This window comes from Takifugu rubripes, chromosome 22 (assembly GCF_901000725.2).
Source record: "Takifugu rubripes chromosome 22, fTakRub1.2, whole genome shotgun sequence".
NCBI lineage: Eukaryota > Metazoa > Chordata > Actinopteri > Tetraodontiformes > Tetraodontidae > Takifugu > Takifugu rubripes.
The window spans coordinates 5835385-6118566 of NC_042306.1; the positions used below are offsets into that span (position 1 = coordinate 5835385).

The window sequence follows — 283182 nt, forward strand, 5'->3', positions numbered from 1 at the left end:
TGGCTCCTCTCAACGCGGAGGAGCAGCGGCTCTACTCCAAGCTCCTCCCGGATGGCAGAGCTTCTCACCCTATCTCTAAGGAAGAGCCCAGCCACCCTACGAAGGAAGCTCATTTCGGCCGCTTGTACCCGTGATCTTTCGGTCATTACCCAAAGCTCATGAACATAGGTGAGGGTAGGAACAAAGATCGACCGGTAAATCGAGAGCTTCGCCTTATGGCTCAGCTCTCTCTTCACCACGACGGACTGGTGCAGAGTCCGCATGACTGCTGTCGCCGCTCCGATCCGCCTGTCGATCTCCTGCTCCATTCTTCCCTCACTCGTGAACAAGACCCCGAGGTACTTGAACTCCTCCACTTGGGGCAGGATCTCCTCCTTGACCTGGAGAAGGCACTCCACCTTTTTCCGGTTGAGAACCATGGCCTCGGATTTGGAGGTGCTGATTTTCATCCCAGCCACTTCACATGCGGCGGCGAACCAATCCAGTGATCGTTGGAGGTCACGGCCGATGACGCCAACAGGACCACATCATCTGCAAAGAGCAGAGACCCAATCCTGAGGTCACCAAACCGGACCCCCTCAACACCAAGACTGCACCTAGAAATTCTGTCCATAAAAATTATGAACAGAATCGGTGACAAAGGGCAGCCCTGGCGGAGACCAACCCTCATTGGAAACAAGTTCGACTTACTGCCAGCAATGTGGACCAAACCCTGACACCGATCGTACAGGGAGCGGACGGCCCGTATCAGCGGGCCCGACACCCCCCACAGGACCCCCCGAGGGACACGGTCGAATGCCTTCTCCAAGTCCACAAAACACATGTGGATTGGTTGGGCAAACTCCCATGCACCCTCGAAGACCCTACTGAGGGTGTAGAGCTGGTCCACTGTTCCACGCCCAGGACGAAAACCACATTGCTCCTCCTGAATCCGAGGTTCGACTATCCGGCGGACCCTCCTCTCCAGTACCCCTGAATAGACCTTACCAGGGAGGCTGAGGAGTATGATCCCCCTATAGTTGGAACACACCCTCTGTTCCTCCTTCTTAAAAAGAGGGACTACCACCCCGGTCTGCCAATCCAGCGGCACTGCCCCTGATGTCCACGTGATGTTGCAGAGTCGAGTCAACCACGACAGCCCTACAACATCCAGAGCCTTAAGGAACTCTGGGCGGATCTCATCCACCCCCGGGGCCTTGCCACCGAGGAGTTCTTTGACTACCTCGGCAACTTTAGCCCCGGAGATATGAGAGCCTATTCCCAGGTCCCCAGGCCCTGCTTCCTCATTGGAAGGCGCGTTGGTGGGATTGAGGAGGTCCTCGAAGTATTCCTTCCCCCGATCCACAACATCCAGAGTTGAGGTCAGCAGCACACCATCACCACTATACACAGCATTGACAGTGCACTGCTTCCCCCTCCTCAGATGCCGGATGGTGGTCCAGAACCTTTTCGAGGCCGTCCGAAAGTCACTCTCCATGGCCTCAACGAATTCTTCCCATGCCCGGGTCTTTGCCTCAGCAACAGCAGTAGCTACACTCCGCTTGGCCTGCCAGTACCTATCTGCTGCCTCAGGAGTCCCACAGGCCAGTAAGGCCCGATACGACTCCTTCTTCAGCCTGACGGCATACCTCACCGGTGGTGTCCACCAGCAGGTTCGGGCATTGCCGCCAAGACAGTTACCAACCACCTTGCGGCCACAGCACCGGTCAGCCGCCTCAACAATGGAGGCACAGAACATGGTCCACTCGGACTCAATGTCCCCTGCCTCCCCCGGGACATGGTCAAAGCTCTCCCGGAGGTGTGAGATAAAGCCAAATAGTCAAACATGCTAATAGACTTCTACCTTAGTTTAAACCTGTGAATATTGATGCAAACAGGATAGTTTAGGTATATTTCTATATTTTAGTTTGCTTTTTAATTGAATTGCATCTGAATAGGCCACATTCAAAATGGAATATATTTCATGTCATTGTTTTACATCACAATGACCTGGCATTTCAGTGAACGCGTGGGAAAAGGGTCCGTTGTAAATGTGCAAATAATGTACAATGAATTTATGTGTTTTTTGCTCAAACCTTGACACCTAAGTCTTTCATCAAGTCTATTTCAAACTGGACAGCATCACTGGGAAGCCGGAACTGAGGGATTTCTGATGTGCTGCAATCAAGAAAGAGACATTTAAAATATAGTTTTTCAGATACTTGTTCAGTATACTATAATATACTAATATTACTGTTGAATTAATTTGATTATTGGATCATATTTAATGTTCAGTTCCAGTTTCAGTATATTACGCAAACGTACATCTTGCCACATAAATGCAGTGTTCTTATTTAGTTCATGAACAGATGACAAACATTACTTTCAAGTCACACAAATTGTCTATTAGAATTAATTGAACGATAATCTGGAAATATTCTGTTGAAGTTGAAAGTAAATCAAATTACCATTGATTGTGTTTTGTGGGGTAACCAGCATGCTGACGATTATGTACCTTAAGCCACCAGTGTAGTTCTGCTTTTCAAAGATGGTGATTTTATCATATCCAAGCCGACCGAGGAAGGAAGCACAGCTGATTGATGCTGGTCCACATCCAATCAGAGCAAGAGTAGTGTGGTACGATTCTGGCATCTCACATGCTGGTGGTAGGTCAGGACTCCGGATCTGAGCGATTCCCATTTTTTTAAAGACCTGGGGAAAACAAGCAAAAACTAAAATTTTAACAAATAAATACATAGAGAGTTGCATATTCCGTTGAAATAATTTTGTTTTGAGCATATAATGCAGCTATTTAAATGGGAATTGTATGAATTGAAGGAATGGTGGAGTTCAAAAACTAAACTTAACTCTCAAAAGTCAGGAGGGACAAATTTAAAAATCCACATCAGTAGTTAAAATAAAACAATACCTCTGTAGCGAACTGCTGTAGCCCTCCGATATTAATGGGCCCCTCCTCAGAGGCATAGAGATTGCAGCCTCCAACACAAAGTTCTGATGTGGGACAAACCATCCCACAGGTCAAACCCAGGGGGTTGTCAGAGAGGATGGCCCTTGCCGCTGCATAGTAGTTCTGTAACAAAAAATTAATACAAATAAAAAAATTAGTTCGTCATGATAAAAACACAGATGTTAACATGACTGGTGAATATGTTGGTGTAATACCTTATTAGAGATGCTTGTAATGAAGGATTTGATGTCCAGATTAGTTGGGCAGCTCTTCTGACAGGGAGCGTCCACACATTTTAGACACCTAAGTGTAAATTTTGTTCATTAATTGTTTTAGTAAGAACAAAATTGAATTCTGTACAAAAGAAAGCTGAGGCACTGTGTTTTGTGCAGCCGCATGAATGCTACCTTGTTTCATCTACATCTACATGTTTACTATCTCACCAGTTGCCCCATTAGTTGACCATGAAGAGAAGCAAAGCTTAGAACCAGAGATGATAGTTTTGTCATGAGGTTGTAATATTCATCTTCTGTTCACTGTTGTGCAACCAGGTTAGACTCCTGTATTTAAATGTGGCACTATGAAACACGGGTGCAGTTTGGATTCTTCCTTCTTAGTCTCTACAAAGTTTCTACTGTGGTTGGACTTTGCTGTCTTTCTTTACAGCTTAGCTTGGTAGAAATGCATGAGACCAAGAGGGACTGCCAGAGGACAAGAGCAACTTTCAAAACATGCTGAAACTATCCCAAGAGAAGAAAAAATCCAGGCATCCTTCTCTGCTCACTCGTTTTCTTACCCTTGGATATGATAAAATCACCATCTTTTAAATTAAATAAATACGATTTCCTTTCTGCCTTATTCAGAATGATCTGATCTGCTATAGATCATCTGTCTGCCATGTTAAAGATACACAATGAAAAATCTCTGATTGATAAGGGGGTCAGGACTCATGTCATGCTTCTTCTGCTGCTGTTGGCAAAATGACTCTATAACACTAGTCAGTCATTGGTTAAATAGTAAATAATTGTTTTCCCCTGGAAATAATATTCCACTCTTGCATGACCACTGTCACCATGCCTGTATAAATCAGAGTGTAGTTTAGAATTCAACATTTATTTGACATTAGCTTCATTAAATCATAAATTAAAGTAAAAGTTAAGTTAAAGATAACTGATTGTCACCTTCAGTCAGTCAGTCAAACAGACAGAGAGAAAGAAATTTTGTTCGAACACTGTGTATGATAATATGATAAGAGGAGATCTCAATGTTCTGAAAAGAGGAAAATCTTACCTCAGTGCCTCTCGTAATGCTCCACGCTCACTCAGGGTTGTGTGTTTTATATCATCAAAGTTATTTTCCAGCTTAACACATGACTGAAGGAAATATGATAACAAATATTAAAACAGAACAAAATTTTTATGTATATTGTGAAAATTATACTGTTGCATATTAGACTGTTTGTTTACCCTTTATTTAATTAAAGTTCATTTGGACAGTGGGATCTTTTTTTTTTTTTGTAAAATTTGTACTCGAAACCATTAAAGAACCATATATATACACAGCCATATAACCACATACATTAAAGAACTATATTTGTGTGTGTGTGTGTGTGTGTGTATGTGTGTACACGTGTGTGTGTGTGTGCGTGTACATATGTGTGTTTGTCTCTTACATCACAGCTGCGGTCAAGGTTTCTCTTCCAGTACAGTTTCTCCTTCTTTTTAGTGGCAGTTGACATTATCTGTGCATGATTTTTCACCCTGGGATTCAGAGCTAGGATATTCTGTACATACATGAGGTCAGGTTGTTACTGAAGTAAACAAGTATTGATGAAGTGCATCACGTAAATACATTTGTACATGAAAATGTGTTTTAATTTATTGTTTCAGTCATTGAAATGTTCTGTGTCATATTGTACATACAGACTATTTGACCATCCAAGGGTCAAGTGTACTTGTTTGATGTTTACAATGATAAGATAATAATAAAGTACAAGGTTACCATATTAATATAATTTGACATAGCATAAACACATAAAGACGTATTAATGTCCTGCTTAAAAAAAGAAAATATAAATTATTTGTGAAAATGTACGATGTTCAGAGAAGCTTGTATAGACACCCTGAAGTTTTCCAATATAGTCATGTGGTCTTGGTGCTATGCGAAAGAGCTCACGCCAGCTTGGCTCAATATTAGATCCCACATACAAACAATATCTATGTTATTTGCAATGGATCCTTACTTCTTCGGAATCTTACTGTGATGCATACCAGAGTATTGCATTGGAGGGGAAAAGAAAGGGAGGTAATTTTATGTAATAGCAATGAATAAAGGTCTATGGAAATTGCTATAAATGTATGTATGTTTTTTTTGCATTGTGATCTATCATTTGATCTGTCTGCGATCCAGCAGCACCATCCTGTGGCACATCATTGATAAAATAAATCACACTGCAGGCTTTCTTTCAACTGAATATATTCAATAAAGCAAAGGTGAAGCATTCTTTTTACCTCAATGTCTGGAGGATCACTGCTCAGCATGATGCTTCAGATGGTTTGAGTTTTAAAAAAACAAAAATGGTTTCCAAGGATGTTTGGCTCAGATATTCAAATCACTGTCTGGATCAGCTCAGCCTTGAATTGTAACCCAGAGTACATCCTCCTCTTCATATAATCTTTTTTTTTTTTTTTTTTTTTTTACAGACAGTAAGGTAAACCAATAAACTGAACTGAAAACCTTCCTATTGGACAATGATTAATTGAGCAAGGGTTGATTTGGGTGGACTGAGTCCAAATTCCAAGTGTAGAGAGTTGTTTTCTTGTAGATGCACAGATCTGTGTTGAATAATAATAGCTTCCTATTTCTCCTATGTTAACTGCTTCTTTAAATCATCTACAGTAATCAAATTAAATCTACAGTATTTATAGCTCCAGTACAACAAATAACTTAAATGGCAGGCCTGTCATATTCTATATCTTATTAAAGAAGTTTCAATCTGCTGGTTGAACAGTAACTGGGTTTTAAATACATACTGTTACCTTCCCTCAATAATAATCTGTCTTTTTTGTGTGCGTTAGAAAAGATAATTGTGCTATGCATGTCATTTTAGTATGTTTGCAATTTTTAAAGACTGGTACCTTCAACTGTAACTGTCAGCTCTGTCTCTGTCTCAGTCTTTTATTTTGGAGGGCGTGTTGCCTCTGAGCAGTGAGTCACCTGTGGGATCCAGATGTTTCAGTGGTTGGCTTTGACATGCAGGACATCAGTGTGCCTCTGCGCAAAGTCATGCTGCAATCTGAACTAATGTCAGGTGAAGGGGCTGTTGGAGTCCGTCCTGGCTTCCCTATAAAGGGGATAGCTTTTCTGATGGGAAACAACATAGCCGAGGGAAGGGTGCTAGTAATGATTGTGGCTATGTTTCCTCTTAGGCTCAGGTATAAAAACATACTGCAGACATCATGGATGGGTTTTACATCACCCTGCCCTCCTGCTGTCTTAAAGAGTTTACATTTTCATGTGTTTTTGATACAGCACATTGATTCAGAGGGGCTGTGGTAAGTGGACCTAACAGATTTCTTAACATCACTCATAGTTTAAGGTTCCTACACACTTCGTATGTTATAAGTGTACATTTTCAGGTGTGAATGGCCTCAAAACATAAAATCAAAAGATTTTTTTTTGTCCCTCATCAAGGTGGTCTGAGTATGATTGTATATTTTGTCAAAGTTCCTTCAGAGGCTGTTGAAAAACAGTTTTGACATCTTTCTTTTGACTGGGTTTAACATTGAAATTAGCAGCATTCAGCAAAATACATTGATATTCAAGGTATTCCCCAATGTATTTTTCAACCCCATCCTGATTAACCATATCCTCAGGAAACCCTCAGGAATCTTCCTGCTCACCTTTCAGGAATGTCTGGACATAAGCTCTGAAAATGCTGCTGCTCTGCTTCTTAAATTATCACTCCTCCACAATCTTTCCTATTCTGTAACTCAACTGGAGAGCCTCGTTAAATTCCTCCATCACTAGGGTGATGACAGAGACCTGTGTCGAGGGGTTAGAAATTGCCTCAAAATTGATCATTTTTAGGATGATTTGAAAAGCGCAACAGGACTGGACAGACTAAAGACTTATTCAACTTATTCGGCAGTAGATGGCACTCCTGTGAGTGATCAAGGAACACTTTATTCTCAGCCCAACACATGCGCAGCTCCATATTAAATCGCTGCTGGCTGAGCACGCAAAAGTAACGTGTTATGTTCGTGATTATTTGCAGTGCACAGATCCACAGTGCATCCTTGCTTGTGTATCACTTGTGCCGACCCAGAATCCTCTAGATCTGAGGCCAGTAGCACCTGCACACTGCAATGAGATATTGAGGTCTGTCTTTTCTCTTTGATGGCACTGGGAACAGAACTGGGAACTGGGAACTAGAACAACAGTTCTACGCACAAAGCCCAATGCTCAGCATGATGCTTCTGATGGTTTGAGTTTAAAAAAAACAAAAATGGTTTCCAAGGATGTTTGGCTCAGATATTCAAATCACTGTCTGGATCAGCTCAGCCTCGAATTGTAACCCAGAGTGCATCCCCCTCTTCATATGATCTTTTTATTTTTATTTTTTTACAGACAGTAAAGTAAACCAATAAACAGAACTGAAAACCTTCCTATTGGACAATGATTAATTGAGCAAGGGTTGATTTGGGTGGACTGAGTCCAAATTCCAAGTGTAGAGAGTTGTTTTTCTTGTAGATGCACAGATCTGTGTTGAATAATAATAGCTTCCTATTTCTCCTATGTTAACTGCTTCCCTGATAAAAGCAGCCCTGAAGTTCCCACATGTGCTCCATTTCTTACCATATTTCTTGGATCTGAAATCCCAGGGTCTGAGAAACCTACTGCAGCCACTTACTAAATACTGGCTTAAGAATAACGTTTACACTAATGCTGTATTGTTGAGTGATGGTAAGACTAGGCAATGGCAAAAAAGGAGTTAGTGACAAATACTTTCATGCAGGTGGAGGCAATGATGGGGCAGAATGGTTCAACGGTCGTCTCATGCAGGAATGCATTCTAAATTCCATACACCCCTTGGAGAGAATGATTATGTCATTTCCCTAATAATGCTTAACTTGTTTCATTGTTTTGTTCATCAGTAGACATGCCTTCAACTCCATAATCACACTGTGGGAGGTAATCCTCTATGTGGTTTATTTTTCTCACCAAGCTAAATTGGTGAGGAAAATACCCTTTCGTTTGACCAATGAAAGCCAACACTTTAGGCATGGTGGTGAGAAACATAGTGGGGAAGTGAGATTATGAATTTTAACTCTAAATCACAGTCTTCAAAGCAGGGACCTTACTTCCCTGCAGAATTATAGAGGGTATTATTCCCACCTGCACCATACCTTTGAAGATCAGATAGCATCAACCTCCCTGGAACTGTGTGATGAAAATAGAACCCTGAAATAAAATGCCTACTGAAATGCATAAGAAAAGTTCAGACACAGTCCAAAACTACCTGCCTTCCACTCTGTCCCTGACAGTCTTGGTACACACCAGAAAAGGTACTATGTACACCTATTTTTCATTAACAAAGATCTGAAAATCCAAAAAGATGAGTTTCTTTGTATTCCCCATGGGACAGAGTCTCAATATAACACCGATAGTCATCACTTACTCCATCTGAATTGAGGAAAAAAGTAACTCCTTCCTAAAGATATTACATTTTCATGATGGAAATCTGTGCATTATCGAAACCTGAGAAGATTGAAATGTGCTTGTAATGCTTTTCTATGTTTGGAGAGACACCATGGGGAAAATCACAATTTTTTGCTTACAAAAAAATGGTGCCATTTTTGTAAGCAAAAAACGGTGCTGTGCAGTTTCACCAAAAATCCTTCAATGTTTTTGACCCCAGAGCAAAATCTTTGTTCATTAATGAAGCTGTTTGATGTAAAATTCACTTCTTGTGAATTTGTGAGGCAAGTTTTTGTTGCAGTGCTTCATTTTGCATGAAACATGTGATCTTTTTGTTTGGGTGAATTATGTATTATTTTAATAAAGCCAGCCTAGTTTGCAAATTGTGTTCTATAAATTAGGGGGGGCTGTAATAGCAGAAGTAATTAAATTGTGATTTTTTTAAGTATCTGAAAAACTTAATTAGAAGCAGGTCACACTTTTGTTTGAGCTGGTTGAATGACATTTGTGTAGTATGTTTAATAAGTCACCAACAGTCTTTATAGCCCTCTCTAGAGGGCACAGCATATAGAGCTATTTAAATCTGTTAGTGACTTCCTTGTTAACAGAACAATATTAATAATTGAATAATTTGAAAGGAATATAAAAACTATGGTCATTTAAAAAAAGGTTTACTCCTCCAAGCAGAGAGTGGAAAAGTTTTCAAACAAGTTAGATGTTCGTTATTCTTTCAAAGGGCACAAACTGACATAAGGGAAACTGACAAGAGGATCACCGACACCCTACACAAGCAGAGAGTGAGTGATCCTCTTGGCAGTTTCTATCGTGATTGTGTCGGCTACTGAATCAGCCTGAGAGACCGTTTAGGCTTGGGGACCTTTACATCTTCACCACCACCACCACAACAACAACAAAAACCAAATGAACACTTGGAATTTAACAGATTGCAATGGAGCTATGTACGAATTTCACTTTTGAACTGTGATTAAAAAACTTTTTAGTCATATTCGAGTTTTTGAGTCGCACTAGGCAGCCGCTATTGCAGTATTGCGCATGCGTTGGAAATCCGTTTCTAGCTAGTGTTACGTTCTCAAGGTGGGAAATTGTAAAAAATGTTCTGTTTTGTTTTTGTTTTCTTACGTAGTCAAGCAGGATTATATTTACAGGGAGTATTATTTGTTTTCTAGAAATACATTTGACTTCGTTTTTGATAAATTTCCTTTAATCCCGTCTTCTAAACCCATGTATACACTATTAGGAAAAAACACTAAAAAACAACACATATTGCAATAATGCTGTATTCGTACACAGCAGAAAGCAGCCATTACCCCATATAGTATGGGCCAGTTTTCATTTCTGCTATTGCCGTTTATAACTTATTCTGAAATCATTCCTTCATTTCGCCTTTCGCCTCATTTCGGCACGTATGAAGCGGAAGATGGATGGATGAATCGTTTCATTCTGTCTTTAAAATGACAAATACACAAAACAATGATAATACAATGCCGATGAAAGTTTGATTTTCTATATATTTTGCAATTGCAACCGTGTCACAACATGAAACCCACATAGACTGTCCCGAAGGGAGTCCTGGTATCCGACTGCACGTGAAAGCAGCATAGCAGCAGCGCTCGTCCGCTCCATCACACCGGACAGACACAGACAGCCTAGCAACCATAATGGACACACCCGATTCCTTCTTCTGTCCGAGTGAAATGTTTGGAAAATCGGGTCAGACATGACAGCGCATATGGTCAAGAAGCAAAGTCACCAGCCGCTGCACGTAAACGGACGGCCCAGGGCTATGTATAGAGCGGGCCGATACGTCGTGCTAGCCAGCCTCTGCGCGCTGTGCTACAGCAACTCTGTCCACGGTGAGCTGGTGCACGACGACGTTTGGGCAATCGTCAATAACCCCGACGTGCGAGCGGACTCCAGCCTCCGAAAGATCTTCAGCGACGATTTCTGGGGCAAGCCCATGTCAGACAACACAAGCCACAAATCTTACAGGCCACTGTGCATCCTCACCTTCAAGTGAGTTCTTTTCTTCTTGCTAGGTACTAAGTTATCTTTTAAAAAACAACAGGTCTGCGAAGCAGTGATGCGCTCTTTAACTACCGTACATTAGCCGGGCCAAGAAAACGGGAACCCTTCGTCGTTGAAGTGACGTCACACAGATGTCCCTTACACTTTGGTCAAGCATGATTTATTTCTGTGTGTTAAGTCAACCAAAAACTAAAAAACATTCATTGAACGAAGAGTTAAGGCATGCTACTTCCTATATTGATGTAGCTTGAGTTTTCAAATATTATTGCGTTTTTCTGTCAAAATGTCTTATTTTAAAGAGCGTTTTTAGCCAGTTGAGCTTCTTCAGACTAAAGAAACTAAAACTGAGGACTGAATCAAAAACATGTTGCATTTCACAGTACAGTCATTATGTTTGAACCATCCAACTGTGCAGGTTGCTGAATGGGTGCAGGTTGTGAAGTGGGCTGCTATTCCAAATTAACTTGTTACCCTGTGTATGAAGATGGTTTGATCTTGTCTAGAATGCTGTTTCCCAAACTGCTGTTTTTTTTTAGTTCTTTATTTGCACTGAAGGGGCTGCATTTGTGGTGGACTTGTAACAATAGTTTCATTTTCTTCAATTTGTTCTTGTAATTTTGTCATTTGTTTTGAAGCTTCAGTAGATTCTTTTTTATTTTTACGTGAACTTGGTTGTATCGTTGTCACTAGGCATTATAATCTGTCTAATATTTTGGACTACGGTATCTCCATCTGTATTTTGTCTGTTATTATACTTAATTTTCCTTCCTGTCTGGGAACATATTTTCCCCATGATAAAGTAAAGGTGTTTAGAGAGTTTACATCACTGTTTATCATAGTAATGTGGACCGGTGAGTTTTTCTTATTCTGGAAATCCAGCCTGAAGTTATTCATCACTTTTCACCCATGCTGGGTTGTCATCATTGACTACTCATTAAATTAGCACAAGATTTATACCTGTCCTCTGAGGCCCTTGGCTCCCCTCTCACAGTTGTCAATTCATTTTTAAGCCCATCTAATGTCCTGAATAATGTATCTACTTATTTTTAGCTGTTGTGGGTTCCTCAGAATCAGGACTGTAAAACACTGTATTAAATGGGAGGTCTTATTGGAAAACAGCTGGTTAATTTTAAGTGCTAGCTGTTGAGGAATGTAAACTTTTAAAATTTCTTATAGGTAACAGTATTAAGAAATTTAATACAACTGTATTAACATCTAGGGTAATTGAAAATCAAATAAACTTTTTAAATGTAATCCATGTAAACTTGGCCAGTGATTATGATTACCGGTAAGTGTTTGGAGTATTCTTTAGAATACTGTGTGCCTTTGTGAACATATGATGCTTCTGAGAAAATTAAAATGCTGTTTTCATTTTCACTGATCAATCCCTGGCAATATAGTGTGATATTTTTTTTTCTTCAGAAATAAAATTTGACATTAGGTTAGTGACCTGAAACAGCAAAAAGGTTTTTGGCGATGAAGCATACTTTGCCTGGGAACTTTCTCAAGAACATCTAGTCCCAAGCGGCTGCAGTATGCCTTTGCTACTGAAAACAGGCTATTGATACACTTCATCTTTACACACCGGACACTCTCCTTTGTCAATGTTTAGTTTACCTCTCTTCACAGATTTATCACTCATTTACATGTCTTTATGCTCTTTATACGATTTGGACATAATAGATTTTGTTCTTGTCATTAAAACTCAACTCAACTCAACTGATATTTTCCAGCCAGTGCATTCTGGGTACCCATAACTGAACACATTTGCAAATTGCTGCCCAGATTTTACACTGTGGTAAATATCTCACTCTTTCTCTATCTGCCTCTCTGTTCATCAGGTTGAACGTCCTGCTGCATGGGATGAATCCTTTCTATTTCCACGTCACCAATTTGCTTTTGCACTGTGCTGTAACCTGCCTACTTATGTACACATGCGAATGCTGTGTTTTTGAAGATGGTCTTCTGGCTTTTGTCACAGCACTCATCTTTGCTGTACATCCCATCCACACCGAGGCTGTGAGTAATACACACACACACACACACACACAAAGTTTGTCCACAATAGATATAGTATTCCCCCAAATGCTCTCACTTTAAAGCATTAATCCATCTGGTAGGATAGAGTTCCCTGCTGCATTATGGCCCATGTCGGACTGGCCACTCCTCCTGTGCTGTACACTATGCCAGCTTTCTGGTTATAACATACCATGTACACTTTTACCAGCCTAAACTTTATGTTTCACTCTTTTGTTCTGAAATGCAGGCATGGACTGAGTTTGACCTGATCCTTGATCCTGCTGGGTTTTCTGTCCTACCAGGCTGAAAATGCATTCAGTGGGACAGAAAACCCGGCAGGATCGTGGCCCTTGAGGACTGAGTTTGACATGCCTGCTTCTTTACAGAGATTGGGTTGCTAGTTTCCAAGGTACTTATAGCTACCTGATATCTGCTATGTTCCCAAAGGAAGGCCTGACTCCATATTCCTTTCCTGTCTTGATTACCATTTTACCACAGTTGTTGCGTTACAGACATCTGGTTATCATCACTGTAAATCCTCATGGTATGGCTCAGTTATCTCCCTCAATCACAGCCTACACCCAAATGTCATCCATAGAGAGGAGGTGGCTGAGCTCTTTCTCACCAGTTTGCACCTGGTAGTGATAGTCGGTCTTTGTACTGACTATCACTGACAGGTTTTGCACAACATCGCCAGAAAAGGGGGACAGACCTTCACCTTTGTATATACCGTATTTTCACGACCGTAAGGCGCACTGTATTAAAAGCCGCAGTCTCAGTTATGGGTGCTATTTCTGTATTTAAAACATACATAAGGCGCACCGTATTATTAGGCGCATGCTGAAACATACAGTAAAAAATGACAACGGAAGTAAAACAGTGAGTTTCGACACATTTATTGAACAAAATATCCTTTTTTCCGCCACAAAACCATCAAAGTTTTCATCTTCTGTATCTGAATCAAACAGCTATTTCAATGTCCAACTTTCCGAATTCCTCTTCTTAATCATCTGAATCAGACTCACCGACCGGTTCCGGTTCAGCGTTGATTTTAAGAAAGCTCTTACAATACATGAAGACGGTATCATAGCCCATGCGTCTACAATCCACCTGCCTATGGTGGCATAACTTGCCCGGCGCTGCCTCATAGTCTTTGTGAAGGAGTGTTCACCTTCCGTCATCCAGCGCTCTGTCCGTTTCCGTGGCAGCCGAGAACCATGGTGAACGACGACTTCTTGTGCCTCGTTGTGCGTATCGCCACCGTGCTGGTCCCTTTTTCTCCACTTTGTTGGTCAAAGGGATGTTAAAAGTCAGAGGGATCTCATCCATGTTGGTGATGTGGCTGGGCGCGGTTATCTTGTCGCGGCAGTAGGTGCGGAAGATGGCCACCCTCTCCTGGTAATCTGCAGGCAGCCGCTGCGCAACAGTTGTCCTCACGCGTATGGAGAGATGCCGCTTCCTCATAAAGCGAAAACACTAAGATTGCTCGATTGCCATTTTCAGCCGCATATTCGATGGCCTGCAGTTTAAAGTAAGCCTCATTCATACGCGTCTCGCTTGACCGGCGGCATTTTAGGGGATCCTTATGCCGCTAATCGATTGGCGGAGCATTTACAGTAGTGCACCCACCAAAGGCGCACAGCAGATTTTGGAACTCAGTCCACACACAAGGCGTGGCCTCTAGAGTTGTTTTCCCCATTGAGTTCTACTGATCTTAAAGTGTATTTTCTGTTCTAAGATTAATACAGTAAATGTTCACCAAGTACATAGTGGTCAATCATACTTACCCCTCAATAGTGAATACTACAGCACTGTCCAAAGAAAATAGCTGGGCAATTCTGGCATCTTTAAAATAGAATATCAGATGTCAGCTGCCTATTTTCTAACTCCCAGTTAACTCCCTCTATTATCACTTTCCTGCAATCAGTCAGCTTTGTTTTTCTTTTACTCACGTCACTGCTTTTTCTGTGTTTATTGTTATTATGTTTAGATCAACTGTATATTCAGTGTCTTTTCTGGCCACAGTGGGAGCACAAATTTCAGTATTTGAATTTAATTACTGAAATAAAATTTTTGGTGATATTCCAATTTAATTGAGATGTACTAGTATTTGTTGCAAGTGCATTTCAGTTTATCAGAGTAACAAAAAAAGTAACATAACGAGTGTGCGTTTGTGTTTAAGGTGACTGGTGTTGTGGGAAGGGCTGACGTCTTGGCTTGTATGCTTTTCTTATTGGCGTTCCTCTCCTACATCAGGTATGGATCTCCCAAATGAAAGAAAGACCCAAAGAAAAAAATTAAAGACCTTTGTTTAACATTTTACAAACATGTGTGTGTAACATTGTATTTTGTCTTACATTTGCTTAATTATTGAGGCTTTTAGGGGAGAAACACTCTGTCAGTTGTCTTAAGAGTATCTGTCTTAAGAGTGTCAGTTGTGGTTTTATGAGCATTATCATTTGAATCCCCATGCCTTCAGTCATTTAGGGAAGTTGCCCATTGTAGGTTTTGTGTTTAATATTTGTGTGTCAGTCACTTATGAACACTGTTGTTATTCCAGTATAAACAGTAAGCACAATACAAACTGTTCTGCAATAGATTTTATATTCCATGTGACACATTAACCGGAAGTGTCTCTAATCATTTGGAGCCCCAATGTCTTGGATACCTGCCTCCCTGTACATACTATTATGCTACTGGTTTCTAAATTTCTCAGTGATAGATTAGATCAGTGGTCCCCAACCACCGGGCCGCGGACTGGTACTGGTCCATGGATCAATTGGTACCAGGCCGCACAAGAAATAATTAAATATTTCCGTTTTGTGCATTAGCTGAGTCTGAATGATCTTTTATTTTGAAAAAACATTTTTGGAAATGACCGGATTCTCTTGGTTATGTCTTAAGCGCCAATATTGAACCCACAAGCGAGCAAAATGAATAAGAAACAGACGTCTTTAAAAAAAAAAATTGCGTGAAAGAAAAGCCCCAATCAAGAGACGGGAGAAGAGCCCTATTCCAAGAAAAAGAAAGCTTTTAACAGACAATATCATGAAATCTACTGAAAATATGGATTTAACCCAGGTAGGTGATTCCCGCATACCAAGCCCACTCTGCTCAATTTGTGGCGACCAGCTTGCTAATGAGGCAATGAAGCTTTCAAAACTACTTTGCCACTTGGAGACCCAGCACCCTAGTTTAAAGGACAAGCCCCTGGAGTATTTTGAAAGGAAAAAAAACAGGAACATGATATGGGCAGAAGAAGGGCCACCACATCAGTAAATGTGAACACACTGAGAGCATCGTACCTGGTGGTCCAGTATTCTGGATTAAAGTCATGGCAGAATACCCTGAAATTGCCACCACAGCACTGAAAACCCGGTTGCCATTTCCGACATTCTGTCTGTGTGAAGCGGGATTTTCTGCGGTGACGGCAGCTAAAACAAAACAATGGAGTAGACTGGGCATAAGCAACACACTTCGGGTGTCATTGTCTCCCATCACTCCCAGATAGGACCGTCTCATTGAAGAGAAACAAGCGCAGGACTCCCATTGATTTGTCTTTATGGTGAGTTAAAATCTTCATGAAAATAAAATGTTCCTTATATTCGTCTTTGTAGTGTATCTGTAGCTTATTTTGAAGGGATGTTTAGACGTTATCGTAGCAAGTAGGAGAGAGTAGCGCTTGTGAGTCTTTGTGGGCACACTTATCCGGCAGTTCAACCCCCCCTGGCCGCAGTAAAATTGTCAAGCGCTGACCGGTCCACAGTGATAAAAAGGTTGGGGACCACTGCTGTATACGACTGTAGTAAAAACATATTTCAGAGTTTGCTTACATATTTTTATGATTCAGAGCTGTCTGGGTTGTACGTGTGCAGCAAGATATTTATCTGTACTTTTCCATAGAAATTTACTTTCAGTTCATGTCAGTATTGTAATTCTTACCTCATAGAAACTCAAAACAAAATGGTTCAGTATACCCACAGTAATTGTCTAAAACATTGATAGCTCGCCATCTCCTTGCTCTGTGACGGGTTTAATAATCAATATTAGAAGCTTTGTCCTTTCTCTGTTACTTTTTTCAGGAGTGTAGGTGTATGTTTGTCTGAGGATGATTTCCCCCCCACCGTGTCAGTGGGCTGTCTGCTCATCAGTGTGTTACTGGGTACTTGTGCCATGCTGGTGAAGGAGACAGGCATAACTGTGTTTGGAGTGTGCATAATCTACGATGCCCTGGTGCTCTGCCGCAAGCCTCTAGCCTAGTAAGTACAAAAATTACCTACACATTTGCATGGGCGTGAGTACTCAGTGACCATACATGAGTAAACAACATCATTTTAGTGGGGTGTCTGTGTAGATTCTTGATCGTCCAGGTCATAGTTATCCAAGGTATTTTTCTGTGTTAACTGGACTGTTTTTTTTCTCTTTTGAAGACGTTTTGCCTTCTTTCCAGAAGGCTTTTTCAGTTCTGAACTTGCTGGGGGCAGAGCTTGAAAATATAGCCCTCGTGGACCATTAGCATGCTAATGATCTGGGTGGTCACCTGAGAGTCGTTGGCAGGGTCGTTCGTAGGGTTGTTCAGCTAGTTTCAGTTGGTGTGTCTCTCCATTGTCTGCTGGCTTACATGGTGGTGCGTCACCAGGTCTCCTGAGAAGGTGTGAACGTTTGGTTTGTTGTTGAAAGGAGTGGAGGACTGCATTGTATGTGGATGATAGGAAGTGCTTTAGCCCACCACCTCTGTTTAAGGATGGTTTTTCCAATTTGACATGGATGGCTTCCTTGACACCCCTCTCAAACCAGTGATTTTCTCTGGCCAGTACCCATAATTGGCTGTCCTCAAAGGAGTGCCCGCTCTCTTTTGAGGACACCGGCACTGGCCAGAGAAGATAATTATAAAAAGCATTCACCCTGCTTGGGTGAGTTCTGTTTTTGTAGCTTTTATACATTAAATAATGGACAATATAATTTGGCTTTTTTGGACAAGAATAAAATAATTACATTCATTTTATCTTTATTTATATAGCGTCCAGAGAATCCCAGGGCCTGACCCCTAAAAAGCAACAGTGGCAAGGAAAAACTCTCCTTTTACAGAAAGAAACCTTGAGCAGGACCAGGCTCATGTAGGGAGACCCTCCTGTTGATGGCCAACTGAGCAGAGAGGGAGGAGAAGGTGGGAGGTAGAGGAGAGAATAGGCATAAATCATGCAAATACATTAATTACACTGAGCAATCAAACCAAAAGCTCAGGAGGTTAGAGTTCAGCATGTCAGTGCACAGCTATGGGCCGGCAATACCTGTAGAGGATATGGAGGGGAGATGAAGAACTATGAACCAGTAGGGTGACAGAAGCCTGTCAGGTGATCATGATTCTGTACCTCGGTAGTCTTGGCCTATAGCAGCATAACAAAGATGCCTCAGGCCACCACCTCTGTTTAAGGATGGTTTTTCCAATTTGACATGGATAGCTTTCTTGACACACCTTTCAAACCAGCGGTCTTCTCTGGCCAGTATCCGTGCTAGCGACTCTCAGGTGACCACCCAGAACATTAGCATAACAAAGATGCTAGCCTAATAATTAGGCGACCCTCTAAATATGATAGTTAGTCGGACTAGAATAATAACTGGAATTACAGAATTATTAACTAGAAGCTTTCTCGAAGAGGAAGGTTTAAATCCTAAAATTACCTGGACAGGGGAGCTGGTGTTACAGCAGGGAGCTAAAGGCTCTGCCACCCATTTTACTTTTAATGATTCTGTAACTCTGTAATAAAGATTCTGGGTGTGAGAAGAATTATTGTTATTGTTGTTATTAGTATTATCTTTAAATGCTATTGTATGTACATTTTGAGTGTTGAGGAATGTTGACAGGAGAAGAAGAACATGAGAATTCAAAAGTACTGATGCTGCTTACGACCAAGCCCAGCATCCAGATGTATCCTGTTGGTCAAGATTAGAGAAGTTCGTTAAGATGGGTGGAGAGGTCAGAAGGCAATGAGATATGAGATCTTGTTTGGACACACATTCTGTTTGCACCAATAAAAGAGGTGAGCGAGCAGCAGACGAACGGAGTTGACAGAGGAAGCTTGAACTGCTGTTCGGCTCCCCCTTGCAAGGCACTCTTGTTGTTTGCGTGGTTACTCTGAGTCTAGTGAACGAACAGCGCGGGTGATCAAAACTTCATCCTCACACTGGGGACCACAAGTAAACCAGCATTTTGAGAGAGGAGTGGTCTTTTGGGATTATAGAGAGCTCCTCCAGGTAGAAGTGGGCTTTGCTTCTTGTAGTTCTGTATAATTTTTAAAAATATTCTTAATTTAAGGGTAGCAAAATAAGAGATGCCAGGAGTCATGTGATCTCTTTTGTCAATACCTGTCAGAACTCCAGCTGGAAGAAAATGCTGCAGCTGGAGTTCTGTATAATATAATTCTTCATAAAGAATTATTTCAACATCCTGATAATATTGAATTACCACAGTCCATCTTGGAAGTAACAAATGCATTGACTAACTTTTCAGCCTCATCCCAGGTCAGTACTTTACTAAACTTTGCATTGTTTTGCAAATGAAATAGGTGCTTTTAGAGATTGTTTTTATACAGTATGTGAATTAAAGGACAGATCTTGGTCAAAAGTTACTCTGAGATTCCTTATTGATTAGAGGCTAAAGAGATATCATCTATGGCAATAATGTGATCTAATCCAGTGGTCCCCAACCTTTTTTTATCACCACAGACTGGTCAGCGCTTGACAATTTTACTGCGGCCCAGGGGGGGGGTTGAACTGCCGGATAAGTGTGCCCACAAAGACTCACAAGCGCTACTCTCTCCTACTCGCTACGATAACGTTTAAACATCCCTTCAAAATAAGCTACAGATACGCTACAAAGACGAATATAAGGAACATTTTATTTTCATGAAGATTTTAACTCACCATAAAGACAAATCAATGGGAGCCCTGCGCTTGTTTCTCTTCAATGAGACGGTCATATCTGGGAGTGATGGGAGACAATGACACCCGAAGTGTGTTGCTTATGCCCAGTCTACTCCATTGTTTTGTTTTAGTTGCAGTCACCGCAGAAAATCCCGCTTCACACAGATAGAATGTCGGAAATGGCAACTGGGTTTTCCAGTGCTGTGGTGGCGATTTCAGGGTAGAGTGGGCTTGGTATGCGGGAATCACCTACCTGGGTTAAATCCATATTTTCAGTAGATCTCAGGATATTGTCTGTTAAAAGCTTTCTTTTTCTTGGAAGAGGGCTCTTCTCCCGTCTCTTGATTGGGGCTTTTCTTTTACGCAATTTCTTTTTAAAAAGACGTCTGTTTCTTACTCATTTTGCTCGCTTGTGGGTTCAATTTTGGCGCTTATCAAATCAAATCAAATCAATCTTTATTTATATAGCATCTTATACAATCAAAATTGTTTTAAGGCGCTTTCCAGAATCCCAGGGCCTAACCCCAGACAAGCAACAGTGGCAAGGAAAAACTTCCCTTTAACAGGAAGAAACCTTGAGCAGGACCAGGCTCATGTAGGGGGACCCTCCTGCTGATGGCCGGCTGGGTAAAGAGAGAGGAGAGGAGAGGAGGAGAGGAGAGGAGAGGAGAGGGAGAAGGAGAGGGGAGGACAGGGGAGGGCAGGAGAGGAGAGGGAGAGAAGAGGGAGGGGAGAGGAGAGAAGAGGGAGAAGGAGAGGAGAGGAGAGGACAGGCACAGAGCACAGAAACACACACAAAAATACACTATTTATACAGTGGGTCAGCGGGGCCGGAGGTCGTCATGCAGCTCCGAAGGCGGCGATACCTGTAAATGAATAGAGATGGGGGGGGGCAGAAGCAGAAAAACTACACAGGAATCAGCATAACTAGTCTGCTTGATGAGGAGGAGGAAAGGAGAGGAGAGGAAACCATGACCCAGTGGGGGGGTGACAGAGGCCCGTCAGGTGATCATGTTTCCGCACCCCGGCAGCCTTGGCCTATAACGGCACAGCTAAGATGTTAAACTAATGATTAGACGACCCCCTAAGTATGATAATTTGTCTATCTATGATAGTAACTGGAACTACAGAATTAGTAACAATACGTTTTTTCAAAGAGGTAGGTTTTAAGTCTGATCTTAAAAGTAGCGATGGAGTCAGCCTCCCGTACCTGGACAGGGAGCTGGTTCCATAGCAGGGGGGCCTGGTAGCTAAATGCTCGGCCCCCCATTCTACTCCTAGAAACTCTGGGAACCACATGTAGACCAGCATTCTGAGAGCGGAGCGGTCTATTGGGCTGATAAGGTATCACTAGCTCCTCCAGGTAGGATGGAGCTAGGCCTCTGAGGACCTTGTAGGTCAAAAGAAGGGTTTTAAAAATTATTCTAAATTTAACGGGCAGCCAATGAAGAGACGCCATTACAGGAGTTATGTGATCTCTTTTGTCAATACCTGTCAGAACTCTGGCTGCAGCATTTTGGATCAGCTGGAGGCTTCTTAAAGAGTTGTTTGGACACCCTGATAATAAAGAATTACAATAGTCCAGCCTGGAAGTAACAAATGCATGGACTAACTTTTCAGCATCATGCCGCGTCAGTAGCTTCCTGATCTTTGTGATGTTTCTCAAGTGAAAAAAGGCATTTCTAGAGACTGACTGTTTGGGCCATAGGCACAAACAACAGTCAGGATCCGTCCCCCCACCCGAAGGCGAAGGGAGGCTACCCTCTCATCCACCGGGGTAAACTCCAATATACAGGCACTGAGCTGGGGAGCAACCAGAATTGCCACCCCTGCCCATCACCTCTCACCATCGGCAACGCCAGAGTGGTAGAGAGTCCAACCCCTCTGACTGGTTCCAGAGCCCTTGCTGTGCGTCGAGGTGAGGCCAACTATGTCTAGTTGGAACTTCTCAACCTCGCGCACCAGCTCAGGCTCCTTTCCCACCAGAGAGGTGACATTCCATGTCCCTAAAGCCAGTTTATGCAGCCGGGGATCAGATCGCCAAGGTCTCTGCCTTCGGCCCCTACCCAACACACAATGCACCCGACCCCCTTGGCCCCTCCTGCAGGTGGTGAGCCCACGGGAAGGGGGTCCCATGTTGCCTCTTCGGGCTGTGCCTGGCCGGACTCCATGGGCAGAGGTCCGGCCACCAGGCGTTCTCCAACGTGCCCCACCCCCAGGCCTGGCTCCAGGAGGGGGCCTAGGTGACCCGCATCCGGGCAAGGGAAACTAGAGACCAATATTGTTATTCATCATTAGGGGGCCTGGGCTACGCTTTGTCTGATCCCGCACCTAGGACCTGTTTGCCATGGGTGGCCCTACCAGGAGCATAAAGCCCCAGACATGGAGCTCCTAGGATCATTGGGACACACAAACCCCTCCACCATGATAAGGTGGTAGCCAGGAGGGGTTTGTTGAAATCAGATCATAAAAAATCAACAGGAGCACTCAGGGCTATGTTTAACAGGGAGGGAAGGGGCTAGTCTCAGTGAGGCTAGTCTGGGAAAACAAAGGCTACAGGGATTGATGCCTTGAATTTCCCAAAACTACAAAAAAAACACTGACAGTGATAAATATGAGATCTGGGGATAGTTGACTTTGTTATTGTCTGTATCCCCCAGTCACATGTTGGGCTCAAGATTTAGTGACTTTCTGCACATCAGTAGTCCCTTCACCAAACGCGCCTGCTTCATTTCTGTCTGTGTGAGTATTATGTTTTCTAAAGTACCCACATGAATTAAAGCTAATAAAACCCTTGGTTCAAACTTTAGTCATTGGTCGTCAATGGCAGTCTGCTATATACCAACTTTTGGTATTTCACTGAGAAACAAAGGAAGCTAGAAGCTAAACGATAGTGCCTGTGCAGCTTTCAATATGACCATGATTACTGTTAACAATTGCTGGTTTGTAACTCATTAACAGCACACATGTTGCTTCCTGCAGGTACTAATAATCCTATCAGTAAGACTGTGGCTGATGGGAGGATCTATGCCTCTCTTTTCTGAACAGGATAACCCAGCATCTTTCTCCCCTTATCTCCTTACAAGGTCAGTTCCACACATTCACCCAAACAAACTCCCTTAAAGTAACCTTAAAATGAAAACATGTTGTAAACATGCAGATTCACTTGTCAAATTTACTTTGAAAACATTTTAGATACTCTTCTTACATCATACATTAAGGCCAATAGAAGACAAGGACTTTTGGGTCTCTGTTGTACTTTGAGCTCAAATTCCTTAATCTAGGATCTTTTATTTTATAATACTGAGTTTGGTTTTACTGTTACTTTTCATCTTACCTGGCCCTAGTTTTATTGCTGCCACCCATTCTTAACTGTTATTTTTTCTGTGTGTTTACTCCTGTCTGTCTCAGTTAATGGTACGTCTTCTTTATCATAATGCTCACACATAAATGAAATCTGTCATGTCTTTTATTTGTGTGCTTGTGGTTTTTGTTTCTGTGTTGTATTTCTAGTTCTTCTTATTCTATGAAAATGTGTGCTGCTGTTAGTTTAGGCACCTAAACTATCTACTACACACTATACATATTATGTTATACTGAATACTACTTATTGTATTCTCAAAGTTACAATTTTATAAGGCAGTTATGGAGTGTTTTTTCCACCTCTGTTGATTACGAAATCTATCTGCTAAAGTTGAGTTCCGTTGAGATCCGTTATTGTTCTACTTGTTTCTGAACCTGAGATTGCATTCAAAAACTGATGCATTTCAAACGGCAGGTTGAGAGATTTTCTGCATATACAGCCATGTGTTTTTAGTACATCTTAGCTCTTTTCTGTTAGAATGATTTCTCTTGGATAGATACAAAAGGATGTAAAAGTTTAAGTACCCCTGGCAACTTAACTTTCATTGTGAATAGTATTATTTGAAGATTGAATGATCTCCAAACAGTATAATGTTAAATACAAGGTAATCATTTCAGTAGTTCATGTAATACCAGTGTATTGTTTAGTGTGTTGTTTATGTTTCATGCAATTTTAGAGAGGAAAAAGGTGAAAAGTAGCAGCCTGCAAATGAATGGGAACTCCAGGAGATTTGACCTCACAGATTTGACCTGTATAAATTGCGAGCCTTCTCTAATCTTCTCCCAACAATCAGCAGCCATGGGTTGCTCTTAGCAGCTCCCTAGTTCTCTGAAAATGAAAATGATTGGTGATTGATCAGTTCCCATTTCCTCACAGTGTAATTAAGAAATGGCACTTTACAGGAACAGAAGAGGTGAGGGTAAAGTCTGAAAGACCTGGGAAAAATAAGATAATAGATAGATAATGCTGGAAAAGCCAGATCTCTCTAACATTTCCTAGGTCCAATTAATTTCCAACAAATTTAAGACCATCTGTAAAAAAGCCATTGTTGAAAAGATGATGGCCTTTACAAATCAAAATGATCCTTAAGGCACTTCAAAATCCATGATGGACTACCTCAGGAGGGTTTGTCATGAGCCTCACAGTCTCCTGATGTAAATGTGATTGAGAAAACATTTTTTTAATTCATGTCTTATGGAAGCTTAAATTATCCTGCCAATACCATAAAAATCAAAAATAGTCCACAGTATTATGTATCCTGCTAATCTTGTTGCACTGATTATCTGAATTAGCCAGGATATTACAAAAAACATTTTTTTCTGTATTAACCAGAGTCATTAGCCACCGAACTATGTCTCACCTAACTACAGTATGTCTCCCACTCAAATTATCACAAAAATTCTTCTTGTGGTTTCCTAAACAGATACCGAAAGTGTTGACTTTTATTTCCTCTGCAAGTTGTTCTGTCCACACCGAGACAACTGTCCCTAACACCCTGGAACCTGCCCAGTATATCCATAACAGATATGCCATTTCTGCGGCCCTCCACATCAGCTGGATCAGAGTTAGGAATTACATGTCAAACAGTCAGTAATCTGCCTTGAATATCAGGACTCTACAAGGTTCTCCTCTACATTCTTCTGACTTTGTTGCCTCAATGCTCAGCCGAAGGATTTCATGTGCAATTTTTGTTCCATGAGTTTAAATACTTATACTATTAATATTTCTCAATCTTTCAATGAGAAAGGCGTTATTTATACAATCAATCAATTAATCAATCAATCAATCAATCAATGGAGTGGAGTGGAGGGGAGGGGAGAGCAGAGGTAGAGGAGAGAATAGGCACACATAGTCCACAGAGTACATACGGAAATACATTATATTTAGTAAAGAAGGTTGCCGGTAGGGTCAGGTTGAGTGGGTCAGCAGGGTCGGAGGTCAGTTTGCATGGGGGGGAGAGGTGGCACCCTTGTAGTCCAAGCAAAAAAGAGTTTTCATTATTCATCATTATTTAGGTTAGGCCTTCAGTTTTTAAAAACCTTAACATATAACATATAATTTCCTTTTGTTACCAACCTTCATTTCTTTATCAATCCTCCCCTTCCTGACTTCTCTGCTTTTCCTACCCAGGATATTGACGTATTCATACCTGTTATCCTTCAATGCCTGGTTGCTGCTGGTCCCGGTCGTGCTGTGCTATGACTGGCAGGTAGGAAGCATTCCCCTGGTGGAGTCCCTAGGTGATTTGCGTAATGGGGCAACTGTGCTGCTGGCCCTGGTGATCATCACACTCTGCATACGCTGCCTCTTTTCACTGAAGGTATGAGTATAGAAAGCTGTTCTACGTGTAGTTGCTGACTAACTGCTGACTAAATAAATTTCCATTATTTGAAAGATGTAGGTATTCAATTTAACTATGTCACATTGAAAACAGTACAAGTGGGATCTTGTCATGCCAGTAATATTCATTTTTTTCTTGTCATGGAATAAAACTTTATTCCACCTTTCAGTGTGCCATGTTTGGTGCTCTTTTGCAGGGTCCAAATGGGCAGGTATGTGGCACTGTTGCAGATGCTGTCTGTAGTTAGCACCAGTAATGGTTTAAATTTGGCTCGAGGAAATTTGGCCCATTTCGCCTTTCCCAGCTGCATATGGGTAAAGGCAGGGTACACCCCTGAATGTATCACCAGCTAAGACAGGGCAATTTAGGGTTTTGGTACCTTGCTCAATAGAACCTCGGCAGTGCTCTGAAGGTGTCCTGGCACCTCCCCAACTATCAAAACCCCTTCGAAGATTTATCCACACCAGGAATTGAACCTAGATCCCTCCACTCCTCCACCCAGTCCTCTACAGACAGATCCTTGAAACATCCTCCTGGCCCAATGCCGATCGAATGTTTTTGGGTCGACCCCTGGACTTTTTTGTTTCAAAAGTCTGACATGGAATCATTTAAATGCAGTTTTCAATAAACTCTTGTTGTATTTTGAGACTACTTAAAACCTTCTTAGCACCCAACAGTGAACATTCTATCAATCTTTCAACTGGTCTTAAGATTTTGACCAGGCAAGCAGTAATTGAAGCAAAAATATCTCATTTTCTACTTGTTGTTTTAGTTTTTCCTTTACAAAGACATAACATGTCTCATATTTCCCCCCCCCACAGGAGAGTAGAGAAATACTGGTGGGAGTATTGTTCCTTGTGTTTCCCTTTATTCCTGCCAGTAACCTTTTCTTCAGGGTGGGATTTGTTGTAGCTGAGCGGGTTCTGTATATGCCAAGGTGAGTTTACATCAATAATAGACACACATCAATAAAGTGTGTTGGCTGATTAATTTCTTTAAAACTCATATGAATGATAGTAGATGATTCCTTATTTATTTTTAAAAAGCATGGGTCACAAGAGTGTTTTACTCTCCTTGCTTGGTGGATTGTTATTGCTTCTAGTTTACCTCAAAAAATTATAATATTATCAGGTTTGTTTTTATTTTCATTCGCCATTCTCCTCTTGTCTTATAGTATGGGCTACTGTATCCTGGTTGCTCTTGGTGTGAGTCGCCTGTGCACAGTGGTGGGCAGATATGGCACCACAGTAGTCAGTGTTTCTGTGGTACTACTTCTTCTGTCTTTCTCCTGGAAAACTGTCCATCAGAACCAGGTTTGGCTATCAAGGGAGGCGCTGTTCCGGTAAGCAAAGAAGAAGAGAGGGAAAGAAGGCAGCATCATAGATGGAACTAAAGACAGTGAAATGCTGAGGCCCGTCTCACCGTTTCAACTGTTCTTTCCTATTTCAGGTCTGGTATCCGGACACTTCCTCACAATGCCAAAGTTCATTACAACTACGCTAACTTTTTGAAAGACAGCGGCCAGCTCCAAGAGGCCATTCAGCACTACAGCACCGCTCTCAGGTTTAACACTGAGCCAAACACTCTGTCATGAACTGTAAAAAGGCATAAAAGCAAAACTTGAGTTTAACTTGAAAATCAACCACTGATTAACCTCTCAGGTTTGGATTACTGGTAGAATGATCATAGTTGACTGTGGCCCTCAAGCCAGGCACTAGTAAATGGTGAAGTAAAAAAAAATATCTGGGGCACTCTTATCAGTTAGGGTTAGAGTTAGTTAAAAGGCCTTTATTGCTATGGCTTGGTCATCAGCAGGAGGACCCTATATGAGCCTGGTCCTGTTAAAGTGGAGTTTTGCCACTGTTGCTTGTTGGGGGTCAGGCCCTGGGATTCTGTAAAGCGATTAGAACATTTTTTGATTGTAACAGATGCTATATAAATAAAGATTGATAGATTGATTGATTGATTGATTGATTGATATAAACCTTTTAAAATGCCTTGGACACTTCCTTATAGGTTCTCAAGCCACTGACAGGAAATTGTTATTCTCTTGGATTATGATAGAACACATTATAGCTGAAAGACAGTCAAAACCAAGTGTCACCACCTGTAAAATCAGGGTTAAATTCAATTTTAAAAAGTAAAAATCTGGCTATATTCAGTAATTTCTTAATTTTAGTAAAGCTCAAGACGCTGAGGACATTATTAATTGAGTACCGTGCAACTGTGCTTAAGCAGCAACATCTAGTATTATTAATAGTAATATAAGAATATAGGTGATCAAAATCATCATAAATATAAATATCACATCATCAGAATAATAAATTGTTTTGTAGAAAGACATTCCAAAGACAATACCAATATTTAGACAATCTAACCTGAACTTAATGCTTCTAGGTTTTTACCCCCTGTTTGAGACCAGCTGTAGCAAATTTAATTGATTTTACACAATTTGAAAATATATTACATCCCTGTTACAAAGCCAGGATTTTAAAATGTAAAAATTAGAGCTACAGCTATGGAGTATTTTAGTAATTGAGTATTCTATTCTATTCTAAATTCCTTTAATTAATCAATTGGATAAAACATATTTTTGCTTGGTTAAAAAGCAATAATAAATATAAGAGAAAGAAAGAAATTTTACTCAATAATGAATGGCCAGCTTTAACCAAGCTTCCTTCTTCCGAAATAAGCAATTCCTCAAGACAGAGAAAATTCTTCAGACCATTTTTTTTAACCGAGGTACCTGAATTACTCGAGAAATTGTTTCACTTTTAGGAAAAAGGAGATGAGGATAAATCATGTTTTGCCTTTACCACCCTTAATGTGACCAGTAAAGAAAAACACAAAAAGCAACAGACTTGCACAGAATTCGGCAGTGAGATGAAAGTATGCAGTTAGTTAGTATCATTATCATTTATCATTAAGTCACTATTTCAAGGTCGCTGTAGTTACTTAAAATTACTCATTTGAAGCTAACACATGGCATGGCCTTGTTGCTATACGCCTGCTCGTTGTTGGGTTTTGTGTGTTGGGCTAATGTACAGCTAAAGTTTGACTTATTTATTTTTTGTTGTACACTCATGTAGCATTTTTTTATGCAAGCATATTAATAATGCTAAGCACACTGCTATTGTCTCTTCTTAGGTGAAGAGATAAAATGGGTAATAATCATGTTACCAGGAGCATGGCTTTTTCAGTTACCCCTGCTCTAAAATAATTTACTGATTAGTGTAAGAAGTTTGGTTTGTTCATAGCATTGAAAGCCAGAACCAGTGAGATACAGGCACGGTCTGTACCTTGGAGTAATCTGGACATGTTCCAGTTAGCCAGGACAAGGTAGCTATGGTGGACTGGCCTTGCAAAAGTCCAGCCAAATGTCCCTAGCAGAAACCTAACCAGAGCAAGTGGGTAATATTTGCTGTGGTATTAAAGAATGTTTATCCTCATTTCATCAGGGGCTGTCCTGTTCTGGTGGTGTTCTGAAAACAAGGTGGCCTTTGTGGATACCTGGTATGATCAGGAGAGATCCTACCTGAGATTGTGCAGCTCTCACCTGTAGTAATTTTGTTCATTTTTATCAGAGTTAGATTCTTAAACACTGCTCGGCCTCATTCAACAGCATTAATGCTTTCAGACTCAGGGTTAGTTTCTGTTTCATAATTAATAAAGGTGCACCAAGGGGCGGGGGAGTTCTATCTACAGGTTTTTGCTTGCTGCTGTGCAGGTGTGTTAAGAGACAAAGGGGATAGCTGACAAAGCTGTGATCCTTAGCTCATTTGGAGAATTGCTATTCACACTGATGCTTTGACACTGTAAAAGAAAACTAGCTCTGAGATCCTAAAAAGGGATTTTCTCTGCAAGGGACTGATCTTAACCAACAAATGAATAACCTCCATGGACAGTGTACAGAGCAGGACCCTTCACCATCAAAATGTTGTTTCGCCAGGATTCACAATCTCAAAGCTGAAAACCACTCCAAATCCTTAATGTTATGGGTTTGTTTTTTAAACAACTCAGATATGAACTTGCCAGTGTGTTTCAGCTTGTTTTTCATTTCTGATTGTTGTGATAGTGGTCTTTTTTATCACACCAGCTGTAACAAGATGCACACCTGCCAAATTGTTCAGCGTTTGATTCAGCAGCCCATGGAATATATATCTGAAAGTTTTGGGGTTCATCATGGTATTTTCTGGCAGATGTGAAGTCTTGAATGAGTTTGTCCAGTACCTTTCCTATTGTTTAGTCATGAACTTATACTTTAGCTGAGGCAGGATAGGCCAACAGCTCTTTCAATTTTGATGTTGGTCCTTTTGAGAGTTCCTGGATGAGTCCTCAAGGTCATTTTGGTAATCAGACCACTACTGGGGAGGTCCTTGTTCTTATATTTATCCCTATTTTTGGATAATGGCTCTGACTAATTGCTCTTTGCAGGAGTAACTTTTTTTTTTTTTTATTTCGTCATTGTCTAATATTTAAATAATTGGGATGATGTGAAACAATCAAATGTGACAAATGTGCAAAAAAAAAATTCCAATGGGACAAGAGAAGCTGGTTCATGTCATTACAACCAATGGTCCAGTTATTAATCTAATCTATTTTTCTAAGATGGATTTTATATCTTTTTACAAGTAAATGAGCGTATGAGGACTAAAACAACATATTACGGCATGAAAGGCAAACCACTTTGTCAAATGGCTGATGTCCCATTCAAACCTTTCACAACAGCCTGCTCTCAATGCAGAATAAGTGTTAGAAAGAGCAATGACCTGACTGCTCACCCACAATAATCTATTCCATTCTAGTTTAAACCAAAAAAAGGCAGCCCTGTGCTAGGACTGCAACTTCCTGGTTGAGCATGATAACAACACGTCGTGAAGTTAAAACTAATGGAATTAAGCTTTCAAAGCTCTGGTTTGGCTCACAGAGAATAACTTATTGTGGCTTAATGCACATGGTAGTAAGACAAATCAAAGTTACATCATCTCCTGTCTTCTGATCTTTTCAGGTTGTACCCTCAACATGCCAGTGCAATGAACAATCTTGGCACATTGACTCAGAGCCCAGAGGAGGCAGAGAGCTACTACAGGAAAGCTCTAGTTATCAACCCTCAGCATAACAGAGCCCTGTTTAACCTTGGGAACCTCTTCAAGTAAGAGCTACATAGTGGTTTGCACAGTTCTGGGAAGCTTTTTTGTGATCCAGTACTTTGTGATACCTTTGCTCCAACTAGCAATTAAGACTACATGACCTGGATGAACTTTTTTTGTCCTTTTTGCCCATTTAAAAATTTTTCTACTGGAAATTTTCTAAATCTGTGTTCCCCCTCTGAACTCAGTACATGCTGAGTTATACTGCCTTTGATTACGCTAGTTCAGAATAAGTCAAAAAAGAGGGATGTAAAATCTCTCAAACAGTAGAGGAAAACAGCTAAAATATTTTTTGGACTAAAAATTGAATGAGACATTCATTGGAGGAAGATTAATCTTGTCATTTAACATGTAGAAATACGATCTATTAGTGCATTTCAGTAAATGTGATTATCATCAATAAGTTTATTTATGTCAGTAATTTAATTCAAAAGTGAAACTTATATAAATTCATTATAAACAAACTGATATCAAGTGTACTGAAGAATATTATGAAAAGGTTGGAGATGTATTGGAGACTCAGGGTGTTACTATTTAATTAGCCAATAACTCTAAATGTCCTCTAAATTTGTGTGGACTTGCCTACTTTGGGTCATGAAGGAGAAAAAGCCGAACAGGTGTGAGGGAAAAGATGAACGGGAGATTAACAGATGGATCAGGGCAGCAGTACTGTGGACACATTCCCATAGTGGTTACCACCCACACCAGGTAGTTACACGAACAGAGTTCTAGGAACATTTGGCTCCTAAAGCAGTTCTACTAACTACCCTCAAATCCGCTCCCTCAAAACATTTCTTTATTTACTTTTGGCACTGACTATTGGCCATATATTCCCAACCCTCTCCTGGCTTTGGGTAATGACAAGATTTTGATTAGGTACAAGTAGCTGGAATGAGTTCCCTCTGTTGGTGAGGAGCTCAGATGTCTGAGAACAGCTCAAAGTAAAGGTGCTACTCCATTGAGATGGTTTGAGCATCTGCTCAGGATGCCTCACAGATGCATCCCTGGGAGATGCACTTGGCAGGTCTCAGGGCGAGAACCCCTGGACAGACCTAGGACAAGCTAGGCAGATTCTTTTTGGCTGTCCTGGGAACACCTTGGGATTCCTCTGGAGTAGCTGGTACAAGTGGCTCGGGAAAGGCTCGGGACCGCCCTACTTTTTTGGTCTTACGTAATATAAACATTTTTAGAGATACTGAATTTTAAAAAAAATACAAGTCATAATCATAAAAATAAAAAAAAAATAATCCAGTCTTTGTGTAAAAAATCTATATGAAATTTCAATTTCTGCAATTTTTGCATTGAGTGACTGAATTAACTTTTTGATGGTATTCTAATTTATTAAGATCATAAAGATTGTGGAAATTATATGTAAGAACTGGAGGCCCTGAAATTTTGTGGCTTCTTTAATCATGTCTAATAGACAGTATATTTAATATGGCAGTAATAATGCTATGGTTCAGGTCTCAAGGGAAGGAAAAGGAAGCTGAAAGTCTGCTGAGGAACTCCATTCATTTTGGACCATATTTTGCGGATGCCTACTCCAGCCTGGCATCTCTCTATGCTGAGCAGGTGAAACCCCCAGAAATTCCTAATTCTGAACCTTGTGCTGTTAAAGAACGTTTGGTGCAGATCCTCCACGGTGTAATTGTGTTATACTGTCTCATTTTTACAGAAACGTTTTGCCGAAGCCAAAGAAATGTATCTGAAAGGAATAGAAAGGTGTCCTGAAAACTCTGACCTCCATAATAACTACGGGGTCTTCCTTGTGGATACAGGTCAGACAATTTCAGTAGATCATTTTTTGATAGACCTCATGCATGATTTTTGCTTTGATTAATCCAGTTTGATATGTTGCATTTTATTGTAGTTATTTATATGCTTTTATTGTTAATTGTTGTTTTTGTTTTTGCTTAAGTCATTTAGATTTTTTGTTTTCATTTTAAGTTTTTTACAAATTAATTGATGGATTGCGGGAAGTCATCTACTCATGAAAGGACTTTTGTCCAGTCTACTGAGAAGACATCTTGCTCTGTTACAGCAGACAAGCTGCACACCTCTTACACTCACTCATCAGTCTTTTTTAACATGTTTGTAGGAACAAATGAAATGGAAGAACATTTTCTTATCAGGAACTCATTTGGTTAAACTAAACTGCTAGACAGGAAGTAAAGATCTGAGGAATCATGAGTAACACACCAACACACTGAGAGCGGGGCAGATTGCTGGGATACTTTGGTGAGATCATCAGTGGGTTTGGACTCTAATGGCATTATATATGAAGATTAGTATTTAAGTGTATTTTCTCAATTTATGGGCACTAAAGGAAGCGAATCCAGTAGGTTTAAAGTATGATCTCTTGTTAATTCATATTTATTTTAATTGATGTTTATTTAGCTTTTCAATCAATTATTTAGACCAGTGGATTACTGTAGTCAATCCTGTTCCAACCATCCTTTTGTGACAAGATAGTCCTAATCTTCAATAAAAGTGATCCTTGAAAATTGCTAAATATACGACATGAACTTTACTTTCAAAGTAACGTTTGCTGGTCTGTCTAGGGTTTGGAGCCAAATACAGTTTAACTATGGTTTTTTAGAGTGGCTTTATTAGGTCAACGTGATTAGTGTTTTTAAGACAAGCCTGACATTTGACAGCTGGGTATCTTCTGACTTCATACAGCCGAGAATCATCAGTTTAGATATAAAAATGACATTTTGTCAAATAATATTTCCTTAGTGATGCAAAGATGGTAAAAAAAAGAACCCTATGGAATCCCAGCAATAGAGTATGGGGAGGAAGCATCATTCATTTTTCACAGGAACAAAGTTCAATCACTTAATCCTGATGCTTCTCTATGTAACAAGACACTATGATCTGGTGAAAAGGAGTCTTTGCAGGGGCCTTCAATTAAATTTGCTTTAGGTCTGTAAAGGTATCCTCTCCAGCAGAAGTCTGAGCAATAAAGTGTTGCGATACAGATTTATTTCTTTATTTTTATTTGTTATTAGCAATTAATCGAATAAATTACACTGGTGTTTTATAGGAAAATAAGTCTTTAACATTTATTTCTCAGAAGTCACAAAATACAATGAGCCTTTATGAAAATGGTTCAATAAAATAACAAAATTCTGAGTCTTCATGTTAGAATCTGATATATGAAGAGTCTCGACATGGTCAGTAATGTGTTGATTCACCAAGCATAAATCTCAGCTCTGTTGTGTTTCTTGCTTCTTCGTGCATTCAGGTCATTTCCTAACATCCTTTCTTCCAGGAGAGGACGAGATGGCGGTTGATCACTACCAGCAGGCTATCAGACTGAAACCAACTCACTACATTGCCATGGTAAACCTAGGCCGTCTCCTAAGGCTAAATAACAAAAACCAAGATGCAGAATTTTGGTACAAGAGGTGAGTAAATCATCATGTAGGGTTGGGTTGGTACCACTATTTAATGCTACTATATTCTAAATATAATAGGCATACCAGTAGTTTAGACTGATTAAATCCTGATTTCCCTCTTTCTCTTTTACTTGTATTCTTGGAGGGGGGAATGAGAGGGAGCCATGAGAGGGCCCAAAGATGCATATATATATATATATACTGTATATATACAGTATATATAAAAAGAACCCTATGGAATCCCAGCAATAGAGTATGGGGAGGAAGCATCATTCATTTTTCACAGGAACAAAGTTCATATATATGATATATATATATATATATATATATATGATATATATATATATATATAAGAAGGGTTCTGCGCAGGACCCTCAGACTCCCAGGCCTCTGGTAGAGGACCTGAGTCTGAAGGAAGGAGGCACTGCCCAGGAGGGCGATATATATATATATATATATAGATATAGATATAGATATAGATATATCTATATATCTATATCTAGATATATCTAGATATATATATCTATATCTAGATATAGATATATATATATAAGGAACAAATACAGTTCAGTTTTCTATTCATTAATTTCCAATTAAAAACAGAAATCAGTAAACAAATGAACATTTTAAGTGGTATATCTAAATTTTTAGATCAGTTTGACCGCCTTTGTAATGAACCTCTGTCACTCAACTGTGTTGCACAGTTTTTTGTGTGTTTTTAATGCATTTTCACAAAAATCTGGGACTAATTATCAAGTTTTTGTCATACGACATGACTAAATCTTCTCAAAACTCCCCGGTTCAGTAGAATGTTAATGAAATGGGTGGCAGAAAGAAATCTAAGTATTATGGAGCGAAAGTAGATCTATGTTTACTTTACATGCAAACAGAATATGCTGTAAAAATGAACTAGAGTCAGTCAGGAGGTAGGAAATAACATCCTCTATTTGTTTTAACTATATGCCTTTAAATAACTTTTCCGAACGTAGTGGAGTAAAGCTGATCCGTACTGTTTGATGAGTGGGTCAGGATCAAACCTTGGAATAATGTTTTACATGTGGTAGTCATGAATGCTGATGCCTGATGAACTCTTATGTTTTTTTAAATTATTTTCTATGCTTGTGTCACTTTCATACAACAGCTAATTCATGCTAAAGAAAATCGTCATCAGGTTCTGTCTGTGCTTGTAGGGCCCTGCAGGTGACCAAGAATGTGGATATCCTGACTCCACTTGGAGCTCTGTATTACAACACGGGCCGTTATGAGGAAGCCCTACAGGTGTACAGAGAGGCCACCACCCTGCAACCAGACAACACAGACATATGGCTGGCTTTTGTGAGCATGTGCACGCCAACACGTCACTTCAACTGCCTTTGTTTGCCTAGTACAGTGGGGGTTTCGCAAGATACATTTAAGAAAATTCTTTTATTCATCACAACACTGGGGTTGTGGTGATTTCAACAAGACTGAATTGCAGACTCACTTGCATCGATATCTTCAGCTGATAGCTCTCAACAATAGATAATACCGGAAAATAAAAAACAGACCTTTTCCTCACTTTTTCACTTTAAAAAAGTAAAGGAAAGTTAGATATGGGCCTTTAATTTGCTAACACATCAGAATCCAGTGATCAAGGATTTCTTAAGCAACCTTGCAAGTCATGGGTACAGACCCTGTTGCTATAGAACATTTGATCTGACCAAGAGCACAACAGTGTTTACCTCAGAAGACAGGGCCCGTCTTGACACAACGACTGCTCCATGAGATTGTATTTGTGTGAGGGACTATGTGCACATTAAAAAGTTTTTTATTCTCTCAACTCTGGACCACGAGTGAGTTTTCTCTATCAGAAAATTACAACAATTCTTGCCAATATGGAATTAGGGTGGTGAATTCGTATGGAGTATTGGGCATTTATTGAAAATTTTCCATTTACCTATTACATAACCGGATTCCTTCCCATCTGCAATAAATAGTTTTTGAAAAGTCTCATATTTCAACAGCTGCACTTTGAGGCTAAATGGCAAAAAGCTATCATTGTCTAAATACTTTTACACCTAGTTATATATCCATTTAAATACATACTTTTTTCATTGCAGGCTCAGGTTTTAGCTGTGGCTGATCATACCAATGAAGCAGAGAAGCTAACGCTGGAAATCATATCCAAAGAAATCAGCTGCATTGAATGTTACCGACTCCTTTCTGCCATCTACAGTAAGCGTGGCAATTATACAGAGGTGTGTAAATAGAATCTTTGTTGGTTCATGTGCATGCTTATTACATTTTCCAAACACATTTAATATTAATCTTAAAGTACAGACAGCAGAAGTACGTCCTTCCTTGGCAGTTACACCACAAACTGTTGTTAATAGGTTTTTATCTGTGTATAGAGCTAATACTTAACAGAAAATGCCCTTTATTTGAGCTTTGGGACAAACTAGGCAGTTGACTAATTTTGTGACAACTTCCCTTGTTCTGTTCGGACCGATCCTTCTGTGTTAATTTGCTCTGATTATACCTCTGTGCCAGGCTTTGGGTGCTTTGGACAGGGCCCTCCAGCAGAATCTGGGTGATCTGACAGTGAGAGCAGAGTTGTATTTCTCAAAAGGAAACCAGCTCAGAGAATTGAACCTGCTGGATCAAGCATTCAAGGTCTCTTTCTCTTTCTTTCTCTTCTTCTGAATTTTCAGTAGATTATTCTATAATATGAGTATTCTAGGATATGAGCCCCCAAAAAAGATTGATAATTTTAGGTGATTTATTATACATGTGTGCTATTAACATTATAAAATTTCTGGACCCCTATTCACAACAATTCTCTCAGAGAATCTCCTTCCTATCTTGGCCTAAAAATTCTTAGTGAGGATTCTTTGGTCAAGAATGATTCGGGAAGTTCCTGAGAGCCTCTTTGAGCAAGGACACATAACCTTTTGTCTCAGTGAGGTTTTCAAACAAAGCTTTTAGACAAATTCTGCACGAATTACTCCTTCACTTAGTGGCCAATAACTGGAGCAATGAATTCAACAAAATAAGTTATTTGTTGTCTGTTATAATCTTACCAGATTCACCAAATTCCCTCCGCCTTCACTTCTTTAAGATATTGTTTGATTTCCACTGAGCTTGTTTACTTTGCAAACGGGACAAAAATGTATGATGCAAAAATGCTGAGGTCCATGTTTCCCTCACAGTGTTCTGGAGCACGTAAAGGTATAATAATGAGTTGGAAAATCCTACATTGATGTGCAAATTTTAGTGTGAAATTGGTGTCATGTTTAGTCCAGTTCGTATAACAAATGTAGCTCTGCTTTTGCTGGAGATGTGAATCTTAATCTGGGAGTCATTGGGGTTGAAGGTCACTATGGCTCTGGAGTGAGTGAGTATTTCCAGAATGTACAAGAGGAGAGATGCCTGTTGTAACTGGTGACAGCTAATTTTCATTAGCTTTTCAAAAACACTGCATTCTAATAAAGTTAATTAAGGTCTGTTTTGGTTTTCTCATACTAGAGCTACAAACTGGCAGTGGAGCTCAAACCTGACCAGTCTCAGGCCTGGATGAACATGGGAGGAATTCAGCACATTAAAGTAACAACAGTCAAACTTGCCAAACATCAACATAATAAAAGATATTCAGTTGTGTATTCCTCTGTCAACCAATATTCACTCATATTTAAATCTACCTTATTCTGTAATGTAGCCCAGTTGTAGCCCGGTGCAGTTTGATAGAAATTCACTTTTACAATCGATGCATTATTTATTTTCACAATTGATTTACAGTTGACCCCTCAATGAGCAAGAATGTGTAACAACCTTTATAATAGAACTTACTGTTTGCAGGGAGACTACGCTGCAGCCAGGATGTACTACCAACGAGCTCTGCTTCTGAATCCCAGTTCTAAACTTCTGAAGGAAAATTTGGCCAAGCTGGACCGACTCGAGAGAAGATTATCTGCAGGAGAAAAGTGAAGCCCAAAGCAGCCATAGGACCACTGGATCAAACAGACCTGCTAGTATAAGCTGTTGTGACAAAGTTGATACTGTAGTTGACAGCAGAATTAAATCCACAATACAGACATTTGCAAGTCAACTGTCAGCCGTTTATTTTTCGTGTTGTTAAAGAACATTTTAGGTATTCTACTTTATAAAACAGGTTATAATTTTGTCATCTGTGACATTTCTTCATGGTACTGCAGTGCAGATGTCGTTATGAATGAAACTGCATCCTAATTAGACATGGTATTGGCTATAGGACATGTAATAATAAAAGCTCAAATGCCTGCTGTGCCTGATTTATGGGATCAAAAAAAAGGAAAAACTTGCAAGGGAATCGAACCTTTAATTGGTACTGCAAGTCACATTGGGTTTTACACTTTGTTGGAGCCAATTTTTTTTTTTTACAGACTTATGGCTCTTTCTAACCTTATTTTAAAAAAAATGTTCCTGCATGTGTTTGTAAAATAATAAGGGAACATCAAAATATACCTTATTCCTTAAGCAAAAGGGAACAAATCCTAATAATTAGAAAATGTCATCCATTACACGATCTGAGTAACAGGACAGTTTTCAGGCTGATCCAGGAACAATGTTTGGAAGATGTGATTGTAGAAAGAGGGGTGGTACTGGCAGGCCCGTTCACAGTCTGGACTGAAGTTCAACTCCAGGATCTGAGGTTGCATGACATCCTCACCTGATAAATGATTAGAATGGACAGAAATAAATGAAATTATGAAGATTATAGAGATACAAGTTACAAGACGTAAAAGAAAGTGCTAAAATATATAAATGTACACAAGCCCCAATTCCAAAAAAGTAGCTGTGAAAATCTATTTAACAATTACAAGAGTTATATTAAAAAACTACCACATCAGATGAGTGATGACCCTGTATTTATCTATTTCCAACTATAGGACCCATCAGTTTGTGTGACTATGAACCTTTAAGCTGGGTGTTTATAAGGCCTTCCAAGCTAGATGGCTAATGAGAAGTCAGACAATGAATGGTTCAAGAACTGCCCTTTCTAAGGAACTTTTCCCTTGAAGCACCACTGTGCTGCAGCTCAGCCCAATAGAGGACTTAAGGACCAGAATCATCAAAAGAAAAACTGCCTTCTCAGCACAAAGTACAACATCAGAAATTTGAAAAAGGACATTAGAAGCCGATGCCCTTTGTAAACATGTCCTGAGGGCTGATGAATTTAAAATAAAACACTTTGTGTTGAAATGAGCGGTAGGGGAACATTTCTACACAGAGGGAAGAAAGGATGTACCGAGAATTCAATTCAAACAATTTCTGAAAAGAAAATATAATACTACCGGTAAAAATCAAGTTGATTGTTTTCAGTTCTGTTTCTTGTATTGCTGTGTTGGGAAATGTTTTCTTTTTCTGGGGGGGTTCTTTTTTGTTTATTCCTTTCTCTCTTTTCTATTCTGTCTATTGCTTGTATAGTAGTTGTTGTAATTGTCCATTGGTTCATAGGTTCCCCAGCACTCGGGTTCAAGATTCATTTATAAAATAAATTCTTAGTATTCATGGTTCAGGATGGTTCGTCAGGCCCATCCGGGCAGAAAAAAACTGACAGATACCAAGAGGCATTCAGATGCCAATTCTGCTGCCTCACTGTTGGACAGGACAAGAGGAATAAAAATAAGGAAAAATCAAGCAGAAAAGAGGATGCACATAAAATGGATAATGATCCTCCAAGCTGAAGGTTTTGTTGTGGCCCTCAAAGCTTCTTGACCTAAATATCATTTTAAATTCTGAATAAACCTCAAGAGAGCAGTCTGTGCAAGGCAGCCCAGGAATTTCACAGTATCTGAAGATGTTTGTGAAGAAAAATGGGGGGAAATTCCGTAAACAGGAAATGGCTACTTGGCTACTACAAAAAGTGTTCACCAGTTGTGATACTTGCGATAGAGGCAGCCCTGAAAGGGGACCACCTAGTGCTGCTCGGGAACACAGTTACCCAAAGTCTTCTGAGTCACCCTCCTCAGTGAGGATCTGACTACCAAACAGGCTTTATTTCTTTAGTAATTCATTGGAATCAAAGGGAAAACACTAGGCTGGTTCACATGATACTTATCATGCATTTTCCGGACTATAAGCCACATAATCAGCCGCAATAGGTCGTGGAAGACATCAGACGCAGACTTCTACCAGCTTATTCTGCTGTTGGACTGCAGGAAGGGCCATTTTTATTAAATAATGAACAACACACAGCAACGAAGGGAGGTCTTCAATCACACAGATAACCTGGCTTATGGTGTGCAGGTGCAAATAGTAATTAAAACAGTAATTAAATACATCAACAACCAGAACTCAATAAATAGAACACTAACATTGAAAGTTGGAAAAGATAACATTTACAATGAACAAAAACAGGGTTAACACCAACCTGAACCCACAGACACACTGCCACAAAGCATGCTGGGAAATTCCCACACTGACCCTCCCCAACACGCTACACTACCTTTGCTTTTCTTTAGGGGTGGGAAAGTGAAGCCTCATGAAGCACTGAGGCTTTCCTAACAATTGTGTCGAAAAAGATTCAACGCTTCGAGACTTCAGTGACGGTGACATCTGGTGGACAACTGAAGCCATAGCAACCTCCAAAGAGCACGACTGAAGCGCTAGCACTCTTTCAATCCCATGACACTAATAAAAGTTCATTGTGTGCTCATCCAGGGGTTTTGTTCATTCATACCAAATAATAATTATATCGTCTTTACAATAAAATATGCAGATGCTCTCCCTCTTACTCTAAAACACATTCAAGATTAACCCAAAAAATAAAAGCAAATTATATTAAGGGTTCAGTGTTGGTTAAGGGTTCATTGAACACTTTGAGATTTATTTAAAAACTACTAAAAGTCCCTAACAGGATTCGAAATCCTTCCTACTTTGCAAATCATCATGGTGTTTGAATTCAGAAACATTTTTTTGTGTGTGTGAAGTGTTTTTAAGGAAAACCTTTAAAGATAATGGTGTGTCATTTGTCATATGTTTGATTTGGAATGATTTTTCACAGAAGCAGAAAAGTTATTTGTCCTCACAAACTCTAGAACGTTGCTTATTGGTGGTACTCGCCATGAAACTTGCCAAAATACTCTAACTCTCACTCTCCAAATCTCTATCTCCTCACAACCCAACAATTTTGAGGCATATTAATGCATCTTATATAGCTGATATGCCATCAAACCACTCAAATCTGTCTCAGAATGCATTGAAACGCCATGAGCCAATGACACACACTGAAAGGCTGAGCCATTGAGGGGCTTCGAAACATTTTGAAGCAGTGAAGCGCGAAGCGAAACAGCGATGGTCACCTGACACTGGTGTTTTGATACAAGCTCCGACACAGTGTTTCGAATCACTCCGCTTCGGGAAGAGTGACACAAGCTCCGAAGCCTCGGTATCATTTGCCCATCACTACTTTTCTTTTCAAACAGTGCCTGTGACGCGGCAGTAACTTTTCTGCTCGAGCAGAAAAGCGGCCGATAGAAAAAATACATAAATAAGCCGCACCGTAGAATAAGTCGCAGTGTTTAAAGTACAGTATAGGAAAAAAGTAGCGGCTTATAGTCCGGAAAATACGGTAGATTCCAGTTTGTTCAGATTAATGTTTCCTCCTATGATCCAGGGTACAGTTTTCCTTCTCAGTTCTTTGGTTCTGATGGCATTACCCCAAGTTTTTTTTGGGGGGAGGTTTGACTCAGACCCCTGACTCAAACCCAAACATCTCTAAAAGCTGATATGGCATCATGCTAACTTAGAGTGGATGCTGCAGTTCCTGTCAAAAGGGTCTGAATAATTATGTCAATGTAATATTTCAGTTTTCACAAAATTTTTACAATTCAATTTTCACTCATCACTGAGTGAAGGTATACCTGTTTAGTGAGTGCTGGTATGTATGTAAAAAATAGACACATTCAAAGAGTTTCTGGATTTTATTTTGTTTCAAATGAGTAGCCATTGGTCATTCCTAATGGTTTGTGCATTTTAATCCCTAATGGTTCAAATCATGGTGAAGAGACACTTACCATTTTGTCCAGTACTCCATTTTAGCATGAGATCCACAGCGTAGATTGCTCGAGATGATGGGTAGGGACAAATGCCATAAGGAGGCGGTCGGCATGTAACTGCCATGAAGAGTTCTTTGAAAGCTTTGAAAAGCTCTGCCTATGAAATTTAAACAAAGACAGTAAATGTAGCTGACAACAGGGAAACATATATAATGTGAAAGATGTACAGAGAAAACACCCATTGAAAGCATTCTGATACAAGTGTCCTATAAGTTAGTTTAAAAGTTAGAATGCTGTAGACTACACTTCTTTGACACGGAATGTACGTATATCTATCGGGCTCTCTTCTTCTTTACATTCAGTCAGTAAAATGATTTTACCTAAGCTAAGGACATGTTAAACATAAAATTATCATATGTTTGTGATCACATTCAAGCCCTCATTTCCAGTCAGATTCCTGCAGTTGATAACATCTTCAAAAAAGTGAGCACTTACTTCGATCTCTTTCCATGTGATCTGAGGGTACTGCTTCTCAAACATAGGGATGAAGTCATTGAAGTGCACCTAGAAATATAGCAAACGTCCAACATCACAACATCACTCAAACTGAACTAGCCCAACATGTTGTAAATTATAACGTACATACAGTATTGCTATCAACTTCACAGGTAAAATACAAACCAACACAGGCAAAAAAGAAGAAAATAGGTTTTTGTTATCAAAAAAGGCCTTTCTGAAATGAGATAGATGGATGGATAAATGTGTTTTATTGTTCCCAAATTGGAAACAACATTCCATGAACAAGTTAATCGAATTTATGCTGTATTGGTCATATATACTTTTACAAATCAATAATACTATAGTAACATGAAAAAAACATTTAAAAAATACCTGCTTGAGCTCCACACCTTCAGCATAATTCATTACAGTGAAGTGTTTCTGGTAATCATCAAAATGGTCCAAAAAGAAAGGTCTGGGTTGGACATATCAAAATATTGCATTAGAGCAATGAAGGAATGTGCTTTTGTTAAATATATTATTACAGTAATACATTTACAAACCAATTTACTTTTTGCCTCTATTTTTTCATACTATTCTTTCAGATTTGCCAAGCTAATGCGATTAAATCTATCTTAAATGAGTTTAAGGGAACTGCTCTTTTTTAATATGAAAACTCTAGAGGACTAAAAACTGACCAGAGCAAGGTTTTAAGGGTAGCATAGTAAAGATTCATTCTCTTATTTTATCCTTTTCTGCCAGTAAATGCCACCAGTAAAACCTCAAAGAGGATGTAGTGTAGTGTGATAATTTTACCTGGTAGGTTTAGGTCCACATTAGAATTGTGTTCATCAAGCCTTTATGAAAATTACACTGTAAACCTCTTTGTTTTTGTTATTCTGTTTTTTGTGATGTCATGAATTAGCATTTAAGTGCTATTGGGCAGATACTTAAATTACCTGAACACTTCAGCCACATCTTTACTTCATAATTTCAAATACATTATGGTGGTGTGTAGAGAAAAAAATAAATATGTCATTGTCTTGATCATTTGGGATCAGAATTTTTACTTATTTAACACCATTTCTTACAAATTATTAAAATGGTATATTCATTAAATCATATCAATAAAAAAGGTGCTACTAACTGCAATAAAGGCCTGACAAAGCATACACATAAAAATGGTTAATTTAGCTGCATGGTTTAGTAAACACTGACTAGATATGATTTTCAACCAAACAATCAAATTTAGTGCTACCGTTACATCTTCTATTGTCTTCTCTTTTGTTGTGGTTTACAATACCTAAGATAAAAGAAAATGGCCATGTCCTAAAATCATATTAAAAGCCATGCAACACCTATTATTATCGACACAGGATGTCCATTGTGCACACAGCTGATGCTTTTGGAAAGAACATTGTCCGTCATGAGCTGAGGACACAGCTGAAAAAGAGTGTTAAGGGAATATAAAGGAAAAATCCTTGTTTGGTACTTCTTTCTCACTTGAAAATAAGACCATGCTGGCTCCAGCACTGGTTCTATTCAAACCATAATAGTAAAGGATATATTTTTAATAAAGGCAGCACATAAATGTATGTAGATTGCTGCTTTCGCATTTGCTGCTTCCTTGATTCGGGTACCCATCAGATTGGTATCAGATTTTACTAACCTGTAATACATCATCGTAAATCTTTGATTATAACTTTGGCCAATTATCTTATCCAAACATGACTCAAACATGTTATACCTTTTGAAATCTATTTGAATTTGTATTTAATGCACCTGTTAGCGAAGCGCAACCAGAAGATGTTGTAGGCGTAGAGACGCAGGGGCTCCACAGATCGCAACATGAGCATGTAGCGTATGTCAAACTTCACCATTCCTACCTCTTCTCGGTTGAACAGCACTGGATTTTCAATATATTTACAAACCACCTACAAAAGAAATTGCACGACTAGTTAGAGGGAACATAAAATAACCTGCCAATACTGATACTCTGCTTTCTAGATACATGAGGCTAAATTAGAATGTGAATAAAATGAGATTTATTTCAATCCATATACCTTCAGTACAAAGATTGATATATTTTATGGGTTAATTTCTTTGAATTTTAAAGATTGTAACCTTTAGTCAATGGAACCCCAAAAAAACACTGTTATAGTTTCCAGCCACTGGGAAATGTCACAGCCTGTCTTACCTGTACTGAGGACAAACAGGACAGGACTTTTGCTTTGGTTCAAAGTTCTCTCATTCATGTTAAGTACATTTTACATTTCATTTGGCAAATCAATGTCATTTTGTGACAGTTGCGACTGTGATGTCACCCGGGCAGCCCGCCAAAAGCCAAAATCTTAAAGAAAACAAGGAAGAAGGTAAACATGGAAGGAGCTGAGGTGGTTGTAGCATTTCTGGTTTGTGTTTGTGAACATGCCGGTGGATGCTATACACAAGAGGAAAAGGTGCTTTGAAGAATTTGAGAGAGCTCCCAACAACACAAAGTAAACTTCAAGTCCCACCCGGGAGTATTTTCCCTGGTGATCTAAGTATCTGTCCTGGAGCAGGGACTTGGTTAGGGCCTGTAAAAGTTCCTGTAAATTGTCCCCCAGGGGGTTCCTACAGTGGAAATGCCCTTATTAATTAATTATTTTTAAATACACTTTAAATTCAAGTGTAATCATAAAGGGTGTGAATACCTACGGAAATGCGACATTTAAGTGGTTGTAAAAGGTTAATTTTCAAAAAAACAAAATTATGATAATACTGTATTGGTTATGACCTTTGGTATACTTTCTCTTTGTCTGATAATGTAATCCAGGTTGTTGGTAATGTGTGTATCCAGTCCACGGGCCAGATTCCAGGGCTTACAGATCCAGTGGTTATCTTCTCCACTGAAACATACAAAGAAAGACTGAGCCAGTTAACTAATCATCATGAATAACTGATTAACTACAAAGCATAAAACCTTTTAAAGGTCCAATATTAAGTAAAATGCACTGTCTCATGAATTTCACAACTAATCAATTATTATTTAATTGTGTCTGTAGAGATCTCCTCATAGGCCTCTTGAGTGAGGCACTAGTTTTGTGTGTTTCATGAGAGTGCGCAAGCCACAGTACCACAGTGGTAACGTGCTAAGTATTCAAATGAGGGCTGCACCGCCTCTGACTGCTGCCATGGTGCCGGGAGATGTGGCCTTCAGGAGGGCACACCAAAAGCAGCCGCTCATTTGCACTGAAGCTTCAGATGCCAAACCCCCTGGCTATTTCAGGGGCATGCTTTATCCCTACTCTGAGAGGAATCTTCTTGCACAAATGTAAAAAAAAATTTTTATGGGGGCTGGATAGAAAGATTATTTCTTGTAAAAATCTTGAATAATATGGGACCTCTAAGATGCAACATGAGTTTTCAATAACTAAAATAGTCCAACCATTTTTGCCTCTGTTGATAATTTTTGATGAACTGTGGCAGCTCTATTTGCAGGTTGAACGTTTCTGGTAGCCAAGCTGGTGACGGCCCCCCTGCAACTCTGCGGGCAACTGCAGCCAAGCAATCCTTCACAGTGACGAGGCTTTCACATGGAAATTGGTTCAGCATCACGTGAGGCTTTTTCTCACTTAGTGTCCTGTTAGAGAAATACATAATTATCGATGGGTGGATGGATGGATGGATGGATGGATGGATGGATGAGAGAGACAGAGACATAGTGAGACAGAGAGACAAACATATAGACAGACAGACAATTAGACAGACAGGCGGGTGGACAGGCAGGCAGATAGATAGACAGACAGACAGACAGTGATAGATAGAGAGGTACAGATGTATACAGATATAGAGGCCGATAGATAGTGAGAGAGAAAGATTGAGATAGAGTGAGTGAGTTTAGAGGTTTTCCTGTAACTTAAATGGCTCACAGTTCTTATCTTAAAGAACTCAAATAACCATGGTGCAAAGGGGTCTTCCATGTTGCCATCACTGACCTGTAGTCTTTGATATGATTGTATTTCCACAAGATATCAGCCTCTTCCTCTTCCTCTGTAATCTGGAATCCTGGGTGAGTCAGGTTGTTTGTTACTTGCAACATTTCAGAGTAAACCCTTTAAGAAAGGCAGACAAGGACGACACTGAAATGTTGTAGACAGTTGACTTTATAAAAGTATTATTAACATTATTATTAATATTACATTAAAACACTGTGTGACAATAAATTAGTCTTGTCAAAACAGACATTTTCTGTAGACAGAAATACAGTAGAGGACTAGATCATGGTTAAAAGATATTGGTGCATAATATGGAATTGTATCTTTACTTAAATTGTATTTATAAAACTATAGTATATATAACTACTATCATATTTTTATTTTATAAAATCTAATGGTGGACTGCTTTAGTATCCCAATTCCATAGGATAAGGGTGCTTATCTGTGTCCCAATCCCACTCCCACTCCCAAGCTTCTATTCGTTCAGAGGGTCTACAGGTTTTGATTTGTGAACAATGCCTGGCAACCAACTGGCTGATGGTGGCAAGTTGCTGACTTGCATATGAAGTGTGAGGTATAGAGGATGAACAGGAAATAAGCCAGAATTGTTCTCATGCAGCAGAGAAACCTGTCTGGGTCACATGACTGCACCCTCACACATATGTAGGGGATGTGTTGTCAAGGATTTCTGTGGACTGGGGGAGTCAAAACATTGAGTCTTTTCAGATCGTGGGATTTGCAGGTTACTTTGTGAATTGCCAAAAACTCACAGCACAGGTCTCTACTCTCAGCCAAGCCCTTCCGGACACTGTTTAATGCTTCACTAACGTTTAAAGAGAAACAACTGTTAAATAATCCATTTCAGCTGCTGTAAAAAAAAACCTGTAAACTAAGTTGATGCTCCTGACAGCAAGATGTAGGAAGCTGTTCAAGAGTCTGGTGGTCCGGGCTGCCAGACAGGAGGTGTGTGAGAGGTGGAAGGTGTCCTTAGCAATACTGATGGCTCTGCGGGTGGAGTAAATGTCCATGAGGGAGGGCAGAGGGGCACCAAGGAGTTTGCAGGCTGCATTTACTATGTGCTGCAGTGTCTTCCAGCAGGTGGTGCTGCCTCCACACCAGGTAATGATGTAGTTGCTGATGAATCTCTTCATGGTGCCCCTGTACCATGTATACAGTATACACGTAGTGGGAGGGAACTTGTGCTCCTCTTAGGTTGCAGAGAAAGTAGAAACTAGTCAAAGTTAAAAGAAGACAGGAGGAAGTGTGGGTCCTATCAAAGCACTGCTACTGTATGTCACATATGACATGAAATTCGGCTGCTTGACTGTTCCAAGGAGCAAAATAGTCAGTTAACTATCAAGCTGTTTCTAAAATAAAGCACAATTAAAAAAAACTAGAAGACACAAGAAAGGCCAAAACCCCTGTCTAGCAGGCCACTGCTGGGTGCCTGACCTTGGATATGGGCACTATCATGTCCATCCATCGTGACCATGGATGCTTATCTGGCTGTAAGTCACCATTTTAAAGATGGCGTACCATTTTATTACGATATTTCCCCTCATACACACAAAGAAAATTGGTTCCCCATCATTGTGGAGGAATGGGGAACTCCCACAAAGGTGACATCCTTTGTTCAGGAGCAGATGCAAGACCAAAACACAAATTGGAAGGAAGGAAGTGGAAAAAAGATGAAACAGTCTGTTTTAAAAGCTGCACAGGCTGATGGAGCTCAGGGATCTAGTCGGGGTGACTTTGGCGAGCTATAAGACTGATCTGACCACGCTGACATGGGAGGAGGATTCAAAAGTTACTGGGTGCCTGGTCCTCCCGTTTCCCAATAAGGACACACTGTCACAAGAAAAAGGGTATCGGACTGGATGCTAATAGTGCAGGGTTAGGAGTGAGACGATGGTTCAAGATGGAACTTAGCAGTTACAGCTAAATGTGGTGCAAGCGTCTCCTCCTTTCTAGTAAATGATTAATGCTCTTGCACACTGTCCCACTGATATATTAAATCAAACAAACAATTACGAATGAAAACACATTTATTTTTGGATAACATTTAAAATGAAACCTCAATTTTGCCTTACATGCTTACCGAAGCAAATACTTTGTCTTAATAACAAAGGTCTTCATTGGTAAAATCAAAAGTAAATAACTGTTAAAGTAAGACACCTACTTGAAGATTTTGTTCTGAGGCACAGTGGAGGGTTTGATTTCCACAGGGAGTTGCTCCTTGTTCTCTGATATTACACTCTGGAATTGGAAGAAACAGGATTGAAAAAATAATTTTTGTGGAACTAACCCAATCATCTCATGGTTCCTTTCTACCTTTCTACCTGAAATATCATGAAATAATGCACCACACTGACATAATGAACATTTTTAACCTAATGAGATCAAGCTCATTCCACTACCTACTACAAATATGTCCAAACTGTCATTCATATAACCGTGAATTGCATTTCAGTTTATTTACTGACAGGCAAAGAAGGCCGTAAGTAGACAAGACACTACCCTCCAATGGCAGAGATATGATCTGCTCCCAACAAAACAGCTGCTGTTGGGCCCCATTTACAACTTCTGTCATGTTTTGGCTCTCTGCTTTTTGAAAACTGGTTGGAGTGTTAAGCGTTTCCATGGAAATGGGGAAAACGATAGTTTCAGAAAACGCACAACACAAATCCCACAGTACCACATAGTGGCCCTGCATGGCAACTACATCGTTTTCAGTTCTTCCATTATTCCAAAACAGACAGTGTCATGTAAACCCAACATAACAAAAATAATAACTTTGCATTTTCTGGTGAAATGTGCAAATACATGTTGTATGATGTAAATATTTAATTTTACATAAATTTTTGATAAGGAACAATAAATGTGACCATGTTCTGACCATACTTGACTATTTTTTGTTGCTCATGTTGGCTGAAAACTTCAAGTGGAAATTCTGCTTCCCTTTAAGAAAATTTACTGTAACCTAATTTCATGTTGCATTTTCCATATGAACACACATCATTTCTATCAGTGTGTTCTACTGTATTCTATTTTATTCTATTAAGCCCAGAAAAATGGGTTTGGTTTCACCTCATAGTATGCGTCGGGGGGTTCAGTGGTTACAATATTGACTTCCTCAAGATCGCCAGGTATCCACGGTAAAAGACGACATCGTTTCACAAGAGGGTTTGTTTCTCCATATGTATAATCTCGAGTTACTTCATCTGTGGAAATTACAGGGGAAAAAACATAAATTTGATTAGCATATCCCTCTAATAGTGTAATTGTATTATTGCAGTATCAAAATTTTGTTATCATGACAACAGTTATATCTGAATTATGACAATGTGGTCTTGTGCTACAGCTTTTCAATGCCTTTCTATCCTTTACATGGATTTGAATTGTAGATAACATCGTTGCTGTGTGTGCATCCAGTATTCACCTCCTTTCTGCAGGTCCTGCAAAGGCCAGAGTAAGGAGTACGCCAGCTGACCCTGAATATAGAAGAAAGGCACCATGGCACAACTTGGGTGGTCTGAGTGCTGCACTTTGCAACCAAACTCATCCATGATGTACCACACAGGAACCTTCTCCTCTGCAGACTAAACACAAATGCACACATATTTCAGAAAGTCAGTTAAATGTGAATTTAATAGTGATTAAAATCAGGAATGAGTATTCAATCAAGTCAAACAAACCCCTTGATTAAGGTGATAGGTCTGGTTGTACTTCCACATGCGCTCCATCACCAACTCCACTGTGCCAACATCTGGGACTTCCCCATGGAAGTCCACCTCCATGAGGGCTGCCATTCTTGCCAGCAGGCCAGGTACCTGTTCCAACTGTTGTCGAGCATGGTCAACGCGGTATGTCCATGCATGATCAACCAGGAAAATGCTGCATTCCACACCGGACAAACACTGAACATTAAACTCAATGAAGCACAACACTCTTATCAAAAATAAGCGTAACAGGGCAACTAATCTGTGGTCATTGTTTCCTTTATGTTCTACTAATACATATATAGCAGGTAAAACAAGTACCAGTCTTCATCAATCAATATAATTCTAAGACGTACTTAAATAATCTTTTTGCCAGATATTGGTAACACCCACAACTTTGTACAAACAAAACAAATAAATTCAGAAGTGTATTTCATACTTGGTACAAAAGCCGTTGATGGTAACGATGACTTCAAAAAACCTCCTCTTCTATCTACTTGTTGCTAATAGATTTGCCATTGAATTCCAGTCAGATAATTGGCTGGTGCATACTGGCAGCTATGGCAGCTATAGTTTGTTTCTCTGAAAGCAATTAACGGTTTCTTGTCGTGTCCTTCCTACCTCCACACTAAACTGTTGCTATGGTGTTTGGGTAGTCATGTGCAGTGTCAGACTTGATGTTAATTATGGAGTCTCAGGAGTTTAGAACAGACTACTGTATGTTCTCTCAGTATTTCACAGGTCTATCCAAATTTTGTGATGCATCACTTGAACAAACTTTTTCTTCAGCAATGTTGTCTTGCCAGGTTAGTGTTCACACTTACGAGCGTATTACATATTTTCTTTAAAATAACTGTACCTAACAAATGCAGGTCATGCTAAAGCTCTATAGGTGTAGTACCGTATTTTCATGACTATAAGGTGCACCTAAAACACTGAGATTTTCTCAAAAATCGACGGTGCGCCTTATAATATGGTGCGCCTTGTGTGTGGACTGAGTTCCAAAAACTGCTGCGCGCCTTTGGTGGTTGCACTACGGTAAACGCTCCGCCAATCGATTAGTGGCACACCTACGTGTAAGGACCCCCTAAAATGGCGCCGGTCAAGCGAGACGCGTATGAATGAGGCTTACTTTAAACTGCAGGCCATCGAATATGCGACTGAAAATGGCAATCGAGCAATCTTAGTGTTTACGCTTTATGAGGCGGCGGCATCTCTCCATACGCGCAAGTACAACTGTTGCACCGCGGCTGCCAGCGGATTACCAGGAGAGGGTGGCCATCTTCCGCACCTACTGCCGCGACAAGATAACCGCGCCCAGCCACATCACCAACATGGATGAGATCCCTCTGACTTTTAACATCCCTTTGACCCACAAAGTGGAGAAAAAGGGACCAGCACGGTGGCGATACGCACAACGAGGCACGAGAAGTCGTCGTTCACCGTGGTTCTCGGCTGGCAGGGAAATGGACAGAGCGCTGGATGACGGAAGGCGAACACTCCTTCACAAAGACTATGAGGCAGCAGCGGGCAAGTTATGCCACCATATGCGGGTGGATTGTAGATGCATGGGCTATGATACCGTCTTCGTGTATTGTAAGAGCTTTCACAAAAGCCGGCATCAACGCTGAACCGGAACTGGTCGGTGAGTCTGATTCAGATGATTAAGAAGAGGAATTCGGAAAGTTGGACATTGAAATAGTGTAGCTGTTTGATTCAGATACAGAAGATGAAAACTTTGATGGTTTTGTGGCGGAAGAAAGGATATTTTGTTCAATAAATGTGTCGAAACTCACTGTTTTACTTCCGTTGTCATTTTTTACTGTATGTTTCAGCATGTGCCTAATAATACGGTGCGCCTTATGTATGTTTTAAATACAGAAATAGCACCCATAACTGAGACAGCACCTTTTAATACAGTGCGCCTTATGGTCGTGAAAATACGGTACTTGGCTCTTATTCAGATACTGTATATTCCGCACTTTAAGCCTCTACTTTTTTCCCATGCTTTGACCCCTACACCTTATAAAGCAATGCGGCTTATTTATGAATATTTATTACTTCCTCAAAGCCCCACCGGGATAAATACATTTTAGGACTATTTACTGAAAAAAAGTAACACTTTTAATTACTTATTTTACCAACTATGGAACTATGAAGACTGTTTCTTCGACTGTTTTCTTTTCAACAAAAACACAAATGTCTTTTCAGATCATCCATCATACTGTATACCGTATTTTCACGACCATAAGGCACACTGTATTAAAAGGTGCAGTCTCAGTTATGGGTGCTATTTCTGTATTTAAGCAGATTTCGGAACTCAGTCCACACACAAGGCGCACCATATTATAAGGCGCACCGTCGATTTTTGAGAAAATCTCAGTGTTTTAGGTGCGCCTTATAGTCGTGAAAATACGGTAGTTAGTTTGATAAAACATGTTAAGTGGCCTTTTGTTTACTGTTCACATATAAAACACATGTATGGAGGAATTACAGTGGAAATTGAAGAAATCTAAACTTAGCTAAAAGCATAATTAATCTATAACTGCTTTCCAACTGGCTCCTGTTGTGTCATAGGCTATACTCCAGCCTCATTTTTACACTAAGCCACCAAGCACGGGGACCAAGATTATTGATTTTTAAAAATAAGTTAGAGGAAATTCAATCATATCACTAAAATAGACTTGAATAGAAATTTATTGAGCCTTTGTCAGAAATTGCTATGTTGTATTGCTACGTCAGGTAACCCCCAAAATTTTTGTTAAAGTTTACGCAGAGAGAAAAAAGGGGGAAACATACTACATCTTAGTATGTTAGAGTAAATACACAGCAGCTCACTGAATTTTAAAATATTGTTAGTAACTAAATAAGACCAACATTGTCAGGACATTGTACTATGCAAGTACGAATTCCAGTTCTAAAACTACTCAATTTATTTCCCTTTTATTAAATCCAATTAATTTCCCTTTTATTAAATTAATTGGATCTTTGTGGCTCACCTTGATGTATCAGAGGCTTGCAACCCACTGTCCCGTGTCACAACCACTTTACTGCAGATCACTGCTACAGTATTGGCCTTCTTTTCCTCATCATCTTCACTGTCTTTTTCTTGTGTCACATTCATGATTCCAAAAACTTCCCCAGCATCATAGATCTATAACATAATAAATAATGTGAGCCCAGTATCAGGCAGAAAAATACTTGAGTTGATAACAGAGAAATCAATGTTATTTACAGAAAACATTCATTTAAAACATTCATGCAATCAGAATCCAGTCAGCCAGCACTTGCAACAGGAGACAAACCATACTTGCTGTAACCAGTTAATACCAGCTAGATGAAACACATCTACTTGTGCAAGGTAGTTTTCAGTGTCAACTGGAATGTTTTTCTTCTCTTCTCTATCCAGAAGGCTTCTTCTGAAAGCTTCTTCAGTTCTGAACTCGCAGAGCAATGTGACCCGGTCAAAATATAGCCCTTGTGGGCAGATCATTAGCATGCTAATGGTCCACAAAGGCTATATTTTCAAGCGCTGTCCCTAGTGAGTTCAGAACTGAAGAAGCCTTCTGGATAGAAAGCAAAAACATCTTCAAAAGAGAAAAAAAAAACAAGAGAAGAAAAACAGTCCAGCAGTTTTAAAGAGGCTAAATAGAAGAAAAACTACACAAATAGTAAAATAAAATCTACTGTATTTGCTGTGACAGATTGATGAGACATGACAAACAATAGAAAATTTTTAAGTTTGGTTTGCCTCATCAGTGTTGATCAATCATGGCAACTGGTTCTCACTCTGTACAGCAAAATTGTATTTAAAAGCAGTCCTTTTCATGTTATTATATTATCTTTAGATAAGTAACTAGATTTTATGTTAATAAAATGTAATGTAATAAAAGATCTCATTTGGTATGAAATGCAGTTTAACCTACCCAATAGGCTGTGATAGAAGGCACGGGCAGAAAACTGGCTTTGTGGATGAATAAAGTATTAGTATTTGTGTGCAACCCTAAATGTTTCTTAGGTTTTTATTTTGTAAGGCACTTTCTCAAAAACTTCAGAGTACTTCATATTGTTTGTGATGTAAGATGTACTGATTATATCAATCAGTTTGATCAAGAATCCTTGCCAATAAGAGATTTTTATTCAATCAATAAATCAATCAATCTTTATTTATATAGCGTCTTATACAATCAAAATTGTTTCAAGGCGCTTGTTCAACTTCACTCATTCATTTCAAGATTCATACTTTTTTGTGAGATGCGCGCACTGAAAAAAGCAGAGCGGCTTATTTAACCAGAGAAAAATAAGGGGCAGCTCACTTTACCGCAATAGAAAAAGTGGTATGTGTGGTAATCCATGCGAACTGTCAGTAAGATTTCTGTCAAATAATAAAATTCTTATTTTTCTCTAATTCAGACAAAATGTTATTACAGCCAAAAGTTGAAGACGCTGTTGGTACTGTGAAAAGGTTTGGAAGAAAATAGACCTCGTTGTTGAGTTTATGATGCAAAGTCTTCCAATAGATCTGCGGTACTCCTGCTGCGTGCAGAGGTCCAGCGTGAAGGGACAAAAACCCCATGAACTCGTTGTCACCCTCTCCATTCATTGTGTTGACAGAAAGCATGATCAAAATGTGCCAAACACGAGCAAAGCGAACAACGCGGAAGTAGACTTCTTCTTCTTCCGGTGGGAGGAGTGTGAGCGGAAAAGACCGATAGTGGTGGCTTGCTCCCGTGAAGCGGCGCAACAAGCGCAAAAATGTTACGAAAGACGTTTAGAACAGTAAAGCTGGACAGCTGGAGGATGCAGCTGCTAGTGTGGATACAACTGTAGTGACTGTGATTTCATGTCTGACTGTGGTGAGATGTCACACACAATGTCTGACAGCCAGGGAAAAGAGCTTTATCCTGCAACAATGTATAAATGTTTTCTCCAACAAACCAAGTACATGAAAGGCCTTGATCTGGAGAAATATTTCCCTGACAAGCTCCTTTTTATTCAATCGACGAGCCACTTAATCAAACACAGAGCGGCATCGGATCTCACCAACCCAGAGATTTTTAGACACAAGAAACACGAGGGTAAAGCGAGAAAACAGCTCAACTTATAAACAATGAGACTGCTTATTGTGTTTCCTTTTGTTTGTTTTACTGTCTTTGATTTTCATCATGAGTGTCTTTAGAGTGGGAACGTTAAATGTGAACGGAGCCAGTGATGTGGCGAAATGGGCACTAGTGTTCAACACAGAATCGAGAAAGCTTATTGATGTTTTTACGAGAGGTCCACAGTGGCGGAGGCAATGAAGTGGACTAGGAGAAAGCGTGTAAGGGACAAGAGATGCTGAGCCACAACACCTCCCTCAGTGGTGGAGTGGGCTTCCTCTTTTCTCGGGACTCCATCGTCCCTGGAGGTGGAGCATGTGGTGAGGCCAAGGTGTCTGCTGGTGAAGGTGTGCCTCCAGAAACACACCTTGGTTTTTATTAATATTTATGTACCCACCAACGGCACAGAGAGGCAGAGCTTTTTAGAAAAGGTTAAGTTACAAAAAAGTTAAAAAATTAAATAGTTGCCGGTCAGAAGAGTGAATATAGAATCTCTTTGGCCAGGCTCGACAGATTTTATTGCTTCAAACACCACTTCGGTGTTTTTAGAGGTTGTAAAATTATGCCAGTTGGTTCTATGGATAATTCTTTGGTTTTAAGTGAAGTCACTATTAAGAAAATCTTACCCAAGAGTGAGTACTGGCATTTTAACTTAACTGTTTCGCACTGGACAATGGTTTTAGAGAGGATTTTTGCTTTTTCTGGTCTGTTTTTAAGCGTAGGAAATCTGATTTTACATGTCTTATACAGTGGTGGGACCATGGCAAAACGGAGATACAGCTCCTATGCCGGCAGTATACTCTCAAGGCCATGCAAGACACACATACACTGCTCACAAAAATTAAAGGAACACTTTTTTTATTGGGCCTGGCATGATTTGAATTAAACCTGTCTGATAATTTTCTGGTTGGTTAAGCAGCTGAGGGCCTCGTTAATCAATTTCAGCTGTATTGGTGTTCATGGAATTAACAACTGGTGCACTTCAGTGGCAACAATTAGAAAACCCTCAAAACAGGACTGGTTTTACATTTTACACGATCCCCTGACTTAAACCCAATAGAACATCTCTGGGACATTATGTTTCGGTCCATTAGGTGCCGCCAGGTTGCTCCTCAGACTGTACAACAGCTCAGGGATGCCCTTACACAGATCTGGGAGGAGATGCCACAAGACACCATCCGTCGTCTCATTAGGAACATGCCGCGACGTTGTCAAGCATGCATACAAGCTCGTGGGGGCCACACAAGATACTGAAAAGCATTTTGAGTTGCAGAAATTAAGTTTTGGAAAAAATGGACTAGCCTGCCACATCTTCATTTCACTCTGATGTTATGGTGTCTACACAATTGAGCCCTCTGTAGGCTGAAAACTTTTATTTCCATTAAAAGACTTGGCATCCTTTTGTTCCTAAGACAATGCCCTGCCGTTATTTGTATAGATATCCAACTTCATATTGAGATCTGATGTATCTAATGTGTTTCTTTAAAGTGCTCCTTTAATTTTTGTGAGCAGTATAGATCAATTAAAGACCCGGAAACTGAGATAGTGGAACTAAAGGCAATTAGCAGTTCCACAGGAGAGCAAGGACACATTGAAGTCCTCAAGTCCAAAGAAATGGCCTTAGCCAGCCTGCTGGACGGTCAAGTACAGGGTGCACTGGTTGGTCCCGGATTCAAAACATCACTGATATGGACGCTCCCTCTAGCTTATTTTTGGGTTGGAAAAGAACCGTGGGCAGAACAGAGTAATCCACTCACTGTTTTCGGGCACAGGGCAGGAACTCGTAGAGGCGGGCAAGAAAAGGGAGTGTGCAATGGAGAGAGAAATTACACAAGAAACAGAGAGCAGCCATGACCCGGCAGGGTGACAGAGGTCTTTCAGGTCATCATGTTTCTGGACCCCAGCAGCCTCGGGCCTATAGCAGCATAACTAAAATATTAACCTAATAATTAGACGACCCTCTAAGTATGATAATTTGTCTGTCTAGGACAGAGTTGCCCAAAGTCCGGTCCGGGGGCTAAATGTGGCCCGTGTTCAAATTTCATCCGGCCCAAAGCCTCTCTCATAAAATCAATAACGTTTAACCCGCACATAGACCTAATACATTGGGCAACAGTACTGTTACCTGCATATGAAGTAGCTTACACACTAAATGCTGTTCCTCATTTACCCACCAGACCCAACCCAATACTGCAAACTTCAGCGCTGCAAGAAATCATGGCCAGATTCCCTCAGAGCAATGTCAGTGCACAAACGAGGAGGTACACATCAGATATTTCATCTGGCTGAAGAGTTCAGACAATGCTTTCAGGATTTTGCAGCTATTAAGGAGATCACTTTTTTTCTTCACCTTTCTCCATGGACACAGATGATGTTCCAGACCATTTGCAGCTGGAGCTCATTGAGGTACAGTGTGATGCAGAGAGCCGCAGTCGGCACCAGCAGCTTTCTCTCGCCAACTTTTACCGACAGCTGGATAAGAACAAGTTTCGAGAGATTTGAGCATTTGCTAAGAAAATGCTAAGCTTGTTTGGATCGACGTATTTGTGTGAGAAGACATTCTGAGATAAAAGGAAGGTTGGATATAGGCCTATAATTTGCTAGCACATCAGGATCCAGTGATGGTTTTTTTAAGCAACGGTTTAATTACTGCCACCTTGTTGGACTGGGGTACATAACCTGTCACAAGGTTGGAGGGCTCCAGGTGTCGATGGGCTCACCATAGAGTTTTACAGAGCCCTCTGGTACATTGTGACCCACAACATGCTGGAGATGTTCAACGAAAGCCTGGCCATGGGTTTCCTGCCATTGTCCTGTCGGAGAGCAGTGGTCACTCTTCTGCCCAAAAAAGGGTGATTTGCAGGACATCAAAAATTGGTGCCCAGTGTCTCTGCTGTGCTTGGATTACAAAATTCTGTCCAAGGATGAGAGGTATGGGTTCAGCCCTGATTTCATAGCCATGATCCGTGTCCTGTACAGTGACAATGCAAGTGACACGGCAGTCTGTGTGCTTCCTTCAGGGTGCATAGAGGTGTCCGGCAAAGCTGCGCCCTGTCTGAAATGCTCCATGCTCTCTCCCTTGAACTCCTCCTCTCTAGGATTCGTGCAAACATTGATGGCCTGATTTTACCTTCTTTTAGCAAAAAAAAATATTTTATATGTCTATGCAGATGATAGTAATGGTGTGTAGTCAAAAGGATGTGGATGTTTTAGTTAATTTAACTGTTTTATTCAATCGCCTGTCTGCGGCAAAGGTTAATTGGTAGAAAAGCGAAGCCCTGGCCGTTGGCAGGTGGAACAGTGGTCTACCGGTGTTTCCCCAAAATCTGGTCTGGCGAGAGGGTGGCTGAGGCAAGACTATAAAGGAATTGGCTTGGTACAATTGGAAAAAACTGAAGGCAAAATTCAACAATCTCCCCCGCATGTCGTACACAGGTAGAACTCTTGTCCTCAATAACCTGGTGGCCTCTGTGCTGTGGCACCAGCTTAATTGCCTGGAACCCCCCTCGGGGTTGTTGGCTCAAGTACAGACAAGAGTTCTAAACTTCTTCTGGAATGGTATCTATCTGGAATGGTCCAGCAGGGGGTGCTGTACCTGCCTAGAGAGGAAGGAGGGCAGGGTCTCATCCACCTGGCCAGCAGAACCGCCACTTTTAGAATTCATTTTGTTCAGAGGTTTTTAACAGGGCCGGCAGATCTAACGTGGAGAGATGTGGCCAGGTGTGTCTGGGGCTACCTCTATTTTATGAAAGTGTTGTTAAGGCATGGGCCCTTTTTAAATTTGAAACAAGGAAAAGCTCTGACTCTCTTTTCTGGTTGCTAAGGTAACCCGTAGTGCACGGAGACAGGCTGATGGCAGCACTCTGTCGGACCCGGACTGTGCTTCTGGAGCACATAGTGGCTGCGGCAGATCCAGACCTAATGGGCTCAGAGGCCATGGGCTCTATATTAGGCATACACTCTGTTCAGGCAGTCGAGGATGTGCTGCAACGGTGGAGGAACAGGTTCAGCGCAAGGGAGAGGCCTCTTCTCATGGACTACGGCCGGGGGACCGAACCAGATGGCGACGATCCCTTTCCGGAGATCAAGCTGGCTGCCCATCTCAGGGATCTGGATGGTCCTCTCCTTAGGCCAACAAAGGCATTCTTCCTGCATGCAGTGAAGAAGAAGACCCTGCACCAGAACCGCGTGAAGGTTCTGAACAGGAGAGGACTGTCTAACAGCAGAAGATCTTGCATGGGGCCGTTGCTTTGAACAATTTTATCTTTAGGATGAATCCTGCTGCGTCGGACCAGTGCCCGTTCTGCTCTGTGCGAGAGATGGCGTTTCACACGTACAGTGAGTGTGAGAGCCTCAGTGTGGTTTTTAATGTTTTCAAAGGTGCTTTTAATGGTTTTAATTAAACATGTTCCATTTGAACCTTTGTTTACACCACCTTAAGCACTGTCAGCCCTCATTATACAAGCACACACCAGTGCACAAAAACACACACCCTTCCTTTATGGTCATTAATACTATATTAACAATAACTGTTTTTAACTGCGTATCCAGGTCCAATACCAAGAGTGCAGACACATTTATGAATAAACACAAAACACATTTGCAGAATAATGTGCCTGTAAGAGGAATAAGAACTGTAGATTAGAAAGAGAGCAAAGGGAAAACTGAAGATGAATTTTTACCACTACTGAAAACAAAAGCTTCTCACAATGTTTATATAGATATGCAGCAAATCTTCCACAGGAGGGATGGTATCTAACAAACAGTCTTTACAGATTGGTGGACCAATGTCCATGGCTAATAAAATCAAAGTAATACAAGCCATGAAAGAAACAAAACAAGATTGAATGTATTGCCTGCCCTAAAAAAAAAAGAAGGCGTGTATAGGATTAAAATTACAGAAACTTGTTGCTTCAACAGGCAGGGACTTGCATACCTTCCTGCTTGCTAAATAGCACGGTTAATTTTCAATTACTAATTAAACCTTTGAAAATATTTACTCAACAGACAATAGTTCAACAGACATTTCCATCTTGTTATGTCAAGCACGGTAACTGCAGGATATGTTAGGATTGATGTTACCATATCTGAACATCCAGGCTCTCTTCATTAGTTGGTGGCAGGGGAAAAAAAAGATAAAAATCCTCCTCTGGTCATGAGAGTATAGAATACTACAGGCGACCACACGTATGACATAGTTGCAGAATTTTCGGCATTATTTCAACACTTTATCATCCAAACTGAAGAATTCTTTTTTTCAGTTGTTGATTGCTTGTTAAATGTGTATTCCACCATTTTTGTACGCTTTTTAAGTGAACCATCCCTTTTAAAAAGGTAAATATCTGAATAATTACAGTAGGTTTTGATGTTTACACTTAAATATATAGGCCGTCTTCTAGGATGCTGGATCGTCCTCGAGATCCTCTGTGACTGCGTCTTCCCTCTTTGTCTCTCTCACCATCTCTGCTCTTCCTCTGCTCCACCTTCTCTTTATCCTGTGTGCTTCCAGAATGCTTCCTGATACTCCCATTCCCACCTCTCACTCTGACCTCCATTGACTCTTCACGTGCCACTGCTGTCCTTGTGTGATGTCTCTTATACTCCTCTCTAGGGTTTGTTGATTCGTGGTGATCTCGTCTCATTTGACTCAGATGTGACTTTTTTCTAAAGTCATCTTCCCTCTGTGTCCCACTGTTCTCCGTCTCTTCACTTTTCTTTGACATTTCAGCTCTTCCGTCCATTGCTCGTCTCTCTACCTTTCTCCCATGATCCACTTCTTTCTTTGTATGGCTTTCTCTTTCTGCATCTCTTCTGCTCTTACTCCTTTCACTTTCTCTCTTTAAATGTGCTCTTCCATGTTGTTCTTGTTTTGACTCATACTGTGCATATTTATCATGTTCTTTGGTCTTAATTTTCTCCTTTTCTTTGTTTGTGTCATTCCTGCTCCCCTGTTTTTTTTTTTCAGCAGTAACAGAGTTCTCTGTCTCTTTGTCTGTTTTGCTTTCTCTCGGAGATTTGTCTTTTACAACTTCGACTTTTGCCAAATTGACCTTTTCAATTTTCTGCTCATTTTTCTCATCTGTAATTTCAAATTTTGAGTCAAGCTTTTTTTCTTTATTGTGTTTTGTCTTCAAAGTTTCCTTATTTCCATCTTGGTCGTCCACTTTGTCTTTGTCCTCTCCAGTTTTTGTGCCCTTAGCAGTGTTTCCCTTATCTTTTTTCATCTCATTATACTTTTTCTCATCTTCCTCTGTCTTCTTGTTCAGTTTTTCCTCCAGGAGATCCAACTCTTGTTCCAATTCAGCCAGCTTCTTTGGGTCAGATGCTAAATCATCATCAACTTCCACCTCTACCTCATGGATCTCTTCATACTCCTCCACCTCAATGCCATCCATTGTTTTCTGCAGCTGTGTTTTCACTTTGTTCAATTCCAGAAGGCCATCTTGAAGCTCTTTACAAACATCCCTTATTTTGTTGGCAAACTTGGTTTTGGCACCCTTGCGGAGTTCATGGGAGTCCTTGGCAAGAAAGAAAACATCCAGAGCCAGGAATAACGCGGACATGACCCCTGTTGTGACACTAATGGCCTGCACAGCCTTTGCTGCTCCTCCAGCAGTGCCTAAAATCTGCACAGTGCTTATGAGTTTATCTGTGTTTATCATCAAAGCTTTTCCAGCACGGCCACCCTCCTTCATCACATGCTTGATGTTGTGGTTCAGAGCTTTTTTGGCAGCACTTTGGGAGTATTTATCAAAATCCCATTCCTGTAAGGTGTCCATTCCTGCCTGCAAGAGGCACAAAAGATTATATCTGAACACACACTCATTACATAAAATTATACATGTGAATGTACATGTATATATACATTATATGCCTTTACTTGATGTAACTTGAGGATAATTAACCAACTCCTACCTGCACAAACTCCAAACACTCTCGGATGACGTTGATCTCATCCTGGTAGTCCTGGATCATTTTTTCCAACTTCTTGCGGTCCATATTAGAATGAACAGCATCCGTAATGTTGGCTGTTGCTGAAGTGATGCTGCCCGCAGTCGCAACACTGATCCCTACTGCGGTGACTATAATAGACGCCCCAAACGTAAAAGGCGCCAGAATGAGGCCTGTAATTGTTGCAATACTGCCTGCAACACTAGCAACACCTCCACCCACAGCAGCTGCAACAGTTTTCTTATGAAATTGATCTGCTGCATCTGCCAGGGCCAAAAGCTCCAGGATACGATGTTGCAGAGATGCTCCACGCTGGTTAAACAGGCGGACAAATAGACAGGCTGCCATGTAAACACGATCTGCGGCCTGCTCCAAAGCCCTACACAGTTGGGAAAATCATAGCCAAAACGTACAAATATTTGTCGCAATCTTTGAAATAATAGAGCTAAAAGTAAAACAAAATAAAATAACTTGAAATAAAATAAAATAAAAACAAATATACTTACATTTCCTCATTGTCAGGAAAATTATTGGTCTCATTCCATTCTGCCCAACCTGGATGTCAATAGAAAACAATCAAACCACTGTGTGGCACTTAAGATATAAAGAGTAAAAACAATCCAGGTTAATATTTAAATAAACACACATACAAACCTTTGACTGTGTTCCACCACTGCATCAACTCGTCACCTTCCTAAAAGCAGAGGATTTGGTCAGCAAAAAGATTGTTTTTAGAAGTGCAATCACATTTGGCTAGTGTTCCAAATAAACAGCAGCATAAAACATACCTCCTCAGATTCCATTGGATTGTCCTCAGATGGATAGGATGCCATTTCAATAGGCTGGACCTCCACTGTACTCTCCTCAAGTACACAGTAACACAATCTTTACATCTGTTTAATATTCTCCTGTGTCAAATTCTTTTTAGCTTCCACTTTAAAGTATACTCACTGTTTTAGATGTTGCTTGGGTCAGTTCCTGCAGCTCAACAGCCTCTTCAATAAGAGGCATCTCTTCTGAAATCTGAGGAGAGGAAAAACAGAAGCAAATCTCACCTAAAACAGTGCAACAAGTAAAAGAAACATGAATTTACTTTACACTCTGTGTTTAAATGTTAAACAATTCAATTGATAATTTCATTGGATTAACAAAAATAAATATTTAGCATAATACTAAAGCTACATAAGAAGAGGTGCATAAATGGGAATAAACAAAAAAGGCCTACCTGGTCAGCCTTGGGTACCCTATAAAGAGTTTTTTTTAGTCGGAATGAAACAACCTGAAAAAAGGTAAGCAAATACAGATTAGTGAGACCAAGCAAGTTACAACAGAAATATATTACCGGTACTGTTTTATTTCCCTTCCAATGTAAAGAAAAACAACTCACTCGCTTTTTCTTCTTGATTGTTCTACTCCTACTCAGCCGGCCTTGTTCCAGTCTCTCTAAATTAACACTTTCCTGCAAACAAAGATGGACATTTAATAAAACTGAGAATGACAAGCGACCATAAACCACAACACAAACACTCGACGTGCTGAAAAGCAAGTCCATTCATTTTTTACTTCCAGGCTGGACTATTGTAATTCTTTATGATCAGGGTGTCCAAACAACTCTTAAAGAAGCCTCCAGTTGATCCAAAATGCTGCAGCTAGAGTTCTGACAGGTATTGACTAAAGAGATCACATAACTCCTGTACTGGCGTCTCTTCATTGGCTGCCAATTAAATTTAGAATAATTTTTAAAACCCTTCTTCTGACCTGCAAGGTCCTCAGAGGCCTAGCTCCATCCTACCTGGAGGAGCTAGTGATGCCTTAGTGATGCAATAGACCGCTCCAATACTGGGTGGTTCCCACAGTCTCTAAAGGTAAAATGGGGGGCCGCGCATTTAGCTATCAGGCCCCCCTGCTATGGAACCAGCTCCCTGTCCAGGAACGGGAGGCTGACTCCAGCTCTACTCTCACACAACTCTGAATTTCATCACCTCTGCAGTTTCTGTAAGGCTGTCAGAGCTGGAGTGGACCTCCATCTCACTGAGAGGATCCTGGAAAGCAAGGAATTTTGCACCACTATAAAAGAGCTTTTACAGATGATTAAAATTACACACAAGGGCAAATCAAATGTGTTTCTTTGATCACCTTAGTAACTATTGTGCGAGGAGCTGGTTTAGGAGACTTTTTAAAATAACCTACAAGCCCTACAGTCTTCTCCTGACAAAAAAAACAAAATTATTCATTTGTAGTGAATAATTCATAGCATATCAGCGATGAAAACTGAAGTTAAATCACAATCAGTACCTTTAACACTGTTGCTTCTGACAAACTTTCACAACTGGCAGACATGCTCTTCTCCTTGCCTGTGTTTGATTCCTAAACAGGCAACAATCAATAAAATGAATGAAAATTTGAATAAACCAATAAATGAATAAATAAAAGGGGAAATGTTCAAGTTTTATATGAATGAGCAATTATGACACCTCATCTGATGTTGCCTGCTTTGATGGTTTATGAGACTTCTTAAACATACCACTAAAAACACTTTTCTCCTGAAAACAGAAAGAAACAGTTAATGAAAAAACAATATTTAGAGCACAGAACTCCGCCAAGCAAGTCATTTCCTTACACTCTTAGTATAGTTAGCATAGGTATATAGGCAGTATTAATACAAGGTTATATAACAGTGGAATCCAGAACGTCAGCAAAATGAGCTTAATGAGCTATTCCTTGGCCCATTATCAAAATTTCCTGAAGATTTCATTAAAAAGCCATTACAAATTGGGCAAATGGCCATCTTGGCAGAGGTCTGCACTCTCTACTTTGTTTCTAGTTTTATATGTATTGATATTTAAATTAACTGTATCTTGCCATTACAAATCTCATTTGACCTAACATTAACTATTGAATAACATTGACTGTTCATGTGAAACAAAACTATAAAAGCTTTTGGAAATATGTCAATGTGGTAATCTTTGTGTACACTAACCTCTTCCAACAGGTTGTCAATACTGGATGATCTTATGAAGATGCCAGCAAGGCCGCCTCTTTTTTCCTTAAAATGCATTTTTATCATTTTAAAATATAAGAAAAATATTTGAAATTGTTGAAAATAAAATGATTCAAAATAAAAGTTAAATGTATAGTTAAATGTGTTCCCATCTTGTGAACCTATAAAAGTGTACAATAAAGTAACTCCTTGATCTACACTTTGTCAGCAAGGTTTCTCTCATGCAAAGTAACATCTGGGCTGCAAGGTCCACGCTCGGGAGTTTTTGTGACCTTGACAGCCCACATCCTCTGGACTGACCCTCTGAGCCCATATCCAGGGCCTGTCTGGGCCAGACTTTTTTCTTTTCTACATGACGGAAAGTGTTGCAGGAATGAAGGTATTGATGTGTGTGTCTGTCTCTTGTGTGTAAACCCAGGTGTGCTTAATAAAAATGATTGTTGTACCTTTGGAGCATTGGCATCTGACAGCTTCTCATTGCTACCAGATAATTCATTTGCAGTCTTCACCTCCAGCTCCTCAATCCAACACAACACATTTACCATTATTAAGATAATCACTTATTACAACTATACTAGTTCAAATTTAGCCAGTCACCTTTCCTGCGGCAGCATCCCATACTTGTTTCTGTGGCGTCTTAAACATGTTGCTAAAAATATTTTTATGCTGCAGGAAAAAAGTCAGTGAATGTCCCAACTGGAGACATTTGTATCCTAAATTTGCAGCATTCTGCTCCTCACCTTGGTGGTGTTTTCATCGCTGGCCATCAGGTCATCATTGCTTGCTGAGAGCACTCTCTGTCCCTCTCTCTCCTGAAGAAGAAAAAATATGTGTAGGCTGCTCTTTTTATATAAACACCATAAAATAAAATACACTGCACAGCAAAAGAACACCAAATTACAGTAGAATTTGATGTCTCTTCACATAGTTTGGAAGTCTTTTTCAAGAGTCCACTGAACAAACTTGATTTACAATCAAAGATAATTCTCCTGAATGCAGATACAGTGAATGTGCAAGAAGATGCAACCATCTGCCTGCTAATGGAAGAAGTTCATTTGTCTTTTTTGATAAAACTGTGATAGAAGTAGAAAATCGTATAGATCTATAATCTCTGGTCACATTCATACAAATGCTGCAAAACTGATGGACAGGGTTTTTGTGGCTTTGAGAGCCCACATTCCCTGCACCGACCATCTCAGCCCTACCCAGGGCCAGTTTGGACCAGTCTAATTCCTTTTCTCTATTTATCTCTTGCCAGTTTGGGTTGTTGGAATGGATGTTGGTGTGTATGCCTGTGAGTGTTTGTGTGTCCACGTGTCAACACGTGTGTGTGTGTGTGTGTGTGTGTGTGTGTGTGTGTGTGTGTGTGTGTGTGTGTGTGTGTGTGTGTGTGAGAGAGAGAGAGAGAGAGAAAGATTGTTGTACCTTTGAGACATTTGCATCCCACAGCTTCTCACTGCTACAAGATAACTCGTTTTCAGTCTTCACTTCCAGCTCCTCAGTCCAACAAAACAGACAATAACTATCACTGCAACATCACTCAATAGAGCTACATTAGTTCAAATTTAGCCAGTCACCTTCCCTGCTGCAGAATCCAATTCTTTTTTCTGTGGTTTCTTAAAAATGTTTTTATCCTACAAACAAAACAAGAAAAGTCCGTGAATCCTGCAACTGAAGACATTTGTGTCCCGATTTTGCTGCATTCTGCCCCTCACCTTGGTGTTGCTTTTTTCTGACAAGTCATCTTCGCTTGCAGTCAAGTCCTCATTGCTTGCTGAGAGCTCTCTCAGGGCCTCTCTGTTCTGAAATACAAAGAGAAAAGTCTCATGAAAAAGAGAATGGCACATTACACATGAAAAAACGCTCACTGCATAGCAAATAAGCATGAAATTACAGCAAAATCTGATGTTTTCTCAGATGGTTTGGGAGTCTTTTTCAAAAGACCGCTGAACAAACTTCCACCTTTCTCCTGACAAGACAGACAAAACAAATATTTTATAACAGGATAAAATGTCAATGTACAATCAAAGACAGTCCTCCTGAATATACATACAGTCACTGTGCAGCAAGGTGCAACCATCAGCCTGCTAATGGAAGAAGTTTATTTGTATTTATTGATAAGACTGATAGAAGTAGAAAATTGTAGCTCTATAATCTCTGGTCACATTCATGCAAATGTTGCAAAACTGATGGAGTGAGCAGACAGGGTTTTTGTGGCCTTGAGAACCCAGATTCTCTGCACCAACCATCTCAGCCCTACCCACGGCCAGTTTGGACCAGTCTAATTCCTGGTCTCTTTGTACCACTTTCAGGATTGGGTTATGAGAATGGATGTAGGTGTGTATGCTTGTGAGTGTTTGTGTGTGGGTGTGAGAGAAAGATTGCTGTACCTTTGAGACAGTTGCATCCGACAGCTTCTCATTGCTACCAGACAACTCATTTTCAGACTTCACCTCCAGCTCCTCAATCCAGCAAAAAAGACAATAACTAACATTGTGTGCAACATCACTCAATAGAGCTACATTAGCTCAAATTTAGCTAGTCACCTTCCCTGCTGCAGCATCCAATGCTTTTTTCTGTGGTTTCTTAAAAATGTTGCTAAAAATATTTTTATCCTACAAACAAAACAAAAAAAGTCCGTGAATCCTGCAACTGAAGACATTTGTGTCCCGATTTTGCTGCATTCTGCCCCTCACCTTGGTGTTGCTTTTTTCTGACAAGTCATCATCGCTTGCAGTCAAGTCCTCATTGCTTGCTGAGAGCTCTCTCAGGGCCTCTCTGTTCTGAAATACAAAGAGAAAAGTCTCATGAAAAAGAGAATGGCACATTACACATGAAAAAACGCTCACTGCATAGCAAATAAGCATGAAATTACAGCAAAATCTGATGTTTTCTCAGATGGTTTGGGAGTCTTTTTCAAAAGACCGCTGAACAAACTTCCACCTTTCTCCTGACAAGACAGACAAAACAAATATTTTATAACAGGATAAAATGTCAATGTACAATCAAAGACAGTCCTCCTGAATATACATACAGTCACTGTGCAGCAAGGTGCAACCATCAGCCTGCTAATGGAAGAAGTTCATTTGTATTTATTGATAAGACTGATAGAAGTAGAAAATTGTAGCTCTATAATCTCTGGTCACATTCATACAAATGTTGCAAAACTGATGGAGTGAGCAGACAGGGTTTTTGTGGCCTTGAGAACCCAGATTCTCTGCACCAACCATCTCAGCCCTACCCACGGCCAGTTTGGACCAGTCTAATTCCTGGTCTCTTTGTACCACTTTCAGGATTGGGTTATGAGAATGGATGTAGGTGTGTATGCTTGTGAGTGTTTGTGTGTGGGTGTGAGAGAAAGATTGCTGTACCTTTGAGACAGTTGCATCCGACAGCTTCTCATTGCTACCAGACAACTCATTTTCAGACTTCACCTCCAGCTCCTCAATCCAGCAAAAAAGACAATAACTAACATTGTGTGCAACATCACTCAATAGAGCTACATTAGCTCAAATTTAGCTAGTCACCTTCCCTGCTGCAGCATCCAATGCTTTTTTCTGTGGTTTCTTAAAAATGTTGCTAAAAATATTTTTATCCTACAAACAAAACAAAAAAAGTCCGTGAATCCTGCAACTGAAGACATTTGTGTCCCGATTTTGCTGCATTCTGCCCCTCACCTTGGTGTTGCTTTTTTCTGACAAGTCATCATCGCTTGCAGTCAAGTCCTCATTGCTTGCTGAGAGCTCTCTCAGGGCCTCTCTGTTCTGAAATACAAAGAGAAAAGTCTCATGAAAAAGAGAATGGCACATTACACATGAAAAAACGCTCACTGCATAGCAAATAAGCATGAAATTACAGCAAAATCTGATGTTTTCTCAGATGGTTTGGGAGTCTTTTTCAAAAGACCGCTGAACAAGCTTCCACCTTTCTCCTGACAAGACAGACAAAACAAATATTTTATAACAGGATAAAATGTCAATGTACAATCAAAGACAGTCCTCCTGAATATACATACAGTCACTGTGCAGCAAGGTGCAACCATTAGCCTGCTAATGGAAGAAGTTCATTTGTATTTATTGATAAGACTGATAGAAGTAGAAATTTGTAGATCTATAATCTCTGGTAACATTCATACAAATGTTGCAAAACTGATGGAGTGAGCAGACAGGGTTTTTGTGGCCTTGAGAACCCAGATTCTCTGCACCAACCATCTCAGCCCTACCCACGGCCAGTTTGGACCAGTCTAATTCCTGGTCTCTCTGTACCACTTTCAGGATTGGGTTATGGGAATGGATGTAGGTGTGCATGCTTGCGAGTGTTTGTGTGTGGGTGTGAGAGAAAGATTGCTGTACCTCTGAGACAGTTGCATCCGACAGCTTCTCATTGCTACCAGACAACTCATTTTCAGACTTCACCTCCAGCTCCTCAATCCAGCAAAAAAGACAATAACTAACATTGTGTGCAACATCACTCAATAGAGCTACATTAGCTCAAATTTAGCTAGTCACCTTCCCTGCTGCAGCATCCAGTGTTTGTTTCTGTGGCTTCTTAAAAATGTTGCTAAAAATATTTTTATCCTACAAACAAAAAAAAAGTCAGTGAATCCTGCAACTGATGACATTTGTATCTCGATTTTGTATTTTGATTTTCATTCTACCTCTCACCTTGGTGTTGCTTTTTTCTGACAAGTCATCATCGCTTGCTGTCAAGTCATCATTGCTTGCTGAGAGCTCTCTGTTCTTAATTACAAATTGAAAAGTGATATAAAATCACATACAGTTCATCTGAATAAAAAATACAGTGAATGTGCAACAAGGTGCAACCATCTGCCTGCTAATGGAAGAAGTTCATTTGTCTTTGTGTATAAGACTGTGATAGAAGTATAAAATTGTATAGATCTACAGTATAGTCCCTGGACAAATTCATACAAATTGTTAGGTGTTCTCCCTAATCATCTCACCTGCCTTCCACTTTCAAAGACTGGTTCACACTTACATCATTAACAATTCCTTGTTCAACCCTCTGTGGTAAAATCTTGGCTAAAAACTCTTTTTGACTGGTTTGCTTGGTTAATCTTGTTCTGAAATTCTAGAGTCTGTACATCATTTGCAGTACTCCAACTTTGTCGCCTGATCCTGCCTGTCTCGCCCAGCTTGCTGCAAACGCCCTGTTGACTTATTCCATTTTTGCGAACTGTGGATTTCCATTGCCATATCTCAGTCAAAAATTTACACCTCATTCAGCTGTGTGTATCTGCCTTTGGGGTTTGGTTTGTGCCTACAGTTCGTTACAGAACAATTTGGCCAGTATGGACCCCGCAGAAACACAACGTGCCTCCTCCTCTTAGGAAACCTTACTTGGTCAACAAGGACAACTGTTACAGACCCTCATCAACCACAGTACTAATGTGGCTAAGGCAGTGATGATTTCCTGCTTCAGTGCTAGTTAGTTTTCCAACAGAAGGCACATTCTTTTCCTAATGACTTTTTAAAGGTTTCCTATCTTCCTAACTTGGCCTGCTATGAGGCAAGGCACTGGCCTGGGCAGTTCCCACAACCGCCTTGAAGCGAAGCTTTACGTCGAGCTGTAACAAAGCCAGAAGGCAATTTTTGGTCACCCAGATCACTCTGGAGATGCCTCCACATGCTTGCTGATTCTCTGCCAGAGAAGAGTGCTCTTTGGCTGATTACTCTGTGGATTTTTGGACCCTAGCTGTGGATACTGGGTGGAACGAGGCAGCGCTTCAGGGGAGTTTTACCTGCAGGGGCCAAGTGATCAGCTGCGCAATGAAATCACTCTCCAGGTCAAATCCCTGGATCTAAATTCTCTCGTCGCTCTGGCTATTTTCCTGGAGAATTGCCTGAGAGCAAGACGTCAGGAGCTAGCATCCTGCATGTCAGTATGTCGTCCAGCCCGGTCGAGGTCAAGATCCGAGCTGTGAGTATTTATACTGTAGCCGTTCCGAGCATTTAATTTCTGGTGGATGTATGTATGTACCAGTGGGGTACTGGCAGGCCAGGGTTCGCCTGCCCTTGGAACAACTTCTCTTGTCCACATCATTATGTGTTGGAAGTCCAGTTCTCCATCTCCAAGCCTTGGTTGATTCAGGGGACCAGGACAGTTTGTTGGATGAGGAATTGGGTGCACAGGCAGGCTGCTCCATGAATCCTTTACCGTATCCCTTCACCGTCACCATATCCCTTCACCCAGATCAACCGCAGGACTGTCCCAGTCACTCTCATCATGTCCGGAAACCATTCTGCACAACTATCATTCCTCGTCATTTCAGCACCCAAAAACGCCTTTGGTACTGAGTTACCCTTGGTTACACCACCACAATCCTTAAATTGACTGGGTACAGGGAAAAGTGGCAAGTTGGAGTTCCCATTGTCATTCATTATGTCTAAAATCCCCATTGACTCTTGGTGGGGGTTCAGTTGCCCCAGGCACCTCCCAATCTCTTCAATGTGCCTAAATAGTACCATGACTTGTTTGAGGTTTTCAGCAAGGAGAAGGCTTTCTTCTTGCCTCTGCATCAACCCTATGACTGTGCAAAAAAGTTGACAGGTGCTTCTCTTCTCCCCAGTTGGCTATTCCACTGTTTGCACACTGAGAGGGAGGCAATAAAGAAGTACATCGTGGAGTCCCTCGCTGCAGAGATTATCCGACTGTCCCCCTCACCTCTCGAAGCAGGTTTCTTTTTTGTGGAAAAGAAGAACTGAACCCTTCCTCCATGTATAGACTACAGCGTCTGAACAGCATAACAGTCAAAAACCGGTGCCTATTACCATTAAAATCCTCTACTTTGGAGCCTCTCTAGGAAGAAAATATTTTTACCAAGTTGGGTCTCCGAAATACCTACCACTTGATTAGGATCTGTAAGGGCGAAGAATGTAGCTGATCGGTACAGGCTGGCGAAGCGGCCTCGGCAGTCGCGGAGGCAAAAACTCGGGCGTGGGAGGAGTTTGGTGAGACTATGGAGGAAGACTTTCGGTCGGCACTGAGAAGATTCTGGCAAACTGTCCTGCGCCTTAGGGGCGGCAGGCGGCAACTCACTCACACTGCACTAGGTGTGGGTGGGGAGCAGCTGATATCTCCTGGGGCAAGTATCCAGCAGTGGAAGGAATACTTCCAGGAGCTCTTCAATCCTACCAACATGTATCAACAAATCAAATCAATCTTTATTTATATAGCGTCTTATACAATCAAAATTGTTTCAAGGCGCTTTCCAGATTACTGGGGCCTAACCCCCAACAAGCAACAGTGGCAAGGAAAAACTCCCCTTTAACAGGAAGAAACCTAGAGCAGGACCAGGCTCATGTAGGGGGACCCTCCTGCTGATGGCCGGCTGGGTAGAGAGAGAGGAGAGGGGGGAGGACAGGTAGAGGATGGAATGGAGAGGAGAGGAGAGGAGAGGAGAGGAGAGGAGAGGAGAGGAGAGGAGAGGAGAGGAGAGGAGAGGAGAGGAGAGGCACAGAGGACAGAAACACATACAAAAATACACTATTTATGCAAGCCGCAGGCCGAGTGGGTCAGCGGGGCCGGAGGTCATCACACAGCTCCGAAGGCGGCGATACCTGTAAATGAATACAGAAGGGGGGGGCAGAAAAACTACACAAGAATCAACATAACTAGTCTACTTGAAGAGGAGGAAGAGGAAGAGGAAGAGGAGAGGAGAGGAGAGGAGAGGAGAGGAGAGGAGAGGAGAGGAGAGGAGAGGAGAGGAGAGGAGAGGAGAGGAGAGGAAACCATGACCCGGGGTGACAGAGGCCTGTCAGGTGATCATGTTTCTGGACCCCGGCAGCCTTGGCCTATAACAGCATAGCTAAGATGTTAAACTAATGATTAGACGACCCCCTAAGTATGACAGTTTGTCTGTCTATGATAGTGACTGGAACTGCAGAATTAGTAACAATAAGCTTTTTTAAAGAGGTAGGTTTTAAGTCTGATCTTAAAAGTAGAGATGGAGTCAGCCTCCCGTACCTGGACAGGGAGCTGGTTCCATAGCAGGGGGGCCTGGTAGCTAAATGCTCGGCCCCCATTCTACTCCTAGAGACTCTGGGAACCACAAGTAGACCAGCATTCTGAGAGCGGAGCGGTCTATTGGGCTGGTAAGGTGTCACTAGCTCCTCCAGGTAGGATGGAGCTAGGCCTCTGAGGACCTTGTAGGTCAAAAGAAGGGTTTTAAAAATTATTCTAAATTTAACGGGCAGCCAGTGAAGAGATGCCAGTTATGTTATGTGATCTCTTGTCAATACCTTTCAGAACTCTGGCTGCAGCATTTTGGATCAACTGGAGGCTTCTTAAAGAGCTGTTTGGACACCCTGATCATAAAGAATTACAATAGTCCAGCCTGGAAGTAACAAATGCATGGACTAACTTTTCAGCATCATGCCGTGTCAGTAGTTTCCTGATCTTTGTGATGTTTCTCAGGTGAAAAAAGGCACTTCGAGAGACTAATTTAATGTGTGAGGTGAAGGAGAGATTTTGATCAAAAGTTACTTCAAGATTCCTCACAGAGAGACTAAATGCTAATGAGATACCATCTAGAGTGATCATGTGATCTAATCTATCCCTGAGAGGTTCAGGACCAAACACCATGACCTCAGTTTTTCCCGGGTTAAGGAGGAGGAAATTTGAAGACATCCAGGACTTTATGTCTTTAAGACAAGTCTGGAGTTTCACTAACTTCTCTGTCTCCTCTGGTTTCATGGATAAATAAAGCTGGGTGTCATCAGCATAACCATGAAAATGCTGCCGAATAATGTTCCCTAAGGGAAGCATGTACAAGGTGAAAAGGATTGGTCCAACTACAGAACCTTGTGGAACTCCATGGCTAACCCTACTGTATGAGGAGGGAACACCATGGACATGAGCAAACTGGTATCTATCAGACAAATATGATCTAAACCAGTCTAGTGCTCTCCCTTTAATCCTAATCACATGTTCCAGTCTGTGTAACAGGATGCTGTGATCAACTGTATCAAAAGCAGCACTGAGGTCCAGCAGAACCAGCATAGAGACCAGTCCATGATCTGAAGCTATGAGAAGATCATTAGTAACTTTAAGAAGTGCTGTTTCTGTACTGTGATGAGCTCTAAAGCCTGACTGAAACATCTCAAACAGGCTGTTTCTCTGCAGGTGCTCCAGTAACTGAGTCACCACCACCTTCTCAAGAATTTTAGAGATAAAAGGAAGGTTGGATATCGGCCTGTAATTTGCTAAGACATCAGGATCCAGTGATGTTTTTTTAAGCAACGGCTTAATCACTGCCACCTTGTAGGACCGGGGTACATAACCTGTCACTAAAGAACAACTGATCTGGTCCAGGATAGAGCTGCCACGAGACACGTGGTGGACTTGGATTTCTGAATTAGCGATGACGCCTCAGAAGAATATATAGGAGTGAAGGAGTTTAAGGGCTCGTTGGAGAACCTGTATGTTCCCACAGTCAGCACATCTGGTGATGGTCCAGTTGTTGGGATGGCCTGGTTAGCTTTTTCTCTGATAGCTAGAACTTTATCAGTGAAGAAGCCCATGAAGTCTTCACCACTAAGGGAAGAAGGGATACGTGGATCTAAAACACTGTGACTCTTAGTTAATTTGGCCACAGTGCTGAAAAGAAACCTGGGGTTGCTCTTATTTTCCTCAATTAAAGAAGAAAAATAAGCTGTTCTAGCCTTGCGAAGGGCCTTTTTGTAAAGTAATAGACAGTCTTTCCAGGCTACATGATAGCTGTCTATTTTACAAGAATGCCACTTCCTTTCTTGTCTGTGCGCATTCTGCTTGAAGATCCTGATATGTGAATTATATCAGGGGGCACACCTCCTCTGATTTAACCATTTTCTTTTTCAGGGGGGCAACAGAATCAGGCGTGATTCTCAGTGAGGTTGCTGTACCTTCAGCAATAGAGTCAACCTCAGCAGGGCTAAGATTATAATGATTGATCCCTGGGGAAACACACAGTGGTCCTGGGATTAGCACAGGGATTGCTTCCTTAAACTTAGCTACAGCATTATCTGAAAGACATCTGCTATAGTAAGACTGTGCTCTGAGGATAGAAGAATCCTTAATCATAAATGTAAAAGTGATCATAGAATGATCTTGTGTAATGTTTATGAGGAATTGGGTAATGTTTATGTTGTAATTTTATTTCTATTTTGTTCTATATTTATGTATATATGCTTATAATGCTTATAATATGTATATATTATATATATATATATATGCTTATAATATATGCTGTATATATGCTTATAACGTTCTAATCTTATCTGTATTTATTTATTCTGTTATACTTATATTTGTATAGGTTGCTACTACAATTCAATTTCCCCACGGGGATGAATAAAGTACATCTTAATCTTAATCTTAATCTGACAGGAGTGGGTTCTGAGGGAACACTGACACGTGTTCTACCTCAACACCATAAGTCAGAACTAGATCTAAGGTGTGGTTGAAGCTATGAGTTGGTTGGTTTATCTGCTGGAGGAAACCAACTGACTCAAGTAAAGAAATGAAGCCATTTCTAAAGATGTCATTTACAACGTCTACATGGATATTAAAATCTCCAATAATAATGACTTTGTCCGTTCTAAGGACCAAATCAGATAAGAAATCAGAGAACTCAGAAAGGAACTCTGAATGTGGCTCAGCAGGGGGCCGATATACAACTACAAACAAAAGTGGCTTTTCTGTCTTCCAGCTCAGATGGGTGATGCCAAGAGTCAGGCTTTTGGTCTAGGATTAATTAATAACTTGGAGTGATAGATTGCTGCCACTCCCCCTCCTCGACCAGTAACACGAGGAATGTGATAATTAAGATGGGTAGGAGGAGTAGATTCATTTAAGCTAACATACTCCTCCTGAAGCCAGGTCTCAGTACAAGGTGGAACAGAGTCGGGAGACCAGGAGGTGGACCATCCAATTTCCAGAGCAGAAGTCCCTGTACCGAAGGAAGAGGAGCTTGGTCCGGATAGCCGGTTGTAAGTTGGACGCGTTCCCAGTGAGGGTTGGACTCCGCCAGGGCTGCCATTTGTCACCGGTTCTGTTCGCTGCTTTTTACGGATAACGTAGTTCTTCTGGCACCATCGAGCAGGGACCTCCAACACATGCTGGGGAGGTTCACGACCGAGTGTGAAGCGGCAGCGATGTGGATCAGCACCTCCAAGTCAGAGTCCATGGTCCTCGCTTGGAAAAAGGTAGAGTGACTTCTCCGGGTTGGGGAAGAGGTCCTGCCTCAGGTGGAGGAGTTCAAGTATCTGGGGACCTTGTTTACGAGTGAGGGTAGGGTGGAACGGGAGATCGACAGGCGGATCGGAGCAGCGTCAGACGTGATGCGGCGCTTAACCGATCAGTCATGATGAGGAAGGAGCTGAGCCGGAAGGCCGAGCTCTCAATTTACCGGTCGATCTACGTCCCAATCCTCACCTATGGCCATCAACGTTGGGTGATGACCGAAAGAATGAGGTCGCGGTTACAAGCAGCCAAAATGAGTTTGCACCGCAAGGTGGCCAGGCTCAACCTTAGAGATAGGGTGAGAAGCTCAGACACCCGGGAGGAGCTCGGAGTGGAACCACTGCTTCTCCACATCGAGAGGAGTCAGTTGGGGTGGCTTGGGCATCTGGGCAGGATGTGTTCCGGACACCTCCCTTTAGAGGTTTTCCAGACATGTCCCCCCGGGAGGAGGCCTTGTGGCTGGCCCAGGACTAGGGGGAAGCATTACATCTCTCGCCTGGCTTGGGAGTGGCTGGGGGTCCCCCCGGAGGAACTGATGAAAGTGGCCGGGGAGAGGGCTGTCTGGGCATCCTTCCTGAAGCTGCTGCCCCCGCGACCCGGACTCTGATAAGCGGGAGAAAACGAAATGAAACGAAGGGCGATGAATGGAAAATGGTATTCAACACCCCCATTAGGCCACTTTGAGTATCTGGTCATGCCGTTTGGACTCACCATTCCCCCGGCAGTATTTCAGGTGCTAAGTAATGATGTTCTGTGAGATTTTCTGAACCGCTCTCTGATTTTCTTTTGGAGCATGAAGGAACATGTAGGCCATGTGCAACAGGTTTTAGCAAGATTACTGGAAAGCAAATTATTTGTTAAAGTGGAGAAATTAAGATTTTCATGCTAACTTTGTTCCCTTCCTTAACTGAATTATCCAGAGTGGTAGGATGATGACAGACCCAGAGAAGATCAGAGCGGTGGTAGAGTGGCCGATCCCGGCAAATTGGAAGGAGTTGTATTGTTTTCTTTACCAACTCCTACAGTAGGGTTCACCTCTCCTGAGACTCACTTTGACAGAAGTGATTTTCTGCTAGTCTCCTGACGAAGATGAAGCCTTTGAGAAGCTAAAGATTCTGTTCTCCACATCACTGGTCCTCATGCAACTTGACCCCAGGCCTCGGATGTTGGGACCATGTTGTCCCAGTACTCTGGTACCGATAAACAGCTCCATCCATGTGCCTTTTTTTCCCTTGTAGGTTCACATCCACAGAGTGTAATTATGATGTGGGAAACTGTGAGCTACGGGCTATTAAGTTCGCATTGGAGGAGTGGCGACGCCTGCTGGAAAGTGCAGAGCAACACTATGTGGCTTGGATGGACCACAAGAATCTTGTTTACATCCAGTCCACAAAGAGATTATCTTTGCACACCATGATCCAGTTTTCCCTGGATCTCTCAAAGACCGCACACGTCCTTGCTCTGCCTAAACTTCCCACCACCCAGCCTCCCTGTCTCTCCTTCCAGGAGTGAGAGATTGCGGTTCCATCCATGAAGCAGTTTATTGAGAGGGTTTGGAAGGCTTGGCAAGCTACAAGGTTGGCTCTGGAGCACACGCACAACTCCAACTTCCACCGCTCAGCCAACCACAACTGTCAACAAGCTCCATTCTACCAACCACGTCAGTAGGTCTGGTTGTCCACCCATAACATTCAGTTGGCCAACAAGTCCTGTAAAGTTTCTTCCCGCTTTATTGGTCCCGTCCCCATCAAAAAAAGTATAAACCCCTCTGCCATCCATTTGAGTCCATGAAGATCCACCCGAACTTCAACTTTTTCCAGTTAAAAGTTTAAAAGTTCCCAGTTTTCCACCAGTTCTCTGTCCCCTCCTTCCAAGTGTTTTCCCTCTGCCCCTCCCTTCTGTTTCTTGTCAACCTTTCCACTCTGTGTCTATTTTCAGGATGGACAGGGCTGCTTCCTGGATCATCCCTGTGTACCAATTACACACCTGCGACTCATCTCTGGTTAATCTTCTCACCTGCCTTCTGCTTCAAAAGACTGCCCGTCTTGCCCAGCCTACTGCAAACTCCCTGTTGACTTATACTTTTGTGAACTGTGAATTTCCATTGACAAATCTCACTAAAATACTTACACCTAATTCCGTCATGTGTGTGTAACTACCTTTGGGGTTCAGTGTGCATCTGCAGTTCACAACACAAGTTCTGAAAAACTGATGGAGTGAGCAGACAGGGTTTTTGTGGCCTTGAGAGCCCAGATTCTCTGCACCAACCATCTCAGCCCTACCCACGGCCAGTTTGGACCAGTCTAATTCCTGGTCTCTTTGTACCACTTTCAGGATTGGGTTATGAGAATGGATGTAGGTGTGTATGCTTGTGAGTGTTTGTGTGTGGGTGTGAGAGAAAGATTGCTGTACCTTTGAGACAGTTGCATCCGACAGCTTCTCACTGCTACCAGATAACTCATTTTCAGTCTTTACCTCCAGCTCCTCAATCCAACAAAACAGACAATAACTATCACTGCAACATCACTCAATAGAGCTACATTAGTTCAATTTTAGCCAGTCACCTTCCCTGCTGCAGAATCCAATGCTTTTTTCTGTGGTTTCTTAAAAATGTTGCTAAAAATATTTTTATCCTACAAACAAAACAAAAAAAGTCTGTGAATCCTGCAACTGAAGACATTTGTGTCCCGATTTTGCTGCATTCTGCCCCTCACCTTGGTATTGCTTTTTTCTGACAAGTCATCTTCGCTTGCAGTCAAGTCCTCATTGCTTGCTGAGAGCTCTCTCAGGGCCTCTCTGTTCTGAAATACAAAGAGAAAAGTCTCATGAAAAAGAGAATAACACATTACACATGAAAAAACTCTCACTGCATAGCAAATAAGCATGAAATTACAGCAAAATCTGATGTTTTCTCAGATGGTTTGGGAGTCTTTTTCAAAAGTCCGCTGAACAAACTTCCACCTTTCTCCTGACAAGATAGACAAGACAAATATTTTATAATAGGGTAAAATGTCAATGTACAATCAAAGACAGTCCTCCTGAATATAGATACAGTGACTGTGCAGCAAGGTGCAACCATCAGCCTGCTAATGGAAGAAGTTCATTTGTATTTATTGATAAGACTGATAGAAGTAGAAATTTGTAGATCTATAATCTCTGGTAACATTCATACAAATGTTGCAAAACTGATGGAGTGAGCAGACAGGGTTTTTGTGGCCTTGAGAGCCCAGATTCTCTGCACCAACCATCTCAGCCCTACCCACGGCCAGTGTGGACCAGTCTAATTCTTGTTCTCTGTGTACCACTTTCAGGATTGGGTTATGGGAATGGATGTAGGTCAGGGGTGCTCCTTACGTCGATCGCGATCTACCGGTTGATCACGGAGGTAGTACTGGTCGATCGCAGCATGACATTAAAAAATATCAGCCTATCATTCATCCCGTCACTTGACTGATATACAGGGCAGCCAGTTAGATGACAACTGAATTTGACATTCAGGTGACCAATCAAGCGCAAACAACGACACTAAGCTATTCAGCGAATTACCTCTGATTTTAAGCCAATTAGTTAATTGTTATGTGTGTTTTGCAATATTGGCTCATTCGGTTATGCAAGGTACATCAGCATACATTGTACATACAGAATCCTCAATACATTTGAAAATAATTAGATGTTTTGCATTTTTGGGGTGGGCAGATCATTTTGACTTGGTCATTTTGTAAGTAGCTCGTATGCTGAAAAAATGTTTTTTGACAAAAAACATTTTGCACAGATTTGTATTGAGCAATATGGATTCATGGAGTTATGTGAGGTACACCAACATATATGGATCATATAAAGAATTCTCAATATATTTATGAATAAATGTATGTTTTGCAAATTTATAGTTGGTAGATCTTCAAATCAAATCAAATCAATCTTTATTTATATGGCACTTTTCATACGCTAGGTAGCACAAAGTGCCTCACAAAGGATAAAAACAGCAAAGAGAACAACAGAATTAAGAAAAGGACAGAGACACACACATGCATACAACACACTTACACACACACCCACACACATAAACAAGCTGAGGCAAGCTGAGACATGGCTGGGCACCGAGACCTGAGGCGAAGGAGACGCCACCTTTGGAGGCCCACCAGGCCGAGGGAGGTCACGGTCCGTGACCACAGGTGGTACCGCCACAAAGACCACCCCGACCCGGACAGTCCGGAGGCTCCACACCAAAGCACAGAGCCCCCTAACCACCCAGTCCATGGTCGACAATGGGACAGCACCTCCAGCGGTAGACCGGAAACATCTCCCAGCCTGGCAGGCCCCCATGAGGAAACACCATGAGGAGACACTGGAGCTAAAAACCGAATGACTGAAACAGTAAATGGGATAAAAGGTATAAAAGCTAAAAGCTGAGGAACTAAGAGTTGGAGTAGTAAAACAGTACTAAGACTACAACAGACTAAAACAGTAAATGGGATAAAAGGTGTAAAGACTAAAAACTGGGAATAAGAACTGAGGGAGTAAAACAGTACTAAGACTAAAACAGACTAAAACAGTAAATGAGATGAAAGGTGTAAAGACTAAAAACTGAGAGACTAAGAACTGAGGGAGTAAAACAGTAAAAGTGTCAAGTAAAATAAGGATAAGACATAAAATAAATTTAAAATAATCAGAAAATCAATTAAAGGCTTGATTAAAAAGGTGTGTCTTGAGCCTCTTTTTAAAAATCTCAACAGTCTCTGCGGCCCTGAGGTTCTCCGGCAGGCTGTTCCACAGTCGGGGACCATAATAACTGAAGGCCGCTTCCCCGTGCGTTTTAGTGCTTACATGTGGAATGGTTAAAAGGCCGGTGTCGGAGGACCTCAGAGTCCGCGAGGGATGATAGAATAAAAGCAGGTCAGATAAATAAGTCGGGCCAAGACCATTAAGACATTTAAAAACTAGTAAAAGAACCTTAAAATCGATCCTGAAACGCACGGGTAGCCAATGCAGCGATTCTAAAACCGGTGTGATGTGCTCCCGCCCTCTGGTCCTCGTCAGCACTCGTGCAGCTGAGTTTTGTAATAATTGTAGGTTTGTGATGCTCTTTTTTGGAAGACCAGAGAGCAGGGCATTACAATAATCTAAACGACAAGAGATAAAAGCGTGCATCAGCACCTCCGTGCTGGCCTGAGAGAGAAACGGGCGGACTCTGGCTATATTTTTCAGGTGGTAAAAACCTACCTTGGTTATGTTTTTGATGTGTGGAATAAAACTAAGCTCAGAGTCAAGGATCACACTCAGATTTTTTACAGATTGAGATGGCTTAAAATCCTTCAATTTTGGAAAAAGTTTCTCTCTCTGACCTTCAGGACCAATAACTAAGGCTTCTGTTTTGTCCTGGTTGAGCTGTAGGAAGTTTTCTGCCATCCATGACTGGATATCTAGAATACAGTTAAAAAGGGCATCAACTGGCCCTGTGTCATCAGGAGCCACGGCGATGTACAGTTGCGTATCGTCAGCATAGCTGTGGAAGCTGATGCCGTGGCTCCTGATGACATCCCCAAGAGGAAGCATGTAAAGATTAAAAAGGGTTGGACCTAAAATTGACCCTTGGGGAACCCCACACTTTGTCTCATGGATTCTCAAGGAACATGTATCCATACTTACAAAGAAGCTTCGATCACTAAGGTAGGAGGTGAACCAGTTAAGAACAGTACCAGAGAGGCCGACCAGGTTCTTCAGTCTATTCAATAAAATATGGTGGTCTACTGTATCAAAAGCGGCGGTCAGATCCAGTTTGTTGTCTAGGTTACACCTGATGTCATTTAAAATCTTTAAAAGGGCTGTCTCTGTACTGTGGTTCATCCTAAAACCAGACTGATGCCTCTCTAAAATATCATTTGAGTTTAAAAAATCATTTACTTGGTTAAAAACAAGTTTTTCTAAAATTTTACTTAAAAATGGTAGGTTGGATACTGGCCGATAGTTATTTAAAACGCTGGGGTCTAGATTGCTCTTCTTCAGAAGGGGCTTCACCACCGCTGTTTTAAAGGAGGTGGGGAAGACACCCGTCTGAAGAGAGCAATTCACCATATATAAGAGATGTTCCTCAAAGAATCCATAAAATGTTTTGAAAAACGGTGTGGGAATTGGGTCTAAAAGGCAGGTTGTGGGCCTAACTTGGGAGAAAACTCGACCAAGTGTCCTCGCACCAACCAGGACAAAACTCTCCAGTGTCTCCTCAGGTGGAAGCAATGATCCAGGAGTGTTGTTGATTAAAATTTGCTGTGATAAAAGACTGGATCTAATATTATCGATTTTACTCCTGAAGTGGTCTGCAAAGGCCTCGCAGAGGGTGTCAGTCGTTGTTGTGGGACACCTGTTAAAATTACCGTTGGTTAAAAGCTCAATGGTGTGGAATAGAAATTTGGGGTTGTTTTTATTGCTGGAGATTAGTTTTTTGAAATGAGAGGTTCTTGCCTGCTTGATTGTGTTATTGTAGGTTTTGAGGTGTTGATAAAATATTTCTTTATGGATGGTCAGTTTGGATTTCCTCCACCTCCTCTCAGCACTCCTGCAGGTTCTTTTCAGTATTCTAGTTTCTTCATTTCTCCACGGTGGTGCACGTTTTGTTCGTACAGTTTTTGTGACAAGTGGAGCCACAGAGTCCAGCGTTGACTTTAATTTATTGTTAAAAGTGTCAACAATAAAATCACACGGTGCTGGTAAAATTTCTGCAGGAGTGCTCTGTAAAATCTGGATAAAATTTGCAGCCACTTCAGGAGTCAGGTAGCGTCTCCTCATCGCTCTCACAGGGGCCCCCCGCTGGTTAAAACTGGTGATGTTAAAAAACACGCAAAAGTGGTCAGACACGGCCAGATCCACAACAGAGGACCCACCCACGGACAGGCCATAGGTTATGACCAGGTCCAGGGTGTGCCCTCTGTTGTGGGTCGGCTGTGTGACATGTTGTTTAAAATCCAGACTGTGAAGGAGGTTTAAAAATTCTCTGGACACTGGGTCCGAGGCGTTGTTGAGGTGTAGATTAAAATCACCAGTTATTAAAATCCTATTGTATTTAGCATAAATGATTGATAAAAATTCTGAGAATTGGCTGATAAAAGAGGTGGAGTATTGGGGTGGTCTGTAAACTGTTATGCTTAAAATCGGAGGGCTGCTAAAAACAAACGCATGATGCTCAAATGATGGAAACGTATTAAAAGAGACCTCGCGTGAAGACATTTCGGTCCTTATTATTGAGGCGGTTCCACCTCCTTTCCTACCCCCCCTTGTAGAAAATAAAAAGTTAAAATGTGGGGGGCAAGCCACTGTGAGAACAGCAGGTGCATCAGTGCCAAGCCATGTCTCAGTAAGGAGAATACCATCAAGGTTTTTGTCTAAAATTAAATCGTTTATTATAAAAGATTTGTTTAAAAGAGAGCGCACGTTCAGCACGGCCATCTTTATGTCCGCGCCGGACGTGCACTCATCATGTCTTTTTATAGGAATAATAAAAGCACTGTCACGTCTGGGAACAGTCCTGGGTTTCTGTCTGTATGAAGTGATGGTGTCAATGGAGTGAGTGATCTGTGATGTTGATGGCAGACATGGGAGTAGTGGTGGAGGGGCATGTATGGTGGGGCGTGCGGGGGGTGAGCCTATATGTGAGTGTGAGTGGGGGGCAGAGTGTTGGTGTGCATGTGTTCTAACCAATAGTCAGGAGGTGGATGTTGCGCAGGAACGGACAGTCAAGTCAATGTTCAAAGATAGAAGCCGGGACCCCGTGTGGTTTAGGTGAAGGCCGTCCCGTTTAAAAAGATGGGGTCTGTTTAAAAAGGCAGCAAAATTGTCAACGAAGGGGATACTGTTGCCCAAGCAGTACCCCTTCAGCCACAGGTGCAGCTGGCGGAGGCGGCTGGTGACGACGTCACCGTAGCGAGGTGGGGGAAGCGGGCCGGAGATAGGGGATCTTCTTGACTTGGTCATTTGAAAAGTAGCTCGCATGCTGAAAAAGTGTGGCCACCCCTGATGTAGGTGATGCCTGTGAGTGTTTGTGTGTCTATGCGTGTAGAGGTGTGTGTGTGTGTGTGTGTGTATGTGTGTGTGAGTTTGTTGTACCTTTGAGACATTGGCATTTGACAGCGTTTCACTGCTACCAGTTAACTTATTTTCAGTCTTCACCTCCTGAACCAGCTCCTGAAAGTATTTTATTATTATTTTGTAATAAACCAGGACATACCAATTTATTCTCTTTTAAATTGTCAGTGCTTGATAAAAGCTTGTTTTCAGAATTTGTTCATAAAAAGGTCATCAGTGATTTACAATTGCTATATGAAACCTTTCACATTATTTATAATTTAAAATTGTTAATGCTTGCTCTGACATTTTGTGAACCCCAAACTAAAGTTGGCACTTCAGTCACATGTCACTTTTACATTTCCATTTTATTCCAATTATCCTTGCTTAGTTCAGATATGACTATGACCAATGATAAAACACAGTCATATTGTGCTAAATAATGTCATTACCTCATCAGAGGAAGTAGTTTCTGCAGGTTTGGGAGTCTTCTTCAACATCCCCCCAAATATACTTTTTTCCTGAAACATATATCAGATAATGAGTGCCCACTGAAAATAGAAAAATGCTGCACCTTTTTGTAAATATAAGTCACCTTTGACTCTTTATGACCGGGGCACAGTAGAGAAGTTAATGCTGCTCTTTAACCTGTTGCACAATGGCCTCATGACAGGCTTACACTGTCGAAGCTCCATGAAGCACTGGGCACTAGACATTTGCACACCATGCAGAATTCGTTTCAGCATCTGATGTACAGTATTTTATGAGTGAGCCGCAAGTGATCACATCAAGCTGGCAGGAAGTCAAGTAAAAGAAAAAAAAGGTATGAATCTGGTCAATTTTCCTCAATCAATTTTCTGGTTAAAACACTGCAATGACATGGTCCGAGCTTGCCTCAGAGAGGCTAATTGCTTCTGGGATAAAGCCCTGAGTCACAGGGTGCCTGTCAATCATTTGGGCTGGATGTTGTGAACATGGTGGAACTAGCGCTCTCTAACAGACTGATGGTGAAGTCTTTCCATTGCTTCTCACCATCACCCCCCCACTGCGGATATCATCCTCCACAGATCCTGGGGAGCTGTCCAGGACTGCGGCGGCTCAGTGGGTCTGGCTGTGGCAGATGAACGGTCATTACAGTGGAATATGCCCAGCTTCATCGACAGGGGGGAATACCATCAACGTTTGACCTGGTCCAACAGTGACACCTTGAAACAGATGAGTGGCCTCAGGAAGCAGGAAGGAGAGGCTTTCAACCTCTCCCTCCTCTACACACCCGCTTCTTGTCCACTGCACCTGCCTTGCCAGGTCTTTGCCAGAGCTCGCCTGCGCACTCAGCTTGTGTGGAAGATCCAGTGATGAGACATCCCTGGTCCAAACTGTCTTTGCTGTTAAAAAAAATATAAAAAACTTCTAATCCTTCTGAAAGGAAGAAGGGGTACTCCACCCACTGAATTGGCGGGTTTCAGCACCACAAGGTCATGGTCTCTGTTCAGCTTCCCCCTCGGATGACCCCCATCACCCCTCTCAAGACTCTCGAAGCACAAAACTCCAGGCTGTACCAAGAATTGCTGGCAAATCATTCCGGTTCGCATCTGGATTTCAGAATAAACTACACACCGAGTTGCCTGATCACGTCACAGCAAAGAATGTCTGGGCATCACGTTAGACTCCGTCTCTTTCAGAGCCACACTGACAGAAAGACGGAGAGAGAAGTTCTCCCTCTCAATCCTATTTCTCCCCCTCTTGCAAGAGTAAGAGAACAGCATCTATCTATCTATCTATCTATCTATCTATCTATCTATCTATCTATCTATCTATCTATCTATCTATCATCATGATAGTCCCCCATTGGCTGGTGTGATGGTCCCATCTATGGTGTTTTGCGTCCTTTGTGTTTTCTTTGTTTTCCAGCGGACTGCAGTAATGGGCGGTGTTGTTCCATTACGAGACACCTACGCTTAGTGTCTCGCAACTTACAAAAGCCCCGTCTTCTTCCCCCAACACCCTCTCGCACCACTTTCAGCCTGTCAGAAGGCACTGCTGGAACTTTGATCCTCAGTCTGATTTTGGTTTTACATATGAATAAATTCTGGGATTATCTTCTATGTGTTTGTTTTTTGGGCATTTGTGTTGCCTTCCTCTGAACCAGAATCCAGCTGCTTGCTGCGAACCCCTGGCAACTATCTCCACGCAAAGATCTGATGTCAGAGGCTGAGCCTATGTTGGGATTACCGTATTTTCCGCACCATAAGGCGCACCGGGTTATAAGGTGCAGTCTCAATTATGGGGTTTATTTCTGCACTTAAGCCATACATAAGGCGCAACGTATTATTAGGCGCATGCTAAAACATACAGTAAAAAACAAAAACAGAAGTAAAACAGTGAGTTTTGACACATTTATTGAACAAAATATTCATTCTTCCACCATAAAACCATCAAAGTTTTCATCTTCTGTATCTGAATTAAACAGCTGCACTATTTCAATTTCCAATATCCTGACTTCCTCTTCTTCATCATCTGAATCAGACTCACCTACCGGTTCCGCTTCAACATTGATACCGGCTTTTGTGAAAGCTCTTACAAGCTCTTACATGAAGACGGTATCATAGCCCATGCGTCTACAATCCACCCGCATATGGTGGCATAACTTGCCCGCCGCTGCCTCATAGTCTTTGTGAAGGAGTGTTCGCCTTCCGTCATCCAGCGCTCCCACAGCAAGCAACGTGACTTTAAAAGCCCGGTTCCCACATAACTTCCCTCAGCCACTTTTTCATTTTCTTTCGTCCATCCAGCCCTTTTAATTTGCCTTGACCACAACTCCGGCAAGAAACGCTTCTGTCGGCAACGTCTTTCTCTTGAAAATCACCATTGATGGCAATTTCTGTCCGTTTCCATGGCAGCCGAGAACCACGGTGAACGACGACTTCTCGTGGCCCATCTTGCGTATCACCACCATGCTGGTCCCTTTTTTCTCCACTGTGTGGGTCAAAGGGATGTCAAAAATCTGCGGGATCTCATCCATGTTGGTGATGTGGCTGGGCACGATGTTTTTGCCGGTTATCTTGGAGCGGCAGTAGGTGAGGAAGATGGCCACCCTCTCCTGGAAATCCGCGGGCAGCCATTGCGCCACAGTTGTCCTCGCGCGTATAGAGAAATGCCGCCTCCTCATAAAGCGAAAACACCAAGACGGTCCTCCTTGGATGTGCTCAATGTCCATTTCTTCAGCAATCGCTTTGGCCTTTCGTCAAATGGTGACAGTAGCGACGCCCCTTCCGGCTGTTCGCTGTTCCACAACCCACTGTTCCACTCGGTTTTCCAGCTCGGGCCACCTTGCTTTGTTTGGAAACTCAGCTTCGTCTTCCTCACTTGGTGCACTTCACTTTCTTGATTTCTCCACTTCCTGACCATGGACTCATTCATATTAAAATGTCTTGCAGCTGCTCGATTGCCATTTTCAGCCGCATATTCGACGGCCTGCAGTTAAAAGTGAGCCTCATACGCGTGTCGCTTCACCGGTGTAATTTTACGGGGTCCTTACGCATAGGCGTGCCGCTAATCGATGTGCAGAGCATTTACCATAGTGCACCCACCAAAGGCACACAGCAGATTTTGGAACTCAGTCCACACACAAGGCGCACCATATTATAAGGCACACTGTCGATTTTTGAGAAAATCTCAGTGTTTTAAATGCACCTTATAGTGCGGAAAATACGGTATCTTAGTAACATATTATTCTGGTATTCTTATTTCAGTGATTTTGCTGTCAAAACACTCAGTCATTACTGTATTATTGATGTGTTTGCAGTGACGCTTTAACCTTGAATAGAGGTTAATTTATATTAGCTACTCAGATAGAAGCTAGGAATAGCTAATAGATAGCTAGAATTGTGCATAAATCTTTACCTGTACAGGTATTCCCTCTTTAGGAGTTTTTCGGAGCAAGCCACCAAAAAATAGTCCTTTTCCCTGTCAACATACACATTTCCATGATCAGTCTGCATGTTAACATGCACATTTTAGGTGGCACTATGCATCTTTTCAGCAGACACAATAACAATGCAGCACATTCTCTTGAGCTCACCTTTGAGTTTTCTGACAAGCTGTCACTACTGCCCGACATATTATCATGGAGAGAACGTTGATCCTAAAAGAGACAGTAAAAAGGGAACATACAAAAATGTATAATGCACACAGAATGCTGCCATTACATACCTCATTGGTTTGATTGTTTTCTGGTGGTTTTGGAGACTTCCTAAACATCCGTCCAAATAAGCCAACTTTATCCTGGAAGAAATATAAATACCTGCTCAGTTTCAGAAGATTTTATTTTCTTCAGTAAAAGAAATGTGATGAAAGACAATACCATCACAGGTGTAGAAACAAGCAAATTTAGTGGTTTCTAAGGGCCTTTGACTAGCCGATGACCTTCAATGACACAACTATACATTATACAACCTAGAATAAAACGACTCCAATGACAGCCATTCAACCGTTTGATCCAGTAGGAGCACCAAGCTACTCTAGAACCCACACCAAGAACTATAGAACCCGCTCAGATCAGAGGTGAAATGTCTTCCACTTTCTTCAACAGTTCAGTTACCTCTACACTAGTTCTTGATGAATTACTGTGAGGTGGATAAATGAACGCCTTCATGGACAACACTAACTATAACATTGAGCTACTCACCTGGTTATGTTCAGACAAACTGTCTTTGCTGGTGGACAGCTCACTTTTTACACTTAGTTTCTCCTAAAACAAGAAAAGTGAAAATTAACTTGTCATTCTACTTATTGACATCACTGAAAATAAAATACTAAAGCAATATTACTCTGCAGATATCTCACTGGCTAAATTAAAAAGGTAGTCTTGAATGGAAAGGCGACTGATTGTTACAGCAGTTATTATTGCATACATAAATCAAAATGGCATGAGTGCTACATTTTTGATTCTGCATTATTTTTCCTTCTTGTTGTTTGCGGGTACCTCTTCACTTTCCATTTCCCCCATCTTCGAATCTGGGCTCAGCTGTCTGTGAAGCTTGAGGGAGATACAACAATCCTTAAAGATACATGATTATCAGTGTACAAAAATAGCTTAAGTGAAATAAGGGTTAGTATGGCCCCCTTCCTGTGGACCTACAGTGTCATGTAATAAAATGGGGTCAGCCAACAGACTGGCTTTTCAAAAAAGAGAAAGCAGGAAACTCATACAGATTTGTTCATCTCATATGTAATAAATGTGTCACTTTATGTGCAGATAAGATGTGTGCTATCCCTTGTTGCCTACTCTTGCGACCGGAATATATTTTATGTTTTGGTCATGCTCCAGCGCAGGGGTTGTGGAGCATGTGCACATGCATTGTCTAGTTTAACTCCGATTAAGGTGTACACTAGAGCAAATCTATTTCTTATCGCATTATCTGGCTGTCTTAGGATACGGCAAACTCCAATAGTAGTTAGAGTAATGAGTTCACATGCACGTCAATTGTCCAGTTAGTGTCGGATTAAGGCATTGATTCGTTTTTTTAGTGTTATGTATAAGTACAAAGTGACAACTGAACACTGACACCAATAACAATGCAGCACCTTCTCTTGAGCTCACCTTTGAGTTTTCCGACAAGCTGTCAGTACTGCCCGACATATTATCATGGAGAGAACATTGATCCTAAAAGAGACAATGAAAAGGGAACATACGAAAATGTACAATGCACACAGAATGCTGTCAATACATGCCTCGTTGGTTTGATTGTTTTCTGGTGGTTTTGGAGACTTCCTAAACATCCGACCAAATAAGCCAACTTTATCCTGGAAGAAATATAAATACCTGCTCAGTTTCAGAAGATTTTATTTTCTTCAGTAAGAGATGTGATGAAAGACAATACCATCACAGGTGTAGGAACAAGCAAATTTAGTGGTTTCTAAGGGTTAGGGTTAAGGTGAATGAACGCCTTCATGGACAACACTAACTATTACAATGAGCAGCTCACCTGGTTATGTCCAGACAAACTGTCTTTGCTGGTGGACAGCTCACTCATTACACTCAGCTTCTCCTAAAACAAGAAAAAGGCAATTACCTTATAACAATGATAGTCACGCCACTTACAACATTAAAAACAAAATAGTGAACCAATATTACTCTGCAGATATCCAACTCATTTACATGAGTCCTAAATAAAAAATAAATAAATAGTTCTTTTGGTTCTGCATTATTTTCATTATTGGTTTTTGCCGTTGCCTTCCCACTTTCTATTTCCCACATCTTCGGTCTCTGTTCGGCTCTCTGCCAGCCTTGAGGAAGATACAACAATCTTTAAAAATGGATGATTATCCAGTAGAGAAATAGTAGAGATAACACAAAAAAGTGATTTGAACAATCATCCAAGTTCTTGATATTCCACCAATGTCATCAGTCCCTTGTGTAAAATGTTAGACCGCACAGCACTAAAGCCACTTCCTTCCTTCACATATACCAAACATACTTCACAGGTAAAAACCTGCGCCCAGATTAACAAAAATTTTTAAAGGCCTCTCAGGGTGCTCCTGACTTAGCCTAAAAATTCCTAGCAAGAAATCTTTACACAAGAGTGATTCAAGACATTTCTTGGAACAACTCTGGCAAAGGGGACAATAACTTTTATCTTAGTGAGGAGGTGTTATGAATGGACAGTGAAATCAGCAGATCACAGAACATTAAACTTTGTTATGAAAAGTGCAATAATGAAAATATTAACAATGCTATGATGATGAAACCCACGAAAATTAAATTGTTACACAGCTTCAAAACATTTAAATACACCTCAGTCACATGCCAATTATTATTTTATTACTTATATCAAGAGTGGAAGCAGACTTAGCCGTCAACAAAAATGATTGCTGCCGTCCTTGTAAAAGTATCTTGAACACCAGAGCAATAGATGCATGCGTGTATATACAAACAACAACGTATTTTGTATTTATGTATGTGTACCTACACACCAACAATTGAATCCCTCTGACAGCTGTTGAGCATACGTATAATTCTGTAGTCAGCATCATTATTCATCAGTGGTTGAAGTTAATGACGTGTTTTTGCTGCTTACAGTCTCTCCAACATGCCCCCATTTTTAAAGTCCTTAAGTCATCAAACATGCACATAAGGTGTTCACATTACTTGATCAGCCTTACGTTTTGCCTGACCTACAACTGCATTACAACTGCACACACCAGTGTTTGTTGTGCGTCACTCTAAAGAACCGCTTTGCATTTCCATATGCCAGGAGCAAAGCAAAGCAAAGTCAGACCCATGTCATTACATCAGTGCAAAACAAGATCAAATGACTGTATGAGTTTTGCAACCTGCTGGTTGTAGTTTTAATAGCAGTTTATAGCTTTTGCCGTGTGTGGATTTAATCTGTATCCCTGCCCATGTAGCCTACTGCGTTAATGGTTCTTAGCTCTGGCCCCTGTCTTGCCGAGCTTGAAAATGGCGCTTGCCTGGAAGCTGTTTGGAACTAGGATGAAACTGGTTTGGATGGTGGAGAAAGAAAGAAACTGTGCTCAGTCAGGGATTGGCTCTGAACCAGCCCTGGAGACTCTTTGGTGGAAGTGGGGCATGCCAGGAGCCAGTTTGACAAGGCATTCACATTCACATAACTTTGATAATGGAGTACACAGATGTTCTTCAGTGACAAAAATGAAATGTATCCATTTTTTTATTTTTACAATATATCTGAACATTGTAAAACTAAAGAATTTATACACTACACTTTTATTTGCACTGTTTACACCTATCTTACAGATATAGTCATTTAGAGTTCTATAGATATTTTAAAGTCATTAACACTGAGTCCACGGTTTTATCCATCTCTTAGTGGATTCTTCTCACCTATATATTATAGTAAAGTTCCCATAGCATTTCAATACTAAGCCTGTTTTGACATTTAAATACAGTATAAGTATAACCATTATAGTGAACAACGTCATTTTCTCCGACTGAAACATTCCCATTAGCAGTATATCACACAGTGCATTCTACAACACAACATAAGAAAAGAGAAAATGGCAGACATGTAAGAGTGGTGAGAAAAGTTCTGCACTGAGTCAGGAACTTCTAAATGCAATGTTTTCTCTGTTTTGATTTGGAACAGGAAGAAAGATCAACCTCAAATCCTAAAAAATAGGAAGAGAAAACAAAAGAAGAGATGTGTGTGCATGTACCTTTGAATTCTCAGCCTCAACACTTCTGCTTTCGCTGTATCTGGGTGATGCCTTCAGTTCCTGCATAGAAACAATAAAGAAACTAACAGAACTGCTGAAAACAAAAACCTTCTGCTGCTTTAGGACAACCTTTACTTACAGAAACAAACACATGGACATGACACATGGAGTACTCAATTACTGATCAAACAGTTGAATGAAAACGTGTTGAAATATTGATATTTTAATGATTTGCCCATTTTCTCTAAGTCTGGGTTGAGCCACTGGACGTTAAGATGATGACACTTTTCTCTTACATTGTTTTGAAACTACAATAACCTGTAAAGTGGCAAAAAAAGGTAAGAGTATTAAAAAATAATGTAATGTCTCACATTAAATCTTTAAATTTGCAAAACACTTTTTATTGTTAGAAGATATTTGTTCCTATTTTTTTTTTTAACATTTTCTTCTTTATACCAGGTTAGAAGGGATGCTGACATATAAAACACCACAGTCAGCAGTCACAGACAGCTGACTTGCTGTTTCTATCTCAACCCTTTTTGTGCATGCTCTTGCCTCACTAATTAAATTCATGTCTTTTTCCCTACATCCATAAACCTCCACCTTCATCTTCCTCTTGGCCTCCTACCTGCAGTTCCAATTACAATATCCTTATTCCTATATTCACTGTTACTCTTCTGGACATGTCCGAACAATCTCAGTCTGCCCTTGCTGACTATCTCCAAACATCTAATATGTGCTGCGCTTCTGATATATTCATTCTTGAGCTTCTCCACCTTTGTAACTCACAAACATCTCAACATCTTCATCTCCGCCCCTTTCAGCTCTGCTACCTGTCTTCTCCTTGGTGTCTGTGTCTCTAAAATACGGCTCCTTTATCACACATCACCCCTAACATTCATCTCCACCTCAACGCCTCCCATGTCTCCCCAAAGTTTCACTCCTTAGTTGAATAACAGACTCTTCAGCTGCCTTCTCCAGTGGTTCTGTATTTCTTTACCACAGAGCCTCCTTATGTACTTTTTTCCACACAACAAGTTTTAGTACTGGCAGTAAGCATGGACACAGTGGCCGAGAGCTCCCTTAAATGTTGTTTGTTTTATTACATATATATTGTTCATGTTTAATTGCAAAGTTGGTCATGCAGATGGACAGAAAATAGTGTTTCTTTCTCCTTTCCAATCAGCAGGCTTCAGGCAGTTAGATTAGAAAACAAGGGAGCAGTCATAGAGAGCTCCAGAACAGCTTCAGCAGGACCTTAGACTGCTAACATTCTGTCTCACTGTCTCTCTCTCACATACACACAAACACATGCAGCTGACACATACAGACACACACAGTGGAGCAGAACCACTGATTAAACTGGACATGTTCAATTTCTGGCTTCAAACTCATCACTCAATCTGACACTGTTTTCAACTCCAGAGCATTCCTAAGAAACTCCCTCATCAAGATGACTCGTGCTTTTTCCATTTCCTTCTACACCATGATAAAACCTCTTGAGCACTGCTCTTAAGCTTCGAAACTGGATTCCCAAACACAGAATACATATGTTCCTCCTTTGTACCATGTCTCTCAACTCTATAGCTTTTCCTGTCATGATCCCAACACTACACTCAGTTTAAGACTCCTGTCTTTCCTATTCTCTCTCCACCTTCCTGCTCTCTAACAGTAGCACAATTTTCAAATGTTAAATCAACAGCACTGCTCACAATAGCGAGTTTAGATAAAAGAAAAAAGACCTAATACCTCACTTCCCACTATAACTGTATCTGTTAATTGTTAATCCTGATGAGGATCTGTAGTGTTTTCCAGCGGGAACGTACAGTGTCAGCAGGTTGAAGAAGCTCCAAACATGCATCGAGCCCGGATTGCTTTTTTAAATCTAAAAATTAAGTCGACAAGATGTCGACAATCACTATAACAAATGAGTACTTGCAAGAATATACAGTTGTGTTTTTATTTTAGTACCTTGACAGGCTTTGGAGGCGGTTTAGGCTGAGAAAAGTAAAAGACATAACACTGTGAGAAAGAAAGTGTGTTGCATTCATATTATCCACAATATTGCAATTGCATCATCATTTTTTAGACTGGCCATTTGTGGTATGTGTGTGTAACTTTTTGTCAGATGTAAATATTCTCACCAGCTGTCCTTTCTTTTTCACTTGTGGCTTCACTTGACATGCCTCCATTTTAGCTGGAAAGATATAGAATTATAGAAATTTGAGAAATACTAACAAGACCAAGAGTTTCCTGAAAAAAAAAACATATCCTGGGTTAATTATATTTTACATAGTATTAATTGTATTTCACCTTACCCAGGTGGTGCTGGACAGTGACAAAATACATTTTTAGAATTATACTGTTCTATAAAGTCCTTGAGATTCCAGTAACTGACATATGCAGCATCACAATATTCAGACATTTGTTCTGATTTTCCTTGATCTTGCATCCCATAAACCCCCGGCTCTTCTAAGGAAATGACCATCACAATTGTTGGATTGCAATACCTCTCATGTGTCACTGCCAATCCGCGTGTTCTTTGAATGAAGACTTCAAGAAGAATAATGCCAATTTCAAAATGTATTTAACAATAGAACCAATTCAAGATACAAATATTACACAGCCCTGGGCCAGTTCATAACCCTACAATAACAGAGTCCATTGCCAGGGCAATGAAGTCTGACAACCTAACTATCCCTTGACCCAGTCTTTTATAGAAACACATATGTAAATTATTGATGCTAATTCAGTCCAATCCAGTCCTTCTTCTTGGATGACCTCGTCTTCTTCTTCCAGTCCCATTGGATGCTTACACAGTCCTTGTTCTCCGTTGTCTCCCAAATGGCCATTTCAAAGTTCACCTTCTTGCAGAGGAACCTGTCAACACCAGTAAACTATTCTGTCACGTTTTACGATGGGGGTTTAACACTTTCCGTCTGACTGTCTCCTCCTGCCTCCAACTGTCTAAACAACATTCATGTCAAGGAAGGGTCAACTGACTGCTTATCTTTATTCCACTTACTAAACATTCTACCATTCCTAACTTCTAAAGTGCTTCTAACAGAAAACAGAAACATATGGTACAACACATGATAATAAAATAAAGACAATTCTCTTCACTATATTAAGATTCTATAAAATAAAATACAAGATCTTCCGGATATTATTCAAGCGTGGACTTTTGGAGGTAGTAATATAACAAAAACACTAGATGTAATGATAAACATAATCCTTTTCTTTTAAATTGTATGTCACTTAGCTGTTCAATAGCCAGTAGGCAATATTAATTATTCAAATAATTAAAGAAAAAAAGCAGTACACGGTGCAGGTTCGGTATGATTGGAAACTGGTTCATGACAGATATCCGGTTGAACAGGAAAGCACATACCTTTGACTGTTTTGGGACCGTTTGCACTGCTAAATGTTCTTACACAAAATCATATCAGTAACTTTAAAATCTTTTAAAAAACTCATTGGTTACATAATCGTAATTTTGATAAACCAATATATTCCACAACATACTTTATACTAATAAATAAAAGTACAATTATATTATGTGTGTATTTTAGATATTGATTTACATTTAAATCAAAGTTATTTCGGGAAATAGCTTATATTTTTTAGTTTAGTAAACAGTACAAGAACTAGGCAACACGCAAAAATGGATAACCCGAAAGAAGGAAGACTTGACTGCTGACCGATTGTTACTTTCCCACGCGATCATATATTATCGTGTATTCACGAACTTTTGGACACCACCCAACGTTAACGCTACAATTTCATCACCCGAACTCATGAAGAACTAAAATCCTCACTGTCATCACATGATCGACTGGTGTTTCTAATTGTCCTACAGGTGGACAATTAGAAACACCAGTCGATCATGTGATGACATTTTTTAAATCCAAAAAGAGATGAATATCTTACCTGGTTTCTGCGTTCAGAAGATACGATTCTCTCTCCTGCTGTTTGTGAAACTCACCTGGGAAAGGGGCGTGGCCTGTACCAGATCTACCTGTGGGAATGATCGTTTGGCGGAAACAAAGAGGGACACTGACTCATCATCTGCACAGAGTAGAACACATCGGCTCTGTGATCTGAACTATTCTGTCTATGATCCCCTCTAAACTTTAAACTATATTCAATTACGCAAATACACAGTGTATCATGTGTCAGTAGTGAACTCAGTACAAATGTGAGGATTTATACTGGCCCATCATAATGCTTAGTCAGTTGTTATGGTTGCATGATTTTTTTATTTTATTTTTTTACAGACAAAAGTTAAATATTGAGGCAAAGCAATGAACTTCAAACTTGGGAGGTCACCTGGGATGTTGTTCAAAGAAAGAAGGCAGAGATGACACATCTTCCAGTTTCTTTGACTCAAAATAATCTCACAATCCTCCCAAAAGCAAGCCTTTATTTACTTCAACTGTAGAACACATTTGTTTTTGTTCTGCATATTTTGACTCACCCTGCTAAATAAAGATGATCCTGGCATTCCCAGCAGTACATGATGTATTTGGATGGAATGGAATTTTGTTTTCATGTTTAGACAAAATGGAGATGGCAGGAAAACATTTATTTTCTAAGGTCTCGAGAACTTAAATTTATTAAACTTGGAGAGCTAATAAACTGGCATTTTTCCATGGACGGAAGCCCTGAATTGTTGAATTTGATGAAGTTTGGAATGGAGGTTTCCAGTTTTTACTCATATTATTAAAAAAGGATCCATCCTGACAGGCATGTAAAAGTTCTACTAGCAAAGGAACAGCAGAAGGTTGGTTTCTTTTCTGTGCTTTAACGCTGTTACAGAGATGATGGCCAGTTACACGCTGGACTGAGCTGTTTTTTGTGCCATCCTTTTTAATTTTGATTCCTCATTTGCCAACTGTGCCCAGGGATTTATTCATTCTTATCTTAACTGAAGGACTGAGGACATTTTACTGTACATGGAATTTTATGACTTATTGCACATATAAAGATAACATTGAATATTGACATTCAGACATAAATGACATCAGGACTGGCAAATTAATATTAAGTTCACTAAACATATTACAAATCTGAAAATTATTCAATTTCATGTTACCTTACTGCTACCTTAAAGGCAATTACAAATATTAATTACACTGAAAGTAGTATCATATTTAATCGTTTTATTTGATTGGTGAAAAAAACCAACTCTTCCTTTAAGAATGCTACCTAGATTCAAGAGTTACACCCCTAAAATAAAGTTTCATTTGTGGGGATAAAACTATTTTATGTTTCTCAATTTTACAAACCCCATCCTAACTACTAACTATAGACAGTGATGCTGGAGTTATGAGCTCGAATGAAGCTTCACTAAATTTACAATTTTTCTGTCGTACATATTTTCAGTTTTCAACATTCTTTTTAATAGCTTTTTTAATGCGGTCAATCTCATCTTTGTCCGAATCACAATGGTCATCCTCTCTGTTCTCGTCAGATGCATCACTTCCTACCTCTTTGCTCTCCGGGGAGCTGGACTGCAGCTCCTCTCGTATACTGTTGAGCTCTACCAGACCGTCATGCAGCTGTGTAGCCACCTCTCTGATTTTAGCAGCAAATTCCGACTTTACCCCTTTTTTGAGTTCTTTGGAATCTTTGGCCACAAAGTAGATGTCCATTCCCACAAATAGCCCGGTGAGTACACCAGTGGCCATACTGGCAATCTGAACTGCTCTAGCTGCTGTGCTACCTGCCACGTTTGCGATCTGCACAACGCGCATGATCTCATTTGCATTGATGAGGATAGCCTTTCCTGCCATGGCACCATCTTCATAAAAACTACTGCTGAGCACAGGAAAGTCACGGTTGTAAGCGTGATGTTTCATCTTAACCAAATCAAATTTCTTCAGGTTTTCAATACCCTGCTTGATGAATTTCAGGCACTTGTTGAGGTCAGCTATTTTGTCTTGATAATCCTGCACGATCTTCTCCACCTTCTTGCGGTCCATAGAATTGTTGACCTGGTTTGTGATCCCAGCACCCGCTGACGTCAGCCCTCCTGCTGTGGCAACACCTAATCCCACTGCGGTCACAATCAAAGATGTTCCCATGGTGACTGGTGCCAAAGCAAGTCCAGCAATAGTGGCCACACCTCCAATGGCACTGGTTGAGCCACCGGTGATTTGAGCAATCTTTGTGTTTTTGCTGAACTTGTCCAGGCCATCCGCAATGCTGTTGAGGTCGATGACGTGCTGCCAGAGGCTCTCGGCACGCTCGGAGAACAGTTTGTTGAAAACACGGATGCCCTTCTGTATTTTTTCTGCAGTTACAGCAAAGGCTCTTAAAAAAAGTAGAGTGAAGTAGAGAGTGAATCCAAAGAGCTGAAGCACTAATTCGCCAAAGAACAACAGTACCAACAACTTACTTAGCCTCCTCCTTTTCTGTCATGTCCTCAACTTCAGGTGTATCTTCCCATGCTGAAGCAATAAAAAAACAAACAAATCAAACCTTCTGCAGGGATTTTAGTGAACATGATGTGAACTTGTAAAATAGAAGAGGGGAATTACCACAAAATTACAACTTCATAACTAAGGAATTATAGAATTTGTCACCGAACGTATGCATGTGTGTGTATATTTTTTTAAAGTGGCTGGAAAAATAATAGATGAAAGGGCGACAAAAGCCTCTTTAAATTTCGTTCTGTTCACAATTGTTCAGAACGTTGGTCATCATAAAATATTTTGATATCTGACTTACACTCCACTGTGTTCCACCAATCCATGAGATTATCCATATTCTGGAAAACATGATAATATAAGAATGGGTTTAAGTGGATATATACAGTTTATTACCATAGTGACTTATTTGCTATTGACACTTCAAACCTCTCTGTCTTCATTTGGTGATGGTTCAATGCGGAAGTCCTCCAGTTGATCAAACAGGGACCTGCTTCCTTCTTCATTCTCAAATAACAGAAATAATGCTCCAATAATATCTCAAATATGTTTGATAAGGTGTAAACAATAACATCACAGTGCTGTCTGTTATAACATAAACAGAGAAAGATTAAAAAATTAAATAGGAGATCCCCAATAAAAATAGTACACTGACGAGACTTTTTCAGAGGTAAAAGGATCATCTGTGAACACAAAGCAGCAGCAAAACAAGTCTGGGCACATTTCAGCCAAGTGATCCTTCCAGTTAAATATGTGGTCACACAAAAGACAGGTCTGGGTGTGGGGGAGGGTTCCCTCTTCAGAATAGAGAGGAAAAAAGCACAACAAACAACAACACACATTCATGCTTTCAAGGATAGTTAGTAAAACACACCTATGGTAAATGTGATCCTAATAAAACATCCTGCACTGCAACATTAAGACAAATACTGTAAGGTGATCACAAGTGAGTCAAGAAAGCCAAAAGTTAGGTACATATGGCATACCTCTGCTGTGTTTGCATGTCTCTGTAACATTTTCCCCTGTAAACATAGTAAAAACAAAAAAACACATTTTCTATAATTCCTATTATTATGATCATTGTTAATAGTTATAACAACCATAAAAAAAAAATTAAATAGTGTATGAGCAGCTGTTTGAAAAGATTGGCATTTGATTTAAGAAGAATCTAACTAACATGTTTTGTTTTGACCTCCACCAATTAGAACCCTGTGCTTTATCTATAATAATACATGCTTAGAACTGTGCACTGATTAACTTAATAAAACGACAAATAGGCAAATAACATATAATATTCATAGTTGGAAAACCTGTGCACATTAAATTATTTTAAAAGAATTAACAGAAAAAAAGAATTTGATGTACAGTACACTAAACAACATGGCAGAGATGTAAAAATAAATCAGATAGTGATCACAGACAGAAAACAAAGACATTTAACTGTTACCTTGACCCGAGGCATAAAGGGATTGTGTTTCTTAGGTTTCTTCACTTTTGTCTTGAAATAGAAGGGAAGATATCAGTAGCATATATCTATTTACAGTGACGGAGAAATCAATTAACAAAGATAGAGCAAAAGAAATGCAATTGAAAGACCTGATCAATCCTGTCTTTGCTCATCTCTTCACTTTCCTTTTCCTCTTGGTGTGCTGCATCTTCATTTCTGAGCTCTTCATCATCTGACAGGGCCTGATTCAACAGCAATAAAAGTATTAATAGGCAGTGATAAAATGCTATCACTTCAAAATCTAGAGTTTAATATTCAACCTTTACTTGAGAGACATTCAACAAGAATTTAACAAAGTGAAAAAAATTAAAAAAGAAAGACTGAGGTGTCCAGAGATTTACAGTTACAGCAAATCTGCCATGAAGAATGGCACAATTACATAAGAATAAATAGATTATGGTAATTATGTTTTTTTACTGTGTTAAAAAGATTTTCTACCGCACTGTACAATCAGCACAACTCCTTATTTCAAATAGAACACTTGAGGCAGCGAATACAGTATAATATTAGGATTAACTTAAGAACATACCAAAGTAGAAATATGTGAGCATTACCACTACGACTACTACTACTAATAATAACAACAAGAAAAAATCCAAAAAGTTGTTTTAAACTCCACTGATGGAAAACAAAGACATTTGAATGTTACCTTTACACGAGGCATAAAGGGATTGTGTCTCTTGGGTTTTCTCACTTTTGTCTAAAAATAAAAATGAAGAAATCAGTCTCAAATATTGACCATGGAGCAAAAGTTATGTAAATTAAAGACCTCGTCGGTCTTGTCTTTGCTCTCTCCACTTTTCTTTTCCTCTTGCTGTCCTAAATCTTCATCTCTGAGATTTTCATCATCTGACTGGGCCTGATTCAATGGCAATAAAAACATCTTTGTTAATGAGGCTCAGCAACTAAAACAGTAAACAAGCAGTGCTTCGGTAATAGGACACCGTGAAGGAAGCAACTGCTTACTGTGTATTAGAAAAAGCAGCTTGACACTCTATATGAGTATTGGCAAAATGTGGACTGATTAAACTAAGATTGAACACAGAAAATACTCAAACCAGTCCACAACAAAAGGGCCACAACAAACCAAAATATACCATTTGGCTTGGCCAATTTAGAGCAGTGAAACCTCTACAAGTAGAAACCTGTGAGCAGTGTGAGAGGAACAAATGTTCAGGATATCCACCATCAAATGCATTTCCTGGATATTCTCACCATGTTTCATGTGACGTCTTCACTGTTATCTTGGTCTGTTAAAACTATCGGTCATGTAAATAACCCTCTCTTAAAGCAACCCCCCCAATATATTTCAGTTAATAATTAATAATGTGCTTTTGTTTTTATTCTACATTTTATTATCTGAGAGTTAAAAAAAACCAGTTTAATAAAACATAATAAAAATAAAAAACAACAAAAAAATAAATAAAAAAAATAAAACAACATCCAGCTTCCATGAGAAGCATGTGCCGAGCAAACCCTGCAATGGCCATGGAAGATCTGATAAGAATGGTGAGAGAAGTTCTGGAGGAATAACTTGAGTGTTTGCTTTCACCAGAATTTTGTGGCAAATACTGCTGATGCTCTCAGTTGTATGATCTGTGCGTAGCTTCAGGCTTGCAGAAGAGCAGATGTACACAAGCAATGATCAGATACACAGTAGTCTGGCCTATATGTTAATATACAAGTAAGAAACTGACTTAATACTGTTAACACACATACCTACAATAGAGGATTTAATGACCTCCAATACTCCAATACTCTAGGCCCAGTTGAATTGTGCACTAATTTCACTGCTTTCACAGTGAAATTAGTGCATCGATGCAGGACATTTTATCACGGGCCGTCCCGCCTTTGATTAGCATTCGGGCATTTAAACATTTCCAGTATTCACGGGTCTGACCTCCCGGTGTGAAAGGGGTGTGGCTTTATGTGCACCGGAACACTGTGAGGTAAACAATGGACAATGGATTTTGTCTAAAAACCTTTTTTAAAACAAATATTTGTTGGCAAAAAATGTGTCTGTGTTTTCTTAAATTCCTGCAGGAATATTAGCTTTTTGTTCATCCTAATGTTCTAAGTTTCACAAAGTATAAATAAACTTAGACTATATTGACATTGTTAGGCAACAGTGTTGTAATATTTTCATTCAGTGGTTACAGCAGGACAGAAATGTGCTGGTGCTCATTGTGCATCATCAGTGGGGGTTGATATCAGTGGAGTATGTGGAGTGCAATGGTGGTGCAGCTACTGAGCTGGACACACTCGGGAGGTTTAGCGACTGTGGCCAACCAGCTATAAAGTTCATAATGAGGCCACTCAGTGCTGGCCAGGCTGGTAATATTGCCATAAATAACAGTGCCTGAATTCTGCTGCCAAATCTCTTCTCCACAGAAGCTTTGTTACATTACTACACAAGCCACAGGTATATAAATGAACCCTGATTGGTGGGATTTCTTGAGAACATACTTCACTTTTGTGTTTCACTTAAACACTGTGGAACATCACATTTGGTTGTTTGATTTAAAAAAAAAAAAAAAAAAAAAAAACAGGGGGAAAAGGAGTCCAGTGACAAAATCAGAACGCAACAGGCAAGTACAGGTACAGTCCATCATGAGGTAACTTAGTGGGACGACGTGGGACACCTTTCACATTGCACCTGAGCCAAGCTGCTCAACTTCCCGGGACAAAATCGCCTGACGACCATTTCACACTGCAGACAAGATTTTTCATGCATCGTGAAAGGATTCCCACATTTTCAAGCCTTTGATTTATTCAGAATATTTTACCCATTCCTTATGTTTGACTGTCACTGACAGAAAAAACTTACAGTTTTACTTTCTGAGGAGATTATTCTGTCTTTGTCCCTTTCACCATTATCTTTCTTACTGGATTGTACCTGCAGAACATTAAAAAAAGTTTAATGATGGCATTTTAATGACATTTAAATGTACAAATCTTCACCATGTATGATTCTGTGGTTTCTGGAAATTGCTTTGACTCATAATGCCAAGACCATCCAACAATCCACATACACTACTCAAAAAAATTAGAACAAAAAAATAAAAAAATAAACACTTTTTAATCAGAGTATAGCAACCTATCAGTCAAACTTCTGGGATATTGATCTGGTCAGTTAAGTAGCAGGGGGGGTTCTTAATCAGTTTCTGCTGCTTTTTTGTCAATTAAATCAACAACAGGTGCATCAGAGGGGAAACAATGAGACGGCCCCCAAAACAGGAATGGATTTCCAGGTTGAGGCCACTGATACTTTTTTCCCCTCCTCACCTCTTTTGACTTATTTTTTTACTGACTGACTTTCTACTGCTGTAGTTATTCATTTGGCTCAGATCAACATCTCTGTTGATAGGATGGTGCGGTACCTGGACACTACAGAGGTTGCCCAAGTAGTCTAACTCCTCCAGGATGGCACATCAATACGTGCCATTGCAAGAAGGTTTGCTGTGTCTCCCAGCACAGTCTCAAGAGCATGGAGGAGATTCCAGGAGACAGGTAGTTACTCCAGGAGAGCTGGACAAGGCCATAGAAGGCCTACAAAATGACCTCCAGCAGGCCACTGGTGTGAATGTTTCTGACCAAAAAATCAGAAACAGGCTCCATGAGGGTGGCCTGAGGGCCCAGCATTCTGTAGTGGGCCCTGTGCTTACTGCCTGGCACCGTAGAGCTCGATTGGCATTTGCCATAGACCACCAAAATTGGCAACTACGCCACTGGCGCCCTGTGCTCTTCACCGATGAGAGCAGGTTCAACCTCAGCACATGCAACAGCATGACCGGTTTGGTGGTGGGTCAGTGATGGTCTGGGGAGGCATATCCCTGGAAGGATGCACAGACCTCTACAGGTTAGATAATGGCACCCTGACTGCTATTAGGTATCGGGATGAAATCCTTGGACCCATTGACAGAAACTACGCTGGTGCAGTGGGACCTGGGTTCCTCCTGGTCCACGACAATGCCCGACCTCATGTGGCTACAGTATGCAGGCAATTCCTGGAGGAGGAAGGAATTGATGCCATTGACTGGCGCCCACGTTCACCTGACCTAAACCCAATAAAACACCTCTGGGACATTATGTTTAGGTCCATCCGGCGCCGCCAGGTTGATCCTCAGCTCAGTGATGCCCTGGTCCAGATCTGGGAGGACATCCCGCAGGACACCATTCGTCGTCTCATTAGGAGCATGCCTCGACGTTGTCAGGCATATGTACAAGCACGTGGGGGCCACACAAACTACTGAGAATCATTTTGATTTGCTACAATGACATTTTGGCAAAATGGAGCAGTCTACTGCATCATTTTTTCACTTTCATTTTTGGGGTGTCTTTGATTTTCCCCCTCTATAGGGTGATCATTTTCATTTCTATCAAATTATGTGGCATTATTTTGTTACTAATACATCACCTACTTTTTTTTTTTTTTTTTTAAATCAGGAATGATATTCAAGATAATTTTCCCCCCTTTAGATCTGATGTGTTTTCCAAGTGTTCCTCTAATTTTTTGAGCAGTGTATTTAAGAGTGACCTCTTTGGGTATATCTGTATGTGTGCCCATCTCCACACACACAAAATGTATGTATACGCATATAAATGAGATTTCCTTTTTTTTCTCCCAAGTAGCTCTTAGCTACTATTCTCATTCACATCAAATATTTTCTCTATTTTTAAAAGGATAATCACCAATACTTGACATCCAACAAGTAAAGTATCACATAGACCGGTTATCCTTGGTGTTTAAATATATAATAAAATCCACATTTTTCTGTACTGTTCATATAAAGAAATGAAAACAATAACATATCACTAGTTTGCTTTCCTGTATGCCATCACCCCTTTCATCTCCTATGCATATATGATAACAGCAAAAATGTAAACTGCTTGCCAGCGTTGGAGTCAAAGCAGTGCCACACATGAGAGGTAGTTATTTCAATGTTTTCACACCTCATCAGATGGTCTGGGTGGGACTGGTGGTATTTTACTGCTTTCGTTTGTCTCCAGCTCAAATAAGTTACTTTTGACCTAACAAGGATACACACAATTTCAGTGTGAAACACAAGTTGGAAAGTATATAGATTTTGAAGTTAGCAGGGCAGAATTTCATGTTCTTTAAAAAAAAGTGTAGATCAGGATACGTTAAACAGAAGAAGATAAGAAAAAGAAGAAGAGAAGGAGTTATTAGTTGATTGGCGGCATTTGTGCCCACAGATGACAACAAACTTACCGCTCTGCAGTTTTCTTTCGGTTGACTCTCATTCTTGTGTGCGTGTTTGGTGTCTTTCTGAAGGAAAAGCATTCATATTAGTAAGTAAACTTTATCGTGTGAATGTAGTGGAATTGTAAGTTTAGGTACTTGTCCTATGAAAAAGGTACGAGTGGGGTAGAAACAAATCAAAACACATGTTTATTGCCTAAACTCATTGGTAGAGCCTCATAACCTGACACTAACTGCTTAATCAAGATAAGGTGTTTCAAAAATAAGACCTTTTTTTTACACTTTTATAGACATTGTGTTGCATTAAAAATAATTAAATAAGCAGACAAAAACAAATCTCTTACTCTGTTGGCACCTCGAAAAGGATTCATCTTTGCTATTCCTTCAGTAAATTTCCACTGAAAAGTAAAGAAAAGGTGAGGACATGAGAAATAATGCCAAGGACAAACTGAAATGTTGGTTAAAAACAGGCAATAACGAGAATACCGGTTTTTGGACAGGCTGCATTTCTCCATTGTCCAAAGCCTCCTCACTGTCAGAGCCTGAGTTCTTCTGTAAATATGTAAAAAAAAAAAATCTGAGCAAAGTAGATAATGGTAAGCATTTAAGCATCTATTGGGAATGTAATTAAAATGACCACTTGTGCCTCCATGTACCAATAAAATTACAACTCATTAAGTCAGACAGTGGTCCACACACAGTCCAGTGCTGGATCTATATGTGATCTATATGGCTTTCTGCAAACTGACCAGAGGTAAATTTAGAAATAAATAAAGACGGCATAATCTTTTTTTTACAAAATCCAAAAACAAGGACCGCACTGCAAATGTCTCTGTACCCCTATTATCCTGTCTGTACTGTGGTAGATTCACTTTCCTCCATGTTTCAGCTCCGTAGCTCTACTATATAGGAGCAAACACAGAACCCCAAACTGGAAAAAGTTTTACACATCACTATTAAATCAGCTAAAATTTAGTTTGAGCCAAAACATTGTTTGTCTCAGAGGGCTTTAATCATCAGCTATAGGACACAGTTGCGACTCTGACCTTAGACCCCCTCAAAATAGGTCAGGAAGAACTTAATGAAGCCCTCTTTGGTAAAAATAAGAAACTTAAAGGAGAGCCACAGACGAGGGTGTCGGCAGGAGCATTGTTGGTGTTCAGTTAATGAAGAACAGCTGCATGCATTTATTAGGGTGCAGCTCCTCTTTGGCTGCTGGCTCCACCACCTTATCTGAAAAAGCTACAAGTCCAGGACTGTAATCTGATATCTAATGGCAAATGAACAGAACTCAACAATGCACATATGAGTTAAATTGTGAAATTTCTGTTAAATTAAATGCTATAAGTTAAACTGGACCACAAATTTGTTGTGCAAATGCTTTAAGTCACTTTATTTTTTTCTGAAAAATTAATAAAACATATTCCGCCCTGATTCAATGTCACACAAGAGCTTCTCATAAAAGAGACGGACTGAGATTTGACTATTTACTTCATAAACACACCTCTAAATTTCCTCCTTTCTCATCAAAATAAATATGTCAATGTTAAAATCAACATCACTTAAGGTTTATTTTGCTGGTAGTTAAACATGATTACAGAAACAAGAGTTCACCTCATCATTGTTGTTCTTGCTGAGATTATCACTGCTGCCAGAGAGCTCGCTGGCTGCGGATGAATCGTTCTGAAAGAAAGATATCTTCTCATTAATACAGTCATCCTTTCAAAATAACTGGAGGTTTGTTGAACAAACAAAAAGGCAGTAGCAACCTGGGCTCGTGTCCCTGCTCCATGAGACTTTTTCTTTTTAAACAACCCTGTGAACATCCCTCCAGCCTCCTGTAACATATGAAAGTTGTTGAAATGTGCTAATAGTGAAGGAAAGCTTCTCCAAAGCTCACCTTGTTATTCACCGCAAGGCTGTCAGCACTGCCGAGTACTAACAAGTCATTCTGAAGGTGAAAAATAAAGGTCAAATTGTCAGCATTGTATTTCCTTTTTATCTTGATGATATAACACATGTAAAAGATGACTCTTACCTCTGATTGTGTCTTTGCCTCGAGAAGTTTTGAGTTTTTTTTAAAAATTCCCAGAAACACACCTGTTGATTCCTTAAAAAAAAAAAAATGTCATGGCATAAAACAAAATATTGTGTACTTTGTGAAACAGACCGATATAAACTCAAACAATGACCAACATTCCTACTGAACTGTTGATGTCTGCAGGTTCTGCCAATGCTTCCAAACAGCCACAATAGCATCAACACACCTTTAAAATACACACCCTTCTCAACACATTGTGACCAATTATAGGTGACAAGTTATTATCTGAGGAGAGCGGTATGAAAATTTTTTAAAGGCATTTTTACATTTTTGTTACCATATGAGCTTATTATGTGCAAGCATGTGCCCGGGTATATGTACGTGTTTGTGCCTGTTATTTCAATTGTGGAGAATGCGAGGAAGGAAGGATTGTTCTTTACTTTTAACTGTGTGCATTTTTTCATTATGCTGTGCTTTATCACTGTAAAATCCTTTAAGTTGCTGAAGTCTGAAAAGTGCTATAAAAATTAATTTGAACGACATATATACGTTTATGGACTATTGTAACTTTTAATCCTCGGGCTGTGCTGAACAAGTGTGATTCTGCTGTTTCATGTGTTTTAAAGAGTAAAGAAGCCAAACAATCAGGTGTTATTGTTAAATACTCTAATGGAAGACTTGAGTAATGAGACTCACTTTAGCACTGCTGGTTTCAGACAAACTGTAATTGCTTGCTGTCAACTCATTTTCCAACAGATCCTGAAACATAATTTCAATTAATATTCATTGCACTGGATTACTAATTGTATTCTTTATATAACTTCTTTTTTCAAGTAAAAGGAGATTTTTGTAGCCCAGGAAGGTGGGGGTGTCATTGGGACACGCAATCCCCTCCACCACGATAAGGTGGTAGCCCAGGAGGGGTGGTGGTGGGGTTTGCGTGTCCCAGTGATCCTAGGAGTTCTGTTGTCTGGGCCTTTATGCCCCTGGTAGGGCCACCCATGGCAAACAGGTCCTAGGTGAGGGATCAGACAAAGCGTAGCCCATCACCCCCAAATGACGAGAAACAATACTGGTTCCAAGTTTCCCTTGCCCGGATGTGGGTCACCGGGGCCCCCTCCAAGAGCCAGGCCTGGGGGTGGGGCACGTTGGCGAGCGCCTGATGGCCGGACCATCTGCCCATGGAGTCCGGCCGGGCACAGCCCAAAGAGGCAACATGGGACCCCTTTCACGTGGGCTCACCACCTGCAGAAGGGGCCAAGGGGATCGGGTGCATTGTGTGTTGGGTAGCGGCCGAAGGCACGGACCTTGGCGGTCTGATCCGGCATAAACTTGCTCTAGGGACATGGAATGTCACCTCTCTGGTGGAAAAGGAGCCTGAGCTGGTGCGCAAGGTTGAGAAGTTCCGACTAGACACAGTTGGCCTCACCTCAACGCACAGCAAGGGCTCTGGAACCGGTCTTCTCGAGAGGGGTTGGACTCTCTACCCCTCTGGAGTTGCCGATGATGAGAGGCGACGGGCAGGGGTGGCAATTCTCGTTGCTCCCCAGCTCAGTGCCTGTATATTGGAGTTTACCCCGGTGGATGAGAGGGTAGCCTCCCTTCGCCTTCGTGTGGGGGGACAGATCCTGACTGTTGTTTGTGCCTATGACCCAAACAGCAGTTCAGTGTATCCACCCTTTTTGGAGTCCTTAGAGGGAGTGCTGGAGAGTGCTCCTTCTGGGGGCTCCCTTGTCATCCTGGGTGACTTCAATGCTCACGGTGGCAAAGACAGTTTGACCTGGAGAGGTGTGATTGGGAAGAACGGCCCCCCTGATCTGAACCCGAATGGTGTTTTGTTATTGGACCTCTGTGCTTGTCTCACCAGCGGTGAGGGATGCCATCAGGCTGAAGAAGGAGTCATATCGGGCCTTACTGGCCAGTGGGACTCTTGAGGCAGCTGATAGGTACCGGCAGACCAAGCGAAGTGCAGCTACAGCGGTTGCTGAGGCAAAGACCCAGGCATGGGAAGAGTTCAGTGAGGCCATGGAGAACGACTTCCGGACGGCTTCAAAAAGGTTCTGGACCACCATCCGGCGTCTGAGGAAGGGGAAGCAGTGCACTGTAAACCCTGTGTATAGTGGCGATGGTGTGATGCTGACCTCAACTCCCAGTGAGGAAGCAGGGCCTGGGGACCTGGAGACAGGCTCTCGTATCTCCGGGGCTGAAGTTGCCGAGGTAGTCAAAAAACTCCTCGGTGGCAAGGCCCCGGGGGTGGATGAGATCCGCCCAGAGTTCCTTAAGGCTCTGGATGTTGTAGGGCTGTCGTGGTTGACTCGACTCTGCAACATGGCGTGGACATCGGGGAAGGTGCCGCCGGATTGGCAGACCGGGGTGGTAGTCCCTCTTTTTAAGAAGGGGGGCCGGAGGGTGTGTTCCAACTATAGGGGGATCACACTCCTCAGCCTCCCTGGTAAGGTCTATTCAGGGGTACTGGAGAAGAGGGTCCGCCGGATAGTCGAACCTCGGATTCAGGAGGAGCCATGTGGTTTTCGTCCTGGGTGTGGAACGGTGGACCAGCTCTACACCCTCAGCAGGGTCTTTGAGGGTGCATGGGAGTTTGCCCAACCAGTCCGCATGTGTTTTGTGGATTTGGAGAAGGCATTCGACTGTGTCCCTCGGGGGGTCCTGTGGGGGGTCATCCGAGAGTATGGGGTGCCGGGCCCCGATACGGGCCGTCCGCTCCCTGTACAATCGGTATCAGAGTTTGGTCCGCATTACTGGCAGTAAGTCAAACTCGTTTCCAGTGAGGGTTGGTCTCCGCCAGGACTGCCCTTTGTCACCAATTCTGTTCATAACTTATGGATAGAATTTCTAGGTGCAGTCATGGTGTTGAGGGGGTCCGGCTTGGTGACCTCAGGATCGGGTCTCTGCTCTTTGCAGATGATGTGGTCCTGTTGGCGTCATCGGCCCGTGACCTCCAACAATCACTGGATCGGTTCGCCACCGAGTGTGAAGTGCCTGGGATGAAAATCAGCACCTCCAAATCCGATGCCATGGTTCTCAACCGGAAAAAGGTGGAGTGCCTTCTCCAGGTCAAGGAAGAGATCCTGCCCCAAGTGGAGGAGTTCAAGTACCTCGGGGTCTTGTTCAGGAGTGAGGGAAGAATGGAGCAGGAGATTGACAGGTGGATCGGTGCGGCATCCGCAGTAATGCGGACTCTGCACCAGTCCGTAGTGGTGAAGAGAGAGCTGAGCCAAAAGGCGAAGCTTTCGATTTACCAGTCGATCTTCGTTCCTACCCTCACCTATGGTCATGAGCTTTGGGTAATGACCGAAAGAACAAGATCACGGGTACATGCGGCTGAAATGAGCTTCCTCCAAAGGGTGGCTGGGCTCTCCCTTAGAGATAGGGTGAGAAGCTCTGCCGTCCGGGAGGAGCTCGGAGTAGAGCCACTGCTCCTCCGCATTGAGAGGAGCCAGATGAGGTGGCTTGGGCATCTAGTCAGGATGCCCCCTGGACGCCTCCCTGGTGAGGTGTTCAGGACATACTCAGAAACACCACATCGAGTTCACCTCGTTGTTGTTTTTGGTGAGATTATTGCTGCCAGAAAGCTCGCTGGCTGTGGCAGACAAAAGATATCTTCTCATTAATACAGTTATCTTTTCTGAATAACTAGAGGTTTATTGAACAAACAAGAATGCAGCAGCAACCCGGGCTTGTGTCCCTGCTCCATGAGTCTTTTCTTTTTTTTTTTTTTTAAAACAACCCTGTGAACATCCCTTCAGCCTCCTGTAACACATGAGTTATTGAAATATGCTCATAGTGAAGGAAAGCTTCTCCAAATCTCACCTTTTTATTCACTGAAAGACTGTCAGCACTGCAGAGTGCTAACAAGTCATCCTGAAGGTGAAAAATAAAAGCAATTAATGTCAGGATTTCATTAAATTGATTATCTTAATGACATAACCCACAGTAAAAGATGGTTATTACCTCTGATTGTGTCTTTGCCTCAAGAAGCTTTGTGTTTTTTTTAAACATTCCTTTAAACCTTCCCATTGATTCCTTTAAAAAAAAAGTCATATTCACACATATATTTAGGAGCAAAAACATTATTATGTCATTGCAGTTTCCATATTCTAATGAAAGAATTGAGTGATGAAGCTCACTTTAGCACTGCTGGTTTCAGACAGACCGTCATTGCTTGCTGTCATCTCACTTTCCAACAGATCCTGAAACATAATTACTGACTGTATTCTGCAGATGACTTTTTTTTTTTTTTTTTTTAAACTCACATAAAAGGAGATTTTGTCTCACCCGTGAAAGCCGTCGGACATTTCCTGGTTTAGGTGACCTTAAAATCCCACCAAGAACACTTGTACTTGATTTTTCCTGCAGACACAAAAGGGCAGTTCAGGTTTCAAAAATCAGAATGGTTCCATTTCTAAGGAAAAGTTTCTCTGCAGCAGAAAAAACTCACTGTTGTTGATTTATTGCTAATTAAGCTGATGGAACTGGCAGACAGTTCAGGATCTTCTAAGTCCATGTTCTACTATGACAAAGATATAAACAAATCATTTTATTAGATTTTCAAGTTATATTACTCCGTATGTTATCTTTGATGCACCGAATCTGGCAAATTCCAGCGACAAGCAGAGGGGCCATTCTAGTTAAGAGTCCACATCTGATCTTTTGCATCAGATGGACACATATTCTCTAGTTTCAAGTCTACACACATATAAGATAAATCAGTGGCTGTGTTTCTGTTTCATTGTCCAATGACAGATGACGGATCAGGTACCTACAGTATGAACAGGATGGGACACTTGAATAGCCTACCTAATGTACAATAACTGAAGATCACTGATTACTACATGAGTGTACTTAAAGTTAATAAAATTATATTTTATTATATATCTGAAGTAAATGACATTATTAAAAAGTCCATAAGGTTAAAGAAAACTGTTACAAACCTGCGGTTGGTCTTGAACAGCTTTGGTTGTTTTCTTAAAAAGCCCTTTAAAAACACCCCTTTTGTCCTGAAATGTGTGGAAAATACTGATATTCAAACATAGTGACATTTGTCCCGCCCCTAAAACGTGATTGAGCAGACAGTCAAAATAAGAAAACAAAATAGATGTAAAACTTTGATGAACACCTTTTTGCTATATTCAGTCAGATTGTCTATATTTTGGTCCATGGTGTATTTGTGTTCTTAATGTAATTATTTATATTAGATGGCGGTCCATGAACTATCCAAGTCTCACATGACAATCTTCCTTTCACTGCTTTGTACCTGGGACATGTGCAATGACAATAAAGTTGGATCTAACAATAATGTGTATATTTATTTTCCTCAAATTCTTATAATACATACACCAAAACATCTACTGTATGTACCAATGACTAAAAATATCTGCATGGAACGCATGTTATGTATGAATATTTCTTCATATTTTTGTGGCACCTGTTTCTGTAAGGCAGAGGAAATACTGATTGTAACAGATTAGATACAACAAGTAAGGGAGAAAAGAAAGGAACGGGAAAACCAAAAACCATGTCTAAATTTAGCTCTGAGAAGCGTTGACTTCTGACAACTTCTGCTTCTCTCAGCAGGCTTAAATTGAAACCATTTTAGCCGTTTGTCTCCCCGACTAATATAAAATGTTGTTTTAGCGGTTTTAGGGAGCAGCTAACAGACTGTCAACACAAGAAAACTTCCGTCCGCCAGCTAAAGTTCCATTTGGATATACTCACAGCTTCAGCTGTTTCTTCACACTCCAGATCCAAATCCAGGCTATCGTATCGATCCTGCCCAACAGTTACGTCATTAAACACGTCTCCTGTCCGCCCAATTTCATGTTTTCAATCAATGTTAGTCGCAACATAACGCCGCAAACTCACCATTTGCTGCTCTGTGTCAGTTCTCAGAGTACTCAGAGAGATTCAAACTGTTTCTCGGCGATTCAACGCCGTTTTCCTGAAAGGGTTCTTGGTAAGTAGAAAATCAGATGTCCCTGAGACCTGACGCAGATCTTCCTTCGTCAGATACTAGTCTTACCTGTTTGTACCTGAAGAGAGGGAGTGGCTGTCGCACACCTGAGCGCTCGAGATTCGCATCACACCAGGGCGCACGCGCACATACACAATATTAATTTGAAGAAAATATAAAACATGGTGTAAATTAACAATTGGAGAGAAGTTATATATATATATATATATATATATATATATATATATATATATATAGAGAGAGAGAGAGAGAGAGAGAGAGAGAGAGAGAGAGAGAGAGAGAGAGAGAGAGAGAGAGAGAGAGAGAGAGAGAGAGAGAGAGAGAGAGAGATTTTGGTCAAAAGTTACTCCTATATTCCTCACAGAGAGACTATATGTTAATGAGATACCATCTAGAGTGATCATGTGATCTAATCTATCCCTGAGAGGTTCAGGACCAAACACCATGACCTCAGTTTTTCCTGAGTTAAGGAGGAGGAAATTTGAAAACATCCAGGACTTTATGTCTTTAAGACAGGTCTGAAGCTTCACTAACTTCTCTGTCTTCTCTGGTTTCATGAATAAATAAAGCTGGATGTGATCAGCATAACAATGAAAATGTATCCCATGCTGCCGAATAATGTTCCCTAAGGGAAGCACGTACAAGGTGAAGAGGATTGGTCCAAATACAGAACCTTGTGGAACTCCATGGCTAACCCTACTGTATGAGGAGGGAACACCATGGACATGAGCAAACTGGTATCTATCAGATAAATATGATCTAAACCAGTCTAGTGCTGTCCCTTTAATCCCAATCACATGTTCCAGTCTGTGTAACAGGATGCTGTGATCAACTGTATCAAAAGCAGCACTGAGGTTCAGCAGAACCAGCATAGAGACCAGTCCATGATCTGAAGCTATAAGAAGATCATTAGTAACTTTAAGAAGTGCTGTTTCTGTACTGTGATGAGCTCTAAAGCCTGACTGAAACATCTCAAACAGGCTGTTTCTCTGCAGGTGCTCCAGTAACTGAGTGACCACCACCTTCTCAAGAATTTTAGAGATAAAAGGAAGGTTGGATATTGGCCTGTAATTTGCTAAGACATCAGGATCCAGTGATGTTTTTTTAAGCAACGGCTTAATCACTGCCACCTTGTAGGACCGGGGTACATAACCTGTCACTAAAGAACAATTGATCTGGTCCAGGATAGATCTGCCTATCAATGGTAAAACATCCTTCAACAGGTGTGTTGGGATGGGATCTAAGAGACACGTGGTGGACTTGGATTTCTGAATTAGCAAGGACGCCTCAGAAAAATATATAGGAGTGAAGGAGTTTAAGGGCCCGTTGGAGAACCTGTATGTTCCCACAGTCAGCACATCTGGTGATGGTCCAGTTGTTGGGATGGCCTGGTTAGCTTTTTCTCTGATAGCTAGAACTTTATCAGTGAAGAAGCCCATGAAGTCTTCACCACTAAGGGAAGAAGGGATACGTGGATCTAAAACACTGTGACTCTTGGTTAATTTGGCCACAGTGCTGAAAAGAAACCTGGGGTTGTTCTTATTTTCCTCAATTAAAGAAGAAAAACAAGCTGTTCTAGCCTTACGGAGGGCCTTTTTGTAAACTAATAGACAGTCTTTCCAGGCTACATGATAGCTGTCTATTTTACAAGAATGCCACTTCCTTTCTAGTCTGCGCGCTTTCTGCTTGAGGGTCCTGATATGTGAATTATACCAGGGGGCACACCTCCTCTGATTTACTATTTTCTTTTTCAGGGGGGGAACAGAATCAAGCATCCTTCTCAGTGAGGTTGCTGCACCTTCAGCACCTTCAAGAGTCAACCTCAGCAGGGCTAAGATTATAATGATTGATCCCTGGGGAAACACAGTGATTCTGGGATCAACGCAGGGATTGCTTCCTTAAACTTAGCTACAGCATTATCTGAAAGACATCTGCTATAGTAAGACTGTGTTCTGAGGATAGAAGAATCCTTAATCATAAATATAAAAGTTATCAATGAATGATCTGACAGGAGTGGGTTCTGACGGAACACTGACACATGTTCTACCTCAACACCATAAGTCAGAACTAGATCTAAGGTGTGGTTGAAGCTATGAGTTGGTTGGTTTATCTGCTGGAGGAAACCAACTGACTCAAGTAATGAAATGAAGCCATGTCTAAAGCTGTCATTTACGTCTAGATGGATATTAAAGTCTCCAATAATAATGACTTTGTTTGTTCTAAGGACCAAGTCAGATAAGAAATCAGAGAACTCAGAAAGGAACTCTGAATGTGACCCAGCAGGGGGCCGATATACAACTACAAACAAAAGTGGCTTTTCTGTCTTCCAGTTCAGATGGGTGATGCCAAGAGTCAGGCTTTCAATTGAACTGGAGCCATGTTTTGGTCTAGGATTAATTAATAACTTGGGAGTGATAGATGGATGATGGATAAACACCAGAAGACAGTGGTGGTGATAGATGTAGCAATCCCAAGTGATCGCAACATCAGGAAGAAGGAACACGAGAAGCTGGAGAGGTACCAAGGGCTGAAGGAGGAGATGGCGAGAATGTGGGACATGAAGGCAACAGTGGTCCCAGTAGTGATTGTTACGCTAAGGGCAGTAACCCCCAAGCTGTGTCGATGGCTCCAACAAATACCAGGAACCACATCAGAGATCTCTACCCAGAAGAGCGCAGTCCTAGGAACAGTTAAAATCCTGCGCAGAACCCTCAGACTCCCAGGCCTCAGGTAGAGGACCAGATTAGACAGACAGACAGACAGACAGACAGACAGACAGACAGACAGGCAGGCAGGCAGGCAGGCAGGCAGGCAGGCAGGCAGACAGACAGACAGACAGACAGATTTCTTACTGCCTAGTATAAAAAGCAGCAGGGCACACTTCATCATATACTCAAGTTTATTTGAAGTCAGCATCCTCTCCAAACAGAAGCGATACTTTTATATTAGGAGGTTTGAATATTTCATTTTCAATTTCTTTGGCCATTTTTATTATTTGCTGCATTGACCTCATGTCAGAAGAAAACCAAACAACAAAAGTAGCGATTTTTCTTTAAATGTAATCCTTTCCCCTAAATCCCCTAAAGTTTAGTGTGTAAAATTATCAAGATTATTGTGTCCAGGTGAGGAAGTAAAGATTGCCCTGTCCATCACCGCAAACCAGTTCTGTTGGATTTGCGGGGTTCACCTCCAAATGTACAACAGGCCCTTCGCACATGAACATTCCCACCTGGGAGAAGAGACAAAAAGAGATGTAAAAACTTATCTATAGGTATAATGAAGCTGTGCAAGAAATGCGCTTGGTTTATATATTGAATAAGCTTGAGAAGGGGACTATAGAGAGAAGTGAATTACTACAATTGCTAAAGTTTATTTACAATAAATGAACTACTAGGTTTTATAATCCATAGAATTTCAGAATGTTCTTTGATTTAAAAAACAATAAAAATTACACTAATTTACTTAGATTTTTTTTCATTAATTATTGTAACACCAGTCAAATACTAATCAGATCTAATATTTATATTTCACCCATCAGCCTGCAAAATTTAATGCACAAAAACATAAATGTCTCCGTGTCCCTGGGTGTGTGCAGTATTTGTTCTATGATGTGCCGAACCTGCTTTTTGGTGTCTCTGTCCCACAGCTTCACTGTCCTGTCGTAAGAGGCTGAGATGATGGTTTGCTCGGTTACTCTCAGCACGCTGATCCTGTCATTATGAACCTGGGGGAATAAAAACAACATTACAAAATGTTCTACAAGATTATACTGAGGTGTTGTGACTTTACATTTGTTGTATCAATAACCATCAATGATCTAGAAAATTACTGAACATGAGATTTTTCTCAAATTTAATTAAAAGCATTTTGACTCATTTTGCACGTCTCTTGGCACAACTTACAAGTTTTCTGTTACTTAATGAGAAAGGCTCTGTAGGTTGAATGAACCACATGTTGCCCCGAACGTCTCCACACACAACAAAATCTGAAAAAAAAAAATCAAAAAGAAATCACACAATCAGAGAAAGAGATAGATCAATCAATCTTTGGTGTTCAGGCAGTTGATATCATATTTTCATTATTAGTAGTAGACATGATGTCATACCTTTGTTTACAGTTACTGCTGATATCAAGCTACTCTTTCCCTCATCTCCGGACTCCAGTTTCATTGAGCTAAAAGCTGAACGGAATGAATAATGGGGGCCCATGGCAAACTGAGGACAAGGACATCAGTTACTACATAAAAATATTTAGTACACTAACACTTGTAAAAGTATAAATGGCTGTTTCTGTACTATAAAGAAATTGACAGAAATCTAACTTTGAATTATTTTAATACATAAACATATGATTTTACTGTATGAAAATATATTGATCTTATCTCACACTTCCATGAAATAATTCATTGGAAAAGCACAATGATGTATATATAAGAAGCTCACAATGAATCCAATTAGAATTTCTCCTGCTTCCTCGCCAACCAACCACATGCTTTTCTCATCATTTGGAATCAACCCCAAAATTCTGGTTCTCTGCTCCCAACTGAAATGAGAATCAATTCAAATTTGAATGAATTAATCAATCAATCAATCCAATCATTGCATACATAAACCATAGGCAACAATAAACATGTCCTGTTGTAAACAAATCCTTAAATGCAGAGAGCACACAAGGCTTTTATTGCCTGGTAAATTATGGTTTCTGAAATGTTCAGATCAAAGATTTAAATTAATATCAAACATATAACCACACTAACATTCTGGACAGGGAATAAGCTAAATAGATTTACTCGCTGACTATGTGCATCCAATTTTCCTCTTCAGACGAGACATGAAATATCCTTCCAGACTCTGATACTCCAATGAGGACCGTGCAGTAGCTGAGGCGCACAGCTGCTTCTTTTAGTTTGTATGTGTTCACCTTCAGCAGGCTGACAGCTGGGACACTGGACAGAGTGAAAGGTTAGTGTGCACAATACAATCAATGTATGAAACTGTAGTTTTGCAACTTGGACTTTTGCCAAAGTTATCAGAATTGATTTTCCAACACTGATAGAATAATACTGAATACATATGTTAGAACCATTATATTAAAGTTATCTCTTATTTACTTTTACCTTGTTATATTCTTTATTCTTGTTATATTGATTCTCATTACTTAATGTTTCTTATTATTTGTTAATGCTTAATGTTCATGATGCTTGATGTGTGAACTCGAACTCCTCTGGTCAAGGATGACAGAAATGCAGTTGCTGTGGGGAAGTGACATTGACTGGAGATAGAGTTGCAGAGCATGACACAGGAGGTGTTCTTTTAATCTGTCTGAAATGGAAGAATGTGCTGTGTGCGAGCTAAGCTAATCAAATCAGTGAAGACCTATGTATAATCTCACCATTATGATTTACAGTCTTTTCTTTGTATGGGACCTGTTATCTTGTGTCCCCCCCCCCCCCCTTTAGGCACATTTGAATTCTGTCTAACTAGGGACCTCCTAATTTCAATAAAAGAAGGATGGCGGAAGTTGTGCGTCAGAACGTGTTGGAGATCTGTAACTGAGCACATCTCTCCGTTCTCCTTCCAAGTAAAATTCAAAACTGTTGTCTTTGCCTCATTTGTTTCTCTCACGTTTCAGGTCATTTGAACCTAAGATCATATCACAAAAGTTATCACAAAAGAAAGTTAATAAAGGGGCATAGTTATAGTTTAATCTATCTGAAGTGTACCAACTAATAGGAGAATTTGATACAATATCAAAAGTTTTATTTGATGTGTAGTTGTCAATAAAAACTTTGAAATAACTGTCATGCATTTTTATTTTTGTAACATTTAAAACAGACAAATATTCGAGGTTTAGCTTGCATTTTCTTCACACATATTGCACAATTGCTGTAAAAAGTTCTCTTGTTATCCTCGGTTATGTCAATAAATCGAAATGAAATATTTTAATAAGTAATTCTGTTGACTGGAGTGGTGGCTTACTTATCTCTGGCTGTTGCTTACCTTGTAATGTTGCTTTTTTGATTCCATACCAGTTTCCAAATATCAATGGAAGGTTTTGTGTAGCTGACAGCAAACTGGTTATCAGGCATGACGGAGATTGCACTGATGCCACTTTTAAAAGTCTGTCAAATAAATACCAATAAATGTGTCTTATAGTTACACCAACATGCACCTGTTCAGCGTTCATCTCCTTTATGGTCTATGTCTTCACCTGCTTATAGCCGACCACAGTGGTGTGTTGCCATATCTCAATTAAACCCGATTCATAGCCAGCAAGAAGTAGATTATCTTTTGGAGACAAGCAAAGGGCTGTGACTGGTCCTGCCCGAGTGGAAGCAGTCTCTGAGAAGAAAGACACACAGATGAGCTAGGATTGCAAACATCCATCCATCCATCCATCCTCTACCGCTTATCCGGGGTCGGGTTGCGGGGGCAGCAGCCTAAGGAGAGAAGCCCAGACTTCCCTCTCCCCAGCTACCTCCTCCAACTCATCCGGAGGGATCCCCAGGCGTTCCCAGACCAGTCGAGAGACATAGTCTCTCCAACGTGTCCTGGGTCTTCCCGGGGGTCTCCTACTGGAGAGACATGCCCTGAACACCTCACCAGGGAGGCGTCCTGGGGGCATCCTAACTAGATGCCCAAGCCACCTCATCTGGCTCCTCTCAACGCGGAGGAGCAGCGACTCTACTCCGAGCTCCTCCCGGATGGCAGAGCTTCTCACCCTATCTCTAAGGGAGAGCCCAGCCACCCTATGAAGGAAGCTCATTTCGGCCGCTTGTACCCGTGATCTTGTTCTTTCGGTCATTACCCAAAGCTCATGACCATAGGTGAGGGTAGGAACGAAGATCGACCGGTAAATCGAGAGCTTCACCTTTCGGCTCAGCTCTCTCTTCACCACTACGGACCGGTGCAGAGTCCGCATTACTGCGGATGCCGCACCGATCCGCCTGTCAATCTCTACTTGAACTTGAGGTACTTGAACTCCTCCACTTGGGGCAGGATCTCCTCCTTGACCCGGAGAAGGCACTCCACCTTTTTCCGGTTGAGAACCATGGCCTTGCAAACAATTAAAAATATAATAAATGTGAAAAATAAGGGGGAGCTGTAGGGTACAAGGCTGGGAGTCGGAGGGCTTCTGGTTTAAGTCTCAGCCATGGGCCAAAAACTAGGATGGTGGGAGCAGTAGAGGTGCTGGGACATTGTCAAAGCACTCCCCAGGTGCTCTTTAGCCAGGTATGCCAGGATGCTCAGAGCACCTGTATAGGGCAGCTTACTCACAACTTTCCCTTAGTGATTGCATTGTATGATCCTGCTGCCAGTGCATGGCAAAATATTTTAGAATAACAGCAATTCAAAAGTCAATATATTACCCACAGACATGGAAATTTCAGTTTCTTGCAAAATTACAATCTACGGTAATGAAAACGTACGATGGTGAAGGTCTGTGGTGTTACTTACACTCTACTTAGCTAATTATGGACTGTACTTTTTAAATTCAGTTACTAAAATAAATAAACTTTTCTTAAGATTTTCTATTTTTTATGATGTTCTCCTCTCTTCGCGAGATGCGGTGGTACTGCATGGTGTCATTTCACCTTTGGGGTTAAAGTATTCTTTTCTTCTTGAAATATGAAGGTAAGATATAAATGTGGGGGCCTTCAATTAGCGTAAAGCAAAAACATTGCTATTGATAAGTTATAAAATGTCATGGTTTTTATTTATGGAGTTATATAAGGTGTGCTAAACTAGCAAAAAAGTACTCCGATTCCAGACCTCGGCCAAGCAGGTCATTTCCCCACATATTTTGAATTACAGAGTATTACTAGAGTATAGTATACTATATAAAGGCAGTAATAATATAAGGTTATGTAATGCAGTAGGTATGATCACCTTGGCTTTGATCATAAACCAATCACACCGCTATCAACATTTCCAAACAGACAGACAGATGCAGCCTGTCACATAACCTCTTTGGTAGGGGTAATAAAATCACCACTAAAAATACCAAAGGTGTTGATTTTACATAGCCTTTATATTCTGTCTTAATTCCCACCAGTAATTGAATTCTATATTTTTGTTTAACTCTTACATACAGAACATAGAAAATCTGAGCTAAAAAGAAATGTATATTTCTCTTCAGAATTAAAATCTACTTAATGGACCAGACAGTACTGTTTTAGCACAACACACAGTACAAGACAGATCATCAATTATTACCTTTCATTAGTGTCCAGCATCTCAAAGTGCAGTCTTGAGAAATAGAGAGGAATTCTGAAAGTCCTTTCTTGTCAACAACTCCACATACAGCAGCATTGTGACCCTGGAAGGTGCTGAAGTGCTGCACCTGTATAAAATATCAGGATGTTACATTCATGGAAAATCTACTCTGTCCTCATATTTAGACACTTGGACAGACCTGCAGTGGCTTCCAGAGCTGCACTGTACCATCCTCAGAAGCCGTAAAAACAGTTATTTCCTCAGGGCCATCATCTTTGGTCTCATCTGATTAAAAATAGCATCAGATCACATAACAACTAACAAAGGCATTTTCCTATATTCATTGTTAAGCTCTTTACTATGTTGCATGGTATTTACCCGTGTTTGGCAAAAGTGTGCAGTGATGGATGAGCTGTTTATGTGCAGAAATGTGGCAGATCTCTACACTTGATTCCCACATCCAAACGTGAAGCATTCCTTCTGAACAGCTGGCAATTACATACTGTCCCTGGGTGCAGAAATGTAATAGTTGAGTCAAAAGATTACTCTTTTCAATTCTCCAGATAGCTCACACTTTACAATACAGTTATATCCACAACTATCAAACCGTAGTCGGCAATGATGTCATTAAAATATATACTTTTATGTACTATCTTCATACACAGTTGAAAATGCTCCAATTGGTCCATACATTAATTGCATTTTATGTGTTACCCACTGCTTTGGTATCTCACACTATTTTTACACTTATTTGGCCATGATTTGGAAGTACACACTTCTGTCTATGGAAGGTCTACCTTACAATATCGGAGGAAAAATGACAAAGGCACGACATAGATCTGGGAAAAGCTACAAACAAATTCTGCTGGACTAAAGGTCCAAAAGAGCACAAAGGTCTTTGCCATTCAGAAATTAAAGAACTTTGGAACAGCCAGGATTTCGTTGAGACTGGTGGTGCAGTCAGCTTCGAGAAATCTAGGGTAGAAGGGTTTTAATTAATTTGTTTACATAGACAGATCCACATTATCTTCAGCCTACATTGCAATGTCTTTCTGGTCTCAAAAACAACTATAGACATTAATAATTATACCGACACAAAAAAATCTATGATGTTATCAAAATATCAAGAGTGTATACAAAGTTAAAATCTTCTTTTGAAATGAGCCTTTCCAATAATTCCATGAACATCAACTGAAGATCTTCCAGAGATAGAGATACAGCTGTACACAGAAGTATCAAAAGGTGAGGTTAAAGTTATTTGTCTGCTCCTTGCCCCTCACGTATAATATACTAGTAGGTGAAGAGCCCACTGGGTTGAAGAACCCACTGGCTGAGCTCCGGAGATCCTGTGTTCAGATGATAAGTTTCAGACAGTCAGCAGTCACTGCAGCAACTCCACCAATATAAGCGGGCCACCCTGCCACAGCTAAAGGAATAAGAATATTTTCTGGGCTGATGGAACCAACATTGAAAGGTTTGTTGTTAAATCAAAACAGCAAAATTTCAGCCACTGTTTATCATGTGCGCAACACATCCCAGTGATGGTATCATACCAACAGTGAAGCAGGATGATGACAGTGTCCTGCTGTCAGCCAGGACAGAAAGATGGTTCAGCGCTAATTAAAAGCTAAAAAAAAAAAAAAAAACCTTGTTAATTAGCTAGTGAATAAATAATTAAATCACCAAGCAGCAAACGGATGTTAGACGACTTTTCCAGGAGATTTCTTTGAGACATTGGCCTGATTGCAGATCCCATAAACAAAGTCTCCCATCATTTGAAGAACTTATCTAGAACAGAAAAGGGAGACAATTAAACTATATATAAAAACAATGTCTAAAAATGGAACTCCTGAGAAGACAGCTAATTACATTCACTCATGGCATACACTAAATAATTACCACACAATGCGGACTCCAAACACAGCTGGTAATCCAGTCTTTATGAGCGTGACTGAGTGACTTGGACAGAACAGCAGGGGATCCACTTACGTCCCACACGATCAGAGCCTGAAAAAAAGAGACCCTGTTACTACTCCAACACTCTTTTGATCACATACCCTAGCTCCGATGATCTTATATTTACTGCACTGCAAATTAGGCATTTATTTTTCACATTGTAACGATTGCTTAGGTATAAAAGGGTTTCTTCCTGCTGGTCTACTAGAACATGTTTTGCTAGGAAAAAGCATACAACACAATTAGCATTGTGCAAAAGAATAATAATATCCTTCTAGAACTCTTTACACTACAGAGCAGGATCTGTATTTAAATGTTTGATATAATAGTGTCATAATGTCTGTGTAGATTCTCAATCATCCAGGTCATAGTTATCCAAGGTAGTTTTCTGTGTCAACTGGACTGTTTTTTTTCTTTTTTGAAGACATTTTGCCTTCTATCCAGAAGGCTTCTTCAGTTCTGAACTCGCTGGGGACAGAACTTGAAAATATAACCCTTGTGGACCATTAGCATGCTAATGATCTGGGTGGTCACCTGAGAGTCGTTGGCAGGGTCGTTCATATAAGGGTTTATTCATTAACATACCAGATCTTTTCCACCAGACAGCAGTTGACCACCATCAGGGCTAAAAGCCAGACAGGTGACACCTCCACTATGGCTGCTCAGCAGTGATTGAGGCTCTTGAGTGGCCATATCACAAAGATGACTCAGCAACCACAGAGCAATAGTGCAGTCATCTAAATCAACAGAAATTATGAAAAGTATAAACAAGAAAATCTGCTACTTCTGATGTTGTGTGTTTTCACTTTACCACTGACCTGAGGCGGTGGCCAAGTATGTGGCATTTTGCGCCAATGCCAAAATGTCGCCATGTTGAGTACCACACAATCCAATCACCTTCAGGGTGCCCAGCGTTCCATTTTCTCTTTTATTTCTTTTCAAAACTCCCACACATTTGTCACTTCTTCCAGCTACCAACAACTCTGGTTCACCCTCATCATGGTCCATATTGACCCACATCATGCACAAAATAGAGACATCAAGAACCTCTGGGGTCTTAGTCATTTCACCTGTGAGTGCAATGGGGAAACCTTCACATCAGTAAACTGCTTAAGTAAAAAACTATTAATTTTGTACATTACTAGCAGGTGGCCACACCTGTATCAAGACTGAAGAGCTTGATACCAGCTCCATGGTAACCCACAGCAACACAATCTCCATTCACAGCCACACACAGAGCAGCAGGGTCATGTGATACAAGCTTCTGCTTCTTCAGACATGGTTCTCCTTCACACTGAAAGATAAAATAAAAACATTTAATGACAGATATCACCCTGTATATTAAACAATGGATAACCCATCTATTCTGACAGAATGGCAAAAATTATCCTAACTTTCATTCACAAGTGAAGTGATTACCTCACTCTTTAATGCAGCCACTGAACGTCCAAGTCCTCCTGACCAGAGCTTGAGCTGTTTGACAGAATAAAAACAACACAAAGAAGGAAACTTTCTATTCAAAGTGGATGGCAAATTTAACTTTAACTTTAACGTTTCATGTGGCCAGAGACTCCCCACAAACAAAATTCTCAAAAACAGACATAGCAGCTTGGTTTATGCTATCCAGTGCTGTGACGAATGCACATCAGTGAGACCAACAGCCGTTGCAGAGGCAACGGACGATGGTCACTGACATAGCCACTGTCATCCTCCTTTTCCCAAAAATAATTTCATTTATTCAAGGAAATATTTTCCCTCTTTGTCAAAAAATGTAAGAGGGAAAAAAATGGTTTTGTCACAATCTATATTTAAATGAATGATAAAAATGACAATGTTTTGGAAAAAAAAATACTACTATGCTACTCAAATATAATGGTGCTTCAAGCACCAAAACTTTTTCTATTCTATTACTTTGAATCAAAGAAATGTCACTGGATGTAAAGAACCAAATATGTGCAAAAAAATACATTTGCTGATCTCAGAATCCCTGTTCCTGGTTTTGAATGGACAGACTGGTACCGGTACCTTACCGTGTGATCAGAACTAGCACTAAGAAGCATGCGGCCTTCATCCAGAAAGGTGAGGACCTCGGTGGCTCCAGAGTGGGCCTGGAAACATCCCACGCAGGTGAAATTGGGTACCGACCAGACCCTGATCTCTCCAGACACAGAGCCAGAGCACATTGTGGATGAGGATGAGAAGGAGAGACTTCGCACTGATGACTTGTGACCACAGAAGGACTGAAAACAGCATTCATTCAGTTTTACAATATATTCTGGCAATTCATCTTTTTGTGTACAAAGCATCACTTAATTTATTCAAGAAAATATTTCTACTCTTTTTTCTAAAAAGAAAAGTCGGATAAATGTGAAAGTCAGATAAATGTGAATCATTGGACAATTATGATTTAAAAAAATTTCACGACACAACTGTTTTTTTTTTAGGGAAGATTGGGGGATTTCTTAATGGTTATGTTCTAACTAAGTGCTTTTGAAGTCTGCCAATGAGAACTTACCACATCACTTTTATTCTGCAGCCAGTTCCACATAATCACATTGCCATTCCAGCAGCCTGCAGCTAGTAGGTGCTCCTCAGGGTGAAATGACACACAGTTCAATGGGCCAGGGCTGAGCCAGGCTGCTACCTCATATGCTTTAGTAGAAGACCACACCTGGCCACAAAAACAAATGAAATTACTCAAAATCACTAACAGAAAAATATATAGACCAACCTTCAGCATCGAGTCCAAAGACACTGTAGCCACGTGCTTCATATCTACAGTGACATCACTTGCTGTAATTGCATTCGTATGGGCTTCAATGAAAGCAGTCCTGAATGGGACACATGGAAATTCATTCAAACATCAAATTGATGACCAATAAAATAAGATTTAAGAAAAATGGTCCATAAAATCATCCTCTCACCTGCAGCCACTCCCAATGTCCCACATTTCTAGTTTTCCATTGAAGGAGGTAGTAGCAAGATGCCCATCTTTAAGAAAGACACAGCTTGAGATTCCATCACAGCTGCTTACCAGTGATTTCACTTCCTGTTTTGTAGATATTTGAAAGTAGGATTGTTATTAAATATGAATAGACAACAATCCCGATAAAAACATTATCACTGGGTATAGGGTTAAAATGCAGACCAATTGAAATAAGCGACCAGTAAATCATTATAAAAAGAAAATGGGGACATACATTAACATTTAGTTGTGCAAATTTACTGTAGATAAAAATCTGAATACATTTGATTATGGGAAGTACACACTAATTAGTTATGACATCATACAGGCAGCTGAAGTGAGTAACATTATTATCTAGCTACAGTTAGTCTACTGACAAACCTTTCTATAATAAACACATCCCAAGTAGTATAATATAACAAAATTCTATCTCCATGATACCAGTCCTCTCAGCAGGGCAGTAAGTGCTGCCATGCCACAAACAAACTGGGGTGAATTTTGACTCGTGGATATATATTGAGATCTCTGTGGGTTGACGTAATATATTAACACAGTCAGCAATAACAGCAATTATGTCAAATCTATCTGGCCTCTCTCTAATGTGGTAAGGCATTCTTCTTGTTGGAGGACCATCATATTCAATGGCAATGATCCGTGCAGTTGGACTGAAAAAAATTGTGTTCAAATTGTGTTTTGCTGTTTTGATTTAACAACAAACCTTTCAAATTGACCTAACTGAAGGCCACACCCACAAGTTTATTAAATGATGATTATTATTCATTTCAACAGTCAGTATGTTGGGACCAACTAATGTGTCTTCATCTTCAAATCAGAAACCTAGAATATAAATACTGAATGTTATTCTATGCCAGTCATGGCTATTGAAAGAGAGAAATATATATTTTCTATACCAGTCCGCTCTGTGTGTCGATGAAATGCAGCATTCCATGTCCAGTGCCAACCACCATCATCTGTCCATCTGAGCTCAAAACCATGCAAGTTGGCTTGGTGGAAAAAGTTGACACCAGCTTACTACATTAAGTAAATGAGCATAAAAAGCAGTTAAAAAGACATACACACAGAAAGCAAAACTGTTCAAAAATTAGGATATGCACCAAAGTTGGAAACATTTGTAAGATCAGTGTCTTTGATGATAATCAGTGCAGTTATTTGCTGTCTACTTTACGATTGTATTTGTGTAAATAATTAATCTGGATTAACGTATTTTTACAGCCCTAAAAACAACACATTTTTGCTTACCTGGGATGTTTAAAATCCTGTTGGCTGTTGTTTAGCCACCTCATGACATGAAGCCCTCCTTTTTTCACAAGGCCTTGTGCCCAGGTGTGAGCAGAGGTATTAGGAGGTTCATTGAGAGCCTGCTGAATGAAAAGACTTGGCCAAGAGGAAAGCAGAAGGCTATGATGGTGCAAGAAATTCCTACAGTCTTCTAGACAAGCACTAGAACAAACTAAGATCAGAGAGAAACTTGCATGAAAAACTTTCACAATAATAGCAGAAATGTGAGAGGGTTCTGTATTTTTAGGTGCTTACATGATGCTTCAGAATTATTCATCTTATCTGCCAAAGAAAGGGGGGGAAAAAATCATGTACCTTGACACTAGAAAGATTGCATTGGTGTTGATCATGTGATGAAAATGCCAAGACAATGGGGAAACAAAGCATCTTAAAATAAATGGTATATTTGACACTGAAGCTTGGCAGCCTTGTTCACTGAAACCAACTGGTCTGAAACACTCCCAATTCCCTTATCAATTCTCCATGATCATGTGATTAAAGATGTTTGAGGCTTAAAATGTAACAATGAACCTTTGATGATACCTAATTAGGTCTGAGGAGACCTCACAGCAGAAACCTGTCATTTCCATCTAAAAGTTCGTGTTCAGTCATTGATTCTGAGAATGACAACACAGTTGCTTGACTGGCTTTTGTTTTGGAATTGGAATCAAAGATATGGAATTCATTTGGAAGCCTATGGCTCCTACAATTGCCACTGACCTCCAGATGTCATTCTTAGTTTGTCTTTGAAGCTTAAAATCTCTTTTTATGAACTGGAAAGAATGGTCAAAAGCTTCACAAGTCTTCCACCCCCATAAATCTTCAAATAAGCCAAAATATCTCACAGTGTTTTACCTGAAATTCTAGAATAAGCACTATGTATACTCACCATATGAAATGTAGGTGTCCAGAAGATGGTGTAAGAGGCCGTGATGAACATTAGCATACAGAAAGTAGTAACTGGAGAGCAGTTGATGAAGTGCCTCTGGTTGGCCACTTTGAATCTGAGCCATGTGTTAAATTTACAGTGATTAGAGTCATTTTATTTGTTTATTTTTTTTGTTAATATCTTATTTCATATATCATGTTCAGTTTCAGATTCTGTCAAAGGAATGCAAAATAAAGTTTGAGGTATGCAGGGGTGTACTTAAAATATTTCCATTAAGAGAAACAATTAAAAAGAGTAGATGTTATTAGGATAAAGTGATATTTCATTTTGATGAGCTGAACCACCTTTTCTTGACTAGTGAGTTTACTAAAAATACATATAGATAGGGAATAGATTTTCTAATTTTACAGACAATTGTCACATCAAGCAACCAAGAATGTGTACTCAAGTCAGTTACATTAAATTTTATGAGTGAGAATTTGAGGTGACAAACCAGTGAGGAAGGCAAGTGCTGGATGTAATTGGCTTCACAGTTATGAAAGGTATCTGTGCCCTGCTGGTCAGCTGATGCCCATAGATGAGCTGTGTAATTATACAGTATGTAATAACATATAACATAGGTTAAATCCACCATTGCCTGTAGTTATACACATTGCAGTAACTTAAACTTTATTTACATTACCTGCCAGAACAAGGTGAGCTCTGGTTCTGTCACTTTCTGATGGGAGGAGAATGTTCTCAAAAGCTATTCTCACTTCAGGATTAGTTAAAATGAGCAGGTCGTTGGTGTTGTGGCAATGCGACATGCCGATCAAACTACAAACAAGGAACATCTTTGATTAGACACAGGCACAACTGTGCAAAAACAATACTTAACTGAAGCAGAAAATGAAAACATCTTAGGTTTGTTTGAAGGTCAACAATCAATGACAAAGTCACCAATAGCTTAGCTTGTTTTACAACGGGGCAATCAGGAAATTATCATCAAAGTAATCACCAAGATCGGGGTCAACAAAAAGTTGACCCTTTCTCATTATTTTTCTCACTAAACAGGTGAGCATAAGTAAAAAAAATCAGCCCATCATCATCTTTTGTGCAATCTCCCAACTCATATAATCATTATTATATAATCATTAATATGAGTATGTTAATTACATAACAACATCTCAAATAACCCCAAACCTAATCTAAAACATAAATGTACTTTCATGGCTCCTGCATCATTTTTAAACCCCAAATACAATGGGTGGGAGATACACTGGATACAGTGTGTATTTATTATGGGAGAGGAAAGACCAAACTAAACCCTGTTGCTGTTCATTTGAGTAAGTCTTCCTTTTTATTACAAAGTAATCTTGCTATACACAGATATCCACAAACAGGCTTATATGGAATTTATACCTTTGTAAACTCAGGACTATATAGGTGAAGGTTGTCATGGGTATGTGCCCTTTGGCGTTCCTGGACAGTTGCAGTAATTCCTGCCATGTCATTGGTCCATCCCGTGACGACAGTTCATTGCAAGTATTTAGTGTAGAGTACAACTCTCTCGCTCTCATGCCTGTCAAACAGGAAGAGACAATGTGCAAACACACTAGACAAGCCCACAAACTGAAACTTTTACAAACTGGCATTTCTGAACTATCCGTTTAGAAATTCTTACCAGTTGCACTGACAGTAAGTGCTGCCAAGGCCCAGCGGAGTCCAATCAAGTGTCTGTACTGTGAGCACAGTCTATCCAGGCCATACGCCACCAAATGCTCCAGGGACTGTGGCAAAGCCTGGACATTCTCTTTCAACTTTTATGAAAGTAATCATGGATAAGTTTATGCCTGTTCATATGTCATAAGTTAATGTGTATTTCCAGGACAGCATAATCGCATTGATTAGGATCAATTAAAATCAGATTTTTTCCCCCCAATAGTGTCTTTTATCTTTACTGTAAGGTTTCACTAATACAGTGGCATGATACGGTATACCCAGAGAAATCTGACGTGTCTGTAAAAGTGATATTTAACCTTGTCAAAAGAAGCAAAGTTCCTCAGGGTTTCACAGGCCAGATGTAGATAGAAAGGACTCACTGCCCCCTTTTTCATTGTCAGAATCTGGAGCTGGACAAGCAGAAAAATCATTGTGTTAGACGTTGAATCTTAGACTATTGCAAGTGTTCAGAAAAGGTGTTTATCATAGTTACCATTACCTGCAGACTGGATACTTAGCAACCACCCAGACTACCCAGGAAATCACAGGTATGAATTTAAGAAATAATATGTGGTTTCATTTTACAAACATTAAAAAATAACCTGGTTGTTGAAAGCTGAGTCACTGAGTTTCTTTCCAAAGGTGTCCAATTCTTCCATAACTATCTCCTTACGGTCTGACAATGTGAGCTGCCCCAGGACAAACTGAACAGCATTTCTTTTCTTGGCCAGTGTCTGCAACAGCACTGCGTTGGATGTGACGCTCATGACCAAACAAATACCCTGACAATGAAAAGATAATCAGAATCTAATCGCTTTAAAGAAATATTATAAAATGATTTCCTTTGTGCATCTTTAGAAACACATGCAAAAACAGAATTCCTCAAATTTTTTAATGTACCAAGCCGAAACAGTCAAGACAGAATTCTTGTTTCTGTAGGTTTATGTGCACGTCTCTGATAATATACTAACCTGTGGAAGCTGCTGTGGTATCCATTCGGAATTTGCCTGACCTGTGCCATCTTGAACAAGGTCTACTCCATCAACTAGAAATGCAACAGGTCTCTTCCTTTTGTTGCTCAAAGTAGATTGAAATTCTAACAGCAACTTCCTGCAGACAAATTTAGAGACGGACAATCAACAGCTAAATGTATATATAAAATAAAATCCCATTCAAAAACTATTCAAAGATCAGTTACTTGTAAGAGTTAGGAATAGGTGAGTCTTTTTCAGTACAGTCCATCTTTCTGAACCACCGAATAAGGTATCGAAGCAGGTTCTCCACAGAGCGTGCCGCTTGGCTTGCAGTGGTGGAGTAGGAGATGACATCACAGATGAGCTGTTCCTTTGCCTTTTCTCCAGTCCTGAGGGCAGCTGCTAGAGCAGCCTGTGTGGAGAAGGATACATAAATCCTATTACTTTAAGTTTACCATAAAACCATGGAGATTGGTATTATGGCTAGTCCTAATTAAAAGTCCTATTCTTTCAGTATGATAACTTTGATGATGCGGTAAAATAAATTCAAATGTCATCTCAGCTGTTCAACCTGTGCAATCGGGGGATAGTGATATTTATGCTATTTTTATTTTCAAACATGACTGATTCCATTATATATGATCCTAACTTTTAACATTAACATTAACCTCAGCATTCAATGCTGATTTGGGCAGTGCTTTTCATTCACACAACCAGGCAGCAGTTTTATTATTATTATTTGGCCAACCAAAAAAAATGTTACACCTGCTTGTCATATTTACTTATATAGAAACTTCCCTAAATCACATCATGTCTTCCCGACAACAGTTATTCAGGGTCAATGTTTTGCAAAAAGAATTTATAAAACAGGAGTTATTCACTGATTGATCAATATTTGTTACATACTAATCAGGATATTCGTGATTAAATCATCAGACATACCAAATTATGAGTCAGAAAAAATGTATTTGAGACATACTGTATTTTGCTTACATTTATACTACAGGGTTGAAACTATAAAATATATATTTTTTAAAAACCTAAACACAAAATTAGTAAATCAACTTTACCATGAAGACAGTTTTGCCCTCTCCCGGTCCTCCCTTTACGAACATCATCCCTCCTTTGTTCCAGACCTTTTCCACCATCTCAACAGCCTTAATTAGCAGCTTTGCTCTACCAAAGAACTGTCTCTGCAGCGCTCCCTGGTGCATCTCCTGCTCAGCATCATCAGATGTGGCCTCAAATTTGTCCTGGACCTGTCAAATGAAAAATCATGAGGTTCTTAATCTACTGACATGTATTATTATATACGGTAAGTAGGTTTGAAATTTAATTTTTGTATATAGATCGACATAATATGAAGTACGATTATTTTTTAAATTACAGTTCAGTACTGAATAATTTTACAATACACATTATAAAATATTAAAATATACACACAATATAAAAGTACACACAATATAAAATACACTGCTCAAAAAAATTAGAGGAACACTTCGAACACACATCAGATCTAAACGGTAGGGAAATGATCTTGAATATCTTTCCTGACAAAAAGTAGGTGATGTATTAGTAACAAAATGATGCCACATAATTTGATAGAAAGGAAAATGATCACCCTATAGAGGGGGGAAATCAAAGACACCCCAAAAATGAAAGTGAAAAAATTATGCAGCAGACTGGTCCATTTTGCCAAAATGTCATTGTAGCAACTCAAAATGATTCTCAGTAGTTTGTGTGGCCCCCACGTGCTTGTACGCATGCCTGACAACGTCAGGGCATGCTCCTAATGAGACGACGAATGGTGTCCTGGAGGATCTCCTCCCAGATCTGGACCAGGGCATCACTGAGCTCCTGAGCGGATGGACCTAAACATAATGTCCCAGAGTTGTTCTATTGGGTTTAGGTCAGGTGAACGTGGGCGCCAGTCAATGGTATCAATTCCCTCATCCTCCTGGAACTGCCTGCATACTCTAGCCACATGAGGTCGGGCATTGTCGTGGACCAGGAGGAACCCAGGTCCCACTGCACCAGAGTAGGTTCTGTCAGTGGGTCCAAGGATTTCATCCCGATACCTAATAGCAGTCAGGGTGCCATTATCTAACCTGTAGAGGTCTGTGCGTCCTTCCAGGGATATGCCTACCCAGACCATCACTGACCCACCACCAAACCGGTCATGCTGAATGATGTTGCAGGCAGCATAACGTTCTCCACGGCATCTCCAAACCCTTTCACGTCTGTTGCATGTGCTGAGGTTGGACCTGCTCTCATCGGTGAAGAGCACAGGGCGCCAGTGGCGTAGTTGCCAATTCTGGTGGTCTATGGCAAATGCCAATCGAGCTCTATGGTGCCAGGCAGTGAGCACAGGGCCCACTACAGAATGCCGGGCCTTCTCCTCATGGAGCTAAAAGTTTGACTGATAGGTTGCTATACTCTGATTAAAAAGTATTCCTTTAATTTTTTTGAGCAGTGTATGTATCATTCTAACTTAAAAGAAACAGAATGGGTTGTTTAAAGTCATAAATTAAACCAAAACCTTTAACTTTAACATTTTAACATTCACTGGATGTACAAACAAACTAACTTCCACAAACTGCTCCTCTACAGCCTTCCACAGGTCTTCAAGCACAGTTTTGCCAAACTGATCCAAGTTTTTCAGATATGGTTTTCCACTTACAACACCTCCCCATTCACATGGGTAACTGTTACAAAAATAAGCAAAGAAAATACACTTATAACTTTTCTTATATTTTTGGTTGTTGTTATATGCGAAGATGACACTGAAAGTAATAATAATACAAGTATAAACTTGCGTAAGTAAACTAGTGCTCTCTTTGTGGCAAACAATGTTAAAAGTAAAAATTTAGTGAAATAAAGAGATAACTACAATGACTCACTTTTCAGTGACTTTTATATCACTGAGCAGTAGCATTTTCTTCAGAGATGCCACTTTAGACTCTGCTTCCTTTGATTCTGCAACAAAGTCAGCTCTCCAAGCTACAGGAATTGATCTAAAAAATAAGTTAAAGAAAACACTTTAGTGAAAAATCAAACAGTCTTGCAGTAGTAAAATGTCCTGCATTAGAAATAATTGCAAATCTTTCAAAATGAGTCATTTAAATAAAAGCGTTCACGAAAAAGCAAACTGTGATTTTCAAATATGAGCATATTTAACATACTTAATGATATTTGGATCTCTGAAGTAGCAGAACATCCGCTGTGATGCTGTTTTAGGGCAAAAAGCTTCAAAATGACGGATTTCCATTTCTGTGATTGATAGGCCTGCAGGGGCAGATGCCAGCTGCAAATGAACAAGAAAATTATACTTATAAATATCCTGAAGAATTGCCTCACAATATTACACATTGAAACAGGTTGCCTATTAAATTAAAAATTCTCAACATGTTGAAATTAATTTACAGTAGATTTTTGACTTTTCCTGTTATTGCACTTGAACATTTTGTTTTTGGTTTGTTTTGCAGAGGTAATAAAGTTCCCATATCATGCATAAAGCATTTTTCCTTGAACTGTATGCAAGTTAATTATCAGTGGATGACGCTTCCTACCTTTACAGGTAAAAATAAGCCATCACAAAAGCTACTGCTGTCAGCCACATTGAACTCTTTCGTTGGCCTCAGATTGGTTGGGATTGGTACAGGGAAATTTGGCCATGAGGAGTTGCACAGAAAGCAGCAGCTGATTTGTGAAACTACAGACACTAAAACAGCCCGTCCTGAATACAGCTGAAACAGCAGATGATGGACATGCTGTACACCTAATCTGATCCTAATTTCTAGCACAAACTAAAATTACATGTTCAGGGGGCATCATAGAAATACTTCTTTCTCTGCAAAATATGGGACCTTTAACAAACTGCCACATACAACAAAAGTAAGGTTTGCATGCTACTATAGAAGAAAACGTAACATAGTAAAAGCAGGATTATTTTTTTCATTCAAATCAAAAAAGGTTTGGCACAAAAAAATTAATGACTAGCTTTAAAAGATGCCAGAAAAATCACAATATTTGATCAGACTTTTACAAATTTTTGAATGGCAACACTCAGGTAGCACAATTGGACCGAAATGATTGCAACCTCCAGCACCACAGAGAAGACTGTGGGTTTTTATTTAAGCAGGACCAGCTCTAAGCCACACAGAGGCCACTAAAGGAGGAGGATCAGAACATGGAAAAGCTATTTCAGGAGCAAGATGGGTGAAGCTGGTCCTGGTCTACGCCTGCTGGTGAGTTCATTTAAAGACCTGCAACAGTTCACTTATCAACCAAGCATAAGTACCACCAGGATCATGTTTTTGTCATCTTGTCATTTCTCAACACCCTGTTGGGGGCAAGCTGTAGATAACAGGGGTGATTCACCACCAACCTCATCCACTACAATGTTGACTGTTCTTGGTTGCCGTCTGGACTCAGTAGATGATGGGAGACAGGAGAATGATGACAAGGATGTCCCTGCTGATCATGTCCAACCTCTTACAGGACACTCTTACAGCAGTGAACAGCTCCTTCAGTGATTTGTGAATGAACAGTACCGCAGGTCTTTACTGCCCACAGCCATCAGACTATTTAACAGACTCAACCCATGCCAGTCACCAGTACTATATATGGCATCCATATATTTACATGAGCTATGTGTATTACTGTCTTTTTAGGACTGTGTTTTTAGGATTGGTACGTATCGTGCCATCAGATGTAAAACTTATTGCCTCGGGAAAATAAATAAAAAGTTGTTAAGAATGTGATCTCTTACCCAGCTGTATTGTGGCAGGTCAGGAAGAACTGGTTTAGGGGGAACCAATCCATATCTCTCTCCCAGGATTCCCACCATCATCTGACTACGGGAAACCTCCGAAAGACACAGCTCAGTGGCTCGAAGTGACTCTTCCTCTGTAACACCCCAGCGCAGCTCAACCTCCTGCATGTGGAGACAATGTGCTGCAGCACGACGACGCAGCTCTGGGAACACACTTTGTACTAAGATGTCACGCTCAGCATGCATGTCTCTGAATGTGGAGGAAATAAACACACGTACACTTCGCCACCTGAAATCAGAGGGTTGAGATTGTGGTAAAAGGTTTTGAAAAAGGAAGGGAGATGCATGAAATAAATATATTTTTACCTTAACTGTGGCGTTACTGGTATTTGTACAACTGTATTTATGGTCTCAGGGACCTTGGCTCCACCTGGCGGTGGGATATTGTATAACCTGTCTATATGCTCCACATGATCAAGTAGTCTGGATGATCCTCGCTCTGCCACAAACCTAGTTACATATTAACACCAGGATGAAATGTTTTCTTGGTTAAAATCAGATGGAACAAACATTGATTTGAACTGTTAACATAAAACAAAGTCAAAGAGAGATATTATGTTCTGTACTTGGGCAAATTATAAATCTCCTGATCTTAAGGTAAAATGTACCTAATCCCTACAAACCCAGAAGTACTTACTAAACATGCTGTGTTCATAATTTTTTGATTGCTAGGTGAATACTTCTTGTACATAATGTAAACTTGTCTTTAAAAAAAAAAATCAAAGCAGAAATTTTACCTGAGGATTTGGTCACTGAACCCTGTCAAGTTCACACAGTTCTTGTCAGAATTGTACTCTGCACTAAAAAAAAATAGAAGGAAAAGCGACTGGTCAGACTTGACTACCGTACTTGCTCATGATGAGAGTTTGAATTAAAAATCCGTAGCTCATTTGAAGGTGCAGTTTAACCAATGATGACAAAATAACTGTATGAAAGCAGACATAGTAGCAGACTCAAACATTACCTTTCTGATGACATGAATATTTTGACCACAAGGGCCTTATCATTTACATCCTTCCTGTAGTTGCTGATACTCCAATCAATATAATCACTGAGCCAGAATTCTGTCAAAATAATGATGTTGTCCACCTGACAGTAAAAGAGTATTATGAGGTCAGATATGTCCCATAGACAGATAAAGAAGGCACCACAAAGAAATAATAGAGTGGTAACATGTAATAAGCCTTATCTGCAGATTTTGAAGAAGAAAAGCTTACTTGAAATGGGGCAACTGTTCCTGCGGTTACTATACATACACCGGTACTTATTTGTCCCATTTTAGTATACAAGGATTTTTTTGTCTTTGCGTACCCTTTTCCTTGTCTTTAATGGGAGCATCTCCTCCATAAAAACCTTTTTAACTCACCAACTTTAATAAACACCAAAGCATACAGCTTTTCTAAAATAAGTCAATCAATGAAAGTAATTAGGCTACAGGTAAATCCACCATGATGTTAAGTGTAATTTGTACTTCTGTTCAAGCAATTTAACTCTGATTATAACAAGAAAACACAATGTTTAATACAAACCTTTTGGCCTTTTAGCAAAGTAAAGAGAGAATCACCCTCTTCATTAGACTCGGCAGAATTCTACAAAAGACAGGCATACAATATTTAAAAAAAACAAAGTACTATTGCTTTGTTGTTTACTTTACTTCTATTAAATCACATTGTGTAAATGCTATAGAAAAAAAATCTTTGAAAAATAAAAAAAGAAGCAGAAATACTGACCTTAAGTTGTTTTATTACACCTTTGACATTATCCAACAGAACATCAGATTCGATCTTGATTTCCTTTAAGCCTCTCCAAAAACTTAGGTAGAGCTTAAAGTCTTCAGCACTGCTCCCAATCATGAGGGAGAGCAGTACTGCCACTTCCAAGACCTGAGACAGGAAGGTAGAGATGAGGAACACAAGTGAAACTAATCAACAACACACAAAGCAAAGACTGGCATCTTACAGAAGGATTCAACTTGTCATCTTCCTGTCTGATTCTCTCTCTTCTTCTCGAATGCTGTCCCTCCTCCTCTTTGTCATCTTTCTGCTCTGGGTCTGGTGGAAGGCAGAAGTCCTGTTTCAGGCGGCTGTTGTTGTTGTTTATGCAGTCAGGGAGCAGAATAATGGTCCTTCCAGGGAGGGGGGGCACGTTGTAATGACAGGAGATCTGAACTGCTGTTTCCAGAGCAATAAGGTAACGGTCCAACAGCGCAACACTGAAATGCTTCTGACTGGATCAACAGAAATGCAGAAATCTTAGGACATATGATAATACATGTAGAAATTATTTTTTATTTTGACCATAAATGCTGACCGTCAGGTGGTTTCCCCTTCTACAGGAGGGTCAAATGTGCAATAAACACAACAAACTGCTATTACAAAATCTCTTACACTGCCTTTTGAAATCCTGCTCTCTTTTGCTGGTATTGTCGATACACAAATGGCACTCCAAGTGTGACCTTGATCCTGCTCCTTGAAGTTGTGTCCCAGTCCTTAGATCTGAAATGTCTACTCTTAGGGATCTTCTTCAGGATCCCCTTTAGGATGTCTTGACTGGGAGTTATAGTTTGCTTTGATGCTGCAGTTAAATGTACAAGAAAGGCAAAGAATAAGAATGAGCTGAATATGTCAGACATGCAACACTGCTGACACAATTTAAAATGTGTGATGGTTGCAGATTTCGTCGAAAGTGCTTTAATCAGACCATTTCAGTAATTCAAAGACATCCCCATATCACCATATCACCAATGGAAGGTTTTATTTAACGAATATATAAATAATACATATAATTTCCAGGAAAACCTAAATGAATAAAATAATCATGATTACCATTGTAGTAATTGCCATTGTTACTGTTATTATCATTTACGTAATGTCATCTTTACTGTTGCTATGATCATAATGTTCTTTCATTTTACAAATATCAGTGCTTGTTCACCTAAATTGCGAAGCTCCAAGATGATTTTGTAGGCAGCCAGAAATCTGAAGGGGAACTGTCGACTCTGTATAACAGCTTTCTATAAACGTGGCAGAAACAAAGTTCAGAGAAAGCGACTGACAAGCCATCTCATGGCAATCAAGCAAATTCATGTCACCTTATTGGTCAATCTGCTAAGAATCTTTTTATGATGGGCCTCACTGATTCCCTTAGTAATCATGTTCCTCAGGTTCCTCAGCATTGCCATGAATGGAAGAGACTTATTGTCTACACAGAAAGAGGACAATGTAATGTTTTTACCATTCAGTGTGTGGATTTTAAAATCAATAGCTGCCTTATACAGATTTTTTTTCTTGACTGCTTTATCCCTTTTGGGCTCACGAGGTGCTGGAGCCTATCCCAGCTGCATATGGGCAAAGATTTATACATCCCTGAATAAGGATATATACAATATATTAATATAGATTTCTAAAATTAAAATACTGATATAAAAATGAAAAGTCTCATAGGTAACTTATATCAATCATAGGCACTCACACTTTTAAAAAAGCTTGTCAGTTAAACCTGATTTTTCTTTGTTTTTTCAATTAATGAAAAGAAACTGCATGTGAACCTATAAGCTTCTCCCAGGTGGAGGAATTGTTGCCTTTCAGACTGAGCAGCCGCTCCCATGTCTCTGGCTGTCTAAGCTTCATTCTCTGCCCTGCTTTTTCTCTCTCCCACACACCCTTCATTCCACTATGGGTGAACACCTTTATGTCAGCTGGATACCTAGGAGAAACACATAGTTTTACATGTGTGTTTTGATAAGAAGAAATAAATATGATGTCGAACTCAAGAATGTAATTTAATGTTCAGAGTTTCTTACTTTTTTCCAAGGATGGCCATAACATGTTCAGCTGGTTCTTTAATATGAAGCCTTTTGATCATCTTTTTTAAGCTGAACTCACTCTGCTTTTTATCAACAACTGTTTTGCTTTCCGTTATCTGCAGCTGTTGGGAGATAAATGAGTTTTACAGAAAAAAGCAAAAAGGTGGTCTTGAAATTAAGCATGAACATGTAATAAAATCTACACAACTGCTAACCCAGACACATTGCTGGGATCAATACAAATGTAAAATAAAACATAAAAACTAAGTTTGTAATCAAATAAGCAGTGAACTTTAACTTACAAACTTGGACAGAATAGATGAATCTGATCTGACCAAGTTCGCCCACTGCTTCAGCTGCTGATGACTCGGTTTCTGAAAATCAAAGATAACACACACAACAAACAAATGTTTTATTTTATATGGAAACTATTTTACATCTTCACTGTCTGTTCCCTCTAAGGCATGGGTGCCTAAAACCAGTCCTCAAAGGCTGTAGTTCTGCCTTCTGTACTAGCAGATAAACAACAATTTTTACCCGTGCCGTATTAGAAGCCCCTATACCCTATATAGTGCACTCGGGAGTGTGCATGATATTTTTTGGTGCGTCAGAATAAAATAATACTGGCATAATAATAAAGCAACAAAACAAATGACCAGTGAGTGTTTTCTGTTAATTAATCAGGAGAAAAATTTAATTATTTCACTGGCGATAACATCAATTTGATATGTGTTTATTATTCGATCCATTTGAAGCACCATGACTGAGTGTCCGAAAATGGAATTTAAGCTTATCGGTGAGTGCATTAAGGAGTTCACTGAAGCTAAGTCCCTATTTAGTGAGTAATGAATACAAAACAAGTGTGTGATTTCAGAACGCTGGAACATGTTTCTTCCCGGTAGGACAGAAGACCTGGCCAGCCTGTAACCCTCGAGGACTGGATTTGGGCATTGGATTAAGCTATTAAGATAACAATATGACTTTTCTTAACCACGGTGAATTTAAAAAAAAAAGTAAGCCATGACAGACAGTAATATATTGCTCAACTATAGCAATGCTTCCGTACCTTGGATTTTCCCTTGTTGTGGTTGTGTTTACAACGATGTTTACGTGTGTTGTATTTGGCTAACTGATATTCACTGAACTCCTTGAATTTGTCCACCAATGCTTTTTTCAAGCACATTGGCAGAGAGCTACTGAAACACTGGAGACAAACATACTAGTTAAAACCAAAAGAATGTAACAAATAATGATAAAACTAAGAACCAACAGGTATTTACTGTACTATAGATCCTGACAACTTCCAGCCAGTCTGATGGCAACTGCACAGCAGCACTGAAGTATCTGCGAACATGGGGCTTGGTGGAGGGCTGACTGGCTGCCAATGCCAATAAGAAGTTAGCAGTGATGCGAATGTTTAGCTGCTGGCGGGTGTAAACAGCCACCTAAATGGTGGATGGAAAAAAAAACAAGCACACAATTACATGAAAGGTTCTATACCTCTTCTATAGTGTTCATCATCAGTGGTTGCTTTGGACCAATATAAAAATAGATTTCTCTTATTTGCTAATCTTAATTTATTAGTTTAGATTAAAGAGGTAAATGATCAAAATAAAGACACCTTCAGACACATGCACAGACTAACCTTAAGAAGAAATTGTGGGTCAGATACAGAAATGTCTCTGGCAATGTTTTTAATCACGGTCCAAACACTTTTTTCAGTGTCCCAGTCCTTCTGACCTGGAGGTATGCTCTTATTGACCAAGGAACAACAAACTGCATTCAGCAAGAGACACTGAAGAAGAGATGGAAAGACAACATTGATAAACTATCAGAAAAACATAAAACATAAAAAAATTACTAGATAACAAAAACATAATTTAAAAAATATACAATTAAAAGATTTATTACTTTTTTATCTTTAAGCTCCATTTCAGTCATATCTTCTCTTCTATCAATTTCCACAAAATCTTTGTGCCTGATGACCACAGACTCTCGCTGGCTGCCCTCTGTTTCTGGGACACCTGATTCCATGGAGATCACTGAAGCTTCTCTTTCCTCATGATCTCCTTCATCCAAAAGTTCAGCTTCTTCTGAAATTATTTGTTGCTGTATTTAAGGTTAAAAAAAACAAACATGTATTAGGAAAGCTTCAAATTTGAGAACTTTTCTTGAGATGGTGAAAAACTGAACATTTACTCCCTACAGGCCGTTTGCCCATAGTCATTTAAAAAAGAAGTTATCCACGTAGCTGCCAGATGGATAGATGACTTCTCTTATGCAGGAAATGAAAAATGTGGATTCAGTGTCCTTTTCTGTCAGGTACCCACATTGTCACGACCTCCTGATGGCAAAGGCAGTAAAGCTTTCTTTCTTTGAACGCAGTTCAATTGTTGAGCTGCATCAGCAAGGCCTCTCGCAGAGCGCTATTCCTGCTTAGGTTGGATGCAGTAAAACAGTCGTTTTAAAATTTTTAAAAGATATTAACGGTCATAGGGGAAAAAGGCAAGTGGTAGAGCCAAAAAAAATTCACCTGCCCTAAGCCTGACGATCCAATTGGCTGTCTGTCAATACATGGGACAATACATTGGTCCAAATTAAGCTCAAAGATGTTGTCTCCCTCCTTCAATGGCACAAAATTGTCCATTTGGAGTTTGCACAAGAGGACCAAACATGGGACACTGAAAGGTGGAAGAAAGTTTTATTCTCCAATGAGGAAAAAAATTAACCTTGGCAGTCCTGATGGCTTCTAACGTTACTGGCATGACAAGGAGATCCCACCTGTGAGATTTTCTCAGGCCTTTATGATGTAACTCAACAATCCATCAGCGTTCAGAGAAAAAGCTTTTGTGCCATTGCCATCAGGAGGTCATAACAGTAATCTTAAACTTTTGATCATCTGATGAACAGTCTATTTCAGTTTAATGGTTGTTTGCAATAAATTGTTTACTCCCATTTCTTGTTTTTGCATTTTTATACAATCCTTAGAACCTTCTTAAGATCCAACAGTGCAAAGTATGAATTCTTAAAATTTTGTTCAGGAGTGTATAACATAGATTGTGTAGGCTTATGTTGACTTGTTCTAGTTTTTAGTATTAAATAACATAAATAGTATAAGTGTATTTATTAAACTGAATCAAACACCATTATTAACAATATAATAGTAAAAGATGACCATAAAGAATGTTTTATTTACCAAACCTGTTTCTTCCAAACACAATGGCTTTACTTCACTGCTTTCTTCTCCATCTTCAGCAGGCACAAACTGATTAAGGAATGAAGTGTTGGAGAGGGAGGTGGAGACTAAATATTCATTAGCCACAGATGTAAGGCAGGAAGAAGTTGTGAGAACAGAGTGGCTGGACAGAAGCATGTTTTCTGTGCTAAGGAGAGGCGATGTAAGTGAGGATGAACATGAAGAGGTGCAAAGGAGGGAAGAGGATGTGGAAGACAGGCTGGAGGGCTTGAGAGCGGGAGAAGATGAAGGCTGTGCTGCATGGTTTAACAAAAGAGAGCAGGCTTGTGGAATCACTGTGGATGTCTGAGCTAAGAATTTGTTCTCCAAATTCAGAGGTTCATAGTTAGAAGACAAACTTCCCCCACATGCTGAGGGCTGTTGCTCCCTCTTGGTCACGTTTTTCTGCTGCAAATTAACTGCCTTCATCTGTGTAGAGAAACATCAATAAGGAGGTCAAAGACTGAGGTTCTCCTCTAGTCTGAATTACACTACTTGATAACATTAGGACATGTAGTTCAGCAACATTGTTGAATGACTGTTTGAGAAATCTCTCTAGCACTGCAGTTATGGGTGTTGCTCTGGTCCAAAGTCTTCACAAGATAATAAACTACATCGTTTTGGAGTCAGTGAGCTCATGAAGAAATAAGCTAGGACAATAAGCAACTCTTAATTAACATTACAAATTAAAATAAACTTAGCAGTTGGGTTTGGTTGAGACTGAAATTTGATATATATTAAAAGTGAAAACGAAAAAAACACTAGGGTTTTAGTTTAGATTCAATTTAGTAATGGACCTTTATAGTGAGTCATGCTCAAGAGTCTGTAGTTGCGGCGTTTAACTCTTTACAACATTTATAATGAGTATGAAACCTACCACGCAGACAGATTTCACTTGTAGGAACAACGATAAACGCTGGTTTAAGAAGGTACGTCTTCGTGAATACAGCAAAAACAGCAACTTAGTTCAGCAAAAGTAGGTAATGGTTTGGACTGACTGGAGCATTTCCTGATACGCCGACTCGCTTGCGAAACTCGGTTGAGAGCGGTGATTGGCCAGTATTATTATCGTACACTTTTACCGTAATACTCTCTATATAACTACTTACTCCTAACAAATATCAAAAGGAAATAAAGACAGCAATCCGTAGAGGGTTAAATTAAAAACGACTCACATGAAGACACAAAACCGTGATACATTCTTTATTAAGTGCCTGAATATTCAACTCCCTGGTCGGCGCAGTCATATTACCGTAACGAGAGAGGAAGTGTGTATACCCCATTTCCGCTGCAGTGGGGAGACAGGCCGTTAAAAAGAAAAGAAAATGTGGGGAATTCAAAAAAATGAAAACAGAAGAAGAAGAATTACATACATCTAGTGTTTCCACTAAATTTGGTTGTTAATCGTAATTGGAGTAGCCAGCCAGAAGACGAAACCTTAAGGTACGGTTTTTGACTCTCAAGAGCCCCTTGTTTAGTTGTAGTTCGTTTTGAGGAAGCAGTGCGGCTAGATATCTAATTTAGCCTGGTAGCACACCAGAGATGGGGACGAGAGCCAGTCGCATACAGGAAGAATCACTTTCCCCTGCTTTCGAAAAAGATGGCTCAAAGCGAGATTCCTATCGCCGGCCGCAATGTGACAGACCCACCAGCCTCATGGTCGACTTCTCTGGCAGCTTCGAGGACACCGAGACAAACGGAAGCCGATCGGAAGAAGGCAGCGACTTGGACCACGGACATCGTGTGGCGAGTATGGATGGCAGCCCCGCTGACCACCGCAGCATCCCATCTGCCCCCGATCAAACGTCACCCGCTAGTGACAACAGCGAGGGGAGACCCGAGGAAGGCGGAACCATAAGCCCCGACCCTCCGGTCGCATCAGAACATCAACCGAGAGAAGAAACAGATCGTACACCCCAGCGCACTTTTTCTGAGCGATTGCCTGGGAATCGACATTCATCCTCTCGCAGCACCGGCGCAAGATCCTCCAGGGTACGAGGCATCCACCAGAGGCCGGTGTCAGAAGCCTGGATTGGCCTGTATCGCGTCAACAATCGGCATGGCAGTACGTTCTGATTTACACAACCTGATTTCATACTATGCCTGAACAGGGTGGTAAACTTCATTTATTGATTAAGGTCCAGAAAGAGAGAGAGGAATTCATTTTAGCTATGTATCATCCATTGAATTTAATAGTCAAAACCCTGGTGCAGCTCTCAAAGGTGTCCCCTCCAAGCTGACATTTCAGTGTATTATTTAGAAAGGCAAATTTAATAAAAAAAAGATATTCTCTTCTCTGGCGCTTGCTTGCTGACTAGAATAACGATGGAATCATTTGTATGAATTAAACCTGGTGTGAAAGTGGAGATATTGTACAGAATCTGTGGCCTAATCCTGCTGCTTGCTACTTTAACATTAAATTTACCTATATGGTTGTGCAAGATGCTGCAATACATGAAGGCAGTTTTGAGGAGGAAGTGAAATGTTTCCTAACAGCAGGGACAGTCATCTAGCATATGTAGTGATGCGTGTCACAGTTTAACTGCCTATTCATGGAGGATGGCAACATAGACAGTCTGGTACCATTATAACCAATGTGTTCCATCCACACATGGTCATAGCATGCCATCGGCACTACTGGGTGTCTAACTAAACTTTTATTGATAAGAACATCCCCACTTTTAAAGAGAGCAATTTTACAGTAAAATGCAGAAAAGCCAGTGGTTAAGTCCAGCTTTCACTTCACCAAGCCATTCTGTGTTCTAGTAGTCCAAACACTTCCCCTGTTGTCAGTCTCATGTGAACAATTATAAATAATTTCTCTCTGAGATGTAAACCTTTAAATCTCTCTCTCTCTCTCTGCCTTTTCTCTGAGCAGATATCCGCTGCCCTTTCTGTTCAAAGCCCTTCCCAGGGGGTCGGATTGAGGATCACTTGTTGAGCTGCCTCACATCTCCACCCCTACCTTACAATAGTAAGTGTCCTGTCATTGAACTAAGCCAGATGGCATGTATTTTTAAAAGGCTGGAAAAACTTATGGTTGCTGGGTGTGTGTTTGTCTGCAGCCGACGTGCTCAGTAAAGACAGCGGAGAGTGTTCCATTTGTTTGGAGGATCTTTTACAGGGAGAAACCATTGCCAGGCTGGCTTGTCTCTGTGTCTACCATAAGAGGTAATAAAATTCAGTGGGTGCATTTGTATTACAGCAAAATGCAGACTGACATTATTCAAGAAGCTGAAACCTGGCATTACATACCAGTAACTTAACACATATGGAGTTTGTTAAGGAAGGAAAATCTCTTCACATGTGTTGTCAAAACACCAGTTTGTGTTTCTTTCCACTAAGAAGTAAATTGTGAAAAGAAAAAATATCTACTTAAAGCTCTTAAGGAAGGCTTTCTGCATCATACCAGTTTATTATTACAAGACGGTACTGGTGAATATGGTGCTGCTATAACATGAACAATTTACAAGTCATTCTAGACATCCAGTCAAAATGTTACGATAGGTAGTATAAGCTTATCAAAATTTATATTAAAAATGCAAACTAGAGCTTACTAATCAAATCAGCCTGCTTTAACCTTACCATTTCATTTTGTTGTACTGAAACTAAAGGCTTTTACAAAGGCTTTGGGAACTTTCAATATTTTTTTTTAATCACTGCATTAATAAATATTAGCGGTCATGAAAATGCATTTGTATATATTGTTTAAACAAGCTGTGAATGACACAGTAGCACCTCAGTCTTAAAAACGTTTAGAATACTAATAGGTATGAACTTAGTTGCGACTGAATTTTGAGATCTTTGACCCAAAACATGAGAACTACTTCATTTTGAGAGAGAAAAATCTTATCTTATATTGTAAAATGCCATAGACTTTCATTGAACACCACTATTTACCAACAGCAAATCATCAAATTGATGGCAACAGCAGTAAAACACATCAAACAAGGAAAAAACATATAATTTTTATATAATTTATAAAAGAGTTTAGCCACACATGAGACATGCTGATAGAAATGCATGTAGACTAAATGTTTCAATAAATCACCACCTAAATGTATATTTGGAAGGGTTTTATCCACCAGTCTGCAAGAGCATATGTTGGTGAAATATCAAATTAATATTGCAAAACATCTCTTTATCTGCCAGGACTGGCCTTAAGATATGGTAGATTTGCTGACCAAAGGAGAGCGTGTGAGAGAGTTTAGGCAATCTTTAAACATTGCTGTATACAATGTCTGAGCAGCAAACTGAAACTTTATCTTCTGCCCTAATGACCCTTCACCTGACCCTCCACAATCTCATTTGCTTCTTAGCTGAAGTATATTGGTGCAAAAACACTATTTCTTGTTTCCCTTTTCCCTCCATCTTTTTTATTTTTTCCTTTCTTCCTGCAGCTGCATTGATTCCTGGTCCAAGGTAAAACCCTGCTGCCCTGAACATCCCTTTGATTGATTCACGGGCCACATTAGTTCTTCATAATGATCAATATGACTCAGGTATGTGTTCATTTGACTTTAAAACCTTTAGTTGTTTCCAGCATGTGGTCCGCCAATTTACCTGCTGATGGCTCGGAAATAAATCAGCCGATGCGACATTATGAACAAGTATTCAAATTTCATCAGCAGTACAGCATAATCTACTCACATCGATGTGATAAGTCACTGAACATGGAAATTTATAGTCGCCACATCTACATAAACAAATTACGCAATAATACTAAAAGGGAAAACTATGCACTGTATATGTATGTACAGTATATTCAAATCGGTATTGGGGAAAAAAGCTAACCAGTCTGGCTTGATATATTTGTCCCAATATTTGGCCTTTGCTGGTTTCTTTTAGGTCTGTTTCTAAAGAGTTGCGTTAAGGCTCTAAACTAACTTCAGTTTAGAATATTTCAGGTGTTGATGACACTTAAAAGCAATGCATTTATAGGTTTCAACCATATTGCATGGGGTTATTTAGAGAATGTATTTAATGGGAATCAGTTTTTTTGTTTTTTTTTAAATGTCTTAAGTCCACTCTTGTGTTTTTATTTTTTTTACAGGAGACTACACTGAATCCCAGTTAAAAATGTATATACACAAAAAACAAGGTTGCACTGTCTATTTTAATTAGTGGACCAATATTTTAGGCAAGAACAAAAGATTTTTGGGAGATGCTTCAGTTAAGGACCACTTAGTGCTCTTCATTCAGACATGTCCAATGTTGGTCCCTTCTAGCCAGTAAACAGCTGCTTACACATCTGGAAGAGGTCCTTGTCAAGTGGATTAGGTTAAGCACCTGAATGTGCAGAACATTAAAAAAATAGAAGTCCATGATCCCCAAATATCCCTGAATTTTGTTCACAAGGATTCTGAATTTTGGGAGTATTAAAAAAAAAAAACAACTGTTAAACTGTGACAATGAATCTTCTCCTGTGTATTTTATCTCTCTCCAAATGTATCTAAGTGTTTGGGGTGGATGTTTTTTTTTTCCTCGGCTAACCCCAACTGAGCAAGCCTTTAGTTCCCTGCTGGAGGTTTGGGGCTGTTTTTGCTGACTAGGGTCATGCCTTTTGTTTTGTTTTTTCTTCTTAACCTGGAAACATTCCAGGGCAATTTAGGGGATTCTTTGTTTTTATAGTTTCCTCGGTTTTCATTCAGTTTTGAGCTTAATGTGGCGCTACATTTTAGAAAGGTTTTAGGTATTTCGCAGGGCCACGATGACGCAAGTGTTAGCACCAAATTGAGCACTTTTGTGTGTGTGTGTGTGTGTGTGTGTGTGTGTGTGTGTGTTATTATGATGACCATGGACAGGAAATGTCCTACTCAGAACTGAAAGTATGTGGCTGTCTGTGTTATTCACTCAGAAGTCTGCATAGACAAGCATACTGCTCTTTTCAAAATGTAATGTTGGATTTGAGCTCTGGAGACCATCCTGTACTGTGGCAGTGGTTCATAACATGGTCGTCCATGTGATCCTAATGTACGTCTGAAATTGGTTTTGATTTTGTCCTATCATTCCCTTATTGTTGCCTGTTTGCAAATAATGGGCTATAGTCATGATTTAGGGGACAAACCAGAAAAACAGTTTGGCCAAACACCTGATTGAAGGGAAAAGGAAAAGCCAGGTCCACCATGAGGTTTTTCTGCCTCTCTTTCCAAGACTGGAGGCTATTGACACCTGCCACCTGACTATAACTGAACTATTACCACACCTGGTTTGCTTTTTGTTCTGATTTCAAATATACCATGAAATGATGGTGATTTTTTGATAAATGTGTTAAAATGAACTTTTGTGTGTGTTTTAAAAAGGCTTTTCCTGGTAAAGGGGTTCTTGTGTGAGTAGTTTTTTTTTTGTCTTGTCTCTCAAGGCTGCTCAACAAATGTGGCCTAATGCAGATAGTACTTGGGTTTGGGGGTAAGAGTAAAAGCAGCTTTCTATTGCTCTGTTTGAAAGTCAAGTTTATTCCATGTGTTCAAACATCTCCTTCTGAGTTTACCCTGCTCTACAGCAGTTGGCAGTGTTATGACTTACTTTGCTATAAGAGGGGAATAAGTGCATGTGTCATGGTTGTGCACTGGTAATTTTAAAAATGATGCCAAATTTCTCAAAGCAAAAATAGTGGGCTGCATTCATCATTGCGTTACATTAGTTGCATTGATAAATCCTGATGTTGTTTACCTGAACACAGAGGGAGGAGATATTAATGTTTGTGTATGAGCAGGGTGGGATTCAAGATGGTGGTTGGTTGTTGATTTAAGGCAGTGAAATCTGCACATTACATTTATTTGGTTTCATATTCCATGTAAAATATGTGGTGCAATAACTCAGTTTTAAACAATGTTAACTGAATAATCTACACCCAATGATGGTGTTTACTAAATGGCACAGGGCGCTGATCTTATGCGCATACCCTATTTAGGCCGGGGTACCGAATGTTTTTCAAAGAGTTGCCATAGTGAGCTGCATCCCCAGGATATGGACAATCTGTATTGTCTGGTATTAATAAATTGAATTTTATTTATTAAATTGTAAATATGTAATGCATTTCAAGAAAACAATGGCTTGTCCCATGTCTGTTCACTATACTGTTTCTAAGCTACAATCTTTTGTATGTCTCAGACATTGTTTTTATATGTATTTTTTACAATAAATGTGTGTGAGAGATGTCTTTTGTGATTTTCTTTTACCTATAACCAAGTCAGGGGTCGGCAACCCGCGGCTCTAGAGCCGCATACCCGCTCTCCTTTGGGGTAAGTGGACTGCTGAGTCCTGACCTATGTTCTTTATTGTTTATTATTTATGGTAATTTAATCAATGCAACGAAACATACATATGAAAAATACATTATTATAATGGAAGTTAAACTGAATTTTTTATGAATTACTTACTAATTATGGTTTATGAATTACTACTTTCAGTTAATAAAGCATTTATTATAGAAAGAATGATCTCTTTACACCGCATTGTTTAGCTATTAGAATTGTTGCAGTTGTGAATTGTGATAGTACTTAAATTTACTTTACATCAGCGAAAGTTTCTTGAGCCTTTAACTGGTTGGTCAATCTGGTTCAGTTGTCTACACCAAGGGTTTTCAACCAGCACTGCCCGACAGCAGCATTGCTAGCCTATTTCTTCAGATTTTTCTTTAAAAACAAGAAACTGTCTATTTCTGAACTAGCTAGCTACATGCTAGTTTGAGGATCAAAGCAGCTGACATCAACAATGTTTTGACAGAAAGGCATTTATAGACATAAGCATGGCTAATATCCAAGGTAGTTTTCTTTGTCAACTGGACTGTATTTCTTCTCTTTGAACACATTTCACCTTCTATCGAGTTCTGAACTCGCTGGGGACAGAGCTTGAAAATATTGCCCTTGTGGACCATTGGCATGCTAATGATCTGGGTGGTAACCTGAGAGTCGTTGGTAGGGTCGTTCACCTAGTTTCTGTTGAGGTGTCTCCCCTTTGTCTGCTGGCTCACATGGTGGTGCGTCACCAGGTTTCCTGAAATGGTGTGAATGTTTGGTTTGTTGTTGGAAGGAGCGGAGAACTGCATTGTATGTGGGTGATAGGAAGTGCCTTAGCCCACCACCTCTGTTTAAGGATGGTTTTTCCAATTTGGCCTGGCTGGCTTCCTTGACATTCCTCTCAAACCAGCGGTCTTCTCTGGCCAGTACCCGTACTTGGCTGTCCTCAAAGGAATGCCCACTCTCCTTTAAGTGTAAGTGGACTGCTGAGTCCTGACCTGAAAAGGTGGCACATCTGTGTTGTGCCATTATTCTGTGAAGAGGTTGTTTGGTTTCACCAATGTACAGTTCCTTGCATCCCTCCTGGCACTGTACAGCATAAACAACATTGTCCTTCAGGTATACCAGCCTCTGTCTGAGAGTGTTGCTTGGTTTAAACTGAACCGGTATGTCATGTTTCTGAAGGATCCTCCTTAACTTCTCAGAGACCCCGGACAGATAGGGTCTCGAAACACTGTAGCATTTGTTTCTCTCCTCCTCTTCTTTGCTGGGGTCTCATTTTTTTGAGGTCTTGGTGAAGGCCCAGTCTGGGTAACCACATGTTATGAGAGCTGTCTTAATGTGGTCCTGCTCCTTCTTCCATCCTTAGGATGTGGTGGGTATTTCTTTGGCACAGTGTTGGAGGGTTTTGATCACTCCCAACTTGTGTTCCAGTGGGTGGTGAGAGTCAAACTAGAGGTACTGGTCGGTATGTGTAAGTTTTCTGTAGACTTTTGGTGAGGTGAGGTTTCTGTCCTCAGTGATCTTGACTGCACAGTCCAGAAAGGCCAGACTGTTTCCTTTTACATCTTCCCGGGTGAATTTTACATGCTCGTCTGTTTTGTTAATCAATCAATCTCAATCTTTATTTATATAGCGTCTTTTACAATCAAAATTGTTTCAAGGCGCTTTCCAGAATCCCTGGGCCGAACCCCAGACAAGCAACAGTGGCAAGGAAAAACTCCCCTTTAACAGGAAGAAACCTTTTGCAGGACCAGGCTCATGTAGGGGGACCCTCCTGCTGGTAGAGAGAGAGGAGAGGGAGAGGGAGAGGGAGCGGAGAGGAAAGGAGAGAGGACGGGCACAGAGCACCGAAACACATACAAAAATACACTATTTATACAGCGGGAAAGCGGGGCCGGAGGTCATCATGCAGCTCCGAAGGCGGCAATACCTGTAAATGGATACAGAAGGGATGTGGGGGAGATAAGCAGAAAAACTACACAAGAATCAGCATAACTAGTCTGCTTGATGAGGAGGAGGAAAGGAGAGGAGAGGAAACCATGACCCAGTGGGGTGACAGAGGCCTGTCAGGTGATCATGTTTCCGGACCCCGGCAGCCTTGGCCTATAACAGCACAGCTAAGATGTTAGCCTAATGATTAGACAACCCCCTAAGTATGATAATTTGTCTGTCTATAATAGTAACTGGAACTACAGAATCAGTAACAATAAGCTTTTTCAAAGAGGTAGGTTTTAAGCCTAATATTAAAAGTAGCGATGGAGTCAGCCTCCCGTACCTGGACAGGGAGCTGGTTCCATAGCAGGGGGGCCTGGTAGCTAAATGCTCGGACCCCCATTCTACTCCTAAACTCTGGGAACCACAAGTAGACCAGCATTCTGAGAGCGGAGCGGTCTATTGGGCTGGTAAGGTATCACTAGCTCCTCCAGGTAGGATGGAGCTAAGCCTCTGAGGACCTTGTAGGTCAAAAGAAGGGTTTTAAAAATTATTCTAAATTTAACGGGCAGCCAATGAAGAGACGCCAGTACAGGAGTAATGGGATCTCTTTTGTCAATACCTGTCAGAACTCTGGCTGCAGCATTTTGGATCAGCTGGAGGCTTCTTAAAGAGTTGTTTGGACACCCTGATAATAAAGAATTACAATAGTCCAGCCTGGAAGTAACAAATGCATGGACTAACTTTTCAGCATCATGCCGCATCAGGAGCTTCCTGATCTTTGTGATGTTTGTCAAATGGCGCCCAGAGCGGTCGCCTTGGTGTCTTGTCTATTTTTGTTTGTTAACTGTGTGTCTGCCTGCTCTTACACCCGTGAAGAGCTACTAAACATCAGGACTCTCACCCCCACGGACTTACTTCCAGTTTTTCTGGCTCCTGCAGCCGACCTGGTTTACTTTTTGGCCCAAAAGGTGAGACGGCGGAGGAGAGGAAGACGGGCCGGTGCCCTGGCGAGACTACGCAGGAGAGGCTCGCGCACGGCACTGCCTGGGATCTTTCTGTCCAACGCCAACTCACTTTGCAACAAAATGGACGAGCTGAAGTTGCTGATGCGGATTAAAGACTTCTCCACCTCGTGTGTTCTCTGCTTCACTGAAACCTGGTTCAGGAAAGAGACACCGGACAGCGCGCTCCTCCTCGAGGGATTCCAGCTGTTCCGTGCCGACCGCGACCTGGCGCTCTCTGGCAAGAGAGCAGGCGGTGGAGTCTGCTTACAGCGACTGGTGCACTGATGTGACTGTGATCTCTCAGCACTGTTCTCCTGCTTTGGAATACCTCTTCATCAACTGCAGACCCTTCTATTCTCCGCGTGAGTTCGCTTCATTCATTCTGGCCTCTGTTTACATCTCTGCCTCAAAACCTCAACCATCGTCCCTGTCCCCAAGAAGCCACGGATCACCGGGCTTAACGACTACAGACCTGTGGCACTCACCTCTGTAGTCATGAAGTCCTTAGAGCGCCTGATCCTGCCACACCTCAAGTCCATCACCACCCCCCTCCTGGATCCACTGCAGTTCGCCTACAGAGCCAACAGATCTGTGGACGACGCGGTCAACCTGGCCCTTCACTCCATCCTGCAGCATCTGGACTCCCCGGGAACCTACGCGAGGATCCTGTTCGTGGACTTCAGCTCTGCATTCAACACCATCCGCCCCGCTCTGCTACAGGACAAGCTGTCCCAGCTTAGTGTGCCTGACTCCCTCTGCAGGTGGATCACTCACTTCCTGACGGATCGGAGGCAGTATGTGCGGCTGGGGAAGACTGTCTCGGACTCCGTCACCATCAGCACCGGATCACCCCAGGGCTGTGTACTTTCCCCCCTCCTCTTCTCCCTGTACACTAACTGCTGCACCTCAAGCCACCAGTCTGTCAAGCTGATCAAGTTTGCAGATGACACCACCCTCATCGGGCTCATCTCCAATGGTGATGAGACCGCCTACAGGAGGGAGGTGGCTCGACTGGTGTCCTGGTTTGGACACAACAACCTGCAGCTGAACGCTCAGAAGACAGTGGAGATGACTGTGGACTTCAGGAAAGTCACAGCCCCTTTGCCCCCCCTTGCCCTCATGGACTCCCCCATCACCATCGCGGACTCCTTCCGCTTCCTGGGCACCACCATCACCCGGGACCTTAAGTGGGAGCCAACCATCAGCTCCCTCATCAAGAAGGCCCAGCAAAGGATGTTCTTTCTACGGCAGCTGAGGAAGCTCAAACTGCCTCCCACGATGTTGGCGCAGTTTTATACGGCCATCATCGAATCCATCCTCACCTCCTCCATCACCGTGTGGTTTGCTGGTGCCACTGTCAGGGACAGACTGAGGCTGCAGCGCGTCGTGCGCGCTGCCGAGAAGGTGATCGGCTGCAGGCTTCCATCCATCCAGGACCTGTATATCTCCAGGACCCGGAGGTGTGCAGGTCGGATCACGGCCGACCCTTCCCACCCTGGTCACGGACTGTTTTCCCCCCTCCCCTCAGGCAGGAGACTACGGTCCATTCGGACCAAAACCTCCCGCTACATGAACAGCTTCTTCCCCTCTGCCATCAGGCTGCTGAACACCAAGTGACTTATCACTTAAGCACCATGTACAGCAGCCAGTCGGACTCACGAACAATACATCACATCCTGCATTGACCTGCACTATTTCTTACCACTTACCTCTTACTATTTATGTATATACTGTATATATGTCTTATTTTTATTTTATTTATCTTATTCTAGTGTGGTCTTCTTTATGTTGAATGTCGCAGCGTCTCACCAAGACAAATTCCTAGTTTGTGTAATACTGTGTATTACATGAACAATGGCAATAAATCTGCTTCTGATTCTGATTCTGATGTTTCTCAAGTGAAAAAACGCACTTCTAGAGACTGTTTTAATGTGCGATCACAGCATCCTTTTACAGAGACTGGAACATGTGGTTGGCATTAAAGGGACAGCACTAGACTGGTTTAGATCATATTTATCAGATAGATACCAGTTTACTCACGTCCATGGCTTTTCCTCTCCATACAGTAGGGTTAGCCATGGAGTTCCACAAGGTTCTGTACTTGGACCAATCCTTTTCACCTTGTACATGCTTCCCTTAGGAAACATTATTCGGCAGCATGGGATAAATTTTCATTGTTATGTTGATGACACTTGTGAGGGTGATGTTTTGGTCACCTGCGCTGTTCGTTCACCAGACTCAGATCAACCACGCAAACAACAGGAGTTCCTTGCAAGGGAGAGCTGAGCAGCAGTTCAAGCTTCCTCTCTCAACTCCGTTCGTCTGCTGCTTGCTCACCTCTTTTATTTGGTGCACACAAGATCATGTCAACCTGACCTCACGATTCCTTCTCTTCCTATCTTTACAACTTCCTCGTGTCCTTGAACACGGTACCTCCAGGTGCTGGGTACACAACAGCTTCAATACTTGATTCAAACACTCATACATTCCTTTTCTTAAACATTCCTTAAACACTCTAAATCTACTCACTATAGCATTTAAACGATAACAACAATAATTCTTCACACACACTTCAGACCTGTCTTAAAGACATTGGGCCAGATTCACCAATATGTTCTTAAGAATCTTCTTAGATTCTTTCTTAAGTTGTTATTAATAAGTTTTTTAAGAAAACCCTACGTCGGATTCATCAACGCGTTCGTAAGCCCCAGAATTGTTCGCAGCTGTGTTCTTAGATTGATGAATGCCATCTGTTCGTAAGTTGAAAGCGAGTGCCAGGTGAGTCTAATTAACATACGATTAGCATAAGTCACCGCCCACTAATGCCCATAAAAGGAACTGCAGCAGGACCCTGTAGACAAAGCAAAAAGCAGCAAAATGCCCAAAGCGAAATGCCCAAAACTTGCCTCTCCACGCCTGATTTCTGACGCCGTGTTGAACAATCAAGAAAGGATGGCTAACACGCTTGATAAAATTGCCTCAACCCTGATGACTATAGCCAACACGCTTAAAGAAATCAACGAGAATGTAAAAAAAAGAAGAATGTAAAAAAAATAAACGTGTAAAAGCTGTGCTCGGATTGTGACAATAATGCATTTTATTCACAAACGGGCAATTAATCGCGCTCGTGCCTGCAGTCTGGGTTGTGGCTCTGTGTCTAAACACATCCAGCGCGCCTTTAACATGCCGATGGTGCGTTCAATGGTGGAGCGACTGCGCGCATGCATCTGATTGAATAAAACTCCTGTGGAGTCTGAGGGTTGGTCAGTGGTGTCAACAACCAGGGAGCCAGGGCATATCCTCGATCCCCTAATAAAATAAATCAAGATAAAATCAAATAAAAAGACAGTTTTGGCATGGTTTCCAATTTGGTTGATTAATGTTAAGTCATTGGCACATTTAGGTAATTTTAAAATTCTCCGTAAATCACCAAAAATAGGAAATAAACAAATAAATAAATAAATATGACAGAATTATCATTGTAATATTGAATTTTATTGAACTGCACAAGAGAAGAAAACACAACCATGCCAACATGTCGGCACTGAAATGTGCGCAAGAGTACTCCTGAGTGTTCGTAGGATTTGTTCTTACCTACGAATAAATCCAGGATAAGAAGAAATTGGTGAATGCCACAATCTTCGTCAACTGTTCGTAAGTGGGACAAATTTGTTCGTAAGAACGCTTCGTGAATCTGGCCCATTGAGCTGGCTGCCCTGAGTTCTGCATCCAAGAACAATCAATAAAAAGTTAAATGGAAGGAAAAAATGAGGCAAAAGGTGAAAAAGCAACAGGGATATCTGCAACTTTGAGAGGATTGTGAGACAAAGCCCATTCAAGAACATGGAGGAGATTCACAGGGAGTGGACTGGAGCTGGAGTCAGAGCGTCAAGAGGCATCACGCAGATGAATCAGGACTATAATGATCACAGAGCTGGCTGAGGACAAAAAGGTCTAGAGTGTTTGCTCATTTGTCCAAAGTCCCCTTTTCAGATGAAAGTAAATGTTGCATTTCATTTGCAAGATGCAGCCCAAAATTTCTGTCTTAAAAATCTAATTTTTTTCTAATACCTGCAACACTGATTTAAAGGTTTTCATCAGCTGGGAGCCATAAACATTAAAATATTTTCCGAAATAAATCAAATTTTTAAAAATATTTAGAATTATGCAGATCCAAAACTATGTACACAAACACATTTAAAGTCTCCAAACAATACCATACCAATCAGCTCTATGGTATGTATATGTACACACTATAAAAATGAACACATTCCCCATCAAGCTTATCTTTTGTAACACGTTTATTTTCCTTTGCCTTTTTAGCTACATAACTTTATCAAACATAGACATTAGGTTTCTGAATTTTTACTTTTGTATAGCATTTTAGGTTATTAATGAAACAGTGGATACAGTGTTCATAGGTTTTGCTGCACATAACGAAGCAAAACTGGAGGCTGTGAATTTTACAACACAAAATAAAAGTCAAACGGTCTGTTTGACTTATTGTTGGAAAAAATACTAACCCTACAGATCCTTTATTTTTGTACCTCCTGAAATTAGTTATGTTGATAATTCAAGTACATAAGTTGAGTAGATTGAAAATTAAAAGTCAACCTTTCCAAAAAAGCTCTAGATTTTACAGCTACCGGTTTTCCTGGCCTCACCACAACGAGGAGTAGTTGAAGTTGATCCGCAGCAGGTACCTCATTCGAATTTGGGCAGGATTGTAAACGACAAACTCGTTGTAAAGGAGCGAGTAAGTTTTGTGTTTACCCACCCCCGTCTTTATTCCAGGACCCATGGGAACATTCACATCCGCTCTGAGAACAAGAGAGAGAATAACATCGATCAAACCTCATTGAAGGACAACTGAGATGCCCTAACTCCTAAAATCTGAAGGTCCCATTCTAATTTCATATGTACACTGCTCAAAGAAATTAGAGGAACACTTCGAAAACACATCAGATCTAAACGGGGGGAAAATGATCTTGAATGTCTTTCCTGATAAAAAGTAGGTGATGTATTAGTAACAAAATTATGCCACATAATTTGATAGAAAGGAAAATGATCACCCTATAGAGGGGGGAAATCAAAGACACCCCAAAAATGAAAGTGAAAAAATGATGCAGCAGACTGGTCCATTTTGCCAAAATGTCATTGTAGCAACTCAAAATGATTCTCAGTAGTTTGTGTGGCCCCCACGTGCTTGTACGCATGCCTGACAACGTCGGGGCATGCTCCTAATGAGACGACGAATGGTGTCCTGGAGGATCTCCTCCCAGATCTGGATCAGGGCATCACTGAGCTCCTGGACAATCTGAGGATCAACCTGGCGGCACGGGATGGACCTAAACATAATGTCCCAGAGTTGTTCCATTGGGTTTAGGTCAGGTGAACGTGGGCGCCAGTCAATGGTATCAATTCCTTCATCCTCCAGGAACTGCCTGCATACTCTAGCCACATGAGGTCGAGCAGTGTCGTGGACCAGGAGGAACCCAGGTCCCACTGCACCAGCATAGGTTCTGACAATGGGTCCAAGGATTTGATCCCGATACCTAATAGCAGTCAGGGTGCCATTATCTAACCTGTAGAGGTCTGTGTGTCCTTCCAGGGATATGTCTCCCCAGACCATCTTGACCCACCACCAAACCGGTCATGCTGAATGATGTTGCAGGCAGCGTAACGTTCTCCACGGCATCTCCAGACCCTTTCACATCTGCTGAATGTGCTGAGGTTGAACCTGCTCTCATCGGTGAAGAGCACAGGGTGCCAGTGGCGTAGTTGCCAATTCTGGTGGTCTATGGCAAATGCCAATCGAGCTCTACGGTGCCGGGCTGTGAGCACAGGGCCCACTACAGGACGTCGGGAGCCCCTCATGGAGCCCGTTTCTGATTGTTTGGTCAGAAGCATTCACACCAGTGGCCTGCTGGAGGTCATTTTGTAGGGCTCTGGCAGTGCTCATCCTGTTCCTCCTTGCACAAAGGAGCAGATACCGATCCTGCTGAGGGTTTAAGGACCTTCTATGGCCCTGTCCAGCGCTCCTGGAGTAACTACCGGTTTCCTGGAATCTCTTCCATGCTCTTGAGACTGTGCTGGGAGACAAAGCAAACCTTGCAACGGCATGTATTGATGTGCTATCCTGGAGTTGGACTACTTGTGCAACCTCTGTAGCATACAGGTACCACACCATGCTATCAACAGAGATGTTGATCCAAGCCAAATGAATAATGACAGCAGTAGAAAGTCAGTCAGTAAAGAAAATCAGCCAAAAGAGATGAGGAGGAAAAAAAGTATCAGTGGCCTCAACCTGGAAAGCCATTCCTGTTTTGGGGGCCGTCTCATTGTTGCCCCTCTGATGCACCTGTTGCTGATTTCATTAACAACAAAGCAGCAGAAACGGATTAACAACTCCCTCTGCTACTTAACTGACCAGATCAATATCCCAGAACTTTGAATGATAGGTTGCTATACTCTGATTAAAAAGTGTTCCTCTAATTTTTTTAAGCAGTGTATGTTTTCGTCGTGTAAATAGTCTTCATGTGACAACATCAACAAACATCCCTGTCTAGATATTTCTTTAGCCGTAATAGTGAGCATGATTGAATCTACTAACAGAATTAGAGAGTTTTTGGGGTCAGGTCCGGTCTGTCCGAGGCCCTTGGTACTGTGTTTTCCATCAGGCAGTTTGCTGGCCTCAAAGTCTGCATCCAATAACTCGTTACTGTCACCCAAGGCAACCTAGAATCACATATAGAAACACAGTATGGATAAGGAGATAGTTCTACATCAAATCAAACGAAGTCAAAAAGAAATATTTATGTTTTTATTACCTCTGCCAAATCTAAGCTTATATTTGTATTGATATGATATGTATTGTATTGATAATGTATTGATATGATATGATATGATAGTCTCACAGACTACCTCAATTTCTGTGTAGATGTGAGTGTTATCCTAACAATAAGCCATGGGTAACACAGGAAGTCAAGGATGTCCTCAATAAGAAGAAAAAGGCCTTCAGAAATAAAGACAGGGAGGAGATGAAAGAAGCGCAGAGGGAGGTGAAACGCTGCCTGAAGGAGGCAAAGAACACCTACAGGAAGAAGGTGGAGAAGAAGCTGGCTGATAACAACATGCGAGAATCCTCTTTTTGGATTTCTCGAGTGCCTTCAACACGATCCAGCCCCTTGTCCTACAGGACAAGCTTCTACAGATGCGAGTGGACCCCTGCCTGGTTGCTTGGATCTCCAGCTACCTCACCGACAGGCCGCAGTTCGTCAGGATGAAGGACATCACGTCTGACACTGTGGTCAGCAGCATCGGTGCTCCACAGGGGACTGTGCTGTCCCCCATCCTCTTCACTCTGTACACCTCGGACTTCTGTTACGACTCTGAAATGTGTCACATTCAGAAGTTCGATGATGACACAGCCATCGTTGGATGTATCAGAGACGACGAAGAGGAGGAGTACCGGTGCCTGGTGAAGGACTTCGCTGCCTGGTGCCACAACAACGGCCTGCAGCTCAACACCTCCAAAACTAAAGAACTAGTCATTGACTTTGGGAGGGACCGACCGAGACCTAGACCAGTTCAGATAGGAACGGAGGAGGTGGAGGGCGTGCAGACCTACAAATATCTTGGACAATAGGCTGGACTGGACAAGCAACACAAGGCAGCTGTACAAGAAGACCCAGAGCAGGATGTACTTCCTGAGGAGACTCAGATCTTTCAACATCTGCAGGAAACTCCTCTGGATGTTCTACCAGTCTGTGGTCGCCAGCGTCCTGTCCTACGCTGTGGTGTGCTGGGGGGGGAGTGTGACAAAAGCAGACCTCTCCAGGCTGGAGAAGCTGATCAGGCGGGCCAGCTCGGTGGTTGGGATGAAACTGAAACCTCTGGTGACAGTGGCAGAGAGGAGAACTATTGACAAGCTGCGGAGCATCATGGACAATGTCCGCCACCCTCTGCACACTGTCATCCACAGCCAGAGAAGCCTGATCAGCCAGAGGCTGCGCCTCCCCAAGTTCAGAACAAACAGACTGGGGAACTCATTCATCCCCCGAGCCATCAGACTGTTCAACTCCTCACTGGGGGGGAGGAGGGCCAACAGAAGGACTGGAACAACACTGCAATAACATAATACTGGGACATCCATTCATTCCGTTCATTCATTCATTCAGTTCATTTATTTAGATTTCTATAGTTTGATATTTTATATTTATATTCTATTTTTAATTTATTCTATTTTATTTCTTATTTTATTCTATTTTTATTTTTTATTATTTTTAATATTTTTAATATTTTAAACAGTGCTGTACCTTTCTTTGGGGAGATGCTAATTTCCCTAATGGACACCCCCTAAAGGGATCAATAAAGTACTCTGATTCTGATTCTTATTCTATATCAGTTTCACTATTTCTACTGCCGTCATCAATCAGTTTGAGATCTGGACATGGTGGATTCTCTCTCCTGCACCTTTGTTGGGACCTGGACCTGTGGGTGAGCAGTGGAGGCTACCCAAGCATAACCAAGATGACTGCATGTCTTTCTTTGTCTTGGAGACAAAGAAAAGCACTATAACTTCAAATGTCCCACAATCCTCCAGGTGTGAAAACCTGATCTAGTAGTTACCACTGGCTGACTGTGGCATGTGGCTTGACTTAGTTCTCTCTCTTACTTTTGCTCTCCTCGCTTCACTGCCATTTCTCACAGCAACGAGATGGGACAAGTGCCATAAGACACCCAACACAAGGTTGGCAAGCTAAACATCTCAGCAACAGGAGCCATCCAGCCAGTTAGCATTGAGCTGCTAACAAGCTACCTCAAAGTAGCTACCAGTTTTCTGCAACCACCAGGAATGCACAAGCTTTCAAATTGGATCTAGAATCTTTTCCCAGGTTGGCTCCTCCACATGGATCACCATCTCAGTAGAGCAACACACTGGAGTAAGTATCTCTCCCTCCAGGACCGGTAACACAAACTAGGCCCAGTCAAGCAAGTTGTATTTGTGTTATAGCGAGTTGTTGTGATCAGGAGGTGCCCCAAGGTGATTTAATGTACTTGGATCAAATAATTTAATAATAATTACGTCTAACTATTACTCAATAGCCAAATAATTTAACCATCTTAGCAGGCAGGAAAAAAAATGTGAAATAAGCATGTGATATCGTCATACATGGGGTTCTCCTGTAAACAATAGTGGCACCACTTTGCTTGACTCCATGCAGGTTCTATCACTTTTCAATTGAGGACACAATCCCGACTTGGATGCGCCCACTCACATCTTTCATCAGCTTTTCAACAGACAAAAAACTTCTGTATATACAAAAACAATAAGCCATGGGTTATAAAAAAATTCATGACCAAGGAGGCCTGCAAATGGTAGGGGGCCTGTACAGGCACACCAGAAAAAAACTGAACAAGAGAATCAGAGAAGCTAAGAGGAGATGATCTGGTTTACAGAAGCACCACCACCATCACTGCTGCTGATGGATCAGCTTAATGGTCGGGCAGAACAGTTGGTCTTCTGGTACAGTCAGAATAAACTGGAGCTGAACCCCCTTCCCAAAAATGCAATGTCTACTGTGGACCTCCCACATAAACAGTCACCAAAAAGGCCCTGCAGAGGATGTACCGTATTTTCTGGACTATATGTCGCATTAGCCAAACAATGCATAATAAAGAAAAATAGATATATAAGTCGCACTGGACTATAAGTCGCATTTTGGGAAAAAATTTATTTGATAAAATCCGAGACCAAGAACATACATTTCATCTTGAAAGGCAATTCGCATGGATTAGCAATAGGGTTACGGTATGCTAACATAACAAATTCAGCTACATGACCCACAACGAACTGAGTATGTGTCTGCTTTGTTAACGTAACATATTAACAGTTATTCAGATAACTATAGCATAAAGAACATCCGAGCAAGTTTACCAAACAATCAAGTCTAACTCCACAGATGAAGCACCGCTTCTTCTGCGTCACTAAAGGAACTCATTCCTCAGGTACACACGCCTAGAGCGCTCTTGTGGTTGTCAGTGTGAAAATAATGAACATGTGAAATTCCGTAATAATGTAATAATTTAAATCGGTCCGGAGTACAAGTCGCACCCCCTGACAAACTATGAAAAAAAGTGCGACTTACAGTCCGGAAAATACGGTACTGCCTGAGGGTTCTCTGGAAGTTCAACTTGCTTCCTGGAACCCACTTCAACAGTTCAGTCTGTCCTGTGCACTTCCATCACATCTCGTTTGACTCTGCCACCAAATTGGATAAGAGCTGTAAAGGACAATTGGAGCTGCAGAGAAAATCATCAGGACCGATCTTCCCTCTATCCAGGACTCATAGTCCAGCGCCAGGAGGAGGACCCGTGACATCACTGCAGACCCTGGACACAAACTGTAAAGCCTCCATCCAACAGCATCCATTTTCATTAAACCACATCCAGTCCTTTCCTTTCAACCCAACCTGACCGCTGTGGTCCTTGATGGTCTGGTAATTGCATGAGAAACCATCAGCTCAGAGTCCTCCTGGTAACCCCCTTATCTTAGATCGCTCTGTATTCGGAAGCTCTCTCAGGCTTCTGTACAGAAGACTGCACCTCGTCGGTGTACATAGCCATTATCATTTTGTTCAAAGAGGTAATGAAAAAGCTTGTTCGCCATTGCCAGATTTTTAAAGTGACACGTTTAAGTCAAGTGACTGAGTGACTGTCACGACCCATCTTTCCCTGGCCAATCACTGGCCTGCATTACCAATTTCAGCTCAAACCCAGGCTCAGCACACTTAGAACCCTGACCAAGTAGGTGCTAAAAAGTATCTCGTAATGGAAAACCCTGAAGCTTTGAGCTGACCTGAGCAGGTACTAGTGGAAAAGCACTATCGTAGTGCCAGAGTATTTTTCAATCGAACAGCAAAGAATGCAGATCTTAAATTAAAGAAGATACAACACAGAACCATCAAGAAAATAAGTGAACGTACCTCACACAGTAGTAGCAGTCCAATGTGGTTACTCTGATTGGCGAAACAGTAGTTAGCACTTTTTGATGACATGTCAGCAAAGTAGATACCCTTTCCAAACTGCAACAAAGAGTAGCAGGTTTCATTTCCAATAATTTACTCCCATGTTTGCCTGACACAATATGTATTGTATAATATACTTATACTGTGAGACAAGATTCAGTATAGCTAAAAACAAATAAAGCAGATGGTAGAATATCAGAAGTTAGGTGTTACCATGTATCCAGTGACTGGAGCCTCAGGTGGAGCTACTCTGAGCCCCTGACTCAGGATGCTAACCCAGTTAGAAAGACGGGAACCATGCCACAACAAAGTCCTTGTTAGACAGATAAAGATAATAAGAGGGAGGGGACACAATCTTTTTATTGGACCACTGACTGCAAAGCACATTTCGCAACAGCACAACATTTGAACATGAGTGATAATAAGCTGGACTAATTTTGGCTATCCGTGTATTACCTGTTGTGAAAGTGTGACAGGAAATTGTTACTCTCTCCTTCTCTGTCAATGGTGAAAATGTCAATGACGGTCATGGTGTAGTCTGAATGGGTGGGAGCATGAGTAGACTGGAGATACTTTTCAATTACCTTCACACAGAGCAACAGAGCAACCGCATTACACAGTAGAATGGACTTTAAAGCACAACAACATTCCAAAACGTGCAATTGATGTTTCAAGTTCATCTCTCTGGTCACCACAGCGGTTGGAGTATTTCTGGGTGATTGATTTTTAAAGCTGTCAGCTTCGCTCTTTGCATTACTACTAGTGTCTTCACATACTAGTATTTGTTGAGCTATAGTCTGAAAAATGCTGAGGGGGTGGGTGGCAAAACATAGCTAAAAATACATGTTCACGCTACATAAACAACCCTTTTAGGAACAGATTTCACCTTGATATAACATACGCAGTTAGTGCTGAAGCAAAATGGGAAATTCCCCTAATGTGTTCTTAATGCATTTTGGGAAATGTTAAAAAAAAACAAAAAAATAAAAAACAGCTGGCCTTTTTTCCCCACATCATTTTTATAAGTGAAAGATGTCCATTTAAATTTACATCAATCTTATGTAAAAAGAATGGCCAGAGACAGGAATTTTTCTTTACTGAAATGCATGTTCAAATCTATTATTGCATAATGGTTTATTCAGTGAATACTCAATAACATTTGATCTACTGCTCTTAGTATATTAAAGAGCTACATAGCAAGTGGAAACAGTGACAGCTTCACTTCAGCCAAAGCATAGGTCATTATTCCTGAGTCAGGTAAATACAGGTATAGTTTTTCATAAATTTGAATTACACACACACAATGCTGTTATTGTGTAAATACTGAACAGGGAATGCATATCATGACTAGGTTTTTTAAAAAAAAGAGCCCCAATGATTGTCTTTTCTTTATATCTGAAAGGACCCCCAGAATGTCACACTCTGCTCCAGCCCATGGACTCAGTACTTTTCCACTGCCCTGCTCACACCACACCCTCTGATCACCACACCCACGCTCAGTCACTGATCACACACCTGCTCTCACTCATCAATCAGCTCACCTACCAGTATATATTCTCCAGCCGCACACTCACTCGGTGCCAGATTGTTCTCTGCAATGCAAGACTTTCCAGCATTTACCTGCCTGTCTTCCCGGTATCGACCCTGCCTGTGTACGACCTGCCTGTTCTGCCTGACCCCCGGTAAATTCCCTCTGTCTTCTGTTTTGACCACGAGCTCAGCCAGTCTCCCTCTGGACTGTTTGCCTGATTCTGCCTGCCTCCCGGTTACTGAACTTTTGCCTGCCTCGACCAAGTCCACTGCCCCACCCTCAAACTAATTTTGTGTGCCAGATTTCAGTTAATAAACCTATTAACTGATCATCAGTTCATTGCCTGTTTTGTACTGCACTTGGGTCCATACCATACACGTCACACAGAAAGCCAGATAAATATATTTGATATCCATAACCTTGTGTGGAGCAGTGGTTGCTCAGTTGGGAACTAGGCTGAGATGTAGAGGGTTCCTGGTTCAAGCCCCAGTACAGACAAAACATGCAAGGTGTTCTGGTAGTAGGGGAAGGTGCCAGAACAACTTCAGAGCACCGACAAGGTACTCTTGAGCAAGGTACCTAAGCCACAAATGTTCACATAGGGCCCTGCCGACTTATCCAGGCGTGGACCTGCCTTTACCCATTGTGAAGCCATTGTGTACGCTCCCCCATTACCCCGAAAGAAGTAAAGCAGTTAAGAAGACAAGATGAGATAACTTTGTGTCTTTTCATTGTTAGAACAGTGAGTGGTTACTACAGACCCTGTACTCATGGGAGCTGGAGTCCAGAGGCTGCAAGCTGCAATGGAGGGAGCGATACTGCCTGTCTAGTGGATTTTCATCACCGTCTTCATTAGATTTAACCATTTTCACAGCAATCTGAATATCACTCAGTGCCTTCAAAAAAGACAGAAATAAATAAATGAGAGCACCAACCAGAGATTTTACAGGAGACATTAACTGTGTGATTGATAAGTGCATTGTACACAGCCCTATTGTCACTGGAGGGGTGAAGGTCTCAACATATTTGTTGAGATTATTTCTTTAACATTACAGTTTCTGAAACTATGCTGGTACAGAGAATAAGTAAAGGAGTTGGAAAAGACTAAATAGATGAAATTTGGTACAAGCAGTGTAATAAACAGCACCATCTCCTGCAAACCCCCCCCCCCAGCACCCACCTTCTGGTGCCCTGTCTACATTTGATGACCTGTTTACCTCTAAAAGTGCAATCTTTTCCTTTAGCTCTTGTTCTGTATGAATGATTGGAGGAGTTTTCAACCTGGAGAAAAGCAGATTTATTTTACAGCTAATACTTATCCAATAATTGAGACATTAGTGCATGGTCCCTACCCAAAGTTGTGAGGGATGCGAGTGTAGAACTGGTTGCATGCTTTCAACAGCTCATTGCGGCTGCTCTTCTTTTTCAAACAGTCCTCAATTTTCCTTAGAGCCACATAGCCTGCACGGATCTGTTCTGAGGTCAATTTACCTGCAGGACAAATTTTGACCGCGAACATGTTAAGCAAAAGCTTTCATTCACATTAATACCTTTCTGCTATGTCGCACTGACCAAGTGGAGCTTTTTGGGTATCAAACTTCATCTCCAGCACACATTCCTCCATGGCTTTAAGATCACAGATTAGCTCCAATAGTTCCTGGATTTTCACATCCAGCATGGAGGCCTGTTTTTTGGTATCTACCATGGCGTTTTTCTTCTCCTAAAATGGGTTAAAATGTTCATGCAGAATGAACAAAACCTTATGAAGAAGTGAACAAATTAAGGATTTATTACCTTTGATTTTTTACCTTTTCATCTGCGCTGTAGTCCATAAGCACAATGTCATATTTTCCTGCTACTTTCATAAAGTTTTCTCTGTGCTCCCACTCATTTTTAGTCTTGTCAAAGAACCTGTGGAAAACAAAGGAACCATATCGAACTTATTCTAGTTTGATTTAAAATAAAAAAAATCTATGTTTTCCTTTTCATTTGCATCATTTTACTTCTTCTTGAAGATATCTTTGGCTTGGTTCAGGTCTGCACCACATTCGATCAGATTGTTTTGACCCACTTTTCCCACTGAACAAGAACCAGAGAAACAAACAAACCAACATTAATTCAGTTTATCTAAAAGATACATAGGAAGGAATGGTCATACACTCACCTCTTCCCCACCTAAACCACACACTGTAAAATTTGGATTTATCATCCTCCAACAGCTGCATCAGGTAGTATTTGTTATTATTAAACTGAAGATTTGTCTAGAAAATCAATCAGAATGGGAATCAAATTCAGCTGAATGATCTTTGTAAATTCATTTTAGATCATCCAGATAAATTAAAAGTGTACCTGATTTAACATGACATCATAAACATTATTTCCTTCAGTGTAAACATGAGCCTGAGAGAAGAAATTAACAGTTATCAATGTAATATTTGATTAATTATAAAAAGTCTATTGATATAATTCAAAACTCTTTGTGACTCAAAACAGCTTTTAAAATAAAGCCCAGTTTACAGAGTATTTTGATAACTCTAAATCAATATTTTAAAGTCTTTTAAGGATGTACCGTATATGAAATCTTGTACCTTTCTGAGCTTTGCTTTACACTCAGAGTCCACTGGAGCTTTTCCTTTCAGGACCACCGTCTTTACCACCTCTTTTCAACATGCAAATACAAACTTTTATTGAGAGATAACACCAAGTTCATATAAAGTAATATGTTAAAAACCTACATAAACAGGCATTTGGCTGAGCAACTGCATTTGTCATCCCATTTCACACTGGTTGTATGCATTACAAAGACAACAAAAGTGGCCAATAAATCCAAGTTACCTTCAATTTTTGGATTCTCTTTGGGACTTCCTTCATAGTTAGTTTGTCCTCTCATCCTCTTAGTAGCAGGCTGCTTGTTTGTATCTTCTTCCTCCTCTTCCTCTTTAATTTGAACTCGAGTACTGCTCTGTTGGCTTTCCTCAATAGCATTGGCCATGGTTTCTGTAAGAGATAGACTTTGTCATCAATTTAATGTCAGTCTATCATATTAAGTATCCCAATATTTGTATAGCTTTAAACTATGTAATTGGTTTTGCTATTAGATGTTGTATTTTTTTATGTTACACAAACCACATTGTAGTAAAGACTGATTTCTTTTTCTATTTTAAAAAAAACACAAGTCTTTAGTTGGGTCCATATAATGCATTACCATTACTGGAATTTATGTACCTGGTTTTACTGTCTGACAACGAATCTTCCTCTTGTACTTGGTCACAGGGTTAATCTGAAGCATTTTCTTCAGGTCAACTTCATAGGATTGCCCAGAGTCCAAAGAGAGATGGACAGAGTTCCCAGACGCAACTGCTGAGTTCAGTAAGGTGCAGACAGAGGGCGAGTATGGTTCCCACTGTCCTTCGTCTCCCTGCCACTGCCACACTGATTCACACATAGAGAAATACTGTACACTACTATGACACTGCAACAATTCAAAACAATCTGTAGCAATTTGAAAATATAGTAAGAAAAGAATATTTTGCTAGTTAAAATTAAAAGGTTTTTGAACTAAATGAAAATTAAATAAATGTAAAAAATTGCCTAAATTATGCAAATTTCTTACAAAAAATAAGATCTGCTAGATTATCGTGCTTGTTTTTTAAAGGATCACTAATATAACAATAAGGACTTACAACAATAATAATATTAATAATATATTAACAACAATATTAATAATCTATTTCTGAACAGTGTTTTGTACGGGACAGGAGAGGGATAATAAGAAAGGTGTAAATTAGCTAACATATCGAGGTGGCTCTCTTTGACAACGAAGTGTTTCTTTTAATACTTTCAAATAGTTTTGATAATATCTACAAGCCTCAACATGAGATAACCCTTAAATACACGAGCTCGAGTTTCCACTTCGATACCACAACATGTTTTAACAGTGACAGTTACAGCAGCTAACTGTGTTAGCAAGCGAACTGACAGTACAAGACTAGGCACTGACCTGTGTCGGAACTCGGACTTTCTTCGACAGCTTGATTTTTATTTCTTGCGGTTCTTTGGCGCCTCATGATTTTTAACGAGGTCTAAAACCTCATTCAGCTGGGTTATCTTAAAGCACTTTAACGTGCACTGAGACGTCAACAAAGGACTCAAAAGTTTGGCCGCGTCGTCACCCGCTCTGCTAAAGATCATTTTAAGAATTAAGATGTCTCACACTGCCACATACATTGGCTACTTCTTTAAACAAGCGCAAAGTTAATGAAATTGCAACTGGCTCTCGGCACCCTATATATTTGCATTTTATTTCTGGGCGAAAGCAATTCACGGGAAAATAATGAATTAGACCAAAAAGACCGTGCCCCTGCATTATTAGCAAAGTGAATGCCCTGGCGTATGTACTAACAAGGTGGAACAAAACTTCGGGACCGATGGTTCCTCATTAGGTGATGATCGGATTTTTTCCGTTGAAGGACTAAGGGTACGAAAATGCTTACGCTATTGTCGCCGAGGAGTGGGTATTAGTAAAACCTAAAATTAAACAAAATAAGCCTCAGCACACACGCCAAAGACATGGCTGCAGTGAGTTATGTCGCCAGTGTCGTTTGTCGTAAGGCTGCTGTTGTGAGGACGACATGTAAAGTGAGTGTAATTTCTTTGCTAAATAGGTCGAAAATGTGGAAAACACATTTCCACAGCTGAGAAATGGAAAATAAAATATAGATTTTGCTTTAATTGCAATTTTCAGAATTAGTATTAGTTGCTCTTGATTGCATTGTATTTTTTTCTACTCGTAGTAAAAAGTAAAAATGCTCATGTTATTGGAGTATATCTATATAATTTTTTTAAAAACTTAAATTTTCTTAAATGTCTTAGAAAAACTGTTGACTGCAAATGGAGTGCTAAATTGAGCAGAAATTCAATGCAGTCTCTTCAATATATGCAATATTAGTATAATAGTGATTTATATACAGTATATTTTCTAGAATTGTTTGTCTAATTGAGGTAAAATAGACCGTAAAGTCGTTACATGTTTTTTAATTAATAGGGAATCAGTACAGCTGCACAGCCTCATATAGATTTCCTAAAAGGAGAAGTGCACCGGAAGCACCCAGGTGTGTCTAAGTTGAAAACCTTGCGTCTTCCTGAAACGCTACAGACACACGCATGCCAAATTCTTCACAGTAAGTCATTTTGAATTCTAATGCAGCTTTTGCTGGTCCTGACATTTTGTTAATGCAGTATATTTTCAATCTTTTAGAAGCTCAGGTGGCTCGACTAACTGACCGTGCCAATCTCCTCAAAAACTTCCTCTGGAGCAGAAAGCGAGCATTTGAGAGTGTGACCTTGCAGAAAAAAGCTATGAGCTTAGAGAAAGAGCTGAGGGAGAGAGCAATTAAAAAGGGATATGGTGAGTGGATTTACAAGTCAAAAAGTAACAGCAGCTGTAAAATTACATGATATACCTGCGATTATAGAGCTTGTTTATTATTTTTGCAGGTTTAGATGAACAATTGCTTGAAGAGCAAATCAGGAAAAAAGTGTTGTTTGAGCTAAGAAGAACCACATATCGTTGGACTCCCCTGAAGTATGACTTTTATCTCCCATGTCACAGTATATATCAGGAATACAAGCCTGTTATTTTATTTTATTTTTTTAAATAAACGCTGTTTATGCCCAGTTAACACATCTCCCAACCATTTCTTTAGTTGCACATCATTTGGTACCATTAGCATCTGTTACACTGCCATGCAAAAATTTGAGCACTTAAAATGTTCTCCAAAAGACATAAAGTTACAGATGACACATTCTCTTTATAACTTACACAGAATAACAGGCCAACTAAGGTATGATGACTTGGTCAAAGTTATTAGAGAGCCCAAATCTCAGGAGGTTCCCATTTTCTTGGCAGGGGGCTGCTTTCCCCTTTTTGTGTTTAACTTAATGCTTTTTGGAGATTATTTTATCTTCAAATTTCTCAACTGTTCACATTAATGGAATTTTTCATGGTAATGGATTCATCATAATGTTCAGCTTGGGATGTAAAATGGGGGGTCTGCTTCATTATAAGATACTGATTATTTTGTGCTCTCTGTGTATCAGGTATGATGAAGAGCTGGGTCTGGTGTACATGGCAGCTCGGCTTGCTGGTTGTTACGCAGCAGTTAGGAGAGCTGTAAATGAGGTGCCTGCAACAAAAAAATCATTATTATTCGTAGTTTCACTCACACAACAGCACCTCATTTGAAGAGTCTAAGAGCTTCTTTATTTAAATTTATATACTCACTATAACAAACCTTTTCCTTTTCTATCTTAGATAAAGAAAAGGGACCCTTTGTTTGCTCCCCAGACTCTCCTAGATTTTGGTTCTGGTCTGGGAACAGTTGTCTGGTGAGTCAAACATTATACATCTGGTTAGTGTGTAGACTTTGCTGGTACTATCCCTACTACTCTCCTACAGGGCTGCACACTCATGCTGGAGTGAGTCTTTAAAGGAGATGGTGTGTGTGGACAGCTCTGGGCCAATGAACATCCTTGCAGAGAAACTTCTGAAAGGTACTGTTACAGGCATTTCTAAAACAACTTAATTCTTCCAAAAACTTTTTTGAAGTCCATTCCTGATCTTTTGTGTCTTGATGAATAAGGAATTGAAGAAAGAGGGGAGCCATGCATAAAGCAAGTCTATTTCAGACAGTTCCTCCCTGTCTCTCCTAAGGTAAAGCATGATTTTAATGTAATTTGATAAGAAAAAAAATTGTTGTTCTTCATTTTTCTTTATCTTGGACCTCATGCCTTTGAAACCACACTGGGTGGGCATCAGCTAGTATGCCAAAAATAACAGCAGAACCCAAAAGTAGACAAGAATCGGTCAGGCAAATCGAAAAAAACAGAGCAGTCTGTGGTCTCCAAATGTCAAACCATTCTGTTATGTGGTGTCTTTTTAAACTCATTGCACCACTTGTTTCTTAATTTTAGCAACCTGATTTTTTTTTTTTTTTTTTACTTTATGTTCCTGCAGGTGCAGTTTGACTTGGTGACTGCTGCCTTCACCCTGTCAGAACTTCCTGGTGTGAAGGATCGTGAGGATGCTGTGCTGACTCTGTGGAGGAAGACAAACTCATACCTTGTGTGTGTGTGTGTGTGTGTGTGTGTGTGTGTGTGTGTGTGTGTGTGTGTGTGTGTGTGTGTGTGTGTGTGTGTGTGTGTGTGTGTGTGTGTGTGCTTGGAGATATTAATTGGTTTGTAATCTCTCCTACTATCTGAAGCTTCTATATTAGTATTTCATGTTTTCTGAATTTAGGTGTTGGTGGAAAATGGCACCAAAGAAGGCCATCAAATACTAATGGAAGCCAGAGAAACTTTATTAAAGGTATAAACAATTGATGAAGAGCGATCTAGCAAAAATATATAAAAAATATATAATATTTAGAAAAGAGCATAATCATTCATTCAACTTTATTAACTTTCAATATGTGTGTGTAAATGATGTGATGCAATTATTAAAAGCAGTTGTTTGTCTTTAGACACAGGACAAGATTGTTTATGACATCAGGCCAGCATCAGTGTTTGCTCCAGTAGGTGGAACCTCCTGATTTTCGTCCTGTGTGCCAAAGCTCTAGTAATTTTCTCATGTTTATACTTTTACAGTGTCCTCATGAAATAATGTGCCCTAAACTAGTACTGGGGTCTGTTATGCCCTGCAACTTCCAGCAGATGCACCATCCTCTTGCTCTGGCTGGTGTAAGACCAAACTCTGCAAAATTGTCTGTGAAACCCTCAGCAGCTCAAGCCCTGACATACTCTTTCCTTTCCAGCACAATATGCCCCAGACGGAGAAGTTCAGCTACCTGATTCTGACTCGAAAAGAGCCAACAGATGTTGATACAGAAGGTGTAAGCTGGTCCCGGTTGGTGGCACCAGTACAGCGCAGAGCAAGACATGTTCACTGTCGACTGTGCAGCCCAGATGGACACTTGCAGCACATTGTGCTGACAGCAAAAAAACACGGCAGGTAAAGTCTTCATTGTGACATGCCAAGTTCTAAAATGTTGGTTTTTGTGCTGTAGACATACAGTATACAAGCCTTTGGCTTGCCTAAACTTAACCCTGACCCTATTTCTGCCAGATTTAGTGTAGGCTAACTACATTTGTTGCTTTACAGACTTGATTGTAGGTTATAGATAAGGTACAACTCCTATTACCGAATGTTGAGACTGACTGGGTTTGCTGCTGTTTGGGGATGTTCTGCCACCTAAATGCACCTTATAGCTTTTCACTGGTTTACTTTTACAATTTAGAGGCTATTCTCCTAATTTTATTTACTTTCTTTGAAAAAACACCCACATCATAATACCTCAACCTTCCGGGTTTGACTGTAGCCAGTGTTCTTGATTCTAAAAACTCCCTCTTGACGCGACACCACTTATAAGGGGAAATGACCCGGATTTTTTTTTTTCATCTGACCACAGAACCTTCGACATCAAACCAATCATGATCCATTTTCCATTTTCTCTTAACAGCAAACGACTTGGTCTTTGAACTATTGCTATTGCTTTAAAATACCTTCCCCTTCTTGTTTAAACCATTGATGTTTTAAGGTCAATAATAATATTGGATTTAAATAGTTCACTTTTAGTCCTGAGACTGATGGATCAACCAGGCTTTATTTACCAGTAGATACTTGTGGAACTTACTGGTGATATACAGTATATGATCAATAGACAAGACCAATAATTCCAAAAGATCACAGTGACATCCAGATATTTAATTGAAAAGGAAATACTGAAACCTAGGAAACACTTTCAGACAACAGTGCCATGTTGTACCCAAACTTTAGTTTGTCTTTTTTCATGCAAAACCTTCAATAAATGAGCCTGCTGAACACTCAGCATGTTGCGGGCTTGTCATGACGCGTTAATTATTTGCATTATAAGATGTGACTTTGTGTTTGCTTTTTCAAATCCTGACTGGATGTCATTTTTGTTCTTTCTCATTTCAGAGATGTGTACCGATGTGCACGCAGCAGTGACTGGGGAGACCGGGTGCCAATCATTCCAAAAGACGACAGTGACATCCAGACAGATTCAGAGTGATACATTTAAAAGAAGGCTGAAAACAAGAACGTACTTTAAAATTATGGGCACTTTTAAAGTGCCTGTATTATTGAAAATGTGACTGCTGGATACTGGAAATTTAATAAAAGATTTCTTGTAATCAAACTTATGATTGCAGTCACTACATGGTCGACTACTACTATCATAATATGAACTACCGTACTTTTACTGGGTACATTTAATTACCATTATATTAATTTTTCTAAATATTTGAAATTTCTAATCAAAACATAAGTACATAACATAACACTCCTCAGCCTCCCTGGTAAGTTCTATTCAGGGGTACTGGAGAGGAGGGTCCGCCGGATAGTCGAACCTCGGATTCAGGAGGAGCAATGTGGTTTTCGTCCTGGGCGTGGAACAGTGGACCAGCTGTACACCCTCAGCAGGGTCTTCGAGGGTGCATGGGAGTTAGCCCAACCAGTCCACATGTGTTTTGTGGACTTGGAGAAGGCATTCGACCGTGTCCCTCGGGGGGTCCTGTGGGGGGTCCTCTGAGAGTATGGGGTGTCGGGCCCACTGATACGGGCCGTCCGTTCCCTGTACGATCGGTGTCAGTTTGGTCCACATTGCTGGCGGTAAGTCAAACTCGTTTCTGGTGAGGAACACCTGGGGATCCCCCCGAATGAGCTGAAGAAGTAGCTGGGGAGAGGGAAGTCTGGGCTTCTCTTCTTCCCGTGATCTGACCCCGGATAAGCGGTAGAGGATGGATGGATGGAAAACATAAGTAGTCCAGTTATTCAGAGAAAGTGGAATTTAAAACATAGTATTGCAGCAGTTTAAGTCTATTTCAATAAAGTCAAACAGTGCTGTTGATAATTTGGCAGTATTACCATATGGTCAAGATTGCTTGTGCGTTCCAAATCAACAAGGTCCATGTTGGGCCATCAGTTCATTTGCATTGTTGGTTCAGGTATCTCACCTCTTCCTCGTCACCCCCAGAGATTCTCTACTTACTTGAGCCTCTGGAACCTTGATTTCCAAATGAAATGCAAAATTTGCTTTCATGTGAAAAAAGGACTTTGGACCACTGAGCAACAGTCCAGTACCTTTTGTCCTCATCCAGGTAAAAAACACCTAATGTTGTCTCTTCTGACTTCAGCTGTAGTGAATCTCTTTCATGTTCTTAAATTGGGCTTTGTCTCACTATTATCTTGACAAGTGTCCAGGCAGCAGTCTCTCTCGTCATTGTTTTGCCAACCGAACGAGACTGAGAGACTGTTTCAAGGCTCAGGAAAGCTTTGCGTGTGTTTTTGGGTTAATTAGCTGGTTGGAGGATAGCAATTGAAATGGAATTTTATTGTGAAATGTAAATTGAGTGCAAAAGGAGAAAATTGAAATGGAATTTTATTGTGAAATGTAAATTGAGTGCAAAAGGAAGGGTTGAAATGGAAATTTAGGAGAGCAGATGAAGTCCGTTTGCCACCTCATGCATTTGTAAGAAACAAAGGTTCAAAGGAGACCGGCGTCAAACAACTGAGGGGGGGACATTCTCAGTCATTCAACTTCTTGCGCCAGCCGGAACACATGCTGTGAAGGCACCAAACACCTGTGGTGCATGCAGCGTGCACCTACTGTGTTGACGTCCTGTGTCCTGTGCATGCAGCACACACATGCTGTGAAGACGTCCTGTGTCCGCGCCTCAGAGGCGGGCCTTTGGCTATATAAGATCAGAACTGTAAACACTTAATAGAGATCTCTCCGCATGCTTCTGTGTGTGTATCCTGACCGACTGACTGGAATAAAACCATCTCCTACGCAGTTACTTAGATTCATTGTTTACTTCTCAAAACGGCTAAAAATTCCACGACACACCCCACTCTCCCTCTCCTCTCCCTTCCTCTCCTCTTTCCCCTCCTCCTCCTTTCCTCTACCTCCCCTTCACTCTACTTCTCCTCTCCTCTACCCCTCTCCTCTCCTCTCCCCCTCTCCTTTCCTCTCCTCTCCTACCTATTCTATCCTCTACCTGTCCTCCCCCTTCTCCTCTCTCTTTACCCAGCCGGCCATCAACAGGAGGGTCCCCCTACATGAGCCTGGTGCTGCTCAAGGTTTCTTCCTGTTAAAGGGGAGTTTTTCCTTGCCACTGTTGCTTGTCTGGGGTCAGGCCCTGGGATTCTGGAAAGCGCCTTGAAACAATTTTGATTGTATAAGACACTATATAAATAAAGATTGATTTGATTTGATTCAAAAGGCAGGATTTTTATAATACTCTTATTATAATCTGTCCTTTTAAAAGACAGAGTGCCTTAGATTTTTTTGTAACTATTAATCAATTTCACCCTGAAATTCTTTCTTAAAACTTGTGAAAAGAAACTTCTGCATTAAATATTAATTTGGGCAAAGTAAAGAACAAAATAATAGTCAGCTAAACACTAAGTGCAAAAAAAATCAAGTTCTGATTTTTGATACATTTTCCATTTGAGTCAACTGCATTACGATTCTGTGTATGTTTCAAAGTGGTTGAAGATTTTTTTTAAAAACACATTCTCCTAGAGCACTGGTACTGGTGGGCTTGACATTCGAGTACAGTACTACATGACAGTAAAATATCTGTTAATCCCCTACAATTTCGATAAGGGCTGAGGTCAAGTCTGGGTATTTGTAGTGATATCCAGACTCTTGTGTCCTCTTTGGTATGACTTTCTGGCCCTGTGTGAGGACCATGGCCCGCTCAGAGCCCATTAGAGCTTTAACAAAGAAGCCAGGCACAGGGAGAATGGTTGGTCTCCTCATTATTCTGCCCAGCTCTTTGGTGAACTCATAATTGGTGTTCAGTACAGGCGCTACTCCATTAAAAACTTGTGGAGAGGAGGAGGCAACGTCTCCAGGGTGTTCAAGGGCGTGGGCAATAATTCCTGCTAGATCTGAGATGTGGATCCAGGGAAATGGTTGGCGTCCTGAGCCCAAAGTTCCACCAAGGCCAAGCCAGAAAGGCAGCAGCATTTGCTTCATGGCACCACCATCACGGCCGAGAACTACACCTGGTGGCAAGAAATTTAGCATATTTAGCAGCCAGAGTCAAGGTTATTACATATTCCGCTCCGTGGCCTGTGAGAACGTTATTTTATTCCTTTCAGCCTTGGATATTTCTTGCAGTTTCTAAAAAATTAATCCAAATCACAAAAAAAGAGCGTGCAAAATAGGGTAAAATCATGTAAACAAACTAAAGTAAATAAAAATAACACACATAACCGATTTAAGTGCATATGAATATTGCAAATTACAATTGGGGCGGAGCTCAAGCTTTTTTCAACTTGCGGAGGAACCTGAGGTGAACTTGAGGTGTTGGCTTTCTTGGCCAGTGATGTGGAGTTAATGAGCAAGGTGAGTGATTCTGTGATGCTGTCAACCTTGTGGAACTCCTGTTGTCATATTATCTGTGTTTTCCTGATTGCAAAAGGCGGGGTTCAGCCCCAGCTGAATGATCTTTAGAATGAGCCAGAGGGGGATGATTCGATTGAATGATGAAACTGAAATCTATAAACAGCATTCGCGCACTGTGTTCAGATGTGTTTTCTTCTTAAAGAAGTTCTGCCAATGTTCCAAACTTACAACTGTGTGTATGCTTCAAGAGAGGTAGGTACAAGGATGTACAAAAACTGTGTATGCCAATTCATCTTTTCAGCTTGTGAAATTAAAGCTATTTACAAGATTTACAAATAAAAATCTGGGTGACTTAGTATGACATTGTTTTACACAGACAACTTTTTCACATTTCTTAAAATATCTAATTCTTTGATACACAACATCTCCTTTTCTGACTTAACTGGTAATGTTTGTTCAATGTACCATAAAATCCATTGTTTGGACATACCAGGTCTGATGATGAACTGTCTGGTGGTTTTTGCCATATTCTCTTGAAGAAGTGCAGAAGCCTCCCACTCTTTCACAAGTTTTGAGAGAAGATCAAATGGTGTCCATTTGCTGTCTTCTGAATACTCAGCTGTCAGACTGGGCTTGTAACAAGCTGATCCACAATAACACAGAGAGGTCTCACTTTATCATCTTTAAGTTTGTGTTATTTGATGCTGCAGCTACAGTTACAGCTACATCAGAGAGCCTGTGTTATTATTATGCGTAACTATTACATACCTACACCTGTTACCAGGACCCAGGAGCAAGGTGGACTGGGAGACCCTGCAATAGCTTGAGCCAGACTTTTTGTAGTATTGATGCGACTGGAAAATAAATCCTTTTTGTAGCCTTCATTCCACCTAAGACCAAAAATAAGACGAGAAATCGGTTCTTTAATATATTTGATAGTTCTGCATCTTCACTTTTGTTGTATTCAGAATTTGTTATTTGGCCAATAAAATGTCAGAAAATGGAAAGATGTCAAAAATGACATCCTCAAATAGCTAGTTTAATCCACAAGCCAAAAATATTCCCCAAGAGAGCCAAATGGTGTTTTAATTTACACACAGCCTCTCCAAACAAGTTTCTAATCAGTTACTTAATAGGGATCAGTGAAAATCTTAAAAATCAGGCAGGACTTTCTAGTGTTATTTAAAGTAGTTGCAACTATCTAATGGACTTAGACAAAGGCTTTATTTAACACTTGCCATCTCAGTGGGTTCATCAGATTTTCTCCTGCCAAGTTGATGACCCCCTCACAATGTGGAAGGCCGTTCAACTCCAACTCATCCTAAACAGAGAAGTTGTTGAAAAAGGTTTAGGTATTCATAAATTGCTCATTATTTGGAGGAAAAGCAAAGAAAAAGTGATTCCGGAATTATAATAACAATAAATGTAATGAAATAAATGAAGAGGTCTCACTGTGAATGAATTAAAAATTCCCAAAGCTGAGGAATCAACCTCTTCATCATACCCATGTTATTTTCCCTGGACCAGGCTGTCGAGATATCACAGTCACCTCATGGCCTTTGTTTTTCAGTAAGCACATCAGCTCTCTGCCTACAAATCCTGATCCCCCTCCTGTAAGTAAGAAAAACACCAGACACAAATGTACACAAAAACAGCAGAATTACATATTGCATATTACATATTGAGTGTGACAGCTACCCGTACAAACAAGACAAGTGCAAAACATATTTTGCCCATATTTCACAAGATTAAATTAAGTGTAAAGACAAATAAGACTGCCGGACTAAATTGGAGGCAAAAACACAAATAACACAATGGCCTTGATTTGGTTAGAGTGGTTAACTCTCACTAAAGGCCTCTCATTTCTAAATTAAAGTTTTGTAATTTAGTACATGCTCCCGAATTATTTTTCTTAACAATGACTAAAAGTGGTCTTTAAACTGGAATATGCTCTTTGAGCTGTTCCTACTAAAGAAAAAAAAAAAGAAAAAATTAAAGATTTACTTTATTCGATCCCACTGAGGGAAAATTGGACGTTTGCAGCAGCTCAAAAGCTTAAACATAGAATTTAAGATTTTAATTCATATGAACAATCAGAATTTGGCTGACATTTGCCTGTCGCCTGTCAGCTTAATCTATGCGGGTCACATGCTTACAAAACGAAGGTGCGTTACTTTTGCAAACATCGCTGTGCCACAACAATTATAGAAATGCTTTGAGCATTAACAAAGCTATCCCGCTTTAAACGCAGTTTTCTGGAAGAAACTTTCAAACGTTTACTGATTCAACTAATTACGAATTCACATGCTATAGCTATTGCAGTTGATATATATTTCTGGTTAACATTTATGAACAAATTGGATTGCATAACTCAAAATACCTATTAAAAACCTCATCGTGTCTTGTTAGTATCGAGCCTTAGATTAGTCTGTCACAACAATATCGTCGTTCTAGCAGCGCCGCGACGAGTCTAGTTAACCCCTGAAGTGACAGGCAGCCATTTAACCGAGCAACCAGGGCTGCTGTAATTATTGTTCCGTAGGACGACCTTGTCGACTTCTTCTTCTGGCGTTAACAGTTAACTTCTTCCTTCCTATTATTTATGGCGGGTGGCACTCTAAGTGAAATACCGCCCCCGTCTAGACTGGAGTGCGGAACAAAATATTCTACGTACTAAAATCTACTAGGTTTGTTTGGTTTTTTAAATTACACACTAAACTAAAGAACAAAATGAAATAAAGAAAAAAATCAATTGTGACTGATTTTATTTAGAAGGTTAAATGACGGTTAATGTCTAACTATTGTCTCATCATATAGTTGATCATCATACTAGCAATCTGTTTTTTTTTAAAAAATGTGCTAAATACACTGAAATTGCTGGGGTTTCTTTAAATTTACTTTTTTGTAAGGCTCTATTATCTATGGCCCTATTATAGCCAATACAATTGTCAGCAATTTTCTTTTTCTGGGTTTTCCTTTCAAAGTAAAAACAGTTACATAATATTGCATAATTCACATTTTGTGCTAATTCACAATATTGTGAGATGACGAAAAAACAGTTGTATTTAAATAATTATTTTTGGGTTTTATACCGCATACATAGTTTTTTAGGACTGACAAACAACCCGGAAACCACACGATTGGTGGGTGACGAAAGCAGTGATCACGTGGTTTTAGAAATAAATTAAGCTTCGTTCTCTTCAATTTCCCTTCTTCCTGACTGTGATGGTGTGTTAAATGATGGTGCACTGAGTTATACACACCAGCGTTCGAACTGATTGTTTGAAGGTATAACCTCGAGTTCTGGGTAAGTAGATAATGTCCATGGTTCACATTAATATGCATGTACTTTCTTCTTCTGGTTGTTCTCTTAACCCTTCTTTGTTAGCTTGTTAATGCCCATCTTGTCGACCTCGTGGTCAGTGGACATGCCCAAAATTATAAAGAGCCGGAGAGCTTTTTTTTTTTAAATTTTATTTTTTATAAAGGTTGTCTTAATTACTAAACCTAATCAATCGGCGAACCTCGCAAGTTTTATTAGGCAATATTTTTAATCACCTTTAACTTTCGTATATTTCGTGTGGTTTTACATATTTTTGTAATTATACGATTTGACGCCAGAATTCAGTAAGTACTCTAAAAATTGTATCTTTGAAGCTACTATACAATAAAGTGCTGCATCCCCATAGATCATTTGAATTGAAGCTGTGGGTGCACTCTTGGTGGTAATGATGAAACTATATTGGGATTGTTTTTCAGCCAGTGTCAAACCTTAATGATGAGTTGCATGTGTCCGTGTTTCACCTGAAACTCGTGATTATAACTTCACTGCACTGATGGGGTTTGACAAGACACAATTATGAAGAACCTATTATAATGCAATTTACACTAAACAGTGTGCTCCCTTTTAGGAATGGAGAACCTGACAGCATAGAGGCATTGGATTTTGAGGTGTGTATCACTGAACATGGGGACTGACATTGGTTTCATAGCAGTGCTCAATATCGTTTTAGTTTTGTCATTGACAAACTAAATTCCAAATCTTGCGTGTTATCTTTTGTTCTTACAGGTAGCCTATGGATCACAAAGTGGGTTTCAAGCGTATTCACAAAATAAAGCTGCTGGATTTGCAAACTTGACAAGATTTTTAAAATATACAATGTTAAAATGTGTTTCACATGTTTGGTTTTTTTTGTCTGAATATATTAAAGTATTCAGTTTTCATTGTATGGAGTCTTGATTTCACAACTTTTAAATCATAACTGAAAATGAGGGTGCTTAATGGTAAGACACTGAAGTTTTTCATATTGGAATATATATGTTTTGTATGATCAACATACAATATTGTATTTTATATATATTTATGTGTGTGTGTGTGTGTGTGTGTGTGTGTATATATATATATATGTGTGTGTGTGTATATGTATGTATGTGTGTGTGTATATATATGTATGTGTATATATGTGTGTGTGTGTGTGTATGTATGTATGTGTATATATATATATGTGTATATGTATGTATATATATATGTGTGTATATATATGTGTATATATATATATGTGTATATATATATATGTGTATATATATATATGTGTGTGTGTGTATATATATATATATATATATATATATATATGAGTATTTGGCCCCCTTGAACCTTGCAACCTTTTGCCACATTTCAGGCTTCAAACATAAAGATATAAAATTTAAATTTTTTGTCAAGAAACAAGTGGGACACAATCGTTAAGTGGAATGAAATCTATTGAATAATTTAAACTTTTTTAACAAATAAACTGAAAAGTGGGGCGTGCAATATTATTCGGCCCCTTTACTTTCAGTGCAGCAAACTCACTCCAGAAGTTCAGTGAGGATCTCTGAATGATCCAATGTTGTCCTAAATGACTGATGATAAATAGAATCCACCTGCTCTGTGATAGTCTCAGGGTATCTGTTAAGCGCAGAGAGCATCATGAAGACCAAGGAACACACCAGGCAGGTCCGAGATACTGTTCTGGAGAAGTTTAAAGCCAGATTTGGATACAAAAAGATTTCCCAAGCTTTAAACATCTCAAGGAGCACTGTGCAAGCAATCATATTGAAATGGAAGGAGTATCAGACCACTGCAAATCTACCAAGACCCGGCCGTCCCTTTCATCTCGAACAAGGAGAAAACTGATCAGAGATGCAGCCAAGAGGCCCATGATCACTCTGGATGAACTGCAGTGATCTACAGCTGAGGTGGGAGAGTCTGTCCATAGGACAACAATCAGTCGTCCTTCAACAATCACTGCACAAATCTGGCCTTTATGGAAGAGTGGCAAGAAGAAAGCCATTTCTCAAAGATATCCATAAAAAGTCTCGTTTAAAGTTTGCCACAAGCCACCTGGGAGACACACCAAACATGTGGAAGAAGGTGCTCTGGTCAGATGAAACCAAAATCGAGCTTTTTGGCCACAATGCAAAACGATATGTTTGGCGTAAAAGCAACACAGCTCATCACCCTTAACTCACCATCCCCACTGTCAAACATGGTGGTGGCAGCATCATGGTTTGGGCCTGCTTTTCTTCAGCAGGGACAGGGAAGATGGTTAAAATTGATTGGAAGATGGATGGAGCCAAATACAGGACCATTCTGGAAGAAAACCTGTTGGAGTCTGCACAAGACCTGAGACTGGGACGGAGATTTATCTTCCAACAGGACAATTATCCAAAACATAATTGTCATAACAACAAACCTGAATCCAATTGAGAATCTGTGGAAAGAGCTGAAGACTGCTGTTCACAAATGCTCTCCATCCAACCTCACTGAGCTCGAGCTGTTTTGCAAGGAAGAATGGGCAAGAATTTCAGTCTCTCGATGTGCAAAACTGATAGAAACATACCCCAAGCGACTTGCAGCTGTAATTGGAGCAAAAGGTGGCGCTACAAAGTTTTAACGCAAGGGGGCCAAATAATATTGCACGCCCCACTTTTCAGTTTTTATTTGTTAAAAAAGTTTAAATTATTCAATAAATTTCGTTCCACTTCACGATTGTGTCCCACTTGTTGTTGTTTCTTGACAAAAAATGTAAATTTTATATCTTTATGTTTGAAGCCTGAAATGTGGCGAAAGGTTGCAAGGTTCAAGGGGGCCGAATACTTTCGCAAGGCACTGTATATATACAGTATATATATGTGTGTGTGTTTGTGTGTATATATATATATATATGTGTATGTCATACAACCTCCATGTTTTAGTTCATCTTAACAAATATTTAAGATGAATGGAACCATGAGCAGTTCAGTTGCAGATGTTGCCTTGAGAGGCAATATACTGTAGTTAGTCAGAATACTCAGATTAAGTCTAACTATATCTTGATATCAGTGGTGCAAAGTTGCTACCCTTTTTTACATATTCAAACAAAGCAATAATTATTAGAGTCAGGAATGGTGTATGAAGGTGTCACACAAACTGATATGTTATAAGAGTTGTTGAATCAATATGAGCAAAAGACGTGGTTCGCAAAGGACCAAATGAAGAATTTCTCAATGCTCGAATGCTACTGACAGTTATAGAATATAAACAATTCAGTTCGACCACTCTTCAGCTACAGTGCACTTACACTGCTGACCTTCAGGCCAGCTTCAACACTATTTACACTACTGACATCCCTTAAGTGGTACTTTTTAAAAAGTTCACTCATAATTCTTGGAAAACATAATTTACAATTACATTTTAATTCACAGATCAACTCCTTTGAGTGAAACAGGAATTGTTGAGCAATTTGACGAGTGAATACTGTTTCCTATATTGTCTTTTCTCATGAGCCGACTCATTTTGTTTCCTGTTTGGTCCAATGACGTTCCCTCAAAGAGTCGAGCCATAAATCCAACGCCGTTCTGTTTGATGTAAGACTTTCCAGCAAAGGTGTACAGGACTGGATTGGCACAGCTACTAGTGAAAGCAAAAGCCGAGGTGACCGCACGGCTGGATTTTGAGATAAGATCCAGTCTGCCAAAACAAAACCAGCATTTTTAATTTTTAACAGGTGTCAAAATTTCTGATTATGATGTTCTAAAATGATGGAGAAAAATTACTTCTTCTGATATGAAGTGATTAAAACATATGACTAATTTCACCATCAGAAAAAAGTAAACATGGTAAAATCCTCAGTGTTGAAGATTATCTTGTGATTTTTGAATGAGAAGGTATTGCAACCCTTTCTTACATTTCTCTTGTGGGTGAATCCTCTGGGTACCACTCAGCTGCCACCTTTCCCCCCCCCCAAAAAAAAAAAGAAAATGGAATTAATAAACATCTTTCAAAATTTCTTTTTTGTGTGAAAGCAGAATTGGAGATTTCAGAGAAACAAGCCTAGAACAACCCCGTACATACCTGTAACATATTGATAACATGGTATGGTAGCCAGAAAATGCCAAATGTCACCACTATGGCCAAGATGAGTTTCTCACTGTGGACCTTTCTTTGGAACTTGGTCTGCCTCAGGCGTCTCAGGATGAGCACATAGCACATTATAATGACAGCATAAGGAATAATGAATCCTGATACTGTCTCAAAGGTGTACTGAAACCTCACCTGCACAAAGATACAAAACAGGTCCTTTCAAATGCCATAAGAGAAGTATCTCCTGTAATGTTATCACTTTTTCGACTATACAGCACCACCACAGCATATGTGACATGAAAAAAATGAATAGTCAGAGTTTCTCTCTGATTGCCAGTTCACTACAGCAGCTTCAGTTTCTGATTGTTTGCTTTGTAGTTAGTAACTTGCTGTGTTGATGAAAGAGCTTTTGATTGACCTGGACATTACTGGACAATTTATTCATTTTCTGTATTTAAAAATAACAAAAAGTTGTTTTAATTTGTTTCATACAAAGTTAGAAAACAGTTCATTTTATGTTTATATAGAATTTGTCGTATGAGAAACCCACAACAGATGTTCCATGACATGAGTAAAAAGTTTTACTACTGCCACCATCAGTTGCTGCTTGGGTGCTTTCGACTGGGCTACATCCATTTGTAAAAATTCACTTAAGAGGCTATTTTAGTTCTATCTGACTGGTAGAGAGTTATATACTTCTAAGGAAAAAACAATGGTAGGTGGGACTAAGAGTTGAAGATATCATGCATGAGTCCCTGGAACTGCTATGGGGCCATTGTCAATAGTACCTTCTTTTCATCTTAAAAGTTCTCAGAATTGAAGAATCCTCTTGGATAAGAGGCAAAACATCTTCAAATAACTTTGAGGAATTCAAGTTGATATATTTCAAGATGACCCGAATGAAAGAAAACATTTTCCAGCATGTTCTTGACTTGTGGGTCATCTGGGCCGTGCTGACAGGTGTAAATGGCATTGGGAAATCTGGGTTTTGTAGGCCTAAGTTCTTAGTGCCTTAAAATCTTGTGCTTTCCCAGTCTGTCAAGAATGCTTTCTTTGGTTCTTTTAAACCACCGGCCTGCTCTGGTGAAGCTCTGACTACTCGTTTCTTTCAAAGATTGGCCCGTGACCTTGAGGTGTCCCTCTACTGCTGAGTCCTGGCCTGAAGAGTTCCCCAAATCGATCCCATATACTGGTACTGTGCAATCTTTACCACACCTGACTGAATAGACCACATTGCTCTTCTTGTGTTTTGTCTTTTGGGAGGACTCTTTTCTGCCTTAACCTGTTCCTATATTTAAAGTGAACAAGTGGTGTTTGTTGAAAAGTAATGAAATGTAGAGGATGAAAAATTTTGCTCTGTCCAGGTTTTTCTACACAGATTTTATTTCTTTTGCTGGATTTAATTAAAACCCCAGTTTGGATATCCACACATTTTCACAGCATCCCTAGTGTGTTTCTGCTCCGTTAATTGTCCCTCTGTATTTGTGGGTATATCCTGTGCTTGGTGTTTACCCCTATCCTTTAAAGTGGGTGGTGTGGAACAGAGTGGGTGTTTAACTCCGTGTGGGGTTTATGCAGATTTTCAGGTTGAGAGATTGGATTCAGTGTGGACTGCAAAGTCTTAAACTGTTTTCAGTTTGACCTCTTCATGGGAAACTTGCTGTTATGGTCCCCCTGTGATATGATCAGTGAAGGCCCCCATTTCCCTGGTTTTGGTTTTGACCTACCTGTCCCAGGTGAATGTTCAGATTTTGGCCAGAAATTAAGTCATCTTTGTCAGGCAAGAAAAATAGTTTCTAAACAGAGGAGGTGGCATAAGGCTCAAACTCTGCCACACAGTTCTCAGTGCCCCAACACACATCCATACCTGGCTCCATGTGACCTAGATGACTAACTATCCCAATGACTCGCGTATTAAACCTTCAACTCTTAACAATGCCCATACACACACACAACTCTACCAGTCAGAGGGAATTGAAGAAGCCCCTTGGATGATGGGTATTATTAAATATGTACTTCTGAATAAGAAATAAATATAATAAGAAATATGATGAATTAGAAAATAGTGGCCTACTTACATGTTGTGGCAGTGTGTGATTGGGAGCACAGACAAGTCTTATTTTATTTCTGTCATCAATATCCTCTCTTACTTCTCGAAAGACAGCGGATGGGATAGAAATCATCATCACCAGCACCCACATGCATATGATGGTCCTCTTCATGAATTTACTGGTGACAATAGAAGATATTTTCCTGGGCAACACCAAGACCACCATCCTGTGCATGCTCATCAGTGTGATCAAGAAGATAGAAGCATACATGTTGGAGTTGCACAGATAGAAGAGACCTTTGCACATGATGTCACCAAATAACCATGTCTGGTTGGCTAGATAGACAATGAAGAAGATGGTCAGGGCCATTAAGAGTCCATCAGCACACGCCAAGTTGAGGATGAGAAGGGTGGTTACTGAGCGTTGGCGGATACGTGCCAGGATGCTCCAGACAATGAAAAGGTTGCCAGGGACACCCAGAAGGAAGACCAAGCTGAGGATGAGGGCACCTAAGGTTGTGGAGAAGTCATTGCTCACAACACTCTCTTCCTCAATGTTTGTCTCATTTAAAAGTAAATGAGAAATTTTCAAGTTGTCCGTGCTAGCAGAATGGTTGATCCTGAGGATGACATGGAAATGTTAAAGAATTAAGGCGTCTTAGGTATCTTATTGTCAGACTAAGAATGTTACTAACCTGATTGAAAGAAACACATTAAAAAACTGTATACTTTTACGGTATTATCTATAATGCAATTTTATTTTGTATAATGGATCAAGTTTGTAAAATATCTGCAGTAACACTGCAGCAGAGACTTCATTGGCTTTGAACACGATGACAGTATTTATTTATTTATTACATTAACAATGTTACTAACCAGACTGAAGAACTATTTGGAACTACTCTATACCTTAAAATATTCACAATCTCACAGACATTTGTAAATAATATTCAGCTGGACTCTAGCGAACAATCTTTAATTTATTGTTTTCTTCTGGTTTGATTTCCTGTTTACATTTGTCAAGCTTCTCTATTCTGACATGAAAACAATACACAGCAGTTCATTCATTGAGACTATACTAATATTATGAGCATTTTACTATAAGTGAGAGAGACAAAATTCAATTGATTCAGAGACTTGATGTTTGAGAAACTACATTTTCTATTAAGTATGCATTTCCTGATAAGCCCAAATGGAGCCCTAATATTTGTATTGTGGTCAAACTTGAGTGCTTTATTTTCCCCTGATGGCTATATAATCAAGTGACCCTGTAAACAATGTGGCCAGATTTACTTCACTACAGAAGCAAAATGTCATGTCTAAGAAAGATATTGATGCTGTCATGGTCAATCATGGACAATTTTTCTCATGGGTGATTTCTAAAATCGAAAGTCAAATACTTCTTTTTTCCCATTTAAACACTTAAAAAATCTTCTAAGAAAATGATATTTTCAGTTACTGTTATATGGTTTAGTCCAAACTTTAGCAAGATGTAATTTGTCACTAACAATTTCAACCAGAAAAACAACAAAACACAGCATGAGTTAAAAATGCAGTCTCACTAACAACTGTACTAACATGGGCTGAAGTCAAGATATCTGATGTTTATGATGAACAAGATATAATTCTGTAATGTTTTATCTTTAAACTTTAAGAACTTTAAGACTTAAAGACTAAATTCCATTACGTACTGCAGCACATGGAAAATAACAAATCTCCATAGCACACCCTGATCATTAATAGAACCATAAAGGCATCAGTGTACAAAAGTAATGATAAAACATTTTGTAAAATAGATTTGTCACTTGGAGAGAAGCATAAAAATAGGAATTAGAATTGTGTGCTTGCTGCTCAACATAGATGTCATATTTAATATACTGGTAACTTTACTACAGCAGGAATTTAAACTTACATTATAAGATTTAACAATGGCTGGCAATCATAACGAAGGCTTAAGATAAATATTAGGACTTTATGAATAGCTCAAAAAAAGAAAATTTACCTTTTCAGGATGTGATGTTTCTCCATGGCGTGTGTCATATTCATTTTTCTTGCTGCCGTCTCACTCTCACTCTACAGACCATAATAAACCGAGTAACATTCTGTCACACAGGCTCTAACATGCTGTGCTTAAGAGGGTGTGTCCTGCAATCCCCCCCATTCCCAAAACAGAGTCTATTAATGTTAAACGAAGTACCCTGTTAAGTTGGGATCTATTCAAATTGTGCAGTTTGACATACGACACAATACAACACTATTTGCAACCATATATTTTTATTAGACGAATGTATTATTCCCTACCAATGCAAGCGTCACACCGAAAAATTCCATTTTATATATCCTGGGGCCCTTGTTACAGCATACGTCAATTGTTGAGTAATTTCAAGGAACGGTAGATGACTAGGTGATTCAAATTCTTGCACAAGCTCCATGTAAAGGATGAAGAGTGTACAAGCGGCAACTTGCAGAACGCACTCATACACACTCACACACCTAGCACCATACCGATTACAATTGCATGCCTAAATTAAAGTTACAGCAACCTTTTGCTCCAGCATATGTGATATGTTTGTTTGGAAATTTAGGATAATGATCTCAAATATTAATATTGCACACTGGAAATACTGATTAGCCTGACAATATTAATATTGGTCTCCAAATTCACAAGAGTACTGAAAAGTGTGAATTGGGTTTCACATAGGACAAAGTCCATTATCATCATTCTGCATGATGTGGTTCTGTGCTGGGAACATTGCTGATTGATGAATTTAACTCCTGTTGGAAGGAACAACCTCTAATACATGATAATGACATGTGGAAACGTCACATTTTAGGTGCTGCAGCCACTGAAGTGTTTTGGTCATCAACACCTCTGTTTGTAGTCTTCTCTAAGTGGAAAAAACACTGCTTTTCACACATTTTAGTGATCCAAACACATCCTCTGCACTGCAGTTTTTGGCCTTCTCTGAGAGCGAAAAACACTGTTTTATCATAAATTCTGAGATGAACACAATTCTTTGATTTCAGGGGCAAATCAGATAACTTTAACCATGGCAAAAAATGCTGACAAACTAAACCCATTGTGTCATCTAATTAATGTATTTCCATAATTTATGTCTATTCTCTTCTACCTGTCCCCCCCTTCACCTCCATCTCTGCCCAGTAGGCCATCAGCAGGAAGGTCCCCCTACATGAGCCTGGTCCTGCTCAAGGTTTCTTTCTGTTAAAGGGTAGTTTTTCCTACCATTGTTGCTTGTTGGGGGTCAGGCCCTGGGATTCCCCAGAGACAATTTTGATCGTAACAGTTGCTATATAAATAAAAATGAACTGAATTGAATTGCCAGACATTCCTGTCTCATGGTCCTCTTAAGGAGCAATACCCTGGCCTTGAGCACCTACAGTAGGTCTGGCAACAATGTGCCTCCTTAAGCACCGCTTTTTGGCATTGCTGGGCTTGGGATTCCTCTTCTTTCTGGTGGGGCGTGTCCTCCAACTCCACCTGCATCCTATCCAGAGAGGCATCACCCCAATAACCCTAAACTCCCTCTCATCTTTTAAAATTGAGATTAAAATTGCTTGCTTGTTTGTTTGTTTGTTTGTCATCAGGGTCCCCTGTTATGAGACTGTTCCTGCTCAAGGTCTCCTCCTGTTCAAATCAATCTTTATTTATATAGCGTCTTTTACAATCAAAATTGTTTCAAGACACTTTCCAGAGTCCCAGGGCCTAACCCCGGACAAGCAACAGTGGCAAGGAAAAACTCCCCTTTAACAGGAAGAAACCTTGAGCAGGACCAGGCTCATGTAGGGGGACCCTCCTGCTGATGGCCGGCTGGGTAGAGAGAGAGGAGAGGAGAGGAGAGGAGAGGAGAGGAGAGGAGAGGAGAGGAGAGGAGAGGAGAGGAGAGGAGAGGAGAGGAGAGGGAGAAGGAGAGGGAGAGGGAGAGGGAGAGGAGAGGATGGGCACAGAGCACAGAAACACATACAAAAATACACTATTTATACAGTGGGTCAGCGGGGCCGGAGGTCATCATGCAGCTACCTGTCAATGAATACAGAAGGGGGGGGGGGGGATGGAGAAGCAGAAAAACTACACAAGAATTAGCATAACTAGTCTGCTTGATGAGGAGGAGGAAAGGAGAGGAGAGGAGAGGAAACCATGACCCAATGGGGTGACAAAGGCCTGTCAGGTGATCATGTTTCCGGACCCCGGCAGCCTTGGCCTATCACAACATAACTAAGATGTTAACCTAATGATTAGATGACCACATAAGTATGATAATTTGTCTGTCTATAATAGTAACTGGAACTACAGAATTAGTAACAATAAGCTTTTTCAAAGAGGTAGGTTTTAAGCCTAATCTTAAAAGTAGTGATGTAGTAATGTGATCTCTTTTGTCAATACCTGTCAGAACTCTGGCTGCAGCATTTTGGATCAGCTGGAGGCTTCTTAAAAGGTTGTTTGAACACCCTGATAATAAAGAATTACAATAGTCCCGCCTGGAAGTAACAAATGCATGGACTAACTTTTCAGCATCATGTCGCGTCAGTAGCTTCCTGATCTTTGTGATGTTTCTCAAGTGAAAAAAGGCACTTCTAGAGACTGTTTTAATGTGTGAGTTGAAGGAGAGGTTTTGATCAAAAGTTACTCCAAGATTCCTCACACAGAGACTAGATGTTAATGAGATACCATCTAGAGTGATCATATGATCTAATCTATCCCTGAGAGGTTCAGGACCAAACACCATGATCTCAGTTTATCCTGAGTTAAGGAGGAGGAAATTTGAAGACATCCAGGACTTTATGTCTTTAAGACAGGTCTGAAGCTTCACTAACTTCTCTGTCTCCTCTGGTTTCATGGATAAATAAAGCTGAGTGTCATCAGCATAACAATGAAAATTTATCCCATGCTGCCGAATAATGTTCCCTAAGGGAAGCATGTACAATGTGAAGAGGATTGGTCCAAGTACAGAACATTGAGGAACTCCATGGCTAACCCTACTGTATGAGGAGGGAACACCATGGACATGAGCAAACTGGTATCTATCAGATAAATATGATCTCAACCAGTCTAGTGCTGTCCCTTTAATCCCAATCACATGTTCCAGTCTATGTAACAGGATGCTGTGATCAACTGTATCAAAAGCAGCACTGAGGTCCAGCAGAACCAGCATAGAGACCAGTCCATGATCTGAAGCTATAAGAAGATCATTAGTAACTTTAAGAAGTGCTGTTTTTTTGCTGTGATGAGCTCTAAAGCCTGACTGAAAAATCTCAAACAGGCTGTTTCTCTGCAGGTGCTACAGTAACTGAGTCACCATAACCTTCTCAAGAATTTTAGAGATAAAAGGAAGGTTGGATATCGGCCTGTAATTTGCTAACACATTGGGATCCAGTGATGGTTTTTTAAGCAACGGCTTAATCACTGCCACCTTGTAGGACCGGGGTACATACCCTGTCACTAAAGAACAATTGATCTGGTCCAGGACAGATCTGCCTATCACTGGTAAAACATCCTTCAACAGGTGTGTTGGGATGGGATCTAAAAGACACTTGGTGGTCATGGATTTCTGAATTAGCGAAGACGCCTCAGAAAAATATATAGGGGTGAAGGAGTTTAAGGGCTCGTTGGAGAACCTGTATGTACCCACTATGTACTATGGTGATGGTCCAGTTGTTGGGATGGCCTGGTTAGCTTTTTCTCTAATGGCTAGAACTTTATCAGTGAAGAAGCTCATGAAGTCTTCACCACTAAGGGAAGAAGGGATACGTGGATCTAAAACACTGTGACTCTTGGTTAATTTGGCCAGTGCTGAAAAGAAACCTGGGGTTGTTCTTATTATCCTCAATTAAAGAAGAAAAATAAGCTGTTCTAGCCTTGAGGGGGGCCTTTTTGTAAACTAATAGACAGTCTTTCCAGGCTACAGGATAGCTGTCTATTTTACAAGAATGCCACTTCCTTTCTAGTCTGCGCACTTTCTGCTTGAGGGTCCTGATATGTGAATTATACCAGGGGGCACACCTCCTCTGATTGACTATTTTCTTTTTCAGGGGGGCAACAGAATCAAGCGTGATTCTCAGTGAGGTTGCTGCACCTTCAGCAATAGAGTCAACCTCAGTAGGGCTAAAATTATAATGATTGATCCCTGGGGAAACACACAGTGGTCCTGGGATTAGCAGAGGGATCGCTTCCTTAAACTTAGCTACAGCATTATCTGAAAGACATCTGCTATAGTAAGACTGTGCTCTGAGCATAGAAGAATCCTTAATCAAAAATGTAAAAGTGATCAAAGAATGGTCTGACTGGAGTGGGTTCTGGGGGAACACTGACACATGTTCTACCTCAACACCATAAGTCACAACTAGATCTAGGGTGTGGTTGAAGTTATGAGTTGGTTGGTTTATCTGCTGGAGGAAACCAACTGACTCAAGTAATGAAATGAAGCCATGTCTAAAGCTGTCATTTACGTCTAGATGGATATTAAAGTCTCCAATAATAATGACTTTGTTTGTTCTAAGGACCAAGTCAGATAAGAAATCAGAGAACTCAGACAGGAATGCTGAATGTGGCCCAGCAGGGGGCCGATATACAATTACAAACAGAAGTGGCTTTTCTGTCTTCCAGCTCAGATGGGTGATGCCGAGAGTCAGGCTTTCAAATGAACTGGAGCCATGTTTTGGTCTAGGATTAACTTATACCTTGAAGTGATAGATTGCTGCCACTCCCCCTCCTCGACCAGTAACACGAGGAATATGATAAGATGGGTAGGAGGAGTAGATTCATTTAAGCTAACATACTCCTCCTCCTGAAGCCAGGTCTCAGTAAGACAAAATAAATCAATGTGATGATCTGCTATCAGGTCGTGCACTAACAGGGATTTACACAAAAGAGATCTAATATTTAACAGTCCACACTTAATTGTGATATTAGTTTCTCCAACTTGTGCTTTAGTATTAATTTTAATAAGATTATGGTGATTGACCGCTCCCCTGCTCTGTGCTTGGTGAACTTTTAACCGTGGAACAGAGACTACCTCTATCGTGTTAAATATGTTATTGTTGGTGGATGAGGGTTCTATGGAAGCAGCAGAGAGGTGTGTAAGACTACAACTCTGCATCCTGGTCTGGACCCTGGATTGTCAGGTCACTTTGGGTCTAATAAAATTAGCCAAATTACTAGAAATGAGAGAGGCACCATCTCTCCTAATCAGACCAGGTTTTCCCCAAAAAGTGCTCCAATTGTCTATAAAGGCCACCTGGTTTTCGAGGCACCACCATGACAGCCAGCGAGGAAGCGACGACATGCGACTAAACATTTCATCGTTGGCCAGATTGGGGAGGGAACCAGAGAATGCTTTGGACTCCGACATCGTTTTTGTGTAGTTGCACAACGACTCTATGTTAATTTTGGTGACCTCCGACTGACGAAGCCGGATGTCGTTGGCTCCGACGTGAATAATAACTTACGTTTACGTCTCGCTAGAAGCCATAAATTTGCTTCTATCCCGCTATGGCCCCCGGAATGCACTTGACTATGGTCGCTGGAGTCGTCTTCACGTAGCACAAAACAGAATCGCCAATTGCGAGGGTCGGTTTCTCAGCGGGTGTGTCGCCGAGTGGGGAAAAACGGTTAGCCACGGGAAGCGGTTGGTGGTTCACCGTGGGCCTTTGGTTTGGGCTACGCTTCCTGCGAACCGTCACCCAGCCGTCCTGGCTAGCCGGCTGCTGCCGGGGGACCGCTAGCTGAAGCTACACTATTTCTTCACTGTCTCTAAATCCATACTGAGTTGCTCCACTAGGACCAGTGCAAATATCACTGGACTGATGAGGGCCTATCACAACAAACATAACACGCTTCATTTTGGTCTCATCTCTAATTTTTTTGTTTTCTTAGATCCACATCTTCATTACATTTTGTAAAACAGAGCTGACTTTGGAGGGAAATGAATGTGTTTTTGTTTTTACCACTGGGTGGCAGCATATTCATATGAGATTACCTCATCTCACTCTCCCAGACTGGATTTTTATGAGTTCACTTTTATTTTGAAGTAATGCCGCTACAGAAGATTACCAACCTTGCATGCATATAAATGTGGCTTTTCTTTGAAGCACAGCCTGACCAAATGTGTTCAGATTTGTAAATCACATGGAAAATGAAGCTGTCTTTTGCCTGTATCAGGTAATAAAAAATCAAGTTTTTCTTTTTAGCTACCCTATAAACTACAGTTTCAGCAAATACGCCTCATGCAGTGGTGGCTCAGTTTATAACATTAAACTTCTTGTATCTACTATAACTGGTATATGTGTGGTATATGTGTACAGGAGTCTTCAAGGTATGCTTCACATTCTAAACACACATGATATTTGTGGCTGCTTGCTACTGCTTCATGAATGTTACAGAAAATCTGAATATGTCAACTAAAACAAAGGGGGTCAAACTGAGAAGAAGAAATACTTTTAAATAGCTGTAACTAACCCCATAGTTCTAAACACAATATAGTTGTTAAATATTGGTTATCAGATCAGGTTGTATCAGGTTGACTTTTATCTTCAGTCAGTATACAGATCTTTGTTCTCTCCCCAACCACACTGCAGCATTTTGTGATCAAACCGGGGTTTGACTATTGATCTCAAGACGGTAAAGGGGACAGTTAGAGAACTGCCTTGCCCTGTCAGTAAATTCCACTGTGAGAATAAAAGTAAGATGAAGGAGTAAGGTAGAAAGAGCAAGGGAGGCTGTGCGACATGGTGCTTGACCAGGATAAAGACTGCCAGAGAGTGTATGTTTATTGAAGTTTTTCATCTCCTGACTCAGACAGAGAGCAGACTACAGAGGATAATGAGAAACAGATCTGTGGTTGAGAGGAAGGGGAGGGAAACAAGATTGAAGAGAAGGTAGAACATTGAGGAGTTGGTCAGGAGAAAAGAGGAAGGAGGATTGGGGTTATAAAACATGGAAAATGGGAGGAGAGGAAAAAGTGACTTCCAAAAAAGGGGGGCTGTTAAGTACATCGCCACAGGAAATGGGCCCTCTTATGTTTCCAATGTGAATGTCACAGACCTGCTGGTCTACAATGGCAGACTTAGATGACGAGAAACTAGTTCCCATAACTTTGTGCTTCTGAATGAATTAAAAACACGTGTGATTGACTTCTAAAATGTTATAAGTAATCAATGCAAAAAAAAAAGTTATGAAGATGAACTAACTCCCCGTCAAGAACAGATAAAGAATAAGCAACTGATGAACAGATAATACAAATAAAACGCGAGACGGAGAGAGATTGGAGCGATTCATGGAGAAACCGCAAGAGGGGAAGAGGGGAGAGGAAGCAGGCTGGGAGTGGGGGGACTTCATGACTGACAGCCAAAAGGTCCTATGGAGAAAGAGTAACGGACCAACTGGAGCTAGGAACCCACCCAAAGGCAATTAAGGGTAAAGGACAAGAAAAAAATATTTGAATATTTAAACTTACCCCCTTCTCTCCGTCTTGACCGGGCATGATGAAGGAGCTGTGCAGACGGCGGAAAAGTCAGAGGGAAGTCAACGATTCTCGACCTACTGGAACCGAAAAGACAGATATGACTTCTCCTGTAAAGCCTGAAAGTTGAAAAAGTTGGAATTATTCGAGCAAGAGCCAGCCCTCGTCGTGTGAAAACAGCGTAGAATCTTTACTGGAATTTCATCCGAGATCGGCTATTCCGGGAATGACTCGCATTTAGGATCACATATAGGAGAAAGCAGCTCCAGGAAACCTTGGAGGCATACCGAGCACTCAATTGAACGCGGTTGCATTCATCTAGCTGTATCCTGTCCTTATCTGGTGGTGGGCGATGGGGGCCGCGCCAGGCGCGGGCTGGGATGAGGGCGAGTTCGAATTTAAGTTGGTCTTTGAAGAAGAGAGCCAGGGGCCATCGCCAGTGCGCACATCCGAACCGGACAACTCTGGAAACCCAGAGAAGAATGAGGATACCCTGCTGGACTATCCCGACACCAGGAACCTGGGTTAGAGTCATTTCTCTGATGATTGCATGTTAAAATTAAAGGGCCATGCTGTTGCACGGAAAATTATTTGCACAAGCGCGATAGCAGCCTTTATCTACGCGGTCAGTTCATGTGGATTTGTTTGGTCTGGATTGCGCTGCTTGCGTGCCTGTGTCTGTAAGCATGCCACCGTGTATATTAGTATGCTTTTGCTTTGCGTGAACATGTGCGCGCGTTTAAACTTTTTCTGACTTGCCTTTGCGCGTAATTCTAATAGCGCACGCCTGCGTGCAAACCCAGACTCAATGTGTTTCTAATCACATTTAATCAGCTGTGCGTGTGAGTACTGTATAGTTAACAACTGCCATATGGGAAGGAACCTCATATACACAGTCTCAGACTAACTTTACTCACTTAGATAATCTCTGTGTTTAAAGATATTTATGAATTTTGCTTTTAAGCTGGTCATTGAAGCTTCAGTGATTAGTTCGGCAGCATGGCCTTTTTAAATAACTGAAATCAAACGTGACAAAATTTGGAACATATTCATACAGTACCGTATTTTCACGACCATAAGGCGCACTGTAATAAAAGGTCTCAGTTACGGGTGCTATATCTGTATTTAAAACATACATAAGGCACACTGTATTATTAGGCGCATGCTAAAACATACAGTAAAAAATGACAACGGAAGTAAAACAGTGAGTTTCGACACAGTTAACAAAATATTCATTCTTCCGCCACAAAACCATCAAAGTTTTCATCTCCTGTATCTGAATTAAACAGCTGCGCTATTTCGATGTCCAACATCCCGAATTCCTCTTCTTCATCATCTGAATCAGACTCACCAACCGGTTCTGCTTCAGCGTTGATGCCGACTTTTGTGAAAGCTATTACAATACATGAAGATGGTATCATAGCCCAGGACCTACTCTACTGTTGGAGTTTAAATGAGGTTTCTTTAAAGAACAAGATATTTTGTTCCCTAAATACAAGTGCTCTGTAGAAGAAAAAAGCTATTTGGAAGTATGACAAGAGCTAACTCTGACTCAAACTTGATTGTATTTAACATTTAACTCTCCATTTCTCTTGAAGGTTTAACTCAGGAATAAGAATAAAATGTGTTTTATCCTGTAAATTTGAAATTAGCTTCATTGTCTTAAATAGGTCATTTTCTGTACTCAAGCTTACAAATCACAGTTTGCTTGTTTGCTGTGCTACCAGCGAAACAGTTGCCTCAGCATTACACATTTAATTACTTGGAAATATTTATGTTGCCAGGAAACAATTGAAGCCATTTTCACACAGACCTCATTTCTTGGCACTTGCAGATGTACATTGATCTTTACCAAAACGGACTTCACAATCTGTGGCGAGTGCTGCTGCCACTTTCCAGGGTTTGTGTCATCTGATTGTTTGGGCCCAAATCTCCGACAAGGTCTTTGAACATACATTGAAAAAGACACGGACTGTTTTGAATCAAATTTTTAAATGTCTTTATTATGAATGAATGTTCTTAAAATCAGCACATTTTCAAGCTCAGGTCACAGGCAAAAGCCTCTAAAACATAGGTGTCAAACTCTAAAATTTGGTCCGCAGTGTAATTATATTTGGCCCGCGAAGCCATACCAATTGACTATTAGAGCTGGCCCACCGGCATTATTGCTTAAAGATAACTACCCCTCTGAAAAATTATTAAAGGGCAGTAAATGAAGCATTTTTTTAAAAAAAGAAGAAAGCAACAACAAAGAGAGTTGGAGAAGGGAACACTGTCATCATTTAATAGCATCTCAATGTTGTTCTTTGTAGGTGATTATAGCGTAACTGAAGAAAAGCTCCACTCTAAACTTCATCCTACTTCAGTGCCACAGATTTTGGTGTTTACGTACATTCGGTGTTTGAATTTATCCATTTCTCAGTTGCAGATAATCACCTAGCTACATCTCATGATGAACACTTGATCATCATCCCCAGTCCACCTCCCTTAGTCAGTCAGCAAGCTGGGATGAATTCCCCTCCACCACGACGTGCCGCCATCAGAGAGTTCATCGGGACCTATGAGAGCCTGCCGGCACGTTCTGTCCAGGTAAATCTGAACACAAACTATAACACAACTATAACTATAATAACTACAAATATAACTATAATAACTAGTAATTATTGTTTTGTTTTTTACATGTTTTACTTTGAAAAAAAATATATATTAAGACTGGATGTTGTCAAACATAAATACAGTGTAATCATTTGTATATTTAAGTATTTAATTGAACTTGGCACAATGACAACATACACATGTTGAAACACTCAAATGCAACATGAACTGTGGACATTACCGTCCACTTCAGGACAACACTAAATATTTTTTGATTTTTTCAGGAGTTATGGTTTCCTGCTGCCTTGGGTAACAAGCAGGGTGGTACCTCATGATTTGATTCCCTAGAGATCACCTCGAATAGATATTTAAAAAGTGCACAAAGATATCTCTCTACATTTTGATACAAAGATCTTCTAACTTTCCCTCCAGGTTTCAGAGTCTCGTGTGGTTGAGTGCCCAAGTATTCAGATAACTACAATCTCCCCAGAAGATGACCCACCTTCCACTGTTTCAAGGTACTGGGATATGGGTGATGGTGGTGGTGGTGGTTGCTGGGACAGGGAGCGTCTCTACCTTCCACTGCTGGATCCTTTTACTTACCGTGACAGATGCCCCAGCTCCCCAAGTCCTAGCCCTGCCTCCAGCCCCTCTTCCCGAGGATGGCTCAGCCCCGCTTCGAGCTGTGATTCCCTCTTGGTGGAGGAGGAAGACGTGAACGATGCCACAATGAACTTTATGCACTCTCCATCCTCAAGGCCCACATCCCCTGGGGGTAAAAAGCGTAGGAACACACCTTTTGCCTCCCCCGACACAAGGAGAAGCAGTTATTCAGAAGACCTGCATGGCTGCGACCTCGAGGGTGGAGACTCCATCAACCTGACTCAGGCGCAGCCAATCAGTTGTGAGCTCAGCATCCCACAGAAAACCAGGAAGACATCACTGGGGCAGGTGAAGATTGGTGGCTTCATAGTCATTAAAATAAATACATTTTAGTCATTGTAGCAAACCTTTGTGTCCTCTAGTTGTCTCCCAGGGAGGTAGACCAGGAGCAGTCTCCAGGCCCCAGCTCACCCTGCCTGCTCTCAGAGACCCAGAAGACCAGGAGAGAGCCTCCATCACTGGGCATGGACTACCTCTCTGTACCTCCTGCCCTTGCCTGGGGCAGAGCCCGAGTCAATACCCACAGCCCTTTGTTCAGGCAAGGATACACGTCACCATATCATATAATAATGTTTTTTGTCTCAGTTGTACTCTGAGTCGGTGAAGGTAAACATGCATAGCTCTTAATTTTCATGAAATAAACTATAACGAAAGTTGTCATTTTCCAGAGTTGTATGAATGCGAAAATATTGAACAAAGATAGTTGTAATTTAGGCACAATTTTAGCTTCATGAATGTTAATGTTTAATAGAATGGTGTTACAATACAACAGTCTGCTGTTTAAGTGCACAGAATATAGATTTTTGCTAATCTATGTACATTTTTAAATAGCTAAATAGCTCAAGGATCATCATAATTTGAAGCTTGTTTGATGGTGATTTGCTTTATGTAATCACAGATATCACAGTGAATATGTGGCATGCTGATTGTGTATTGATTAAATATGGTGGTAGGTCTAATGCGCTGCCACCACTTGACTGGCCACTGCCTTCCCAGTTTGACCAGTATGAGCTACGTATTGAGGTGCAGCCTCGTCCTCACCATAGAGCCCACTATGAAACGGAAGGGAGCAGAGGAGCTGTGAAGGCTACACCGACAGGACATCCTGTCGTCAAGGTGAAATACAAATCTGCAGCTACAGGTGGTTGTAGATACAGAAACAGAATAGTTTCAAAACATTGGAACAAGATCTTGGGAGATGTGATGTTTTTACTGTTTTATTCTGTCCGCAGCTATGTGGATTCACTGAGAGGAAGCCACTCTCCTTGCAGGTTTTTGTCGGAACAGCCGATGACCGATCAATCCGGCCACATCCCTTCTATCAGATACACAGGTGGAAACAAACGCCAATCAATTATTAGCAATTTATGATTTATTTCACCCTTCTGTCATTTTCTGTTAATCAAGACTGCTCATCATTCATCAAAATGTCACTCTAACCAACTTAGAACTGAACCCCTGACCCTCTGTTGTTCCTGTCAGCAGTTATAATTGAAAATGTAAAAACAGTATAAACATAACTGTGAAGATAATGTAATCTATGCTTACATAGATCCTTGGTATCAGCATGCTAAAAACAAACAAACTTTTCAAACTTTTCTCAATAAAGTTTACAAAGATATAATGTGTCATTACAATTAATAACATATCATAATTATTTATGACATTTATTTATTTATATTATTATAATTATAGGAATTGTATGTATGGACATGGATCATTATGCAATGTTTTCATCCAGAAGTAACAAAATCAAAATCAATTTAGCAAAACCACTTTTCATAAACCGTAAAAGATCCTTCATTTTTGGAATTTGTAAATAACTTAACCCTATAAAGCCTGACACATCAAAAAATAGCCAGAAAATTCTAATTTTTGGGAAATGAGATGTTTATTGAACCTTTTAACAAAATCCCAATTTTTTTTTTATTTTGTTTATGACATTTTTTTTGTATCAAATATGATACATTAGGCGATTTCGGCAACTTTTAGCTCACGACTATGTTAACTTTAGACACAAAAACAAAGTTTGCCCATAACATTTTTACAATATAGAACATGAACAACATTTTTCTCTTTGTTTTTTTTGCATAGCACTTTTTAGCACAAGAGGCACACTGCAGCCTCTACGGGGTGGTGTTGGAGTTGTTTCTGGAGAGGACAGTGGTCTGCCACACTTGATTTTGGTTTAGAAAAAAGAGACGTCTCAGAATCTCGCGTATCAAATATGATACAAACGGCTTTAAAGGGTTAAACTTAGCACATATCATCTTCCCCCACCCCACCCTTCGGCATCTTTCCTCATTGCAATTCCATGAATTTGGTGGATAGGAGAATTGGTAGATTAGTAGACTGACTTGTCAGTGTAGGATCAGAGGTGGGTTTGAGGTGCAATAAATGCTGTTTTCTCTTTTGACAGGGTGACAGGAAAGATGGTGGGCACTGCCAGTCATGAGAGTGTCCAGGCAGGAACCAAACTTTTGGACATCCCCCTCACGCCCGAGAACAACATGACAGTGCTGTGAGTGGTGCAGACAGGAAAGCTCAAGGCGTTCACCCTTTATTTTGAACTAAAAATGTTCAGTTTTTCTTATGGATGTATGGGTTTTCTTATAGTTTACCTAGAAAACTTTGATTAAATGATTTATCATGGATCTTTGGGGAAGCAACCCAGGTAATAATTATTAGAAGATCCATTTTGTAACTTTTTCCAAGAAAACAAAACCCTTCTCTATAGGAAGGTTATCATGTTATCATGTGATGTATTGTAAATTGGGTAAACTAGTAACCAGTAAACTGATAAATTGCTTAATGCCATAGTAAGTAATGGAGTAATAGCTTTTATTGGATTCAGCACTGATTGAGCTGCACTGACACATCTCCCTACAGTCCAAGATGTTTTCTTTAACTTGCAGTTTTTGTAGATCTGTCCCAGAATGTTATCTGCATTTAAATAATCATTAAATCCAGCAGGCATTTTCATGTAGATGGTGGTAAGTTATTAAAAGTAACAATGACATGAATGTAAACAAGTCTCTGTGTTGTAGCATTGACTGTGCCGGGATTCTAAAGCTGAGGAACTCAGACATTGAGCTAAGGAAAGGAGAAACAGATGTTGGAAGGAAGAACACACGTGTCCGTTTAGTATTTCGTGTCCATCTTCCTCTTGCGCCCCCTGTCGCTCCTTCTGGGCGAGTCTTGGCTCTACAGGTTGCCTCATTGCCCATTGAATGCTGTGAGTAAAGTTTTATTTTCAAGCAGATTGACACATAGTTGGAGATATCAGAATGTTTCCAATTCTTATTAAATTGGGTGCATTTAGTGCAGCTGAGATTTCACTTTTTTTTCTCTCTCATTCTTTGCTACCTCAGCCCAGCGTTCAGCTCAGGAGCTTCCCGTTATTGAGTCCATCAGTCTTACTTCTTGCTCAGTTGAGGGAGGGGAAGAACTCATGTTGAGTGGTTCAAACTTCTTGCCAGTCTCAAGAGTCCTGTTTACAGAAAGAGGGACAGGTAAAAGTCCCTACATCATTTTTTCATATTGTTGATGATGTTTATTTCTGTTGCATCTTCTGTGTTCTCAAAATCAGAGTTCTACAGTGCAAAAGAGCCAAAATGGGACATGGGAAAAAAAACTACATTAAACATATTATTTGCAGTGTTTTTCCACCTAGATTATACTTCATTTAAGTTGTGCTCTTTTAGATGGTAAATTCCAGTGGGAGGAGGAGGCCCATGTTGACCGCGACAACAGCAATGAGGTAAATGATAAAATCAGGAAAATGTGGTAAGAGTCAGCTAAGCTAACTGTTCTTATTTCAGTGTTTGCTGTGTGTGAGGATCCCCACCTACAGCGACCTCTCCATCGCTCGCCCAGTGTCCGTTAATCTTTATGTCTCCAATGGGAAAAGGAAAAGGAGCAGCACTCATTGCTTCAAGTATCTTCCCAGTGAGTCTTTTTAAAAAGAGATTTCAATAACAACAAAAATTATTATTTTGAAATTTCCCTTACATTTACAGCATGCCTTTGAAAACATTATACACAACTTTAACTTTGTAACTATCTACCAACTTAAAAAATAACTATTCCCAAGAGAGATAATTTTTACCACCTTGTGGTAGAATTTTCTTAATGATTGAAATGTGAAAAACTACAAAATTATATGATATGATTGAAAAGAAGTTATTATTTGTCAATGTTGTTTCTTCTTTCTCCTAACAGTCATGTTTAAAGAAGAGGACCCCTTACTGTCCTCCCTTCAGCCCTCAGCCCAGCACCTGGATAGGGGGACTGTGTGTCAATTGGCTGGTCAGCGTAGCATAGACAGGGGTTTCCACATGAGAAGTGATCCCATGAATAAAGACAGAGGCCTGGGCTTCCACTTTTCTCCCTACCCTTCCACTTACTCCCCTCCCTGTCCAACTATGTCTTGCCCTGATGATTACATCTCCAAACCTGACGTGGTATTGGAGGAGCCCAGGGCAATTCTGTCAGAGCGTCACCCCAGCTTTGAAAACCTGGAGCTGGGCTTCACTGAGCTCCTCCCCCCTCTGTATTCCCGTGGGCCACAGGCCCATTCCCCTTCCCCATGGCTGGACTCACCTTACTTGTCCTCTTCACCTTCACCGTCGCACTCTTCCTCTTTTAGCCCATTTCCTGCCAGTAGTCCAATCTCCACCTCCCCTCTCCCTCCCATCCCCACCTCCCCTTACCTGCAGTGCTCTCCATATCCTCAAGAGGTGTGCTCCTCCCCTCCTTCCAGACCCAGCCCTTATCAGAACATCAGCTCAACACCATACTCTCAATATGATAGCTGGGAGATGCAAGGAGGAGCAGTGGAAACTGAATATGTCAGAGAGAGGGCTGAAAAAATTCAGGAGTGCCCACTAGAGTTTAACAGCTCTGCGTCTATGCACCATATTACATTTGATGAAGGTGAGCTACATGTGTTTTTCTTTCCATGCAATAACAATGATAATGATTTCATTCATGTGCATATATGTGTTCATCTGCAGATATATGCACATAGGTAAATATATACACTGTATGTCTGTATGTTATTCATTGATTGATAATAAGCTTTCAAGCTCTTCATTTAGTCAAATAAAAGTTAAAATATTCAGTCTATACATGCTGCGCTATGTGTTAGGACTCAGGTGTGGTCACATTACTATCCTGATAAGATATATTAGTACATTAACAACGTGATTTTATCAACCGCAAATTATAGATACAACAAATAATACTTGAAATCAAACTATTTCACTGTATTTATGAAATACAATTTCACTCTGTTTACCAGAACTATAACACCCAGCAAAAAAAAGGCATTATGAAGTAGCGAATAGTGTTAATTTTTGACACAAGTAGACAGAGTATAGAATAAAAGGACTTCCTCCCTGGGCGGTGGGAAAGTATACCAGCTGCAAAAGAGTGAGCAGATGTCTCCTGATGCTACTTCTGATATTTGAGCCCAATTAAACTAAATAATAGTAACTTTAAGACTGAAACATGTTCTCATCAGGGCTAAACAAGCACAAAGTGATTATTCCCTTGATTCTGTCTTTATAATGTGAGTTAACATTCTCAGAAACCTAGGAAATGTGGATATGAAATGGTGCGATGAACAGCATTGTGACTTTCTCTTTTTCCTCCATAGTAACACAATTAATTGGGGAGGATATCCACTCTTACCAGTCGCAGATGAACAACTAGCCAAACTGAGCTGACACTTGTGCCTTTTATTCTTCACCATCATTTTAAAAAAAATTCTATGCTGCTGGTATTAAGATGCTAGTTACAATGAATTCTGTCATTTTGACCACAGGAAATTGCTGTTGTTTTATAAAGGAAATATAATGTTTTAACATCCTATCAACATAAATTATATAAGGACGTGTCTGGGTTCAGTGTGCTTTTTTCTGTTTTTCTTGCAAAAGCAAAACTGATTCAAATTCAAAATAAATGAATGAATTACAAAAAGGGGTGGTGGTCTCTCAGTCTCCATGGGAGATGTGATGAGTTCTCAGTTTAAGCTCTGGTGCAGACGAATCTTGGGAGTACTGCCGAGGTACCCTTATGCAAGGTACCAAACCCCGCAATGCTCTGCGATAAGCTGGTGACACAGAGGTGTACCCTGCCTTCACGCAGATGCAGCTGGGACGGACTCAGCACCCTCCCTGAGACCCCAAAAAGGATGAAGCAGTCAAGAAAAAGAAGAAAATACAAGAAAGGAAATTACAACATTCAACTACACTCATATTTCCCCTTAATCACAATCATGAGACACAAGTAATAAAACAGCTTAGCTTTTCCTGCTGTAAAAAAGCACATTTCATCAGAGTCAAGTGGTAAATAAGCTCAGTAGGTCTGGTAGAGAAAATGGCTACATCTGGCTGTTGTTAATGGATGGCTCAGGCAGTGCGTAGAGACCTTGTAAAAAATGCACCAATCTCATCAAATGATGCTCAAGTGGTGTATATATATTTTCATGCCAGGTTTATGTGTGGAAATGGATCTGCACAACCATAAAAGGCCATGTCAGGAACTTGAGACTGAATAAGTGTTAAGGCAACAGGATAGAGCTTTGAAAAGCTTTTAGCAATAATGTAAGTGCATTATCTCAAACAATATTTTCTCTGTGACACAATTAATGTCCATTTCCTTCTTTCTTCCAAGCAGTAGTTTAAGAATGTTTACGATAGGTAAATAATTCGATATTAATAATTAATAATTTGATATTAGCTTTATCACAGTTTCCTTACAGATTTTTAACATCCTACAAAGAAATTGTTTGGATTCCTTTTTCTAAAAAAAACCCAACCTTTTATTTAAAGCACCAGAGACAGAAGTTTTAAGTATACTGTCCACAGCAAAATATTTATATCCTATGCACTTAGCCAACTCGGGAACATGATCTGATGTTCAGCCACTGGCAGAGATGTGCACTAATCTCAGTGTCATTCAGTCTGACTGACATGCACAGGTTCATGGAAATATTGATCCTTAATGGAAATGCCAACAATCAGCAGTGAATGCAGGTGATAACAGAGTGATTATTTTGTCTGAACATGGGTCACACACATGGACAAGCCAAACATCAAACTAAGTATGAGAACACAAAGGTTTGTGGGAGTAGTAAAGCCATCTGGCTACATCTGACAGCTGTTCATGTGAGATGTACTGAAAAGAATGCAGATTTTTAAACACACTGTGTCTCTACCATTACTGATTTTGTATTAGAGTAGCTCAGTCTGTAGGGGGCTGAAAAATGGAGGGCTCTCAGTTTGGAGAAAACTTGAAACATTTTCTGGTAGTAGGGGGAGATGCCTTCAGAGTACTCCTGAGGTTCCCTTGAGCAAGTTATCAAACCCCCAAATGCTTGCATAGGGTCCTGGATGAACTGGTGATTCATTCAGTGGTGCGTCCTGCCTTCACCCATATGCACCCAATGACTAGTCTACTCCTAAATATAGGACTTAAATGTCTTCACAATATTATGGTGTTATGTACTTCATTTATTAACCAATTTTGAACACTGTTGCCTTAATTTCCCATGTTAAGTAAAACATTGGCAGAGATCTAGCTCACTTGGAATAAATACTGTAAATCAAAGTAGCAAATTGCCAGGCTACATCAAAGAAGTGCAGGTAAAACAATAAAATAAATAAAAACACAAAAACCTATTGTGTCATAATAGTAAATAATACACTAGAGCATTAAAATGTCCTTGTATTTTCTCCATACAGAACAGGAAGAAACAAATTACACAAAGTAGAAGAACACAAATTAACAGACATTAGAATAAAAAAAGCATTTAATCAGTCCAGCAGAAGAAGAAGAAAATGAAAAAGAAGCAGAAATTAAACCTGGCTCAGATTTGGAGAAAATTAAATCCACACTTTTGTTCAAGTGTTGTGGTTGGTGGGAACAAAACATCCGCTTAAAGAGTGGGAAACAGATACAGAGCTCTTTCTCTGCCCAGCTTCATTCGAGATTGTATCAAGTCATTGTAGCACTGATGAATTTCACTCTTTGTTGTTTTTTTTTTTGTGAATCAGAATAAGAATAAATACAACAATAGCAAAATGAGGGATTTTTTGTTTACCATATAGTTCATCCTCCTACCTTGTGATGTACACAAGCCCCACAATGGAACAGTGGAATGCAGTGACGGTTACAGAGGAACCCCAGTCTTTGTCACTTTTAAGGAATCTTAAAATGAAATAACACAACCACACGTGCTTTTCCATGTGTTTTTTATTGAAACACTGAATTAATTTTTGCAACACTGACATGGTTTCCACGCAAATAATGTGAATAAAGGAATAGTAAAATGATCTTAGACAATATGACAGGAACATGATTGAGAGAGGCTTTTGGTCTCCATTGCCAACAACAGTATAATCATCAGACCCAAAATGAAAGATAAATGAATTTGCTGATACAACCTTATCACAAATTAATACAGAAGAAATGAATCCACATGAAAAAAAATTAAGTTCACTGTTCAGATAACATATTTGTTATTTAATTCTCAAACGTGCATATTATTTTTTCATGAAGATATTGTTGCATTTTATTGTGGCTTGCCAATATGATTACCCATACCCAAAGTATATTATAATAAGAGCAAAAAGCTAGCTTAGCACTCATCTTACCATCATGGAAGCTATGGTGCAACACTAAAAGTCTTTAACACTTGAAGCCATTAGAAATTTACAAATCATTTCTAGATACTCTGCACATAGGAAAACATTTTATAAAATCATCATAGAACCAGAAAGGCCTTGTTTTCAAGAATCTCTGAATTCAAAATATAATATAAATTTGCACTGATAGCTGCTATCTTCATTTCTTCTACAATCTATCCTTTGAGGTTGCAAACCAAATAAATTGGCAGTGTTTTTGGCATCAAACTAAAAACAGTTATAAGAAAAAAAACATATTTTTCCATCGCTGTCACCACATACTATGTTTACATGAACAATGAATTGCAGGAGTCACATGATCTCCCATAGCTTTCTGATCTAATTTTTACATGTATTTTCAAATTACAATCAAAGTGAGGTTATATCAGCACCGTAAATCACATTGGTCTTTCTCAATCAAAACACTGTCAAGTCGGACACTGAAAGCTAAAGCTTGATATTTAGTTGCACATAAAGAAGAACTGAAGACAATACCGTTTTACATGTAAACATATCTCTTGACATTTCTTCTCATAAAGCTTATGGTGACATTATACTATGCGAAATTAAATTTGGCAGGATTGCAGGGATAGAGACATGTAACCATAACTGTGTTTGGCGCCATAGAACCACGATATTGTGGTTTGAGTAACCAGATTAGATAGATGAACCTTTGCTTGGCATCTTGTTTTTCTCATGTGCTGCTTTTCCTTGCAGCACTATAGTGAAATGATATCCTTTAATTTAAACATAATTGAATTGTTCTAGTTTAACATCCTACACTCAGTTACACCAATTGTTCCTGCCCCAAAAAGCATTTTCGATTGTGTAGACGTCACCAAACAAAGTGACAAATTCAATTTTCTGCAGTATACTTCTGCCCTAACAAGCTTGCTCTTCCTTCAAGCATTGACAAACACCAATCGGGTGGAGTAGATCAGGTCGGCCAGGTAAAGGACAAAGTTAACACCACTTAGCACAGCCACGGCCATACACTTATCCCAAATACACAACCCTGCACCGCCACAGGTGGAAGGCCTTTGTTTTATTCCCCTGTGTTTGGGGTCAAACTTGAATATGGGCCAGATAATGGTAGCAGACAAATAGAGGACCACGGCCAGAAGTGCATAGGCAGACAGGAAACGGGCGAAAGGGAAGGGAAGACAGCCAGTGCACTCGCCGATACAGAGCATGATGATGGCTGCCGATAGGATGAAGCAAATGCAGTAGACAGCCATGCAGTACTTCAGAGCATCATGATTGTCATACAGTATGGGATCGCTGATGAAGACAAAGATGATGCAGGCCACAAAGGTCTCACACACCTTCAGCAGACCAGGGGCTGTAGCCATGTAACCTGCAACTTCACCAGGCCGTGCCTTGCTGATGCTCACCTCGGTCATGTAGGCAATAGTGGCTAGACAGGAAAAGACAGTTGACACGATACGGTACTTTTGGACTTCAGATGAACCACTGGAACCTTTGAGGAAGTAGAGGGGGAAGATTATGGAGGCGGACAGGCAGAGGAGGGCAGCGTAGCAGGCGAAGGTGATTGGGAAGTTCTTCCAAGAAACAGGGGCTCTGGTCTGAAGGCCAAAGAGCTCCACCAGAATAACGACCAGGGTACCAGCAAAACTGAAGGCCCAGCAGAAGATGCACCAGTCTCCAGTTCCATGATTAAGGCCACCACCGTGTACCGCCACAGAAAAGGCCACGCAGGAGAAGATCAGGGCTGCTAACCGGGCCCACAGGAGGGGGCTGGAGTGCAAAACGATGGCCATGAGGTTAGATTTCTACAGCCACTCAGATCAGGCAATGGAACTATAGGAAGAAAAGATATGTGAGGTTTATGACAACATAGGTTTAGACATCATTTTCCTAATCTTTATTTTTGTTTTACTTTACGAGAATAGTCAAAGCACCGAGAATAAAGCAGCAATGGTAACAGATTGGCGTTGACTGCACTCATCTGGCAATCATCTTTTTTCCTGGATGATCTTAACATCCAGAATAGTCAATGAAGAAGAGATTGGGCAGATTGTTTGACTCAAGCATTCATCCAGGCGTATATCTTCGGTATCAGGTGTGGCCAACCTCCCTCAACTCTACAGACTGTTTGTCATGTTCCAAACATGTCGTTCTTCATTTATTCCACTCTCATGACCACATCTGCTCCAAATACGCTCCAAACCAAAAATGCTAATTTTTCCCCGTCAGAAATGTTTATTTGTAGCTAATATTTAAATTACAAAAGAGATACAGTACTAGAAAGAAAAATGTGTGTCGATAGATTCTCAACTCATGATGTCACATCATCATGAGTTGGGGCTTGGGGTAAGGTAGGTAATTCTCACCTCTAAACACAATGTCAGTTCTAAGGAAAAAGTATGGAGAGGCGCTGCTTTCTAACCCCTAATGTGGTTTTGCCTGCAGAGGTAAAGCATGATATATCATTGGTGCACAGTGCAAAACATTTTTTTTTTCCTAGATTAGAAAAAAGTAAGAAAAAATCATTAGGTCAAGATATTCAAAAACCTGTTGATCCAGAGATTCACTTGAATTGAGGCGTTTTCCACCAACTCAGACTACAACCTCGTGTTCACTTTCTGCAGTTGCGTTGCAACATTCTGCTGTCATTTTCTTCTGTTTCCTGTTGCTAAAAATAATCATCACTAATAGGTCCACTCAAATCATTAGCATGCTCATGGTCCACACGCTTCAAGCTCTGGCTCCAGCTATTTCTGACCTAAAGAAGCCTTTTGGAGAAGAGGCGAAACATCTTAAACCTTAAACAAGTCCAGTAACTTGCTGAGATCAGCCTTGGACACTAAAACCATTGAAAGCTGAGTAAAGTCACATCTAAAAAAAGAAAGAGAGAGGAATATGGGCGGGAAAAAATCAGGCTGAAAAAGGAAGGGTAGGGAGGGGCACTAGGGAAGCCCTATGGCCACAAAAGGACACATAGTTTTAATATGGTGGTGGAGCAGAATAGCAGGAATGAGTCACCACTGGGCCCCACTCTTTTCATCCCACCCCCCTCATTTCTTGTAAGATTTTCCAACTTGTTGATGGGTTCCAGATGTGCTGCACCAAAACTATTGCTGTTGCTGTGAACAACTGCTAACTTTATCATATTTGCCAAGTTATTTATTTTATTGCCTCCCTTTTAGATCTTCCTTGGTGACGTCTTCAATTTTCCATGAATTCTCCTTTCCCCATCCTACCCTCCCAGCTCAGAGCTCCTTGTCTTATTTTTAAATCCGAGTACCAAATATGTCAAATATGAATACCCAATTGGAAAAATCAGGTCTGCCACACTTTGCTTCATGGAAATAAATTATGGAAGAAAATGTGAGAAGAAAATGGCAGAAAGGTAATCAAAAAAAGCAACTAAAGTGTAAGAAAATGTCTTTCCAGAGCGTGGTGTTGAATGCAGAATTTAGGGTGCTTCTCCAAATAGAAAAGCTGGTGACAATAGGTTTCGGGCTTGCAGCAGACCAGCAAACAGGCTGTGACATTGTTATTGTGCATATCCATACAGCATTAAGCACACACACACACACACACACACACACACACACACACACACACACACACACACACACACACACACACACAGCAAAAAAAAAATCATGTGGGCTGCTGTTTGGTTGTCATGACTCAAGACTAACTCGAGTTTTCCAATTTAATCAATTTAAACTATATCCATGGGTTGAAGCACAAGACAACCTGGCAAAACATCCCATAGGCTATAAGTGTGTGTGTGAGTGGTGTGGTGTATTTATGTATGTTTGTGTGAGAGGAAGACAGAGAGAGAAAGAGAGAGAGAGAGACTGTGTGTGACAAGTGAGAGAGAAAGAGGGAAAGTGACACTATTAAATCTAACTGCATTCTTAAAGGTTAAAACACATAATTTTAATTGTAATTATAACTATCCTTTTTATAATTTTATCATTTTGAAGAAAACAGCTTTTCAATGCCGACCCTGACCACCACACCTAAAAGGAAGCTTACATAAAGGGGGTCATAAAGGACAGACTCGATTTTTTTATGTGTACTTTAGGAAAGGAAGGGTTAAAGTCACCATAAAAACATGTGTTGACTAAGTTTTAGGCTCCAGAAGAGATTTATTCATTGGTGGCGATGGTGGGTGTGCTGTGTGCCACACCCAGCTTCTGCCACACAAACCACACTATATCACAACACAAACTTGACACAAAACATGCATGAGAAAACTGTGTGTTCACTATTGCATTTATGGAAGTTTGGAATTTATCAACCACAAACCAATACAAAAGATTTTATAAAATAGTAATAAAGTTGCTTTAGCATCACCAATCAACCACTTTAGCTTTTTCTTACGCATATATTTTATTAGTAGCAAAATCTAACACATAAAAAAAAAATCAATGAAAATGATCAGTGTTTAAGACATGCAGATAAGCAAGACGCAACAAGTCACTGCGGCGCAAAGCCTTCTAAAAGTGATCCAGTCAGAATCTGTGGCTTCTTACCAGACTTATTTACCTTTGTCGATGTTGCTTGCAGACAGGCTCTGTTCGTAGGGACTTCCAGGGAGAGAAAAACGTAGTTTTCAGTGTTCAGCAGCCTGCAGCACTCCGCCCAACAGACCAAGTTAGGCATCAAATGTCTGCACCGTTACTCACGTCGGCCTGCCGATCTCTCCTCCTCCTGCTCCTCCTTTTTGTCCTGCTCTAGACACACCCTTTTGTCATGCTCTGAGTCCAGACTCTAGACACACCGATACACCCAGAAACCTTCATTTTAAATGTTAAAGCGGATCCCTTCGTTCGTTCAAGTTGTTTTCTGCATTTGTATGTGCAACTTATGAGTTAAATAAGATTTAATATATATTTTTCGGCTTGAGCGCACTGGAGTTTGTTAAACAAGAATCAGAGTGCATTCTAAGGCATAAATGTCTAGCAAAGAGCTCTTAAGCTCGCTCTGTTGTCATGAGGAACTCACTTCTATCGCTATGGCCGAAATCATCATCGCAATTTTCGCCCTAATTTTCCAAAGGCACAGTGTGTTTCGGCATATTGTGTGAGGGTTTGTTTTGATTTACGAAGGCAACAGTAACTATGGTAACGACATACAGTATTTACCAATACAATATGCGGGGTTTTGCAAAGGTGTTGCATACTGTCGCCTGCATGTTAGTCATTACTGGAACAGCTGTGTGTTTTGTTTTCAATTTAGTACAGGAACAAATGCCGAACAGATTTTTTTTTCATTTTTGCGTAAACCAGCAACGCCAAAATGTTATATTTTGTAATGAAATTTAAATAAACAATATAAATTCTGTCTAATTTATTTACTATAAATTTACGTATGAGCAAGCTATGTACTTATTTGCAAAATGGAACAAATTTACCATCTTCGGAAACTATTTTTGTCAGGAACTTTGCTGATATCAATCAGCGTGTCAGTCCACGACAGTTTCTCCATTAGTGTCACTAGATGGCGCTAGCTACACTTCCGGTGCCAGGATATGACGCACTTGACAAGCGACATCTTCGCAATAGAAACCTCTGTCCCTGTGGACCGAGGGTGTTTGGAGAGGATAACGTCATGGCGTCTGGGACAGGACAGACTTCCAGTGGACACGATGCAGAATTGGACGAATTGTTGGACAGTCAGTGTTTACATAGAATCTTTGGACCTGGTCACTTTTGGAACAAAACGACCTTTGTCATTTCGAGTCAATATTGTCAATGGCGTTGACAATCGAATAGTTAGACTTTGTAGTGGCAGAAACAATTAAAATGTGGCCTATCTATAACCCGCTAGCTTTGTGATAAAAACGCGTTGATGCTAATGTTAAGGTATTTGACTGTGACCCAGATCAACGGTGCTTATTTTTGGTATTTGTATATTATTATGGAGATTGACAATATTCTACACTGAACATACAGTGAATGCGCAGTTAGTAAAGATTGTTATGTACTTTGAAAGTAGTTGAATAATAGTTTTGACACTTTCAGAAACTTGTTTCCATCTTTCACCTAAAATGCAACCCCTGTCCCACAGGTGCATTAAATGACTTTGAGACTACATCAACTATTAGGTCTACAGGTGCTTCCCCCTCAGACCACAACAATGTAGGGAAGGTGGGTTTATTACCTTTGAAGGGGTGATAAAGTTATTCCCTTCAGCTAAAGGTTATTTAATATGGATATACAAAATTCACGCTTGATACATTTTAACACTCATTCTTTTTCAGCAAGATCTTCTAAGGACTCAAACATTTTCTTGTATACTTCAATATAGCCTCCCTTGCTTGAAGACTGCAAATTCTTTGAGACACTTTTTGAAGGTGAAATGGCTGCACAAGCTAAGGATGACTGGGATAAAGCTATGAGTGAGCTGGCCCACGAAGAGCCAGAACTACTGCAACACTTTCAGAGGCTGTCAGAGGCTGCAGGCAAAGTTGGTAAGGCCTGTAGATATAACCACCGCTATCTGAGTTTTGATCTTGACTTTTAAACAGCTGACTATATTTTATTCAGTTTAACCAAACTTAAAATTTTAGTTGTTTTTATATCGACTTGAAACTTATCAAACTTGACCATGTCATCAGGATCTGACAAGGACCCCTTTGTCATAACCAGATATCTCCCGTGTGGAAATGTCTATTGTTGCCTTTTCAGTAGCGGACTGTTTTGGTTCTGCAAGGTTTGGCCCAGCATGGTTAAGAGAAATGCTTTTTCTTCACACCTGAACTGCCCCCTTGAGGGCAGCTCATAAATGCTGGTGCAGGGTCCAGCAGCAGTTATGGCATATGTTAACTGGTTGTGCAATTCTTGTCATTTGCATGTTTTAAAATGTATTTGTAAATGTGTCTTTAAATATGGGTCAATGGTTAGTGAGCAGATATTAAAAGGTTTTTCTCTACATAAAACGGTAGAGGCGTATTTTAAAAGTCAACAGAAAATTTGATGCCTAATTTTTCTCCTTATTAAACAGTTCCCACACATTTTCGGCCTTTGTGTGAAGCTGAGGCTGCACAGGGTGGAGTTTTACTCCCTCGGAGCTAGATTACAGCTATTTGACTTCACAGTGACCTGCTTTGGGTGGAGCCAGCACACCTTAGTGGCAGAAAAGAAAATCGGCACAGCATGGTCTTGCTTATCACAGGGAAAATGCCTAGTGGCAAAGGGGCATATGAGCCTCAGTTGTGATTGGTTCTTTTTTCACTCTTGTGAAAGAAGGTACCCAAATCTGTTCCTAAAGAACCACAGTTGAGCTGTGTTTTCTGTCTACCAGTCAGAAAATGCTTCCTCTGAGGAACATGGGATCCATATATCCATTAAAAGAGCTGAATGCCGTGATGGGGGTGGATCCTTCATTTATTCCTATGAAAGTTGTTCAGTGGTGAAGCAAAAAATGATCAACTTCTGGGTCTGAGAAATATGCTACGGCGCGTGATCTGTAGCCCCATATGGGCTGAGATAGCCCTGTAGTGTTTGTGAAAAGCAGGCAAAACTAGGCTGTCCCAGCTTAGTCAACAGTTTCCATGGTCATAGCTGTGCGTTCATTAGCCTGCTAGTAGGCTGTGGCTGAGCCGCTGCACGCAGTGACTGTAAAGAGGAGGCAGCATTTAAGTAGATTATAATATATAATAACTCAATCACAAACAAACACAAGAACTAATATCAACCAGTGATCTGTTTCTGCTCTGAGGTGTTAATCTGAGACATAGTTATGATAATTAATTTAAAACCAGGTTCTTGTTGATTGTATACTTTGCGAAGATTAAGATAAGGGCTTACTTTTTAAAAATTAATGTTTCTGTGTTGCGTTATTGAGTCATTACCAGTGAATCTGTAAATATGTTTCTAACTTAATTCAATTCTGAACAGTGACTTTATTAACTTAGCCGTTACATATTGCTGATATTCATTAATCTGATAGAATTAAATGTTCATAAATAGGCTTCTAATTCCATGAAATGAATGTGCAGTTAAGTTGACTATTTTGGATGTGTCACACATGAACATGCAAGCAGGCTCAATTTTGTTGCTCTGATGCGTGTTGAACCACATATACACCTTAATTAAATGTAAACTCAGTTCAGCTTATCTGACACTAAATTAAAAACAATAATGTGCTTCAAATTTAAATGTTATTGCTGCACAGGTACTGACACGGCATCCCAGCAAGAGTTTACTTCTTGTCTGAAAGACACCCTCCGTGGCCTGGCCAAAAATACAGATGGCCTTCAAGTGGGTAAAATGAAACTCAGTCTGTTACTATAAAACTCCTTTTATAAAAACAAGTGATTGAAAAGTTTTAACCATAGAGTCCCCCAACAGACTTCTGGACTAGCTGGAGATGACCTAGTCAAGGCTCTAGAAGACCTGGGATTGGGGGAGGGAGGTGATGGAGGTGGTGATGACAGTAATATCCTGCCCATCATGCAGTCCATCATGCAGAACCTTCTTTCTAAAGAAGTGCTTTACCCATCTCTGAAAGACATCACTGCTAAGGTTTGCATCTGTTTTACTCACTCCTCTGTAATTTCACTATCGGGTGTCCTTTGTGAACATCACTCATCCTCACAGTATCCGAAATGGTTGGAAGCCAACAAGACCAGCCTTAGTTCAGAAGATTACCTACGCTATGAACAGCAAGCTCAAATAATGACAGAAATATGTGGGCACTTTGAGAGGGGAAAGCAAGAATCGGAAAAAGAAAGCACTTTTGAGAATATCATGGACCTCATGCAAAAGGTATGGTAGAACGATTCTGCACTGAACTTTACAGTCTCTGAATAATTCAGAAATTGATAACTTCAACTTTGATTTTCTGATATCCACTGAAATTTCATGTATTTAAAGGCAATGTGTCTTTTATTACCTAATCTGTTATGTAGTATATGAGCAGAATTGAATTGTCTTAATGAGGAAACTCACTGCGTTTTCGTGTCCTGATTCACAGCTTCAAGAACTTGGTCAGCCACCCAGAGAACTAGCAGGGGATGCTGTAAGTCGAGTTTAAAATATGATTAACACTGGGGAAAAAATGCACAACATAATCACATAGTGTGCTTACTATTCTGTACATATAAATAAATGCCAGGATGAACAAAATATTGTGCGCGAGTTGAAAGTATACTGGAATTAAATCATTGAATTGATGACTAATGTCTTTTTTCAAGGCTGTCATGATAAGTAAGTAGGTATGTAGAATAATAACCAGTATTTTGGCTTTGTTTTTCCCATCAAATGTAGAGCAGCCTGAGATGGATATTTGCACAACTTTATTCTAAATCCAAAATAGTGTGCAAAATAACTATTTGCAATATTAGATCGACAAGTATGTGTATTTTCTGCTGCATTTTGTCTCCTAATACTGCAGTTAAAAAGTTAATCTGATAACTTTTTATCGTCAGTTTACATTGCAATTTAACATGTCACGCGTTAAGGGAGCATCAACGTGCTCATCTTTCCCTAGAAAGCATTTTTCTAATTCTTCTTTCTCCTTTAGCCTCCAGGTTTTAATTTTAACCCAGATTCCCTTAATCTGCCAGGAGGTCCTGAGAAAGGGGAAGCAGAGCAGTGCTCTATCATGTGATGTGAGGTGAAGATGGGGGCCATTCGAAGCTCTGAAAACGAGTTACTCAGTGTGCATCAGTGACAGGCAGCAATAAAAGAACCTCATATGGGAGAAGGCCATAAATGCATTTTTCTATGAAATCAGAAAGGTGTAGCTGCTGAGATAACAATAGGAGGTTCCAGATAGAGACCAACAAGGACCGGCCACATGCCAAATACCTGCATTCACTGAACATACGATTGAGAACATTTTAACATTCCCACCTTCAACTGATTCTATAATCTCCTCACAATTTAATTGTTGAAATTAAAAAGGCATGTTTACCCTGCTGTTTATCCTCACGGTTAACTCAAATTCTCACTACACTGCTACTATTGTTGCCTTTATAAAAAAAAAAAATCAGGTCTTCCCGTATAAGAAATTGCTTTTAGTGCAACTAATTTCCCATGATAAATTGCTCCGTGTGAGTCCATTTTTCCTAGCTGCTGATTTGGATTTTAAGTGATTGTGATGTTGATTTTTGGATCCCTTTACTGTGGTTACAGTGATCATTATACTATAGCTACTGTGCATATTGTCCCTTGTAATTCCCAGGGTTTTTTGTAAAGGCTACTGTCTATGATTTGGAGTCCCCTTTATGAAAGAAATATCTGTAATTAAACATGAACATAGTAAATCTTCTAGATTTTTCTGTGATTCTTGATTCATTAATTATAAATTATTTGTAGCAATTATGAAGTGCAAAATTACTAACTCCATATGAGACAAGAAAAGGGGTGCTGTCATGTATAACATCAACAGTTTGCTGTTATTTTGATTTTATTTATTTTTTTGTTGTGGTTGCTTTGTTGCCATAGTGAAAATTCTGCAAATGACATGAGTGCATAAAGAAAGTCAGTTTACTGTATCATCCCTGGTTTTTCAGTTGAGGTGGGAGCATAATCCTTATTGACTTGGCTGATGCAAATGTCCCCAGCAAATGGTTTTAAAAATGAAAAGGTGTATAACAATTGTTTTGTAAACATCTGAAATTAAATATTGTACAACAATGTTTGTTGCATTGACCTTATTTCTCTTTTTCCACATTGTGTTGTATTTGAAGATATCTGTACATTTTATATTTCATGCATTTATGTAAGAAAATGGTTACAATAATATTTTGTTAATGCCTAGCAATAAGGTGTATACATTTCAAAATTGTTATTGTTGATCTTAGCCAGACTGCTCTTCCATCTGCAGCTGGTCCAAAATGTGTCTGCACATCTTTTAATTTGTGTGATTTAGTCTCACTTCATTGGCTTCCTGTTTGCTTTTGAATTGATTTTAAAATTATTTTGCTTTTAAATGTCTTCATGGTTTTAACCCCATTTGTGTGTTTTTGCTTTTATTTCTCTTTGTTTTTACTTGTGTTTTTGGCACAATGTGTAGTAAAGTGTTTAATATAGTTACTTGAGCTGTGTGAATTGTGAGTTGAGAGTGATTACCATCTTATTTGAAATTATTGAAAATTAACATGGAAAAATCAACTAAACACATTGCAGTATTTAATGTCCAAATTGTATTGAGGCGTGAAGAAATAATACAAACCCAAGTTTCAAATTTCGGGAGAAACGGGAATGGTCAGAGATAATCTAGTATCTTGTTTCTTTGGTTTGTTCTTCTACCTATTCTGACCCTCACACCGACACAGTAGGTAGCGGTAATGCTCCTTCTACCATTAGACGCCACCCAATAATAAACACAAAGAAGAAAAACTTCCGCGGTCGTGGAGCTTCCTGCGTCAAATATTGTTCATGACCGGAAGATGGAACGCTCGACGTGTCAGCTTCAGTAAGCTAAATCAGCGAAGTCGATTTAGGTTATCCGAATTTTCCTGTTTGAATATTGTTTGTACAGTTGCGTGGGTTAAACTTATAGCGCAGCTAAAGTTACAACCTGCTTTCCTCTCAAGAAAAGATGTTGACAAAATTTGAAACCAAGTCCGCTCGTGTTAAAGGTAAGATCTCGCTAGCGGCAGGTAACACTGGAGCTATCGTTAGCGAATCTACTACAAAGCTAAAATATATATTTTGCACCTTATAATTATTATTATTTCAGTAAAAGACATATTCAAAAGTCTTTTTCAATAACTGATGTCGTACCAGTCGCACATTTGCAACAAAGACATGTTTTGCTTTTTAATAGGAAGTGCATATAGCTAACGGCTACAGTGAAAGCATATAGCTAACGCAAGTTTTTTTTGTTTTTAATTGGATCTTTTTATTTGTTAATAACAACACGGCAGAATATCTGTTCGTTGTATTACAAGTTAATACGTTTGTATTATGTTGTAAATGAATAAGTGTCTAATTTTCAGGCCTTAGTTTCCATCCCAAGAGACCATGGGTTCTTGCAAGTTTGCACAACGGCGTCATCCAGCTGTGGGACTATCGGATGTGTACGCTGATTGACAAATTTGACGAACATGATGGTAATCTATAGATAGGACCAATCCATTATAATAGTTATATTCTGTTAAAAAAATTGATGTATTAATGTAACTTGCATGTCTTTCCTTACAGGGCCCGTTCGAGGAATTGATTTCCACAAACAGCAGCCTCTGTTTGTGTCTGGAGGAGATGACTATAAAATTAAGGTGATTATTTTCCAATGCTCATTAAAACCTGGTACCTGCCCCTAAATTATTGTACGTACATTTGTTCATCATATCTTCATGTACATATACTTCATCAGATTTGTAGTTTGTATAAAAACAGTAATTTTCCCATTGGAGATTAGTATTAGATATTATTCGATGCTTACTTCGAGTAGGTATGGAACTACAAGCTGAGGCGCTGCCTCTTCACTCTTCTTGGGCATCTGGACTATATCAGAACCACCTTCTTCCATCATGTGAGTTGTTTTGAGCCTATCCTGTAAACTACACTAGACATAACCTTGAAATTCATGACATTATTTTATGCTCTCTGTAGGAGTATCCCTGGATTCTGAGTGCCTCAGATGACCAGACAATTCGCATTTGGAACTGGCAGTCCAGGACCTGTGTCTGGTATATTACAATGAAATTTGTAGTAGGAAAATGCAGTTTTAAAACTACAGTTAGATTAAGATATTTTGTATCAGTTTTTTTGTTTGCAACAAACCTTACGTGTGTCTGTGTGTGTGTGTGTGTGTGCGCGCGCGCGCGTGCGTGCGTGCGTGCATGTGCACATTTCTTAAAAGTGCGTTGTCTTGTATTTTTTAATATATTTTTTTCTCTTTGGTAACCAGTGTGCTGACGGGCCATAATCACTATGTGATGTGTGCCCAGTTCCACCCATCTGAAGACCTGGTTGTGTCTGCCAGTCTGGACCAGACCGTGCGAGTGTGGGATATTTCCGGTGAGAGCCTGGGATTGATGGATACAAGGACAATGGGCTGGGTTGTGGAAGAGTTAAAAGCAATGGGTGGATGGTGAGGAAGAAGCAGTAAAATGACTGGTCCTGCATTGCTTCTTCCTCACTTATGTATTAAGGACAAATCTGTGTGGGCTGTTTGCTGACACACCTTTCCTATAACACTTTTTATAGTGTGGTATTAGCTGGTGTGATACTGCACTGTAAACTGATGTCTCGAGGATTTAGAAGGGGTGTTTCTGTGCCTGTGCATGACCTTTCTTCAACTTTTTTGAACTTTATTCAACTTTTTATTGGTGTGTGTGTGTGTGTGTGTGTGTGTGTGCGCGTGTGTGTGTGTGTGTGTGTGTGTGAGAGAAAGAGAGATTATCATGGCTTAACATGACTTAGAACCTTTCAATTTTACATTCACATTTAGCATGTGGGAAGGCTTTCATGACAAGGGGACTTTATTTTATAATTTTGTTTCGATAACTTGCACCAAAGAAAAGCAACCCTAACTACTAACTGGCATGAAATGGCACCTCTTACAAACATGCTTTTTTTTTTTTAAAAAAAAAAGGTTTTATAATTAGACTGGCATGGCATTAGTACATCTGTCTCTGCAATTGCAAATTAACCTGAAATGCAGAAAAGTATGTTGGTGACAGTTAAAATTCTTACATTATTACTCTAATGTGTAGGCCTAGGTATAAGCTTTGATGCATCATCTTTTAATTTGCATGTTAATTTCTCAGATAAAACATGCAAATATCAACAATCTGTTATTTATAACTTTTTAACAACCCATCAGAATATGTCTTAAACACCAACCATCCCATGAGATTGTTCCACACACTGCTCCACATCTTCCTGAAACCCATACTCTCAATGGAAACATCCACATCTGCACAAAAGTTCCTAGTGCCATTTCTGTCTTCCTTCAGCTTTCCTTATCGTGCAACTGTCTGTTCACCACATTATGTTATGGACAAGACAACATGAATACAAGCTGTGTTTTCCAAAAACATAGATTTGTCTAGAATAACATAGCATAGCTTGTGTTGATGTTTCTTGTTCCTGTGTGTGTTCAGCAGTTCTCCCCATGAATTATTTTACTGTGTTGCCTCCCCTTATAATGATCCTGATCTGTATTCTATTTTAAGTGTCTGTTTTTCCTCTCCAATTTGTGGTTGGGGGTCTTTCTATGAATGCATTACCCTGAATATTGGTTCCAGGTCTGAGGAAGAAGAATCTGTCTCCTGGTGCAGTGGAGACTGAGGTGCGAGGGATCTCTGGTGTAGACTTGTTTGGTGTCTCTGATGCTGTTGTCAAGCATGTTCTTGAGGTAATACTCTTAATCTTTATAATTTGGGTTCTGTCGGGCTAAATAAATATATAAACTGTGGTCGTGCCATGATGTGTTGAATGTCATTGGCAATGGCAGTTAAAAGATTGATTGATCAATCCTAAAAATAACAAAAATGGTTATTTTCAGTAATTTGTTGCTATTAATCTGTGCTCACTAAGAAGGGCATAATGTATGCTCTACTTTTTAATGCTGTTGTTTCTACATTTGTAGGTATTTAATGTTTAAGCCTTATTTTCTTCAAATAACTAAACAAATGAAAAGTGTGGCACTAGATGTTTTTTTTATTGGTTTAACACAAAGCAGGGATGTTTCTGGTTAAAGTATGATGATTTCAGTTACTTTTCTGTAGTTGATCTGTATGAAACGTGTTCATTTTGTCATAGATGGGCTCTCATGTTTTTCTATTTAGGGACACGATAGGGGTGTTAACTGGGCTGCCTTTCATCCCAGCATGCCCCTTATTGTATCTGGAGCTGATGACAGGCAGGTCAAGATCTGGAGAATGAATGGTAAATGACCTGCACATGCATACAACAGGCTATTTCACAGTGGTTGTTACAGCTGACACCCTGTAGATGTGTTACATCAGATTGAAAGTTAAAACAAAAGCTTATGTTGTAAGAACTTCAGTTTCCCTTTGCCACATTCCAGAATCCAAAGCTTGGGAGCTCGATACATGTCGTGGTCACTACAACAATGTGTCCTGTGCTGTGTTCCATCCACGGCAAGAGCTCATCCTATCCAATTCCGAGGATAAGAGCATCCGAGTGTGGGATATGTCCAAAAGGACTGGAGTGCAGACCTTTCGAAGGGACCATGATCGTTTCTGGGTTCTCGGAGCTCACCCAAACCTCAACCTATTTGCTGCTGGTTGGTTTTTCGTTTGATCTGTATTTAGCAATGTACTCACGTTATTTTTTGATCAATCCTCATCGACAAATCCATCAAAGTTCTCATCTTCTGTATCCAAAATGAATGAAATGATTCTGAAATTGCTTTTGCGAAAACCGGTAAGCCAAAAAGCATTTACAGATTTTGGAACTTGGTGCACACATTAGGCTCACCGCATTATAAGGCACCCCGTCCATTTTGGAGAAAATTTATGTTACTTTTAAGTGTGCCTTATAGTCGCGAAAATACGGTACTTATAAAAGACTAAGATTCTTAATATGTGGTTCATCATTTTAGTGTAAAAAATAATAAAACTACACATTTATTGCCTCAAAATACATACAGTTGCATCACTTGTTAGATGGTTCGCTATTAAAATGTTTTTGTATGTTTCACAGTTATATAACTTGTTTGTATACCATTTCTCCTTTAGGGCATGACAGTGGTATGATTGTGTTCAAGCTGGAGCGTGAACGCCCGGCGTATGCTGTGCACGGCAACATGTTATACTATGTCAAGGACCGTTTCCTCCGCCAGCTAGACTTCAACAGCAGCAAAGACACTGCTGTCATGCAGTTACGCAGGTAGGTCACATTCCTCAGAAACAGAGTGCAAATAACTCAGTATTTTAGAATAATATTCTCTTTTTTTAATCACCCTAGTGGGTCTAAGTTCCCTGTGTTCAGCATGTCTTACAACCCTGCAGAGAATGCTGTACTCCTCTGTACTGTAAGTATGTTTTAAATGAAACAATTGTTTCAATAATATTTAGCAATGCAGAGAGATGCTTAAGTATGTTATTTGTGGTGTTGAATGTCAATCTATCTTCCTTCTACAGAGAGCGACCAACCTCGAGAACAGCACCTATGACTTGTACTCTATTCCTAAAGAAAGTGATTCTCAGAACCCTGATGGTAATAAAGTCATTAAGCTTGACTCGTCTTCTGTATACTCTCTTGATTTGTAAAGCGTTAAGAAATTATCAACAAAGCATACCTCTGTGCATTTACTGCATTGACTGTGTTTTTTTTTAAAAATCTCAGCACCTGAAGGAAAGAGGTCTTCTGGTTTGACTGCCGTCTGGGTAGCCAGGAACAGATTTGCCGTCTTGGATCGAATGCACTCTGTAAGTGTATTTGGCCATTTTAAAGTCATAATGTGTTGTTGTTCATTGTTTAATATTCACAATGTGTGTTCCTTTTTTTTGTAGCTGTTGATTAAGAACCTGAAAAATGAAATTGTTAAGAAAGTTCAAGTCCCAAACTGTGAGGAGATCTTTTATGCTGGGACAGGATCATTACTTCTGCGTGATGCTGATGGTGTCACACTGTTTGATGTTCAGCAAAAGCGGTCTCTGGCCACTGTCAAGGTGGCCAAGGTCAAGTATGTAGTGTGGAGTGCTGACACAAGCCATGTGGCTCTGCTCGCTAAACACGGTGAGTAAATAAGAATAGGAACTGTATTATCTTCCTTTTTTTCCAAATGTAATTTTGGTTTCCTGAGTTGAGGCTTTAATGCATTAGTTAGACTTGGAGTCAAGTTTGCATTAAAGGGAACAAAGTGATGTTTATATATTTATACTGTATTGCTTAAAAAAGGACATACTCAGCTCATGGCTTTATTTTATGTAAGGTGTGTTTAAAACCCATAGTTAATAACTGTAACTATATTTAAATAATCTACTGCACTATATCTTAGAAATGTAATATGGCTGTGTATTGTGTTTGTTTAGAATTGCATTATCAGCAGAGTTGAAGTAAACGTGGTAACTATGCGGCACGATTGAATTATTTTACCAAAGCCAACTCTGATATTAATTGCATTACAAGAATCCACACAATTATGCACAACAACCTGCTTCTTGACAGTTGCTTTAATTTTACTTATTTGGTTTTTATCCCTGAACAATAGCGATCATGATCTGTAACCGTAAGATGGAGAGTCTGTGCAACATTCATGAAAACATCAGAGTGAAGAGCGGAGCCTGGGATGAGAGTGGGGTTTTCATCTACACCACTTCTAACCACATTAAATATGCTCTTACCTCTGGGTAGGTGCTTCTTTTAAAGGTTTAAAGAGCATATTGCAGTTTAAAATTTTTGGAAAATATCTGACATGTAACTTGTCGAAAAATAAATAAAAATTACCATTTGAAACTTTCAGTGAGGCTTAAAAATGTTTTTCAAGACATGAGGGCACAAATTTAACAGAAAAAGTGACTTTTTTTGAAACCAAAACCCAACCCATTACCATGATTTTTGGTAATTAACAGCTGAAGCAGGACTAAATATCTTATTTAATTTGTGCATTAACTTCTGTTTTATTTTGCCATAGCGATCATGGCATCATCCGGACACTTGATCTGCCCATCTATGTTACCCGTGTAAGAGGAAACAGCGTGTACTGTTTGGACAGAGAGTGCAGGCCACGGGTTCTCACCATTGACCCAACAGAATACCGCTTTAAACTTGCCCTGGTGAACCGCAAATATGATGAGGTGAGTCTGTGGATTTAGCCATTTGTAGCATTCAATAGCCATAAGCATTATACCCAACATGTCTTAAGTATTTTCAGTATGTGCAGCTTTGAAGGAATTCTCTTATACAGTCCCTAAAATCTGTATACACATTATCCTTCCAGGTGCTTCACATGGTTCGCAATGCCAAGTTGGTGGGCCAGTCTATCATTGCCTACCTGCAGAAGAAGGGCTATCCTGAGGTGGCTCTACACTTTGTCAAAGATGAGAAGACACGCTTTAGTTTGGCTCTGGAATGTGGAAACATTGAGGTGAAGCAATTCTTTCTTGCACAATGATAATGTTGAATGTATTTTAAAACTTAGATCAGTTCTTTGTTTTTGCCCTACCCAAAAATGTTGTTGAACCTCTTGTCGATGCACTTGTAGGTAGCTCTGGAAGCTGCAAAGGCTCTGGATGACCGGAGCTGCTGGGAACGCCTTGGTGAAGCTGCCCTGCTGCAGGGCCACCACCAAGTTGTGGAAATGTGCTACCAGAGGACAAAGAACTTTGACAAACTTACATTCCTTTACCTCATCACTGGAAATTTGTCAAAGCTGCGCAAGATGATGAAGATTGGTGAGCAGAGATGATGAGGATATTTGGTTGGTTATATGTTGATGAAGTAATATTAATGCCATCTCAAAATTATAGCTGAGATCAGGAAGGACATGAGTGGCCAATACCAGGCAGCACTTTATTTGGGAGATGCCATTGAGAGGGTCCGCATCTTGAAGAACTGTGGACAGAGTGAGTACATTGTTTTTCTCGTAATAATCATCATGTGTACACAACACTTTACATGGTCTGTCTGTGTTTTCAGAGTCTTTGGCGTACTTGACTGCTGCCACACACGGCCTGGATGAAGAAGCTGAGGCACTTAAGGAGACCTTTGACCCAGAAAAAGAGATGGTATGGAAAACATAATTCCGAAACAGCGTTTATGCAAGTTTGGCCACTAAAATCGTGCATTTGTTGATGAAAACCAAAATGACAAAACAAATCTTTAAAATAATAGTGACTCTTGTGTCTTTTAGTTGCCAGACATCGATCCCAATGCACAACTGCTGCAGCCACCTCCACCCATCAATCCTCTTGACACCAATTGGCCTCTGCTCACTGTGTCAAAGGGTTTCTTTGAAGGAGTCATTGCAGGAAAGGGTAAGTAAAAAAAATAAATAATTATATATACATATATATACATACATATATATATAAAATACATATCTATATATGTATTTTATGCATATATATATATATATAATACAGGGAAGACGGGTCAGATGGCTGCTGACCTGGACATGGATGTCTCTGGGGCTGAAGGCTGGGGAGATGATGCTGAGCTCCAGCTGGATGAGGGTAAATCCATCTTAACTAAATGACACTATTTATACTATAAGACAATTCAAGATATTCCTTGAGTGGGTGACACATCATAATTACTTCTTGTATATAAATTGCCTTGGCTAATCTTTTGTCAGATGGCTACATGGATGCCCAGGAAGGATTTAGTGATGAAGGAATGGGAAAAGAGGAGGGAGGAGGCTGGGAAGTGGAGGAAGACTTGGACCTTCCGCCAGAGCTGGTGACAAAAGAAAATGATTAATGGCTTGGCCACTTACAGATTCAAGAACAGCTATAAGAAATGCCCATTAGCTTTTTCACCTCTCAATTTTAATTCTGTATTTGAATATCTTTCAAACACCAGGATGTGCCAGCTGGTGGAGCTGGAAGAGCCGAAGATGGCTTCTTTGTCCCCCCAACCAAGGGTATAAGTCCCACACAGATGTGGTGCAACAACTCCCAGCTGCCAGTGGACCACATCTTGGCTGGTTCTTTTGAAACTGCTATGAGAGTATGTGCACAACCTATTATTTCTTTGCTTTTTAAAATGCAGCTTTCAGAAAAGCTTAAATTAACTATCCCTCTGCACTACAGTTGCTCCATGATCAGGTGGGAGTTGTCAATTTTGGCCCCTATAAGACACTGTTCATGCAGACATTGTCCAGGGGCCGGACATGTTACCTGGGTCTGCCCTCACTACCTTGCCTTCGTGGTCATCCCCAGAGAAACTGGAAGGTACAGATGTTAATTTTATTTACTGGAAATAAAAAGGGTGTTTGTCAACAACAGTCTTTACACAGTTCATCTTTGACAACTATTATCTTCTAAATCTGTGTCCTTTCTTTCTTTTATTTTTAGGACTGTGGAGCAAAGCAAGGCCTCCCCGCTGTGGGCTTGCGTCTCTCTGACCTCATCACTCGTCTTCAGCAGTGTTACCAGTTAACCACTGCTGGTCGGTTTGAGGAGGCTGTGGAACGCTTCAGATCCATTCTATTGTCAGTGCCTCTACTGGTAGTTGACAACAAACAGGAAATTGCAGAGGTGAGCAACACTGTGGATTGTGTCCTACATATCCCTTTTTAAATATTCAGTTTTCACTAGTTTTGTACTTGCTCTCTGTATTCCAGGCCCAGCAACTGATCACAATTTGCAGAGAATATATAGTGGGTCTGACCATGGAGATAGAGAGAAAGAAGTTACCTAAAGACACATTAGAGGACCAGAAGAGGCTGTGTGAGGTAAAAATTGGGTTTGATTAACAGCAAAATTTCTTGTGTTCCGGCGAGGTGTTGATTTGCCACATATTTAATTCACACGATTTTCTGTTTCATCCACCCCGTGTATAGATGGCTGCTTATTTTACCCATTGCAATCTCCAGCCAGTCCACATGGTTCTAGTGTTGCGCACAGCTCTGAACTTATTCTTCAAACTTCGGAACTTCAAAACAGCTGCTGGGTTTGCTTGCCGCCTACTCGAGCTGGGACCTAATCCAACTGTTGCGCAACAGGTTGGTTTTTGACAAATCAGTGGTTACATTTAGCATACTGTTTTCCCATATATTAACTCAGTATCTGAGTGAGCAAAACATACGCACCTGGCACTTCATTCTAGATAACATTATTTTTCAACTTTAGTGTTAGCTGATATTTTAATAGTTGTTCATATTTGGGTGATTTTTGATCCGTCAAAAACCGCTGACTGGAAATCTGTACTAGCAGCAAATGTAGCATATTTTTCTTATTGAGTAAAAATTTTCTCATTGACACGCATTCAAACCATTATCATTGATCCATTTGCCGTGAGGGCATAGATCATGAATTGTTTGATGTTGGGCTTTCCTTTGAGAGCTGAGCCCTTACATTTTCACCCAGACATATTTTTCATTCAGTAATATCAATCTTGCAATATACGGAAGAGGAGAAGTAAACTAATTCAGTGTTTAGTATTTTTGTTCATGGCTTGAGTTGAAGAAATACAAAAAAAAACAAAATTGCAAATATGAATTTCCGCATACATATGTGCATATTATACACTTTTGGTTAGGAAGAACCTCAATGGGAAAAACACTGAAGAGTTTACTTGATGAATGTTTGTTTTGTTTTCAAACTTAGACGCGCAAGATATTGGCTGCCTGTGAGAAGACCCCAACCGATGCCCATCAGTTGAACTATGACCCCCATAATCCGTTTGATTTGTGCGCTGCCTCTTTTATTCCTCTGTACCGTGGACGTCCTGTTGAGAAGTGCCCGCTGTCTGGTGCTTGCTACTGTCCCACATACAAAGGCCAGCTCTGCAGGGTCACACAGGTATGCTGAGAAGATAAGGATAAAGCCAAAAGCCAGAATTTTAAAAAAAATCCCAGAAATGTAAAAAAAAACATTAATTACTGTCTTAAGGAAGTAAGCTTTTTGTTTTGTTTTGTTTGATAAAAAGCACAATGATAAGAGAAAGATGCATAGGGTGGTTTCTTTAATGATTAATTTTACCTTACTTTTTAGGTGACTGAGATTGGCAAAGATGTCATTGGACTACGCGTGAGCCCACTACAATTCCGTTAGATGAGGTTGGAAAAATAAGATGAAGAGACCAGGCAAAGTACCACATCCACTCTAGGATTAATGACGGTAGCCATGAAAAAATAAAAATGAGAATCTCTTTCCTTTATGATTAACCTTCTGTATAACTTTACATGTAGTCCTGTGCATAATCTTAAAAACGACTTGTCTACTTTAAGAGAGTGTTATGTCAGTGATGAACAATTCTCTATCTGGGTAAAAAATAAAGATGTATAATAAGTATTACAGTGTCTCTGTGTAAATTCTCAGTCATCCAGGTCATTGTATCCAAGGTAGTTTTCTCTGTCAACTGGACTGGGTTTCTTCTCTTGAAGACGTTTCGCCTTCTATCCAGAAGGCTTCTTCAGTTCTGAAATCGCTGGGGAGAGAGCTTGAAAATATATAGCCCCTGTGGACCATTTGCATGCTAATGATCTGGGTGGTCACCTGAGAGTCGTTAGCAGGGTCGTTGGTCGGGTCGTTCACAGGAAACAGTCTGGCCTTTCTGGACTGCGCAGTCAAGATCACTGAGGACAGAAATCTCACCATCGAAGTCTACAGAAAACCTACACATACCGACCAGTACCTCCAGTTTGACTCTCACCACCCACTGGAACACAAGTTGGGAGTGATCAGAACTCTCCAACACCGGGCCAGAGAAATACCCACCACATCCCAAGGCAGAAAGAAGGAACAGGACCACATTAAGACAGCTCTCAAAACATGTGGCTACCCAGACTGGGCCTTCACCAAAACCTCAAGAAAGCGAGACCTCAGCAAAGGAGAGGAGGAGAGAAACAAACGCCGCAGCGTTTCCATCCCCTACCTGTCTGGAGTCTCGGAGAAGTTTAGGAGGATCCTCCAGAAACACGACATACCGGTTCATTTCAAACCCAGCAACACTCTCAGACAGAGGTTAGTACACCCAAAGGACAAGACACCAAGACCCAAACAAAGTAATGTTGTTTATGCTGTACAGTGCCAGGAGAAATGCAAGGAACTGTACATTGGGGAAACCAAACAACCTCTACACAGAAGAATGGCACAACACAGACGTGCCACCTCTTCGGGTCAGGATTCAGCAGTCCACTTACACTTAAAGGAGAGTGGGCACTCCTTCGAGGACAGCCAAGTACGGATACTGGCCAGAGAAGACCGCTGGTTCGAAAGGGGGGTCAAGGAAGCTATCCATGTTAAATTGGAGAAACCATCCTTAAACAGAGGTGGTGGCCTGAGGCACTTCCTATCACCCACATACAATGCAGTCCTCCACTCCTTCCAACAGCAAAACAAACATTCACACCATTCCAAGAGACCCAGTGACTCATCACCATGTGACCCAGCAGACAAAGGGGAGACATCTCAACAGAAACTAGGTGAACGACCCGACCAACGACCCTGCTAACGACTCTCAGGTGACCACCCAGATCATTAGCATGCAAATGGTCCACAGGGGCTATATATTTTCAAGCTCTCTCCCCAGCGATTTCAGAACTGAAGAAGCCTTCTGGATAGAAGGCGAAACGTCTTCAAGAGAAGAAACCCAGTCCAGTTGACAGAGAAAACTACCTTGGATACAGTGTCTCTGATTTTTTTTTTTCTTCATTTGTTTGCAATAATATGGGAAGATTTGTTTTATGTATGTAAGGGTTCAGTATTGATAAAGGTACTTGAGTCTGGAGTCAATTGTGTTTTTTGATGGTTGCATTGGTGTTTAACTTGATGCCTGATTACAAGGAAAGATTGGGGGGGGGTACAGTTTGGCTAATTTAAATTTACATATTACCCCCCCCCCCCCCCCCATATGTCATGTGGTAGCTACCATTTTATTTGAACACGTGGTTGAGACCGGAATGAAACAGCGGAGCGGAACCCGGACGTTATTTGTATTAACACTTTGTGGGGTATTTTACTTTCTCAACCAGGAAGATGGGTGGGTGGTCGAATAAATGGGCCATTATTTTGGTAGTTGGATGCGTATCCATTGGTAAGTTATAGCCTAGTTATCTTTTGTTTATTTGTCTACGATTTTGTAAATCAGCAGGGTGTGCTGTGATTCAGATTTTATCTCAACGGGTTTCTTTTTATTCGGTGCTAGCGCAATGCTAATTGCTATTATGCTAGCTAGGCTTGGCTAAAGATATCCGCACTTTGTCTTAATCTTAACTACCTGGTTTTTGACTCTATTATTTAAGGGTTTATATTTGATATACTATCGAGTTTTTTTGAAAATATATATTTGGGTTTAGAAATGGTCTATTCATTTAATAATTTTTTTTAGGTTTTCTGCATCGGTTCCTGAATCGGTCTAAACCAACGATTCAAGAGCGCGACTGCTCGTGATTTCACATCTGATTTTCGCAATGAATAGATTAACTGCTGGAAATGATCCTTTGTAGTTTAATGTTGTTTCAGTGTAACTTAACCAGAAGTGATGCATTTATCGGCCCTTCAAACGGAAACAATCTTTTCAATTCGGCACACACCTGACCCATCAAAACATCAATAGATTTAACTCACCGTTGCTGCATTAGAGTCGCATATTAGCTGGCCTTGCTAGGGTACGTTCCTATCTGTAACTGTAAGGAATATAACGAGCTTTATGCTGCACAATGTATAGTTAAGTACATTATATTATCATTTTGATATGACTAGCAGCTGCTGAGATAAAGCAGTGCACATTACATTATACTAGCTGAAGTCTCAAGCATTAGTGTTAGTTAGCGAGGATTTAAACAATTCATACTTTATTCTGAATGTGTTCTCTGTAATCGATTTATAATGCTGACAATATTTTTCCTTCCAGGAATCAGCTCTAATTCAGTGGAAAAGAAGATTTATGTGAATCTTAATTACACTATCCCCTGTGTGCGGCTGCTCAATGCAACCCATCAAATAGGCTGCCAGTGTGAGTGTTGTAAACTAATGCTCCATGAATTCAAAATACATAGACCAATTATGTGAAATAAATATTTTCTTTTGTTGTGAGAAACATTGGTGCAGTAGGCCCCAATGAGTTTTCATGTCACTGTGTAAAAAATGTATATAGCTAAAGTGCAGATAAAGAGAAAACTTGTTTTCAATAGAAGTTAGCCCATATTTAAAACTGGAATAAATTTAGGGGGAAATTTAGTCTTACACGTTGTAGGCCATGATTCAATTTTTTCCCCCTGATTTCAGCCTCTTTGTCAGGAAATGTTGGCGTGCTCCATGTGCTGGACTCAGAGGATAATCTTGAATGGGTTCTGAATTCTGGTCCCAATCCTCCTTACCTGGTTATCCTGGATTACCTACTCTTTACCAGGTAATGTGTGAGTCTGCATTAGATTTACAGTGGAATGCTTCAAAATTTGTTTTGTCACCTACACAGATGTTTAAACCAAAAATTCTGTTTGCCTCAATTTAACAGTAATATCAATTGGTAATATCTATTAGTAAAGGAAGTAACACTAGATCATTAAGTTTTTTTTTCACATGAATGTATTGTAGAGTAACATTTACAGTAATAGAAACCGTCTAGTATGAGCACAGAGCCACAATATAAATTACCATTGATAGAACTCAAGCGCAGTAAATTTGACTGATTGGATCTGTCGACTGCCATGATCTGGCTAACAGAGCTGTCATGATGAAGTTGAAGAATGGCTCGAACAGAGTGGCAGGTGTAGCAGTTGTGGCACCAACTATAAATCCATCCACGGGCTTCTCCCCGCACACGACCTGTCCCAATGAGAACACGGGTATGTACAAGTATACCTTTCAAATCTTGCACTGTACAGTGTGATGACAACATCACCACTTTTAATCTGAAAGGATATAATGGTTCTCTGACATTATGTTTTTCTTGTGACAGGCATGAAATGTGTTATGCCATCTGTAGTTGGTCTAAACTGTCATATTTGGTTATTTAAAATTGGTTGTCTTGACTGTTTGGATAATTGCTTGCATAATTCTGTTTTTAAAATGACTATCCTAAGCAAATAAATAATTAACGAATGACGGCTTACTTTCAGGAAATCACATTTACTTCTGTTTGATGGATTACTTTAAATACTACAATAATGACTGGCTTCAGTCCTGAATATAAAAACAGATTTTGATGGGGATTTTCAGATTTTTGACTGTTTTCACAGTAGCAATAACATTTTATTTTATTTGTTGTTAAAATGCAGTATGTGAATTATTATCTTATCCCATTTTTGAGATTGAAATATTGGATCAAATGGTCAGGTGGATAAAGTTTTTAGCCCTACTAAGTTGAGTTCAGACATTTTGTGCTGTGGCTGTTGACATTTGCCCATTATTTCCCCTTTTAGGTGTGTATGTAGAGGACTATGATCCAGCTTTTGCCCATTGTAATGTAACAGTTTGGAACCCTTTGGGAAACGGTTTGTCCTATGAGCAATTTAACTTCCCGATCTTTTCTCTGAAGGATGACAATGAAACCCAGTTGATACGACAGGTAACGGGAATCCATGACATTTACCTCACAAATTGACATTATTAGCTTTTAATTCGACTTATTAAATTAGTCACAAAAATATGCCTATTCATTGCATTCTACTGCTCCTGTGTTTGATGAATACAAATCAGTTTAATTGTCTCTGTCATGAATCTGATTTGAACTTGAACTGATTTGAACAAAAAAGTGAACTTCTTTGTGTGTTTTTTTTAAAAATCTGCAGTGTTACATCAATCATAATCTTGCAGTAAATAACAATGCACCACAGTACCCGCTGTGTGCTATGCAGATGTACTCCCACATGTCTGCTGTCACTGACACCAGCACCTGCATGAGGAGAAGTGATAAAAACAGCTTCAGCATCAGCCCAGGTATTTATATCACCCAAATGGAGACTTTTCATCTTTATTCAGGATGTTTAGTAGTTATAAAAAAATATCTGCCAATAGAATATTGAATTTAATTCTGGAAAGCATGGCTATCATTGTTTTTATTATAAATAGTACTTTTGTCTTTCTTTAGAGATGGTTTGTGATCCACTGGGTGACTTTAATGTTTGGGCCGCCACCAGGCCTCTCAATGTCACATCCAAGGGCCACAAGATGTGGGAGAGTGTGGTCATAGCAGCCGCCAGGGTAAGCTCCAAGAAAAGATGCTTTAGAAATTAGTGAAAAATGAAAATATTCAGGAATCAACTAAATATCATGTAATTTTGAGATAATATGGTTTTAAAAAAAGTTGTTCTTCAAATGGCGTCTGAAGTTAGGTGGGCCTTACCATAAAATCAAATATTTGGGCCTTTTGATAGCTTTTTAAAGCAAGTGGTGTGAGCAATAGCAAAACATTTCCTGTTAATTTGGACAGCAAACACCCTGAGCATCTTAACTGCTGGCCACAGTTAAGTTAACACAGCTCACCAACTAATGTAATATTCGGTAGTTTGGGTACATAGGGTGGCTATACTCTCTTGAGTAAAATCTATACTTTGGATACATTATCGCTTAGGCGTAGAATGTCCGACACTGGTTGGAAAATTGCGAAAACAATGAAACCAAAAGCGATGGTACTCCAAGCATGAAAATGTTGGAGGTCTTTAGGAAACGCACAAAAATGTATTTCCGGTCCTGATACTTGTGGCCTGAGAGTGGAGCCTGTTAAAATACTTGCACTCAATGTTTTTTACACTTTAACCCATTGTAAGCAGTGCACTAATAAAAAAGAAAAAAAGAAAATCGGTAATACTTCAGCTCACTTTCCTTTCCTCAGTTGGACAGCAGGTCGTTTTTTTTCGATATTGCTCCTGGAGGAGAGAGCGGAGTTTCTGGTTTTGTTACCCTGTTGGCGGCTGCTCATGCCCTGAGAAACATCACTCAGGAGAACCACCCCAACCGTACCATCCTCTACACATTGTTTCAAGGGGTCAGTAATGTCAACACTGTTATGGCCATTGCTCCAAATGCTGCTCTTCTCCAAGCTGTTTTCCCCGTTTCTTCATGGGTTGTTTTTTTTTTTTTTTTTTTTTTTTAGGAAACCTTTGACTACATTGGCAGTTCAAGAATGGTGTATGATATGCAGAACGATGAATTTGCTGTGGATTTGGATAATGTTCATTCAGTTCTGGAGATTGGACAGGTATTATTTTCAGACACTTTATAAAGTACGCAGATTTTTGTTGAGTAACCAAAATCTGATTAAATTGGTATGAAAGATTTAAAAACTACTTTTACTCTAATTGTTAAACCAATCTGAGGTTATGTATTATAACTGTATTTTTATTTTTTGTCAAATAGGAATCTGAAATCATGTTGTTAAGATAATTGCTGTTAATTATTTTAGTGTTGTAATACTTGTGTAATGTGAGGTTAACCAGAATGTTAAAACTGTTCACAGGTAGGATTTTGGTCTGACTCCAAGTTGTGGCTTCATTCGGACCCGGTGTCTCGGAAGAATGGCAGCATCAATGATGAGGTATATATCTGCATTTATATTTCCAATCATTACCAGTGCCCCATCACGCTGAACATAATCTGTTTTTCATAAGGTTTACAATTATGTTCATCTGTTTGTACTTAACACATTGGTTAAATGACAAATTTCGTAAAATGTTGTGTTGAATAAATAGTAAACACTAAATATAGTTTTCAGAGGTGTTACATATAAAATTGAATGGAAACATATGATACAAATTAACACTATAGCTTAATAAAACATAATTTGTAAGAAAATAATGAAGTGCTTATTAAAGTAAGGTGATGAGGATGTGAAGTGTTTTATTATTACAACTATCTTTAATGTTTTATTTCAGGTGAGGAAGCTGATTAACAATGTGGAGTTGGCTGCGAATCAATCGGCAATCCCCGTTGAGGAGCCCGGTTTCTCTCAGCCTCTCCCACCTTCATCCTTCCAGCGTTTCCTGCGAGCTCACCCCATCCCCGGTGTTGTTATTGAGGATCATCGATCTGCGTTCACCAACAGGTGATGATTGGCTGTTTGAAAACCACAAATTAGAGGTAATTGTGTTTTTCTAGATGGAATTTTTGTGTTCTGTGTTCAGGTTCTATGAGAGCATGTATGACAACGCAGAGTACCTGAAAGTTTCTTACCCATCAAACATGACGCAAGAGGAACAGCTCGACTTTCTCACAGACACTGCGAAGGTATCATTATGCATGTTTCCACTGCAGGAATTTTTGGGGTAAATGCATGTCCGGCCAATTCCATGTCTTCACTGCAGAATGTCAAGGATTTTCTTCAGTTACCACAAAGTCAGAATGCTGCTTTTAAGAGTTTAATAAGTCAATCAGAACACATGCAACAACAGCATGCAGAGAGATCTCTGCCCAATGTAACAAACATGTCCCTTTTACAATGCTTAGCAACTACGCCTTTCTCAGTACTTTTCCATCTACTTACTTCATCGTCACAAGGTTAGCATGATAAACTGTAGCATTTTGAAGGTTGCTGACTTGCACATCTTCATTATTTTCTAAGGAGTCTTTGTTCTACAACTCGTGACACCTCGTACACCTGCACAAGCATCATCAAATGAACTTGCTTGACCATACTCCCAAATGATCTATGCTAAACAAAAATAATTTCTTTTACAAGAACCTCCTTCGAAGTGTCATTTACAGGAACTCAGGGCCTTGTGGCAGCCTTGTAAAAACCCCGAAAACCTCCTGAGTGGGGCTTGAGTTTTACTTGGCAATAATTGGCTAAACCTAGCATTAGCTTCACAGGCACGGCTTCTCCTTTTGTTCATAGCATCAACTGCCATGTACACAAAACACAAATGTGGAACCTGCCCCTGCCTGTCTTGGTTTGAATTTTATAAATATTGCAACATGTGCTGGTTACTTAATATTTATTAACACTAATGTTTACACAGTTCCGAAAGATCAGAACTAAAAAAGTTATTTTGGCTGGTTAACTGAAATCATCTTCTCTTAAAATATCACACTGCCTTAGCTCATTTAGGCTTTACTCTCTTGCTTGTTTTCTTTATGATTTTTGCTTTTGGCGGCTCACCTGGCACCTGGCACTGTCACAATTACATGGCGATCAAAACTCAAAGAATCGCTAAGGGGTTATATCACAGAGTGGAGATATAACCCTCAAGAGGGCCAAATGAGAGGAACAGTTCCTGGAAAGTTCCTGCTCCGTGTATTTACCAGGAACTTGCACAGTGGAAATGCGGCTGTTGTTTCGTTTCATTTTCTCCCGCTTATCCGGATCCGGGTTGCAGGGGCAGCATCTTCAGGAGGGATGCCCAGACAGCCCTCTCCCCGGCCACTTCCATTAGCTCCTCCGGTGGGACCCCCAGCCGCTCCCAAGCCAGGCAAGAGATGTAATCTGTCCACCTAGTCCTGGGCCGGCCATGAGGCCTCCTCCCGGTGGGACATGTCCGGAACACCTCTAAAGGGAGGCATCCGGAAGGCATCCTAGCCAGATGCCCGAGCAACCCCAGCTGACTCCTTTCGATGCGGAGAAACAGCGGTTCTACTCCGAGCTCCTCCCGGGTGTCCGAGCTTCTCACCCTATCTCTAAGGTTGAGCCCGGCCACCCTGCGGAGGAAACTCATTTAAATCATTAAAATGCATTCTCCCTGGTGGCATTTCATATTTGTCTTTTTAGTTAGTAATGTAAAAATTGTTTTAACCGTGTAAGTCTCTGAAGTGTTTTTTGTTTCCATTTCTGTTTATATTTCTTTCAGTCTCTGACAGAGGTGGCCACCATGGTGGCTCGGACTCTGTACTTACAGGCTGGAGGAGCAGAAACACAGCTGGGCAACATTAATGCAGACCCTCAAATAGTATGCTTTATTTTATGGATTTAAAGAAATTACACCTCTCTCTGCAAGATGATGCCTTTTTTGATAACTGAGTAATGAAAACAATTCTTACTTCTCTGGCATTTTTCCACTTTTATTTTGTGATCTTTAAATGCACCTAATAAGCGCATGGCACACTTATATGTAAATCAAATTCACCAGATGCTGAAACTCATCAATTTTTATTTTTCATATTTCTCTTAAAATCATTTTATTCTATCCAAGGCAGAGTTGTTGAGGGTCAAATTTCTTTTAAGTGCTGTGCAACATGACAGGAAAAGTAAAAATTGCTTGAATCAACATTTTTCAGTAAATGTATATTGTTCATATTGGATATATTTGTTTATATTGTTTGTATCTATATTCTTTGATCTGGTCAGCATTGACTTAAACTGTTCTCTTCTCTCTTTAGGTGACTCGAATGCTCTATGGTTTCCTTGTTCAGTCAAATAACTCTTGGTTCCAGCAAATAATACCATCTGAATGGATCAGCCATTTGGGTAAATTGGGATAGATTAAATGGTAGTTGTTGTTACTGAACTCTGGTGGGGCACCAACCACAGAACTAAAGCTGCTTTATCACCATTGTTACCTTCCAGCTAACAAACCCACAAACTTCTATGTGGGTGTGACTGGGCAGTCCAGTGAGGCGACTTTTCTGGTCCAGTATCTGCTTGCCAACCTGACTGGAAGCATTGTGAACATTACCCAGGAGAACTGCCAGAACCAAAGAGAGGACCAGGATGACAAAGAAAGCAAACATGTAACATTGTTTGGAATATACAGACTATATAAGTTGTTTTCAAGAACTTATTTTGGATGGTTTTTTAACCTCCAACATACCTACCTACCCTACCTGCCTCACAATTGGTGGTGTTATATTTACTTTTAAGTGTGAATTTGTTGCACTTCAGTAATCCCACCTCATCTCTTTCCTTTCTCCCAGATCTACACTTACATGTGGGTTCAAGGCACCCTGCCTCTGAACAGTACAGAGCGACATGGTTTCTGTGTACGCTCCACAGTGCACCTCTCCAAAGCTGTGTCCCCAGCCTTCCACCTACAGGAGTACAACTCCAAGGATTATTCCACATGGACAGAGTCCAGGTGGAAGAGCATCAAAGGACGGATATTCCTAGTGGCCAGTCATGACCTAGAGGTAAACTGTTTGCTCTTCAAATTCAAAATCAGAAATCTACATGTATTTTTACTTCAAAACCAAATGATGTGTAATACTAGAGATGGGATTCCAAGCTGGTGAGATAATAGTGCATCTTTGATTAATTAGAACATCATAAAAAATGTTTGTTTTAGTAATTTAATTCTCTATGAAAAAATGTTTATTACAAACTTACACACAGACAGGTTATATTTCATTTTTTTCTTTGAACTTTGACTTTTCATTGAAAATTTCAATATTGAAGCCGCATTCGTGTCATGATAGCTAATCCCAAAACATTTACAAAGGTTCTATGAGCCTTTAAATAGTGTCTCAATCTGGTTCAGTAGGCTACACAATCATTTGAGCCACTGCTCACTTGACAGTTGTCCAGGACATGATCACTGACATCGTGTGCAATGTCAAGCCACAAAAGGTCATTGCTAACGAAGCTGGCTGCTCTCAGAGTTCAGCATAAAAGAAAAATGATGGAAAAATGTGGTAAAAGGTGCCAAAGAAATGGAGATATCTGCAAACTTGAAAGGATTGTAGGACAAAGCCCATTCAAGAACATGGAGGAGTTTCACACAAAGTGGACTGGAGTTGGAGTCAGAGTCATCACACACAGATGGATCCAGGGCTACAGCTCTTGTAGTCAGTCTGGTAGACGTCAGAGGCGTCTTACCTCAACTGATGATAAAAGTCATGGACTGTTGATCAGTGGTCCAGTGGTTCTATTCAGGTAAAACTAAATTTTGCATTTAATTTAAAAAATGCCCAGAGTTTGAAGGAAGAGTGGAGATGCACAGTCCAAGGAGCTGGGGCTCCAGTGTCAACATTGATGATATGGGGAACCCTATCACCTGCTGATGTTGGTGCACTGGGACTTTTCAGGTCAAAGTAACGGCTTCCACCATGAAATTTTAGAGCACTTAACATACTTCTGCTCACCAGTGTTATGGACATGCTGATTTTATTTTCCAGCAAGACTTGGCACCTGCCACACTGCTAGCAGCACCAATACCTGGTGTTTGGCCATAGTGTCCCTGCAGTCAATTGACTGGCTGCAAACCCCTCTGATCTATGAGGTATTGTGAAGAGGAAGATGTGAGACACCAGAAACAACAACACAGACGAGCTGCCATCCACTGGATGGGCTTCCATGTCCATCCAGTGGATGGCCAATTTTATACCAATTTCCAGAGCAGCTGAAGCTTGAATTTTTGGGGTTTTCGTTAGCTCAGTCTGTAGGCGACTGGGCTGGGAAGCAGCGGATTCTCAGCTCGACAACATTTGGTAGCAGTGGGAGCTGCCAGCACACTTTTAGGTACCCCGTGAGCACACCTCGCATAGGGCCCTGCAATGAGCTGGTAACTCATTCAGGGGTATATCCTGCCTTCACCCATGTGCAGCTGGGATGGGCTGCTACTCCCTCCTTGTTTCCTCAAAAGGGATAAAGTGGTCAAGACAAAAAATTATTTGCAAGCCCTACTAATTAAAATTCAAAGAAAAACAACAAGTCGTCTGTGTGTAATCAGTCCATATACCAAGTTTCATTTTTTAAATTGAATTACTGATATTGCTTATTTATTTAAATGTACTGTAACAGTAAAAGAATTGAAAACAAAAACATTACCGCTCTCTATCTCATCCAGATGTTGACACTGGGTGTTGGATTTGGCGTGCTGCTTACGTCCCTGCTGTTGACGTACATCGTCAGCTCAAAGGCTGACATCCTCTTCGGCTCAGAGAGGGAGCCAAGCAATGCCACCTACTGATTTACACAGATCTGATTCACACAGGCCCGGGACCACTACTACAACTACTACTCTTCCAACTACATACATGGACAAGCGGTTTCTCATTAAAAGAGGGTTTAAGGGGGAATCGCTGAGATAACAACTCCACTTTAGTAGACTCACTCAGGTGAGGAGACACAGGGACTGGAATGGACTGGATCGGCCTGGACAGATCTGGACTCATCAGGGTCAGGAAACACTGGTCAGTCACCAGCGATCCTGCCAATGTAAAAAGTCTATTTGTTTTAATTTTCTCTTATTTTTATTTCTTTTGTTTTTTCACTGTGTCATGTAGGGACTGAGTGAATGAGTGAGTGAAGTGAGAAATAATATAATAAACTATTTCCTGTGTAGAAAGTAGACTAATTTGGAGTGGATTAATGAGAGTGAGTGTGTGACTGAAGACTGTATTAGGATTGCGATGGTGTGTGCAATACTGCAGCTTTCTTTTCTCAGTGTAGTTAACTTATCAATACAAATCAGTTTTGCATTAATGGGCAAGTCAGAAAAAGTACATTTGTAAAAAAAAAAAAAAAAAAAGAAATTATTTCACATATTGTGAAATTTAATTACCCAGTAGTCTGATTGCCATTTTGTTCATGTCGACCAGCTACCAGCAATCATTACATCCAGTCAGAACATGTGTAATGACGCTGTTGATTTGCTGTTACTCTGATTACCTTTGCTTCTCACCTTTTGTGCAAAGTCTCATTTAATGATCCTTCTTAGAGCTGTGAAAACAAACTCTGATTTTCTTTTCTTCAATTGCTGGAATTCATGACCAATTTTTATGCCTTGATTAAAAAAATAAACTTTGCTTCTTTTCCAGAAATTGTGTGTAGAAGGCTAAAATTTAAAATTTTGCTAGCTATTTTACTTAATTATTGAAGCAAGTGATTGTTTTAGATGTGGGTGTAGTGAGGGAGAGAGAATATACTGTATATTCTAGAAAAACGGTGCTGATTTGTAGAAAGAAATTTGTTTTAGTGAACTTTTCATACAAATAATGTCTGTTTACTTCAATATTGGCGAACGGGAGGTCTTAAGGGGGACAGTCCTCAGTAAGAGACTAATGTGCAAGGGAACTAAGTGGCACCTACCATTCAGTTGGAGACCAGACATTGCAGAAGTAAGCTATACATTTGACAAATTAATTATTCAAATGACTCCTGTGTTTGTTTTATTGTCAAGGTAAGTCATGTCCATCTTACCTATTCTGTACACTGCACAACACTGCAAGCTTTTCTATCTCTGATGCTTTTCTGTGTAACTTAATTTCGGTTCTCTTTAATCCTTTTATGCAAAGACAGAACTTGTTTTGCTTTGTCAGCTACAAGTGTAGAGATTAAACTCATTCCACTCATTTGACAACTTCAGTCCCCTGTGTTTGGTTGAAAGGGAGTAAATTTTGCTACAGACCTTGCACACAAACCTTTTGTCCTTATATATATATATATATATATATGACTGGATAAAATTTGGATAAAACCCAGATGAAGGCCCAAGTATGGGTGGAGGTCAAAAGAAAGCAAAGACACTTGTCCCAAGCAGTCTCTGGCAATACAATCTCTGATGCAAGGCAATACAGGGAAGGCTATCTTTCATTTGGATTTACTTTCACCGGGGATACAACGACACTGACTCCGTTGTGCTGAGTGTGTGGGGAAAAGCTATCCAACAGTGCTATGTTCTCAAGTAAGTCCCATTTCCAATCGAAACGCCCTTTACTTCATAAGAAGAATGCAGACTATTTTGTTCACCGGCGTGAACACAGGTAGAAACCGGTGACTTTCATGAGAAAAACCACAAAAGTAAACGAGAGCCCTTAACCCTTTAAAGCCGTTTGTATCATATTTGATACGCGAGATTCTGAGATGTCTCTTTTTTCTAAACCAAAATCAAGTGTGGCAGACCACTGTCCTCTCCAGAAACAACTCCAACACCACCCCGTAAAAGAGGCTGCAGTGTGCCTCTTGTGCTAAAAAGTGCTATGCAAAAAAACCAAATAGAAAAATGTTGTTGTTCATGTTCTATATTGTCAAAATGTTATGGGCCAACTTTGTTTTTGTGTCTAAAGTTAACATAGTCGTGAGCTAAAAGTTGCCGAAATCGCCTAATGTATCATATTTGATACAAAAAAAATGTCATAAACAAAATTTTAAAAAAATTGGGATTTTGTTAAAAGGTTCAATAAACATCTCATTTCCAAAAAATTAGAATTTTCTGGCTATTTTTTGATGTGTCAGGCTTTATAGGGTTAAAGCTGGTTACCACATTGCTGAACTTGTAGCTACAGTAAGTCAAAAAAGTCACATACTATTACATTAATATTTTGTGCCTGCAAATCTCTTGTAAATTAGATGCTTGGTCCCGAGCTTTGTGTTGTTTTTCTTTGATTCCTCTTCAAGGCTGATCAAAACAACTTTATATTGTAAATATAGACTACAGAAGTGGCTGGTTTTGTTCTTTGAACACAGTGATGTTAACACACGGTTCATTTGGTGCACCAGCAAACATACCTATGTCTTGAATTTGAAAAAAAAACAACCATATTTTATTTTTCAACAAAGAAGGGTTCAGTAAATACAGTATGGATCTGAGAGGTGTTATTATTTAAAACCAGACAAAACCTTACTTTTTGATAAGGCTCATAATTAGGGTGAACAGAATGCCCCATTCAGCTGCTATAGGTTCAGACTACTGGTGCATACACCTGCACCTCTCCATAGGCTTCCCCTACCCCTAGAAAATTATATATTCACGTCACATAAATGTACCTTTCTTGTTTTTCTTCTTCTAGTTTTGTCGATCCTAGATATGGTCCATCAAGATCTGACGGATAGGTGGGCCAGAACTCCGTAAAAGGACATCTAAAACTGTGCCTCGGCCCATGGACTTATTTCTATACACTGTATAGATTACTGATGTTAATGTTTTCTGTACACATCTGTCCATCTCAGGGCGAGGGATCCCTCATCTGTGGCTCTCCTTCAAGTTTTGCCTTTTCACAAAAGAGGTTTTTCAACGCGCCTTCCAGTGAGGGGTCCGGTTTGGTGACCTCAAGTCTCTGCTCTTTGCAGATGATGTGGTGCTGTTGACGTCATCGGCCTGTGACCTCCAACGATCACTGGATCGGTTCGCCGCCGCGTGTGAAGCGGCTGGGATGAGAATAAGCTCCTCTGTTGTGGTGAAGAGAGAGCTGAGCCAAAAGGCAAAGCTTTAGATTTACTGGTTGACCTTCGTTCCTATCCTCCCCAGCTTCCTCCATAGGGTGGCTGGGCTCTCCCTTAGAGATAGGGTGAGAAGCTCTGCCATCCGGGAGGAGCTTGGAGTAGAGCCGCTGCTTCTCCGCGTTGAGAGGAGCCAGATGAGGTGGCTTGGGCATCTAGTTAGGATGCTCCCTGGACGCCTCCCTGGTGAAGTGTTCAGGGCATGTCCCTCCGGTAGGAGGCCCCCGGGAAGACCCAGGACACGTTGGAGAGACTATGTCTCTCGACTGATCTGGAAACGCCTGGGGATCCCCCTGGACGAGCTGGAAGAAGTGGCTGGGGAGGGTGAAGTCTGGGCCTCTCTGCTTAAGCTGCTGCCCCCACGACCCGACCCCGGATAAGCGGTAGAGGATGAATGGATGATGGATGGTTTTTCCTGGTGTGGTTTGAGGGTATAAGAACACATGATGTCACAACTTAAACTAAATTACATCGTGAGTGCAAACACTGTGTCAGATAATGTTACTACACCAAGCTACATGTTGACCATTACCCTAACAAAATAAGATAAAGTTATACAGCTATACACATAATTTACGACGCCCTAATTTTACTCAGCCTGGTAATTTACCTCTCCTGTCTTTCTGGAAGATAGGAGGGGGCGGAGAAACATTTCTATACTGGAAGAACTGGGAAGACTTATATACAGGGAGTGGTGGGTGGACCTTTAAGGCGGGCAACCCCGCCTCCCAGCTGGACGCAGCTGTTCCCCTCTCTCCCTGTCGCATACCCCTCCCCCTCCGGTGGGGGAGAGAGAATCAAAGGAGGGGCCAAAGTGGAGTAAAGGCGGGGGCCACGGTGCTACGGTTGAGTGGAAAGAAAGTGCAAATACCTGAATGCATAATCTGAATTAAGTAAGTACGCTTTTGTTGAAAATAACATCAAATGTTGCACTTGGTGTAAGTAACTGTGCGCGATAGGCCCTCGCTGAGACGCGGATGATTTCGGTGCGTCTTCGGTTTCCGATTCCTCCAAACAATGGTCGCGATGGTCGGCTTCTTTTTACAAACCACAGGGAAGTTAAGGACCCAGGTCGACCCTCTTGTTATTCTCACCGAGGCTGCGTAACTTTCTGAGGTGTTTTTAATACTGATAACGACGGTTTTCGATTATGGCGTACTGAATGGATCCGACCAGAGATGCGCCTGAAGGTTGATTTGGCAGCGATGCGGTTGCGTTCAGGCCGAAGCGTTTGAATTTTCCTGCTGGGAATCGGAGTGCGTTCATTCATTTTACCCCGAGCAAAGTCGAAACGAGAAGAGGGGAACATTTGATCACGATCGCTGTGGACTTGTCTCCCGTTGTCCTGCTCTTGCACAGGAACCTTATCCTTATTTTTTGGTAGATGGTACAAGACTTTATGGTCGACGGAAATGTCCAGTAAATCCTTGAGGCTGTTGTGGAATAAGGCTGAACGCTCGGTACGAACACTTTCACAGGAGACGAGCTGGAATATTTTTTAGATTGAAAGTGATAAGCTTTGGTTTTATCCTTACCTCATTAACCAACAGGGGTTTTGAGTTTAGATCAAAACTGAGAACAATATCTGGAATGAGCCCTAAGTAGATTTGGAAAGTAACACCAAAGTTTGTTTTTGTATTGGAGTAATGTTTACTGTGTTATTGCTCGTCTTTAAACCAAAATAACATTTATTTGTAATGATATCTTTTGAAAGTTAATTCATATATAGATATATCCATAGCTTCAAATCAGAACTCAAAAGTTTATTTAATTTTTATGCATTAAATTGGGGCCTGTATAATCACATCCTGGGGATTTCCAACAGCACTAAAGAACCACAAAATACAGGAGCTGTTTGTTTTTTTTAATCATAGTATCACGTTGAATGGCAGAATTAATATCATACTATATGCACACCGCTCTGTTGTAATTATAATACTAATGAAATCATGCAAAAAGCAGGCAACAGAAAAAAATAATTGAACTAAAGTAAAATAGTTAGGTAAAACTTGAAGCCAACAGTATGAATTTTTCATCTTGGGTAGCGACGTTTAACATTAAGCATTGCTATATGATGGTAATGTCTAAATAAATAGCACTTTAATGAACCTGAGCCCTCGTAGATGAATGCATCACATCTAATGGCGGCTTGTTGAGGAGCCACTTCTTGTCTCCTTAATATGTTGTTTAGGTTTCAAAACATATTGTATGCAGGTTCCCTATGAAGTAAGGTGCTTAGCAGAGAACAGGCCTGTTGATTCAACGCACACACAACTGCCTCTGTGTACTTGCAGGCTAACAGTAGTGGTTGTCTTGTGTTTTTGCTAGCTTCATTGTTGCTGTAGCAGGCAGCAGTGGGTGGTGGCCAGGGTTGAGCAGTCTCCCCCTCTTTGACCACTCTGTGTGTGCACACTTATTTTCACAGTTGGTGTATCAAATGGAAGTGGCCATCTAAGAGTTGGTGCAGCCTGCCAGCAGCTGTCTCAGCTCAAACGGCTTAGGTAGAGCAATTTGCTTTTGCCTTTGGGAAAATGTACAATCGCCAACTACTTATATAGGTACACCTTCCTACTAAAAGTTCGGGCCTCCTTTTGCCTTCAGAACTACCTTAATCTTACCTTTGTATTTTAACAAGGTGCTGGGGAAATTCCTCAGATATTTTGGTCCATGGTGACATGATGGTATCAACATAGTTGCTGCAGAGTTTCGGCTATACACCTATGATGTGTATTTTCCGTTCGAGCACATCCCAAAGGTGTTCTATTGAGTTGAGATCTGGTTACTATGGAGGCAATTGGAGGACAGTGTTTATTCATCGTAAGTACTGTGTTTTCCGGACCATAGGGCGCACTGCCAAAAAAGAGGTCTGAACAGGGTTTTTTTCATACATAAGCCAAACCAGGTGCATTAAGCGAACTAAAACAGTCATATAACTCACACTTTACTCAGCTCAATCACAATAACTCAACATTTTTCAATTGTAACACTTAAAATGCAAAACAATACACTCACTTTTCAGCTCAACCCTATTGAACAAATCCATCAAAGTCTTCATCTTCAGTGTCTGAGTTTTAACAGCTGGGCGATTTCAGCACCAAGGACGCCTGTATCCCTCTCGTCATTTTCCGAGTCAGTCTCTTTGTTGTTAATCAGCTGTTCAGTCATGATTCCAGCCTTCGTGAAAGCTCGGACGACACTTGAGACTGATATTTTAGCCCAGGTATCCACAATCCACTGGCAGATAGTGGCGTAACTTGGCTGCCTCCCTGTCTTGGTGAATGTGTGCTCGCCTTCTGTCATTCAATGTTCCCATGCGGCGCTCAACTTAGCTTTGAACGAGCTGTTGACACCAATGTCCAGCGGTTGGAGTTCTTTTGTCAATCCACCCAGAATTATGGCAAGCTCCAAATTAGTTTTCTTCATTTGGATTTTGACAGTATCAGTGAGATAGGTGCGCATGCAGTCGCAGATCAGCCAGAACTACCCTGCTGTGAGATGGTAGTTCTGGTGTGGATGGGGAGATTATGCCTCTTCATAAAACGGAAGCAAGAAGAAGGACCTCCCAAAGTCATTTATCTTCATATCGCGCGCTACCACTGTTGCCTTAAGTCAAATATAGACTACTGAGATGTTTCTACATGCTGTTCTCTGTTCAATAACCCGCTGTTCACGTTTTTCCTCCAACTGTGGCCATCTCGCTTTATTCCCCCTGAAACTCTGTTTGGTCTTCTTTACATGATGCAGTTTGTCTTCTTTCTTCCTCCACTTCTGCACCATCAATTCATTAATATTGAATTCTCTTGCAGCTGCTCTATTTCCCAAGCGTGACTGATAGCCTTCAGTTTGAAATCCGCTTCATAAGCCTGCCTCTTAACAGGTGCCATTTTGGGGTCTATATACCGATACACACACCCACACTGACTACCGTAATCCTATAAGTGGTGCACTTGATTTATTTGTAGTTTATCAAAACATTTTGACAGATTTTAAAATTGGTTTGACGTCAGTATGCACAAACAGAATTAACCCATACACAAGCCGCACTGGATTATTAGGGGCACAGTTGATTTTTGACAAAATTCAAGGATATTAAGTGCACCTTATAGTCTGGAAAATACGGTATGTTTAACGCTTGCTGATAGAATTTGACAAAACACCCAGCTCCCAATTGCAGATTACAAAAACATGGACTTCAATAAACACAGATCCTGCAGGCCAATTTCCCACAACTTTGTGATATAACAATCATTGCCTTCTCCTTTTGAGATGACTGAAGATGGCTAAAGAGGACAACATTGCTGTTATTCAGGGGTGATTTGTAAATTATTTGTAGCAGAAGCGTTGTTGTCACTTTGACACTTCATTTTTCCATCCATCATGGTGGTACAAATATTGGGTTGCGTGGTATGATGACATTGGTGCGTAAACGCTACCGGTGATAAAGGGCCCAAATTGTGCTATTACACCACCATTGTTAACCTTTACTGTTGTTACAAGACAGGATGTTCCGTGCTTTCATGATGCCAAATTCTGACCCAGCTGAATGTTCTGCGCATCTGAACGTTGCTGCTGCAATTGAAGCCAGTCATTGTGTTACCAATCATCAGTTGGTAACCTGTGTGAGCCTGTGTGAAGTGTAGCCTCATGTCCCCATTCTTATCTGGCAGGAGTGGTCCTTGGTGTGGTCCCCTGCTGCAGTAGCCTATCTTCTTCTAGGTCTAACAGGTTGTGCGTTCAGAGATGGTAATCTGTATTCCTTGGTTGTAATGAACTGTTGAGTTATTGTTGCTTTTCGTCTTGAGCCAGTCTGCATATTCTCTGATCTGTTGCATCAACAAGGCACACAATTGTCTGTCCACACAATTGTTGCTCCCTAGATACTTTGTTTTTTGGACCATTCACTGTAAACCCTAGAGATGGTTATGCGTGAAAATCCCAGCCAATCAGTAGTTTCTGAAATAGTTAGACCTGTCCATTGGTCCCCCACAACCAAACCACTTTTAAAATCATTTGAATCCTCTCTCTTCCACATTCTGTTGCTCACTAAACTTTAGCAAGTTGTCTTGTCCACTTCTACATGCCTAAATGCATTCTTGTGCCCTTGTGATTGGCAGATTAGCTATTTGTGCTAACAAGCAATTGAAAAAGGTACCTAATGAATTGCTGCTGAGTGTAACTGTAATTTTTTTGCGATAAATCGTGTCTTGGTTTGTTTTCAGTTGTGGATGATTTTTGTCTTCCGGTCTTTTATTGAGCACTATCCCTTCCCCATTTGTTGATTTGGGGAAATAAAATTGCAATTAGTGCAACGTTTACTTTCAAATACAACATGGCCAAAGCAGTCCTTGACCAAAATGGCTTTGTAAAAACACATTACTTTTCCTATGTTCTTTTTTTAACGGAATCTGACTTAGTCTCTGGTTTCTGCATTGCTTTGATGAAAGCGGCCGAATAAATATTGGCTAATAAGAACCTGAAAATCAGGAAACTTTTAATTATTGGAAGTACGCTCTATGAAACTTTAATGCCTCACGTTACTGCAGGACTACAGCTGGTATTAATCACCAATTAATGGGTGTGCGTTAAATATGCAGTGGTTGATGATGAAGCATATAGAAGAGAATTTGGCCGTGAAACAACTCTTTCTTTGCATGTCTCAGTGGTAAACGTCGGACCACACACTGAGAAAGACATTGTCCTCAGGCACACTGTCTAATTGTAAAATCCAATGTTCTCTTTTAAACACAGTCCTTAAATGCAGTGTTCTAGAAGAATCAATTGATGACAAATGTGAGCAGTTATAAGAGCACAGGATATAAACAGTGAATGTGAATTCTGCTGTTATAAAATGATCTGTTTGCTCCAATTGGCTTATTTGGCTTCAGGTGATTTGTCTAGGATTTCCTTTAGAACATTTTTATCCTCAGTGCTATCATGCCTGAAGACATTGAGAAGTGTCCTGTAGGTATTGTTTAAATGGGCAATAGGGGTTGAATGGGAAACAATATCCACCCTAACACTGGACCACACCTCTGGAAATCAAGTGTTGCATGAGAGTCTGACTTAGTCTGACGTAGATACAGACTGCATTTCTAGCAAAAGTTGGTTTAAGATCAGGGTATAAGTTACCATTTATCAAAATAAATGTACAGGTTAAGCTTTGAACATTTTACGAGCAGAACCAAGTAATTTTTAAGGTTGATAAAATGTATCTAAATTTCAGTGGGTGTTTGGTCTTGCTGGGATCTCATCTATTACCATGTGTTCAGGCAGTGTACAATATTTATTAACTTGTGTATGTGTTTTTTTTCTCAAACCACTTCTGATGGTTTTAAGAAAGACATGATTAAAAGGGCGATGTGGAAAAAATAATGAAAGAGATCTTTGCAGGCATGTTCTTACTTGCTGAACATTACATGCAAAAGCAGAAGAAGCTGAAGGCCCATCTGCAGGGATCACAACCAGCAGCAGCTTGAATGACAGATGCATTTGGATATCAGGGCCACATACAGCAGTCATCAAGTCAGACAAGGGTAGAAAAGCCAAAGGCACCATTAAATATAAACTATGGTTTAAATTTCCTTCGATTTGAGTAGATTAAAGAAATTAGGTCTAACTCTAAACCATAGGCAGTGGAGTGGTTACATTAGTGATAGAAAAGGTACCGTATTTTCACGACAATAAGGCGCACCTAAAAGCCTAGAATTTTCTAAAAAATCGACGGTGCGCCTTTTAACCTGGTGCGCCTTTTGTATGGATTACGGTAATATTGGTTAATCGCGGCTACCGTAGTCAGTAGGCGTGGCCGAAGTAACAGCAGTAAGAACGATAAATAGGAATTCCAGTCCAGTCCCAAACCATTTCTGTCTGTAAAGACCCCAAAATGGCTCCTTGCAAGAGACATGCTTATGATGCAGAGTTCAAACTGAAGGCTTATCAGTCATGCAGTTGAACACGGAAATAGAGCAGCGGCAACGTGAACAAATCAATGGTGCGGAAGTGGAGGAAGCAACAAGACGACCTGCGCCAGGTAAAGAAGACTCAACGGAGCTTCCGAGGAAACAAAGCAAGATGGCCACAGTTGGAGGACAAACTCGAACAGTGGGTTGTTGAACAGAGAGCAGCAAGTAGAAGTGTCTCTACAGTCACTATTCGAATGAAGGCAACAGCGCTAGCAGACGAACTGAAGATTTAGAGGCGGTCCTTCTTGATGCTTTCGGTTTATGAAAATAGGCCACCTCTCCAGCCGCACACGAACGAGTGTTTCGCAGCAACTGCCTGAAGATTACCAAGAAAAGCTGGCCACTTTCCGCGCATACTGCAGAAACAACATCGCTGGAAAAAAAGATCCGGCCAGAACACATCAACATGGACGAGGTTCCGCTCACCTTCGATATTCCTGTGAACTGCACTGTGGACAAAACGGGAGCACATACGGTGAATGTTCGCACCACAGGGAATGAGAAGGTATCCTTCACCGTAGTTCTCGCCTGCCAGGCTAATGGCCAGAAACTTCCACCCCTGGTTATTTTCAAAAGGAAGACTGCCAAAAGAAAACTTTCCAGCCGGCGTAACCATGAAAGCTAACTCAAAGGGATGAATGGATGAAGAAAAGATGAGTGAGTGGCTGAGATAAATTTACGTCAAGAGACCGGGTGGCTTTTTTCACGCAGCTCCGTCCCTATTGATCTGCGACTCCATGCTCGCCCATATCACCAATGGTGTAAAAAAAAAAAAACACTAATTCAGTTCTTGCCGTCATTCTGGGTGGATTAACAAAGGAACTTCAGCCGCTAGATATTGGTGTCAACAGGGCATTCAAAGCTAGACTGCGAACTGCGTGGGAGCGGTGGATGATGGAAGGCAAACACACGTTCACCAAGACAGGGAGACAGCGCCGAGCGAAATACGCCACTATCTGCCAGTGGATTGTAAATGCCTGGGCTGATATATCAGTCTCGACCGTGGTCGGAGCTTTCAGGAAGGCAGGGATTGTCACTGAAATGCCAGACAACACTAGCGAGACTGGCCCTGATGACGACTTTGAAGAGACTGAGCCGGCCATGTTGGATGCCGTATTCGCACAACTGTTCAATTCGGACACCAAAGAAGAAGAATTCGAGGGATTCCTGGATGAGGAATGAACTGATAAAGTGAGCTTTACCTGTTTCTTTTGTGTGTTTACAACTTAACAAGGCTGGTCATACTGTGAATATGGACATTAACGTTTGAACAACGTTGTAATATTGCTATTGCTTTGCACTACTTCGAGAGTTGTGAGAGTTCGAGTTACCGTATATTGTGTTTGCACTAACGTTTGATTTACCGCAACGGTACTACGTGATAAAAATGTTGCACTAAATCGAAGATTTATTAAACTCCACTATCCCCTATGTGATAAAAATATTGCACTGCCTGTTATTAAAAGAACTGTGTTGCGCGAAAACACTCCGTCACTCGGGAAAAATAATAAAACAGCTGTTTATTCATTTTGGGAGTGAATGGAGTTGTGAGAACGCTGGTTTGTATTCTATTAATAAAGTTTGACTGACTTATCTGACTGTTTTATTGACATTCCTTTTAGCGCAGCTCGATCTAGTGAATGCGTCATGAAACCACAGGCACTACCGTAGTTTCTATGCTATGCGCTTTATAACACGGTGCGCCCTATGTATGAAAATAGTTCTAAAATAGGCCGTTAATTGAAGCTGCGCCCTATAATAAGGTGTGCCTTATGGTTGTGAAAATACGGTATAAAAACTAAAAATGTATGGGAAAAACTCAACATGGAAAGTTTTGCTTCTGATGTTGCTGTATAGATAAAAACCTGTTGATTTGTGACAGACATGCTGAGAGCTCTCCTTAAAGATGACATCTGAAGAAAAATGTACGGTCAGCCTGTCTATTCGATGACATTTTGTTCAAATCTTTTTAATGTTGTTGCTGACAGTTTGCCATGTTGCATTGTACTCCCTGCATAAGTGACCTGGTTTTCACATTCCCTAATGGAAATAAAAATAAGTGACATCAGTATTTAGTGTTCACACTGCAGCTTACTGATCATCTCCATTACTTCAGAATATAAACAGAAAATCATGCCAATACTTTAATTTGGTAATTTCTCATTGGTGTGGACAGTAGAGTGGCAGAGGGTTGTAAGAGGTCAGGTTTCCATAACAACTGTCAACTTCCAAGCTCCTCCCCCATCTGAACACCCCTTTTCATCACCATGGCAGCAATGAGGCCCTGTTTTCCCAGTGGTAGTGCAGGTAGTACAAGAAAGAATGGGAGAAGGCACGAGAGAGGGAGAGGGCAAAGGGTTTTGGTGAAAACACAGTAATCCAATATGGCAGCCATTGTATCCAACAATGATGTTTCAAAGTCATGTGGTGGTTAAGTGAGAGCTAGATTAAGCAATATGAGAATAAAGTAATGTGTAAACCATTTAAAAACAATGTTTGATTTCAATTTGAATAAAAAACTGTAGAACTGAATTTTATGTTCTGGACATTGTATTTTACAGAGCTTCCTAAATAATGATCTAAAGCCTTATCATATAGGAAGTCCTCAGGGTCACGTTCATGGAGATTTTCTAGAAGGCAGCCCAGTGTTCTCCTTGCGGGTGATTGTGGAGGTCTGTTGTCACCTAAGGATTAATTGAAAAAGATAAAACCTTGTCCAGGAACATCCAAAAACTGCAATGATTTAAAAAAAAAAAAAAAAAAAAAAAAAAAAATGAAAAAATGTTTTGTTCCTCAAAATAATCCACTACTCATCTGTGTGAATGATTGATCATCCAACATCAGATTTACTAACTAACTTATGTACAGCACCACCCAACCGGCGACAGCGGCTCAAGGGGTTTATGCTTATGGTGGCTAGCCTGTTAGCTAATGCTACAAACAGCATAAGTTATGTTACTTATGTACACACATTTTTTGTTAACTGTTAAATCATATGAAATGATACAAAAAAGTGATCAGTTTATGAATTTTTATTGAGAAACAAAAGTTTTTCTCCTCTTAAACACCAGCTCCCCAGCCTTAGAAAATACTCTTTCACACGATGCAGATGACGATGGTGAGCAGAGAGTTTTAAGTGCAAGTTGATGCAGATGTGGATATGTTTTCTGGTTCTCTCACGAGTATCTGCCAATTCTTCATTGCCATGCCGAGCTCTATAATGCCTCAGCATTGATGAAGTGCTCTTATTGATGTAAGATAGCTCTGTGGAGCAGAGCCGACACTTCACCTACAATAACATAAAAAGTTCCAAACAATTCAAACCTCTTACCAGAACAGAGTAAAAACTAAGGTGGCGCATTGCATTCACTTGTTAAAAAAATAGACACCCTATAAAATGAATAAAGCAACTGTAAGGCTCTTTAACTGACTATCATATGTATCACAGGTCATTCACTTGATAAACTGATAAAGTGAGTGCAATGCGCCACCGTAAAAAATAGTATATAACAGTAAACAATGCTCAAAGGAGAAAAAGATTTCCCTTGTTTGGAGTCACAAGATCAAAATTATTCCACACTGGGGAAAACTTCTTAGAACGATCCATAGTCACGCAACTGCAAAACTCCATCCAACAAACCCACGACATGTCGATACAGTTTTTTTTCCTTATAAACACACTTTGACGCGGCACATCCAAACGATACAATTCCTGTATCGGTCACGTGATTCTTTCTTAAAGCAATACTGTACACGCACCGATACGGGGTTTTACTCTTGAGCTCTCGGCACAGTGTTGACGCACCAGTGTCGCTCGTCCCATCACTAGCATAAAGCATCTGCAGCTTATATTTTCAATTTCAATCTTTTTTTTCCCAGTTTCTATTTTTCTTTAGTTTCTGGTCATAGGTTTACATGTTCAGACTCATCTAGCATGGGAAGCTGTGGAATAATGAGAGGCAGCATAGTGATGCATGGTGAGGCTGAGACCATCCCTTAATATGATGCCTTCAGGTAACTTTAAAATCAATGAACACTATCTCTCATATTGACGAGACTGCCCACAAAAAAGTTTCCAATAGCAAAGTAGCAGATGTTTCAAAATTTATGTGACACCAGTTTCAATATTTGGTCAGCATAATATGGCCGAATATATAATTTAATGTCTAAATATACCCTCAGTGTTCAAGAGGCGTCTTACTTTTGAAACATGCACAAAAAGCAAAAGACGTCTTTATGTTACATAATCATGCTTGTGGGGTATGATTGGGTATTGGGCATTTAAATGGTTATCAAACACCTCAGATAATAGTTAATATGTACAATTGCTCTTTGATATAAAATTGTGTGTGCTGTGTCTTAAGCGCTCGACTTTCACAAAATATGAATTGGTACTTGGGAGTATTAAATATTGGGTCTCTGGACTATCAAAATATGCTTTCCCTCAAATATTTAATAAAACTGTAGAAAAATGCGCAAGATTATTTTTATGGGGTAACCTAGACAAAACTATAAGTAAAAGCCACGGTAGTAAAATTTAACAAAGCTGCCGTCCTGCGTTGCTTTACATGTCATGAGGAAATAAGGGCAGCTTGGGTGTTAAACTGCAATTTTTGCCATAATATGTTGACCAAATATTATGATTGGTACCTAGTCAGTTATGAAACATTTTTGCGGCCAATCAACATGATGTGTCATATAACCCACATTCCCTGAAGGCCACACAATCTCAGCCTTCATTGCCATGCTGTCACTCATTATTCCACAACAATCATTTGTTACCATGCCCACCCATACCTGATCACGGCCATAAGTCTAAACCTGAAAAAATAGACCCAAGCCTGAAGAACAGTTTTGAAACTGAAATGAAAATATAAGATGCAGAAATAAAAAAAAAATAAAAAAAAGAGAATCTGAAGATTTTAAAAATTGTAACACAAAAACTGTGGTTGCATTTCAACATCAGAAACAAAACTTTCAGTTTCAAATATTATTTTTTCAAATAATTAAACCTTTTGGCACCGATTTGGCTCTTGTTGGATCGCAATACCTCTTGTGTGTCACTGCTAATCTGGATGTTCTTTGAATGAAGACTTCAAGAAGAAAAATGCCAATTTCAAAATGTATTTAGCAAATGGAACCAATTCAAGATACAAATATAACAGTGCTCCGGGCCAGTTCATAACCCTACAATAACAGAGTCCATTGCCAGGGCATGAAGTCTGACAACCTAACTATCCCTTGACCCAATCTTTTATAGAAACACATATGTAAATTATTGATGTTAATTCAGTCCAATCCAGTCCTTCTTCTTGGATGACCTCGTCTTCTTCTTCCAGTCCCATTGAATGCTGGTACACTCCTTGTTCTCTGTTGTCTTCCCAAATGGCCAGATCAAAGTTCACCTTCTTCCCGCAGATGAGCTTATCAAGACCACTCTGCTGTCCAGTTTTACGATGGGTGTTTAACACCTTCAGCCTAACTGGCTTCTGAGATTACAACTGTCTAAACAACAATCCTGTCAAGGACGGGTCACTGATCTTTATTACACTTGCTAATGATTCTACCATTCCTAACTTCTAAAGTACTTCTAACAGAAGACAGGAACATATGATAGAACACATGATAACAAGATAAACACAAATTCTCTTCACTCTATAGAAAACATACTACGAGTGAACAGATGCTATATTCCATTTGTCTCAAAGCTCAATCATGTCTATATGAGGCTATATGTTCAGCTTTTTTTTTTTTTATTAAACTTTACACTTGTAGCGAATTAATTTAGATTACCTTGGTGAAAGCGATAAAAGTTACGATACAGGAAGGCGTCACAGGGCATGTGCACTTACGATGCAAATACCCACAGCATATGACACTTGCGTGATTTGCACAGTTCCCCATCCACATTATAGAGGCACTTAAATGCTCATATTTCTATTCAGTCACGATCATTGAAAATCGATACCATTATTTTCTGGCCTTTTTTCAAACAAGACGATGGCCAGAATCACTGAGGCCTATGCCTAAACGCAGGGAAATCCCTTGAGATTTTAGCATTTCGTACGACACAACTAACAAACTCAACTAAATTAAAACCTCAGGCTGACTGGTGATTTAAGGATGGTGTGTTTTTGACTAGATACACGGTTCACTAGCCCATCAATAAGCATAAACCTTTCTTTTCTACACTCAAACTTAGGGACAACTTAGAGCTTCCAATCTGCCAAATGTGCATTATTTTGGGCCTAGGAGGAAACCAGAGTATCTGAAAAATACACACTCAAAAACCCACATGCACGACAGAGAGGGTGTGGTATCAGGCTTTACAAATGAACGTATACAATCTCCTTATTCATTTACAGACTGTAAATCCTGACTTCAACACTTGCAGATCGGACCGCAAGTCAAACTTTCCCATCGCAGGAAATGATAGAGCGAGACAGGCAGGATGAAGTACAGTGCAAAGCAGCACTGTGTCCTGTGGTAACAGTATTAGTAGTAACACAGTCATATTCTCTTTATTGTTAATTTCATGGGTCTTTTTTGAGTCCAAAAAATTGTCCTGACTGTCCGGGGGACTATTAATTATGCTACCAAATACATATTTTTATGTCCCCGGGACGACAGAACAGTCTTAGTGTGGAGCCCTCCAATCAACATTTTTAAAGATTCTAGCCTGAACTGGGTTTAGTTTTTTTTTTTTTTTTTTTTTTTTTTTTTTTAAATAAAAGCTTAATTATATTTTAAAATGGGGATCAGAGGCAACCAATCCAAGGTGTTCTGTGATAACTTTTAACCATTCTGCTTTCCCAACCCTTTTCCTCTTGCAGATGTCAGCCACTTCCACTTGTCCCCGGTGACCATCACACTGCCCATCCTCTCCTACCAGCTTTCTAATCTCTGTCCTTTAGCCTCCTCTGCTCACCATCCTCCCTTCTCCTGAGCGCTCCTGATTGGCCTTCAAGATAGATTCCCTCCGGAGTAAGGTTGACCTGCTTAAGCTACCCCTTGTGCTCTCTAGCAAGTCCATCTCTGAATGCAAGCGCCAGCTGGGAGGAGTGTGTGAGCGGCGCAGCACGGTGGGAGGAGGCGGCAGGGCTCATAAGGCCTGCTCACTGCCGACCCAAGACATGGACAACGAGTCGCAGTATTCGGGCTACTCTTACAAGTCCTCCCATTCTAGGAGCTCCCGCAGGCACAGGTAAATACAGGTTGCATAACTTGAGTTTTAAATAAAATGAGTAGTTGGTGAGAAGGTGAAGGTGAGTTTCTCACCTTCACAATTTTAAGTTGTTATATGATGAAAAAAAGTATTGCTGTTTCTAAATGTTGCACTACTGTATGCAATCACTTCTGAAGATTGACTCACTGGCATAACGCTACTACTGGCATATGAGCGACGATAATGTCATTGTGGTTCTAAATTCTGCCTCACTTCCACTGAGCACTTCCTGTGTTTGTCTCCCAGGGATCGGAGAGACCGCCATCGTTCTAAAAGTCGAGACAGCAGCAGTCGTGGTGACAAATCTGTGACCATCCAGACACCAGGAGAGCCACTGCTGGATGCAGAGTCGACCCGTGGAGATGACAGGGTGGGTCATGACCATTTTTATGCAAACAACACCTTTCAAAAGCATTTTTAAAAAAAAAAGAAAAGAATACTCACCTCATCTCTTCCACTCCGTTTTTTTGCTTGCTTCGATTTAAAAAAAAAAAAGAAAAAAAAAGTTTATATTAAATATTATCTATATCCAGACTTCATAGTGATTGTTTTTCTGCATTCTACAGGATGATAACTGGGGCGAGACCACCACAGTTGTGACGGGCACCTCGGAGCACAGCATCTCGAATGAAGATCTGACACGGGTCACCAAAGACTTGGAGGAGTCAACCCCATTGGAGTGCAATCGTTTCATTGGCGTAGCTTTGGGAGGCTGTCTGAGTTTCTTTGCCCTGGTCACGCCTTTAGCCTTCCTCGTTCTCCCTCAAGTGCTGTGGCGTGACACCCTCGAGCCTTGTGGCACACCCTGCGAAGGCCTGTATGTCTCTCTGGCCTTCAAACTCCTGGTCTTGCTTATCTCCTCCTGGGCGTTGTTCCTCCGGAGCCCCCGTGCCACACTCCCACGTTTCTTTGTCTTCCGCTGTCTGCTGATGGTTTTGGTCTTCCTGTTTGTGGCCTCTTACTGGCTGTTTTATGGTGTGCGTGTGCTGGAACCCCAGGAGAGGGATTACAGGGGGATTGTGGAATATGCTGCCTCACTGGTGGATGCGCTGCTCTTCATCCAATACCTAGCATTGGTGCTGCTGGAGGTTCGACATCTACAGTCCGCATTTTGCCTTAAGGTGGTACGAAGCACAGATGGAGCCAGTAAATTCTACAATATAGGACACCTCAGGTCAGTGAGATGGCCCCAAACAGTTGAACTCTATTCAATACTAGTTGTTAAATTTGCCATTCTTGAACTGGCTGATGTTTGGTTTTTAATTTGAAAAACAACCTAAGAAAAAATGTTGATTGAACACCTGTGTTATTTCCACAATTCCACGAGCTAATCCTCTTCCCCAAATAGTCATTTTAAATCTGATTAAGTCCGAGTGACACCACATGGTTGAGGATGAGGGTTATACTTTTGAACCCCCAATCACAATTCTCTCAGAGCAATAGAACATGTACAAAATATTGGCATCATATTAAGCTATGTATTAAAAAGCCAAATGTTAAACTGTCATGGTTTAGACAATCTTATCATGGCAGTGTTCTCATAACAGCCATCTAAGAACGGTTGTGTAACCTGTTTGTTCTGTATCCAGTATCCAGCGGGCAGCTGTTTGGTTGTTGGATCATTATTATTGCGATTTCCCCGTCTACAACCCTGTTCTGCCCAACCTACCCAAGTCCATTCTGTCTAAGAAGATGACAGGCTTCAAAGTTTACTCTCTGGATGGTAAATATACCCTAAACATGTTCTGTTTCGGTGTGCGTCGGAGCCATTCATTCATAGTTGAAGTGCTCACAATCTAAACACATTTCTGTTCCCCTGTCTCTCTGATCTCCCTGCTTGTCCTTCTGTTTGTCTTGCCTTACAGAAAATCCCACTAACAACTCCACTGGCCAGTCCAGAGCCATGATAGCAGCGGCAGCCCGGAGGAGAGACAACTCCCACAACGAGCTCTACTACGAAGAGGCCGAGATGGAACGCAGGATCCGCAAACGCAAGGCCAGGTGAGACAGCGCTGTAGTTGTCATGGCACACTTTAGAGATGACCGCTGAGTGGGCATGGTGTGGTTCTACCACCATCTGTTAGGATGGCTTGTTTTTAAAAACAAGCTTGGTACACTGAAATAAAGCTTTCCCTTTTGTGTTTGGAACAGATAGTTCATAAAACATTTTTACAAACACAAAAGAGAAATCTTTATTTAAGTGTACCAAACTGCTCTCAGAATGTCCCAAACCCATGAAAATACATCACTTCATTAGAAAATTTTTGTTGTTTTATTGATAAAGTTTAGTTAAATGATGATGTTATAAGAGCACTGTAAAATTGGCTGCTATGCTGAGAATAAGATACAAAGATACAACTACCGTATTTTCACAACCATAAGGCGCGCCGTATTATAGGGCGCACCTTCAATTAACAGCCTATTTTAGAAATATTTTCATACACAGGGCGCACCGTGTTATAAGGCGCATAGCATAGAAACTGCGTAGTGTCTGTGGTTTCATGACGCGTTCACTAGATCGAGCTGCGCTAAAAGGAACGTCAATAAAACAGCCAGATAAGTCAGTCAAACTTTATTAATAGAATACAAACCGTCGTTCTCACAACTCTATTCACTCCCAAAACGAATAAACAGCTGTTTTATTATTTTTCCCGAGTGACGTAGTGTTTTCGCGTACGGTAACACAGTTCGTTTAATAACAGCGAGTTATAACAGGCAGTGCAACATTTTTATCACAAGTGGATAGTGGAGTTTAATAAATCTTCGATTTAGTGCAACATTTTTATCACGTAGTACCGTTGCGGTAAATCAAACGTTAGTGCAAACAATATACGGTAACTCGAACTCTCGAAGTAGTGCAAAGCGATAGCAATAGCAATATAACAACGTTGTTCAAACGGTAATTTCCATATTCACAGTATGACCAGCCTTGTTAAGTTGTAAACACACAAAAGAAACACGTAAAGATCACTTTATCAGTTCATTCCTCATCCAGGAATCCCTCGAATTCTTCTTCTTCGGTGTCCGAATTGAACAGTTGTGCGAATACGGCGTCCAACATGGCCGGCTCCGTCTCGTCAAAGTCGTCATCAGGGTCGGTGTCGCTGGTGTTGTCTGGCATTTCAGTGACAATCCCTGCCTTCCCGAAAGCTCGGACCACGGTCTATGCCCAGGCATTTACGATCCACTGGCAGATAGTGACGTATGACGCTCGGCGCCGTCTCCCTGTCTTGGTGAACGTGTGTTCGCCGTTCGTCATCCACCGCTCCCGCGCAGTTCGCAGTCTAGCTTTGAATGCCCCGTTGACACCAATATCTAGCGGCTGGAGTTCCTTTGTTAATCCACTTCTTGCTTTGTTTCCTCGGAAGCTCCGTTGAGTCTTCTTTACCTGGCGCAGGTCGTCTTGTTGCTTCCTCCACTTCCGCACCATTGATTCGTTCACGTTAAATTCTCTTGCCGCTGCTCTATTTCCGTGTTCAACTGCGTGACTGATTGCCTTCAGTTTGAACTCTGCGTCAAAAGCGCGTCTCTTGCAAGGAGCCATTTTGGGGTCTTTACAGACAGAAATGGTTTGGGACTGAATTTACTGCTGTTACCTCGGCCACGCCTACTGACTACGGTAGCCGCGATTAACCAATATTACCGTAATCCATACAAAAGGCACTCCGGGTTAAAAGGCGCACCGTAGATTTTTTAGAAAATTCTAGGCTTTTAGGTGCGCCTTATAGTCGTGAAAATACGGTATCTGCTTATGCTGAAACTTAAATAAGACATATCTAATATGTAATAAGAGATATATTGATTAAAAAAAAAAATCCCTGCTCAGTGATATTTTCTCCTTTTTTCGGTTGTCTTCATAACCGCTTTTTACCTTGCGGGTCATGGGGAGGGTGATCATAAGGGTGAGGGCAGGGTCCACCCCTGGATGTGTCCCCAGCTCATCGCAGGGCCTTATGTGAGCATTTGTGGGTTCAGTACCTTGCTCAAGTGTACCCCGGCAGTGATCCAAAGGTGTTCTGGCACCTCCCCCTACCGACCTTCGATGTTAGGGTTAGAGAAACCGAGAACCATTGCTGCTTGGAAATGACATATTTACTCCATTAGGAAATTGCGTGCTGTGTTGGTGCTCAGGCTTCACCTTATTTCTGCAGATTGGTTGTAGCAGTAGAAGAGGCCTTTACACACATCAAGCGTCTCAATGAAGATGAGGTTGCCTCATCACCCAAGCATCCAAGGGAGATCATGGATCCAAGAGAGGCCGCACAAGCCATATTTGCTCCAATGGCCCGGGCCATGCAAAAATACCTGAGAACCACCCGACAACAGGCCTTCCACAGCATGGAGAGCATCCTCACACACCTACAGTTCTGTATCACACACAACATGACGCCAAAGGTAAAAGACTGTGATCACCTTAACACCTAACATAAAGAAACAACACTATTTGAGGGCTTTAATATTTGCTGTTGCAATGTATATTTTACACATTTGAAACACATTTTAAGCATAATTTATTTTGTCTAATTTAAAACAAAAACTTCATTTAGTGTGTTTTCAAATGTGATGTCTGATTTAAACAAAACTGGTGTCTTTATTTTTGAAGAAACATTTTCAAGCTTCTTTTTAAAAACTAAAACCATTAGAAACAATGCATGCTATACTCTCCAAAATAATCATTTGTGGCTTTGTGTAGCAGAATTTAACTCCCAGAAAAAGATGGAATTACACAAGTTAAGAGGACCGTAACATAATGTCTTAGATTTGTACAAATGTTTCTAACTTCCTGCATCCTACTGTTAGGCTTTCCTTGCGCGTTACCTGGCCTCGGGCCCCACTATGCAGTATCAACATCAGAACGACAGAGGACGCCAGTGGACCTTAGTGAGCGAGGAGCCAGTGACGTCAGCGCTTCGTCAAGGTCTGGTTTTCTCACTACGTCATCTGGATTTCTCCCTAGTGGTCACCGTGACACAACTCCCTTTCTTGCGGCTTGGGGAGGAATTCATTGACCCGAAAAGCCACAAATTTGTCATGAGGCTGCAGTCGGAGACCTCAGTATAAAGCCAGCACCTCCTGACTTGCCTCTCCCCACTGGCAGGGGCTGTTGTGGATGTTGCTTATCCTGTCACTGTCCCCTGTCTGTGATGGAGGTGGAGAGCAGGGTGATTCCCCCACACACTGTTTTGTCATCATCCTCATCATCATAGATTATCTAATATCAAACTGTGATCAGCTGGGTGATTTTCAAAACCTGGATTCAAACAGATGCCTTGACATTTTCTGTTGCTGTTTTGACACTTGTCTTTGCAGCAACAAAAAAAACCCTCCTTAATGGAATTTGCCTTTTTTAGTCACCAGACTACATTAATTTGCTGACTTGGCACCCGAATGCCAGAGGAGGGGACATTACGTCATCTATGCCACTTCCTCTTGTGTCTTAAAAACCAATTATGTGTCAGTGCTGGTGCACCACTGTCAGTGTATTGTTCATTCTTTATGACAGACTGTTTTTCTATTAAAAGGCGTGATTCCTTTTTTTACTTACAGAATGTAATGTATGCATTTACTTAATATGTGGCTTTTTTGTAGTCTGTGTTTTATATCTAGATGTAAAGAAAAAAGTGCAAATGCCTTCTCAGTTTTGTATCATGATTGCCTACTTGTGCAGCTTTTCAAGAGTCTTCAAGAAAACAGCAAAAAACCATCAACTTCTGGTCGTAACCTGCAGTCTACTTCTGCACATTTAAACAGTAAAGATGCTACAGCAGCTAATATCACTTAACAAAGCAGCAGAGGCTACAGAAAGATTTTTAAAAAGAGGGAAGTGGTGAATTTCCCTGCACTGTTTAAACCATTGACTAACACAAAATGACTAAACCCAAAAGTAAGTGTGTCAGGGAACAACTCCCCTGAGTGCTCATTATAATAACAATAATTTAGTGTTAAACAATACCTGATCTGTGAATTGATCACATAGCGTGTGTGTTACAGTCCGGATGGTGTGTTTCAGACCACCGTTGGTCCCAATCAGGCAGCCGTTGGCCACTTTTAGAGCCACTTTGGGAGCCACTATGTGTGACTTGCAGTCTTTTGAATGCCTTTTCGACAACGACCCCAACCCTGACACATGATTGTAACTGCAGCTGTAGCATAACACCGCCTCACCTGAACCAGTCTTCCTGTAGCCTTGCTCTCTACATGTGCAGGGGCAGAAAGGACACAATTGTCCCCACACTTCTACAGTTAAAAAAAAGGCACCTGTGTATGTTGGACATTGTAACAATGCATATTGTACTTTTTTTAATGACTTGTTTTTAATCAGTCATTTGAAAATACCTGTTTTGATGCAATTTAACAAATCAAAATGGCTTGTCAAAAAATAAAGATTTGTCTTGCATTTTCCTTTTCTTGGTGTTTAGTATGTTTAGTATACAGTATGGGAGCCATTTTCCATTATTAAACTTATACTAAATGCTAAAATAGGGGATGAGACAAGAGTTTTCACATGAGTTTTTTTAGAGGAACTTCTTTGTGGTTTGACAACTTCAGAAAAGGGACACTGAGCTCTGGACTTCCTGATGTTTCTGTTGCCTGCACAGTTCAGAAAGATTTGATCTCAGCTTTCAGTGTCTTGCTAGCTTCACTCAGAAGCTCACTCTAATCTGGAGCTCATCGTGCTCGCCGGTAGCTTTCTTATGCTCAGTCCCACCTGCACTGGTAAGCGTTAAAATTGATTTTTTAAAAAATGCTCTTTCAACATCTGTGACATGATGAAAGTGATGCATTTGTGTGTGCAGAGGCCATGGATGACATGTGCGTGTGCTACATCCTGGATGGAATTCTCGTTTTATATGGTGTCATTCTCACAATATTATACTGCAGACTGAGAGTAAGGCAACATTCATGTCTGAGTGGTGTTCATGCACAGAAAGGATAGTTTCAACATTTCAAGTGTTTTTAATGATCATTCAATCAGTCAATCTTTATTTATATAGCATCTTTTATAATCAAAATTGTTTCAAGGCGCTTTCCAGAATCCCAGGGCCTAACCCCAGACAAGCAACAGTGGCAATGACATTTCTGTGCTTCAAAAGCTGTAAAAATGCTGCCAGCATAAAATAATTTGTCATTTTTCCTCAAAATAATTGTTTTGAACCTATTCTAATGTGGTCTCTCTGGTCATTAACTTCCATGGTTTATTATAAATATTTCAATTTTTAGCCAGATTTTATATGGTTAGTGAACCTACCGTATTTTCTATATGTCACACGAGCCAAAATATGCATAATAAAGAATATATATATATATATATATATATATATATATATATATATATATATATATGTGTGTGTGTGTGTATGTGTGTATATATATATATATGTCGCACTGGACTATAAGTCGCATTTTGGGGGAAAATTTATTTGGTAAAATCCGAGACCAAGAACATACATTTCATCTTGAAAGGCAATTAGCATGGATTAGCAATAGTGTTACGGTATGCTAACGTAACAAATTCAGCTACATGACCCACAACGAACTGAGTACGTGTCTGCTTTGTTAACGTAACATATTAACACTTATTCAGATAACTATAGCATAAAGAACATCCGAGCAAGTTTACAAAACAATCAAGTTTAACTCCATAAATGAAATCAATATTTATTTATATAGCGTCTTTTACAATCAAAATGGTTTCAAGGCGCTTTCCAGAATCCCAGGGCCTAACCCCAGACAAGCAACAGCGGCAAGGATGGCCGGCTGGGTAAAGGGAGAGGAGAAGAGAGGAAAGGAGAGAAGAGGGAGAAGGAGAGAAGAGGGAGAGGGAGAGGGAGAGGAGAGGAGAGGAGAGGGGAGGGGAGGGGAGAGGAGAGGAGAGGAGAGGAGAGGAGAGGAGAGGAGAGGAGAGGAGAGGAGAGGAGAGAAGAGAAGAGAAGAGAAGAGAAGAGATTTTTTGATTTTTACAAAATACTTTAATTCACAAATTTACACAGGGCCACAAAACGCCCTGTTTAGAAAAACCACAGAACAACAATAATAGTAATAATCATAATAATAATCATAACAATAATAGTAATCATAATGACAATAACAATAGTTATAATAGTAATCATAATAACAATAACAATAGTTATAATAGTAATGATACCACCAACCACAATAAAAATAGATAAATAAATAAATACTAAGAACTCAACAATACAATACAATTTATCCCACCAGGGGGTGTGCAAAGTGCAAAAGATCCTCTGTCACAGTGCATAAAACATTTTTGTGACACCATATGTCCTGGAATTTGCCGAGGTCGTTCATCATTTTATAAAACCCAAACTCTAACGTCAGCCTGCACCGGACATTACAGCGCCATACAGAGGCGGCCTCACTGTCTCCAGTTTTTGAAATTTTGTTCTTCCTGGAGACGTAAATTGCCATTTTTGCCTCACCACAGATAAAATTCAGGAGTTGCCACTTGTTGCGAGCGGCTTTTGAGTTGTAGCCTGCGCCAAAAATAAAAGTTCTAATAGAAAAGGTTTCCTTAAAACCATTAAAAACACCCTTCATGACATTAAAAAGTACAGTGAGCCTCTCACACTCACTGTACGCGTGGAACACAGTCTCTCGCCCGGAACAAAACGGGCACTGGTCCGACACAGCAGCGTTCATTCTGGAGAGGAGAGCGTTCAAGGCGACAGCCCCATGTAGGATCCTCCACTGGAGGTCCCCGGTCCTCTTCCTCAGGGGCGGCTTGTAAAGGACCCTCCAGCAGGGGCGGGCTCCATCCCCTCCCAGTCGATCGGCCCACACGCTGGTGCTCTTGTTCGACAGTCCTCTCCTGTTTAGTACCCTCACACAGTCGTTGTACAGGGTCTTCTTATCGACTGCCACCAGGGAGAAGGTCTTTGCTGGTCTGAGGAGAGGACCGTCTAGATTCCCGAGGTGGGCAACCAGCCTGATCTCCGGGAAGGGGTCCTCGCTGTCGGGTTCGGTCCCCTGGCCGTAGTCCTCAAGAATACGCCTCTCTCTCGTGCTGAGCCTGTTCCTCCATAACCGAAGCACCCCCTCAGCTGCCTGGGTAGAGCGGATGCCTAACAGGGAACCCACTGCCTCCGCACCCGTTAGGTCTGGCCCTGCCACGGCCACTACGTGCTGGAGGAGTAGGGTCCGGGTCCGCCACAGTGCAGCCGTCAGCCTCGGCGGGGCTTCGGCCGAGACATCCAGCCTGGCTCCGTGCACCGTGGGTTCCCTTAGCAGCCAATACAGAGATTCAGAGCTGGTTCTTTTCTCAACTTTAAAAAGGGCCCATGCCTTAACAACACTCTGATAAAATGGAGGTAGCCCATTTAACTTTGCAAATTTAAAGTCAGTTAAAAACAGAGCATCATCCAGCCCCAAGTTACTCACCCGTCTGAAGACACATCTGGCCACATCTCTCCACATTAGGTCCGCCGGCCCTGTTAAAAACCTCTGTACAAACTGTATTCTAAAAGCGGCGGTCCTACTGGCCAGGTGGATGAGGCCCTGTCCTCCCTCCTCTCTGGGCAAGTACAACACCCCCTGCTGGACCCAATGCATGCCGTCCCAAAAGAAGGCCAGAACTCTTGTCTGCAGTTGTGCCAGTAGCCCCGAGGGTGGCTCCATGCAGCTGAGCCGGTGCCAGAGCACAGAGGCCACCAGGTTATTGAGGACAAGAGTTCTGCCTCTGTACGACATGCGGGGGAGGAGCCATTTCCATTTTTGAATTTTTCCGTCTACCTTTTCTAACGTGTCGAGCCAATTTTTCTTTTCAGTTTCTTCATCTCCAATAAAAATACCGAGGTACTTTAGGCCGTCCCTCCGCCAGGCAAGGTCCTGGGGAAGGACCGGCAGGCCATTTGTCCACCTGCCAACGGCCAGGGCCTCACTCTTCTGCCAGTTGACCCTGGCCGCGGACAGGCGGTTGAATAAAACTGTTAAATTAGATAAAACATCTACGTCCCTCTGGCTGCGCACCACTACTATTAGATCGTCTGCGTAGGCAGATAAAACAATTTTTCTGTAAAAGGACGGTAAAAACAGGCCATCCACGTTTGCACGGACCCTAGAGAGAAGGGGTTCGAGGGAGAGGGCGTAGAGCATTCCAGAGAGGGCACAGCCCTGCCGGACGCCTCTACGCACTCTGAAGGGAGCACACAGACTGCCATTAAACTTCAGCATACTCTCAATGTCACAGTACAGGACGCGGATCATCGCTATAAAGCCAGGGCTGAACCCGAACCTCTCCATCACCTTCCAGAGGAACTGGTGTTCAACCCGGTCAAAAGCCTTTTCTTGGTCTAACGAAATGAGACCAGTATCAACGTCCAGTGATCTGGAGACTTCCAAAACATCTCGAATTAGGTGGACATTATCTCCTATGGACCTGCCGGGCACACAGTAAGTCTGGTCCCGGTGGATGACCTGCTCCATAGCCTCTCTGAGCCTGGAGGCTAAGGCCTTGGACAGAATCCTATAATCCAGACACAGCAGAGACACAGGGCGCCAGTTCTTAATCTCCTGCAGGTTGCCCTTTTTTGGCAGGAGGGTGACCACCGCTCTCCTGCAGGACAACGGCAGGGAACCCGAGGCCAGGCTTTCGTTAAAGACCTCCAGCATGTCGCGGGCCACAATGTCCCAGAAGGTTCTAAAGAACTCTACCGTGAGCCCGTCGACACCTGGAGCTTTCTTTCCCTTCATCCCGAGCAGTGCGGCGTGGAGCTCGTCGAGCTGCAGCGGCCTGTCCAGCAGCGAGTTTGTCTCCTCAGAGACCCGAGGGAGGCCCCCGCAGAACTCGTCGAACAGGCCATCGTCGCTGCAGTACTCGGTCTCGTAGAGCGAGGAAAAGAATTCCACTGCTCGCCGTCTTATCTGGCCCGGCTCCACGAGTTCCTGCCCTGTGCTCGAAAACAGTGAATGGATCATTTGGTTCTGCCCGCGCCTCCTCTCCAGCCCAAAAAAGAAGCTAGAGGGAGCATCCATCTCCGTGATGTCCTGTATCCGGGACCTGACCAGTGCACCCTGTACCTGATTGTCCAGCAGGCTGGACTGGAGGCTAGATTGGAGGGTTTCAATACACCCTCGATCTCCTGTGGAGCTGCCAATCGCCTCTAGCTCCACTATCTCCATCTCCAGATCTTTGATCGACCTGCGTGTGTCCTGCGTGGCATTGAGAGTATACTGCTGGCACAGGAGCTGTATCTCTACTTTTCCACGGTCCCACCACTGTCTTAAGCACGTAAAATCGGACTTTCTCTCTCGAAACCCCAACCAGAAGTGCCGTAAAACATCCCTAAAACTGTTGTCTTGCGCTAAGCTGGAATTAAAATGCCAATATGCACTCTTGGGTAAAATGTTCTTCACGGCGACTTCGCCTAAAACCAACGAGTGATCTGAAAAGCCGACAGGCATGATTCTACAGCTCCTAAAAACACTAAAATGATGTTTAAAACAATAAAATCGGTCAAGTCTGGCCGAGGAGATCCTACCCTCACTCATGCGGGACCAAGTGTATTGCCTGTTGTCTGCGTGCATCCTCCTCCACACATCCACCAGGCCATGAGAATAGGCCAGCTGTCTCAGACAATGTTGCGAGGCTGGATGAGGCTCTGCATGGTTGCGGTCTAAAAAGGACTCGGTGCAATTAAAATCTCCACCCAGAAATAAAAAATCATCCCCACAACCATTTAAAACAGTGCCAACTTTTTCTAAAAAGCTCTTCCTCTCTGTACCGTTGGTGGGAGCATAAATATTAATAAAAACCAAGGAGTGGTTTTGGAGGCGCGCTTTCACCATCAAACACCGTCCCCTCACCACATGCTCCACCTCCAGGGACGATGGATTGAAGCCCCTTGAAAAAAGGAGGCCCACTCCACCACTGAGGGTGGTGTTGTGGCTCAGCAGCACCTGTCCTTCCCACTCCTTCTCCCAGTCCGCTTCTATGCCGCAGTCGCTGTGGGTCTCCTGGAGGAACAGGACATCAATGCGTTTTCTTTTTGCTGTGTCGAACACTAGTGCCCGTTTTTTTTGCGTCCCTGGCTCCGTTGACATTCAACGTTCCCATTTTGAATATGTTCATGCCAAGGGAAAAGATTAAAATCAAAGACAGTAAAAAATAAGTACAAGAAGCCATGGCAAAATATCTTTCAATTTAGCTGTTTTCGTGCTTTGCCCATGTGCTTCCTGAGCCTATATATTTCGGGGTCGGTGAGGCCTGATGTTGCCTTATTCCGAATTAAAAAGCTCGCTGACCGGATAAAGCAGAGCCGGTCAGGAAAATATGTTCCCAGATCAAGGCCTTTCATGCCCTTGGTCTGGGTGAGGAACTTTTTAAACAAGCCTGGGGGGTACAGGTCAAAATCCTGCCCGTCTGGCGTTGTGCCGGACAGTTCGCTGCCGTCCGACATCGACTCGCAGTCGCTGGTGTCTGTGTCTGCTACTGTCTCCTCCAGCCTTCCTGTCTTGCCCCCCTTGTCCTTCATGGCGCTTTTCCGCTTGTTCCGCTTCCTTGCGGGAACAAGCCACCACTCGGATGCGCCACTCGTGCCCTCACCTGCACTCACTGCTTCCTCACCGCGCTCACCTGTGCTCACTCCTCCTTCACCCTGCTCACCTGTGCTCACTCCTCCCTCACCCCGCTCACCTGTGCTCACTGCTCCCTCACCTTGCTCCCCTGTGCTCACTGCTCCCTCACCTTGCTCCCCTGTGCTCACTCCTCCCTCACCCCGCTCACCTGTGCTCACTGCTCCCTCACCTTGCTCCCCTGTGCTCACTGCTCCCTCACCCCGCTCACCTGTGCTAACTTCTCCTTCACCCCGTTCACCTGTGCTAACTTCTCCTTCATCCCGTTCACCAGCCACTATCCCTGGCCCATCGAGTCCACCTATCACCTGACCCACTGTACCCTGCTCACCCGTCTGGATCCTGTCTCCAGTCTCTCCTGTCTCACCCAGTTCACCTGTTTCACCCATCACCTCACCTTTTCCCCCCAGTTCATTTGAATCACACACCACCTCACTCATCACACCACTCAGATCACACACCTCCCCAGTTAAATCCACCTTCCCCCCTGATTCACCACTCTCACCATTCATTTCTACCACCATCTCCACAATCTCGCTCTCTCCACTCACCTCACTCTCACGCACACACTCGTCCCGCTTCTCCTCCATCTGTGACTCTGCTGTCGCTCCGTCCGGGGCAGCGGGGCCCTCCTCCGCGCTGAGCCACCGACGCCTCGCCGCCGGAACGGGCCGCGGGGCCGGAGGCGCCACGGGCGCGGGAGCGGCGGGCTCCGCCGCCTGCGTGTCCGAGGCCACGCGGTTCGGACAAGCCCTGGCGAGATGACCCTCCTCATTACAGTTAAAGCACTTGAGGGCGGAAGAAGTTGCAAAAAGGGTATAATCAAAATCGTCTACCCGAACGATGAAACGATAATTAAATTCCTCCGCCCTATTGTTGAGGATCATGTGCACCTGCCTGCGGTGAGACACTACGTGTCTCAGCAGCGGTGACTTACAGCCAGACAACATTTTTCGGATGGGAGAGACCACTTTCCCATGCCGAGACAGCTCCCGTACCAGGAACTCATCGCTGATGAACGGCGGCACATTGGACAGTGTAATCCGTGCCGCCGGCTGTGTTAGCGGAGTTACCTGGACGAACTGTCCGCCCACGGTGATCCCCGTCTCCACCAACATATTTACCTGCTCCACCTTGGCCAGGAACAACACCACCGCCCTATTCATGCGGGCGGCGGATTTGATTGAGCTGTGGCCAATTTTTTGGCCCACAGCCAGCGCCACCTCCTCCACATTAAGCACGGAGCCCGCACCCACCTTGACTCCGTGCTTCCGACTCAAGCCGGTTAAACCGGCGTTGGCCGCCATGACGACCGCGCGCGGTCGGCCGCCTCACACACCCACACAAACACTCGATAAACTAATACAAACTTGCAAACACCACAATAAATTAAACTATATTATCTAGCATTCACTCGCACACAAGAAAGAATAGGAAAAAAAGCGCTTTTGCACGGTTTTCCACTCGCTCGCTCGCTCCTCCGCTCTCACACGTCTCACTCAGAGAAGAGAAGAGAAGAGAAGAGAAGAGAAGAGAAGAGAAGAGAAGAGAAGAGAAGAGAAGAGAAGAGAAGAGAAGAGAAGAGAAGAGGACGGGCACAGAGCACCGAAACACACATTAAAATACACTATTTATACAGCGGGGCCGGAGGTCATCATGCAGCTCCGAAGGCGGCGATACCTGTAAATGAATAGAGAAGGCGGGGGAGAAGCAGAAAAACTACACAAGAATCAGCATAACTAGTCTATTTGATGAGGAGGAGGAAAGGAGAGGAGAGGAGAGGAGAGGAGAGGAGAGGAAACCATGACCCAGTGGGGTGACAGAGGCCTGTCAGGTGATCATGTTTCCGGACCCCTAACCTAATGATTAGACGACCCCCTAAGTATGATAATTTGTCTGTCTATAATAGTAACTGGAACTACAGAATTAGTAACAATAAGCTTTTTCAAAGAGGTAGGTTTTAAGTTTGATCTTAAAAGTAGCGAAGGAGTCAGCCTCCCGTACCTGGACAGGGAGCTGGTTCCATAGCAGGGGGGCCTGGTAGCTAAATGCTCGCCCCCCATTCTACTCCTAGAAACTCTGGGAACCACAAGTAGACCAGCATTCTGAGAGCGGAGTGGTCTATTGGGCTGGTAAGGTATCACTAGCTCCTCCAGGTAGGATGGGGCTAGGCCTCTGAGGACCTTGTAGGTCAAAAGAAGGGTTTTAAAAATTATTCTAAATTTAACGGGCAGCCAATGAAGAGACGCCATTATAGGAGTCATGTGATCTCTTTTGTCAATACCTTTTGGATCAGCTGGAGGCTTCTTAAAGAGTTGTTTGGACACCCTGATAATAAAGAATTACAATAGTCCAGCCTAGAAGTAACAAAAGCATGAATTAACTTTTCAGCATCATGCTGCATCAGTAGTTTCCTAATCTTTGTGATGTTCCTCGGGTGAAAAAAGGCACCTCTAGAGACTAATTTAATGTGTGAGTTGAAGGAGAGATTTTGATCAAAAGTTACTCCTAGATTCCTCACAGAGAGACTAGATGTTAATGAGATACCATCTAGAGTGATCATGTGATCTAATCTATCCCTGAGAGGTTCAGGACCAAACACCGTGACCTCAGTTTTTCCTGAGTTTAGGAGGAGCAAATTTGAAGACATCCAGGACTTTATGTCTTTAAGACAGGTTTGAAGCTTCACTAACTGCTCTGTCTCCTCTGGTTTTCATGGATAAATAAAGCTGAGTGTCAGCATAACAATGAAAATTTATCCCATGCTGCCGAATAATGTTCCCTAAGGGAAGCATGTACAAGGTGAAGAGGATTGGTCCAAGTACAGAACCTTGAGGAACTCCATGGCTAACCCTACTGTATGGGGAGGGAACACCATGGACATGAGCAAACTGGTATCTATCAGATAAATATGATCTCAACCAGTCTAGTGCTGTCCCTTTAATCCCAATCACATGTTCCAGTCTATGTAACAGGATGCTGTGATCAACTGTATCAAAAGCAGCACTGAGATCCAGCAGAAACTGCATAGATACCAGTCCATGATCTGAAGCTATAAGAAAATCATTAGTAACTTTAAGAAGTGCTGTTTCTGTGCTGTGATGAGCTCTAAAGCCTGACTGAAACATCTCAAACAGGCTGTTCCTCTGCAGGTGCTCCAGTAACTGAGTCACCACAACCTTCTCAAGAATTTTAGAGATAAAAGGAAGGTTGCATATCGGCCTGTAATTTGCTAACACATCGGCATCCAGTGATGGTTTTTTAAGCAACGGCTTAATCACTGCCACCTTGTAGGACCTGGGTACATACCCTGTCACTAAAAAACAACTGATCTGGTCCAGGATAGATCTGCCTATCACTTGTAAAACATCCTTCAACAGGTGCGTTGGGCTGGGATCTAAAAGACACGTGGTGGTCATGGATTTCTGAATTAGCGAAGACACCTCAGAAAAATATATAGGGCTGAAGGAGTTTAAGGGCACGTTGGAGAACCTGTATGTTTTCACAGTCAGCACATCTGGTGATGGGCCAGTTGTAGGGATGGCCTGGTTAGCTTTCTCTCTGATAGCTAGAACTTTATCAGTGAAGAAGCTCATGAAGTCTTCACCACTAAGGGAAGAAGGGATACGTGGATCTAAAACACTGTGACTCTTGGTTAATTTGGCCACAGTGCTGAAAAGAAACCTGGGGTTGTTCTCGTTTTCTTCAATTAAAGAAGAAAAACAAGCTGTTCTAGCCTTACGGAGGGCCTTTTTGTAAACTAATAGACAGTCTTTCCAGGCTACATGATAGCTGTCTATTTTACAAGAATGCCACTTCCTTTCCAGTCTTTGCGCTTTCTGCTTGAGGGTCCTGATATGTGAATTATACCAGGGGGCACACCTCCTCTGATTGACTATTTTCTTTTTCAGGGGGGCAACAGAATCAAGCGTGATTCTCAGTGAGGTTGCTGCACCTTCAGCAATAGTCAACCTCAGCAGGGCTAAGATTATCATGAATGATCCCTCGGGAAACACACGGTGGTCCTGGGATTAGCACAGGGATCGCTTCCTTAAACTCAGCTACAGCATTATCTGAAAGACATCTGCTATAGTAAGACTGTGCTCTGAGCATAGAAGAATCCTTAATCATAAATGTAAAAGTGATCAAAGAATGGTCTGACAGGAGTGGGTTCTGAGGGAACACTGACACATGTTTTACCTCAACACCATAAGTCAGCACTAGATCTAGGGTGTGGTTGGTTTATCTGCTGGAGGAAACCAACTGACTCAAGTAATGAAATGAAGCCATTTCTAAAGCTGTCATTTACAACATCTACATGGATATTAAAGTCTCCAATGATAATGACTTTGTCTGTTCTAAGGACCAAGTCAGATAAGAAATCAGAGAACTCAGACAGGAACTCTGAATGTGGCCCAGCAGGGGGCCGATATACAATTACATACAGAAGTGGCTTTTCTCCTTTCCAGTTCAGATGTGTGATGCCAACAGTCAGGCTTTCAAATGAACTGGAGCCATATTTTGGTCTAGGATTAATTAATAACTTGGAGTGATAGATTGCTGCCACTCCCCCTCCTCGACCAGTAACACAAGGAATATGATAATTAAGATGGGTAGGAGTAGAAGATTCATTTAAGCTAACATACTCCTACTCCTGAAGCCAGGTCTCAGTAAGACAAAATAAATCAATATGATGATGCGTTATCAGGTCGTGTACTAACAGGGATTTACACAAAAGAGATCTAACATTTAACAGTCCACACTTAATTGTGATATTCATCCATCCATCCATCCATCCTCTACCGCTTATCCGGGGTCGGGTCGCGGGGGCAGCAGCCTAAGGAGAGAAGCCCAGACTTCCCTCTCCCCAGCTACCTCCTCCAGCTCATCCGGAGGGATCCCCAGGCGTTCCCAGGCCAGTCGAGAGACATAGTCTCTCCGACGTGTCCTGGGTCTCCCCGGGGGTCTCCTACCGGAGGGACATGCCCTGAACACCTCACCAGGGAGGCGTCCAGGGGGCATCCTGACGAGATGCCCAAGCCACCCCATCTGGCTCCTCTCAACGCGGAGGAGCAGCGACTCTACTCCCAGCTCCTCCCGGATGGCAGAGCTTCTCACCCTATCTCTAAGGGAGAGCCCAGCCACCCTACGGAGGAAGCTTATTTCAGCCGCTTGTACCCGTGATCTTGTTCTTTCGGTCATTACCCAAAGCTCATGACCATAGGTGAGGGTAGGAACGAAGATCGACCGGTAAATTGACTGGTAAATTCACCACTACGGACCGGTGCAGAGTCCGCATTACTGTGGATGCCACACCGATCCGCCTGTCGTCCTCCTGCTCCATTCTTCCCTCACTCGTGAACAAGACCCCGAGGTACTTGAACTCCTCCACTTGGGGCAGGATCTCCTCCTTGACCCGGAGAAGGCACTCCACCTTTTTCCAGTTGAGAACCATGGCCTCGGATTTGGAGGTGCTGATTTTCATCCCAGCCACTTCACATGCGGTGGCGAACCGATCCAGTGATAGGTGGAGGTCACGGGCCGATGTCGCCAACAGGACCACATCATCTTTGATCAAAATCTCTCCTTTTGATCAAAATCTCTCCTTCAACTCACACATTAAATTAGTCTCTAGAAGTGCCTTTTTTCACCTGAGGAACATCACAAAGATCAGGAAGCTACTGACGCGGCATGATGCTGAAAAGTTAATTCATGCTTTTGTTACTTCCAGGCTGGATTACTGTAATTCTTTATTATCAGGGTGTCCAAACAACTCTTTAAGAAGCCTCCAGCTGATCCAAAATGCTGCAGCCAGAGTTCTGACAGGTATTGACAAAAGAGATCACATAACTCCTGTAATGGCGTCGCTTCATTGGCTGCCCGTTAAATTTAGAATAATTTTTAAAACCCTTCTTTTGACCTACGAGGTCCTCAGAGGCCTAGCTCCATCCTACCTGGAGGAGCTAGTGATACCTTATCAGCCCAATAGACCGCTCCGCTCTCAGAATGCTGGTCTACTTGTGGTTCCCAGAGTTTCTAGGAGTAGAATGGGGGGCCGAGCATTTAGCTACCAGGCCCCCCTGCTATGGAACCAGCTCCCTGTCCAGGTACGGGAGGCTGACTCCATTGCTACTTTTAAGATCAAACTTAAAACCTACCTCTTTGAAAAAGCTTATTGTTGTTAATTCTGTAGTTCCAGTTACTATCATAGATAGACAAATTATCATACTTAGGGGGTCGTCTAATCGTTAGGTCACATCTTAGTTATGCTGTTATAGGCCAAGGCTGCCGGGGTCCGGAAACATGATCACCTGACAGGCCTCTGTCACCCCACTCGGTCATGGTTTCCTCTCCTCTCCTTTTCTCTCCTTTCCTCCTCCTCATCAAGCAGACTAGTTATGATGATTCCTGTGTAGTTTTTCTGCTTCCCCCCCCGCTCCCCTCTCTATTTATTTTCAGGTATCGCCGCCTTCGGAGCTGCATGACGACCTCCGGCCCCGCTGACCCATTGTATAGTGTATTTTTGTGTGTGTTTCTGTGCCTCTCCTCTCCTCTCCTCTCCTCTCCTCTCCTCTCCTCTCCTCTCCTCTCCTCTCCTCTCCTCTCTTCTCTCTTTACCCAGCCGGCCATCAGCAGGAGGGTCCCCCTACATGAGCCTGGTCCTGCTCAAGGTTTCTTCCTGTTAAAGGGGAGTTTTTCCTTGCCACTGTTGCTTGTCTGGGGTTAGGCCCTGGGATTCTGGAAAGCGCCTTGAAACAATTTTAATTGTGTAAGACACTATATAAATAAAGATTGATTGATTTTTTTTAAAAGATCTGCAAAAAGCAGAGACCCGATCCTGAGGTCACCAAACCGGACCCCCTCAACACCATGACTGGACCTAGAAATTCTGTCCATAAAAATTATGAACAGAACGAACCCACCACCCATCGGTGACAAAGGGCAGCCCTGGCGGAGACCAACCCTCACCGGAAACGAGTTCGACTTACTGCCAGCAATGCGGACCAAACTCTGACACCAATCGTACAGGGAGCGTATCAGCGGGCCCGACACCCCATACTCTCGGAGGACCTCCCACAGGACCCCTCGAGGGACACGGTCGAATGCCTTCTCCAAGTCCACAAAACACATGTGGACTGGTTGGGCAAACTCCCATGCACCCTCGAAGACCCTGCTGAGGGTGTAGAACTGGTCCACTGTTCCACGCCCAGGACGAAAACCACATTGCTCTTCCTGAATCTAAGGTTTGACTATCCGACGGACCCTCCTCTCCAGTACCCTTGAATAGACCTTACCAGGGAGGCTGAGGAGTGTGAGTTGGAACACACCCTCTGGTCCCCCTTCTTAAAAAGAGGGACTACCACCCCGGTGTGCCAATCCAGTGGCACCTCCCCCGATGTCCAGGTGATGTTGCAGAATCGAGTCAACCACGACAGCCCTACAACATCCAGAGCCTTAAGGAACTCTTGAACTTTGACTACCTCGGCAAATTCAGCCCCGGAGATACGAGAGGCCCCAGGCCCTACTTCCTCACTGGAAGGCGTGTTGGTGGGATTGAGGAGGTCCTCGAAGTATTCCTTCCACCGATCCACAACATCCCGAGTTGAGGTCAGCAGCATACCATCACCACTATACACAGTGTTGACAGTGCACTGCTTCCCCTTCCTCAGACGCCTGATGGTGGTCCAGAACCTTTTCGAGGCTGTCCGAAAGTCGTTCTCCATGGCCTCACTGAACTCTTCCCATGCCCGGGTCTTTGCCTCGGCAACAGCCGTAGCTGCATTCCGCTTGGCCTGCCGGTACCTATCTGCTGCCTCAGGAGTCCCACAGGCCAGTAAGGCCTGATACGACTCCTTCTTCAGCTTGATGGCATCCCTCACCGTTGGTGTCCACCAGCGGGTTCGGGCATTGCTGCCACGACAGGCACCAACCACCTTGCCACCACCTTATATATATATACACATAAACACAACTTTGCTATGTTATTTTATGTTTCCCTTCCCCCAAAGGCCATAGGTCACTAGAGGGATCACCCTGCTTAAGGATTTTCTTCGCAGTCTGCATGACTCTTTCTGCGTAGCGAGTGATGAGGGCTCAATGTGAAGTGCCTGAAGACGACTTGTCTGGCAAACTTGTTAAACTTTGCACTTGAGACTGGGGGTCCATTATCGTTGACCATTTCATCAGGGATGCTAAACATGGCAAAGACCGCTTTGAGTTTTTGGATGACCTGTGTGCTTATAACTGAGGGCAGGTGCCATATTTTCAGGAACCTGGAGGAGTGGACTGAGATCACCAGATAACGGCTTTGTTTTCAGTCAGAGGTCCAATGTGATTCTTTTCCAGGGCCTCTCTGGAAGCAGTATGGAGATAAGAGGCTCCATTTGTTGTGTTCTCAGTACATCACGTGATGATTGTTGAGCCCCTGGTGTCCATGAATTTTCTGCACAGCAAGTTTTTCTTAGAGCCGTCCATCCATAACACGTGTAGATGCATCAGGCTACCATGTATGCCAATTTATATAGATCAACCTGTTTTATGGTATGTTGAAGAGCTACCCTCGATTAATGGAATCACTTGAGCAACTGTTTTCCCGCAGGCTCCCAGGAGTGACACAAGAATCTATCTGCTGTGGCCTCAATGAGATAGGCCAAGTCACACAATGGACGGATGGTGGATGGATAAATGTAAAGTCTAGAGAATGAATGATCTAAATGATCTAAAGAAAGCAGTGGTCTCAAACTCAGTTTTCCTGGGGGCCGCTGGAGGCAGTCTGGGAGAGGATGGGCCGCATCAGGTTTTCCACAAGAAAAGCTCTGATAAAAACATTCCAATGTTCTCAAATAAATTTTTAAAAAATTTCTTAACACAAAATAAGCTGAAAAATAAATAAACAACTTAAGAAGGAATAAGAAAATAAATCGCTCAATCACTAACAACAATAACAATAATAATGATAATAATACAGCAGATATAGAAGACTGAAGACACATAGTTGCTGATTAATCTATTTATCTAATTATTATTCAGTTTCAAAAGTCTGTATTAACAGTTCTTTAACCTTTAACTTTTTGAACATGAATGGAACATTGGAATGACTCGCATGAATGTTAGAAGACAAATCAAAATCAAATCAAATCAATCTTTATTTATATAGCGTCTTATACAATCAAAATTGTTTCAAGGCGCTTTAAGACAATAGAAGACAATCTGGCAGAGAGCGACCGGGAGGCAGGAGCTTAAATATCGGGCTGATTGCTGATTCCGAACAGGTCAGTGAAATGATTCCCCGAAGACAGACTCAATGTTTGGGGAATACAAAATAGTCCCTACCAATTACTTCAATTACTTCACGTTTTGTTGCGCCGCTATTTCATTGGCGGCGACAGAGTGATGGACATTAGTGGTGCCGCCAGTTAGATAGCCTAAAATGTGACAATTGCACAAGCGGCTGATTTGTAAAATTTGCTGTGAAGCGACTTTATACAAGACAAAGTTCCGTGTTTAGAAAAAGCGGCAGAGCTCTGCAAAGCACCTCCTCTCCACATGCAAAGCGTCTTCCCTCCACCATGGAACGCCTCCTCTCTTCGAGGCGTAATGTCAAGAGTTCGCAACAAGCTCGGCCGATGTCCCGCCCCGAAGAGCCATATACCCCACCGTGATTGGTGGGTTCGTTCAGCTCCACACACAACACTGTAAAGTGCCATTCATATGACTTTCATATTAAGGTGGGTTCCACAAACTATCGTCCCGGGGGCCGCAGTTGGCCCGCGAGCTTGAGACCCCTGGTCTAAAGGTTAACCCCATCCCCCAACACACACGCACGCACGCACACACGGACTGAGCCGTTACCTGAACAAAAGACGGCGCTGTTTCCGTGTGGGCGGCCCTATGTGGGACAGAAGGCGTTTGTTTTACGTGAAACCAGAGCTTGTGGTCGGCTGGTTTGTCCGTGAAGGAAGCTCCAGATTTATTTGGCAAAAAATCACACACTTTATTCTTCATTTTGGAGCCAACTTAGTCTTTAGAAGCTGGCTTCATACTGTGATT

The 283182-nt window shown here is 40.9% G+C and overlaps 19 protein-coding genes and 2 long non-coding RNA genes across 43 annotated transcripts in view; 12 read left to right on the forward strand and 9 right to left on the reverse strand.

Annotated features, from left to right (window-relative positions):
- The window catches only part of LOC101067586 (dihydropyrimidine dehydrogenase [NADP(+)]), a 20102-nt gene extending 14487 nt beyond the window's left edge, over positions 1–5615 (reverse strand). For both annotated transcript variants that reach the window (XM_003975433.3, XM_011616263.2), the window contains exons 1-7: positions 5458–5615; positions 4620–4730; positions 4238–4320; positions 3163–3250; positions 2909–3070; positions 2495–2691; positions 2076–2157 (exon numbers count right to left, since the gene is read on the reverse strand). In XM_003975433.3, the coding sequence (XP_003975482.1) occupies positions 2076–2157; positions 2495–2691; positions 2909–3070; positions 3163–3250; positions 4238–4320; positions 4620–4730; positions 5458–5487 (753 nt within the window). In that variant the 5' untranslated portion in view covers positions 5488–5615. The remainder of the gene's footprint in view (positions 1–2075; positions 2158–2494; positions 2692–2908; positions 3071–3162; positions 3251–4237; positions 4321–4619; positions 4731–5457) is intronic.
- Positions 5616–9894: 4279 nt separating this feature from the next.
- Positions 9895–38167, forward strand: tmtc1 (transmembrane O-mannosyltransferase targeting cadherins 1). 5 transcript variants are annotated; one of them, XM_029831495.1, is made up of 20 exons: positions 9895–10681; positions 12535–12712; positions 14895–14968; positions 16795–16971; positions 22297–22378; positions 22685–22722; positions 25131–25320; positions 25511–25552; positions 26163–26278; positions 26516–26683; positions 26791–26904; positions 30350–30493; positions 31955–32063; positions 32167–32269; positions 33766–33901; positions 35083–35227; positions 35992–36129; positions 36422–36544; positions 37397–37474; positions 37727–38167. In XM_029831495.1, the coding sequence occupies exons 1-20, from the start codon at positions 10386–10388 to the stop codon at positions 37853–37855; spliced, it is 2580 nt and encodes an 859-aa protein (XP_029687355.1). In that variant the 5' UTR covers positions 9895–10385; the 3' UTR covers positions 37856–38167. The 5 variants fall into 5 exon arrangements, with proteins under 5 accessions (XP_029687355.1, XP_029687353.1, XP_029687354.1 ...); XM_029831493.1 differs by having other exon boundaries at positions 9896–10681; positions 22619–22722; XM_029831494.1 differs by lacking the exon at positions 25511–25552 and having other exon boundaries at positions 9897–10681; positions 22619–22722.
- Positions 38168–38205: 38 nt separating this feature from the next.
- ttll12 (tubulin tyrosine ligase-like family, member 12) lies at positions 38206–54795 on the reverse strand. The gene is made up of 14 exons (XM_003975432.3): positions 54585–54795; positions 53101–53255; positions 50078–50276; positions 49822–49981; positions 49470–49603; positions 48562–48638; positions 46383–46499; positions 45833–46027; positions 45182–45293; positions 44188–44339; positions 42799–42880; positions 42403–42471; positions 41926–42064; positions 38206–38576 (listed from the first exon to the last, which is right to left on the reverse strand). Exons 1-14 carry the CDS (start codon positions 54720–54722, stop codon positions 38425–38427), a joined length of 1881 nt encoding a protein of 626 aa, XP_003975481.2. The 5' UTR covers positions 54723–54795; the 3' UTR covers positions 38206–38424.
- LOC115248037 (uncharacterized) lies at positions 44536–49947 on the forward strand. The gene is made up of 3 exons (XR_003887067.1): positions 44536–44777; positions 45886–46002; positions 49835–49947. It is a non-coding gene; the product is annotated as an uncharacterized lncRNA (long non-coding RNA).
- Positions 54747–59330, forward strand: LOC115247963 (uncharacterized). Its single transcript, XM_029831112.1, has 4 exons — positions 54747–55179; positions 57378–57461; positions 57569–57606; positions 59025–59330. Exons 1-4 carry the CDS (start codon positions 54945–54947, stop codon positions 59328–59330), a joined length of 663 nt encoding a protein of 220 aa, XP_029686972.1. The 5' UTR covers positions 54747–54944.
- A 204-nt stretch (positions 59331–59534) lies between these two features.
- Positions 59535–96796, reverse strand: LOC105418223 (titin homolog). 7 transcript variants are annotated; one of them, XM_029831491.1, is made up of 49 exons: positions 96572–96796; positions 94786–94838; positions 94613–94639; positions 92642–92701; positions 90433–90495; positions 90179–90250; positions 90048–90110; positions 89430–89483; positions 89133–89195; positions 88658–88729; positions 88527–88589; positions 88349–88411; positions 84898–84966; positions 84488–84565; positions 79284–79358; positions 79105–79191; positions 78955–79023; positions 78803–78874; positions 69817–69891; positions 69661–69729; positions 69505–69576; positions 69009–69083; positions 68830–68916; positions 68680–68748; positions 68524–68595; positions 68028–68102; positions 67849–67935; positions 67699–67767; positions 67543–67614; positions 67047–67121; positions 66868–66954; positions 66730–66786; positions 66578–66649; positions 65893–65964; positions 65750–65818; positions 65599–65670; positions 65132–65197; positions 64626–64694; positions 64447–64518; positions 64288–64359; positions 64134–64193; positions 63539–63610; positions 63377–63430; positions 63103–63174; positions 62940–63014; positions 62806–62845; positions 62658–62706; positions 62116–62530; positions 59535–61985 (listed from the first exon to the last, which is right to left on the reverse strand). In XM_029831491.1, the coding sequence occupies exons 2-49, from the start codon at positions 94831–94833 to the stop codon at positions 60576–60578; spliced, it is 4950 nt and encodes a 1649-aa protein (XP_029687351.1). In that variant the 5' UTR covers positions 94834–94838; positions 96572–96796; the 3' UTR covers positions 59535–60575. The 7 variants fall into 7 exon arrangements, with proteins under 7 accessions (XP_029687351.1, XP_029687349.1, XP_029687347.1 ...); XM_029831489.1 differs by lacking the exon at positions 96572–96796 and adding an exon at positions 95152–95186 and having other exon boundaries at positions 78803–78871; XM_029831487.1 differs by lacking the exon at positions 96572–96796 and adding an exon at positions 95152–95186 and having other exon boundaries at positions 66578–66646.
- Positions 96797–96880: 84 nt separating this feature from the next.
- Positions 96881–113982, reverse strand: LOC105418219 (uncharacterized). Its single transcript, XM_011617029.2, has 27 exons — positions 113728–113982; positions 113581–113634; positions 112797–112862; positions 112304–112372; positions 112141–112215; positions 111993–112055; positions 111817–111888; positions 111676–111726; positions 108541–108603; positions 107842–107913; positions 107704–107754; positions 107573–107641; positions 107418–107486; positions 106290–106355; positions 106148–106201; positions 105813–105869; positions 105533–105610; positions 103407–103475; positions 101349–101438; positions 101229–101279; positions 100669–100761; positions 100520–100570; positions 100059–100094; positions 99502–99579; positions 99374–99413; positions 99042–99093; positions 96881–98956 (listed from the first exon to the last, which is right to left on the reverse strand). Exons 1-27 carry the CDS (start codon positions 113728–113730, stop codon positions 98023–98025), a joined length of 2526 nt encoding a protein of 841 aa, XP_011615331.1. The 5' UTR covers positions 113731–113982; the 3' UTR covers positions 96881–98022.
- A 2739-nt stretch (positions 113983–116721) lies between these two features.
- tep1 (telomerase-associated protein 1) lies at positions 116722–144865 on the reverse strand. The gene is made up of 56 exons (XM_029830545.1): positions 144588–144865; positions 143672–144139; positions 142387–142584; positions 142121–142270; positions 141756–141920; positions 141542–141679; positions 140778–140849; positions 140473–140597; positions 140218–140375; positions 139762–139871; positions 139605–139683; positions 139058–139244; positions 138630–138897; positions 138401–138553; positions 138200–138259; positions 137635–137759; positions 137408–137470; positions 136977–137120; positions 136608–136899; positions 135019–135140; positions 134737–134850; positions 134424–134541; positions 132907–133095; positions 132061–132248; positions 131834–131972; positions 131465–131644; positions 131180–131272; positions 130825–130960; positions 130563–130722; positions 129844–129977; positions 129655–129743; positions 129162–129276; positions 128528–128554; positions 128234–128444; positions 127885–128005; positions 126933–127057; positions 126740–126839; positions 126524–126679; positions 126039–126248; positions 125428–125481; positions 125167–125302; positions 124827–125078; positions 124594–124745; positions 123952–124059; positions 123736–123840; positions 122431–122560; positions 122252–122337; positions 122053–122179; positions 120047–120177; positions 119836–119957; positions 118626–118781; positions 118279–118378; positions 117942–118050; positions 117739–117821; positions 117456–117560; positions 116722–117065 (listed from the first exon to the last, which is right to left on the reverse strand). The coding sequence occupies exons 2-56, from the start codon at positions 144137–144139 to the stop codon at positions 116946–116948; spliced, it is 7758 nt and encodes a 2585-aa protein (XP_029686405.1). The 5' UTR covers positions 144588–144865; the 3' UTR covers positions 116722–116945.
- Positions 144866–144983: 118 nt separating this feature from the next.
- LOC101067737 (E3 ubiquitin-protein ligase znrf2) lies at positions 144984–150870 on the forward strand. The gene is made up of 5 exons (XM_003976133.3): positions 144984–145775; positions 146589–146684; positions 146776–146881; positions 148111–148212; positions 148764–150870. Exons 1-4 carry the CDS (start codon positions 145253–145255, stop codon positions 148166–148168), a joined length of 783 nt encoding a protein of 260 aa, XP_003976182.1. The 5' UTR covers positions 144984–145252; the 3' UTR covers positions 148169–148212; positions 148764–150870.
- Positions 150871–157181: 6311 nt separating this feature from the next.
- parp2 (poly (ADP-ribose) polymerase 2) lies at positions 157182–170816 on the reverse strand. Of its 6 annotated transcripts, XM_029830861.1 has the most exons (19): positions 170455–170816; positions 169680–169886; positions 169290–169451; positions 169043–169113; positions 168804–168854; positions 168619–168715; positions 168458–168533; positions 168263–168365; positions 168027–168174; positions 167807–167945; positions 167672–167735; positions 167216–167350; positions 165380–165507; positions 165137–165236; positions 164882–164980; positions 160507–160631; positions 158671–158713; positions 157488–157616; positions 157182–157202 (listed from the first exon to the last, which is right to left on the reverse strand). In XM_029830861.1, the coding sequence occupies exons 1-18, from the start codon at positions 170519–170521 to the stop codon at positions 157488–157490; spliced, it is 1944 nt and encodes a 647-aa protein (XP_029686721.1). In that variant the 5' UTR covers positions 170522–170816; the 3' UTR covers positions 157182–157202. The 6 variants fall into 6 exon arrangements, 5 of the variants coding, with proteins under 5 accessions (XP_029686721.1, XP_029686725.1, XP_029686723.1 ...); XM_029830863.1 differs by lacking the exon at positions 157182–157202 and having other exon boundaries at positions 158558–158713; XR_003886978.1 differs by lacking the exons at positions 157182–157202; positions 160507–160631 and having other exon boundaries at positions 158558–158713.
- Positions 170817–170859: 43 nt separating this feature from the next.
- Positions 170860–175669, forward strand: mettl17 (methyltransferase like 17). Its single transcript, XM_029830866.1, has 14 exons — positions 170860–171092; positions 171499–171634; positions 171712–171861; positions 171951–172038; positions 172554–172635; positions 172768–172841; positions 172912–173006; positions 173096–173166; positions 173470–173577; positions 173752–173820; positions 173975–174025; positions 174099–174191; positions 174266–174462; positions 175450–175669. Exons 1-14 carry the CDS (start codon positions 171024–171026, stop codon positions 175541–175543), a joined length of 1377 nt encoding a protein of 458 aa, XP_029686726.1. The 5' UTR covers positions 170860–171023; the 3' UTR covers positions 175544–175669.
- A 2344-nt stretch (positions 175670–178013) lies between these two features.
- On the reverse strand, positions 178014–181479 carry sdr39u1 (short chain dehydrogenase/reductase family 39U, member 1). The gene is made up of 6 exons (XM_003976135.3): positions 181269–181479; positions 180393–180499; positions 180127–180209; positions 179657–179778; positions 179379–179531; positions 178014–178545 (listed from the first exon to the last, which is right to left on the reverse strand). Exons 1-6 carry the CDS (start codon positions 181282–181284, stop codon positions 178118–178120), a joined length of 909 nt encoding a protein of 302 aa, XP_003976184.1. The 5' UTR covers positions 181285–181479; the 3' UTR covers positions 178014–178117.
- A 576-nt stretch (positions 181480–182055) lies between these two features.
- LOC105418222 (uncharacterized) lies at positions 182056–183117 on the forward strand. The gene is made up of 3 exons (XR_965530.2): positions 182056–182195; positions 182800–182839; positions 182958–183117. It is a non-coding gene; the product is annotated as an uncharacterized lncRNA (long non-coding RNA).
- Positions 183118–185225: 2108 nt separating this feature from the next.
- Positions 185226–197831, reverse strand: ltb4r2b (leukotriene B4 receptor 2b). Of its 2 annotated transcripts, none has more exons than XM_029831322.1 (6): positions 197790–197831; positions 190322–190392; positions 188348–188939; positions 186261–186461; positions 186094–186137; positions 185226–185876 (listed from the first exon to the last, which is right to left on the reverse strand). In XM_029831322.1, the coding sequence occupies exons 1-6, from the start codon at positions 197814–197816 to the stop codon at positions 185606–185608; spliced, it is 1206 nt and encodes a 401-aa protein (XP_029687182.1). In that variant the 5' UTR covers positions 197817–197831; the 3' UTR covers positions 185226–185605. The 2 variants fall into 2 exon arrangements, with proteins under 2 accessions (XP_029687182.1, XP_011615339.1); XM_011617037.2 differs by lacking the exon at positions 197790–197831 and adding an exon at positions 190621–191465.
- nfatc4 (nuclear factor of activated T cells 4) lies at positions 197791–206952 on the forward strand. Of its 3 annotated transcripts, XM_011619566.1 has the most exons (14): positions 197792–198319; positions 200218–200384; positions 200823–200908; positions 201149–201341; positions 201416–201591; positions 202007–202169; positions 202286–202386; positions 203473–203574; positions 204101–204288; positions 204425–204565; positions 204758–204813; positions 204875–205001; positions 205275–205988; positions 206713–206952. In XM_011619566.1, exons 1-14 carry the CDS (start codon positions 198148–198150, stop codon positions 206766–206768), a joined length of 2442 nt encoding a protein of 813 aa, XP_011617868.1. In that variant the 5' UTR covers positions 197792–198147; the 3' UTR covers positions 206769–206952. The 3 variants fall into 3 exon arrangements, with proteins under 3 accessions (XP_011617866.1, XP_011617868.1, XP_003978288.2); XM_011619564.2 differs by having other exon boundaries at positions 197791–198319; positions 200823–201341; positions 202325–202386; XM_003978239.2 differs by having other exon boundaries at positions 200823–201341.
- Positions 206953–209294: 2342 nt separating this feature from the next.
- Positions 209295–214428, reverse strand: myadmb (myeloid associated differentiation marker b). Of its 2 annotated transcripts, none has more exons than XM_011619560.2 (2): positions 214271–214428; positions 209295–211564 (listed from the first exon to the last, which is right to left on the reverse strand). In XM_011619560.2, the coding sequence occupies exon 2, from the start codon at positions 211522–211524 to the stop codon at positions 210646–210648; it is 879 nt and encodes a 292-aa protein (XP_011617862.1). In that variant the 5' UTR covers positions 211525–211564; positions 214271–214428; the 3' UTR covers positions 209295–210645. The 2 variants fall into 2 exon arrangements, with proteins under 2 accessions (XP_011617862.1, XP_011617863.1); XM_011619561.2 differs by having other exon boundaries at positions 214258–214410.
- Positions 214429–215209: 781 nt separating this feature from the next.
- On the forward strand, positions 215210–220371 carry pex19 (peroxisomal biogenesis factor 19). The gene is made up of 8 exons (XM_003978235.3): positions 215210–215399; positions 215795–215874; positions 216035–216197; positions 217904–217989; positions 218080–218253; positions 218329–218496; positions 218705–218749; positions 219254–220371. Exons 1-8 carry the CDS (start codon positions 215225–215227, stop codon positions 219338–219340), a joined length of 978 nt encoding a protein of 325 aa, XP_003978284.2. The 5' UTR covers positions 215210–215224; the 3' UTR covers positions 219341–220371.
- A 721-nt stretch (positions 220372–221092) lies between these two features.
- Positions 221093–231617, forward strand: copa (COPI coat complex subunit alpha). Its single transcript, XM_003978234.2, has 30 exons — positions 221093–221318; positions 221679–221792; positions 221884–221957; positions 222134–222214; positions 222295–222371; positions 222593–222702; positions 223935–224044; positions 224478–224577; positions 224720–224938; positions 225393–225543; positions 225622–225688; positions 225798–225873; positions 226003–226085; positions 226170–226395; positions 226871–227009; positions 227294–227456; positions 227600–227746; positions 227864–228053; positions 228129–228224; positions 228298–228386; positions 228512–228635; positions 228744–228833; positions 228956–229059; positions 229183–229329; positions 229413–229553; positions 229677–229859; positions 229946–230056; positions 230165–230326; positions 230931–231125; positions 231318–231617. The coding sequence occupies exons 1-30, from the start codon at positions 221279–221281 to the stop codon at positions 231375–231377; spliced, it is 3669 nt and encodes a 1222-aa protein (XP_003978283.1). The 5' UTR covers positions 221093–221278; the 3' UTR covers positions 231378–231617.
- Positions 231618–233209: 1592 nt separating this feature from the next.
- ncstn (nicastrin) lies at positions 233210–244492 on the forward strand. Its single transcript, XM_003978237.3, has 17 exons — positions 233210–233361; positions 234181–234282; positions 234555–234678; positions 234993–235114; positions 235691–235836; positions 236060–236207; positions 236359–236471; positions 237103–237255; positions 237364–237468; positions 237727–237804; positions 238142–238311; positions 238391–238493; positions 240050–240148; positions 240579–240666; positions 240766–240929; positions 241113–241325; positions 242981–244492. The coding sequence occupies exons 1-17, from the start codon at positions 233304–233306 to the stop codon at positions 243101–243103; spliced, it is 2109 nt and encodes a 702-aa protein (XP_003978286.1). The 5' UTR covers positions 233210–233303; the 3' UTR covers positions 243104–244492.
- A 2631-nt stretch (positions 244493–247123) lies between these two features.
- Positions 247124–266940, forward strand: LOC101071775 (vang-like protein 2). Of its 2 annotated transcripts, none has more exons than XM_011619559.2 (8): positions 247124–247247; positions 260150–260520; positions 260788–260911; positions 261108–261715; positions 262131–262264; positions 262407–262542; positions 264693–264936; positions 265342–266940. In XM_011619559.2, the coding sequence occupies exons 2-8, from the start codon at positions 260450–260452 to the stop codon at positions 265600–265602; spliced, it is 1578 nt and encodes a 525-aa protein (XP_011617861.1). In that variant the 5' UTR covers positions 247124–247247; positions 260150–260449; the 3' UTR covers positions 265603–266940. The 2 variants fall into 2 exon arrangements, with proteins under 2 accessions (XP_011617861.1, XP_003978282.1); XM_003978233.3 differs by having other exon boundaries at positions 247151–247247; positions 260341–260520.
- A 16074-nt stretch (positions 266941–283014) lies between these two features.
- The window catches only part of nectin4b (nectin cell adhesion molecule 4b), a 22116-nt gene continuing 21948 nt past the window's right edge, over positions 283015–283182 (forward strand). The window contains exon 1 of one of the 2 annotated variants that reach the window (XR_003886941.1): positions 283015–283182. This exon is cut by the window's right edge and continues 297 nt beyond it. The gene's annotated coding sequence lies outside the window, so the exon portion shown is untranslated. The other variant, XM_011619555.2, reaches the window with a different exon arrangement.

Excerpts from the sequence above, each read along its gene's own strand:
- LOC105418219 (XM_011617029.2), bottom strand. Across the intron at positions 106,202-106,289 it reads TGCAGCCTGTCCAAAAACCG|TGGAAATTTACTGAAGGAAT; the intron begins GTATTCTCGTTA and ends TTTACTTTTCAG. Across the intron at positions 98,957-99,041 it reads ACAGAAAAGGAGGAGGCTAA|AGCCTTTGCTGTAACTGCAG; the intron begins GTAAGTTGTTGG and ends ACTTTTTTTAAG.
- myadmb (XM_011619560.2), bottom strand. The coding sequence starts at position 211,524 with ATGGCCATCGTTTTGCACTCCAGCCCCCTCCTGTGGGCCCGGTTAGCA.
- tep1 (XM_029830545.1), bottom strand. The coding sequence starts at position 144,139 with ATGAAGGCAGTTAATTTGCAGCAGAAAAACGTGACCAAGAGGGAGCAA. Across the intron at positions 119,958-120,046 it reads CTGTGGTCGGCTATAAGCAG|ACTTTTAAAAGTGGCATCAG; the intron begins GTGAAGACATAG and ends TTTATTTGACAG. Across the intron at positions 118,051-118,278 it reads AAATTCTAATTGGATTCATT|TTTGCCATGGGCCCCCATTA; the intron begins GTGAGCTTCTTA and ends CCTTGTCCTCAG.
- pex19 (XM_003978235.3), top strand. The coding sequence starts at position 215,225 with ATGGCGCTAGCTACACTTCCGGTGCCAGGATATGACGCACTTGACAAG. Across the intron at positions 218,254-218,328 it reads TGAAAGACATCACTGCTAAG|TATCCGAAATGGTTGGAAGC; the intron begins GTTTGCATCTGT and ends TCATCCTCACAG. Across the intron at positions 218,750-219,253 it reads GAGAACTAGCAGGGGATGCT|CCTCCAGGTTTTAATTTTAA; the intron begins GTAAGTCGAGTT and ends TTTCTCCTTTAG.
- ncstn (XM_003978237.3), top strand. The coding sequence starts at position 233,304 with ATGGGTGGGTGGTCGAATAAATGGGCCATTATTTTGGTAGTTGGATGC. Across the intron at positions 234,679-234,992 it reads GATTACCTACTCTTTACCAG|AGCTGTCATGATGAAGTTGA; the intron begins GTAATGTGTGAG and ends TCTGGCTAACAG. Across the intron at positions 235,115-235,690 it reads CTGTCCCAATGAGAACACGG|GTGTGTATGTAGAGGACTAT; the intron begins GTATGTACAAGT and ends TTCCCCTTTTAG.
- nfatc4 (XM_003978239.2), top strand. The coding sequence starts at position 198,148 with ATGGGGGCCGCGCCAGGCGCGGGCTGGGATGAGGGCGAGTTCGAATTT. Across the intron at positions 201,592-202,006 it reads ACCCACAGCCCTTTGTTCAG|GTCTAATGCGCTGCCACCAC; the intron begins GCAAGGATACAC and ends ATATGGTGGTAG. Across the intron at positions 202,170-202,285 it reads CAGGACATCCTGTCGTCAAG|CTATGTGGATTCACTGAGAG; the intron begins GTGAAATACAAA and ends TTCTGTCCGCAG.
- LOC101071775 (XM_011619559.2), top strand. The coding sequence starts at position 260,450 with ATGGACAACGAGTCGCAGTATTCGGGCTACTCTTACAAGTCCTCCCAT. Across the intron at positions 261,716-262,130 it reads TACAATATAGGACACCTCAG|TATCCAGCGGGCAGCTGTTT; the intron begins GTCAGTGAGATG and ends TTCTGTATCCAG. Across the intron at positions 264,937-265,341 it reads CACACAACATGACGCCAAAG|GCTTTCCTTGCGCGTTACCT; the intron begins GTAAAAGACTGT and ends TCCTACTGTTAG.
- LOC105418223 (XM_029831485.1), bottom strand. Across the intron at positions 67,122-67,542 it reads CGGATGCAACTGTCTCAAAG|GAGAAAGGTGGAAGTTTGTT; the intron begins GTACAGCAATCT and ends CTGTCTTGTCAG. Across the intron at positions 61,986-62,115 it reads AGTGTTTGGAGTTTGTGCAG|GCAGGAATGGACACCTTACA; the intron begins GTAGGAGTTGGT and ends TGCCTCTTGCAG.
- copa (XM_003978234.2), top strand. The coding sequence starts at position 221,279 with ATGTTGACAAAATTTGAAACCAAGTCCGCTCGTGTTAAAG. Across the intron at positions 222,215-222,294 it reads GAACCACCTTCTTCCATCAT|GAGTATCCCTGGATTCTGAG; the intron begins GTGAGTTGTTTT and ends TGCTCTCTGTAG. Across the intron at positions 226,086-226,169 it reads TCTTGGATCGAATGCACTCT|CTGTTGATTAAGAACCTGAA; the intron begins GTAAGTGTATTT and ends TTTTTTTTGTAG.
- mettl17 (XM_029830866.1), top strand. The coding sequence starts at position 171,024 with ATGGCTGCAGTGAGTTATGTCGCCAGTGTCGTTTGTCGTAAGGCTGCT. Across the intron at positions 171,635-171,711 it reads CGCATGCCAAATTCTTCACA|AAGCTCAGGTGGCTCGACTA; the intron begins GTAAGTCATTTT and ends TCAATCTTTTAG. Across the intron at positions 171,862-171,950 it reads AGCAATTAAAAAGGGATATG|GTTTAGATGAACAATTGCTT; the intron begins GTGAGTGGATTT and ends TTATTTTTGCAG.
- LOC101067737 (XM_003976133.3), top strand. The coding sequence starts at position 145,253 with ATGGGGACGAGAGCCAGTCGCATACAGGAAGAATCACTTTCCCCTGCT. Across the intron at positions 146,685-146,775 it reads TCCACCCCTACCTTACAATA|CCGACGTGCTCAGTAAAGAC; the intron begins GTAAGTGTCCTG and ends GTTTGTCTGCAG. Across the intron at positions 146,882-148,110 it reads CTCTGTGTCTACCATAAGAG|CTGCATTGATTCCTGGTCCA; the intron begins GTAATAAAATTC and ends TTCTTCCTGCAG.
- ttll12 (XM_003975432.3), bottom strand. The coding sequence starts at position 54,722 with ATGCTTTCTGTCAACACAATGAATGGAGAGGGTGACAACGAGTTCATG. Across the intron at positions 49,982-50,077 it reads CCTATCACCTTAATCAAGGG|TCTGCAGAGGAGAAGGTTCC; the intron begins GTTTGTTTGACT and ends ATTTGTGTTTAG. Across the intron at positions 45,294-45,832 it reads TATCAACAGAGGCAAAAATG|TGGAGAAGATAACCACTGGA; the intron begins GTTGGACTATTT and ends TGTATGTTTCAG.
- ltb4r2b (XM_011617037.2), bottom strand. The coding sequence starts at position 190,650 with ATGGAATTTTTCGGTGTGACGCTTGCATTG. Across the intron at positions 190,393-190,620 it reads TCGGTGTGACGCTTGCATTG|AGTGAGAGTGAGACGGCAGC; the intron begins GTAGGGAATAAT and ends TATGGTCTGTAG. Across the intron at positions 188,940-190,321 it reads AAACATCACATCCTGAAAAG|GATCAACCATTCTGCTAGCA; the intron begins GTAAATTTTCTT and ends TGTCATCCTCAG.
- parp2 (XM_029830861.1), bottom strand. The coding sequence starts at position 170,521 with ATGAGGCGCCAAAGAACCGCAAGAAATAAAAATCAAGCTGTCGAAGAA. Across the intron at positions 168,175-168,262 it reads ACTACAGCGCAGATGAAAAG|GAGAAGAAAAACGCCATGGT; the intron begins GTAAAAAATCAA and ends AACCCATTTTAG. Across the intron at positions 165,237-165,379 it reads CTGTCACACTTTCACAACAG|GACTTTGTTGTGGCATGGTT; the intron begins GTAATACACGGA and ends CTGTCTAACAAG.
- tmtc1 (XM_029831493.1), top strand. The coding sequence starts at position 10,386 with ATGACAGCGCATATGGTCAAGAAGCAAAGTCACCAGCCGCTGCACGTA. Across the intron at positions 25,321-25,510 it reads GCTGCCTCTTTTCACTGAAG|TGTGCCATGTTTGGTGCTCT; the intron begins GTATGAGTATAG and ends TCCACCTTTCAG. Across the intron at positions 36,130-36,421 it reads AGCGTGGCAATTATACAGAG|GCTTTGGGTGCTTTGGACAG; the intron begins GTGTGTAAATAG and ends CCTCTGTGCCAG.
- LOC115247963 (XM_029831112.1), top strand. The coding sequence starts at position 54,945 with ATGTCTGACTGTGGTGAGATGTCACACACAATGTCTGACAGCCAGGGA. Across the intron at positions 55,180-57,377 it reads TAGACACAAGAAACACGAGG|ACCCAACCCAATACTGCAAA; the intron begins GTAAAGCGAGAA and ends TTTACCCACCAG. Across the intron at positions 57,607-59,024 it reads TGCAGCTGGAGCTCATTGAG|GTAACCCGTAGTGCACGGAG; the intron begins GTACAGTGTGAT and ends CTGGTTGCTAAG.
- sdr39u1 (XM_003976135.3), bottom strand. Across the intron at positions 179,779-180,126 it reads CTGATGAACCCACTGAGATG|GTGGAATGAAGGCTACAAAA; the intron begins GCAAGTGTTAAA and ends TTTTGGTCTTAG. Across the intron at positions 179,532-179,656 it reads GGTCCTGGTAACAGGTGTAG|CTTGTTACAAGCCCAGTCTG; the intron begins GTATGTAATAGT and ends ATTGTGGATCAG.